The 288,358-nt window shown below is 42.6% G+C and overlaps 10 protein-coding genes and 1 long non-coding RNA gene across 45 annotated transcripts in view; 5 read left to right on the forward strand and 6 right to left on the reverse strand.

Annotated features, from left to right (window-relative positions):
- Nucleotides 1–14,133, reverse strand: part of LOC110531444 (CD99 antigen-like protein 2) — a 40,493-nt gene extending 26,360 nt beyond the window's left edge. For 10 of the 17 annotated variants that reach the window (XM_090183522.1, XM_090183520.1, XM_090183518.1 and 7 more), the window contains exons 1-2: nt 13,715–14,106; nt 806–868 (exon numbers count right to left, since the gene is read on the reverse strand). In XM_090183522.1, the coding sequence (XP_090039648.1) occupies nt 806–868; nt 13,715–13,772 (121 nt within the window). In that variant the 5' untranslated portion in view covers nt 13,773–14,106. Of the gene's footprint in view, nt 1–805; nt 869–13,714 lie in introns of all 17 variants that reach the window. The other 7 variants (XM_090183521.1, XM_090183519.1, XM_090183514.1 and 4 more) reach the window with 2 other exon arrangements.
- Nucleotides 14,134–24,438: 10,305 nt separating this feature from the next.
- On the forward strand, nt 24,439–31,340 carry LOC110531445 (high mobility group protein B3). The gene is made up of 5 exons (XM_021614648.3): nt 24,439–25,159; nt 27,868–28,089; nt 28,710–28,849; nt 29,058–29,232; nt 29,692–31,340. Exons 2-5 carry the CDS (start codon nt 27,940–27,942, stop codon nt 29,845–29,847), a joined length of 621 nt encoding a protein of 206 aa, XP_021470323.2. The 5' UTR covers nt 24,439–25,159; nt 27,868–27,939; the 3' UTR covers nt 29,848–31,340.
- A 10,106-nt stretch (nt 31,341–41,446) lies between these two features.
- LOC110531449 (arrestin red cell) lies at nt 41,447–133,996 on the forward strand. Of its 5 annotated transcripts, XM_090183523.1 has the most exons (16): nt 41,636–41,884; nt 43,989–44,102; nt 95,212–95,242; nt 95,911–95,971; nt 103,766–103,810; nt 104,574–104,773; nt 104,908–104,967; nt 105,732–105,799; nt 106,474–106,609; nt 116,990–117,074; nt 123,030–123,102; nt 125,616–125,753; nt 132,779–132,862; nt 133,094–133,170; nt 133,271–133,325; nt 133,445–133,996. In XM_090183523.1, the coding sequence occupies exons 2-16, from the start codon at nt 44,041–44,043 to the stop codon at nt 133,542–133,544; spliced, it is 1,275 nt and encodes a 424-aa protein (XP_090039649.1). In that variant the 5' UTR covers nt 41,636–41,884; nt 43,989–44,040; the 3' UTR covers nt 133,545–133,996. The 5 variants fall into 5 exon arrangements, with proteins under 5 accessions (XP_036843215.1, XP_036843216.1, XP_090039649.1 ...); XM_036987320.2 differs by lacking the exon at nt 43,989–44,102 and having other exon boundaries at nt 41,447–41,884; XM_090183524.1 differs by lacking the exon at nt 132,779–132,862 and having other exon boundaries at nt 41,639–41,884.
- A 4,734-nt stretch (nt 133,997–138,730) lies between these two features.
- LOC110531450 (mediator of RNA polymerase II transcription subunit 11) lies at nt 138,731–141,516 on the reverse strand. Its single transcript, XM_021614655.3, has 3 exons — nt 141,186–141,516; nt 140,739–140,869; nt 138,731–139,240 (listed from the first exon to the last, which is right to left on the reverse strand). Exons 1-3 carry the CDS (start codon nt 141,253–141,255, stop codon nt 139,097–139,099), a joined length of 345 nt encoding a protein of 114 aa, XP_021470330.1. The 5' UTR covers nt 141,256–141,516; the 3' UTR covers nt 138,731–139,096.
- Nucleotides 141,436–162,647, forward strand: LOC110531447 (proline-, glutamic acid- and leucine-rich protein 1). 2 transcript variants are annotated; one of them, XM_036987325.2, is made up of 16 exons: nt 141,436–141,666; nt 141,911–142,081; nt 142,678–142,827; nt 147,207–147,278; nt 148,531–148,747; nt 148,842–148,974; nt 149,148–149,235; nt 149,325–149,413; nt 149,760–149,873; nt 149,968–150,118; nt 150,351–150,510; nt 150,716–150,771; nt 153,373–153,597; nt 158,703–159,542; nt 159,812–160,801; nt 161,587–162,647. In XM_036987325.2, exons 1-16 carry the CDS (start codon nt 141,523–141,525, stop codon nt 161,683–161,685), a joined length of 3,699 nt encoding a protein of 1,232 aa, XP_036843220.2. In that variant the 5' UTR covers nt 141,436–141,522; the 3' UTR covers nt 161,686–162,647. The 2 variants fall into 2 exon arrangements, with proteins under 2 accessions (XP_036843220.2, XP_036843221.2); XM_036987326.2 differs by having other exon boundaries at nt 141,482–141,666; nt 148,845–148,974.
- Nucleotides 162,648–164,645: 1,998 nt separating this feature from the next.
- Nucleotides 164,646–179,878, forward strand: LOC110531448 (polyunsaturated fatty acid lipoxygenase ALOX12). Of its 2 annotated transcripts, none has more exons than XM_036987327.2 (15): nt 164,646–165,255; nt 168,664–168,810; nt 168,972–169,173; nt 169,397–169,478; nt 169,602–169,724; nt 171,386–171,492; nt 172,891–173,063; nt 175,997–176,140; nt 176,272–176,475; nt 176,849–176,935; nt 177,148–177,317; nt 177,491–177,612; nt 177,903–178,003; nt 178,223–178,393; nt 178,952–179,878. In XM_036987327.2, the coding sequence occupies exons 2-15, from the start codon at nt 168,664–168,666 to the stop codon at nt 179,129–179,131; spliced, it is 2,013 nt and encodes a 670-aa protein (XP_036843222.1). In that variant the 5' UTR covers nt 164,646–165,255; the 3' UTR covers nt 179,132–179,878. The 2 variants fall into 2 exon arrangements, 1 of the variants encoding a protein (XP_036843222.1); XR_016483089.1 differs by having other exon boundaries at nt 164,889–165,255; nt 176,787–176,935.
- A 1,082-nt stretch (nt 179,879–180,960) lies between these two features.
- Nucleotides 180,961–184,164, reverse strand: LOC110531452 (ribonuclease kappa-A). Of its 2 annotated transcripts, XM_090183530.1 has the most exons (4): nt 183,902–184,164; nt 183,326–183,408; nt 181,910–182,060; nt 181,734–181,871 (listed from the first exon to the last, which is right to left on the reverse strand). In XM_090183530.1, the coding sequence occupies exons 1-3, from the start codon at nt 183,977–183,979 to the stop codon at nt 181,916–181,918; spliced, it is 306 nt and encodes a 101-aa protein (XP_090039656.1). In that variant the 5' UTR covers nt 183,980–184,164; the 3' UTR covers nt 181,734–181,871; nt 181,910–181,915. The 2 variants fall into 2 exon arrangements, with proteins under 2 accessions (XP_021470336.1, XP_090039656.1); XM_021614661.3 differs by having other exon boundaries at nt 180,961–182,060.
- Nucleotides 184,165–184,366: 202 nt separating this feature from the next.
- Nucleotides 184,367–195,260, forward strand: LOC110531451 (BPTF-associated chromatin complex component 1). 8 transcript variants are annotated; one of them, XM_021614657.3, is made up of 6 exons: nt 184,367–185,279; nt 185,971–186,065; nt 187,264–187,365; nt 187,892–188,115; nt 188,389–188,484; nt 194,085–195,260. In XM_021614657.3, exons 1-6 carry the CDS (start codon nt 185,259–185,261, stop codon nt 194,147–194,149), a joined length of 603 nt encoding a protein of 200 aa, XP_021470332.1. In that variant the 5' UTR covers nt 184,367–185,258; the 3' UTR covers nt 194,150–195,260. The 8 variants fall into 8 exon arrangements, with proteins under 8 accessions (XP_021470332.1, XP_021470334.1, XP_021470331.1 ...); XM_021614656.3 differs by having other exon boundaries at nt 184,414–185,279; nt 188,386–188,484; XM_021614659.3 differs by lacking the exon at nt 187,264–187,365 and having other exon boundaries at nt 188,386–188,484.
- On the reverse strand, nt 193,135–203,594 carry LOC149980766 (uncharacterized). Its single transcript, XR_016483090.1, has 2 exons — nt 203,468–203,594; nt 193,135–193,294 (listed from the first exon to the last, which is right to left on the reverse strand). It is a non-coding gene; the product is annotated as an uncharacterized LOC149980766 (long non-coding RNA).
- Nucleotides 203,595–216,662: 13,068 nt separating this feature from the next.
- Nucleotides 216,663–224,366, reverse strand: LOC110531453 (schwannomin-interacting protein 1). Its single transcript, XM_036987329.2, has 7 exons — nt 223,760–224,366; nt 221,078–221,411; nt 220,349–220,488; nt 218,577–218,670; nt 218,291–218,437; nt 217,517–217,634; nt 216,663–217,269 (listed from the first exon to the last, which is right to left on the reverse strand). Exons 2-7 carry the CDS (start codon nt 221,339–221,341, stop codon nt 217,169–217,171), a joined length of 864 nt encoding a protein of 287 aa, XP_036843224.2. The 5' UTR covers nt 221,342–221,411; nt 223,760–224,366; the 3' UTR covers nt 216,663–217,168.
- Nucleotides 224,367–233,799: 9,433 nt separating this feature from the next.
- LOC110532912 (acetylcholinesterase) lies at nt 233,800–282,269 on the reverse strand. Of its 5 annotated transcripts, none has more exons than XR_016483092.1 (12): nt 281,733–282,267; nt 279,386–279,794; nt 276,108–276,212; nt 275,617–275,830; nt 275,248–275,511; nt 274,716–274,898; nt 250,904–251,002; nt 250,223–250,418; nt 242,747–242,939; nt 242,209–242,387; nt 239,780–239,844; nt 238,713–239,633 (listed from the first exon to the last, which is right to left on the reverse strand). XR_016483092.1 is itself a non-coding variant. In XM_036987330.2 (11 exons), exons 2-11 carry the CDS (start codon nt 279,703–279,705, stop codon nt 236,477–236,479), a joined length of 1,875 nt encoding a protein of 624 aa, XP_036843225.1. In that variant the 5' UTR covers nt 279,706–279,794; nt 281,733–282,269; the 3' UTR covers nt 233,800–236,476. The 5 variants fall into 5 exon arrangements, 2 of the variants coding, with proteins under 2 accessions (XP_036843225.1, XP_090039657.1); XR_016483091.1 differs by having other exon boundaries at nt 239,496–239,633; nt 239,761–239,844; XM_036987330.2 differs by lacking the exons at nt 238,713–239,633; nt 239,780–239,844 and adding an exon at nt 233,800–236,598 and having other exon boundaries at nt 281,733–282,269.
- Between the last annotated feature and the right edge of the window lie 6,089 nt (nt 282,270–288,358).

Genomic DNA, 288,358 nt, shown 5'->3' on the forward strand with positions numbered 1-288,358 from the left:
CTACCAATAGGTTTTATTTATTAGGGATCCCCATTAGCCAACGTCTTACTGAGGTCGGAAACATAATGGAAAAGACAGACAAAAAAAACTAACAATACATTTAAAAACATGAACATTTACTGTGTGTGTGTGTGTGTGTGCGCGCATCTATCAGTTACACATACGTCAGTACATACACACAATAAGTAAGTCACATGGGGGAGTTTTTTTGAAACCAGGTTTGCTGTTCTCTTGCTCTATATAAGATGGAAGGGAGTTCCATGCACTTTTTATTGGGGCATTGGAAGACCTCCTGTCACGCCCTGGTCTTAGTGGTTGAGTCTGTGCTTGAAAGTCAGTGCTTGACTGAGGGACCTTACAGATAATTGCATGTGTTGGGTACAGAGATCAGGTAGTCATTCATAAATCATGTTAAACACTATTATTGCAGACAGAGTGAGTCCATGCAACTTATGTGGCTTGACTCAAGACATTTCCGCTTTTAATTCATTCATGCAAAAAAAAACAAAAAAAAACACAATTCCACTTGGACATTACAGGGTATTGTGTGCAGTAACCAGTAACAATTTTTTTTGCAATTTAATCCATTTTAAATTCAGGCTGTAAAAATGTGGAAAAAGCCAACGGGTGTGAATACATTCTGAAGGCGCTGTACATGAATCCATCGACCATGAATTCATGGTAGTGATGTATGATTTCATAGACATAAAGCATGAATCCAGACTGTATGGTAGATACTGCAGTAGTAAATCTGAAGTCTATGAATATTGTGTATTTTACAGTCCGACCGTCTTTCTTGACTTACTTGCTATAGAGACGTCATCCAAGGCATCAGACAGGTCTAAGCCATCTGAATTCTGGGACAGAGCTGAAGAGAGGGAGGGCAAGAAGAAGACAGGGAATGAGGCAGGGGGAGGAGAGAAACAGGGAGGAGTTGAGGGTTTTTACACAATGCAGTGCAGAGAAAAGGACAGGAACTTTGCTCTAGTCAGTCCACATTTCTCTTACCTCCATCCGAGATTATGCAGCTATATCTACTTCCATACTACATTCTATCTGGAACACACACACTAATGGAGCATCCGTTTATCAAACAGCTGTGCAGTAACGTTATGCACAGCTCTTCGATTTTCAGTGCGGTCAACCAGACCTGGGTTCAAATACTATTTGAAATCATGTCAAATGCTGTAGCCGAGCCTGACACAATGGAACCATATGGCCATAGGTCTGCTGCCAATCAACCCTTCTTCATTCCTTTCCATGATCAACGTTCCAGTGTAGTGACGAATGCAGTGGTTTCTGTCATATCTCGATGGCAACAAAGACTCCTTGCATTCCTCAAACACATGGAACAGAAGAGATATTGTGTCCTTACAGCAACACGTCTCTTTTTCAAGTTTCTCCTCACAATCAGTGATAATCATGAATCTAAAGACCTATAAGGGGTATTTTTCCCTCCAATGAAATAATTCAGCCTTATCATTATGTAGATAAAACCTGCATACTCTCATTATCATTATGTAGATAACACCTGCATACTCTCATTATCATTATGTAGATAACACCTGCATACTCTCATTATCATTATGTAGATAACACCTGCATACTCTCATTATCATTATGTAGATAACACCTGCATACTCTCATTATGTAGATAACACCTGCATACTCTCATTATCATTATGTAGATAACACATGCATACTCTCATTATCATTATGTAGATAACACCTGCATACTCTCATTATGTAGATAACACCTGCATACTCTCATTATGTAGATAACACCTGCATACTCTCATTATGTAGATAACACCTGCATACTCTCATTATCATTATGTAGATAACACCTGCATACTCTCATTATCATTATGTAGATAACACCTGCATACTCTCATTATCATTATGTAGATAACACCTGCATACTCTCATTATCATTATGTAGATAACACCTGCATACTCTCATTATGTAGATAACACCTGCATACTCTCATTATCATTATGTAGATAACACCTGCATACTCTCATTATCATTATGTAGATAACACCTGCATACTCTCATTATCATTATGTAGATAACACCTGCATACTCTCATTATGTAGATAACACCTGCATACTCTCATTATCATTATGTAGATAACACCTGCATACTCTCATTATCATTATGTAGATAACACCTGCATACTCTCATTATCATTATGTAGATAACACCTGCATACTCTCATTATCATTATGTAGATAACACCTGCATACTCTCATTATCATTATGTAGATAACACCTGCATACTCTCATTATGTAGATAACACCTGCATACTCTCATTATCATTATGTAGATAACACCTGCATACTCTCATTATGTAGATAACACCTGCATACTCTCATTATCATTATGTAGATAACACCTGCATACTCTCATTATCATTATGTAGATAACACCTGCATACTCTCATTATCATTATGTAGATAACACATGCATACTCTCATTATGTAGATAACACCTGCATACTCTCATTATCATTATGTAGATAACACCTGCATACTCTCATTATCATTATCAAATCAAAATCAAATCAAATTTTATTTGTCACATAAACATGGTTAGCAGATGTTAATGCGAGTGTAGCTAAATGCTTGTGCTTCTAGTTCCGACAATGCAGTAATAACAAGTAATCTAACTAACAATTCCAAAACTACTGTCTTGTACACAGTGTAAGGGGATAAAGAATATGTACATAAGGATATATGAATGAGTGATGGTACAGAGCAGCATAGGCAAGATACAGTAGATCACATATGTCAGAGTCAAGGCCCGCGGGCCACATCCGGCCCGCAAGAAGGTTTTTTACGGCCCCTGGGATGATCTTGATTTATTATTAGAACCGGCCCGCAGCAAGCCGGCAGCCCGCAGATCTTTTACACGCACCAATACTACATTTCCCACAATGCAAAGGTGACGCACCGAGCAGTAGGCTGCTTCATTTCAATATTTATTGGCACAGCAGTCGTCAGCATCACAGTAAAATTAACTTTCAGATACCCATCAAAAATGGCAAAACGGAAGGTGGATACTGAGAACCGGGGGTTTCAAACAAGGTGGGAGTCGGAGTATATGTTCACGAAGGTAGCTGGAAAACCTGTGTGTCTTCTGTGTGGAGAAAGTGTGGCGGTACTGAAAGAGTATAATCTGAGACGACATTATGAAACGAAACACGCGGACAAAAACAAGAATATGGACATGGAACAAAGGCTACAAAAGGCAGAGGAATTAAAACGAGGCCTCAAATCTCGACAGGCTCTGTTCAAAAAAGCCAAATCACAAGGCCAGGCTGCTGTCAAGGCCAGTTTTATTTTGGCAGAAGAGATCGCTAAATCAGCCCGGCCATTTACGGAGGGGGATTTCATCAAAAACTGCATGATTAAAGTTTGTGACGAAGTTTGCCCAGAAAAAAGGCAACTCTTTTTAAATGTGAGTCTGAGCAGAAACACCATTGCCGAGAGAGTAGACCAGTTGTCCATCAATCTAAAAGAGCAGCTTGTGAAAAAGGGAAAAGATTTTATTGCATATTCCTTGGCTGTGGATGAGAGCACCGACATTTCTGACATTGCCCAGTTGTCAATTTTCATCCGCGGAGTGGACTCCAACCTAAGCGTGACAGAGGAGTTTTTGGCTTTACGTCCTATGCATGGCACAACTACGGGGCATGATTTGTATGAAGAGGTGTCAAGATGTGTAAATGAGATGGAGCTGCCTTGGGAAAAACTCGTGGGTTTGACAACCGACGGAGCACCTGCGATGTGTGGACACAGGAGCGGACTGGTGGCGAAGATACGGGAAAAGATGCAAGAGGAAAACGCGACAGGTGAGCTGACAGCTTATCATTGTATCATACACCAGGAAGCGTTGTGCGGTAAAGCCTTGAAAATGGAGCATGTAATGAGCATCATCACGCGCACAGTTAACTTTATCAGAGCCAAAGGTTTGAATCACCGCCAGTTCAAGGCATTTCTGACGGAGTTAGAAACGGAGCATGGTGATTTGCCTTATCACACAGAGGTGCGATGGCTAAGCCAGGGAAAGGTGCTTCAAAGATGTTTCGAGCTTCGTGAGGAGATTTGTCTGTTCTTGGACAGCAAAGGGAAAGACACAACACAACTCCGAGACGAAATGTTTCTGTGTGAAATGGCTTTTCTGTGTGACATTACGAGTCATCTGAATGCAATAAACTTGCAGCTGCAGGGTCGGGATCGTGTCATCTCTGATATGTACAGTACAGTGAAGGCATTTAAAACCAAACTGACTCTGTGGGAGACGCAGATGCGGAAAGAAAATTTGAGCCACTTTCCCAGCTGCCAGACCATGAAAGAGAAGCTCTCTACCAGTGCGTTCCCGAGCACACAGTTGGCTGATAAAATAGGTATGCTTGCCGCTGACTTTCGACGCCGATTTGCTGACTTTGAAGCACAAAAAAGCAGGTTGGAACTGCTCGGTAACCCATTTGCTGTTGACGTGGAAAGCTCACCACCAAACCTCCAAATGGAGTTGATTGACCTCCAATGCAATGATGCACTGAGGGCAAAATATGCGGCAGTGGGTGCTGCGGAGTTCGCCCGTTTCCTCCCCGGCACAATGCCCCAGCTGCGCATCCAGGCTGCTCAAACGTTGTCTATGTTTGGCAGCACATACCTGTGTGAACAACTGTTTTCTTTGATGAACCTGAACAAAACATCACACAGAAGTCGACTTACTGCTGAACACCTCCACTCAATTCTGAGGATTTCTTCAGCTCAGAGCCTTACCCCGAACATTGATGAACTTGTGGAAAAGATGGGACACCACCAAGTATCACCCTCAACCTCAAACAAGTGAACATTACTGTGCAATCACATATTTAGAGTTTTTACTCAGTTCAAGTTTAAAAGTTAAAATTTAATATTTGTTTTCACTGCATGTTACTTCTCCTTAAACAAAGTGTTGTTTTTGATTAATAGATTTTTGCACTTTATTTTTTTGTATTTCAATCCAATTATATTTTAAAAATATTTCAGTTGAGTGGATGATAGAAAATTGCTATTATTGTTTTTTCTTTGAAGTAAATTTAGCCCACTTTTGCTAAAATAGAAAATATAGTCTACTGATGGTGCCTTGAATACCGGTTTCTTTCATTTAATGTTCATGTTATGGGGATATTTATATAAAGGAAATTTGTCTTTTGTGTCTGTTGAAAATTAAAGATTACTGACAGAGCCATAAGAAAATATTGCTTTATTTATCTGATCATATTGTAATATATTTGTTAGGTTTTCAGTAGGTTCAATTAGGTTCACTAGACTATATGCGTCATTTAAAAAATTTTCAATGAACATTCGAACAGTCCGGCCCTCGTCTTGTAGCTGATTTTTTTATTTGGCCCTCCGTCCATTTGACTTTGACACCCCTGCAGTAGATGGTATCGAGTCCAGTATATACATATGAGATGAGTATGTAAACAAAGTGGCATAGTTAAAGTGGCTAGTGATACATGTATTACATAAGAATACAGTCAATGATATAGAGTACAGTATATACGTACGCATATGAGATGAATAATGTAGGGTAAGTAACATTATATAAGGTAGCATTGTTTAAAGTGGCTAGTGATATATTTACATCATTTCCCATCAATTCCCATTATTAAAGTGGCTGGAGTTGAGTCAGTGTCAGTGTGTTGGCAGCAGCCACTCAATGTTAGTGGTGGCTGTTTAACAGTCTGATGGCCTTGAGATAGAAGCTGTTTTTCAGTCTCTCGGTCCCAGCTTTGATGCACCTGTACTGACCTCGCCTTCTGGATGATAGCGGGGTGAACAGGCAGTGGCTCGGGTGGTTGATGTCCTTGATGATCTTTATGGCCTTCCTGTGACATCGGGTGGTGTAGGTGTCCTGGAGGGCAGGTAGTTTGCCCCCGGTGATGCGTTGTGCAGACCTCACTACCCTCTGGAGAGCCTTACGGTTGAGGGCGGAGCAGTTGCCGTACCAGGCGGTGATACAGCCCGACAGGATGCTCTCGATTGTGCATCTGTAGAAGTTTGTGCTTTTGGGACAAGCCAAATTTCTTCAGCCTCCTGAGGTTGAAGAGGCGCTGCTGCGCCTTCTTCACAATGCTGTCTGTGTGAGTGGACCAATTCAGTTTGTCTGTGATGTGTATGCCGAGGAACTTAAAACTTGCTACCCTCTCCACTACTGTTCCATCGATGTGGATAGGGGGGTGTTCCCTCTGCTGTTTCCTGAAGTCCACAATCATCTCCTTAGTTTTGTTGACGTTGAGTGTGAGGTTATTTTCCTGACACCACACTCCGAGGGCCCTCACCTCCTCCCTGTAGGCCGTCTCGTCGTTGTTGGTAATCAAGCCTACCACTGTTGTGTCGTCCGCAAACTTGATGATTGAGTTGGAGGCGTGCGTGGCCACGCAGTCGTGGGTGAACAGGGAGTACAGGAGAGGGCTCAGAACGCACCCTTGTGGGGACCCAGTGTTGAGGATCAGCGGGGGGGAGATGTTGTTGCCTACCCTCACCACCTGGGGGCGGCCCGTCAGGAAGTCCAGTACCCAGTTGCACAGGGCGGGGTCGAGACCCAGGGTCTCGAGCTTGATGACGAGCTTGGAGGGTACTATGGGGTTGAATGCCGAGCTGTAGTCGATGAACAGCATTCTCACATAGGTATTCCTCTTGTCCAGATGGGTTAGGGCAGTGTGCAGTGTGGTTGAGATAGCATCGTCTGTGGACCTATTTGGGCGGTAAGCAAATTGGAGTGGGTCTAGGGTGTCAGGTAGGGTGGAGGTGATATGGTCCTTGACTAGTCTCTCAAAGCACTTCATGATGACGGAAGTGAGTGCTACGGGGCGGTAGTCGTTTAGCTCAGTTACCTTAGCTTTCTTGGGAACAGGAACAATGGTGGCCCTCTTGAAGCATGTGGGAACAACAGACTGGGATAGGGATTGATTGAATATGTCCGTAAACACACCAGCCAGCTGGTCTGCGCATGCTCTGAGGACGCGGCTGGGGATGCCGTCTGGGCCTGCAGCCTTGCGAGGGTTGACACATTAAAATGTTTTCCTCACGTCGGCTGCAGTGAAGGAGAGTCCGCATGTTTTAGTTGCGGGCTGTGTCAGTGGCACAGTATTGTCCTCAAAGCGGGCAAAAAAGTTATTTAGTCTGCCTGGGAGCAAGACATCCTGGTCCGTGACGGTGCTGGTTCTCTTTTTGTAATCCGTGATTGACTGTAGACCCTGCCACATACCTCTTGTGTCTGAGCCGTTGAATTGAGATTCTACTTTGTCTCTATACTGACGCTTAGCTTGTTTGATTGCCTTGCGGAGGGAATAGTTACACTGTTTGTATTCGGTCATGTTTCCAGTCACCTTGCCCTGATTAAAAGCAGTGGTTCGCGCTTTCAGTTTCATGCGAATGCTGCCATCAATCCACGGTTTCTGGTTTGGGAATGTTTTAATCGTTGCTATGGGAACGACATCTTCAACGCACGTTCTAATGAACTCGCACACCGAATCAGCGTATTCGTCAATATTGTTATCTGACGAAATACGAAACATGTCCCAGTCCACGTGATGGACTGGGATACTAGTGAAAATTGCACAAATGTGACTGATTTTTTTTTATCAGAGGGTAGCAACAAGAAACAAAAAACACATAGGCATGCTGTTGTATTTATCAGCAGGATGCAATGTCTGTAGATACATCCAACCAATGTCCAATCTATTAGCTATATAAATTATAAATTCTGTCTGTAGGCAGGGATCAACAAAATGGAGTCGTGGTCAGCTTTTCCGAAAGGAGGGCGGGGCAGGGCCTTATATGCGTTGCGGAAGTTGGAAGCAATGATCCAAGGTTTTTCCCGCCCTGGTTGCGCAATCGATATGCTGATAAAATTTAGGGAGTCTTGTTTTCAGATTAGCCTTGTTAAAATCCCCAGCTACAATGAATGCAGCTTCCGGATATATGGATTCCAGTTTGCAAAGAGTCAAATAAAGTTCGTTCAGAGCCATCGATGTGTCTGCTTGGGGGGGGAATATACACGGCTGTGATTATAATCGAAGAGAATTCCCTTGGTAGATAATGCGGTCTACATTTGATTGTGAGGAATTCTAAATCAGGTGAACAGAAGGACTTGAGTTCCTGTATGTTGTTTTGGCCACACCACGTCACGTTAACCATAAAGCATACGCCCCCGCCCCTCTTCTTACCAGAAGATGTTTGTTTCTGTCGGCGCGATGCGTGGAGAAACCCGCTGGCTGCACCGCCTCCGATAGCGTCTCTCCAGTGAGCCATGTTTCCGTGAAGCAAAGAACGTTACAGTCTCTGATGTCCCTCTGGAATGCTACCCTTGCTCGGATTTCATCAACCTTGTTGTCAAGAGACTGGACATTGGCGAGGAGAATGCAAGGGAGTGGTGCACGATGTGCCCGTCTCCGGAGTCTGACCAGAAGACCGCTTCGTTTTCCCCTTTTTCTAAGTCGTTTTTTGGGGTCGCTGGCTGGGATCCATTCCGTTGTCCTGGGTGAAAGGCAGAACACAGGATCCGCTGCGCGAAAGTCATATTCTTGATTGTACTGATGGTGAGTTGACGCTGCTCTTATATTCAGTAGTTCTTCTTGACTGTATGTAATGAAACCTAAGATGACCTGGGGTACCAATGTAAGAAATAACACGTAAAAAAAACAAAAAACTGCATAGTTTCCTAGGGACGCGAAGCGTGGCGGCCATCTCTGTCGGCGCCGGAAGTAAAAACATGGATTTATTGGGATGGTGTAGGCTATATGACATGGATTTATTGGGAAGGTGTAGGCTATATGACATGGATTTATTGGGAAGGTGTAGGCTATATGACATGGATTTATTGGGATGGTGTAGGCTATATGACATGGATTTATTGGGATGGTGTAGGCTATATGACATGGATTTATTGGGATGGTGTAGGCTATATGACATGGATTTATTGGGATGGTGTAGGCTATATGACATGGATTTATTGGGATGGTGTAGGCTATATTACATGGATTTATTGGGAAGGTGTAGGCTATATGACATGGATTTATTGGGATGGTGTAGGCTATATTACATGGATTTATTGGGATGGTGTAGGCTATATGACATGGATTTATTGGGATGGTGTAGGCTATATGACATGGATTTATTGGGATGGTGTAGGCTATATTACATGGATTTATTGGGAAGGTGTAGGCTATATTACATGGATTTATTGGGATGGTGTAGGCTATATTACATGGATTTATTGGGATGGTGTAGGCTATATGACATGGATTTATTGGGAAGGTGTAGGCTATATGACATGGATTTATTGGGAAGGTGTAGGCTATATGACATGGATTTATTGGGATGGTGTAGGCTATATTACATGGATTTATTGGGATGGTGTAGGCTATATGACATGGATTTATTGTGATGGTGTAGGGTATATTACATGGATTTATTGGGATGGTGTAGGCTATATGACATGGATTTATTGTGATGGTGTAGGGTATATTACATGGATTTATTGGGATGGTGTAGGCTATATTACATGGATTTATTGGGATGGTGTAGGCTATATTACATGGATTTATTGGGAAGGTGTAGGCTATATTACATGGATTTATTGGGATGGTGTAGGCTATATTACATGGATTTATTGGGATGGTGTAGGCTATATTACATGGATTTATTGGGAAGGTGTAGGCTATATTACATGGATTTATTGGGAAGGTGTAGGCTATATTACATGGATTTATTGGGAAGGTGTAGGCTATATGACATGGATTTATTGGGAAGGTGTAGGCTATATGACATGGATTTATTGGGATGGTGTAGGCTATATGACATGGATTTATTGGGATGGTGTAGGCTATATTACATGTATTTATTGGGAAGGTGTAGGCTATATTACATGGATTTAGATCTGCATCAGTGGCTGTGTGGAAGCCAGGAAATGGTAAATGCCTTTATGTTAATTAATGGTTAATTACCGACCGACAGTTATCTGCTTGACAATCACCAGCTGATGAAATGTCATGACAGCCACGGCCCCTAGTCACAGCTCCTTCTAACACACACACACACACACACACACACACACAGGCGCATAGAAGCTAGATCATGTACACACACACACACACTCACAGGCGCATACAAGTTAGATCATGTACACACACACACACACACAGATACACACTCCTGTCCCGTCCAAACCCCCTGTGAGACATGGCTGTGTTGTGAAGGTGTTGCAGGCCACCACCACCACACCCTGGTCAATGAAGCTTCACTATAATGTTATTATTATTGATATTCTGCTATCATTATTGATATTACGATTGCTTTATTTCGCCTGGTATAACAATTGCTATGCAGCCTGTCCCCATGCACCCAGCCCACCCCCATGCACCCAGCCCGCCCCCATGCACCCAGCCCGGCACCATGCACCCAGCCCGGCCCCATGCACCCAGCCCGGCCCCATGCACCCAGCCCGGCCCCATGCACCCAGCCCGGCCCCATGCACCCAGCCCGCCCCCATGCACCCAGCCCGGCACCATGCACCCAGCCCACCCCCATGCACCCAGCCCGGCACCATGCACCCAGCCCGGCACCATGCACCCAGCCCGGCCCCATGCACCGAGCCCGGCCCCATGCACCCAGCCCGGCCCCATGCACCGAGCCCGGCCCCATGCACCCAGCCCGGCCCCATGCACCCAGCCCGCCCCCATGCACCCAGCCCGCCCCCATGCACCCAGCCTGCCCCCATGTATCTTCGCTCCTTCCCTCCCCTACAGAATATAGGGGAAACAGCCCTTTGTCTCTCTGTCACATGATGGCCCCAGAACCAACCATGTGACTTCTGATCACCAGTGAGTGATGTTTCCCTTTTCCACATGTACAGATCTTACTTTTAACTCATGAATTTCTACACCAAAGGAGTAAATTAGCTAGATACAACTCATCATGTCAATATTGAATTCCCAATATGAACAGTCATCTCTATAGAGACTGTATAGAGGGCTCCTGCATGGATCCTCAGCTGCTGTGTATCAAAGAGAATGAATAATCACATTCCTCTGTTCAATGACTGGGGACTGATCTCATTACACTTCATTAAGGGTGTGGCAGGGTGTAATATAACCCAAAAGCTTGCATGCTGCACACACACACACCCCTCATCCCCTTTCCCAAAGAAAAGACTGCAGCTGATGCTTCACCCCTCTTCTTCCCTCCCTCGCCCCCCTTCCTTTACCATCCCTCGCTCCCCTCCTCCCCCCTTCTTTTCTGCCCTCTTTCCCCCTCCTTTTCATCCCTCTCTCCCCCTCCTTTTCATCCCTCTCTCTCCCCCTCCTTTTCATCCCTCTCTCTCCCCCTCCTTTCCCTCCCCCTCTCTCCCCTCCCTTTTCTCCTCCCCCTCCTTCATCCCGCTCTCCCCCTCCTTTTCCATCCCTATCTTCCCCTCCCTCTCCCCCTCCTTTTCCATCCCTATCTTCCCCTCTTTTCTTCCCTCTCCCCCCACCTTTCCTCCCCCTCCTTTCATCTCTCTCCCTCTCCTTTGCCTCTCTCCCCTTACTTTTCCTCCCCCCTTCCTTTTTCCTCCTTTCCTCCCTCCCTTTCCTCTCCTCCCTCCTTCATCCCCCTCCTTTTCCATCCCTATCTTCCCCTCCTTTCCCCCCCTTTCCTCACCCTCCTTTTCCATCCATATCTTCCCCTCCCTCTCCCTCCCTTGGATCCTCCCTCCTTTCCCCCCTCCGTTTATCAACCTCTCCCCCTTCTTTTCATCCCCCTCCCTCCCTTTCTCTACAAATGTTTCCTCCCTGCCCCCCCCCCCTCTATTCATCCCTCTCTCTCCTCCCTCTCTCCCCCTCCTTTCCCTCCCTCCCCCCCCTCCTTCATCCCGCTCTCCCCCTCCTTTTCCATCCCTATCTTCCCCTCCCTCTCCTTTTCCATCCCTATCTTCCCCTCCTTTTCCATCCCTATCTTCCCCTCTTTTCCTCCCTCTCCCCCCACCTTTCCTCCCAGTCCTTTTCCTCCCCTCCTTTCATCTCTCTCCCTCTCCTTTGCCTCTCTCCCCTTACTTTTCCTCCCCCCTTCCTTTTTCCTCCTTTCCCTCTTCCCCCTCCTTTTCCATCCCTATCTTCCCCTCCTTTCCCCCCTCCCCCCTTTCCAATCCCTATCTTCCCCTCCTTTCCCCCCTCCCCCTTTCCATCCCTATCTTCCCCTCCTTTCCCCCCTCCCCCCTTTCCATCCCTATCTTCCCCTCCTTTCCCCCCTCCCCCCTTTCCTCACCCTCCTTTTCCATCCATATCTTCCCCTCCTTTCATCCCTCTCTCCCCTCCTTTTCATCCTCCCTCTCTCCCTCTTTTCCTCCCCCTCCCTCTCTCCTCCATTCCCTCCCTCTCTCCTCCATTCCCTCATTTCAAAATCCAAACCCCTCCAGCTAAAATTTGGCAAGTATGCACTAATCTATGGGGGGTGTCAGGGCCGACAGACTGAACTTTAAACATGCTTTCACGTCATTGAAGGAGTAATAATGTGAACAAAACAGAATAACAGAATAGGGACTCAACATGTCCTCATTGTCTTACAATGACACGCTCGGTGTGTGTGTGTGTGAAGGGAGGAAACGGGCACCCTGGAGGTTTGAACCTGCGCTTGCCATGATAGAGAGAACGAAAGAGTGATCCTTTGAAGAGAAAGAAAGAAAGACTCTCGACTCACTGAACCAAACCTCAATCTCACCATTCAGTCAATCACAACCATACTCTCTTATGCGTATAGTCTAAGTGAGCCACAACAAATTAAAACCATAGGCTGTAAATTATTTAGAGACAATTATCATCAGTAGTCTAGCTTATTTGCATATCTCTTTAATTCATGCTGATCATTTGTGATAAACAAAGATTACTTTACCCGTTTAAATACATGTATATAATCCTAAAATAACACCAATCCTTTATCAAATCATAATTATAATATCTGTCTCTGCTATAGGATGAATCTCTGCTACCATGATGTCCTAATAGTCTGGTCCTGTGTGGCTCAGTTGGTAGCTCACTTGCGACGCCAGGGTTGTGGGTTCGATTCCCATGGGGGACTACTATGAACGAAAGTATGAAAATGGATGCAGTCACTACTGTAAAATCGCTCGTCTGCTGAAATGTACAAATAATCTACCTGCACTGATATGTGACTAGACTGCATAGACATTAGCCTCTCGGACAACGTTTTTTTTGTCCCACACTTCTATATATAAAGTTTCGTCTGGTATCATTAGAATTCACATCAGTAGGCTAAATGTGTGATAGAAAGATATCCATTTAAATTGTGGAATCGAACATGTGGTAGATCAGTTCGCAACCAGACTGGCTGGTCAATATGACTAGGTTCAAACGTGACACATGTGGGCTACTTATTGGTATGACTGGGTTCGGTAGTTAAGTTAAAACATATGTATTACCGCGACGTGTTGTTATGTAGACGTAATAGGTATCCATTTTAATCGATGCAGCGGCTTGCTTGCCGCAAGTGTACCGTTATTCGGTGTAGAATAAAGGAATACCGCTAAAACACACACAATAGACCGAGGAAACAAAAAACTGATGAACTCGGCAATGGCGTGAACAGCAACAAAGAAGAAAGAGAAAGAGAGGCCTTTGAATTGAATTGAGAGAGGGGTTGGGCAAAACGCTTACCTTTCACAGTTAGCAGCGAAACCACGAGAAAGAGCGACCACGCCGAACATTTCTTCATGTTTGAGATTTGTCGTTCCGGCGTTGTATCGAGACTGGTTCTGAAGCGAGAGATAAAATAACGTTACACTGTATCGATAAATTGATGTATCTTCTTATCTCGCTGCCTGCTTGCTACAATGTAGCGAATTGTTGGGCGTTGAGCCGCTTGAAAGCCTATTTTGATCCTAAAAAATATTTGTTTGGCGGCGCCTGTGCGACAGTGGCGAACAGTTGGCTGCAACTGAACGGAAAGTCTGCAGTGAGAATGAGAGTGGTGCCGCTGTGCGCATGTGGAGAAACGAGTGAGCGGTCGGTAGGCGCAGCAGGTACAGCGAGAATCACTTTACAGTGGCGGTGTAGGGCGGTTCCTCTCCGTTTTTACAGAGGCAGACAACAGACAGACAGACAGACAGACAGTGGTGATTTAGTGAGGGTGTGAAGGCTAATAGACAATGCATGATGTTGAACTTTCATTAGCCTACAGCTATTACACAGACAGGCAGGCAGACAGAATGGTGATGATTTTAATAGTTATATCCCATTCCATAATCTCTATGATGAATAATACGGTTTTACCATATTGGCCTCTAGGCTTTAAAGGGTGTAATACAATGCATGATGTACAAGTTCAATATACATTTTAGTCATTTAGCTGACACTGGTATCAAGAGCAATTAGGGCCAAGTGCCTTGCTCATGGGCACATAGACAGATTTTTTCACCTAGATGGCTCGTGGATTCAAACCAGCAACCTTTCAGTTATTGTCCCAATGCTCTTAATCGCTAGGCTACCTGCCACGCCATTACACTTACCCTACAGCTACAGACTACAGCTGCTTAGCCAGAGGCGTCGGGTGATGGGGAGGGGATAACCTCAGAGGACTGTTGTTCATATGAGGTCGTAATGCATAATGACATAATGACCTTCAGACCTATTGTAGCTTATTCAGTCAAGAGGTAGCCATATTAGACCAACCTTGAAATCAGAATGAAATACAGCTGAAGTAGGAAGTTTACACCTTAGCCAAATACATTTAAACTCAGTTTTTCACAATTCCTGACATTTAATAGCAGTAAAAATTCCCAGTTTTAGGTCAGTTAGGATCACCAATTTATTTAAAGAATGTGAAATGTCAGAATAATAGTAGAGACAATTATTCATTTCAGCTTTTATTTCTTTCATCACATTCCCAGTGGGTCAGAAGTTTACATACACTCAATTAATATTTGGTAGCATTGCCTTTAAATTGTTTAACTTGGGTCAAACGTTTCAGGTAGCCTTCCACAAGCTTTCCACAATAAGTTGAGGGAATTCTGGCCCATTCCTCGTGACAGAGCTGGTGTAATTGAGTCAGGTTTGTAAGCCTCCTCGCTCGCACACGCTTTTTCAGTTGTGCCCACACATTTTATATGGGATTGAGGTCAGGGCTTTGTGATGGCCACTCCAATACCTTGACTTTGTTGTCCTTAAGCCATTTTGCCACAACTTTGGAAGTATGCTTGGGGTTATTGTCCATTTGGAAGACCCATTTGCAACCAAGATTTATCTTCCTGACTGATGTCTTGAGATATTGCTTCAATATATCCACATCATTTTGCTACCTCACAATGCCATCTATTGTGTGAAATGCACCAGTCCCTCCTGCAGAAAAACATCCCCACTACATGATGCTGCCACCCCCGTGCTTCACGGTTGGGATGGTGTTCTTCGGCTTGCAAGCATCTCCTCTTTTCCTCCAAACACAACGATGGTCATTATGGCCAAACAGTTCTATTTTTGTTTAATCAGACCAGAGGACATTTCTCCAGAAAGTATGATCTTTGTCCCCATGTGCAGTTGAGTTGCAAACCATAGTCTGTCTTTTTAATGGCGGTTTTGGAGCAGTGGCTTCTTTCTTGAGGAGCGGCCTTTCAGGTTATGTCGATATAGGACTTGTTTTACTATGGATATAGATACTTTTGTACCCGTTTCCTCCAGCATCTTCACAAGGTCCTTTGCTGTTGTTTTGGGATTGATTTGCACTTTTGCACCAAAGTACGTTCATCTCTAGGAGACAGAACACATCTCCTTCCTGAGCGGTATGACAGCTGCGTGGTCCCATGGTGTTTATACTTGCGTACTATTGTTTGTACAGATGAACGTGATACCTTCAGGCGCTTGGAAATTGCTCCCAAGGATGAACCAGACTTGTGGTGGTCTACAATTTTTTTTCTGAGGTCTTGGTTGATTTCTTTTGATTTTCCCATGATGTCAAGCAAAGTGGCACTGAGTTTGAAGGTAGGCCTTGAAATACCTCCAATTGACTCAAATTAAGTCAATTAGCCTATCAGAAGCTTCTAAAGCCATGACATAATTTTCTGGAATTTTCCAAGCTGTTTGAAGGCACAGTCAACCTATTGTATGTAAACTTCTGACCCACTGGAATTGTGATACAGTGAATTATAAGTGAAATAATCTGTCTGTAAACAATTGTTGGAAAAATTACTTGTGTCATGCACAAAGTAGATGTCCTAACCGACTTGCCAAAACTATAGTTTGTTAACAAGAAATTTGTGGAGTGGTTGAAAAACTAGTTTTAATGACTCCAACCTAAGTGTGTGCAAACTTCCGACTTCAACTGTAGATGTGCTAGAAGAGAATAGAATACAATACCATACAATATAATGGGTTAAAATGAACTGTTGAAAGAAAGAGAGAGTAAGAAGGGAGGCTTCTGACTCACTGTCTGGTTGCATTTTCTCCTTTTCCGGAATGGTCTATTGATAGATCAGTCCTGACACATATCTATCTATCCCTGTCTCACAGCTTGATCATATGCCTTAGTCTCCTGTAGAATGGAATAAATATAGGCTACTTTATACATTTCCCAGGGGGAATTAGTTTGATTTACGCTAGTATTTGTCGCCTATAAAATCACATAATTAAATCATAACGTTGTTACCTCAAAATATAATTAAATCATAACATTGTTACCTCAAAACATAATTAAATCCCCAGACTAAAATCACAAAAAGTCTCTGATGATTCTGCTTGATCATTGATTTGACTAATTGATTAAATTCATTGATTGATAAATTCAATTGTTTGATCACTTCCTTCTATCATTTAATCATTCATTACTATCTCTTCTAACATAAAGGTTTCAAACTCACTTCATCAGACATGTGACCATAATTATTTCTCCTGATACAGTATACAGTACCAGTCAAAAGTTTAGACACATCTACTCATTCAAAGGTTTTTCTTTATTTTTACTATTTTCTACATTGTACAATAATAGTGAAGACATTAACATGATGAAATAACACATATGGAATCATGTAGTAACCAAAACAGTGTTTAAAAAAATCAAAATATATTTTAGATTTTAGATTCTTCCAAGTAGCCTCCCTTTGCCTTGATGACAGGTTTGCACACTCTTGGCATTCTCTCAACCAGCTTCACCTGGAATGCTTTTCCAATAGTCTTGAAGGATTTCACACATATGCTGAGCAAGTGTTAGCTGCTTTTCCTTGACACTGTGGTCCAACTCATCCCAAACCATCTCAATTGGTTTGAGTATAGGTGATTGTGGATGCCAGGTCATCTAATGCAGATACCTAGGTGTCTGGTTAAACTGTAAACTCTCCTTCTAGACTCACATTAAGCATCTCCATTCCAAAATTACATCTAGAATAGGCTTCCTATTTTGCAACAAAGCATCCTTTGCTCATGCTGCCAAACGTACCCTCGTAAAACTGACTATCCTACCGATCCTTGACTTCGGCGATGTCATTGGGGCGGCAGGGTAGCCTAGTGGTTAGAGCATTGGACTAGTAACCGAAAGGTTGCAAGTTCAACTCCCCCAGCTGACAAGGTACAAATCTGTTGTTCTGCCCCTGAACAGGCAGTTAACCCACTGTTCCTGTCTGTCATTGAAAATAAGAATTTGTTCTTAACTGACTTGCCAAGTTAAGTAAATTTGCAAAATAGCCTCCAACACTCTACTCAGCAAATTGGATGCAGTCTATCACAGTGCCATCTGTTTTGTCACCAAAGCCGGCCCTCGCTTCATATTCATCGCCAAACCCACTGGCTCCAGGTCATCTATACGTCTTTGCTAGGTAAAGCCCCAGCTCACTAGTCACCATAGCAGCACCCACCCGTAGCACGCGCTCCAGCAGTTATATTTCACTGGTCATCCCCAAAGCCAATTCCTACTTTGACCGCCTTTCCTTCCAGTTCTCTGCTGCCAATGACTGGAACGAATTGCAAAAATCACTGAAGCTGAAGACTCATATCTCCCTCACTAAATATAAGCACCGGCTGTCAGAGCCGCTCACAGGATCACTGCATAGCCCATCTGTAAATAGCCCATCCAACTACCTCATCCCCATACTGTTTTGTATTTTTTTGCTCCTTTGCACCCCAGTATCTCTACTTGCACATTCATCTTCTGCACATCTATCACTCCAGTGTTTAATTGCTAAATTGTAATTATTTTGCCACTATGGCCTAGTTATTGCATTACCTCCCTTATCTTACCTCATTTGCACACACTGTATATAGACTTTGTTTCCTATTGTGTTATTGACTGTATGTATGTTTGTTTATTACATGTGTAACTCTGTTTTGTTGTTTTTGTCGCACTGCTTTGCTTTATCTTGTTCAGGTCGCAGTTGTAAATGAGAACTTGTTCTCAACTGGCCTACCTGGTTAAATAAAGGTGAAATAAAACTTTTTTTTTTAAACTCTCCTTCTTCATCAAATAGCCCTTATGCAGCATGGAGGTGTATTGAGTCATTGTCCTGTTCAAAAACAAATGACAAAACACTAAGTGCAAACCAGATGGGATGGCATATATCTGCAGACTGATGTGGTAGCCATGCTGGTGAAAAGGGCCTTGAATTGTAAATAAATCACTGACAGTTTCATCAGCAAAACACCCCCACACCTCCTCCTCCATGCTTCACGGTGGGAATCACACATGTGGAAATCATCCTTTCACGCAGTCTCCTTTGAACAGTTGATGTTGAGATGTGTCTGTGACTTAAACTCTCTGAAGCATTTATTTGGCGTGCAATTTCTGAGGCTGGTAACTCTAATGAACTTATCCTTTGCAGCAGAGGTAACTCTGGGTCTTCCATTTCTGTGGCGGTCCTCATGAGAGCCAGTTTCATCAAATCAAATCAAATCAAATCAAATTTATTTTATATAGCCCTTCGTACATCAGCTGATATCTCAAAGTGCTGTACAGAAACCCAGCCTAAAACCCCAAACAGCAAGCAATGCAGGTGAAGAAGCACGGTGGCTAGGAAAAACTCCCTAGAAATGCCAAAACCTAGGAAGAAACCTAGAGAGGAACCAGGCTATGTGGGGTGGCCAGTCCTCTTCTGGCTGTGCCGGGTGGAGATTATAACAAAACATGGTCAAGATGTTCAAATGTTCATAAATGACCAGCATGGTCGAATAATAATAAGGCAGAATAGTTGAAACTGGAGCAGCAGCACAGTCAGGTGGACTGGGGACAGCAAGGAGTCATCATGTCAGGTGTTCCTGGGGCATGGTCCTAGGGCTCAGGTCCTCCGAGAGAGAGAAAGAAAGAGAGAATTAGAGAGAGCATATGTGGGATGGCCAGTCCTCTTCTGGCTGTGCCGGGTGGAGATTATAACAGAACATGGCCAAGATGTTCAAATGTTCATAAATGATCAGCATGGTCGAATAATAATAAGGCAGAACAGTTGAAACTGGAGCAGCAGCACAGCCAGGTGGACTGGGGACAGCAAGGAGTCATCATGTCAGGTAGTCCTGGGGCATGGTCCTAGGGCTCAGGTCCTCCGAGAGAGAGAAAGAGAGAAGGAGAGAATTAGAGAACGCACACTTAGATTCACACAGGACACCGAATAGGACAGGAGAAGTACTCCAGATATAACAAACTGACCCTAGCCCCCCGACACATAAACTACTGCAGCATAAATACTGGAGGCTGAGACAGGAGGGGTCAGGAGACACTGTGGCCCACTCCGAGGACACCCCCGGACAGGGCCAAACAGGAAGGATATAACCCCACCCACTTTGCCAAAGCACAGCCCCCACACCACTAGAGGGATATCTTCAACCACCAACTTACCATCCTGAGACAAGGCTGAGTATAGCCCACAAAGACCTCCGCCACGGCACAACTTAAGGGGCACAACTTAACTACTCATCATAGTGCTTGGTGGTTTTTGGGACTGCACTTGAAGAAACTGACCTTCATGTCTTAAAGTTATAATGGACTGTCGTTTCTCTTTGCTTATTTGAGCTGTTCTTGCCATAATATCGACAAAGTATTTTACCAAATCTTCTGTATACAACCCCTACCTTGTCACAACACAACTGACTGGTTCAAACACAATAAGAAAGAAAGAAAGTCCACAAATTAACTTTTAACAAGGCAAACCTGTTAATTGAAATGCATTCCCGAGTGACTACCTCATGAAGCTGTTTGAGAGAATGCCAAGAGTGTGCAAAGCTGTCATCAAGGCAAAGGGTGGCTACTTTGGAGAATCTCAAATATAAAACATATTTAGATTTTTGTGGTTACGGCATGATTCCATATGTGTTATTTATTATTTCATATTTTTGATGTTTTCACTATTATTATATAATGTAGAAAATAGTACAAATAAAGAAAACATCTTGAATGAGTGGGTGTGTCCAAACTTTTGACTGGTACTGTAAGTATTCAGACCCTTTACTATGAGACTCGAAATTGAGCTCAGGTGCATCCTGTTTCCATTGATCATCCTTGAGATGTGTCGACAACTTGAATGGAGTCCACCTGTGGTAAATTCAATTGATTGGACATGATTTGGAAAGGCACACACCTGTCTATTTAAGGCCCCACAGTTGACAGTGCATGTCAGAGCAAAAAACCAAGCAATGAGGTGGAAGAAATTGTCCGTAGAGCTCCGAGACAGGATTGTGTCACAGCACAGATCTGGGGAAGGGTACCAAAAATGTCTGCAGCACTGAAGGTCCCCAAGAATACAGTGGCCTCCATCATTCTTAAATGGAAGAAGTTTGGATCCACCAAGACTCTTCCCTGAGCAATTGTGGGAGAAGGGCCTTGGTCAGAGAGATGACCAAGAACCTGATGGTCACTCTGACAGAGCTCTAGAGTTCCTCTGTGGAGATGGGAGAACCTTCCAGAAGGACAACCATCACCAAACAGGCCTTTATGGTAGAGTGTCCAGACGGAAGCCACTCCTCAGTAAAAGGCACATGACAGCCCACCCTGAGTTTGTCAAAAGGCACCTAAAGACTCTCAGACCATGAGAAACAAGATTCTCTGGTCTGATGAAACCAAGATTGAACTCTTTGGCCTGAATGCCAAGCGTCACGTCTGGAGGAAACCTGGCACCCTCCCTACGGTGAAGCATGGTGGTGGCAACATCATAGTGTGGGGATGTTTTTCAGCTGCACTTTTTTTGGTTACTACATGATTCCATATGTGTTCTTTCATAGTTTTTATGTCTTCACTATTATTCTACTACATTTTGGAAAATTGTACAAATAAAGAAATAGTACAAATAAAGAAAAACCCTGGAATGAGTAGGTGTGTCCAAACTTTTGACTGGTAGTGTATATTGGCAACATTTTAAATACCTTTCTATTAACTCCAATGCAATGATTTGGCACAAAATAACAAATGTGTCTTATCAGTTACCTACGACCTATTTGTATTTATGTATTTATTCTTCATTAGCATTAACAGGACCAATGAAAATGGAAGTAACATGGTGCCTTTAAAACAAGTAGAAAGAGTCTAGACGTATTCAGGTGAGGTGTAAAAACCCAGTAGGCTACATCCCAACAGGCCTCTATACTGAGGATGTTCAGCACGGGCCTCTATACTGAGGATGTTCAGCACAGGCCTCTATACTGAGGATGTTCAGCACAGGCCTCTATACTGAGGATGTTCAGCACAGGCCTCTATACTGAGGATGTTCAGCACAGGCCTCTATACTGAGGATGTTCAGCACAGACCTCTATACTGAGGATGTTCAGCACAGGCCTCTATACTGAGGATGTTCAGCACAGACCTCTATACTGAGGATGTTCAGCACAGACCTCTATACTGAGGATGTTCAGCACAGGCCTCTATACTGAGGATGTTCAGCACAGACCTCTATACTGAGGATGTTCAGCACAGGCCTCTATACTGAGGATGTTCAGCACAGGCCTCTATACTGAGGATGTTCAGCACAGGCCTCTATACTGAGGATGTTCAGCACAGGCCTCTATACTGAGGATGTTCAACACTAACAACATGGTGATGGCTCCACGTGTATACCCAGAGCCCTGCTCTGAGAGGCCATGGGCTGGTTCTGCTGCACTATTGGCACAAGGGAACAAGGGAACAATTGGTCAACATCTTGATAATCATGTCAGTCATCTTGTGTTTAGTTTGGCTTCAGAATAACTGGATAATTGTTTTGTCCTGAAACAAGAAAACATGTCAAATATATACAGTGGGGAGAACAAGTATTTGATAACCTGCAAAATCGGCAGTGTTTCCTACTTACAAAGTATGTCGAGGTCTGTACATTTTATTATAGGTACACTTCAACTGTGAGAGGCGGAATATAAAACAAAAATCCAGAAAATCACATTGTTTGATTTTTAAGTAATTAATTAGCATTTTATTGCATGACATAAGTATTTGATACATCAGAAAAGCAGAACTTAATATTTGGTACAGAAACCTTTGTTTGCAATTACAGACATCAAAGGTTTCCTGCAGTTCTTGAGCAGGTTTGCACACACCGCAGCAGGGATTTTGGCCTACTCCTCCATACAGACCTTCTCCAGATCCTTCAGGTTTCGGGCTGTCGCTGGGCAATACGGACTTTCAGCTCCCTCCAAAGATTTTCTATTGGGTTCAGGTCTGGAGACTGGCTAGGCCACTCCAGGACCTTGAGATGCTTCGTACGGAGCCACTCCTTAGTTGCCCTGGCTGTGTGTTTCGGGTCGTTGTCATGCTGGAAGACCCAGCCACGACCCTTCTTCAATGCTCTTACTGAGGGAAGGAGGTTGTTGGCCAAGATCTCGCAATACATGGCCCCATCCATCCTCCCATCAATACGGTGCAGTCGTCCTGTCCCCTTTGCAGAAAAGCATCCCCAAAAAATGATGTTTCCACCTCCATGCTTCACGGTTGGGATGGTGTTCTTGGTGTTGTACTCATCCTTCTTCTTCCTCCAAACATGGCGAGTGGAGTTTAGACCAAAAAGCTCTATTTTTGTCTCATCAGACCACATGACCTTCTCCCATTCCTCCTCTGGATCATCCAGATGGTCATTGGCAAACTTCAGATGGGCCTGGACATGCGCTGGCTTGAGCAGGGGGACCTTGCGTGCGCTGCAGGATTTTAATCCATGATGGCGTTGTGTGTTACTAATGGTTTTCTTTGAGACTGTGGTCCCAGCTCTCTTCAGGTCATTGACCAGGTCCTGCCGTGTAGTTCTGGGCTGATCCCTCACCTTCCTCATGATCATTGATGCCCCACGAGGTGAGATCTTGCATGGAGCCCCAGACCGAGGGTGATTGACCGTCATCTTGAACTTCTTCCATTTTCTAATAATTGCGCCAACAGTTGTTGCATTCTCACCAAGCTGCTTGCCTATTGTCCTGTAGCCCATCCCAGCCTTGTGCAGGTCTACAATTTATCCCTGATGTCCTTACACAGCCCTCTGGTCTTGGCCATTGTGGAGAGGTTGGAGTCTGTTTGATTGAGTGTGTTAACAGGTGCCTTTTATACAGGTAACGAGTCCAAACAGGTGCAGTTAATACAGGTAATGAGTGGAGAACAGGAGGGCTTCTTAAAGAAAAACTAACAAGTCTGTGATAGCCGGAATTCTTACTGGTTGGTAGGTGATCAAATACTTCTGTCATGCAATAAAATGCTAATTAATTACTTTAAAATCATACAATGTGATTTTCTGGATTTTTGTTTTAGATTCTGTTTCTTATCGTTGAAGTGTACCTATGATAAAAAAATTACAGACCTCTACATGCTTTGTAGGTAGGAAAACCTGCAAAATCGGCAGTGTATCAAATACTTGTTCTCCCCACTGTATGTTAAAACATTTCTAAAAGATATTAAAAAAGAGAAACAACTCCAGGCCTTGAGGGCTGTTGTTCTGCTTGGTTTTCATATCATCCCAGGACTTATTAACGATCAATTAATGTCATTGATTGGTTTGATAGTCTAAACACTGGTTGCCATGTTGAAATCAATCTCTGATTAAATGTCAAGGATAAAAATCCACAAACACTACTACAGCCTATGAACCCCTCCTTTAAAGGGATAGTTCATTCTAAAGAATGACAAGCAACATACACTGTTGAGCTTAAGGACTGGATCTGAAATCAACATACACTGTTGAGCTTAAGGACTGGATCTGATATCAACATACACTGTTGAGCTTAAGGACTGGATCTGATATCAACATACACTGTTGAGCTTAAGGACTGGATCTGATATCAACATACACTGTTGAGCTTAAGGACTGGATCTGATATCAACATACACTGTTGAGCTTAAGGACTGGATCTGATATCAACATACACTGTTGAGCTTAAGGACTGGATCTGAAGGACCCCTCCTTTCAAGGGATAGTTCACTCGAAAGTTCTTCTGACCATTTTCCTCAAAAGAGCACATTCTGTTCTGAAGATCTGCAAGTTTCAGTCTCAAATGAATGAGAAATATATATAGGCACCATCTAACTCAAGTTTATTAAATGATTACAACCGGGCAATTATCCAACAGTGATTATTGAAATCATTTGTAGGCCTACCAACTCTAATACACTATACATGTTCTCACTACATATAAGGTAGAATACAAAACTGTAGTTAAATTAATTATTTTATTAGGAATATCCATCCCTTATAAGTCCAATGACTTGACAGGTGTCCGCAGATCTGTATCTGTAGCCTAGTGTCCTATTTTAACCTTTCACCTGAGAGAAAAAGCTGTTTCATACCGTCTAAAAACACCTCCAATTGAACCTTTATATGTTAGCATATATACCGTACCCATATGTACTACTGCACACACAGCCAACCTTTCTCACCCAATGAATTTCTCTTCATACTACTCTGAAACTTTTCTCAGCGGCTCTTTTTCAAAGGCGTGGGTATGACAAGGCCTCCCCTTGTCGACCAATCACCAACGAGAAACCCGTAAAGTGTGTAGAGCAGCGTCCAATCAGCAGTTTGGGAGGCTGTTTTGAACCGACCCGGCCGCTAGCCAATCAGGCCGTTCTCGTATTGAGCTAGCGCGAGGCTGTCTACATATGGATAGAGAAGACAGGAGAAAGGCGAGACTGTAGGATTCCAGAATCCAGACTGACTTGACTGCTGCTTATCAATACAGGTACGTTACTTGTTATAACAATAATAACATTGCATTCTTTTTTACTACCACCATTTGAATAATTTATAACATTTACTTGTGTTAAATGACATGGTTATTTTAATAATTTGAATTGAGATTATGTTATTGTTAAGTCTTTCTGTGGTATTTTAGTGCAATTATGGTTTAAATGTGCTTAGATGTTATTCATTTTGCAGGCAAATAGTGTTTGATAATTTTTTCCCCCATAATGTGTGATTTATTGTGGTATTGACAGAAATCTGCCGAGAATGGCCTTGATCTATTTTAATATTGTTTACACGGTCATTTATCATAAAGAAAATTAACATGTCACTGTTGTCTCGTGGACTCTGTTTTTTGCTGATTTTTAAAGTAACCAAAAGTTATTCAACTGTAATTTTCTGAGGCTTGTATTCCTCACACGCATCGCTGCTGTGTGTAACACTGTGAATATGGCTGGCTATAGCCTGTCTACGAATAACACTGTTCTTCTATGGCGACCCAATTTCGATGTCATCTACATAAATAATCATTCATTTTCAGAATAAACGTTTGTTTTCCGCTGAACTCTTTTATCTCTATTCAACAATGTAAAGAAAATGTTAATGTCATCGTCGAAAAGCTGTTTTTGAGATTTGTTATCGCCCTTAGTCAAATGATTGCTCTCACCATGTAGTAAAATGGCTGGCGATTTAAACCATTGAGGAAAGGCAGCGCTAACGCAGAGAAGGGACGGGGAATTGTTGGGAGAAAAACAAATTATCTACGGACGAAAAATACTGCACTTTTTCGTTTTCCATTCGAAATGTTTATCTCTAACTTTCTGCATTAAAGTATTTTTATTTTCCCCTTTTTATTCATTTTCGCAACTTCTCGATTGCAGCAGGATGGCTGGCGCACTGTCTTTGTTACCGAGAGCAATGCACCAAGCGACAGTCAGGGGTATAACTTCAGAAAACAGTGAAATGTCACGAAATACGAAATGACAGTTTTAATATATTAACCCGAATAAAAAGAACGGTCTTTGTTTTATCTGACTACGTTGTTTTGTTTTTAATTAGCGGTCACATTTAGTCGTTATAGCTCTTGGAACCGGAGGGGGGTGTGTATCGCTTTGTTACATAGTCAGCCCCGTAAGCCTTCCCCTCGCTCTACAGAAGCCATTTTATTCAATGGGAGCTCCAGCGAAGAACAGCACTCTCCTCGCCTGTATAGCAGCCACACTATCCAATACTAGGCGCTATGAACTGGGACTGAGCTACCGTACGGAGCGGGGAATTAAAAACCAAAAAAGTAATAACATTTCTGGCAAAGTAAGATTGAAATAGGCAAGAAGGTGGAAAATAAACAGGAGTTTCTCTCATGAGGACGCATTTCACAAAATGGAAGATGAATAATTCGCGTTGATGACCTCTCTATTTTTCTCTGTATGTGTAGTTGAAGCGTCTCATTCTATCGCAACATAGTAACTAGTCGGAGCGCTCCCTATACTATAGCTGGTATGAAGAAAGTAAAGTTCGCGTTGCGTTGGATGCAATGGAGTAAAGTTTAGAGAGCTAAAAAATATGAAAATAAAAGGCAGAAAATGGCTAATGACAAGGAGATGGGCGGTGGCGAGGGGAGAATATGGTGGGGGCTTTCTTATTTGATTGAGATTCTAATGGGAGGTGTTTTGTAAAAATGCTCATTTACTTTGTAGATTAGAATTCGATTATTTTCCAAATTTGAATTTATATCTAAGTATCAATTCACGTTCCCAAGAATGACATTTCTCAAATAGCCTAGTTAAATCTAGATTAGAATTCGATTATTTTCCAAAATTGAATTTATATCTAAATATCAATTCACATTCCCAAGAATGACATTTCTCAAATAGCCTAGTTAAATCATTTTGAGTATTTTTGAGAAATGAAAATAAAAACCTTACTACACTCCATTGTAATTACATAGTAAAAACAGACATTACAACAGCCCATAGTCTCATAGCCACATTTCCTTAATTCCCAATTTTCCTCCATTCTAAGACTCCTTGGCCAATTCCACATCTTCTCCCGTGTCACACCTACAGAATGCAAATGCATTCCAACCAATTCTTATTCTAGAGCTAATTGGAATTCATTATAATTCTAAAACGGATTCTTATTTTAGAACTCCTTCTAAATTCTAATTCCCTTGTTCCCTTCTATGGTTCCACCTACTATAATAATCATCATTTATTCAACTTTTATAGTACTTTTCATTATATAAAGAATCTCAAAGCTCTTTAAAGCAACACAAAAAAAAGACAAGCAATTTAGAAAACAACAACATAATTCATGAGATGTCATGAGTTCATGAGAGGGTTGTCAAGTTCATGGCTTGAGTGGTGTTTGGAGGGAGGTGACCGAAGCACTGTGTCATCAAGGTGGTTTGCCATTAATGTGAAGTTGACCATCACCAGTGGTCGATGACGTTAAAATTAATCTGTTGGGTGTTGTGTAATCACATTATGTCTGAATTCATTTGTCAATAAAGACCACAGTTAGTCTCCGACATGAATTGTGTTTGACTCTCCATTCACAAATGTCATCAAATGTTTATTAAAATATTCATGTGCTTTGGTACTTGCATCACCTGAAAAAAAATAGCATACAGGTTCACTTTCCCAGAAGAAAATCAAACCACAACATTGAATTAACCCATTTTCATCTTCTCTCCACTCTCACTAGATACTGACCCAATCAACCAATTAACCAATCAACGAGTTCCAGACCACAGCTAGGCCCCGCCCAGTGACCAGGATGGCTAAAGGCACTCCAGGGAAGCCCAAAGGCAAGATGTCCTCCTACGCCTACTTCGTTCAGACCTGCCGTGAGGAGCACAAGAAGAAGACCCCTGAGATACCTGTCAACTTCGCTGAGTTCTCCAAGAAGTGCTCCGGAAGATGGAAGGTGAGGAATGGATGGATGGATAGATACTTTATTGGTCCCTGAAGGACAATTAATAACAATTTCTAGTTAGTTATCACAATGAAGTTGATTCATTGATTGTTGACATATCATGTTTTTTATGCAAAAAAATATATTTTCACATCTTATTTCACAGTTCTAGAGATGAGATAATGAGGATCATGGGATTGAGATTATTAACTAGCCTGGCCAATAAATCACACTACGCAGCCCACACAAATGGTTATTGGGACAGAGGTCAAGTTCATTTAATTGAGTTTTACCAAAATTTAATTCAATCAATCTTCTGCTCCCAAATCTATTGTTCCCCTAAAGGACAAACCCGGGTGGTAGCCTAAAGCTTACAAATCAAGAACGGCAAGTTATTTGTTGACTAAGGTGTGGTTACATGTTCCGTACTGCAGGTGGCGCAACAAGACCACATATCACGCAGGCTTCTTATATTAAATGACAATTAGGCGACCTTCAATAGACCTCTCTGTTTGAATCCGTTTTTTTTCCCCGTATGCTACCAAATGAACACTGCCCATGTGTCCATCCTTTCAAAGTCTATTGCTGGGAATGTTTTAAGTGGTGTAAATGTTGTGATTTTTTTCCCCCAGACGATGTCTGGTAAGGAGAAGGGGAAGTTTGACGACATGGCGAAGCAGGATAAGGTGCGTTACGACAACGAGATGATGCACTTCGCCCCTGGAGGCAAGAAGGGAAGGAAGAAGGACCCCAACGCACCAAAGAGGCCCTCGTACGTATCACACACAGACTGGCACACACATACATGGATGGAGTCACAGACAGACAGACACAGACAGACACACAGACACACAGACACAGACTCCTTCACTCATGTTTTGGTTTTCAGTAAGTATATCAATACACACATCAGACATCACGACACACTAAAATGAAGAAAAAAAATCACAATAATAAATCAAATAATAATTTCTCCACAGCTCTGGTTTCTTCATCTTCTGTGCGGACCACCGGCCCAAGATCAAGGCCCAGCACCCCAGCCTGGGCATCGGGGACGTGGCCAAGAAACTGGGGGAGCAATGGAACAACCTGACTGATGCCACCAAACAGCCCTACCTGATCAAGGCCAACAAACTCAAAGACAAATACCAGAAGGTAAACTAACTTACCTGTGTTTTGAATTGTACCACATACACACAAAGACAATTACCAGGAAGTAACATTTATATTGATTGATGAATTGATTGGTTACATTACACCTTGTATCTGATATCTGCACCGTTTTACAGTCACACATTGCACATTTTCACACACACACACACACACACACACACACACACACACACACACACACACACAAAACAACTTTCACTTTAATAATAACCTGACAACATCGCTACCGATCAAAACATCTACCAACCAATCAACCAATCAACCAATCAAACGAAATAGAATCCAGTGTGTTTCTGTCACCTGACCCCAAGTGAGAAGCTCAAATTGGACACCAATATCCACCACTGTTGATTAGCCAGTGTAGCCTGGACAACACCCAATGTTGTCCCAGCCAGTCGAATAACACATTTGACTCTCTCTCTCTCTCTCTCTCCCCCCCAGGACGTTGCTGACTATAAGTCCGGTAAGGGCAAAGTGGTAGTTCCGAGCATGGCAATGGCCCCAAAGCCCATGACGAAGAGTAATATGGACGACGATGATGATGACGACGATGAGGAAGACGAGGAGGAGGAAGATGAGGAGGAGGATGACGAGTAGATCGCCTGAGTTCTGTTTTGTGTTTTATTATGATGGTGACGATAATGATGATGATTAAGTCGTGCGTTTTCCTTTCCAGTTTGAAATGCGATTTGTAGGGTTAAGAAGAAACACAGGTGATATCTTATTATGTTCCTTAATGACATTGCTCTGCGCCCTTCCCTCCTTCATTCAATTCCCTCCTTCCACCTCTTTGTTGTTTTGACGTTGTCATTATGTTAATTTTGTGTTACCTGCTTCTGTAAAGTTCTATTTGTACATTGTGTCAAGTTAAGATGTTGAGACTGTACGTTACTATGGCAACTGTGATTGAACTCGAAGTAGACCCCTAATACACCCCCCCCCCCCAACAGCTGTGTGTGTGTGTCTGTGTGTGTGTGCTCGTGTGTGTGTGTGTGTGTTTGTGTTACTGTGTCCATCTCACCAGCACTGTCCAGTGTCTTCCTCAAAACCCGCCTAGCATTGTCTCTTTAACAGGCTCTATATCGATTCAACGGAGAAGCATTTAAAACCAGTGGTAGCATTGTCTCTTTAACAGGCTCTATATCGATTCAACGGAGAAGCATTTAAAACCAGTGGTAGCATTGTCTCTTTAACAGGCTCTATATCGATTCAACGGAGAAGCATTTAAAACCAGTGGTAGCATTGCAGTATATATAAACACCTTTTTGTTTCTGGGATTCGTCCCAAATTACACCCTATTCCTTATATAGTGCACTACTTTTGACTAGGGCCTATAAGGAATCCCATGGAGCTCTGGTTAAAAGTAGTGCACTATATAGGGAATAGGGCGCCATCTGGGACTTTGTTTTTAAAAAGAATGTGCAAGGTGTTGTTTTACTGTATATGGTTGACTTAGACTTTAGTCCACGTTTTTTTTTTTTTTTTAATACATTTGTAATGATTATTTTTCTGAGGCCTCCAGATGTAAGGTGATTTCTGATTGCACATATCTAGTAGGGGTGGTGTTGTTCTAGGTGGCTGTTTGTGTAGCTGTGTGTTGGTTGTTGCACCAGGAAGTGTTGCCATGGTGAAACTAACTCCCAGTTCAACAGCCTCCCATGTAAACAAACAGTAGTGGCTGGTTAGCTAGTGTATGCTGGCCAACAGTCATTTAATACTATGGTTCAGGGTCGTTTAGTAACTTCCACTACAGTCACATTTTCACTTAGTCATGCATTGATGTCAATGGGAGACAAAGTGAACATTTGACTTAAGTGAAAGTTAAGATTCGCTCCTTTGAAACCGAGGAGGATGGAAAACATCCAAACAACAGTATATAATGGAAACTATAATTTCCTTTTTGGCTAAGTGCATTTTAACCGTTCGTTGTTGTAAGATCTCTCATGATGAAAAATAAAAAACGACACTGAGTGAAAAAGCACGACTATTGAAGAAAATAAACCTGTACTTATCTGTATCTAAGATTTTTTCTTTTTTGTATGTTTAGAAAAAGCTATGTTTGGAATTATTATTAAAGTATGACATTTTTACACGTGGTGTTATGTATTAATGATTTTCATTTTGCTGCTTGAAAGTCTCTCTCTCCAAAACCTTCTCATCTTGTCACGTGAAACCCCCCCCAAACACATATCATCATTATTCAACAAGTTGTCTGAATATTATTATAACTAAAAGTGGATCTGCAATAAAGAGAACATACATTTCTCATTGAACTTATACTTTACTCTTACAAGAATGATTGACCTCTTTACTTCTAGAAGAATGATTGACCTCTTTACACCTAGAAGAATGATTGACCTCTTTACACCTAGAAGAATGATTGAACTCTGTACTTTACTCTTAGAAGAAGGATTGACCTCTTTACACCTATAAGAATGATTGAACTCTGTACTTTACTATTAGAAGAATGATTGACCTCTTTACTTCTAGAAGAATGATTGACCTCTTTACACCTAGAAGAATGATTGACCTCTTTACACCTAGAAGAATGATTGACCTCTTTACACCTAGAAGAATGATTGAACTCTGTACTTTACTATTAGAAGAAGGATTGACCTCTTTACTTCTAGAAGAATGATTGACCTCTTTACACCTAGAAGAATGATTGACCTCTTTACACCTAGAAGAATGATTGACCTCTTTACACCTAGAAGAATGATTGAACTCTGTACTTTACTATTAGAAGAAGGATTGACCTCTTTACACCTAGAAGAATGATTGACCTCTTTACACCTAGAAGAATGATTGACCTCTTTACACCTAGAAGATTGATTGATCTCTGTACTTTACTCCTAGAAGGTTGATTGAACTCTGTACTTTACTCCTAGAAGAATGATACAACTCTGTACTTTACACCTAGAAGGTTGATTGATCTCTGTACTTTACTCCTAGAAGGTTGATTGAACTCTGTACTTTACTCCTAGAAGGTTGATTGAACTCTGTACTTTACTCCTAGAAGGTTGATTGAACTCTGTACTTTACTCCTAGAAGGTTGATTGATCTCTGTACTTTACTCCTAGAAGAATGATACAACTCTGTACTTTACACCTAGAAGGTTGATTGATCTCTGTACTTTACTCCTAGAAGGTTGATTGAACTCTGTACTTTACTCCTAGAAGGTTGATTGAACTCTGTACTTTACTCCTAGAAGGTTGATTGAACTCTGTACTTTACTCCTAGAAGGTTGATTGATCTCTGTACTTTACTCCTAGAAGGTTGATTGAACTCTGTACTTTACTCCTAGAAGGTTGATTGAACTCTGTACTTTACTCCTAGAAGGTTGATTGAACTCTGTACTTTACTTCTAGAAGAATTATTGACCTATTTACTTCTAGAAGAATGATTGACCTATTTACTTCTAGAATAATGATTGACCTCTTTACACCTAGAAGATTGATTGATCTCTGTACTTTACTCCTAGAAGAATGATACAACTCTGTACTTTACTCCTAGAAGAATGATACAACTCTGTACTTTACACCTAGAAGAATGATTGGACTCTGTTCTTTACTCCTAGAAGAATGATACAACTCTGTACTTTACTCCTAGAAGAATGATTGGACTCTGTTCTTTACTCCTAGAAGGATGATCGAAATGTGTAATTTACTCCGAGAAGAATGATGAACAATTGACTTTTTACTCCTAGAAGAATGACAAAACTCTGTACTTCACTCTTAGAATAATTATTGAACTCTGTACTTCACTCTTAGAATAATTATTGAACTCTGTACTTCACTCTTAGAATAATTATTGAACTCTGTTCTTTACTCCTAGAAGAATGATTGAACTCTGTACTTTACTCCTAGAAGAATGATTGAACTCTGTTCTTTACTCCTTGAAGAATAATTGAACTCTTCACTCCTAGAAGAATGATTGAACTTTGTACTTTACTCCTAGAAGAATGATTGAACTCTGTACTTTATACCAAGCAGAATGATCGAACTCTGTACTTTATACCAAGCAGAATGATTGAACTCTGTACTTTATACCAAGCAGAATGATGGAACTGTGTACTTTATACCAAGCAGAATGATTGAACTCTGTACTTTATACCAAGCAGAATGATGGAACTGTGTACTTTATACCAAGCAGAATGATTGAACTCTGTACTTTATACCAAGCAGAATGATGGAACTGTGTACTTTACTCCTAGAAGAATAATTGAACTCTTCACTCCTAGAAGAATGATTGAACTCTGTACTTTATACCAAGCAGAATGATGGAACTGTGTACTTTATACCAAGCAGAATGATTGAACTCTGTACTTTATACCAAGCAGAATGATTGAACTCTGTACTTTATACCAAGCAGAATGATGGAACTGTGTACTTTACTCCTAGAAGAATGATTGAATAGTGTACTTTACTCCTAGAAGAATGATTGAATAGTGTACTTTACTCCTAGAAGAATGATTGAATAGTGTACTTTACACCTAGCAGAATGACGGGACTCTGTACTTTACTCCTAGAAGAATGATTGAATAGTGTACTTTACTCCTAGAAGAATGATTGATCTCTTTACTTTACTCCTAGAAGAAAGACTAATCTTGCTGGTCCTTTACCTGACTTTAATTCCATTTCATCTCAACATAACACATCTGATTGATACACAACATAATATTCAAACAGATCATTGCTAATTTATCAATTAAATGTAATTATCACATTTATATTCAGAACTAACCTGATTGTTTCAAACACATTTTATGTTTATGGTACTGGAGCGCATGTCGAGGTCCAAAAACCTCCTTAACAGCTTCTACCACCAAGGCATAAGACTGCTGAACAATCAACTCACTGTTAATTATCTATGCATAGTCAGTTTACCCCTACCTACATATACAAATGACCTTGACTAACCTGTACCCCCGCACATTGACTCGGTACCGGTACCTCCTGTATATGGCATCGTTATTGTTATTTTATTGTGTTGCTTTTTATTACATTTTTTACTTCAGTTTATTTAGTAAATAATTTGGTTCAGGGCTCGTAAGTAAGCATTTCATGGTTATATTCGGCGCATCTGACAAATAAAAGCAGTACATTCTTTGCAAAGATTAAAGTGAAAAACCTCACATATGGCATAATACAGCCTTATGGTGTCATGAGGTTTATAAGCATTTAGAAATGATCTTCAAGAATCTAGGGGTATCAATTGAAATGACTGTCGACCAGCAGCAGTTGTGTAAAGTACTTAAGTAAAACATACTTTAAAGCACTACTTTTTATTTAACCAGGAAAGTCAGTTCAGAACAAATTCTTATTTACAATGACGGCCTACCCTGGATGACGCTCGGCCAATTGTGCGCCGCTCTATGGGACTCCCAATCACGGCTGGATGTGATACAGCCTGGAATCGAACCAGGGTCTGTAGTGATGCCTCTAGCACTGAGTTGCAGTGCCTTTGACCGCTGCGCCACTCAGGAGCACTTAAGTTTTTTTTTCTTTTTTTTCTGTACTTTACTATTTATATTTTTGGCAACTTTTACTTTTTCTTCACTACATTCCGAATGAAAATTATGTACTTTCTACTCCATACATTTTCCCTGATACCCCAAAATCCTTGATACATTTTGACAGGAAAATGGACCAATTCACACACTAAACAGAGAACATCCCTGGTCATCCCTACTGCCTCTGATCTGGCGGACTCACTAAACAGAGAACATCCCTGGTCATACCTACTGCCTCTGATCTGGCGGACTCACTAAACAGAGAACATCCCTGGTCATCCCTACTGCCTCTGATCTGGCAGACTCACTAAACAGAGAACATCCCTGGTCATCCCTACAGCCTCTGATCTGGCGGACTCACTAAACAGAGAACATCCCTGGTCATCCCTACTGCCTCTGATCTGGCAGACTCACTAAACAGAGAACATCCCTGGTCATCCCTACTGCCTCTGATCTGGCAGACTCACTAAACAGAGAACATCCCTGGTCATCCCTACTGCCTCTGATCTGGCAGACTCACTAAACACACATGCTTCGTTAGTAAATGATGTCTGAGTGTTGGAGTGTGCCCCCGGCTATCTGTAAATGATGTCTGAGTGTTGGAGTGTGTCCCTGGCTCTCTGTAAATGATGTCTGAGTGTTGGAGTGTGCCCCCGGCTATCTGTAAATTATGTCTGAGTGTTGGAGTGTGCCCCCGGCTATCTGTAAATGATGTCTGAGTGTTGGAGTGTAACCCCGGCTATCTGTAAATGATGTCTGAGTGTTGGAGTGTGCCCCTGGTTATCTGTAAATGATGTCTGAGTGTTGGAGTGTGTCCCTGGCTCTCTGTAAATGATGTCTGAGTGTTGGAGTATGTCCCTGGCTCTCTGTAAATGATGTCTGAGTGTTGGAGTGTAACCCCGGCTATCTGTAAATGATGTCTGAGTGTTGGAGTGTGCCCCTGGTTATCTGTAAATGATGTCTGAGTGTTGGAGTGTGTCCCTGGCTCTCTGTAAATGATGTCTGAGTGTTGGAGTGTAACCCTGGCTCTCTGTAAATGATGTCTGAGTGTTGGAGTGTGCCCCCGGCTATCTGTAAATGATGTCTGAGTGTTGGAGTGTAACCCTGGCTCTCTGTAAATGATGTCTGAGTGTTGGAGTGTGCCCCCGGCTATCTGTAAATGATGTCTGAGTGTTGGAGTGTGCCCCCGGCTATCTGTAAATGATGTCTGAGTGTTGGAGTGTAACCCTGTCTATCTGTAAATGATGTCTGAGTGTTGGAGTGTGTCCCTGGCTCTCTGTAAATGATCTCTGAGTGTTGGAGTGTGCCCCTGGCTATCTGTAAATGATGTCTGAGTGTTGGAGTGTGCCCCTGGTTATCTGTAAATGATGTCTGAGTGTTGGAGTGTAACCCTGGCTCTCTGTAAATGATGTCTGAGTGTTGGAGTGTGCCCCCGGCTATCTGTAAATGATGTCTGAGTGTTGGAGTGTGCCCCCGGCTATCTGTAAATGATGTCTGAGTGTTGGAGTGTGCCCCCGGCTATCTGTAAATGATGTCTGAGTGTTGGAGTGTGCCCCCGGCTATCTGTAAATGATGTCTGAGTGTTGGAGTGTGCCCCTGGCTATCTGTAAATGATGTCTGAGTGTTGGAGTGTGCCCCTGGCTATCTGTAAATGATGTCTGAGTGTTGGAGTGTGCCCCCGGCTATCTGTAAATGATGTCTGAGTGTTGGAGTGTGCCCCTGGCTATCTGTAAATGATGTCTGAGTGTTGGAGTGTGTCCCTGGCTATCTGTAAATGATGTCTGAGTGTTGGAGTGTGCCCCCGGCTATCTGTAAATGATGTCTGAGTGTTGGAGTGTGCCCCTGGTTATCTGTAAATGATGTCTGAGTGTTGGAGTGTGCCCCCGGCTATCTGTAAATGATGTCTGAGTGTTGGAGTGTGCCCCTGGCTATCTGTAAATGATGTCTGAGTGTTGGAGTGTGTCCCTGGCTCTCTGTAAATGATGTCTGAGTGTTGGAGTGTGCCCCTGGTTATCTGTAAATGATGTCTGAGTGTTGGAGTGTGCCCCTGGTTATCTGTAAATGATGTCTGAGTGTTGGAGTGTGCCCCTGGCTATCTGTAAATGATGTCTGAGTGTTGGAGTGTGCCCCTGGTTATCTGTAAATGATGTCTGAGTGTTGGAGTGTGCCCCCGGCTATCTGTAAATGATGTCTGAGTGTTGGAGTGTGTCCCTGGCTATCTGTAAATGATGTCTGAGTGTTGGAGTGTGCCCCTGGTTATCTGTAAATGATGTCTGAGTGTTGGAGTGTGTCCCTGGTTATCTGTAAATGATGTCTGAGTGTTGGAGTGTGCCCCCGGCTATCTGTAAATGATGTCTGAGTGTTGGAGTGTGCCCCCGGCTATCTGTAAATTATGTCTGAGTGTTGGAGTGTAACCCTGGCTCTCTGTAAATGATGTCTGAGTGTTGGAGTGTGCCCCCGGCTATCTGTAAATTATGTCTGAGTGTTGGAGTGTGCCCCCGGCTATCTGTAAATGATGTCTGAGTGTTGGAGTGTGCCCCTGGTTATCTGTAAATGATGTCTGAGTGTTGGAGTGTGCCCCTGGTTATCTGTAAATGATGTCTGAGTGTTGGAGTGTGTCCCTGGCTCTCTGTAAATGATGTCTGAGTGTTGGAGTGTGTCCCTGGCTCTCTGTAAATGATGTCTGAGTGTTGGAGTGTAACCCCGGCTATCTGTAAATGATGTCTGAGTGTTGGAGTGTGCCCCTGGTTATCTGTAAATGATGTCTGAGTGTTGGAGTGTGTCCCTGGCTCTCTGTAAATGATGTCTGAGTGTTGGAGTGTAACCCTGGCTCTCTGTAAATGATGTCTGAGTGTTGGAGTGTGCCCCCGGCTATCTGTAAATGATGTCTGAGTGTTGGAGTGTGTCCCTGGCTATCTGTAAATTATGTCTGAGTGTTGGAGTGTAACCCTGGCTCTCTGTAAATGATGTCTGAGTGTTGGAGTGTGCCCCCGGCTATCTGTAAATGATGTCTGAGTGTTGGAGTGTGCCCCCGGCTATCTGTAAATGATGTCTGAGTGTTGGAGTGTAACCCTGTCTATCTGTAAATGATGTCTGAGTGTTGGAGTGTGTCCCTGGCTCTCTGTAAATGATCTCTGAGTGTTGGAGTGTGCCCCTGGCTATCTGTAAATGATGTCTGAGTGTTGGAGTGTGCCCCTGGTTATCTGTAAATGATGTCTGAGTGTTGGAGTGTAACCCTGGCTCTCTGTAAATGATGTCTGAGTGTTGGAGTGTGCCCCCGGCTATCTGTAAATGATGTCTGAGTGTTGGAGTGTGCCCCCGGCTATCTGTAAATGATGTCTGAGTGTTGGAGTGTGCCCCCGGCTATCTGTAAATGATGTCTGAGTGTTGGAGTGTGCCCCCGGCTATCTGTAAATGATGTCTGAGTGTTGGAGTGTGCCCCTGGCTATCTGTAAATGATGTCTGAGTGTTGGAGTGTGCCCCTGGCTATCTGTAAATGATGTCTGAGTGTTGGAGTGTGCCCCTGGCTATCTGTAAATGATGTCTGAGTGTTGGAGTGTGTCCCTGGCTATCTGTAAATGATGTCTGAGTGTTGGAGTGTGCCCCCGGCTATCTGTAAATGATGTCTGAGTGTTGGAGTGTGCCCCTGGTTATCTGTAAATGATGTCTGAGTGTTGGAGTGTGCCCCCGGCTATCTGTAAATGATGTCTGAGTGTTGGAGTGTGCCCCTGGCTATCTGTAAATGATGTCTGAGTGTTGGAGTGTGTCCCTGGCTCTCTGTAAATGATGTCTGAGTGTTGGAGTGTGCCCCTGGTTATCTGTAAATGATGTCTGAGTGTTGGAGTGTGCCCCTGGTTATCTGTAAATGATGTCTGAGTGTTGGAGTGTGCCCCTGGCTATCTGTAAATGATGTCTGAGTGTTGGAGTGTGCCCCTGGTTATCTGTAAATGATGTCTGAGTGTTGGAGTGTGCCCCCGGCTATCTGTAAATGATGTCTGAGTGTTGGAGTGTGTCCCTGGCTATCTGTAAATGATGTCTGAGTGTTGGAGTGTGCCCCTGGTTATCTGTAAATGATGTCTGAGTGTTGGAGTGTGTCCCTGGTTATCTGTAAATGATGTCTGAGTGTTGGAGTGTGCCCCCGGCTATCTGTAAATGATGTCTGAGTGTTGGAGTGTGTCCCTGGTTATCTGTAAATGATGTCTGAGTGTTGGAGTGTGCCCCTGGTTATCTGTAAATGATGTCTGAGTGTTGGAGTGTGTCCCTGGTTATCTGTAAATGATGTCTGAGTGTTGGAGTGTAACCCCGGCTATCTGTAAATGATGTCTGAGTGTTGGAGTGTGCCCCCGGCTATCTGTAAATGATGTCTGAGTGTTTGAGTGTGTCCCCGGCTATCTGTAAATGATGTCTGAGTGTTGGAGTGTGCCCCTGGTTATCTGTAAATTATGTCTGAGTGTTGGAGTGTGCCCCCGGCTATCTGTAAATGATGTCTGAGTGTTGGAGTGTGTCCCCGGCTATCTGTAAATGATGTCTGAGTGTTGGAGTGTGCCCCTGGTTATCTGTAAATGATGTCTGAGTGTTGGAGTGTGTCCCCGGCTATCTGTAAATGATGTCTGAGTGTTGGAGTGTGCCCCTGGTTATCTGTAAATGATGTCTGAGTGTTGGAGTGTGCCCCCGGCTATCTGTAAATGATGTCTGAGTGTTGGAGTGTGTCCCCGGCTATCTGTAAATGATGTCTGAGTGTTGGAGTGTGCCCCTGGTTATCTGTAAATGATGTCTGAGTGTTGGAGTGTGTCCCCGGCTATCTGTAAATGATGTCTGAGTGTTGGAGTGTGCCCCTGGTTATCTGTAAATGATGTCTGAGTGTTGGAGTGTGCCCCCGGCTATCTGTAAATGATGTCTGAGTGTTGGAGTGTAACCCTGTCTATCTGTAAATGATGTCTGAGTGTTGGAGTGTGCCCCTGTCTATCTGTAAATGATGTCTGAGTGTTGGAGTGTAACCCTGTCTATCTGTAAATGATGTCTGAGTGTTGGAGTGTGCCCCTGTCTATCTGTAAATGATGTCTGAGTGTTGGAGTGTAACCCTGTCTATCTGTAAATGATGTCTGAGTGTTGGAGTGTGCCCCTGGTTATCTGTAAATGATGTCTGAGTGTTGGAGTGTAACCCTGTCTATCTGTAAATGATGTCTGAGTGTTGGAGTGTAACCCTGGCTATCTGTAAATGATGTCTGAGTGTTGGAGTGTGTCCCTGGCTCTCTGTAAATGATGTCTGAGTGTTGGAGTGTGCCCCCGGCTATCTGTAAATGATGTCTGAGTGTTGGAGTGTGTCCCTGGCTCTCTGTAAATGATGTCTGAGTGTTGGAGTGTGTCCCTGTCTATCTGTAAATGATGTCTGAGTGTTGGAGTGTGTCCCTGGCTATCTGTAAATGATGTCTGAGTGTTGGAGTGTGCCCCCGGCTATCTGTAAATGATGTCTGAGTGTTGGAGTGTGTCCCTGGCTCTCTGTAAATGATGTCTGAGTGTTGGAGTGTGCCCCCGGCTATCTGTAAATGATGTCTGAGTGTTGGAGTGTGCCCCCGGCTATCCGTCAATAAAAAAATGTAATAAAATTGTGCCGTCCGTGTTGGAATTTGAAATGATTTATACTTGATACTTAAGTACATTTTAGCAATTCCATTTACTTTTGATTCTTAAGTATATTTAAAACCGAATACATTTAGACTTTTACTCAAGTAATATTTTACTGGTGACTTTCACTTTTACCAGAGTCATTTTCTATTAAGGTATCTTTACTTTTACATGAGTCATTTTCTATTAAGGTATCTTTACTTTTACATGAGTCATTTTCTATTAAGGTGTCTTTACTTTTACCAGAGTCATTTTCTATTAAGGTATCTTTACTTTTACATGAGTCATTTTCTATTAAGGTATCTTTACTTTTACTAGAGTCATTTTCTATTAAGGTATCTTTACTTTTACATGAGTCATTTTCTATTAACGTGTCTTTACTTTTACCAGAGTCATTTTCTATTAAGGTATCTTTACTTTTACATGAGTCATTTTCTATTAAGGTATCTTTACTTTTACATGAGTCATTTTCTATTAAGGTATCTTTACTTTTACTCAAGTACTTGAGTACTTTTTCCACCACTGCCCAGCAGGACATTTCTTTATCCAAGACCTGTCGTGAGGTACAGCTTGACACTATGGCTCCCTATAGGGTCCACAGATCTATTGCTAGGCAACGTTTGAATAATGTTGGTAATTATGATATTACTAATAACGGGGTCTGCATTGTATGAATGGTGTCCGCTGGATTACAAGGGGTTGATTAGAGGCCGTTTTAACTGAGTCGAGGCACCTTGGTTCTCTCTCTAGGGTTCGCGTTCGGGTTGTGGTTGAGGTTAGGGTGGAAACAGGATGTGAAAATGAGGCTAGGGTTAAGGTTATGGTTGAGGCTGGAGTTGAACCGGCATGTGGACATGAAATTAACCCGAACCCTAACCCTATCTTCATGTCCACATCCTGATTCCTCCTTAATTGATAAGAAAGACACACCCTCTACCATTTCCCCCCCTTATTCCATTGGTGGTCCCAAAGGCCAGGGTGGGCTGTGCCTGTTTGTTGTCCATTCACAAGCCTCTGCCGAGTCCCCAACAACCGGATGTTCCGGTTTTAAGTAAAATTATACTTTCCCCCCCCTTCTCGTTAAGTCCAGTCATGACCAATATGAAGCAGGCGCAACCCGCCCTTTATCTAGTTTCAGGCGTTTATTTTTTGCCTGCTAGCCTTTCACTGATGCACATGATTCCGAAGAAGCGATTGGTCGAGGGCGGTGTCTGTCAGACGGTGAGGGCGTAGCTCTGTATTTCGCTCACTGTCAGAGCTCGAGGGACGAAACGAAGGGTTCGTTTCCGTTTGTAGGCTGCGGAAACCGAGTTTCACAGTGCTACACAAGCCGAACAGAGACCGATTGGAGCTCGATCCTACGACCGAGAGGAGGAAAGAGGACAGTAATTGAGGAAGACCTTGTAATCAAAATACCTTCCAAATTTACACTAATATTACACTTTAATAGCACTCAAACCCAGTGCCTGCGAAGATGGGAGACAAGGCGGGGACCAGGTAAGGAGAAATTATCAGTCTTTGGTTGTTTTTAGCGTTTACATTTTTCCGGTGATGTTTGTGTTATTTGTGAAAATAGGCAATCATAAGGAAGAAAAGGTATCCTGGTTTCGCATGCAGAGACAGGGCATGAAATGTAAGCAGCACACTGGCCGAGGTTCCCTAAGCAGCAATAACAGAGGGTTAGTTGAGAAGAGTGGAGGTTTCGTTGGTTCAGGGGAGAGAGATAGAGGGACAATGATGAGAGAGAGAGAGTTTTAAGTGCGAATGAAATCATATCATCAATATGCAAGCAAACTCGTACTTCGCATTAGGCTATGGGCTTGTGGCGATACAGTTATCTAGAATGCAAAACACAGGGTCCGTTTGTACCTGTCAAATTGAGTGTAGGGAGGGGCTAGTCTATACTGTCGAAATTAACCTCAATCTGATTAATTCTACCCTACTCCTGCTAGATTGCTAGTTCCCAACGTCAGACAGCCACAGATTGTATCAGGTTGAAACAAAGTGATGAACTCGGCTACTGTAGCCACAAGCGACTTAATACATTGTTTATAAAAAATGATGTCACCGTGTGCGGCAGCATCATTGTCAACGTTGTAACTATTTTATTACAATGTAACGCAACCTAGACTCAAATAGACTAGCCTACTGTAGCCACTTCGTTGACGATAAACATAGGCTACTTCCTCTTTAAAGTGGCAAGTAAAGGGACACGTGTTACCCTGAAATTGTCATGCGACTGACTGTCTGTCAGTTTGTCTGCAGTTTCTGTGAAAATCCAAATGTAACGTTAGGCTACTGTTGTGTTAGTTTACCGCAGCACCGAATCATGACATGGTGACACCCCCGACTATGACGTGGGTTTGACGTATGGTTCTGGTTTAATTCTAATGCACGCACAAATGTGGTGGTGGGGGTAGGTCAAGCCTTGGAATTTAATGTGGTCTGAGAGAGAACAATGGGATCCATATGAAATACTCTCTACCCCCCCCCCCCCCCCCCCCCCCCCCCCTCCCTCCCTTTCACCCTCTTTCAATTCAATTAACATTTAAGGGCTTTATTGGCATGGGAAACATATGTTAACGTTGCCAAAGCAAGTGAAGTAGATAAGAAACAAAAGTGAAATAAACAATAAAAATTAACAGTAAAGATTACACTCACAAAAGTTCCAAAAGAATGAAGACCTTACAAATGTCATATTATGTGCAAATAGTTAAAGTACAAGAGGGAAAATAAATAAACATAAATATGGGTTGTATTTACAATGGTGTTTGTTCTTCACTGGCTGCCTTTTTCTTGTGGCCTCAGGTAACACATCTTGCTGCTGTGATGGCACACTGTGGAATTTCACCCAGTAGATATGGGAGTTTATCAAAATTGGGTTTGTTTTCAAATTCTTTGTTTATCTGTGTAATCTGATGGAAATATGTGTCTCTAATATGGTCATACATTTGGCAGGAGGTTAGGAAGTGCAGCTCAGTTTCCACCTCATTTTTTGGGCAGTGTGCACATAGCCTGTCTTCTCTTGAGAGCCAGGTCTGCCTACGGCAGCCTTTCTCAATAGCAAGGCTATGCTCAGTGAGTCTGTACATAGTCAAAGATTTACTTAATTTTGGGTCAGTCACAGTGGTCAGGTATTCTGCGACTGTGTACTCTCTGTTTAGGGCCAAATAGTATTCTAGTTTGCTCTGTTTTTTTGTTAATTATTTCCCATGTGTCAAGTAATTATCTTTTAGTTTTGTCATGATTTGGTTAGGTCTAATTGTGTTGCTGTCCTGGGGCTCTGAGTCGCTCTCTCTCTCGCTCTCTCTGTCTCTGTATGAAATAAATGAAATTCTTCCACACTGATCTCAACAAACCATTTCTGTATGGACCTCGATTTGTATATGGGGGTATTGTCATGCTGAAACAGGAAAGGGCCTTCCTCAAACCTATGCCACAAAGTTGGAAGCACAGAATCATCTAGAATGTCATTGTATGTTGTAGCGTTAAGATTTCCCTTCACTGGAACTAAGGGTCCTAGCCGTAACCATGAAAAACAGCCCTAGACCATTATTCCTCCTCTACCAAACTTTACAGTTGGCACTATGCATTGGTGCAGGTAACATTATCCTGGAATCTGCCAAACCCAGATTCGTCCGTCTGACTGCCAGATGGTGAAGTGTGATTCATCACTCCAGAGAACGTGTTTCCACTGCTCCAGAGGCCAATGGCGGTGAGTTTTACACCACTCCAGCCAACGCTTGACGTTGCGCATGATGATCTTAGGCTTGTGTGCGGCTGCTCGGCCATGGAAACCCATTTCATAAAGCTCCTGATGAACAGTTTTTGTGCTGCCGTTGCTTCCAGAGGCAGTTTGGGACTCGGTAGTGAGTGTTGCAACCGAGAACAGATGATTTTTACGCGCTCTGTGAGCTTGTGTGGCCTACCACTTTGCGGCTGAGCCGTTGTTACTCCTAGACGTTGCCACTTCACAATAACAGCACTTGCAGATGACTGGGGGCAGCTCTAGCAGGGCAGAAATATGACAAACTGACTTGTTGGAAAGGTGGCATCCTATGACGTTGCCACATTGAAAGTCACTGAGCTCTTCAGTAAGGACATTCTTCTGCCAATGTTTGTCTATGGAGATTGCATTGCTGTGTACTCAATTTTATGTGCCTGTCAGCAACGGGTGTGGCTGAAATGGCAGAATCCACTCATTTGAATGGGTGTCCATATACCTTTGTATATATAGTGTATTATTTACAAATAATGCGATTGAAAGAACCAGAATTATCACCAGGATATTTTCTACTGTTTTTATTTGTTGGCTTTAGGTCTTTTTTATTTTACTTAGTTGATGATGGAAGTTATAGGCCTACTGCTGCATTGGCCTGTGATGTATCATCTCTGAGTTCTAGGCTTTCATTTATTTCAGATCTTTATGATGAACCACTGTGACAGTTATTATGAAAGTGAAACTGTTTCATGAAAATGCGCATATTGAAAATAATCATACCCGGCACGCAGATGGGTAGAAATGGTAGGATAAATTGTAAGCTTTCCGATGGTCTTTTACTATTACACCCGTTAAACAAATGTGAACGCGCAAGCGCCTGTTAGCAACGGCTGTGGCGCGTGCATACATAGGAGGTCCCGTGAAAAAAACGTGCCCGCCTATGGAAATCAAAGGCCCGTCCAAATGATTCGTTATGGCGCGGTCCCTGTAACAAGAATACTATGGCAACTATTGTCTAATAACAATAACAATGAAATAATAAGAGTCAATGTCTACAACTCCATTCAGATTAAACAACTACCTGTCGGTTGCACGTTGTAGCCTACTCCTTCTTATTTTAGTCATTTGAATTCCGTTTTGCATTGATCTCACACTTCGCGTTGCTACACATGGACCCTCTGACTAGTACCAGCAAGCTGAAACCCGCGAAACCTCTGTAGGCTATACAGCATGTATTTTTTACGAGGCACATGTCATAAACACTACATTCAAACCTTTGTTGTTTTATTAAATTAAGCATTTTAAATGTCATGGTATATCCTTGTGTGTAGCAAATGTCACATGGATAATGTAATTAAATGTATTTATTTCATTTGACCAGTATTCAAAGTCACTGTCTGCTCGGCACACCTGGCACTGCGCCCTTAGCAACTCTTCATGCAGCAGTCAGAGGAGCGTGTGGCTGAAATAACCTTTGACCTTCACTATCCCATCAGTACAGTACATAGCAAGGTTATTATAGTATCCCTTTAAATTTTGGTGAAAACGTTCAGAATGTTAGGGCTCAATGGAAGAAAGCCTTGTAAATTCACGCATATTCACGCATATTCACACATATTCACACATATTCACGCATATTCACACATATTCACACATACTCACACATACTCACACATATTCACGCATATTCACGCATATTCACGCATATTCACGCATATTCACGCATATTCACGCATATTCACACAGATTCACGCATAATCACAGATATCCACACATATTTACGCATATTCACACATATTCACGCATATTCACGCATATTCACGCATATTCACACATATTCACACATATTCACGCATATTCACACATATTCACACATATTCGTCTTATTTTCAGCACTTTGACATTATATTAAAAGCTCTATAGAAATGTTATACATTATTATTATTATTATAAAATTCTGTTGTTGAATCTGTGAAATATTAGAAGGGGAGAAATGTGTGCGATAGGGGTTTGAGATGGTGGTCCCGTAAAACGACCCGAATGATCTCACTAATCAAGGAACTGTGTTGACGACGTACCAGTCGTAGTGAACCGTGCGCCAGGCTGACGACGTACCAGTCGTGGTGAACCGTGCGCCAGGCTGACGACGTACCAGTCGTGGTGAACCGTGCGCCAGGCTGACGACGTACCAGTCGTGGTGAACCGTGCGCCAGGCTGACGACGTACCAGTCGTGGTGAACCGTGCGCCAGGCTGACGACGTACCAGTCGTGGTGAACCGTGCGCCAGGCTGACGACGTACCAGTCGTAGTGAACCGTGCGCCAGGCTGACGACGTACCAGTCGTGGTGAACCGTGCGCCAGGCTGACGACGTACCAGTCGTGGTGAACCGTGCGCCAGGCTGACGACGTACCAGTCGTGGTGAACCGTGCGCCAGGCTGACGACGTACCAGTCGTAGTGAACCGTGCGCCAGGCTCCAGGTTTTAACTGCTGGGTCTGGTCTGCGTTACATAATGGTTCAAATAGGCAACTTATTGCACAACTTGTAATACATTAGCCTAAAAGGATCCACTTTTTCTAGCGATCGTCAGGAACAACCACATGAACGTAACAGAGTAAAATAGAGATAAACTGACGATGTAAAGACTAAAACTAAAGTCAGTGACAGATGTAAATGTATCTGGGTATAACTGACAGGTGGCTACCAATAGTGACTCATATTCAAGACAATACAAATGGTAAAAAAATACAGTGAAAAGTCTGGGAATATAATGAAAACCTTCTAGAAATGTCAACTCGGTAGGTTTGGAGCTATACTATCATTTGCACATGGCTAGAGTTTATGGTATTCCAACCATGTCCTATTCATCTGAGATATTATAGCGGACACAGGATAGTATATCTTGGGTCTACTACATATCATCCCAGGTTATAAGGCATTACATTACCTTCACTGTGGGAAAGTGTTGCTATGCTGCCGTATGACCTGGTTCCCATTTGCCTCCAGGGATCATAAGGTCATATAGATCTAAAATAAGTGCATATTGTATATTTGTATATTTACAATCCCCCTTATTCAAACGTCGTGCTCATTCAGCTAGATCTTATCAATAGACCTTATCACTTAGTAAATTACATAAATAACACCATTCTCCATGCTCCATCATAAATAACACCATTCTCCATGCTCCATCAGAAATAACACCATTCTACATGCTCCATCAAAAATAACACCATTCTACATGCTCCATCAGAAATAACACCATTCTCCATGCTCTATCAGAAATAACACCATTCTCCATGCTCTATCAGAAATAACACCATTCTCCATGCTCTATCAGAAATAACACCACATGGAACAGACAGGTTGCTCAACCTTATTCACGGTGTCCTTCACATGTAAAAGGTGAGGTGGAATTATGAGGGAATGAAGTCAAGGTCAGGATATGGTGTATCTGTAGACACACCTCCATTTATTCAATCTCCACCCCAAACGAATAACTAGTGAATAGCATGCATGGCACTAGTGAATAGCATGCATAGCACTAGTGAATAGCTATTCTCATGCTGAAGTTCAGGGTCAGAATACACCCAGAGAGAAAAGTTGTGTGAGCCCTATCTGTGTGTGTCAATGTGTATGTGTGTTTGTTTGTGTGGTGTGTTCGTGTGGTGTGTTTGTGTGGTGTGTTTGTGTGGTGTGTGTGGTGTGTTTGTGTTTGTGTGGTGTGTTCGTGTGGTGTGTTTGTGTGGTGTGTGTGTTATATCTGTCTCATATATATGTGTGTGGGACATGCAAGTCTAACTGAACCATAGGCTACCTGCCGCCCATACACTCTAACCGCTAGGCTACCTGCCGCCCCCTACACTCTAACCACTAGGCTACCTGCCGCCCATACACTCTAACCACTAGGCTACCTGCCACCCATACACTCTAACCACTAGGCTACCTGCCGCCCATACACTCTAACCACTAGGCTACCTGCCGCCTATACACTCTAACCACTAGGCTACCTGCCGCCCATACACTCTAACCACTAGGCTACTTGCCACCCATACACTCTAACCACTAGGCTACCTGCCGCCCATACAAGACTCCGGACAGAAACCGTTTTTCTCATAATTCAATCAAGGACTGCCTGCGCATCCAAATCACATCCATCTCACCCGACATCCACAAGATTGTGTCCGAGGGGAAATTCAACTTTTCTCATTAAGTAACTTAGTGGCCTATATGACTGTATTTAGTAAATACTCATATTATTGTGAGTTCTTTTCCAGGGATATTTACATCTCAAGCTGACAGTATTTAGTAAATACTAATATTATTGTGAGTTCTTATCCAGGGATATTTACATCTCAAGCTGACAGTATTTAGTAAATACGAATATTATTGTGAGAGGTTATCCAGGGATATTTAGGTCTTAAGCTGACAGTATTTAGTAAATACTAATATTATTGTGAGTTCTTATCCAGGGATATTTACATCTCAAGCTGACAGTATTTAGTAAATACTAATATTATTGTGAGAGGTTATCCAGGGATATTTAGGTCTTAAGCTGACAGTATTTAGTAAATACTAATATTATTGTGAGTTCTTATCCAGGGATATTTACATCTCAAGCTGACAGTATTTAGTAAATACTAATATTATTGTGAGTTCTTATCCAGGGATATTTACATCTCAAGCTGACAGTATGTTCTGTTTGTTCAGCCATTACAGGAGCAGACTATCCCCATACATACATTCAGACACAAATTTTTAAATTGACATTATTGTTTTATGTAGGATGTTACACTTTTTGGCCAGTTGCAATTGTAAGTAAGCCCAATTTATAAAATCTCACTTCGATTAGGCCATATTTTTCTTTCTTTAAAAGATGCTGTTAAGCCTCATAGCCTACCTCAGACAGTTAAATTGTTTTATATAGGTCTAGGTTCGGATGAAATAGACTCCAATTAAGCCCTAACGTTATTTGTAAAGTCAAATTAAAATGAAGATTGTTGTTGAAATGAATTACTCGACTGGTGTAGTTTTTCTCCATCTGTTGCTGTGCGCCACTTGCAGAACAAGTTAGCTATATTTTCAGCACCAGGCGCTGTTCACCTCCTATTGATTGTGCTGTGGCTGCAGCTTTACCTTTCAGCACCACAAAGTGGTCCGCTGCCTGCTTTATTAGTTGACTGTCTCCTGCATTCTCTCCCTCCTCCTGCAGTTCAAGTTCAGATGCAGGTTTTGCGTTATTTAGGGAGGGTAACTTCCTTCTTGGGACATTGCATTTGGGACTTGAGAATTTTTTATGATGTATCTTTAAAAAAAAATGAAAAACCCATTTATAACTAATTTTTGGGGGGGCCAAATAATAATGCTGGTGGGCCAGATTTTGCCGGCGGGCCGTCAGTTGGGGAACCATGACCTAGATCTTCTGCACAGATTCTGTCAGACCTGGGCACTAACATTAAATCTCAGTAAGACAAAAATAATGGTGTTCCAAAAAATGTCCAGTTGCCAGGACCACAAATACAAATTCCGTCTAGTCACAGTAGCCCTAGAGCACACAAAAACTATACATACCTCGGCCTAAACATCAGCGCCACAGGTAACTTCCACAAAGCTGTGAACGATCTGAGAGACAAGGCAAGAAGGTCCTTCTATGCCATCAAAAGGAGCATAGAACTCTTCATCCCAATTAGGATCTGGCTAAAAATACTTGAATCAGTTATAGAACCCATTGACCTTTATGGTTGTGAGGTCTGGGGTCCGCTCACCAACCAAGAATTCACAAAACATCAAATTGAGACTCTGCATGCAGAATTCTGCTAAAATATCCTCCATGTACAACTTAAAACACCAAATGATGCATGCAGAGAAGAGTTAGGCCGATACCTGCTAATAATCAAAATCCAGAAAAGAGCTGTTAAATTCTACAACCACCTAAAAGGAAGTGATTCCCAAACCTTCCATAACAAAACCATCACCTACAGAGAGATGAACCTGGAGAAGAGTCCCCTAAGCAAGCTGGTCCTGGGGCTCTGTTCACAAACACAAACAGACCCCACAGAGCCCCAGGACAGAAACACAATTAGACCCAACCAAATCATGAGAAAACAAAAAGATAATTATTGACACATTAAATAGAATGCTATTTGGCCCTAAACAGAGAGTACACCGTGGCAGAATACCGGACCACTGTGACTGACCCAAATTTAAGGAAAGCTTTGACTATGTACAGACTCAGTGAGCATAGCCTTGCTATTGAGAAAGGCTGCCGAAGGCAGACCTGGCTCTCAAGAGAAGACAGGCTATGTGCTCACTGCCCACAAAATGAGGTGGAAACTGAGCTGCACTTCCTAACCTCCTGTCCAATGTATGACCATATTAGAGACACATATTTCCCTCAGATTACACAGACCCACAAAGAATTAGAAAATGAACCCAATCTTGATGAACTCTCATATCTACTGGGTGAAATACCCCAGTGTGCCATCACAGCAGCAAGATTTGCCACAAGAAAAGGGCAACCAGTGAAGAATAAACTCCATTGTAAAAAAAAAATCCCTTTTGAACTTTATCTGTCTGCACATCGTTACAACACTGTATATAGACATATTATGACATTTGTAATGTCTTTATTCTTTTGGAACTTTTGTGAGTGTAATGTTTATTGTTCATTTTTGATTGTTTTTTTCACTTTTGTTTATTATCTACATCACATCCTTTGGCAATGTAAACATATGTTTCCCATGCCAATAAAGCCCTTTGACATGAATTGAGAGAGAGAGAGGGGAGACAGAGAGAGAGGAAGACCCACTTCCATTTTTAGGACAAGGAGGAGACTACATACAGTATGTGCATCAGTGGGTGTAGCTGGTAACAGGAAGTGGGGGGTCATGGGGTTTTGTGGTCAATGTGTTATTAAATGTTGCCACAGGAGGAGAGAGCAAGAGAGACTAGACTACTCCCTCAGGTCTGGTAGTTTTAAGATGATTGCTCTTAGGCTACCTACAGTATGTACTTACAAATGGAGTGTGTGAGTGTGTTAGTGTGTGTGTTAGTGTGTGTGTTAGTGCGTGTGTATGTGAGTGTGTTAGTGTGTGTGTTAGTGTGTGTGTTAGTGTGTGTGTTAGTGCGTGTGTATGTGCGTGTGTTAGTGTGTGTGTTAGTGTGTGTTAGTGTGTGTGTTAGTGTGTGTGTTAGTGCGTGTGTATGTGCGTGTGTTAGTGTGTGTGTGGGCATCATATCTCTCCATATACTGTGTGTGTTAGTGTGTGTGTGGGCATCATATCTCTCCATATACTGAGTGTGTTAGTGTGTGTGTGCGCGCATCATATCTCTCCATATACTGAGTGTGTTAGTGTGTGTGTTAGTGTGTGTGTTAGTGTGTGTGTTAGTGTGTGTGTTAGTGTGTGTGTATGTGAGTGTGTTAGTGTGTGTGTTAGTGAGTGTGTGTGTGTTAGTGTGTGTGTTAGTGTGTGTGTTAGTGCGTGTGTTAGTGCGTGTGTATGTGAGTGTGTTAGTGTGTGTGTTAGTGTGTGTGTTAGTGTGTGTGTTAGTGCGTGTGTATGTGCGTGTGTTAGTGTGTGTGTGGGCATCATATCTCTCCATATACTGTGTGTGTTAGTGTGTGTGTGGGCATCATATCTCTCCATATACTGTGTGTGTTAGTGTGTGTGTGGGCATCATATCTCTCCATATACTGTGTGTGTTAGTGTGTGTGTTAGTGCGTGTGTTAGTGCGTGTGTATGTGAGTGTGTTAGTGTGTGTGTTAGTGAGTGTGTTAGTGTGTGTGTGGGCATCATATCTCTCCATATACTGTGTGTGTTCCCATGGCGTCTATGCGTGGTACATTCTCCTCTCCTTTTAGGTAGATGGCCTGGATTTTATTTTCATCTCATTCACCTACTGTCCTGATCTGTCCATTCCTGTCCTCTACCTGATCTGTCCATTCCTGTCATCTACCTGATATGTCCTCTACCTAATCTGTCCAGTCCTGTCCTCTACCAGATCTGTCCATTCCTGTCCTCTACCTGATCTGTCCATTCCTGTCCTCTACCTGATCTGTCCATACCTGTCCTCTACCTGATCTGTCCATTCCTGTTGTCTACCTGATCTGTCCTCTACCTGATCTGTCCATACCTGTCCTCTACCTGATCTGTCCATTCCTGTCGTCTACCTGATCTGTCCTCTACCTGATCTGTCCATTCCTGTCTTCTACCTGATCTGTCCATTCCTGTCTTCTACCCGATCTGTCCATTCCTGTCCTCTACCTGATCGGTCCTCTACCTGATCTGTCCATTCCTGTCGTCTACCAGGTCTGTCCTCTACCTGATCTGTCCATTCCTGTCTTCTACCTGATCTGTCCATCCCTGTCCTCTACCTGATCTGTCCTCTACCTGATCTGTCCATTCCTGTCCTCTACCTGATATGTCCATTCCTGTCCTCTACCTGATCGGTCCATTCCTGTCCTCTACCTGATCTGTCCTCTACCTGATCTGTCCTCTACCTGACCTGTCTTCTACCTGATCCATCTTGTACCTGATCTGTCTACATGATCTGCCTTCCACCTGATCTATCCTCTACCTGATGTGTCCTCTACCTGATCTATCCTCTACCTGAATTGTCCTCTACCTGATCTGTCCTCTACCTGATCTGCCTTCTGCCTGATCAGTCCTCTACCTGATGTGTCCTCTACCTGATCTGCCTTCTACCTGATCTGTCCTCTACCTGACACACACACACACACACACACACACACACACACACACACACACACACACACACACACACACACACACACACACACACACACACACACACACACTTTCAGTTGTGCATTTATTAGGATTAATGTTGTTGTCCTTGAATGATTGATGACCAGGGACCACAGGTGTTGGCTGCGTACAGCTTCCCTCTCGTGTCACCTCTGCTTTCCTCCCCATCGTTCTCTCTCTCTCTATATATATCTCCCTCCGTCTCTCCTACTCTTCTACACTCCTTTATTTTTCTCTCCCTCCAGCCGACTCTTGTTTGTCTGGCCCCCCTCAGGGCCAGTGGTTATTTTCCAAATGGCCCCTATTCCCTATAAAGTGCACTACGTTTGACCAGGGCCCATAACTCTATTCCCTATAAAGTGCACTACGTTTGACCAGGGCCCATAACTCTATTCCCTGTAAAGTGCACTACGTTTGACCAGGGCCCATAACCCTATTCCCTGTAAAGTGCACTACGTTTGACCAGGGCCCATAACCCTATTCCCTGTAAAGTGCACTACGTTTGACCAGGGCCCATAACTCTATTCCCTATAAAGTGCACTACTTTTGACTAGGGCCCATAACTCTATTCCCTATAAAGTGCACTACGTTTGACCAGGGCCCATAACCCTATTCCCTATAAAGTGCACTACGTTTGACTAGGGCCCATAACTCTATTCCCTATAAAGTGCACTACGTTTGACCAGGGCCCATAACTCTATTCCCTATAAAGTGCACTACGTTTGACTAGGGCCCATAACTCTATTCCCTATAAAGTGCACTACGTTTGACCAGGGCCCATAACTCTATTCCCTATAAAGTGCACTACGTTTGACCAGGGCCCATAACTCTATTCCCTATAAAGTGCACTACGTTTGACCAGGGCCCATAACCCTATTCCCTATAAAGTGCACTACGTTTGACCAGGGCCCATAACTCTATTCCCTATAAAGTGCACTACGTTTGACTAGGGCCCATAACTCTATTCCCTATAAAGTGCACTGCTGCAGGGTGAAATGAGACGTTGGGCTCTAAAGGAATGTTCTTCCTGGGGGGGCAGCTGCCACAGGTGAAAAGATGGAGGGAGACAGAGAAGAAAAGATGAAGGGAGAGAGTGAGAGCCAAAGATAGACATTGTATTCTCAATCACAGCTCCCAGGGAAGCTGAAGGGGAGGTACAGCTGGGACCGTATATATCACGTGTCTCTGAGAAGGACTGCTAATTTAGGATCAGTTTAGGTTTTTGGAATAATAAAATGGACTACTGATCCTAGATCACAATTCCTACTCTGAGAAGCTTGTGGAGAGGAAGAGTCACGGAAGGACGATGACTCTGTTTCTCCTCCTCTCCCTGTGTGTGTGTATGTGTTCGTGTGTGTGTAAATGTATGTGTGTGTGTGTTCGTGTATGTGTTCGTGTGTGTGTAAATGTGTGTGTGTGTGTGTTCGTGTATGTGTTCGTGTGTGTGTAAATGTGTGTGTGTGTGTGTGTGTGTGTGTGTGGTGTGTGTTCTCCTCTCCCTAGGTGTTCTGACAGGTGATCAGTACCAGAGACACTGGTCTTCCACACACACACACACACACACACACACACACACACACACACACACACACACACAGACACACAGACAGACAGACAGACAGACAGACAGACAGACAGACAGACAGACAGACAGACAGACAGACAGACAGACCAGATCAGATTTTTGGACACGGATTTTGTCGATTTAACAGTCAGTTAAGACCACATTCTTATTTTCAATGACGGCCTAGGAACGGTGGGTTAACTGCCTTGTTCAGGGGCAGAACAACAGATTTTCACCTTGTCAGCTCGGGGATCCAATCTTGCAACCTTATAGTTAACTAGTCCAACGCTCTAACCACCTGCCTCTCATTGCACTCCACGAGGAGCCTGCCTGTTACGCGAATGCAGTAAGAAGCCAAGGTAAGTTGCTAGCTAGCATTAAACTTATCTTATAAAAAACTATCAATCAATCATGATCACTAGTTAACTACACATGGTTGATGATATTACTAGTTTATCTAGCGTGTCCTGCGTTACATATAATCGATGCAGCGCTAGGGGATGATTTAACTAAAGCGCATTTGCAAAAAAAGCACAATTGTTGCACGAAATGTACCTAACCATAAACACCAATGCCTTTCTTAAAATCAATACACAAAAGTATATATTTTTAAACCTGCATATTTAGCTAAAAGAAATCCAGGTTAGCAGGCAATATTAACCAGGTGAAATTGTGTCACTTCTCTTGCGTTCATTGCACGCAGAGTCAGTGTATATGCAACAGTTTGGGCCGCCTGGCTCATTGCGAACTAATTTGCCAGAATTGTACGTAATTATGACATAACATTGAAGGTTGTGTAACAGGAATATTTAGACTAATGGATGCCACCCGTTAGATAAAATACAGAACGGTTGCGTATTTCACTGAAATCATAAACGTTTTGTTTTCGAAATGATAGTTTCCGGATTCTAACATATTTATGACCAAAGGCTCGTATTTCTGTGTGTTATTATGTTATCATTAAGTCTATGGTTTGATAGAGCAGTCTGACTGGGCGATGGTAGGCAGCAGCAGGCTCGTAAGCATTCATTCAAACATTTTGCCAGCAGCTCTTCGCAAGCACAGCGCTGTTTATGACTTCAAGCCTATCAACTCCCGAGATGAGGCTGGTGTAACCGATGTGAAATGGCTAGCTAGTTATCGGCGTGCGCGCTAATAGCGTTTCAAACATCACTCTCTCTGAGACTTGGAGTGGTTGTTCCCCTTGCTCTGCATGGGTAACGCTGCTTCGAGGGTGGCTGTTGTCGATGTGTTCCTGGTTCGAGCCCAGGTAGGGGCGAGGAGAGGGACGGAAGCTATACTGTTACACTGGCAATACTAAAGTGCCTATAAGTACATCCAATAGTCAAAGGAATATGAAATACAAATGGTATAGAGAGAAATAGTCCTATAATTCCTATAATAACTACAACCTAAAACTTCTTACCTGGGAATATTGAAGACTTCTGTTAAAAGGAACCACCAGCTTTCATATGTTCTCATGTTCTGAGCAAGGAACTTAAACGTTAGCTTTCTTACATGGCACATATTGCACTTTTACTTTCTTCTCCAACACTTTGTTTTTGCATTATTTAAACCAAATTGAACATGTTTCATATTGTACTGTATAGACAGTAGTTATATAGGATGGTGTGTATAGACAGTATAGACAGTAGTTATATAGAATGGTGTGTGTAGACAGTAGTTATATAGAATGGTGTGTATAGACAGTAGTTATATAGGATGGTGTGTATAGACAGTAGTTATATAGAATGGTGTGTATAGACAGTAGTTATATAGAATGGTGTGTATAGACAGTAGTTATATAGGATGGTGTGTATAGACAGTAGTTATATAGGATGGTGTGTATAGACAGTAGTTATATAGGATGGTGTGTATAGACAGTAGTTATATAGGATGGTGTGTGTAGACAGTAGTTATATAGAATGGTGTGTATAGACAGTAGTTATATAGGATGGTGTGTATAGACAGTAGTTATATAGGATGGTGTGTATAGACAGTAGTTATAAAGGATGGTGTGTATAGACAGTAGTTATATAGAATGGTGTGTGTAGACAGTAGTTATATAGAATGGTGTGTATAGACAGTAGTTATATAGGATGGTGTGTATAGACAGTAGTTATATAGGATGGTGTGTATAGACATTATAGACAGTATATGAATAGAAAAGGTGTGTACAGCAGTAGTTATATAGGATGAGCCTTGACTAGAATCCAGTATATACAGTTGAAGTCAGAAGTTCTACATACACCTTAACCAAATACATTTAAACTCAGTTTTTCACAATTCCTGAAATTTAGTCCTAGTAAAAATCCCCTGTCTTAGGTCAGTTAGGATCACCACTTTATTTTAAGAATGTGAAGTGTCAGAATAATAGTAGAGAGAATGATTTATTTCAGCTTTTATTTCTTTCATCACATTCCCAGTGGGTCAGACGTTTACATACACTCAATTAGTATTGGGTAACATTGCCTTTAAATTGTTTAACTTGGGGCAAATGTTTTGGGTAGCCTTCCACAAGCTTCCCACAATAAGTTGGGGGAATTTTGGCTCATTCCTCCTGACAGAACTGATGTAATTGAGTCAGGTTTGTAGGCCTCCTTGCTTCCACACACTTTTTCAGTTCTGCCCACAAATTTTCTATAGGATTGAGGTCAGGGCTTTGTGATGGCCACTCCAATACCTTGACTTTGTTGTCCTTAAGCCATTTTGCCACAACTTTGGAAGTATGCTTGGGGTCATTGTCCATTTGGAAGACCCATTTGCAACCAAGATTTATCTTCCCGACTGATGTCTTGCGATGTTGCTTCAATATATCCACATCATTTTCCTACCTCATGATGCCGGCTGGTAGCCGGGTAGTAACAGTGACTAATGTTCAGGGCAGGGTAGAGTGCCGGCTGGTAGCCGGGTAGTAACTGTGACTAATGTTCAGGGCAGGGTAGAGTACCGGCTGGTAGCCGGGTAGTAACAGTGACTAATGTTCAGGGCAGGGTAGAGTACCGACTGGTAGCCGGGTAGTAACAGTGACTAATGTTCAGGGCAGGGTAGAGTACCGGCTGGTAGCCGGGTAGTAACAGTGACTAATGTTCAGGGCAGGGTAGAGTACCGGCTGGTAGCCGGGTAGTAACAGTGACTAATGTTCAGGGCAGGGTAGAGTGCCGGCTGGTAGCCGGGTAGTAACAGTGACTAATGTTCAGGGCAGGGTAGAGTGCCGGCTGGTAGCCGGGTAGTAACAGTGACTAATGTTCAGGGCAGGGTAGAGTGCCGGCTGGTAGCCGGGTAGTAACAGTGACTAATGTTCAGGGCAGGGTAGAGTACCGACTGGTAGCCGGGTAGTAACAGTGACTAATGTTCAGGGCAGGGTAGAGTACCGACTGGTAGCCGGGTAGTAACAGTGACTAATGTTCAGGGCAGGGTAGAGTACCGACTGGTAGCCGGGTAGTAACAGTGACTAATGTTCAGGGCAGGGTAGAGTGCCGGCTGGTAGCCGGGTAGTAACAGTGACTAATGTTCAGGGCAGGGTAGAGTGCCGGCTGGTAGCCGGGTAGTAACAGTGACTAATGTTCAGGGCAGGGTAGAGTACCGACTGGTAGCCGGGTAGTAACAGTGACTAATGTTCAGGGCAGGGTAGAGTACCGACTGGTAGCCGGGTAGTAACAGTGACTAATGTTCAGGGCAGGGTAGAGTGCCGGCTGGTAGCCGGGTAGTAACAGTGACTAATGTTCAGGGCAGGGTAGAGTACCGGCTGGTAGCCGGGTAGTAACAGTGACTAATGTTCAGGGCAGGGTAGAGTACCGGCTGGTAGCCGGGTAGTAACAGTGACTAATGTTCAGGGCAGGGTAGAGTACCGGCTGGTAGCCGGGTAGTAACAGTGACTAATGTTCAGGGCAGGGTAGAGTGCCGGCTGGTAGCCGGGTAGTAACAGTGACTAATGTTCAGGGCAGGGTAGAGTACCGACTGGTAGCCGGGTAGTAACAGTGACTAATGTTCAGGGCAGGGTAGAGTACCGGCTGGTAGCCGAGTAGTAACAGTGACTAATGTTCAGGGCAGGGTAGAGTACCGACTGGTAGCCGGGTAGTAACAGTGACTAATGTTCAGGGCAGGGTAGAGTACCGGCTGGTAGCCAGGTAGTAACAGTGACTAATGTTCAGGGCAGGGTAGAGTACCGACTGGTAGCCGGGTAGTAACAGTGACTAATGTTCAGGGCAGGGTAGAGTACCGGCTGGTAGCCGGGTAGTAACAGTGACTAATGTTCAGGGCAGGGTAGAGTACCGGCTGGTAGCCGGGTAGTAACAGTGACTAATGTTCAGGGCAGGGTAGAGTGCCGGCTGGTAGCCGGGTAGTAACAGTGACTAATGCAGCGTAGAGTGCCGGCTGGTGTGTGTCTGTATGTGGGGTTGGCTGTGTGTGTGTGTACTATATCTACGTACGTCTCTCCCTGAGTGTCTGCACTGCTGTCGGTACTGTCGGTACGTGTGTGTTTAGATAAGGTGTGTGTGTGTGTGTGTGTGTGTGTGTGTGTGTGTGTGTGTGTGTGTGTGTGTGTGTGTGTGTGTGTGTGTGTGTGTGACCTCTCTCCCACATCCCTGGGCTCAGTGGAACAACAATTGGAAAAATACCTCGGCTGACAGACAGACGGGGCCGGAAAATGTTTTTCACACAGTCTCTGTGTGTGTGTGTGTGTGTGTGTTAGCGTTTTGCCACACCATCCCTATGCTATGTTTGAGCTTTACACACACACACACACACACACACACACACACACACACACACACACACACACACACACACACACACACACACACACACACACACACACACACACACACACACACACACAGATTGATAAAGGGAAATAGTGCCTCTGTGAGGAGGAGACTCCTACACTGTCCTCTGTGAGGAGGAGATACTGTCCACTGTGAGGAGGAAACACTGTCCTCTGTGAGGAGGAGACCCCTACACTGTCCTCTGTGAGGAGGAGACCCCTACACTGTCCTCTGTGAGGAGGAGACTCCTACACTGTCCTCTTTGAGGAGGAGACTCCTATACTGTCCTCTGTGAGGAGGATATACTGTCCTCTGTGAGGAGGAGACACTGTCCTCTGTGAGGAGGAGACTCCTACACTGTCCTCTGTGAGGAGGAGATACTGTCCTCTGTGAGGAGGAGACACTGTCCTCTGTGAGGAGGAGACCCCTACACTGTCCTCTGTTAGGAGGAGACTCGTACACTGTCCTCTGTGAGGAGGAGACTCGTACACTGTCCTCTGTGAGGAGGAGACTCGTACACTGTCCTCTGTGAGGAGGAGACACCTACACTATGCTCTGTGAGGAGGAGATACTGTCCTCTGTGAGGACTGGTTTACCGCAGTATGACTTGACGTGACCTGACCTACGGTTATGGTTTTATTCTACTGATGCACACATGAGCTGGCCCACCCACTCTAATCTATAACCTGTACCGTGTGTGTGTGTGTGTGTGTGTGTGTGTGTGTGTGTGTGTGTGTGTGTGTGTGTGTGTGTGTGTGTGTGTGTGTGTGTGTGTGTGTGTGTGTGTGTGTGTGTGTGTGTGTGTGTCGATGTTCCCAGGGACCAGTTGCATGGATGCACACCAGAGCTCAGATTATCAGGGATAGAGGGAGAGATGGGTTTTAAATATAATGAGGTAGCTGTCATTCCCTCCAGCTCCTCTCTCTCTGTCTCTTTCTCTCTGTCCTCCACCTCTCTCTCAATTCAATTCAATTAAATTCAAGGGCTTTATTGGCATGGGAAACATGTGTTAACATTGCCAAAGCAAGTGAGGTAGATAATATATAAAGTGAATATATAAAGTGAAATAAACAATAAAAATTAACAGTAAACATTACACATACAGAAGTTTCAAAACAATAAAGACATTACAAATGTCATATTATATATAGATACAGTGTTTTAACAATGTACAAATGGTTAAGGTATACAAGGGAAAATAAATTAGCATAAATATGGGTTGTATTTACAATGGTGTGTGTTCTTCACTGGTTGCCCTTTTCTCGTGGCAACAGGTCACAAATCTTGCTGCTGTGATGGCACACTGTGGAATTTAACCCAGTAGATATGGGAGTTTATCAAAATTGGATTTGTTTTCGAATTCTTTGTGGATCTGTGTAATCTGAGGGAAATATGTCTCTCTAATATGGTCATACATTGGGCAGGAGGTTAGGAAGTGCAGCTCAGTTTCCACCTCATTTTGTGGGCAGTGAGCACATAGCCTGTCTTCTCTTGAGAGCCATGTCTGCCTACGGCGGCCTTTCTCAATAGCAAGGCTATGCTCACTGAGTCTGTACATAGTCAAAGCTTTCCTTAATTTTGCGTCAGTCACAGTGGTCAGGTATTCTGCCGCTGTGTACTCTCTGTTTAGGGCCAAATAGCATTCTAGTTTGCTCTGTTTTTTTGTAAATTCTTTCCAATGTGTCAAGTAATTCTCTTTTTGTTTTGTCATGATTTGGTTGGGTCTAATTGTGCTGCTGTCCTGGGGCTCTGTGGGGTCTGTTTGAGTTTGTGAACAGAGCCCCAGTGTAACGGTTTTCTTTATGAGAAGGAGAGTCGGACCAAAATGCGGCGTGTAGATTGCGATCCATGTTTTAATGAACAAACGTAAAACACGAATCAATGCAAACACTACAAAATAAAGAACGTGATGAACGTAACGAAAACCTAAAACAGCCTATCTGGTGAAAAACACATAGACAGGAACAATCACCCACAAACACACAGTGAACCCCAGGCTACCTAAATATGGTTCCCAATCAGAGACAATGACGAACACCTGCCTCTGACTGAGAACCATATCAGGCTGAACATAGAAATAGACAAACAAGACATGAAACATAGAATGCCCACTCAGATCACACCCTGACCAATCAAAACATAGAAAATACAAAGTAAACTATGGTCAGGGCGTGACAGTACCCCCCCCCCAAGGTGCGGACTCCGGACGCAAAACCTGAACCTATAGGGGAGGGTCTGGGTGGGCATCTGTCCGCGGTGGCGGCTCTGGCGCTGGACGTGGACCCCACTCCATGACAGTTTTAATCCCCCTCCTAAACGTCCCTAAATAGGTTACCCACCACAATGATAACATGGGACAGAGGGACAGCTCGGGACAGAGGTAACTCGGGACAGATGGGTAGCTCAGCCCTGAGAGGAAGCTCAGCACTGAGAAGAAGCTCAGCACTGAGAAGAAGCTCAGGCAGGTGGTTAGATCCGGCAGATCCTGGCTGGCTGGCGGATCCGGAAGATCCTGGCTGACTGGCGGATCCGGAAGATCCTGGCTGACTGGCGGATCCGGAAGATCCTGGCTGACTGGCGGATCCGGAAGATCCTGGCTGACTGGCGGATCCGGGAGAATCTGGACGACTGGCAGATCTGGGAGAATCTGGACGACTGGCAGATCTGGGAGAATCTGGCCGACTGGCAGATCTGGAAGAGTCTGGTCGACTGGCAGATCTGGAAGAGTCTGGTCGACTGGCAGATCTGGAAGAGTCTGGTCGACTGGCAGATCTGGAAGAGTCTGGACGACTGGCAGATCTGGAAGAGTCTGGACGACTGGCAGATCTGGAAGAGTCTGGACGACTGGCAGATCTGGAAGAGTCTGGACGACTGGCAGATCTGGAAGAGTCTGGACGACGGGCAGATCTGGAAGAGTCTGGTCGACTGGCAGATCTGGAAGAGTCTGGTCGACTGGCAGATCTGGAAGAGTCTGGACGACTGGCAGATCTGGAAGAGTCTGGACGACTGGCAGATCTGGAAGAGACTGGTCGACACAGACTGGCTGCTCTGGCTGCTCCATGCTGACTGACAGCTCTGGCTGCTCCATGCTGGCAGACTGCTCTGGCTGCTCCATGATGACTGGTAGCTCTGGCTGCTCCATGCTGACTGGCTGCTCCATGCTGACTGGCAGCTCTGGCTGCTCCATGCTGACTGGCTGCTCCATGCTGACTGGCAGCTCTGGCCGCTCCATGCTGACTGGCTGCTCTGGCTGCTCCATGCTGACTGGCTGCTCCATGCTGACTGGCTGCTCCATGCTGACTGGCGGCCCTGGCTGCTCCATGCTGACTGGCGGCCCTGGCTGCTCCATGCTGACTGGCGGCCCTGGCTGCTCCATGCTGACTGGCGGCCCTGGCTGCTCCATGCTAACTGGCAGCTCTGGCGGCTCCTTGCAGACTGGCAGCTCTGGCGGCTCCTTGCAGACTGGCAGCTTTGGCGGCATCCTGCAGACTGGCAGCTCTGGCGGCTCCTTGCAGACTGGCAGCTCCATGCAGACTGGCAGCTCTATGCAGACTGGCAGCTCCTTGCTAACTGGCAGCTCTATGCTAACTGGCAGCTCTATGCTAACTGGCAGCTCTATGCTAACTGGCAGCTCTATGCTAACTGGCAGCTCTATGCTAACTGGCAGCTCTATGCTAACTGGCAGTTCTGAACAGGCGGGAGACTCCGGCAGCGCTGTAGAGAAGGCAGGCTCTAACAGCGCTAAACAGGCGGGAGACTCCGACAGCGCTGAAGAGAAGGGAGGCTCTGGCAGCGCTGGACAGGCGAGGCGCACTGTAGGCCTGATGCGTGGTGCTGGCACTGGTGGTACTGGGCCGAGGACACGCACAGGAAGCCTGGCGCGGGGAGCTGCTACCGGAGGGCTGGGGTGTGGAGGTGGTACTGGAAAAACCGGACCGTGCAGGCGCACTGGAGCTCTTGAGCACCGAGCCTGCCCAACCTTACCTGGTTGAATGCTCACGGTCGCCCTGCCAGTGCGGCGAGGTGGAATAGCCCGCACTGGACTATGCAGGCGAACCGGAGAAACCGAGCGCAAGGCTGGTGCCATGTAAACCGGCCCAAGGAGACGCACTGGGGACCAGCTGCGTAGAGCCGGCTTCATGGCATTAGGCTCGACGCTCAATCTAGCCCGGCCGACACGCGGAGCTGGAATATACCGCACCGGGCTATGCACCCGCACTGGAGACACCGTGCGCACCACTGCATAACACGGTGCCTGTCCGGTCTCTCTAGCCCCCCGGTAAGCACAGGGAGTCTGCCCAGGTCTCCTACCTGGCGTAGCCATACTCCCTGTTAGCCCCCCCCCAAGACATTTTTGGGGCTGCCTCTCGGGCTTCCTTGCCAGCCGTGTTCCCTCATATCGCCGGCTCCTCTCTCCGGCTGCCTCTGCTCTCCTAAGTGCCTCCACCTGTTCCCATGGGAGGCGATCTCTTCCAGCCAGTATCTCCTCCCAAGTGTAACAGCCCTTGCCATCCAAAACGTCCTCCCATGTCCATTCCTCTTTACGCTGCTGCTGCTGCCTGTTGACACGCTGCTTGGTCCGTTGGTGGTGGGTGATTCTGTAACGGTTTTCTTTATGAGAAGGAGAGTCGGACCAAAATGCGGCGTGTAGATTGCGATCCATGTTTTAATGAACAAACGTAAAACACGAATCAATGCAAACACTACAAAATAAAGAACGTGATGAACGTAACGAAAACCTAAAACAGCCTATCTGGTGAAAAACACATAGACAGGAACAATCACCCACAAACACACAGTGAACCCCAGGCTACCTAAATATGGTTCCCAATCAGAGACAATGACGAACACCTGCCTCTGACTGAGAACCATATCAGGCTGAACATAGAAATAGACAAACAAGACATGAAACATAGAATGCCCACTCAGATCACACCCTGACCAATCAAAACATAGAAAATACAAAGTAAACTATGGTCAGGGCGTGACACCCAGGACCAGCTTGCTTAGGGGACTCTTCTCCAGGTTCATCTCTCTGTAGGTGATGGCTTTGTTATGGAAGGTTTGGGAATCACTTCCTTTTAGGTGGTTATAGAATTTAAAGGCTCTTTTCTGGATTTTGATAATTAGTGGGTATCTCTCTCTCTGTCCTCCACCTCTCTCTCTCTCTCTCTCTCTCTCCCTCTCTCTCTCTCTCTCTCTCTCTGTCCTCCACCTCTCCCGCTCTCTCTCTCTCTCTCTCTCTCTCTTTCTCGCTCTGTCCTCCACCTCTCCCGCTCTCTCTCTCTCTCTCTATGTCCTCCACCCCTCCCCTCCCCACTCTCTCTTTTCTCTCTCTCTCTCTCTCTCTCTCTCTCTCTCTCTGTCCTCCACCTCTCTCTCTCTCTCTCTCTCGCTCTCTCTCTCTGTCCTCCACCTCCACCTCTCCCTCTCTTTCTCTCTCTCTCTGTCCTCCACCTCTCTCTCTCTCCCTCTCTCTCTGCCCTCCACCTCTCACTCTCTCTGTCCTCTACCTCTCTCTCTCTCTCTCTCTCTCTCTCTCTCTCGCTCTCTCTCTCTGTCCTCCACCTCTCCCTCTCCCCCTCTCTCTCTGTCCTCCACCTCTCCCTCTCCCTCTCTCTCTCTGTCCTCCACCTCTCCCTCTCCTTCTCTCTCTCTGTCCTCCACCTCTCCCTCTCCCTCTCTCTCTCTGTCCTCCACCTCTCCCTCTCCTTCTCTCTCTCTGTCCTCCACCTCTCCCTCTCTCTCTCTGTCCTCCACCTCTCCCTCTCCTTCTCTCTCTCTGTCCTCCACCTTTCCCTCTCCCTCTCTCTCTCTCTGTCCTCCACCTCTCCCTCTCCCTCTCTCTCTCTGTCCTCCACCTCTCTCCCTCTCTCTCTCTCTGTCCTCCACCTCTCCCTCTCCCTCTCTGTCCTCCACCTCTCCCTCTCCCTCTCTCTCTCTCTGTCCTCCACCTCTCCCTCTCCCTCTAAGTCCTCCACCTCTCCCTCTCTCTCTCTGTCCTCCACCTCTCCCTCTCCCTCTCTGTCCTCCACCTTTCCCTCTCCCTCTCTCTCTCTCTGTCCTCCACCTCTCCCTCTCCCTCTCTCTCTCTGTCCTCCACCTCTCTCCCTCTCTCTCTCTCTGTCCTCCACCTCTCCCTCTCCCTCTCTGTCCTCCACCTCTCCCTCTCCCTCTCTCTCTCTCTGTCCTCCACCTCTCCCTCTCTCTCTAAGTCCTCCACCTCTCCCTCTCCCTCTCTCTCTGTCTTCCACCTCTCCCTCTCCCCCTCTCTCTGTTCTCCACCTCTCCTTCTCCCCCTCTCTCTCTGTCCTCCACCTCTCTCTCTCTCCCTCTCTCTCTCTCTCTCCCTCTCTCTCTCTGTTCTCCACCTCTCTCTCTCTCAGTAGGTGAAATGTGTGTGTGTGAACGTATCTGTGTATGTACCTGTGTAATTGTGTGTGTGCGTGTGTACATTTCTGTGAATCCAGTTGCTCACGTCTTCTCCGTGATAACAGGAAACGAGCCAGCAGAATAGAGGAAGTGTGAAAACAGAATTATTCATATTTTTCTCCCCCTCTGTCATTCTCTACTTCCATCCTATCTATCTCTCTCTCTCTCTGTCTCTCTGTCTCTCTCTCTCTCAGAGAGAGGAAGGGAGGGAGAGAGGGAAGGAGGGGAGGATGGACAGATTAGTGATTGTTCTGCAAAAGCACAGGAAGTTCTCCCTATTAGAGAGAAGGAGAGAATTACTTGACACATCGGAAAGAATTAACAAAAAAACAGAGCAAACTAGAATGTTATTTGTCCCTAAGCAGCGAGTACACAGTGGCAGAATACCTGACCACTGTGACTGACCCAAAATAAGGAAATATTTTATTTTGGAACTTTTGTGAGTGTAATATTTACTGTTAATGTGTTATTGTTTATTTCACTTTTGTATATTATCTACCTCACTTGCTTTGGCAATGTTAACATATGTTTCCCATGCCAATAAACCCCCTTGGAGGGGGGAGACACACCAATAGAGAGAGAGAGGTAAAATAATAAATAGAGTAGAGGGAATGGGTTGTGTTTTCAACACACACTCCTACCTTTCTCCCATATCCTCATCCCTCTATCCAAACGCTGTCTTTCATTCCTGTCTTCTCTTTCCTCATCCCTCTATCCCAACGCTGTCTTTCATTCCTGTCTTCTCTTTCCTCATCCCTCTATTTCAACGCTGTCTTTCATTCCTGTCTTCTCTTTCCTCATCCCTCTATTTCAACGCTGTCTTTCATTCCTGTCTTCTCTTTCCTCATCCCTCTATCCCAACGCTGTCTTTCATTCCTGTCTTCTCTTTCCTCATCCCTCTATCCCAACTCTGTCTTTCATTCCTGTCTTCTCTTTCCTCATCCCTCTATTTCAACGCTGTCTTTCATTCCTGTCTTCTCTATCCTCATCCCTCTATCCCAATGCTATCTTTCATTCCTGTCTTCTCTTTCCTCATCCCTCTATCCCAACTCTGTCTTTCATTCCTGTCTTCTCTATCCTCATCCCTCTATCCCAACTCTGTCTTTCATTCCTGTCTTCTCTATCCTCATCCCTCTATCCCAACTCTGTCTTTCATTCCTGTCTTCTCTATCCTCATCCCTCTATCTCAACTCTGTCTTTCATTCCTGTCTTCTCTCTCCTCATCCCTCTATATCAACGCTGTCTTTCATTCCTGTCTTCTCTTTCCTCATCCCTCTATCCCAACTCTGTCTTTCATTCCTGTCTTCTCTTTCCTCATCCCTCTATCCCAACTCTGTCTTTCATTCCTGTCTTCTCTTTCCTCATCCCTCTATCCCAACGCTGTCTTTCATTCCTGTCTTCTCTTTCCTCATCCCTCTATTTCAACGCTGTCTTTCATTCCTGTCTTCTCTATCCTCATCCCTCTATCCCAATGCTATCTTTCATTCCTGTCTTCTCTTTCCTCATCCCTCTATCCCAACTCTGTCTTTCATTCCTGTCTTCTCTATCCTCATCCCTCTATCCCAACTCTCTTTCATTCCTGTCTTCTCTTTCCTCATCCCTCTATATCAACGCTGTCTTTCATTCCTGTCTTCTCTTTCCTCATCCCTCTATCCCAACTCTTTCTTTCATTCCTGTCTTCTCTTTCCTCATCCCTCTATCCCAACTCTTTCTTTCATTCCTGTCTTCTCTTTCCTCATCCCTCTATCCCAACTCTGTCTTTCATTCCTGTCTTCTCTATCCTCATCCCTCTATCCCAACTCTGTCTTTCATTCCTGTCTTCTCTTTCCTCATCCCTCTATATCAACGATGTCTTTCATTCCTGTCTTCTCTTTCCTCATCCCTCTATCCCAACTCTGTCTTTCATTCCTGTCTTCTCTTTCCTCATCCCTCTATCCCAACTCTGTCTTTCATTCCTGTCTTCTCTTTCCTCATCCCTCTATCCCAACGCTGTCTTTCATTCCTGTCTTCTCTTTCCTCATCCCTCTATTTCAACGCTGTCTTTCATTCTTGTCTTCTCTATCCTCATCCCTGTATCCCAACTCTGTCTTTCATTCCTGTCTTCTCTATCCTCATCCCGCTATCTCAACTCTGTCTTTCATTCCTGTCTTCTCTTTCCTCATCCCTCTATCCCAACTCTGTCTTTCATTCCTGTCTTCTCTTTCCTCATCCCTCTATCCCAACTCTTTCTTTCATTCCTGTCTTCTCTTTCCTCATCCCTCTATACAAACACTGTCTTTCATTCCTCTGTTCTCTTTCCTCATCCGTCTATCCCAACTCTGTCTTTCATTCCTGTCTTCTCTTTCCTCATCCCTCTATCCCAACTCTGTCTTTCATTCCTGTCTTCTCTTTCCTCATCCCTCTATCCAAACTCTGTCTTTCATTCCTGTCTTCTCTATCCTCATCCCTCTATCTCAACTCTGTCTTTCATTCCTGTCTTCTCTTTCCTCATCCCTCTATCCCAACTCTGTCTTTCATTCCTGTCTTCTCTTTCCTCATCCCTCTATCCCAACGCTGTCTTTCATTCCTGTCTTCTCTTTCCTCATCCCTCTATTTCAACGCTGTCTTTCATTCCTGTCTTCTCTATCCTCATCCCTCTATCCCAATGCTATCTTTCATTCCTGTCTTCTCTTTCCTCATCCCTCTATCCCAACTCTGTCTTTCATTCCTGTCTTCTCTATCCTCATCCCTCTATCCCAACTCTCTTTCATTCCTGTCTTCTCTTTCCTCATCCCTCTATATCAACGCTGTCTTTCATTCCTGTCTTCTCTTTCCTCATCCCTCTATCCCAACTCTTTCTTTCATTCCTGTCTTCTCTTTCCTCATCCCTCTATCCCAACTCTTTCTTTCATTCATGTCTTCTCTTTCCTCATCCCTCTATCCCAACTCTGTCTTTCATTCCTGTCTTCTCTATCCTCATCCCTCTATCCCAACTCTGTCTTTCATTCCTGTCTTCTCTTTCCTCATCCCTCTATATCAACGCTGTCTTTCATTCCTGTCTTCTCTTTCCTCATCCCTCTATCCCAACTCTGTCTTTCATTCCTGTCTTCTCTTTCCTCATCCCTCTATCCCAACTCTGTCTTTCATTCCTGTCTTCTCTTTCCTTATCCCTCTATCCCAACGCTGTCTTTCATTCCTGTCTTCTCTTTCCTCATCCCTCTATTTCAACGCTGTCTTTCATTCCTGTCTTCTCTTTCCTCATCCCTCTATCCCAACTCTGTCTTTCATTCCTGTCTTCTCTTTCCTCATCCCTCTATCCCAACTCTTTCTTTCATTCCTGTCTTCTCTTTCCTCATCCCTCTATACAAATGCTGTCTTTCATTCCTCTGTTCTCTTTCCTCATCCGTCTATCCCAACTCTGTCTTTCATTCCTGTCTTCTCTTTCCTCATCCCTCTATCCCAACTCTGTCTTTCATTCCTGTCTTCTCTTTCCTCATCCCTCTATCCAAACTCTGTCTTTCATTCCTGTCTTCTCTTTCCTCATCCCTCTATGCACATTCTTTCCCTCAAGGTTTTTTTCTACCACAACAGACTGTATGAAAGTAACATTTAAACTGTGTTAGATTGAGTCCAGTCCCACAGGGTTGGGTGTGTGTGTGAAATGATATCTTACGTCAAAAGTCAAAACAATGGAATCTGCCTATCGCCATCTATCCAATTTAACAATGAGAATGTTACCAATATAGTTCATTGAATTGAATTGAATGATCCAAGAAGGACCTGAGGGGAGAGATGTTAGTGCAGAGGACTGTGAGGTTTGGAGGAGGGACGCTGGATTTTTACTTTAGGTTGAGTTCACTCTCTCCCTCTTTTTTTCTCGCTCACTCTCTTTCCTCGTTTAGAATTTTCTTCAGGATTTGCAAGGCAGAATCAGCACCTTTAAATGTAGTCTTTCCTCTCGCCCTCTCCCCTCCTCTCTCTCTCTCTCTCTCTCTCTCGCTCTCTCCCCTCCACTCTCACCTTCTCTCTCTCTCTCCCTCTCTCGCTCTCTCCCCTCCTCTCTCACCTTCTCTCTCTCTCTCTCTCTCTCTCTCTCTCTCTCTCTCTCCCCTCCGCTCTCACCTTCTCTCTCTCTCTCTCTCTCTCTCTCCCTCTCTCGCTCTCTCGCCTCCTCTCTCACCTTCTCTCTCTCTCCCTCTCCCCTCCGCTCTCACCTTCTCTCTCTCTCCCTCTCTCGCTCTCTCCCCTCCTCTCTCACCTTCTCTCTCTCTCTCTCTCTCTCCCCTCCGCTCTCACCTTCTCTCTCTCTCTCTCTCTCTCCCTCTCTCGCTCTCTCCCCTCCGCTCTCACCTTCTCTCTCTCGCTCTCTCTCGCTCTCTCCCCTCCTCTCTCACCTTCTCTCTCTCTCTCGCTCTCTCGCCTCCTCTCTCACCTTCTCTCTCTCTCTCTCTCTCCCCTCCGCTCTCACCTTCTCTCTCTCTCTCTCTCCCTCTCTCGCTCTCTCCCCTCCGCTCTCACCTTCTCTCTCTCGCTCTCTCCCCTCCTCTCTCACCTTCTCTCTCTCTCTCTCGCTCTCTCGCCTCCTCTCTCACCTTCTCTCTCCCTCTCTCGCTCTCTCCCCTCCTCTCTCACATTCCCTCCCTCGCTAAACCCCTTGTCCCTTCTCTCTCTCTCTAATTGCCACATTCTCTTTTTGTCCTCCTGCCCTCTCATATCCTGCCTCAGTTAGACACACTCTACACACACACACACACACACACACACACACACACACACACACACACACACACACACACACACACACACACACACACACACACACACACACACACACACACACACACACACACACACACTGTAGTCAGACAGAGTCAGTCTGTAGTCAGACAGTCATTCTGCAGTCAGACAGTCATTCTGCAGTCAGACAGTCATTCTGTAGTCAGACAGTCATTCTGTAGTCAGACACAGTCATTCTGTAGTCAGACACAGTCATTATGTAGTCAGACACGGTCATTCTGTAGTCAGACACAGTCATTCTGTAGTCAGACACAGTCATTCTGTAGTCAGACACAGTCATTCTGTAGTCAGACAGTCATTCTGTAGTCAGACATGGTCATTCTGTAGTCAGACAGTCATTATGTAGTCAGACAGTCATTCTGTAGTCAGACACGGTCATTCTGTAGTCAGACACAGTCATTCTGTAGTCAGACACAGTCATTCTGTAGTCAGACACAGTCATTCTGTAGTCAGACAGTCATTCTGTAGTCAGACAGTCATTCTGTAGTCAGACATGGTCATTCTGTAGTCAGACATGGTCATTCTGTAGTCAGACAGTCATTCTGTAGTCAGACTCAGTCTTTCTGTAGTCAGACACAGTCATTCTGTAGTCAGACAGTCATTCTGTAGTCAGACAGTCATTGTGTAGTCAGACACAGTCATTCTGTAGTCAGACACAGTCATTCTGTAATCAGACAGTCATTGTGTAGTCAGACACAGTCATTGTGTAGTCAAACACAGTCATTCTGTAGTCAGACAGTCATTCTGTAGTCAGACACAGTCATTCTGTAGTCATACACAGTCATTCGGTAGTCAGACAGTCATTCTTTAGTCAGACACAGTCATTCTGTAATCAAGACAGTCATTCTGTAGTCAGACACAGTCATTGTGTACTGAAACACAGTCATTCTGTAGTCAGACAGTCATTCTGTAGTCAGATAGTCATTCTGTAGTCAGACACAGTCATTCTGTAGTCAGACACAGTCATTCTGCAGTCAGGCATTCATTCTGCAGTCAGGCATTCATTCTGTAGTCAGACAGTCATTCTGTAGTCAAACACAGTCATTCTGTATTCAGACACAGTCCTTCTGTAGTCAGACAGTCCTTCTGTAGTCAGACACAGTCCTTCTGTAGTCAAACACAGTCATTCTGTAGTCAAACACAGTCATTCTGTAGTCAGACACAGTCATTCTGTAGTCAGACACAGTCATTCTGTAGTCAGGCATTCGTTCTGTAGTCAGACAGTCGTTCTGTAGTCAGACAGTCGTTCTGTAGTCAGACACAGTCATTCTGTAGTCAAACACAGTCATTATGTAATCAGACAGTCATTCTGTAGTCAGACACAGTCATTCTGTAGTCAGACACAGTCATTCTGTAGTCAAACACAGTCATCCTGTAGTCAGATACAGTCATTCTGTAGTCAGACATGGTCATTCTGTAGTCAAACACAGTCATTCTGTAGTCAGACACAGTCATTCTGTAGTAAAACACAGTCATTCTGTAGTCAGACACAGTCATTCTGTAGTCAGACACAGTCATTCTGTAGTCAGACACAGTCATTCTGTAGTCAGACAGTCATTCTGTAGTCAGACAGTCATTCTGTAGTCAGACAGTCCTTCTGTAGTCAGACACAGTCATTCTGTAGTCAGACAGTTATTCTGTAGTCAAACACAGTCATTCTGTAGTCAGACACAGTCATTCTATAGTCAGACACAGTCATTCTGTAGTCAGACAGTCATTCTGTAGTCAGACAGTCATTCTGTAGTCAGACAGTCATTCTGTAGTCAGGCAGTCATTCTGTAGTCAGACACAGTCATTCTGTAGTCAAACACAGTCATTCTGTAGTCAGACAGTCATTATGTAGTCAGACACAGTCATTCTGTAGTCAGACAGTCATTCTGTAGTCAGACAGTCATTCTGTAGTCAGACAGTCCTTCTGTAGTCAGGCAGTCATTCTGTAGTCAGACACAGTCATTCTGTAGTCAGACAGTCATTATGTAGTCAGACACAGTCATTCTGTAGTCAGGCAGTCATTCTGTAGTCAGACACAGTCATTCTGTAGTCAGACAGTCATTATGTAGTCAGACACAGTCATTCTGTAGTCAGACACAGTCATTCTGTAGTCAGAAACTCAATCTGTTGTGTGTTTGTACAATAGTATTTTAAGGCACACAGTCATTCTGCGGTCAGACAGTCATTCTTTGGTGAGTGTGCTTTTGTTCATTGTGTCCATAGTCATTTAATCATCATGTTTAGAGCTCAAGATATATTTAGATATAGAGAGGAAAGAAATTGAGTTATGGGAGTCTCACAGTTTGTGTGTGTGTGTGTGTGTATATGTGTGGCAAACTGGGCAGAGTGCCCTGGACAACAACACAGGACTGAGATAAACATTTTTAACATGATTTAAAGTACCACTCCTCTCTCTCTCTCTCTCTCTCTCTCTCTCTCTCTCTCTCTCTCTCTTTCTCATTCACTCACCCACTCCCTCCCTCCCTCTCTCTTTCTCTCTTTCTCACTCTCTTTCTTTCTTTCTTTCTTTCTCTCTTTCTTTCTTTCTTTCTTTCTTTCTTTCTTTCTTTCTTTCTTTCTTTCTCTCTCTCTTTCTTGTTCTCTTTCTCTCTCTCTCTCTCTCTATCGCTCTCGCTCTCTTTCTCTCTCTTTTGCTCTCGCTCTCTTTCTCTCTCTTTCTCTCTCTTTCTCACTCTTTCTCGCTCTTTCTCGCTCTCCCCTCTTCATTCTGTGTAGCCTCAGTCAGGTAATATAAACACACAGCCCTGTCTCTAGTCATTGTGTGTGTGTTGATCCTGTACCAGCAGTCTTCTGGACATTCATCAATAGGATTATTGTAGTCTGGCCGTTTGAGGGTCTAAACCTCAACATGTGTTAATCTCCCAATGCTTTACTGTACATGTGAGCTAATCTGGCCAGTCCTGTGTGTGTTAATCTGCCAATGCCTTACTGTACATGTGAGCTAATCTGGCCAGTCCTGTGTGTGTTAATATCCCAATGCCTTACTGTACATGTGAGCTAATCTGGCCTGTTCTAATCCCTATATAATCTGTTAAAAGAATAAGAACAAGACAAACAGCAGAACAAAAGGATAGATTCTAGAACTAGTTCAAGGGAGCTTCCTGGTCGGAACTACTCACACAATGCACCCTCTGAATAGTTGTCCTTGCTGGCCAGGCATGAAAACACACCCCATGGAAATGAACCACCTAGCATTAGCATATGATAACACACCTGCCGTGGAAATGAACCACCTAGCATTAGCATATGAAAACACACCCCATGGAAATGAACCACCTAACATTAGCATATGAAAACACACCCCGTGGAAATGAACCACCTAGAATTAGCATATGAAAATACACCCCGTGGAAATGAACCACCAAGCATTAGCATATGAGGATAATGCAATTGGGTCCTGGACTTCCTGACGGGCCGCCCCCAGGTGGTGAAGGTAGGAAACAACACCTCCACTTCGCTGATCCTCAACACTGGGGCCCCACAAGGGTGCGTGCTCAGCCCCCTCCTGTACTCCCTGTTCACCCACGACTGCGTGGCCATGCATGCCTCCAACTCAATCATCAAGTTTGCATATGACAGAACAGTGGTAGGCTTGATTAACAACAACGACAAGACGTCCTACAGGGAGGAGGTGAGGGCCCTGGGAAAGGGGTGTCAGGAAAACAACCTCACACTCAACGTCAACCAAACAAAAGAGAGGATCGTGGACTTCAGAAAAGAGCAGAGGGAGCACCCTCCCTATCCACGTCGACGGGACAGTAGTGGAGAAGGTGGAGAGTTCCTCGGCGTACACATCACTGACAAACTGAAATGGTCCACCCACACAGACGGTGTGGTGAAGATGGCGCAACAGCAGGGGGTGGCAGGTAGCCTAGTGGTTAGAGTGTTGAGCCGGTAACCGAAAGGTTGCTAGATCAAGTCCCCGAGCTGACAAGGTAAAAATCTGTCATTCTGCCCCTGAACAAGGCAGTTAACCCACTGTTCCCCAGGCGCTGAAAACGTGGATGCCGATTATGGCTGCCCCCGGTACCTCTGATTGTGAGGGGTTGGGTTAAATGCAGAAGACACATTTCAGTGGAAGGCATTCAGTTGGACAACTGACTCGGTCTCCCCCTTTCTTCAACCTCAGGAGGCTGAAGAAATTCAGCTTGTCACCTAAAACCGTCACAAACTTTTACAGATGCACAATCGAGAGCATCCTGTCGGGCTGTATCACCACCTGGTACGGCAACTGCTCCGCCCATAACCGTAAGGCTCTCCAGAGGGTAGTGAGGTCTGCACAACGCATCACCGGGTGCAAACTACCTGCCCTCCAGGACACCTACACCACCCGATGCCACAGGAAGGGCATAAAGATCATCAAGGACAACAACCACCCGAGCCACGGCCTGTTCACCCCGCTATCATCCAGAAGGCGAGGTCAGTACAGGTACATCAAAGTGGGGACCGAGAGACTGAAAAACAGCCTCTATCTCAAGGCCATCAGACTGTCTATATACAAACAATTGTGCAAGTTCTCCCACTTAAAAAGATGAGAGAGGCCTGTAATTTTCATCATAGGTACACTTCAACTATGACAGACAAAACGAGGGAAAAAAATCCAGAAAATCACATTGTAGGATTTTTAATGAATTTATTTGCAAATTATGGTGGAAAATAAGTATTTGGTCACCTACAAACAAGCAAGATTTCTGGCTCTCACAGACCTGTGACTTCTTCTTTAAGAGGCTCCTCTGTCCTCCACTCGTTACCTGTGTTAATGGCACCTGTTTGAACTTGTTATCAGTATAAAAGACACCTGTCCACAACCTCAAACAGTCACACTCCAAACTCCACTATGGCCAAGACCAAAGAGCTGTCAAAGGACACCAGAAACAAAATTGTAGACCTGCACCAGGCTGGGAAGACTGAATCTGCAATAAGTAAGCAGCTTAGTTTGAAGAAATCAACTGTGGGAGCAAATATTAGGAAATGGAAGACATACAAGACCACTGATAATCTTCCTCGATCTGGGGCTCCACGCAAGATCTCACCCCGTGGGGTCAAAATTATCACCAGAACCACACGCTGGGACCAAAGTAACAAAGCCTACCATCACTACGCCGCCAGGGACTCAAATCCTGCAGTGCCAGACGTGTCCCCCTGCTTAAGCCAGTACATGTCCAGGCCCGTCTGAAGTTTGCTAGAGAGCATTTGGATGATCCAGAAGAAGAATGGGAGAATGTCATATGGTCAGATGAAACCAAAATATAACTTTTTGGTAAAAACTCAACTCGTCGTGTTTGGAGGACAAAGAATGCTGAGTTGCATCCAAAGAACACCATACCTACTGTGAAGCATGGGGGTGGAAACATCATGCTTTGGGGCTGTTTTTCTGCAAAGGGACCAGGACAATTGATCCGTGTAAAGGAAAGAATGGATGGGGGCCATGTATCGTGAGATTTTGAGTGAAAACGTCCTTCCATCAGCAAGGGCATTGAAGATGAAACGTGGCTGGGTCTTTCAGCATGACAATGATCCCAAACACACCGCCCGGGCAACAAAGGAGTGGCTTCGTAAGAAGCATTTCAAGGTCCTGGAGTGGCCTAGCCAGTCTCCAGATCTCAACCCCATAGAAAATCTTTGGCGGGAGTTGAAAGTCCGTGTTGCCCAGCAACAGCCCCAAAACATCACTGCTCTAGGGGAGATCTGCATGGAGGAATGGGCCAAAATACCAGCAACAGTGTGTGAAAACCTTGTGAAGACTTACAGAAAACGTTTGACCTCTGTCATTGCCAACAAAGGGTATATAACAAAGTATTGAGATAAACTTTTGTTACTGACCAAAGACTTATTTTCCACCATAATTAAAAATCCTACAATGTGATTTTATGGATTTTTTTCCTCATTTTGTCTGTCATAGTTGAAGTGTACCTATGATGAAAATTACAGGCCTCTCTCATCTTTTTAAGTGGGAGAACTTGCACAATTGGTGGCTGACTAAATACTTTTTTGCCCCACTGTACATAGACTTGAAATCATTAGCCACTTTAATAAAAGGAACACTAGTCACTTTAATAATGTTTACATATTTTGCATTACTCATCTCATACGTATATACTGTATTCTATCTACTGTATCTGTTAAGGTGCGTGAATGAGGACCCAAAAGCGAATTAACAAAACAGAGTTACTTTAATGACGAAACACACGTAGGCTCAGATGGACAGGCAGATTCCGACAGGACAGGACAAGGTTAGATGAACAGGCAGATTCCGACAGGACAGGACAAGGTTGCAGCAAACACGACGATAGTCTGGTTCAGGCATGAGTAACACAAACGAGAATCCGACAAAGACAGGAACAAAAACAGAGAGAGATATAGAGGACTAGTCAGAGGGAAAAAGGGAACAGGTGGGAAAAGGGGTGACGAGGTAGTTAGGAGGAGACAAGGAACAGCTGGGGGAAAGAGGGGGAGAAAAGGTAACCTAATAACGACCAGCAGAGGGAGACAGGGTGAAGGGAAAGGACAGAAACAAGACACAACATGACAATACATGACAGTACCCCCCCACTCACCGAGCGCCTCCTGGCGCACTCGAGGAGGAAACCTGGCGGCAACGGAGGAAATCATCGATCAGCGCACGGTCCAGCACGTCCCGAGAGGGAACCCAACTCCTCTCCTCAGGACCGTACCCCTCCCAATCTACTAGGTACTGATGACCACGGCCCCGAGGACGCATGTCCAAAATCCTACGGACCCTGTAGATGGGTGCGCCCTCGACAAGGATGGGGGGGGGGGGGGGGAAGACGAGCGGGGGCGCGAAGAACGGGCTTGACACAGGAGACATGGAAGACCGGGTGGACGCGACGAAGATATCGCGGAAGAAGAAGTCGAACTGCGACAGGATTGATGATCTGGGAAATACGGAACGGACCAATGAACCGCGGGGTCAACTTGCGAGAAGCGGTCTTAAGGGGAAGGTTCTGAGTGGAGAGCCAAACTCTCTGACCGCGACAATATCTAGGACTCTTAGTTCTACGCTTATTAGCAGCCCTCACAGTCTGCGCCCTATAACGGCAAAGTGCAGACCTGACCCTCTTCCAGGTGCGCTCGCAACGTTGGACAAAAGCCTGAGCGGAGGGAACGCTGGACTCGGCGAACTGAGATGAGAACAGCGGAGGCTGGTACCCGAGGCTACTCTGAAAAGGAGATAGCCCGGTCGCAGACGAAGGAAGCGAGTTGTGGGCGTATTCTGCCCAGGGGAGCTGTTCTGACCAAGACGCAGGGTTGCGAAAAGAAAGACTGCGTAAGATGCGACCAATAGTCTGATTGGCATGTTCTGCTTGACCGTTAGACTGGGGGTGAAAGCCGGAAGAGAGACTGACGGAAGCCCCAATCAAACGGCAAAACTCCCTCCAAAATTGAGACGTGAATTGCGGACCTCTGTCCGAAACGACGTCTGACGGAAGGCCATGAATTCTGAAAACATTCTCGATGATGATTTGTGCCGTCTCTTTAGCAGAAGGAAGCTTAGCAAGGGGAATAAAATGAGCCGCCTTAGAGAACCTGTCGACAACCGTAAGAATAACAGTCTTCCCCGCTGACGAAGGCAGTCCGGTGACAAAATCTAAGGCGATGTGAGACCACGGTCGAGAGGGAATGGGAAGCGGCCTGAGACGGCCGGCAGGAGGGGAGTTACCGGACTTAGTCTGCGCGCAGACCGAACAAGCAGCCACGAAGCGACGCGTGTCATGCTCCCGGGTGGGCCACCAAAAACGCTGGCGAATGGAAGCAAGCGTACCCCGAACGCCAGGGTGGCCGGCTAACTTGGCAGAGTGAGCCCACTGAAGAACGGCCAGACGAGTAGGAACGGGAACGAAAAGAAGGTTCCTGGGACAAGCGCGCGGCGACGGAGTTTGAGTGAGTGCTTGCTTTACCTGCCTCTCAATTCCCCAGACAGTCAACCCGACAACACGCCCCTCAGGGAGAATCCCCTCGGGGTCAGTGGAGGCTACTGAAGAACTGAAGAGACGAGATAAAGCATCAGGCTTGGTGTTCTTAGAGCCCGGACGATAAGAAATCACGAACTCGAAACGAGCGAAAAACAGCGCCCAGCGCGCCTGACGCGCATTAAGTCGTTTGGCAGAACGGATGTACTCAAGGTTCCTATGGTCAGTCCAAACGACAAAAGGAACGGTCGCCCCCTCCAACCACTGTCGCCATTCGCCTAGGGCTAAGCGGATGGCGAGCAGTTTGCGGTTTCCCACATCATAGTTACGTTCCGACGGCGACAGGCGATGAGAAAAATACGCGCAAGGGTGGACCTTGTCGTCAGAGAGGGAGCGCTGAGAAAGAATGGCTCCCACGCCCACCTCTGACGCGTCAACCTCGACCACGAACTGTCTAGAGACGTCAGGTGTAACAAGGATAGGAGCGGATGTAAAACGATTCTTGAGGAGATCAAAAGCTCCCTGGGCGGAAACGGACCACTTAAAGCACGTCTTGACAGAAGTAAGGGCTGTGAGAGGAGCTGCCACCTGACCGAAATTACGGATGAAACGACGATAGAAGTTCGCGAAGCCGAGAAAGCGCTGCAGCTCGACGCGTGACTTAGGGACGGGCCAATCAATGACAGCCTGGACCTTAGCGGGATCCATCTTAATGCCTTCAGCGGAAATAACAGAACCGAGAAATGTGACGGAGGAGGCATGAAAAGTGCACTTCTCAGCCTTCACAAAAAGACAATTCTCTAAAAGGCGCTGGAGGACACGTCGAACGTGCTGAACATGAATCTGGAGTGACGGTGAAAAAAATCAGGATATCGTCAAGGTAAACGAAAACAAAGATGTTCAGCATGTCTCTCAGGACATCATTGACTAATGCCTGAAAGACAGCTGGAGCGTTAGCGAGGCCGAAAGGAAGAACCCGGTATTCAAAGTGCCCTAACGGAGTGTTAAACGCCGTCTTCCACTCGTCCCCCTCCCTGATGCGCACGAGATGGTAAGCGTTACGAAGGTCCAACTTAGTGAAAAACCTGGCTCCCTGCAGGATCTCGAAGGCTGAAGACATAAGAGGAAGCGGATAACGATTCTTCACTGTTATGTCATTCAGCCCTCGATAATCTATGCAGGGGCGCAGGGACCCGTCCTTCTTCTTAACAAAAAAAAACCCCGCTCCGGCGGGAGAGGAGGAGAGGACTATGGTACCGGCGGCAAGAGCTACAGACAAATAATCTTCGAGAGCCTTACGTTCGGGAGCCGACAGAGAGTATAGTCTACCCCGGGGGGAAGTGGTTCCCGGAAGGAGATCAATACTACAATCATACGACCGGTGTGGAGGAAGAGAGGTGGCCCTGGACCGACTGAACACCGTGCGCAGATCGTGATATTCCTCCGGCACCCCTGTCAAATCACCAGGCTCCTCCTGTGAAGAAGAGACAGAGGAAACAGGAGGGATAGCAGACATTAAACATTTCACATGACAAGAGACGTTCCAGGAGAGGATAGAATTACTAGACCAATTAATAGAAGGATTATGACAAACTAGCCAGGGATGGCCCAAAACAACAGGTGTAAAAGGTGAACGAAAAATAAAAAAAGAAATGGTTTCGCTATGATTACCAGAGACAGTGAGGGTTAAAGGTAGCGTCTCACGCTGAATCCTGGGGAGAGGACTACCATCCAAGGCGAACAAGGCCGTGGGCTCCCTTAACTGTCTGAGAGGAATGTCATGTTCCCGAGCCCAGGTCTCGTCCATAAAACAGCCCTCCGCCCCAGAGTCTATTAAGGCACTGCAGGAAGCTGACGAACCGGTCCAGCGTAGATGGACCGACAAGGTAGTGCAGGATCTTGAAGGAGAGACAGGAGTAGTAGCGCTCACCAGTAGCCCTCCGCTTACTGATGAGCTCTGGCTTTTACTGGACATGAAGTGACAAAATGACCAGCAGAACCGCAATAGAGACAGAGGCGGTTGGTGATTCTCCGTTCCCTCTCCTTAGTCGAGATGCGGATACCTCCCAGCTGCATAGGCTCAGCACCCGAGCCGGCAGAGGAAGATGGTAGTGATGCGGAGAGGGGGGCAACGGAGAACGCGAGCTCCTTTCCACGAGCTCGGTGACGAAGATCAACCCGTCGCTCAATGCGAATAGCGAGTTCAATCAAGGAATCCACGCTGGAAGGAACCTCCCGGGAGAGAATCTCATCCTTTACCTCTGCGCGGAGACCCTCCAGAAAACGAGCGAGCAAAGCCGGCTCGTTCCAGCCACTGGAGGCAGCAAGAGTGCGAAACTCAATAGAGTAGTCTGTTATGGATCGATTACCTTGACATAGGGAAGACAGGGCCCTGGAAGCCTTCTCCCCAAAAACAGATCGATCAAAAACCCGTATCATCTCCTCCTTAAAGTCCTGATACTGGTTAGTACACTCAGCCCTTGCCTCCCAGATTGCCGTGCCCCACTCACGAGCCCGTCCAGTAAGGAGAGATATGACGTAGGCGACACGAGCAGTGCTCCTGGAGTAAGTGTTGGGCTGGAGAGAAAACACAATATCACACTGGGTGAGGAACGAGCGGCATTCAGTGGGCTCCCCAGAGTAACACGGCGGGTTATTGATTCTGGGCTCCGGAGATTCGAAAGCCCTGGAAGTGGCCGGTGGATCGAGGCGGAGATGGTGAACCTGTTCTGTGAGGTTGGAGACTTGGGTGGCCAGGGTCTCAACGGCATGTCGAGCAGCAGACAATTCCTGCTCGTGTCTGCCTAGCATCGCTCCCTGGATCTCGACGGCAGAGTGGAGAGGATCCGAAGTCGCTGGGTCCATTCTTGGTCGGATTCTTCTGTTAAGGTGCGTGAATGAGGACCCAAAAGCGAATTAACAAAACAGAGTTACTTTAATGACGAAACACACGTAGGCTCAGATGGACAGGCAGATTCCGACAGGACAGGACAAGGTTAGATGAACAGGCAGATTCCGACAGGACAGGACAAGGTTGCAGCAAACACGACGATAGTCTGGTTCAGGCATGAGTAACACAAACGAGAATCCGACAAAGACAGGAACAAAAACAGAGAGAGATATAGAGGACTAATCAGAGGGAAAAAGGGAACAGGTGGGAAAAGGGGTGACGAGGTAGTTAGGAGGAGACAAGGAACAGCTGGGGGAAAGAGGGGGAGAAAAGGTAACCTAATAACGACCAGCAGAGGGAGACAGGGTGAAGGGAAAGGACAGAAACAAGACACAACATGACAATACATGACAGTATCTTAGTCTATGCTGCTCTGACATTACTCATCTCATATGTATATACTGTACTCTATACTATCTACTGTATCTTAGTCTCTGCTGCTCTGACATTGCTCATCCATATAGTTATGTAGTCTTAATTCCATTCCTTTACTTAGATTTGTGTGTATAAGGTAGTTGTCGTGAAATGATTAGATATTGCTTGTTAGATACTACTACACTGTCGGAACTAGAAGCACAAGCATTTCACATATGTGACCAATAACATCTGCTAACCATGTGTATGTGACCAATAACATCTGCTAACCATGTGTATGTGACCAATAACATCTGCTAACCATGTGTATGTGACCAATAACATCTGCTAACCATGTGTATGTGACCAATAACATGTGCTAACCATGGGTCTGTGACCAATAACATCTGCTAACCATGTGTATGTGACCAATAACATCTGCTAACCATGTGTATGTGACCAATAACATCTGCTAACCATGTGTATGTGACCAATAACATCTGCTAACCATGTGTATGTGACCAATAACATTTGCTAACCATGGGTCTGTGACCAATAACATCTGCTAACCATGTGTATGTGACCAATAACATCTGCTAACCATGTGTATGTGACCAATAACATCTGCTAACCATGTGTATGTGACCAATAACATGTGCTAACCTTGGGTCTGTGACCAATAACATCTGCTAACCATGTGTATGTGACCAATAACATGTGCTAACCATGGGTCTGTGACCAATAACATGTGCTAACCATGGGTCTGTGACCAATAACATCTGCTAACCATGTGTATGTGACCAATAACATCTGCTAACCATGGGTCTGTGACCAATAACATCTGCTAACCATGTGTATGTGACCAATAAAATAAGACACTGAAACTATTAACATAATGAACTTCCACTGAGACGTTAGATCATGGCATAGAATACTATTGATCTGACTGCGCAAAACTCAGTGTGTGTGTGTGTGTGCGTGCGTGCGTGCGTGCGTGTGTGTGTGCGCGCACTGTGTGTGTGTGTGTGCGCGCACTGTGTGTGTGTGTGTGTGTGTGCGTGCGTGCGTGTGCGTGCGTGCGTGCGCATGCGTGCGTGTGTGTGTGCGTGCGTGCGTGCGTGTGTGTGCGCGCGTGTGTGTGCGTGTGTGTGTGTGTGTGAGAGAGAGTATGAACTCCACTGTACTCCATGCTTCCTTTTAGCGTCGCAGAGTCAGCATTTCATAGACTCTTCATTGTTTTGTGTGGTCGCACACACACACACTGTGTTCTCCCAGTCTCGCTTCAGAGTTAGACGTTCATCCATGTTTCTCAAACGTAAAATGTAAGTAGGCATTAAATCAGATTGGTTAAGGTAAGGGTTAAGGTAAGGGAGAAGGTTAGGGTTAAGGGATAGGGATAGGCTTAAATTAAAAATAACTTTCTATTGCTGGATTTGAACCTGCAACCTTTGGACCCAGATGCTTACGCATCTTGAAGGTAACAGCGGCCACTGTTGCCTCTAGTGGCTGGTTTCCACGCCATCTCCCGACATCCTCAGACATGGATGGACATTAAATACTGACTTGTATCATGGGTGACCTGGCTGGTGTTGATCAGTTCAGTTACTCTTGGCTTAACACTTTCCTGACTGTACACACATTTCATTACTCCTCTCTCTCTCTCTCTCTCTCTCTCTCTCTCTCTCTCTCTCTGTAATGTGTTTCTCTAGTCTCTCTCTCTCTCTTTTTTGACAGACAGACAGACAGACAGATAGATAGATAGACAGACTGTCCTTGCGCTGAGAGGGGTTCTATTGACAGACAGACAGACAGACAGACAGACAGACAGACAGACAGACAGAAAGACTGTCCTTGCACTGAGAGGGATTCCATTGACAAACAGTCATCATGATGATGTCTCACAGCTGCGATGGTCTTCTCAGAAGCTTAGCTGTGATTGGATAGAGCCACGTAGGGAGAGAGAGAGAGAGAGAGAGGAGTAAGGAAATGTGTGTGGGTGTGTGTGTGTGTGTGTGTGTGCCATGTACACTGGTGTCTGGTGTCACTAATATTTGCATTCCCTCTGGGCCGATGTGAATGTTTCTGTATACGTTTGACTATATCAGTGCTGTGTTTCTAGATGTCAGGGTCTGTTGGGATCCTAGTCTAATGGATTGAAGAGAGAAACACTAACATGAACAATCTGACCTTTACTTCTGCTTAGTCTTCTATTGTTTTATTACACAACATTATGACATCTCATTCTGTATGGTAATTAAGTAAACCCTGTCTGAGCCAGACAGGTCCATAGGAGCAGGAGTCCATCTCCTGTTTCTGTAGCGAGAGGCAGCTTGATGAACAAGTCCACCCCCTGGACAGTGCAGAATGCTAGTCTGTCACAGGGCCTTACCCACAATCCACCAACATACTCTGTGTTGTAGTTTTATATCGCAGGGCCTTACCCACAATCCCTCAACATACTCTGTGTTGTAGTTTTATATCGCAGGGCCTTACCCACAATCCCTCAACATACTCTGTGTTGTAGTTTTATATCGCAGGGCCTTACCCACAAGCCATCAACATACTCTGTGTTGTAGTTTTATATCGCAGGGCCTTACCCATCAACATACTCTGTGTTGTAGTTTTATATCGAGGGGCCTTACCCATCAACATACTCTGTGTTGTAGTTTTATATCGAGGGGCCTTACCCACAGTCCAACAATATACTCTGTGTTGTAGTTTTATATTGAGGGGCCTTACCCACAATCCATCAACATACTCTGTGTTGTAGTTTTATATCGCAGGGCCTTACCCATCAACATACTCTGTGTTGTAGTTTTATATCGTTGGGCCTTACCCACAATCCATCAACATACTCTATGTTGTAGTTTTCTATCGCAGGGCCTTACCCACAATCCATCAACATACTCTGTGTTGTAGTTTTATATCGAGGGGCCTTACCCACAATCCATCAACATACTCTATGTTGTAGTTTTATATCGCAGGGCCTTACCCACAATCCATCAACATACTCTGTGTTGTAGTTTTATATCGAGGGGCCTCACCCACAATCCATCAATATACTCTGTGTTGTAGTTTTATATCGAGGGGCCTTACCCACAATACATCAACATACTCTGTGTTGTAGTTTATATCGCAGGGCCTTACCCACAATCCATCAATATACTCTGTGTTGTAGTTTTATATCGTTGGGCCTTACCCACAATCCATCAACATACTCTGTGTTGTAGTTTTATATCGCAGGGCCTTACCCACAATCCATCAACATACTCTGTGTTGTAGTTTTATATCGCAGGGCCTTACCCACAATCCATCAATATACTCTGTGTTGTAGTTTTATATCGTTGGGCCTTACCCACAATCCATCAACATACTCTGTGTTGTAGTTTTATATCGCAGGGCCTTACCCACAATCCATCAATATACTCTGTGTTGTAGTTTTATATCGCAGGGCCTTACCCACAATCCATCAATATACTCTGTGTTGTAGTTTTATATCGCAGGGCCTTACCCACAATCCATCAATATACTCTGTGTTGTAGTTTATATCGCTGGGCCTTACCCACAATCCATTAATATACTCTGTTTTGTAGTTTTATATCGCAGGGCCTTACCCACAATCCATCAATATACTCTGTGTTGTAGTTTTATATCGCAGGGCCTTACCCACAATCCATTAATATACTCTGTTTTGTAGTTTTATATCGAGTGGCCTTACCCACAATACATCAACATACTCTGTATTGTAGTTTATATCGCAGGGCCTTACCCACAATCCATCAATATACTCTGTATTGTAGTTTTATATCGCAGGGCCTTAGCCACAATCCATCAATATACTCTGTGTTGTAGTTTTATATCGCAGGGCCTTACCCACAATCCATCAATATACTCTGTGTTGTAGTTTTATATCGCAGGGCCTTACCCACAATCCATCAATATACTCTGTGTTGTAGTTTATATCGCAGGGCCTTACCCACAATACATCAACATACTCTGTATTGTAGTTTATATCGCAGGGCCTTACCCACAATCCATCAATATACTCTGTGTTGTAGTTTTATATCATGAACCTCAGCTGGTCTTAACAAACTAGTCTCAAATAAGATGGAAGTATTAAGAGTCAGCGTTGAAACAACATCTCCCAACTCCTTACTGTGAAAAGACAGTGAAAGACTGTCTTTTTGAGTCCAATGGAAAACCACTTTTAAATGTTGATGTGTTTTGGTCCAGTTCTTTCAGCTATCTCTCTGTATCTTGTTTGGACTGCTGTTGACCTTGCTACAGGGATGGACTGGTCACCCTCTCTTTCTCTCTCTTTCTCTCTCTGTCTCTCCCTTTCTCCTATCTATCTATCTATCTGTCTGTCTGTCTGTCTGTCTCAGCATATTCCCATATGGACTTCCTGAACTAGTGTTAGGACACTCTATCCCATGTCAAGTCTGTGTGTGTGTTTGTCTCTTGGCTACTTCCTCAGACTCTTTGTGGGATTGTGGTTTTAGTCAGGTCAGTTTTGTGATTCATTTATTTACATGTTGTATCATATACTTTTTTGGTCCTCTTCTGTTTCCATGGCAATGCATGCAAGCCCCATCTGCCTGCCATGGGAATGAAATAGAACCCATTTAGGGGGTTGTGTAAGTGTCCAAACACACACACACACAGTGGATTAACAACTAAATGGGAGTACATGCAGTCACACTCGATCATTGATTGGTAACCTTTTAGTGACTGTGTATGATTACCTTCATTTTCGTGTGTGGGCTTGTGTGTGTTTGTTGCGTGCGTCCATGTGTGTGCTTGTGTGTGTTTGTTGCGTGCGTCCATGTGTGTGCTTGTGTGTGTTTGTTGCGTGCGCCCATGTGTGTGCTTGTGTGTGTTTGTTGCGTGCGTCCATGTGTGTGCTTGTGTGTGTTTGTTGCGTGCGTCCATGTGTGTGCTTGTGTGTGTGTTTGTTGCGTGCGTCCATGTGTCTGTTGGAGTCCATGTCTTTTTAAAGTGTTTTTATTTTTTTCACCTTTATTTAACCAGGGAGGCTAGTTGAGAACAAGTTCTCATTTGCAACTGCGACCTGGCCAAGATAAAGCATAGCAGTTGGACACATACAACAACACACAGTTACACATGGAGTAAAACAAACACAGTCAATAATACAGTAGAAAAAAGAAAACTAAAAGTCTATGTACAGTGAGTGCAAATGAGGTAAGATAAGGGAGTTAAGGCAATAAATAGGCCATGGTGGCGAAGTAATTACAATATAGCAATTAAACACTGGAATGGTAGATGTGCAGAAGATGAATGTGCAAGTAGAGATACTGGGGTTTAAGGGAACAAGATAAATAAATAAATACAGTATGGGGATGAGGTAGATAGATGGGCTGTTTACAGATGGGCTATGTACAGGTGCAGTGATCTGTGAGCTGCTCTGACAGCTGGTGCTTAAAGCTAGTGATGGAGAATAGAGTCTCCGGCTTCAGTGATTTTTGCAGTTCGTTCCAGTCATTGGCAGCAGAGAACTGTAAGGAAAGGCGACCAAAGGAGGAATTGGCTTTGGGGTTGACCAGTGAGATATACCTGCTGGAGCATGTGCTACGAGTGGGTGCTGCTATGGTGACCAGTGAGCTGAGATAAGGCGGGGCTTTACCTAGCAGAGACTTGTAGATAACCTGTAGCCAGTGGGTTTGGCAATGAGTATGAAGCGAGGGCCAAACAATGAGTGTACAGGTCGTAGTAGTGGGTAGTATATGGGGCTTTGGTGACAAAACGGATGGCACTGTGATAGACTGCATCCAATTTGTTGAGTAGAGTGTTGGAGCCTATTTTGTAAATGACATCGCCGAAGTCGAGGATCGGTAGGATGGTCAGTTTTACGAGGGTATGTTTGGCAGCATGAGTGAAGGATGCTTTGTTGCGATATATGAAGCCCGGTTCTAGATGTAATTTTGGATTAGAGATGCTTAATGTGAGTCTGGAAGGAGAGTTTACAGTCTACCCAGACTATATCTATTCCTAGTTCTAAATATTTTGAATGGAGCATGCTTATTTAAGATGGTGAGGAAAGCACTTTTAAAGAATAACCAGGCATCCTCTACTGACGGGATGAGGTTAATGTCATTCCAGTATACCCTGGCCAGATCGATTAGAAAGTCCTGCTCGCTGAAGTGTTTCAGGGAGCGGTTGACAGTGATGAGGGGTGGTCGTTTGACCGCAGACCCATTATGGACGCAGGCAATGAGGCAGTGATCGCTGAGATCTTGGTTGAAAACAGCAGAGGTGTATTTGGAGGGCGAGTTAGTTAGGATGATATCTATGAGGGTGCCCGTGTTTACGGATTTGTACCTGGTATGTTCATTGATCATTTGTGTGAGATTGAGGGCATCAAGCTTAGATTGTAGGATGGCCGGGGTGTTAAGCATGTCCCAGTTTAGATCACCTAGTAGGATGAGCTCAGAAGATAGATGGGGGACAATCAATTCACATATGGTGTCGAGGGCACAGCTGGGGGCAGAGGGTGGTCTATAGCAAGCGGCAACGGTGAGAGACTTGTTTCTGGAAAGGTGCATTTTTAGAAGTAGAAGTTCGAATTGTTTGGGGACAGACCTGGATAGTAATACAGAACTCTGCAGGCTATCTTTGCAGTAGATTACAACACCGCCCCCTTTGGCAGTTCTATCTTGGCGGAAAATGTTATAGTTAGGGATGGAGATTTCAGGGTTTTTGGTGTTTTTCCTAAGCCAGGATTCAGACACGACTAAGACATCCTGGTTGGCAGAGTGTGCTAAAGCAGTGAGTAAAACAAACTTAGGGAGTATGCTTCTAATGTTAACATGCATGAAACCAAGGCTTTTACGGTTACAGAAGTCAACAAATGAGAGCTCTGGGGGAGTGGGAGTGGAGCTAGGCACTGCAGGACCTGGATTAGGGGTACGGCTAAAGGCTATACAAACTGGCCGAAGCAAGTTCGGAACAGAGAGTAAAAGGAGCAGCATAGATAGCATAGATTCAAGGCATAGTGTACAGACAAAGGTAAGGTAGGATGTGAGTACATTGGAGGTAAACTTAGGCATAGAGTAATGATGAGAGAGATATAGTCTCTAGAGATGTTTATACCAGGTGATGTCATCGCATATGTAGCAGGTGGAGCAACATGGTTGGTTAAGGCATATTGAGCAGGGCTAGAGGCTCTACAGTGAAATAAGACAGTAATCACTAACCAGGACAGTAATTGACGAGGCATATTGATATTAGAGAGAGGCATGCGTAGCCAAGTGATCATTTGGGTCCAGTGAGTGGTTGGGCTGGCTGGGGACACGGTGATTCAGACAGTTAGCAGGCCGGGGCTAACAAGCTAGCAGTTAGTAGGCCGGGGCTAACAAGCTAGCAGTTAGTAGACCGGGGCTAGCAAGCTAGCAGTTAGTAGGCCGGGGCTAACAAGCTAGCAGTTAGCAGACCGGGGCTAGCAAGCTAGCAGTTAGCAGACCGGGGTTAGCAAGCTAGCAGTTAGCAGACCGGGGCTAGCAAGTAAGCAGAAGGGCCTTTGGGGGACGTCGCGATGGAGGTAAGTCTGTTTTTGCCTCCTCGTGCGGTGACGTCGATAGACCAGTCATGGATTAGTAGGGTTCCAAGTAGCTAGTCTGAATAACCATACTTGTGTTCTTAACAGTAGGCTTTTTGAGTATGAAAATATAATGCTTTATAGTATGGGAAATTGTGATTATTGCGTATGTTTTAAATGCCAGGATGTCATATTCATTTTGGCTTTTCTCTAGTAGAATTCACTGCATACTATTGAGGAAGAGAATCGTCTTTTCACGCCCATGTGTGCTTGACAACAGCTGATAATCAGAATAGGGGACGCGCTCTACAAAAATGAATGAATGGCGGGGAACATGCGCGATTGCGCAATAGATGGCACCTTCTTGGTATGGATGATTAGTAGTTGATATTTGTTGCTAACTGAGTACGATTTTACTAAACAGTACATTCTAAACAGTATTGATTGTATTACTGTTGATGATATCTGGAAATGTGCATGTACACCCTGGCCCATCTACTGTTGCTAGCCCCAATTCTGACTTGTGCTCTGATATCTGCTTCACTGATTTCTGCTCTCGTAAAAGTCTGGGTTTTCTGCACGTTAACAATAGAAGCTTATTACCTAAAATAGATCAATTGAAAGTGTTGGTTCACAGCTCCAATCCAGATGTGTTGGTCATTACTGAGACGTGGTTAAGGAAGAGTGTTTTGAATACTGATGTTAACCTTTCTGGTTATAAACTTTTCGGCAAGACAGATCTTCCAAAGGTGAGGGAGTGACAATCTTTACCAAGGATCACCTTCAGTGCTCTGTTGTCTCCACCAAGTCTGTCCCCAAACAATTTGATTTGCTGGTTTTAAGCATTCAACTTTCAAATAGCTCTTTGTTGACTGTTGCTGGGTGCTATCGTCCTCCATCAGCACCGGCCTGTACCCTACCTGCCCTAAGCTCTCTCCTGGCCCCTTGCACTAAGTCTGAATGGGTCCTGCTCTGTGACCTAAACCGGGACATGCTTAAACCACCTGACCAAGTCCTAAAGCAATGGGACTTCCTAAATCTTTCTCAGATTCTTACCAATCCCACAAGATATGACTCCAAACACCCAGAAAAGGCTACTCTCCTCGATGTTATACTCACAAATAATCCTGATAGGTATCAGTGGTGTTTTGTGTAGTGACCTTAGTGATCACTATTTTCCAGCCTGTGTTGGTAATGGCTGATCAGTAAAACTACCTGTCCTGATTTGTCATAGACGCTTGCTAGAAAACGTTTATGAGCAAGCCTTCCTTCATGAACTGGCCTCTGTAAAATGGTATAGAATCAGCTTGATCCCCTCAGTCGAAGATGCTTGGACCTTCTTTTTTTATATTTTCAGTGCTATTGTTAACAAACACGCCCCCATAAAAAAAATGAGAAATAAAAACCGGTTCAGCCCCTGTTTCAACTGTGATTTTGCAGAGTTACTCCACCTCAGGAATTGCATTTGGGTTCGGTACACGCATACTCAGGATGACTGGCTCTCGTTCAGGCAAATGAGAAACAAATGCACTCAGGCTAGCCGGAAGGCCAAAGTTAGTTACTTTAAGGAGCAGTTCTCTCTCTGTGTGTCTAACCCCAAGAAGTTCTGGAAACAGTTAAATACCTGAAGAATAAACCCTCCTCTTCACAGCTGCCCATGTCCCTTAATGTTGATGATGTGGTTGTTACTGACAAGAAGCACATGGCGGAGCTCTTTAATCACCACTTCATTAAGTCAGGATTCCTATTTGACTCAGCCATGCCTCCTTACCCGTCCAACATCTCCCACCCCTTCTAATGTGTCTAGCCCTGATGCTTCTCCCTCTTTTTTCCCTTGCCCTGCTACAAAGTTTCTCCCTGCAGGCAGTCACTGAGTCTGAGGTGCTAGAGGAGCTCCTGAAACTTGGCCCAAAAAAAACATCTGGGTCAGATGTTTTAGACCCTTTCTTCTTTAAGGTTGCTGCCCCTATCGTAGCCAAGCTTATCTCTGACCTTTTTAACCTGTCTCTCCTCTCTGGGGAGGTTCCCATTGCTTGGAAGGCAGCCACAGTTCGTCCTTTATTTAAAGGGGGAGATCAAGCTGATCCTAACTGTTATAGGCCTATTTCTATTTTGCCCTGTTTATCAAAAGTGTTGGAAAACTTGTCAATAATCAACTGACTGGTTTTCTTGATGTCTATAGTATTCTCTCTGGTATGCAATCTGGTTTCCACTCAGGTTATGGATGTGTCACTGCAACCTTAAAGGTCCTCAATGATGTCACCATTGCCCTTGATTCTAAGCAATGTTGTGCTGCTATTTTTATTGACTTCTCCAAAGCTTTTGATACGGTAGACCATTCCATTCTACTAAGGAGTATTGGTGTCTCTGAGGGGTCTTTGGCCTGGTTTGCTAACTACCTCTCTTAAAGAGTGCAGTGTATAAAGTCAGAACATCTGCTGTCCACTGCCTATCACCAAGGGTGTACCCCAAGGCTCAATCCTAGGCCCCACGCTCTTCTCAATTTACATCAACATCATAGCTCAGACAGTAGGAAGCTCTCTCATCCATGTATATGCAGATGATACAGTCTTATACTCAGCTGGCCTCTCCACGGATTATGTGTTAAATGCTCTACAACAAAGCTTTCTTAGTGTCCAACAAGCGTTCTCTACTCTTAACCTTGTTCTGAACACCTCCAAAACAAAGGTCATGTGGTTTGGTAGGAAGAATGCCCCTCTCCCCACAGGTGTGATTACTACCTCTGAGGGTTTAGAGCTTAAGGTAGGCACCTCATACAAGTCCTTGGGAGTTTGGCTAGATGGCACATTGTCTTTCTCACAGCACATATCAAAGCTGCAGACTAAAGTTAAATCTAGACTTGGTTTCCTCTATCGTAATCGCTCCTCTTTCAACCCAGCTGCCAAACTAACCCTGATTCAGATGACCATCCTACTCAGGCTAGATTACGGAGACATTATTTATAGATCAGCAGGTAAGGGTGCTCTCGAGCGGCTAGATGTTCTTTACCATTCGGCCATCAGATTTGCCACCAAGGCTCCTTATAGGACACATCACTGCACTCTACTCTCCTCTGTAAACTGGTCATCTCTGTAAACCCGTCGCAAGACCCACTGGTTAATGCTTATTTATAAAACCACCTTAGGCCTCACTCCCCCCTATCTGAGATATCTACTGCAGCCCTCATCCTCCACATACAACACCCATTCTGCCAGTCACATTCTGTTAAAGGTCCCCAAAGCACACACATCCCTGGGTCGCTCCTCTTTTCAGTTCGCTGCAGCTAGCGACTGGAATGAGCTGCAACAAACACTCAAACTGGACAGTTTTATCTCCATCTCTTCATTCAAAGACTTAATCATGGACACTCTTATTGACAGTTGTGGCTGCTTTGCGTGATGTATTATTGTCTCTACCTTCTTGCCCTTGGTGCTGTTGTCTGTGCCCAATAATGTTTGTACCCTGTTTTGTGCTGCTACCATGTTGTGTTGCTACCATGTTGTTGTCATGTTGAGAGAGAGAGAGAGAGAGAGAGAGAGAGAGAGAGAGAGAGAGAGAGAGAGAGAGAGAGAGAGAGAGAGAGAGAGAGAGAGAGAGAGAGAGAGAGAGAGAGAGAGAGAGAGAGAGAGAGAGAGAGAGAGAGAGAGAGAGAGAGAGAGAGAGAGAGAGAAATGTGTTTATGTGTGTGTTAACATTCATATCAGTTAGGTCTGCTGTAGACCGACACATTGTCTCTCCAACACACCCACTTTGTTTTCTTTCTTTCTCCCTCTCAATGAGTCTTTCTCTCTTGCTCGTAATCACTCTTTCTCTTTCCCTCACTCACTTGTTCTTTTTCTTGTTTCTCTCGCTCTCTCTTTCAGATCATTTTGCCCATGGCCTCTGAATGATCTCCCTCATCAATCGTTCATTGTTTCTCCTTTCCTCTGTTTCTCTCTCTTTATTCACTGGGAGAAATTGGGGATGAGGAGTGTGTTAACACACAGTGTGTGTGTGTGATCTGACCAGTATTTCATAGAGATGTTTTTCACTGAAGGGATTTTCCCTCCCTCCCTTCCTCCTTCACCTTGTCCAGTGATCTCTCTCTTCTACTTGCTGACTCAACCACATGATGTATAGAACTCGAGACGATTCTCTTCATCCTATCTTCCTTCCTTCTCACTCACTATCTGCTGCTGAGCTTCCTTTCCCCCTCTCCCTGAGTAATTTACTCGCTCTCTCTTTTCCCTCTTCCCCTTTCTCTCCAACTCTCTCTCCCTCTCTCTCTCTCTCCATCTCTCTCTCTCTCTCTCTCTCTCTCTCTCTCTCTCTCTCTCGCTCCCTATCTCTCTCTCTCTTTCTCCCTATCTCTCTCTCTCTCTCTCCCTATATCTCTCCCTCTCAATCTCTCTCTCTCTCTCTCCATCTCTCTCTCTCTCTCTCTCTCTCTCTCTCTCTCTCTCCCTCCCTCTCTCTCTATAATCTCCATCCCTCTCAATCTCTCCCTATCTCTCTCTCTCTCTCTCTCTGGCTGTGGAACAGAGACAGAGATAAATGGTTATTGGCGGGGCTCTCTCATTGTACCACCATCACCATCAGACAGATTACTCTTTGGTTTATGGTCACTGAACAACGGTCTTGCCACTTGGGGGAACTAGTTCTCTCACATTCAACTCAGTAGATGGTCCTTATCTGTTTGTTAAAACACTTTATGTCATTAGAAAGGTCTGTACCTGAGGTGTAACAATACAGTACAACTATAATTCATCCTGGGGGACTTCCCTTTTTCCACATAAATAACAGGATACCTATTCTACAGTAGACCTATTCTATAGTAGACCTATTCTATAGTAGACCTATTCCACAGTAGACCTATTCTACAGTAGACCTATTATATAGTAGACCTATTATATAGTAGACCTATTCTATAGTAGACCTATTCTACAGTAGACCTATTCTACAGTAGACCTATTCTACAGTAGACCTATTCTACAGTAGACCTATTCTATAGTAGACCTATTATACAGTAGACCTATTCTACAGTAGACCTATTCTACAGTAAACCTATTCTACAGTAGACCTATTCTATAGTAGACCTATTCTACAGTAGACCTATTCTACAGTAGACCTATTCTACAGTAGACCTATTCTACAGTAGACCTATTCTATAGTAGACCTATTCTACAGTAGACCTATTCTATAGTAGACCTATTCTATAGTAGACCTATTCTATAGTAGACCTATTCTACAGTATACCTATTCTATAGTAGACCTATTCTACCGTAGACCTATTATATAGTAGACCTATTCTATAGTAGACCTATTATATAGTAGACCTATTTTATAGTAGACCTATTCTATAGTAGAACTATTATATAGTAGACCTATTCTACATGAGACCTATTCTATAGTAGACCTATTCTACAGTAGACCTATTATATAGTAGAACTATTATATAGTAGACCTATTCTATAGTAGACCTATTCTACAGTAGACCTATTCTACAGTAGACTTATTCTACAGTAGACCTATTCTATAGTAGACCTATTATATAGTAGACCTATTATATAGTAGACCTATTCTACAGTAGACCTATTCTACCGTAGACCTATTATATAGTAGACCTATTATACAGTAGACCTATTCTACAGTAGACCTATTCTATAGTAGACCTATTCTATAGTAGACCTATTCTATAGTAGACCTATTCTATCGTAGACCTATTTTATAGTAGACCTATTCTATAGTAGACCTATTCTATCGTAGACTTATTCTACAGTAGACCTATTTTATAGTAGACCTATTCTATAGTAGAACTATTATATAGTAGACCTATTCTACATGAGACCTATTCTACAGGAGACCTATTCTACAGGAGGCCTACTGCATTGTCTGACTGGTTGTGGTTGTAGTTCATAGTGAAATCTGTTGAAGTCTGTCAGTGTCTGTATCTGTGATGAACAGAATATCTCTATATTGTAATGTGGTGAGTAATTCATCTCTCTCGTTTCAGAGTCTTCAAGAAGTCCAGCCCCAACTGCAAGGTAGTTCACAACTCCCCTGTGTGTGTGTGTGTGTGTGTGTGTGTGTGTGCGTGTGCGTGCGTGCGTGTGCGTGTGTGTCAGACAGAAGGTGAGGTGGGTTCCTCCTCTTTCCCTGTAGAGTATATTTCTCCCAGTAGGCTTCCTATTCTTCCTCTTCTTCCTCTGATTCTATCAGATCTCTTCTTAATTTTCTTCCTCTTCTTCCTCTTCCTCCTCTGATTCTATCAGATCTCTTCTTCCTCTAAGTCTATCAGATCTCTTCCTCTTCTTCCTCTTCCTCCTCTGATTCTATCAGATCTCTTCTTCCTCTAAGTCTATCAGATCTCTTCCTCTTCTTCCTCTTCTTCCTCTGATTCTATCAGATCTCTTCTTCCTCTTCTTTCTCTGATTCTATCAGATCTCTCTCTCTCCCATACTCCCCCCTCTTTATCTCTCTCTCTGTCTCCCATACTCACCCCCTCTCTCTCTCTCTCCCATACCCCCCCCCCCTCTCGCTCTCGCTAGGGGTCAGTGTGTGTGTGTGTGTGTGTGTGTGTGTGTGTAATAATGATGATGTTTGTCAGGTTTTTCTTTCCATTTCTACATACTGTCAATGTTTTCACTCTGTCCTTTGTGACCATCTCTCTCTCTCTCTCTCTCTCTCTCTCTCTCTCTCTCTCTGTGTATAGCTCACAGTATACCTGGGGAAGAGAGACTTTGTGGATCACCTAGACCATGTAGATCCAGTGGGTGAGTAGTAACACACTCCCTGAGTCATTTACACTCTGGGGTGCCGGGGCCGAGAGAGAGTTGGAGAGAAAGGGGAAGAGGGAAAAGAGAGAGTGAGTAAATTACTCAGGGAGAGTGTTTTAAATAATCTTTATTGGGTCTGGGGGCCCACCACACAATAAATACTCATACAAAACCACAGTTACACATCAATTAAAAACACAACTCAATTCCTCCTCCACAGTAACTAAACACAACAGCCTCTGAATACCCCATATGCTCAACAACAGATCAATATTGTTGACAAGTTTATAATAGGCAAACTCAACCCTTAGTCTCGCTGCCAACATTCCCTCCAGCATTCCCACCACATCAACAGACCCCTGTCCCCGAATACTGTTCTTTCGGGTCTTCCATATCGCTAATTTTGCTGCCCCTAACACAAAATTAAGCAACACAACTACACCCTTTTGACTAAACCTGTACTTTGGCCCAAATATATACAGTTGGGAAGAGAAAACCTCTCCCAACGCTGAGAACCAATTAGTGATCAGGTCAATCATCCCGACCAACCTGGGACACAGTAAAAACAGATGTGCCAGAGATTCAGACTCGGCACAGAATGGACACCCCTCCCAAACAGTAGAATCCAGGTGTACCAGATGCAGAATGGACACCCCTCCCCAACAGTAGGGTCCAGGTGTACCAGATGCAGAATGGACACCCCTCCCCAACAGTAGGATCCAGGTGTACCAGATGCAGAATGGACACCCCTCCCCAACAGTAGGGTCCAGGTGTACCAGATGCATGTTGGACACCCCTCCCCAACAGTAGGGTCCAGGTGTACCAGATGCAGAATGGACACCCCTCCCCAACAGTAGGGTCCAGGTGTACCAGATGCATGTTGGTGGCTATAGCTCCATGTATTATCCTCCATTGGAGGTCAGCTGTCCTCTTATCAATAGGCAGTTTGTATAATGATCACCAACAGCCTTTTGGGGAGGCACCTGGACCAAGCACACCCGCCCACCTCGTCGATTTTACCCCTTCCAGGGAAGAGGCATGGGACACCTTTACACATATTCTGTACATGGCCTTCTTTCCCACCTCCTTGAACTCCCCCAGCTCCGGGGTATCGAAGGAAAGCAGCGTCCCCACGTCCTCCTCGAATGCCCCCATCGCAGCACTAACAATCAGTGCAGGGAACATATAATCCAGACCCTTCTTCCACCGATCAGAATTGGAAGTGTCAGTCACATTCTGCAGATGAAGCACTGGCAAGGAGTCACAGACCTCAGCGACGACCTTCCTCAGTAGGCGAGATGATCGGATCCCCGCTCTTTCTCCCAGCTCCTCCAACGATCTGCTCCTGCTCCGCATCAGATGACCCAGCTTGGTACACCCCACGCCTAACAGGCATGCACGTAGGCTGGCTGAACCCAGAGCACGGGACTGGATGGCAGTGTTGTGAAAAAGAGGCTCTTCAGAAAGCCACATCCCTGGTGGCGTGCCGGCCTTACGGGACTTGACAAGAACCCTCCAAGCCTGCATAACAGACTCATAAAATGGAGTCAGGCCAGGCAAATCACCCCCATCCAGCTTTAAGAGGAAAAGGTCTAAGCCCACACAGCCCGCTCTCCTCATCAATGTGTAGTCTGTGTCGACCCAGCTAGAACCGTCACTGTACAACAGTCTCTGGGCTGCTTGAAGCCGGAAAGCCATGATTCTAGAGGAAATGTCCACCAGGCCTTGCTCACCCTCGTACAGTGGCAGGTACAGGGCTTCAGCTTTAATCCAGTGTTGTCCAGACCAGAAGAAATTGACAAGGGTCGTCTGAAGCTCTTGTATCATTAGTCTGTGCCACAGGGTAGAGGCAGCAAGATTATTAGCTACCAGGACCCTTCCCCTATAAGACAGTCTGGCACACACTTTCTCCACTACACCCTCCCAGTTCTTTTTCTGAAAGACATCGGAGCCTAGAAAAACCCCCAAAGTCTTCATCCCATCTCTGCCCCACTGAAGCCCCCCTGGTAACCGTGGAGCGGACCCCGTCTGAAGCCCCCCGAGTAACCGTGGAGTGGACCCCGTCTGAAGCCCCCCTAGTAACCGTGGAGCGGACCCCGTCTGAAGCCCGCCTAGTAACCGTGGAGCGGACCCCGTCTGAAGCCCCCCTGGTAATCGTGGAGCGGACCCCGTCTGAAGCCCCCCTGGTAACCGTGGAGCGGACCCCATCTGAAGCCCCCCTGGTAACCGTGGAGCGGACCCCGTCTGAAGCCCCCCTGGTAACCGTGGAGCGGACCCCGTCTGAAGCCCCCCTGGTAACCGTGGAGCGGACCCCGTCTGAAGCCCCCCTGGTAACCGTGGAGCGGACCCTGTCTGAAGCCCCCCTGGTAATCGTGGAGCGGACCCCGTCTGAAGCCCCCCTGGTAACCGTGGAGCGGACCCCGTCTGAAGCCCCCCTGGTAACCGTGGAGCGGACCCTGTCTGAAGCCCCCCTGGTAACCGTGGAGAGGACCCTGTCTGAAGCCCCCCTGGTAACCGTGGAGCGGACCCCGTCTGAAGCCCCCCTGGTAACCGTGGAGCGGACCCTGTCTGAAGCCCCCCTGGTAACCGTGGAGAGGACCCCGTCTGAAGCCCCCCTGGTAACCGTGGAGTGGACCCCGTCTGAAGCCCCCCTAGTAACCGTGGAGCGGACCCCGTCTGAAGCCCCCCTGGTAACCGTGGAGCGGACCCCGTCTAAAGCCCCCCTGGTAACCGTGGAGCGGACCCCGTCTGAAGCCCCCCTGGTAACCGTGGAGCGGACCCCGTCTGAAGCCCCCCTAGTAACCGTGGAGCGGACCCCGTCTGAAGCCCCCCTGGTAACCGTGGAGCGGACCCCGTCTGAAGCCCCCCTGGTAACCGTGGAGCGGACCCCGTCTGAAGCCCCCCTGGTAACCGTGGGGCGGACCCCGTCTGAAGCCCCCCTGGTAACCGTGGAGCGGACCCTATCTGAAGCCCCCCTGGTAACCGTGGAGCGGACCCCGTCTAAAGCCCCCCTGGTAACCGTGGAGCGGACCCCGTCTGAAGCCCCCCTGGTAACCGTGGAGCGGACCCCGTCTGAAGCCCCCCTGGTAACCGTGGAGTGGACCCCGTCTGAAGCCCCCCTGGTAACCGTGGAGTGGACCCCGTCTGAAGCCCCCCTGGTAATCGTGGAGCGTACCCCATCTGAAGCCCCCCTGGTAACCGTGGAGCGTACCCCATCTGAAGCCCCCCTGGTAACCGTGGAGCGTACCCCATCTGAAGCCCCCCTGGTAATCGTGGAGCGGACCCCATCTGAAGCCCCCCTGGTAACCGTGGAGCGTACCCCATCTGAAGCCCCCCTGGTAACCGTGGAGCGTACCCCATCTGAAGCCCCCCTGGTAATCGTGGAGCGGACCCCATCTGAAGCCCCCCTGGTAACCGTGGAGCGGACCCCATCTGTAATAAAAACTGTCAGGTCATCTGCATACGCAGACAGTGCTATCGTGGAACCCTTCATTACACCTGGCACAGAGAAACCAGTAAGCCTCGCTCTTATAAAACAAAGCATTGGTTCAATCACCAGACTATACAACTGCCCTGAAATTGGGCATCCCTGCCTGATGCCCCTTTGGACAGGGATGGGGCAACTCAAACCACCCCCCACCTTCACCATACACGAAGCCCCAGCATACAGTAAATTCATCCAAGACAAAAAAACATCCCCAAACCCAAAGGCTTTCATCGTTTTAAACAAGTACTGGTGGTCCACACGATCCTTGTGGATCAACAATCCCAGATACTCTTTCAACCTGTTTGAGAGACGTTTAGAAACAATTTTGTATTCTGCACACAGCAAAGCAACAGGTCTCCAATTTTTTATGAGAGCCAAATCACCCTTTTTTTGGCAACAGTGAAAGCACCGCAAGTTGACAGGATACAGGAAGAGAACCCCCATGAAAAGATTCACACACCACTTCATAAAAATCATCCTCAATAGACCCCCAAAAGTGCTTATAAAACTCAGATGGTAAACCATCGATGCAAGGGGCTCGGCCTGTGTAATGTCAGAGTCCAATGCGACTCTCTGCTCAGGTCCCAATTGAGGAAGACCGTGTAACAACTGTTCAGTACACAGAGAGTCACAATCCTCCGCCTTATAGAGGGCCGAGTAGAAATCCACGGCATGTTGACGCATTTCACTGTCATCCGTGGTCACCTTCCCATCAGGGAGATGAAGGCAGAGCATCTGTTTACGTTGAAATGTCGACTGTCCTAGGTTAAAAAAAGGGCTAGGAGCATCCATATCCTTGAGGGAAGCGAAATGAGACCTAATCAAGGCACCCTTCACTCTTTCATGCAGAAACCACCTCAGTTCATGTCTCTTGTCCTGTAAGTTCATTACTAGTCCAGGGTCGTTCTGAGTGAGCAGCTTCAATTCAATAGACTTGATGTCCTGCTCAAGGGCCTTGATAGTCTCTTTAACTTCAATTTGAGACAGGGCAGTATACTGTTGATAAAATACTCGTATTTGGGCCTTCCCAAACTCCCACCATTGTCTCAAGGACTCAAAATTCCCTTTTGTAACCCTCCATTTTCCCCAAAACAACAAAAACCTGTCACAAAACATGACATCATGTAACAATTTAACATTAAAATACCAGTAAGGTGATGACCTTTGTGGACAGGACAAGTGAATATCAACAGTAACAATATGATGATCAGAGAATCCCACAGGAGTAATGGCACACCTTCCAACCCTACTACAGTATTGCTCAGATACATACAACCTGTCTAACCTTGCTGTACTGACACGACCTTCATGAACTTTTATCCATGTGTACCGCCTAACTTGTGCATTCCTTACTCTCCACACATCAGAAAGCTCAAACTCAGTTAATAGACCAGACAGGCAGGTAGCTGACTGCAGGTGAGGTTCTTCAGCGGTGCGATCAACAGTAAAATCCACTGTACAGTTCCAGTCCCCCCCTAAAACCATACACCCCTCTTGGTCACACTGTCTTTGGGTTTCCTTTATTTGATCAAATGCAGCAATACGCTCTGTACCCTCATTAGGAGCAGAAACATATTTTTTTTAATTAAAAAACCCATAACATCCACCTTGATAAAACCCGACCCTTGACAATCTCTGTTGTAGATACCACAGTCACCGCTAAGCCTGAGGAAAACAAGACTGCCACCCCAGCACTGAAATTAGTACCAGTACTCATTTTCCTCATCACTGTGTGTCTCCTGCAGAAAAACTACATTCAGCCTTTTCTGTTTTATTACTTCTAATACCCAAGCCCTCTTATTCCTGTCCCTTCCCCCATTAATATTGAGAGAACCTATCCTTAGTACCTCCATATAGAAAAGAGAAAAGAAAAGCAGAAGAAACCACAGAGAAACCAAGGAGAAAAAAGACACCCTATACAGCATGATCATCATCATTGTTTTAATTTTCTCTTATTAACCTGACCACGTTTCCCAGCACCTTTTGCTGCTGCAACAGCAGTAATACATTTCCTCAAACGAAACCGCTTCTTCTCACTCAACTGGTCTAACCCCACCATCTTCTGTAACAACATCTCTACCACATCCCTTTCAACACTCCCCACTTGCACCCCATCACTCGTACCAGGCATCTCCTCCACTACCTGGGAGCCTAGATCCACATGAACCCCAGTACTCGTAGTGGGCATCTCCTCCACAACCTGGGAGCCTAGCTCCACATGAACCACCTCCTTTACCCCAGCACCCGTACTGGGCATCTCCTCCACAACCTGGGAGCCTAGCTCCACATGAACCACCTCCTTTACCCCAGCACCCGTACTGGGCATCTCCTCCACAACCTGGGTGCTTAGCTCCACATGAACCCCCTCCTTTACCCCAGCACCCGTACTGGGCATCTCCTCCACAACCTGGGAGCCTAGCTCCACATGAACCCCCTCCTTTACCCCAGCACCCGTACTGGGCATCTCCTCCACAACCTGGGAGCCTAGCTCCACATGAACCCCCTCCTTTACCCCAGCACCCGTACTGGGCATCTCCTCCACAACCTGGGAGCCTAGCGCCACATGAACCACCTCCTTTACCCCAGCACTCGTACTGGGTACCTCCTCACCAGTCTGAGGAACTGGCTTTTCAGATACATCCTTACCTTCTACAACAATATTTTTCTGCTGCATAACATTTCCCTCTAATACAAGTTGCAACTCCGTGCTCTCAACACGGATAACTTGTTCCTCAGCAACAGGTGCTTGTGGCTGCTCTACCGCTGTCGGTCCACCTCTCCCTACATCAGTGGGCCCAGGCATTATGAGGACCACCTCTCCCTACATCAGTGGGCCCAGGCATTATGAGGACCACCTGCGCCCCTCCCTCGGCCTTCTCCCTTTTCGGGCAAGCATGTCGCTTATGACCAACATCCCCACACTCAAAACACCGTTGACTACCGTACTAGCATAAGCCATATACATTCTATTGTCATACTTGACTTTAAACGATAACTCTAAAGTCTGAAGTCCAAAAACATAAACACCTGTCGCCGAAATGACATAACCTGTTTGCAACCCAACGGGACAACCTTAATTGAACTGGCGAACTTCCCAACGCGCAATAACTCGCGCTCCAATAGCTCATTGGGAATAAACGACGGTACATTTGAAATCGTTAGAGAGAGAGAGAGAGAGAGAGAGAGAGAGAGAGAGAGAGAGAGAGAGAGAGAGAGAGAGAGATAGAGAGAGAGAGAGAGAGAGAGAGAGAGAGAGAGAGAGAGAGAGAGAGAGAGAGAGCTAGCTAACTCTCACGTGAACTAACGTGGTCAGCTCATGGCACTCTGGCAGACCTCTGACTCATTCAGCTCCCATTCCCCCCTCCTAAACAGTAGAAGCATCAAACAAGGTTCTAAAGACTGTTGACATCTAGTGGAAGCCGTAGGAAGTGCAATTTGACCCCATATACACTGTATATTGGATAGGCAATGAGTTGAAAAACTACAAACCTCAGATTTCCCACTTCCTGGTTGGATTCTTTCTCCGGTTTTTGCCTGCCAGATGAGTTATGTTATACTCACAGACATCATTCAAACAGTTTTAGAAACTTCAGAGTGTTTTCTATCCAAATCTACTAATTATATGCATATTCTAGCTTTTAGGACTGAGTAGCAGGCAGTTTACTCTGGGCACCTTTTTATCCAAGCTTCTCAATTCTGCCCCCCTGTCCCAAAGAAGTTAAGAACAAATTCTTGTTTAAAATTATGTGCAGATCAACTCTGAACTCCCTCAGCACCCGTTTGGGTAACACAAAACCTTAATATTAGCGCTGTGTCTATGTGTGTGTGTTGTTTTTGACTGTGTGTGTGTGTGTGTGTTGTTTTTGACTGTGTGTGTGTGTGTATGTGTGTTATTTTTGACTGTGTGTGTGTGTGTGTTGTTTTTGACTGTGTGTGTGTGTTGTTGTTGTTTTTGACTGTGTGTGTTGTTTTTGACTGTGTGTGTTGTTTTTGACTGTGTGTGTGTGTGTGCGTGAGTTGTTTGTGACTGTGTGTGTGTAAGTGTGTTGTTTTTGACTGTGTGTGTGTGTTGTTTTTGACTGTGTGTGTGTAAGTGTGTTGTTTTTGACTGTGTGTGTGTGTGTGTGTAAGTGTGTTGTTTTTGACTGTGTGTGTGTTGTTTTTGAGTGTGTGTATGTGTGTTGTTTTTGACTGTGTGTGTGTGTTGTTTTTGACTGTGTGTGTGTGTTGCTTTTGACTGTGTGTGTGTGTGTGTGTGTGTGTGTGTGTGTGTGTGTGTGTGTGTGTTGTCTGTATTTCTACAGATGGAGTGCTACTCATAGACCCAGAATACCTAAAAGACAGAAAAGGTAAGCCGTGTGTGTGTGTGTGTCAGAGTGTGAGTTCTAATTTCATGATTTTCCTTGAAATATCAATAATTTATTCATATTCCATTATATATCTCCTCTCTCCTCTCTCCTCTCTCCTCTCTCTCTTCTCTCCTCTCTTTTCTCTCCTCTCTCTTCTCTCTCTCTCTTCTCTCCTCTCTCCTCTCTCCTCTCTCCTCTCTCTTCTCTCCTCTCTCCCCTCTCTCCTCTATCTACTCTCCTCTCTCTCCTCTCCTCTCTCCTCTCTCCTCGCTCTCCTTTCTCTCTCCTCTCTCTTCTCTCCTCTCTTTTATCTCCTCTCTCTCCTATATCTACTATCTCCTCTCTCTTCTCACATCTCTCTCCACATCTCTCTCCTCTATCTACTCTCCTCTCTCCCCTCTCCTCTCTCCTCTCTCCTCGCTCTCCTTTCTCTCTCCTCTCTCTTATCTCTTTTATCTCCTCTCTCTCCTCTATCTACTCTCTCCTCTCTCCTCTCTCCTCTATCTACTCTCTCCTCTCTCCTCTCTCTTTTCTCTCCTTTTTATCTACTCTCTTCTCTCTCCTTTCTCTCTCCTCTCTCTCCTCTATCTACTCTCTCCTCTCTCCTCTCTCCTCTCTCTCCTCTCTCTTCTCTCTCTCCTCTCTCTCCTCTCTCTCCTCTCTCTCCTCTTTTCTCTCTCTCCTCTCCCTCCTCTCTCCTCTCTCTCCTCTCTCCTCTCTCTTCTCTCTGTCACCTCCTCCCTCTTTTCTCTTCCTTCCCCAGTCTTTGTGACTCTGACCTGCGCGTTCCGATATGGTAGAGAGGACCTGGACGTTCTGGGCTTGTCCTTTAGGAAAGACCTCTATATCTCCACCTTCCAGGCCTTCCCTACCCTCACCACAGAGGAAGGTAAACCACTCAGCCGGCTGCAGGAACGACTGCTGAAGAAACTAGGCCAGCACGCCCACCCATTCAGCTTCACTGTGAGTTCTATAGACGGACACACTGTACCGCAAACACACACCCGTTAAATGACCTGAATGTGAGGTCAACAAGTTAAGCACATCCTAGCTTTGTGTTTAATTCTGTCTGACTGTGTTGTGTGTCGATGTCTCAGATCCCTCAAAATCTGCCCTGCTCAGTCACTCTACAGCCAGGACCAGAGGACACAGGGAAGGTACAGAGACCGCGCACACGCACACGCACACGCACCATACACACACACACACACACACACACACACACACACACACACACACACACACAAACTTTTTATCCAATGTCTGCATCTCCCTTTCTCTCCATCTCTCTCTGTCTCTATTTCCATTTCTATTTCCCTCTCTCACTCTCTCTGTCTCTCCCTCTGTCTACCCCTCTCTCTCTCTCTCTCTCTCTCTGTCTACCCCTCTCTCTCTGTCTACCCCTATTTCTGTCTATCCCTCTTTCTGCCTCTCCCTCACTTTCTCTCGCTCTCCCTCCCTCTCTCTCTGTCTCTCTCGCTCTCCCTCCCTCTCTCTCTGTCTCTCTCGTTCTCCCTCCCTCTCTCTGTCTCTCCCTCTCTCTCTCTCTCCCTCCCTCTCTCTGTCTCTCCCTCTCTCTCTCTGTCTACCCCTATTTCTGTCTCTCCCTCTTTCTGCCTCTCCCTCACTTTCTCTCGCTCTCCCTCCCTCTCTCTCTGTCTCTCTCGCTCTCTCTCCCTCTCTCTCTGCCTCTCCCTCTCTCTCTCTGTCTACCCCTCTCTCTCTGTCTACCCCTATTTCTGTCTCTCCCTCTTTCTGCCTCTCCCTCACTTTCTCTGGCGCTCCCTCCGTCTCTCTCTGTCTCTCTCTCCCTCTCTCTGCCTCTCCCTCTCTCTCTCTGCCTCTCCCTCCCTCTCTCTCTGTCTCTCTCGCTCTCTCTCTCCCTCTCTCTGTCTCTTCCTTACTTTCTCTCTCTGTTCAGGCCTGTGGAGTAGACTTTGAGGTCAGAGCCTTCTGCGCTAAGACTGTAGAGGAGAAGATACATAAAAGGTAAGATTGTAGTCTGTAGACTGTAGACTGTAGTCTGTAGACTGTAGACTGTAGAGGAGAAGATACATAAAAGGTAAGACTTTAGACTGTAGACTGTAGACTGTAGTCTGTAAACTGTAGACTGTAGAGGAGAAGATACATAAAAGGTAAGACTTTAGACTGTAGACTGTAGACTGTAGTCTGTAAACTGTAGACTGTAGAGGAGAAGATACATAAAAGGTAAGACTGCAGTCAGTAGACTGTAGACTGTAGAATGTAGTCTGTAGACTGTAGTCTGTAGTCTGTAGACTGTAGTCTGTAGACTATAGACTGTAGAGGAGAAGACACATAAAAGGTAAGATTGTAGACTGTAGACTGTAGACTGCAGAGGAGAAGATACATAAAAGGTAAGACTTTAGACTGTAGGCTGTAGACTGTAGACTGTAGTCTGTAGACTGTAGACTGTAGTCTGTAGACTGTAGACTGTAGATTGTAGTCTGTAGACTGTAGACCGTAGACTGTAGACTGTAGTCTGTAGACTGTAGACTGTAGACTGTAGTCTGTAGTCTGTAGATTGACGGGAATTTAAATGGAATTGACTCCAAACCCTGATATGTTGATAATCCTAGTGGTTGAGGGGTTTGTTTTACGGTTGTATGGTCTGTCTTGTATTTTTCTCCTGTGTGTTATGACAGGAACTCAGTGCGTCTGGTGATCCGTAAGGTGCAGTACGCCCCAGAGAAGCCTGGTCCTCAGCCCATGGTGGAGACAACACGATCCTTCCTACTGTCAGATAGATCCCTACACCTAGAGGCCTCCCTGGATAAAGAGGTAGGATATACACACACACACACACACACACACACACACACACACACACACACACACACACACACACACACACACACACACACACACACACACATACACACATACACACATTACACCTAGAGGCCTCCCTGGATAAAGAGGTAGGATACACACACACACACACACACACACACATGGCAACACTCATTACACCTAGAGGCCTCCCTGGATAAAGAGGTAGGATACACACACACACACACACACACACACACACACACACACACGGCAACACTCTTTACACCTAGAGCTCACTGGACGAAATAGAGGTACACTCACATACACACACACATGAATTTGTAAAAAGCGTTCTACAAATAATATTTGATTGATTGGTTATAGCAGATGAAAAAAGGGGGGGGAATTTATGTTCTGTTGCTAGGCTACCTGCCTTCATATTCTATCTCTATCGCTCTCTATCTATAAAAACAGAAATATATTTAACCTCTTTTAACTAGGCAAGTCAGTTGAGAACAAATTCTTATTTACAATGACGGCCTACCTCGGATGACGCTGGGCCAATTGTGCGACTTCCAATGGGACTCCCAACCACGGCTGGTTGTGATACAGCCTAGATTCGAACCAGGGTGTCTGTAGTGACAACTCTAGCACTGAGATGCAGTGCCTTAGACCGCTGCGTCATCTCTCTATCTCTCTATCTATCTATCTATCTATCTATCACCGCAAGTCACATAGAAAACAGGAGCTGCCTCCACCATCCCAGCACCATTTACACTGAAACATTTCATCATCATCAAATCACCTCTGATTGGTCCAATACAGTGACAACTAAAAGATACCAAAAACTATTTAGTCCAATCAACTTAAGCTAAATATGTGGCTGTCCATGGTTCTGATATGTGTGTGTGTGTGCATTCGTGCAAGTAGAAAAAGCATGTTGTCTCACCCTACTGGTGTAGAGAAACACCAATGCCATCCTCCTCTTTCATGTTGCTTAAACTGTCTATGACTGTCATACAGTACACGCTTTAAGTTGTTGTTGTCTTATGCTATCTGGCTAAAATGCTTGCTGGCTAGCCTAACTTTCTTTCATGGGTAATTATGCGCTCGGCCAGCTAGTTGACATGAGAACAACTACTGGAGAACAACAACTCAACGAGATGCAACAATTCAAGTTGTTTCTGTTGATGACGTATTTCTCTGTGATTGGTGTGAAGCCAAATGCTCGCTGGCTTCCCGTGACACTTGTTTTTGGTTCGACAGGACCATTCTCAGCTGAGCTCACTCAGTTTAGCTCAACTCTGATTTTCTAGATGCTCGCAGGCTTCCCTTGCATTCAATGCTACGGGCGGCAGCAATATCATTCTCTTTTTAACCAGACAGCATCAGATAGATGGTCTGTCCAGACAGCATCAGATAGATGGTCTACCCATACAGAGCCAGAGGGGCTGTTTCTCTGTCCAGACAGCATCAGATAGATGGTCTACCCATACAGAGCCAGAGGGCAGCTGTTTCTGAAAGATGGTCTACAGAGAGAGAGGCACCAGTGAGATACATTCAGCCTCTTGCGAATTGAAGAGGAATTATGAAACACAGAGTGATGAAATATACATTATTTGATGTTTTCTGGGGAAGCCTGGCTTCCCTTGGCATCCATGAGTACACACCACTGGTCACAAGCTTGAGGTATCATTGCATGCTAGGAATAAGGGACCAAATACTACACTTTTACTACTTTAATACACATAAGTGAAATTTTGGTCCCCTAAAATGGGGGAACCATGTCAAAAAAGTGCAGTAATTTATAAACGGTTCACCCGATATGGATGAACATACCCTCATATTAAAGAGGGGATACCTAGTCAGTTGTACAACTGAACGAAATGTGTCTTCCGCATTTAACCCAAACCCTCTGAATCAGAGAGGTGCGGGGGGGGGGGGGGGGGGGACAGTGGGTTAACTACCTTGCTCAGGGGCAGAACTTTACCTTGTCAGCTCTGTGATTCAATCCATCAACCTTTCGGTTACTGGCCCTACACTCTAACCACTAGGCTACCTGCCACCCCTACACTCTAACCACTAGGCTACCTGTCTCCCCTACACTCTAACCACTAGGCTACCTGCCACCCCTACACTCTAACCACTAGGCTACCTGCCACCCCTACACTCTAACCACTAGGCTACCTGTCTCCCCTACACTCTAACCACTAGGCTACCTGCCACCCCTACACTCTAACCACTAGGCTACCTGTCTCCCCTACACTCTAACCACTAGTCTACCTGCCACCCCTACACTCTAACCACTAGGCTACCTGCCACCCCTACACTCTAACCACTAGGCTACCTGCCACCCCTACACTCTAACCACTAGGCTACCTGTCTCCCCTACACTCTAACCACTAGGCTACCTGCCACCCCTACACTCTAACCACTAGGCTACCTGCCACCCCTACACTCTAACCACTAGGCTACCTGTCTCCCCTACACTCTAACCACTAGGCTACCTGCCACCCCTACACTCTAACCACTAGGCTACCTGTCTCCCCTACACTCTAACCACTAGGCTACCTGCCACCCCTACACTCTAACCACTAGGCTACCTGCCACCCCTACACTCTAACCACTAGGCTACCTGCCACCCCTACACTCTAACCACTAGGCTACCTGTCTCCCCTACACTCTAACCACTAGGCTACCTGTCTCCCCTACACTCTAACCACTAGGCTACCTGCCACCCCTACACTCTAACCACTAGGCTACCGGTCTCCCCTACACTCTAACCACTAGGCTACCTGCCACCCCTTCACTCTAACCACTAGGCTACCTGCCACCCCTTCACTATAACCACTAGGCTACCTGCCACCCCTACACTCTAACCACTAGGCTACCTGTCTCCCCTACACTCTAACCACTAGGCTACCTGCCACCCCTACACTCTAACCACTAGGCTACCTGTCTCCCCTACACTCTAACCACTCGGCTACCTGTCTCCCCTACACTCTAACCACTAGGCTACCTGCCACCCCTACACTCTAACCACTAGACTACCTGTCTCCCCTACACTCTAACCACTCGGCTACTTGTCTCCCCAACACTCTAACCCCTAGGCTACCTGTCTCCCCTACACTCTAACCACTAGGCTACCTGCCACCCCTACACTCTAACCACTAGGCTACCTGTCTCCCCAGCATTCTAACCACTAGTCTACCTGCCACTAGTCTACCTGCCACTAGTCTACCTGCCACTAGTCTACCTGCCACCCCTACACTCTAATTTATAAACGGTTCACCCGATATGGATGAACATACCCTCATATTAAAGAGGGGATACCTAGTCAGTTGTACAACTGAACGAAATGTGTCTTCCGATTTAACCCAAACCCTCTGAATCAGAGAGGTGCGGGGGGGGGGGGGACAGTGGGTTAACTACCTTGCTCAGGGGCAGAACTTTACCTTGTCAGCTCTGTGATTCAATCCATCAACCTTTCGGTTACTGGCCCTACACTCTAACCACTAGGCTACCTGCCACCCCTACACTCTAACCACTAGGCTACCTGTCTCCCCTACACTCTAACCACTAGGCTACCTGCCACCCCTACACTCTAACCACTAGGCTACCTGTCTCCCCAGCATTCTAACCACTAGTCTACCTGCCACTAGTCTACCTGCCACTAGTCTACTTGCCACTAGTCTACCTGCCACCCCTACACTCTAACCACTAGTCTACCTGCCACTAGTCTACCTGCCACTAGTCTACCTGCCACCCCTACACTCTAACCACTAGTCTACCTGCCACTAGTCTACCTGCCACTAGTCTACCTGCCACTAGTCTACCTGCCACTAGTCTACCTGCCACTAGTCTACCTGCCACTAATCTACCTGCCACTAGTCTACCTGCCACTAGTCTACCTGCCACTAGTCTACCTGCCACTAGTCTACCTGCCACTAGTCTACCTGCCACTAGTCTACCTGCCACTAGTCTACCTGTCACTAGTCTACCTGCCACTAGTCTACCTGCCACTAGTCTACCTGCCACTAGTCTACCTGCCACCCCTACACTCTAACCACTAGTCTACCTGCCACTAGTCTACCTGCCACCCCTACACTCTAACTACTAGTCTACCTGTCTCCCCAGCATTCTAACCACTAGTCTACCTGCCACTAGTCTACCTGCCACAAGTCTACCTGCCACTAGTCTACCTGCCACTAGTCTACCTGCCACTATTCTACCTGCCACTAGTCTACCTGCCACTAGTCTACCTGCCACTAGTCTACCTGCCACTAGTCTACCTGCCACTAGTCTACCTGCCACTAGTCTACCTGCCACCCCTACACTCTAACCACTAGTCTACCTGCCACCCCTACACTCTAACCACTAGGCTACCTGCCACCCCTACACTCTAACCACTAGGCTACCTGCCACCCCTACACTCTAACCACTAGGCTACCTGTCTCCCCTACACTCTAACCACTAGGCTACCTGCCACCCCTACACTCTAACCACTAGGCTACCTGCCACCCCTACACTCTAACCACTAGGCTACCTGTCTCCCCTACACTCTAACCACTAGGCTACCTGCCACCCCTACACTCTAACCACTAGGCTACCTGTCTCCCCTACACTCTAACCACTAGGCTACCTGCCACCCCTACACTCTAACCACTAGGCTACCTGCCACCCCTACACTCTAACCACTAGGCTACCTGCCACCCCTACACTCTAACCACTAGGCTACCTGTCTCCCCTACACTCTAACCACTAGGCTACCTGCCACCCCTACACTCTAACCACTAGGCTACCTGTCTCCCCTACACTCTAACCACTAGGCTACCTGTCTCCCCTACACTCTAACCACTAGGCTACCTGTCTCCCCTACACTCTAACCACTAGGCTACCTGCCACCCCTTCACTCTAACCACTAGGCTACCTGCCACCCCTTCACTATAACCACTAGGCTACCTGCCACCCCTACACTCTAACCACTAGGCTACCTGTCTCCCCTACACTCTAACCACTAGGCTACCTGTCTCCCCTACACTCTAACCACTAGGCTACCTGCCACCCCTACACTCTAACCACTAGGCTACCTGTCTCCCCTACACTCTAACCACTAGGCTACCTGCCACCCCTTCACTCTAACCACTAGGCTACCTGCCACCCCTTCACTATAACCACTAGGCTACCTGCCACCCCTACACTCTAACCACTAGGCTACCTGTCTCCCCTACACTCTAACCACTAGGCTACCTGCCACCCCTACACTCTAACCACTAGGCTACCTGTCTCCCCTACACTCTAACCACTCGGCTACCTGTCTCCCCTACACTCTAACCACTAGGCTACCTGCCACCCCTACACTCTAACCACTAGACTACCTGTCTCCCCTACACTCTAACCACTCGGCTACTTGTCTCCCCAACACTCTAACCCCTAGGCTACCTGTCTCCCCTACACTCTAACCACTAGGCTACCTGCCACCCCTACACTCTAACCACTAGGCTACCTGTCTCCCCAGCATTCTAACCACTAGTCTACCTGCCACTAGTCTACCTGCCACTAGTCTACCTGCCACTAGTCTACCTGCCACCCCTACACTCTAATTTATAAACGGTTCACCCGATATGGATGAACATACCCTCATATTAAAGAGGGGATACCTAGTCAGTTGTACAACTGAACGAAATGTGTCTTCCGATTTAACCCAAACCCTCTGAATCAGAGAGGTGCGGGGGGGGGGGGGACAGTGGGTTAACTACCTTGCTCAGGGGCAGAACTTTACCTTGTCAGCTCTGTGATTCAATCCATCAACCTTTCGGTTACTGGCCCTACACTCTAACCACTAGGCTACCTGCCACCCCTACACTCTAACCACTAGGCTACCTGTCTCCCCTACACTCTAACCACTAGGCTACCTGCCACCCCTACACTCTAACCACTAGGCTACCTGTCTCCCCAGCATTCTAACCACTAGTCTACCTGCCACTAGTCTACCTGCCACTAGTCTACCTGCCACTAGTCTACCTGCCACCCCTACACTCTAACCACTAGTCTACCTGCCACTAGTCTACCTGCCACTAGTCTACCTGCCACCCCTACACTCTAACCACTAGTCTACCTGCCACTAGTCTACCTGCCACTAGTCTACCTGCCACTAGTCTACCTGCCACTAGTCTACCTGTCACTAGTCTACCTGCCACTAGTCTACCTGCCACTAATCTACCTGCCACTAGTCTACCTGCCACTAGTCTACCTGCCACTAGTCTACCTGCCACTAGTCTACCTGCCACTAGTCTACCTGCCACTAGTCTACCTGCCACTAGTCTACCTGCCACTAGTCTACCTGTCACTAGTCTACCTGCCACTAGTCTACCTGCCACTAGTCTACCTGCCACTAGTCTACCTGCCACCCCTACACTCTAACTACTAGTCTACCTGCCACCCCTACACTCTAACCACTAGTCTACCTGCCACTAGTCTACCTGCCACCCCTACACTCTAACTACTAGTCTACCTGTCTCCCCAGCATTCTAACCACTAGTCTACCTGCCACTAGTCTACCTGCCACAAGTCTACCTGCCACTAGTCTACCTGCCACTAGTCTACCTGCCACTATTCTACCTGCCACTAGTCTACCTGCCACTAGTCTACCTGCCACTAGTCTACCTGCCACTAGTCTACCTGCCACTAGTCTACCTGCCACTAGTCTACCTGCCACCCCTACACTCTAACTACTAGTCTACCTGCCACCCCTACACTCTAACCACTAGTCTACCTGCCACTAGTCTACCTGCCACTAGTCTACCTGTCACTAGTCTACCTGCCACTAGTCTACCTGCCACTAGTCTACCTGCCACTAGTCTACCTGCCACTAGTCTACCTGCCACTAGTCTACCTGCCACTAGTCTACCTGCCACTAGTCTACCTGCCACCCCTACACTCTAACTACTAGTCTACCTGCCACCCCTACACTCTAACCACTAGTCTACCTGCCACTAGTCTACCTGCCACTAGTCTACCTGTCACTAGTCTACCTGCCACTAGTCTACCTGCCACTAGTCTACCTGCCACTAGTCTACCTGCCCCTAGTCTACCTGCCACTAGTCTACCTGCCACTAGTCTACCTGCCACTAGACTACCTGCCACTAGTCTACCTGCCACCCCTACACTCTAACCACTAGTCTACCTGCCACTAGTCTACCTGCCCCTAGTCTACCTGCCACTAGTCTACCTGCCACTAGTCTACCTGCCACTAGTCTACCTGCCACTAGTCTACCTGCCACTAGTCTACCTGTCTCCCCTACACTCTAACCACTAGTCTACCTGCCACTAGTCTACCTGCCACTAGTCTACCTGCCACTAGTCTACCTGCCACCCCTACACTCTAACCACTAGTCTACCTGCCACTAGTCTACCTGCCCCTAGTCTACCTGCCACTAGTCTACCTGTCTCCCCTACACTCTAACCACTAGTCTACCTGCCACTAGTCTACCTGCCACTAGTCTACCTGCCACTAGTCTACCTGCCACCCCTACACTCTAACTACTAGTCTACCTGCCACCCCTACACTCTAACCACTAGTCTACCTGCCACTAGTCTACCTGCCACTAGTCTACCTGTCACTAGTCTACCTGCCACTAGTCTACCTGCCACTAGTCTACCTGCCACTAGTCTACCTGCCACTAGTCTACCTGCCACTAGTCTACCTGCCACTAGTCTACCTGCCACTAGTCTACCTGCCACCCCTACACTCTAACTACTAGTCTACCTGCCACCCCTACACTCTAACCACTAGTCTACCTGCCACTAGTCTACCTGCCACTAGTCTACCTGTCACTAGTCTACCTGCCACTAGTCTACCTGCCACTAGTCTACCTGCCACTAGTCTACCTGCCCCTAGTCTACCTGCCACTAGTCTACCTGCCACTAGTCTACCTGCCACTAGACTACCTGCCACTAGTCTACCTGCCACCCCTACACTCTAACCACTAGTCTACCTGCCACTAGTCTACCTGCCCCTAGTCTACCTGCCACTAGTCTACCTGCCACTAGTCTACCTGCCACTAGTCTACCTGCCACTAGTCTACCTGCCACTAGTCTACCTGTCTCCCCTACACTCTAACCACTAGTCTACCTGCCACTAGTCTACCTGCCACTAGTCTACCTGCCACTAGTCTACCTGCCACCCCTACACTCTAACCACTAGTCTACCTGCCACTAGTCTACCTGCCACTAGTCTACCTGCCACCCCTACACTCTAACCACTAGTCTACCTGCCACTAGTCTACCTGCCCCTAGTCTACCTGCCACTAGTCTACCTGCCACTAGTCTACCTGCCACTAGTCTACCTGCCACTAGTCTACCTGCCACCCCTACACTCTAACCACTAGTCTACCTGCCACTAGTCTACCTGCCACTAGTCTACCTGCCACCCCTACACTCTAACCACTAGTCTACCTGCCACTAGTCTACCTGCCACTAGTCTACCTGCCACTAGTCTACCTGCCACTAGTCTACCTGCCACTAGTCTACCTGCCACTAGTCTACCTGCCACCCCTACACTCTAACCACTAGTCTACCTGCCACTAGTCTACCTGCCACTAGTCTACCTGCCACCCCTACACTCTAACCACTAGTCTACCTGCCACTAGTCTACCTGCCACTAGTCTACCTGCCACTAGTCTACCTGCCACTAGTCTACCTGCCACTAGTCTACCTGCCACCCCTACACTCTAACCACTAGTCTACCTGCCACTAGTCTACCTGCCACCCCTACACTCTAACCACTAGTCTACCTGCCACTAGTCTACCTGCCACTAGTCTACCTGCCACTAGTCTACCTGCCACCCCTACACTCTAACCACTAGTCTACCTGCCACTAGTCTACCTGCCACTAGTCTACCTGCCACTAGTCTACCTGCCACTAGTCTACCTGCCACTAGTCTACCTGCCACCCCTACACTCTAACCACTAGTCTACCTGCCACTAGTCTACCTGCCACTAGTCTACCTGCCACTAGTCTACCTGCCACCCCTACACTCTAACCACTAGTCTACCTGCCACTAGTCTACCTGCCACTAGTCTACCTGCCACCCCTACACTCTAACCACTAGTCTACCTGCCACTAGTCTACCTGCCACTAGTCTACCTGCCACCCCTACACTCTAACCACTAGTCTACCTGCCACTAGTCTACCTGCCACCCCTACACTCTAACCACTAGTCTACCTGCCACTAGTCTACCTGCCACTAGTCTACCTGCCACTAGTCTACCTGCCACTAGTCTACCTGCCACTAGTCTACCTGCCACTAGTCTACCTGCCACTAGTCTACCTGCCACCCCTACACTCTAACCACTAGTCTACCTGCCACTAGTCTACCTGCCCCTAGTCTACCTGCCACTAGTCTACCTGCCACTAGTCTACCTGCCACTAGTCTACCTGCCACTAGTCTACCTGCCACTAGTCTACCTGCCACTAGTCTACCTGCCACCAAAGCTGACAGTCAGCGCTTTAACTGAATAGTCATTATATCATTTCCAATCCAAAGTGCTGCAGGACAGAGACAAAACAACAAACGTTGTCACTGTCACAATATTTTGGAGCTCACTGTATATTGACCCCCAACCCCTCCCCTTTATCTCTCATTCTTATTCTCTCTCTTTCATCCTCTCTTTCTGCCCCTCTCTTTCTCCCCCTCTCTTTCTCTCCCTCTCTCTCCCCTCTCTTTCTCCCCCTCTCTTTCTCTCCATCTCTCTCCCCTCTTTTTCTCCCCCTCTCTTTCTCTCCCTCTCTCTCCCCCTCTCTTTCTGCCCCTCTCTTTCTCCCCCTCTCTTTCTCCCCCTCTCTCTCTCTCCCTCTCTCTCCCCTCTATTTCTCTCCCTCTCTCTCCCCTCTCTCTCTCTCCCCCTCTCTTTCTCCCCTCTCTTTCTCTCCCTCTCTCTCCCCTCTCTTTCTCTCCCTCTCTCTCCCCCCTCTCTCTCTCTCTCCCCCTCTCTTTCTCCCCTCTCTTTCTCCCCTCTCTTTTTCTCCCTCTCTTTCTCCCCCTCTCTTTCCCCTCTATTTCTCTCCCTCTCTCTCCCCTCTCTTTCTCTCCCCTCTCTTTCTCTCCCCTCTCTTTCTCCCCCTCTCTTTCTCTCCCTCTCTCGCCCCCTCTCTTTCTCTCCCTCTCTCTCCCCTCTCTTTCTCTCCCTCTCTTTATCCCCCTCTCTTTCCCCTCTATTTCTCTCCCTCTCCCCTCTCTTTCTCTCCCCTCTCTTTCTCTCCCCTCTCTTTCTCCCCCTCTCTTTCTCTCCCTCTCTTTCTCTCCCCTCTTTCTCTCCCCTCTCTTTCTCCCCCTCTCTTTCTCTCCCTCTCTCGCCCCCTCTCTTTCTCTCCCTCTCTCTCAGCTCTACTACCATGGAGAACCTATCAGTGTGAATGTCCATGCAACCAACAACTCCACCAAAACAGTCAAGAGGTTGAAAATCTCAGGTAAGACACACGCATGTCCTCAGACCAGGGGTTATGGTATCCTCATACCAGGGGTTATGGTATCCTCATACCAGGGGGTATGGTATCCTCAGACCAGGGGGTATGGTATCCTCAGACCAGGGAGTATGGTATCATCAGACCAGGGGGTATGGTATCCTCAGACCAGGGGGTACGGTATCTTCAGACCAGGGGGTACGGTATCCTCAGACCAGGGGGTACGGTATCCTCAGACCAGGGGGTATGGTATCCTCAGACCAGGGGGTATGGTATCCTCAGACCAGGGGTTATGGTATCCTCAGACCAGGGGGTATGGTATCCTCAGACCAGGGGGTATGGTGTCATCAGACCAGGGGGAATGGTATCCTCAGACCAGGGGGTATGGTATCTTCAGACCAGGGGGTATGGTATCCTCAGACCAGGTGGTATGGTATCCTCAGACCAGGTGGTATGATATCCTCAGACCAGGGGGTGTGGTATCCTTAGAACAGGGGGTATGGTATCCTTAGAACAGGGGGTACGGTATCCTCAGACCAGGGGGTACGGTATCCTCAGACCAGGGGGTACGGTATCCTCAGACCAGGGGGTATGGTATCCTCAGACCAGGGGGTGTGGTATCCTTAGAACAGGGGGTATGGCGTTATTGGAAACTCACGCTGTTCTGCGGGCAGGCCTGATGGTTTTGGAGTACAGCAGAAAGGACTTTATGCAGCAGGATAGGAGAATTAACGTAGCAGGATAGGAGAATTAACATAGCAGGATAGGAGAATTAACGTAGCAGGATAGGAGAATTAACATAGCAGGATAGGAGAATCAACGTAGCAGGATAGGAGAATTAACGTAGCAGGATAGGAGAATTAACATAGCAGGATAGGAGAATTAACATAGCAGGATAGGAGAATTAACGTAGCAGGATAGGAGAATTAACATAGCAGGATAGGAGAATCAACGTAGCAGGATAGGAGAATTAACGTAGCAGGATAGGAGAATTAACGTAGCAGGATAGGAGAATCAACGTAGCAGGATAGGAGAATTAACGTAGCAGGATAGGAGAATCAACGTAGCAGGATAGGAGAATTAACGTAGCAGGATAGGAGAATTAACGTAGCAGGATAGGAGAATTAACGTAGCAGGATAGGAGAATCAACGTAGCAGGATAGGAGAATTAACGTAGCAGGATAGGAGAATTAACATAGCAGCATAGGAGAATTAACGTAGCAGGATAGGAGAATTAACGTAGCAGGATAGGAGAATTAACGTAGCAGGATAGGAGAATTAACGTAGCAGGATAGGAGAATCAACGTAGCAGGATAGGAGAATTAACGTAGCAGGATAGGAGAATTAACATAGCAGGATAGGAGAATTAACATAGCAGGATAGGAGAATCAACATAGCAGGATAGGAGAATTAACATAGCAGGATAGGAGAATTAACATAGCAGGATAGGAGAATCAACGTAGCAGCATAGGAGAATTAACGTAGCAGGATAGGAGAATTAACATAGCAGGATAGGAGAATCAACGTAGCAGCATAGGATAATTAACATAGCAGGATAGGAGAATCAACGTAGCAGGATAGGAGAATCAACGTAGCAGGATAGGAGAATTAACATAGCAGGATAGGAGAATCAACATAGCAGGATAGGATAATTAACATAGCAGGATAGGAGAATTAACATAGCAGGATAGGAGAATCAACGTAGCAGGATAGGAGAATTAACATAGCAGGATAGGAGAATTAACATAGCAGGATAGGAGAATTAACATAGCAGGATAGGAGAATCAACATAGCAGGATAGGAGAATCAACATAGCAGGATAGGAGAATCAACATAGCAGGATAGGAGAATTAACATAGCAGGATAGGAGAATTAACATAGCAGGATAGGAGAATCAACATAGCAGGATAGGAGAATCAACATAGCAGGATAGGAGAATCAACATAGCAGGATAGGAGAATCAACATAGCAGGATAGGAGAATTAACATAGCAGGATAGGAGAATTAACATAGCAGGATAGGAGAATTAACGTAGCAGGATAGGAGAATTAACATAGCAGGATAGGAGAATTAACGTAGCAGGATAGGAGAATTAACATAGCAGGATAGGAGAATCAACATAGCAGGATAGGAGAATTAACATAGCAGGATAGGAGAATCAACGTAGCAGGATAGGAGAATTAACATAGCAGGATAGGAGAATTAACATAGCAGGATAGGAGAATTAACATAGCAGGATAGGAGAATTAACATAGCAGGATAGGAGAATTAACGTAGCAGGATAGGAGAATTAACATAGCAGGATAGGAGAATTAACATAGCAGGATAGGAGAATCAACATAGCAGGATAGGAGAATCAACATAGCAGGATAGGAGAATCAACATAGCAGGATAGGAGAATCAACATAGCAGGATAGGATAATCAACATAGCAGGATAGGAGAATTAACGTAGCAGGATAGGAGAATCAACGTAGCAGGTTAGGAGAATTAACGTAGCAGGTTAGGAGAATCAACGTAGCAGGATAGGAGAATCAACGTAGCAGGTTAGGAGAATTAACGTAGCAGGTTAGGAGAATCAACGTAGCAGGATAGGAGAATTAACGTAGCAGGTTAGGAGAATTAACTTAGCAGGTTAGGAGAAGGGTTAGGGTTAGCTAAAATGCTAAAATTGTCCCAGACTAGGGCTGTTATGGTGACCGTATGTAACGGTTTTCTTCTGGTGAAAGAGAGGCGGACCAAAATGCAGTGTGGTTATTTTTGTACGTCTTTAATAAAGATGAAAATACAACAATCTACAAAACAAGAAACGTGAAAAAACCAAAACAGTCCTATCTGGTGCCACAAAGACAGGAACAATCACCCACAAAACCCAACACAAAACAGGCTACCTAAATATGGTTCCCAATCAGAGACAATGACCAAGACCTGTCTCTGATTGAGAACCATATCAGGCCAAACATAGAAATAGACAAACCAGACACACAACATAGAATGCCCACCCAGCTCACGTCCTGACCAACACTAAAACAAGGAAAACACACAAGAACGATGGTCAGAACGTGACACCGTATTACTGCCACTCCGGCATTCACAAGTCTTGACCACAGTCAAATTCCACGTGACCGGTGAGTCATGGTATCTAGGCTTCTCCAAAACTGCCCTCTGATGGCCATTAGTTATCTACCAAATTTGATAACAGCTCATTACTAATGTCCTGGTAGTAACAGCTAATTACTAATGGCCTGGTAATAACAGCTAATTACTAATGGCCTGGTAATAACAGCTAATTACTAATGGCCTGGTAATAACAGCTAATTACTAATGGCCTGGTAATAACAGCTAATTACTAATGGCCTGGTAATAACAGCTAATTACTAATGGCCTGGTAATAACAGCTAATTACTAATGTCCTGGTAATAACAGCTAATTACTAATGGCCTGGTAATAACAGCTAATTACTAATGGCCTGGTAATAACAGCTAGTTACTAATGTCCTGGTAATAACAGCTAATTACTAATGTCCTGGTAATAACAGCTAATTACGAATGGCCTGGTAATAACAGCTAATTACTTATGTCCTGGTAATAACAGCTAATTACTAATGGCCTGGTAATAACAGCTAATTACTAATGGCCTGGTAATAACAGCTAATTACTAATGGCCTGGTAATAACAGCTAATTACTAATGTCCTGGTAATAACAGCTAATTACTAATGGCCCAGTAAATAGCACTCTATTGTGCATCTAATCCACACGTTTCAAACTCATTAGACGGAGGGAAAGTCTGCGGGTGCTCCTCCCTGGTACTTGATAAATAAACTTACGTATCGTCCTCACGGCCTTCGTCAGAGCTTTTGTGATTATTTTTAAATTAGCACCCTTATGTAGACCTAGCCACACCCACATCCGCTCCAGGCATCGAAGGGGGTTGGAGGCAAAGGAAAAACAAATCGGTGTTACCAAATATAACAATATGCATTTCATAATTATTCGTATAAAGTGTGTAAATAAGACGTATTCAACACGTCTGTAAAACCACAATGAGGACATAGCAAGTTTTCCTTCATCATTGGGTACATCGTACTAAAAACATCAGAGTAATCTTAAATAGGCACTTAATTCATGTTCAAATTCACAACATAACATACATAGTGTCACGCTCGTCGTAATGAGTAGACCAAGGCTCAGCGTGTGTAGAGTTCCACATATTTTTAATAAATCAAAACTCAAACAAAAACAATAAAGCACAAACGAAACGTGAAGCTACTGGTGTGCACACCGGCAACGAACTGTAGACAAGACCCCACAAACACAATGGGGAAAATGGCTACCTAAATATGATCCCCAATCAGAGACAACGATAAACAGCTGCCTCTGATTGGGAACCATACTAGGCCAACATAGAAATACATTTCACCTAGATGACCCACCCTAGTCACTATCACGCCCCAATCCAACATAGATAATAAACAGCTTTCCATGGCCAGGGCGTGACACATAGGCATTTCATCATTAAGTCCTTTAGGAAATAATGTCTGGAGAGTGAAAATCCTAAAACATTCTCTTTTACTCAGAGTATTATTAATATCTCCTCCCCTGTCTGATATCTTAACTTTCTCTATGCCACAAAATATAAAGTTCACTGATTCTCTGTGTAATGGTTTTCTTCTTCCTCTGACGAGGAGTAGGAAATATCGGACCAATGCGCAGCGTGGTAAGTGTCCATAATATATTTAATAAACTGAACACAGAATACAAAAGAAGAAGCAAAATAAATGAAAACCGAAACAGTTCTGTATGGAAAACACAGACACAGAAAACAACTACCCACAAATCACAGTGGGAAAACAGGCTGCCTAAGTATGGTTCTCAATCAGAGACAACGAATGACAGCTGCCTCTGATTGGGAACCATACTAGGCCGAAACATAGAAATACAAAACCTAGAATACAAAACATAGAATGCCCACCCAAACTCAAACCCTGACCAAACTAAAACAGAGACATTAAAAAGGAACAAAGGTCAGGACGTGACACTCTGTCTGAGAGAACGAGAGGTTTTACCTACTTAACACAGCCCACGTGGACATTTAATAATGTAGATAAATGGGTGGTGGAGCACATAATAATGTCATTTATTTGGAACCGTTTTCCTGTGTGTGGGTGGCAGAAATATTCACACTTCATCATGTTGTTGCACTGTGCGCATCCTCTGCATTTATAGCTACCATTCAGAAGAGGGCGTAAAAGAGCCTGGCTCGTTTTCTTTTGTGGTTGGCTGTTGGCATGAGACAATTTATCGCGTAAATTGCTACCTCTCCTATATACAATAAGTGGTGGGTTCTTAAATTCAGCTGGAATAACTGGGTCCGATGATAAAACATGCCAGTGTTTCTTGACAGCATCTCCCACTTTGCGCGAGTTCAAAGTATATGTGGTGGTGAACATTCCAGTGTTCTTTAGCTTCAGCGGGTCTTTTTTGTAGCAGTTCATCTCGTGTGTTTTCCAATGCCAAATGAAGAGCTTCATCCACACATTGTGGTGAATAGCCTCTTCACAGAAACCTACTGTGCATCTCCGCTGATTTTTCTAGATAGTCCTCTGTGGCGTGTCATATACGGCTCCGTCTGAGAAACTGGCTTCTAGGAAGTCCTCTTTTTAATGGCTCAGGATGGAAGCTGTCCCCCTGTAATAGAGTATTTCTGTCCGTTTCTTTTCTATACAGAGTTGTAAACAGGCTTCCATTTGATTTCTCAATCCACATACCAAGGTAATGACCACGTTGAGTGTCACGTTCAATAGTGAATTTGAGATGGGGGTCAATGTCATTGAGTAATGCCATAAAGTCTGACAGCTCTCTCTACTACAGCGTGTCTCCTACAGCGTGTCTCCTACAGCGTGTCTCCTACAGTGTGTGTGTGTTTCCTACTGTGTTAACCCTCTCTCTCTCCCCTGCTGCAGTTCGCCAGTATGCTGACATTTGTCTGTTCAGTACGGCTCAGTACAAGTGTCCTGTTGCACAGGAAGAGGCAGAGTGAGTCCCCTTCTCTCCATCCCTGTCTCCTTCTCTCCAAACCTCTCTCTCCATCCCTGTCTCCTTCTCTCCAAACCTCTCTCTCCATCCCTGTCTCCTTCTCTCCAAACCTCTCTCTCCATTCCTGTCTCCTTCTCTCCAAACCTCTCTCTCCATCCCCGTCTCCTTCTCTCCAAACCTCTCTCTCCAAACCTCTCTCTCCATCCCTGTACCCTTCTCTCCATCCCTGTCTCCTTCTCTCCATCCCTGTCTCCTTATCTCCAAACCTCTCTCTCCATCCCCGTCTCCTTCTCTCCAAACCTCTCTCCATCCCTGTATCCTCTCTATCCCTTTATCCTTCTCTCCAAACCTCTCTCTCCATCCCTGTCTCCTTCTCTCCATCCCTGTCTCCTTCTCTCCATCCCTGTCCCCTTCTCTCCAAACCTCTCTCTCCATCCCTGTCCCCTTCTCTCCAAACCTATCTCTCCATCCATGTCTCCTTCTCTCCAAACCTCTCTCTCCATCCTTGTACCCTTCTCTCCATCCCCGTACCCTTCTCTCCATCCCTGTCTCCTTCTCTCCATCCCTGTCTCCTTCTCTCCAAATCTCTCTCTCCATCCCTGTATCCTTCTCTCCAAACCTCTCTCTCTATCCCTGTACCCTTCTCTCCATCCCTGTCTCATTCTCTCCATCCCTGTCTCCTTCTCTCCAAACCTCTCTCTCCATCCCCGTCTCCTTCTCTCCAAACCTCTCTCCATCCCTGTATCCTCTCTATCCCTTTATCCTTCTCTCCAAACCTCTCTCTCCATCCCTGTCTCCTTCTCTCCATCCCTGTCTCCTTCTCTCCATCCCCGTCTCCTTCTCTCCAAACCTCTCTCTCCATCCCTGTATCCTTCTCGCCATCCCTTTATCCTTCTCTCCAAACCTCTCTCTCCATCCCTGTCTCCTTCTCTCCATCCCTGTCTCCTTCTCTCCATCCCTGTCCCCTTCTCTCCAAACCTCTCTTTCCATCCCTGACCCCCTCTCTCCAAACCTATCTCTCCATCCATGTCTCCTTTTCTCCAAACCTCTCTCTCCATCCTTGTACCCTTCTCTCCATCCCCGTACCCTTCTCTCCATCCCTGTCTCCTTCTCTCCATCCCTGTCTCCTTCTCTCCAAACCTCTCTCTCCATCCCTGTCTCCTTCTCTCCATCCCTGTATCCTTCTCTCCATCCCTGTCCCCTTCTCTCCATCATTGTCTCCTTCTCTCCAAACCTCTCTCTCCATCCCTGTCCCCTTCTCTCCAAAACTCTCTCTCCATCCTTGTCTCCTTCTCTCCAAACCTCTCTCCATCCCTGTCTCCTTCTCTCCAAACCCTTCTCTCCATCCCTGTCTCCTTCTCTCCAAACCTCTCTCTCCATCCCCGTCTCCTTCTCTCCATCCCCGTCTCCTTCTCTCCAAACCTCTCTCTCCATCCCTGTCCCCTTCTCTCCAAACCTCTCTCTCCATCCCTGTCTCCTTCTCTCCAAACCTCTCTCTCCATCATTGTACCCTTCTCTCCATCCCTGTACCCTTCTCTCCATCCCTGTCTCCTTCTCTCCATCCCTGTCTCCTTCTCTCCAAACCTCTCTCTCCATCCCTGTCTCCTTCTCTCCATCCCTGTATCCTTCTCTCCATCCCTGTCTCCTTCTCATCCTCCTTCTCTTCTTCTTTGTCTCGTCTGTGAGAGAGAGAGAATAATGCAGGCATAGTGTGTGGCCAAACAGACACTCACTTTCAGTAGTGTTTTTAATAGTTTTGTTGTATTATTTCTGCCTATCTTCTACCTCATATTGTATGGCCCTCTATGACATCACCCAACCCCCTTTCTGCTGGCACTACCATGCCAGAATACCCCTCTCCTCCCCACCCCCCATCTACCCCTTCTCAACAGCCATAGGTAACCTCATCTTATCCCGTCTAGTAACATCACAGCCCCTTGTCTCCTTGTTATGACATCTTAGAGTCAGTGTTTCCCCCCCCCTGTACTGTAGTTTTACAGGTGACTGATGTAGTTCTGCACAGATGTGACACCTACAAAAAGTCTGTGGGCCGTGCCTCCGACCGGTGAGTAGAGGAGGAGCGACTGGCTAGGCCTTGACCCAAAATGGCCGCCCAAGACGTAACCCCCAGAGCTCCCAGACCCAGACCTCCCCAAAACCCCAGTACCTGTCTTGATTTTTGATCCACCAAAACTTTCCCTCGTGGCCTAAATCGAGATGCCCGACCTCCCACTCTGATAACTATCCTCCTTGTCCCCTGTTATTCAGTCCTCCACAATAAGCCACTGGCCCCAAAACCCAATATCCTTTCTCTCAAATGAAGAGGATTCTCTCCCAGTCTAGTCCCCTTCAATGCCCCTCTCCCTCCCTGTTCCAGCATCTCACAGATCCTTTCTTTTCCTCTCTTCTTTCCTTACTGCTTCCCCAGCGTTGTCCTATACAAGAGGGACTAGGAACCCATCACATATAACATAAATAATCAATCATTTTCTCTCTCTCACCATCCTCCACAGTGACCAGGTGTCCCCCAGCAGTACGTTCTGTAAGGTGTACACCCTGACTCCCACGCTCACCAACAACCGAGAAAAGAGAGGCCTGGCTCTGGATGGCAAGCTGAAGCACGAAGACACCAATCTGGCCTCCAGCACTATGTAAGACATTACATAGAGAGCGGGAGAGAGAGAGAGACTAGAGAAAGACATGAGAGAGAGAGAGCGAGAGAGAGAGAGAGAGAGACTAGAGAAACACATTATAGAGAGAGAGAGAAAGAGAGAGAGAGAGACATTACAGAGCGAGAGAGAGAGAGAGAGACTAGAGAAACACATCACAGAGAGAGAGAGAGAGAGACTAGAGAAACACATCACAGAGAGATAGAGAGAGAGAGAGACTAGAGAAACACATTAGAGAGAGAGAGAGACTAGAGAAACACATTAGAGAGAGAGAGAGAGAGAGAGAGAGAGAGAGAGACATTACACAGAGAGAGAGAGACTAGAGAAACCCATGAGAGAGAGAGAGACATTACACAGAGAGAGAGAGACGAGAGAAACACATTAGAGAGAGAGAGAGAGAGAGAGAGAGAGAGAGAGACATTACAGAGAGAGAGAGAGACTAGAGAAACACTACAGAGAGAGAGAGAGAGAGACTAGAGAAACACATTACAGAGAGAGAGAGAGACTAGAGAAGCACATTATAGAGAGAGAGAGAGAGAGAGAGAGAGACTAGAGAAACACATTACAGAGAGAGAGAGAGAGAGACTATAGAAACACATTACAGAGAGAGAGAGAGAGAGGGAGAGAGAGAGAGAGAGACTAGAGAGACAGAGAGACGAGATAGACAGAGAAAATACCTGGGCCCTGACAGACCTGGGCCCTGACAGACCTGGGCCCTGACAGTAAATCTCAGTAAGACAAAAATAATGGTGTTCCAAAAAATGTCCAGTTGCCAGGACCACAAATACAAATTCCGTCTAGACACTGTTGCCCTGGAGCACACAAAAACTATACATACCTTGGCCTAAACATCAGCGCCACAGGAAACTTCCACAAAGCTGTGAACGATCTGAGAGACAAGGCAAGAAGGTCCTTCTATGCCATCAAAAGGAGCATAGAACTCTAAAAATACTTAAATCAGTTATAGAACCCATTGACCAACAAATTGAGACTCTGCATGCAGAATTCTGCAAAAATATCCCCCATGTACAACTTAAAACACCAAATGATGCATGCAGAGCAGAATTAGGCCGATACCTGCTAATAATCAAAATCCAGAAAGGAGCTGTTAAATTCTACAACCACCTAAAAGAAAGCGATTCCCAAACCTTCCTTAACAAAACCATCACCTACAGAGACATAAACCTGGAGAAGAGTCCCCTATGCAAGCTGGTCCTGAGTCTCTGTTCACAAACTCAAACACACCCACAGAGCCCCAGGACAGAAACACAATTAGACCCAAACAAATCATGAGAAAACAAAAAGATAATTACTTGACACATTGGAAAGAATTAACAAAAAAAAACAGAGCAAACTAGAATGCTATTTGGGCCTAAACAGAGAGTACACAGCGGCAGAATACCTGACCACTGTGACTGACCCTAAATTAAGGAAAGCTTTGACTATGTTCAGACTCAGTGAGCATAGCCTTGCTATTGAGAAAGGCCGCCGTAGGCAGACATGGCTCTCAAGAGAAGACAGGCTATGTGCTCACTGCCCACAAAATGAGGTGGAAACTGAGCTGCACTTCCTAACCTCCTGTCCAATGTATGACCATATTAGAGACATACAGTATTTCCCTCAGATTACACAGATCCACAAAGAAATACCACAGTGTGCATCACAGCAGCAAGATTTCTGACCTGTTGCCACAAGAAAAGGGCAACCAGTGAAGAACATCGTTACGAAACTGTATATAGACAATTACATTTGAAATGTCTATTCCTTTGGAACTTGTGTGTAATGTTTACTGTACATTTTTTAGTTCACTTGCTTTGACAGTGTAAACATGTAAACTTGAATTGAAGAGAGAGGAAGAGAAGAGAGAAGCGAGGAAGCGAGGAGAGAGGTGAGAAAGAGAGGAGAGCGGAAGCGAGGAGAGAGGAGAGAGCACACATTCAGAAAGTATTCAGACCCCTTGACTTTTCTCATGTTGTTACGTTACAGTCTTACTCCAAAATTGATTAAATTGTTTTTTTTTCCCTCATCAATCTACACACAATAACCCATAATGACAAAGAAAAAATAGATTTTGAAATGTTTGCAAATGTATTACTAATAAAAAAATGGAAATATCACATTTACATAAGTATTCAGACCCTTTACTCAGTACTTTGTTGAAGTACCTTTGGCAGTGATTACAGCCTCGAGTCTTCTTGGGTATGACTCTACAAGCTTGGGACACCTGTATTTGGGGAGTTTCTCCCATTCTATGCAGTTCCTCTCAAGCTCTGTCAGGTTGGGTAGGGAGCATCGCTGCTCCGCAATTTTTAGGTCTCTCCAGAGATCGTCTCCGATCGTTTTGAAGTCTGGGCTCTGTCACTCAAGGACATTCAGAGACGTGTCCAAAAGCCACTCCTGCATTGTCTTGGCTGTGTGCTTAGGGTCGTTGTCCTGTTGGAAGGTGAACCTTCGCCCCAGTCTGAGGTCCTGAGCGCTTTGGAGCAGGTTTTCATCAAAATTCTCTCTGTACTTTGCTTCGTTCATATTTCCCTCGATCCTGGCTAGTCTCCCTGTACCTGCTGCTGAAAAACATCCCCACATCATGATGCTGCCACCACCATGCTTCACTGTAGGGATGGTGCCAGGTTTCCTCCAGACGTGACGCTTGACATTCAGGCCAAAGAGTTCAATCTTGGTTTCATCAGACCAGAGAATCTTGTTTCTCATGGTCTGAGAGTCTTTAGGTGCTTCTTGGCAAACTCCAAGCGGGCTGTCATGTGCCTTTTACTGAGGAATGGCTTCCGTCTGGCCACTCAACCATAAAGACCTGATTGGTGGAGTACTGCAGAGATGGATGTCCTTACTGAAGGTCACCTCCCTGACCAAGGCCCTTCTTCCCCGATTGCTCAGTTTGGCCAGGCGGCCAGCTCTGGAAGAGCCTTAGTGGTTCCAAACTTCATCCTTTTAAGAATGATGGAGACCATTGTGTTCTTGGGGCCCTTTAATGCTGCAGAAATGTTTCGTACCCTTCCACAGATCTGTGCCTCGACACAATCCTGTCACGGAGCTCTACGGACAATTCCTTTCACCTCGTGGCTTGGTTTTTGCTCTGACATGCACTGTCAACTGTGGGACCTTATGTAGACAGGTGTGTGCCTTTTCAAATCATGTCCAATCAATTGAATTTACCACAGGTAGACTCCAATCAAGTTGTAGAAACATCTCAAGGATGATCAATGGAAACAGGATGCACCTGAGCTCAATTTCGAGTCTCATAGCAAAGGGTTTGACTACTTATATAAATATGTATTTCTGTTTTTAATTTTTAATACATCTGCAAAAATGTCTAAAAACCATTATGGGGTGTTGTGTGTAGATTGCTGGGGATTTTGTAATTTATTTCATCCATTTTAGAATAAGGCTGTAACGTAACAAAATGTGGAAAAAGTCAAGGGGTCTGAATAATTCCCTAATGCATTGTATGCACAAACAACAATAAGCAAGGTTACACTCAAATCTGAGATTCTCACACACACACACACACACACACACACACACACACACACACACACACACACACACACATGTATAGAAACACACACACACATGTATAGAAACACACACACACGTATAGAAACACAAACACACACGTGTAGAAACACACACACACATATAGAAACACAAACACACACGTATAGAAACACAAACACACACACACGTGTAGAAACACACACACATACATGTATAGAAACACACACACGTATAGACACACACACACACAGGTGATTTGCGACTTCTTGAGAAACCAAATTAGAATTCAGATAAACAAACAAACAACTGCCTCATATCAAGGTTGTGACTAGATGAAGAACAGCTATGGACCGAAGACAGGTTAACAGAGAATTTTATCTAACCATTTTTCTGACCTTCTTAACCTAATTCTCCTAACCTGCTAAGAACAATTCACTTCCTTCCGTAGCTCGATACCATTTAGTCAAAACATCATATACAGTGGGGCAAACAAGTATTTAGTCAGCCACCAATTGTGCAAGTTCTCCCACTTAGAAAGATGAGAGAGGCCTGTAATTTTCATCATAGGTACACTTCAACAATGACAGACAAAATTAGAAAGAAAAAACAGAAAATCACATTGTAGGATTTTTAATGAATTTATTTGCAAATTATGGTGGAAAATAATTATTTGGTCAATAACAAAAGTTTCTCAATACTTTGTTATATACCCTTTGTAGGCTATGACAGAGGTCAAATGTTTTCTGTAAGTCTTCACAAGGTTTTCACACACTGTTGCTGGTATTTTGGCCCATTCCTCCATGCAGATCTCCTCTAGAGCAGTGATGTTTTGGGGCTGTTGCTGGGCAACACGGACTTTCAACTCCATCCAAAGATTTTCTATGGGGTTGAGATCTGGAGACTGGCTAGGCCACTCCAGGACCTTGAAATGCTTCTTACGAAGCCACTCCTTCGTTGCCCGGGCGGTGTGTTTGGGATCATTGTCATGCTGAAAGACCCAGCCACGTTTCATCTTCAATGCTCTTGCTGATGGTAGGCTTTGTTACTTTGGTCCCAGCTCTCTGCAGGTCATTCACTAGGTCCCCCCGTGTGGTTCTGAGATTTTTGCTCACCGTTCTTGTGATCATTTTGACCCCACGGGGTGAGATCTTGCATGGAGCCCCAGATCGAGGGAGATTATCAGTGGTCTTGTATGTCTTCCATTTCCTAATAATTGCTCCCACAGTTGATTTCTTCAAACTAAGCTGCTTACCTATTGCAGATTCAGTCTTCCCAGCCTGGTGCAGGTCTACAATTTTGTTTCTGGTGTCCTTTGACAGCTCTTTGGTCTTGGCCATAGTGGAGTTGGGACTGTGACTGTTTGTTTGAGGTTGTGGACAGGTGTCTTTTATACTGATAACAATTTCAAACAGGTGCCATTAATACAGGTAACGAGTGGAGGACAGAGGAGCCTCTTAAAGAAGAAGTTACAGGTCTGTGAGAGCCAGAAATCTTGCTTGTTTGTAGGTGACCAAATACTTATTTTCCACCATAATTTGCAAATAAATTCATTAAAACTCCTACAATGTGATTTTCTGGATTTTTTTCTTCTCATTTTGTCTGTCATAGTTGAAGTGTACCTATGATGAAAATTACAGGCCTCTCTCATCTTTTTAAGTTGGAGAACTTGCACAATTGGTGGCTGACTAAATACTTTTTTTGCCCCACTGTACATGTCTGCAGTTGTCCTCTGGTCTCTAAATGTTGTGTTAGTTTGTGTCTGGTTCTGTTTGATGTGTCCAATAAGGAGGTTCTGTTTGATGTGTCCAATAAGGAGGTTCTGTTTGATATGTTCCAGAGTGAAAGATGTGTCCAATAAGGAGGTTCTGTTTGATATGTTCCAGAGTGAAAGATGTCTCCAATAAGGAGGTTCTGTTTGATGTGTTCCAGAGTGAAAGATGTATCCAATAAGGAGGTTCTGTTTGATGTGTCCAATAAGGAGGTTCTGTTTGATATGTTCCAGAGTGAAAGATGTGTCCAATAAGGAGGTTCTGTTTGATATGTTCCAGAGTGAAATATGTCTCGAATAAGGAGGTTCTGTTTGATGTGTTCCAGAGTGAAAGATGTATCCAATAAGGAGGTTCTGTTTGATGTGTTCCAGAGTGAAAGATGTATCCAATAAGGAGGTTCTGTTTGATGTGTTCCAGAGTGAAAGATGTGTCCAATAAGGAGGTTCTGTTTGATGTGTTCCAGAGTGAAAGATGTGTCCAATAAGGAGGTTCTGTTTGATGTGTTCCAGAGTGGAAGATGTCTCCAATAAGGAGGTTCTGTTTGATGTGTTCCAGAGTGAAAGATGTATCCAATAAGGAGGTTCTGTTTGATGTGTTCCAGAGTGAAAGATGTCTCCAATAAGGAGGTTCTGTTTGATGTGTTCCAGAGTGAAAGATGTCTCCAATAAGGAGGTTCTGTTTGATGTGTTCCAGAGTGAAAGATGTCTCCAATAAGGAGGTTCTGTTTGATGTGTTCCAGAGTGAAAGATGTCTCCAATAAGGAGGTTATGTTTGATGTGTCCAATAAGGAGGTTCTGTTTGATGTCTCCAATAAGGAGGTTCTGTTTGATGTGTCCAATAAGGAGGTTCTGTTTGATGTGTTCCAGAGTGAAAGATGTCTCCAATAAGGAGGTTCTGTTTGATGTGTCCAATAAGGAGGTTCTGTTTGATGTCTCCAATAAGGAGGTTCTGTTTGATGTGTCCAATAAGGAGGTTCTGTTTGATGTGTTCCAGAGTGAAAGATGTATCCAATAAGGAGGTTCTGTTTGATGTGTTCCAGAGTGAAAGATGTCTCCAATAAGGAGGTTCTGTTTGATGTGTTCCAGAGTGAAAGATGTATCCAATAAGGAGGTTCTGTTTGATGTGTTCCAGAGTGAAAGATGTCCAATAAGGAGGTTCTGTTTGATGTGTTCCAGGGTGAAAGATGTCTCCAATAAGGAGGTTCTGTTTGATGTGTTCCAGAGTGAAAGATGTGTCCAATAAGGAGGTTCTGTTTGATGTGTTCCAGAGTGAAAGATGTGTCCAATAAGGAGGTTCTGTTTGATGTGTTCCAGAGTGAAAGATGTCCAATAAGGAGGTTCTGTTTGATGTGTTCCAGAGTGAAAGATGTGTCCAATAAGGAGGTTCTGTTTGATGTGTTCCAGGGTGAAAGATGTCTCCAATAAGGAGGTTCTGTTTGATGTGTTCCAGAGTGAAAGATGTGTCCAATAAGGAGGTTCTGTTTGATGTGTTCCAGAGTGAAAGATGTGTCCAATAAGGAGGTTCTGTTTGATGTGTTCCAGAGTGAAAGATGTCTCCAATAAGGAGGTTCTGTTTGATGTGTTCCAGAGTGAAAGATGTGTCCAATAACGAGGTTCTGTTTGATGTGTTCCAGAGTGAAAGATGTGTCCAATAAGGAGGTTCTGTTTGATGTGTTCCAGAGTGAAAGATGTGTCCAATAAGGAGGTTCTGTTTGATGTGTTCCAGAGTGAAAGATGTGTCCAATAAGGAGGTTCTGGGGATCCTGGTGTCCTACAGAGTCAAGGTCAAACTAGTGGTGTCTCGTGGAGGGTGCGTTACACACACACACACACACACACACACACACACGCTCAAACTAGTGTTGTCCCACGGAGGGTAGGCTGCATCTTTGCTCCTACACTGTCTAACATAGATTTATGTAGTGGTTGTAAGTGAATGTTTCCACCTAGATTACGCTGGAATGTTCTCTGGGTATCAGTTCATCTCTGCCTAATGTGTGTTCTGGCACAGGTCCAACATAACTGTGTGTGCTCTGTACAGGGATGTCTCGGTGGAGCTGCCTTTTGTTCTAATGCACCCAAAACCCTCTGACCTACCCATCTCCAGACCTCAATCAGGTACAGACCAATGTGTGTTTAATGGAGAAACATATGTTTTTAGAAAAGTGTTTTGCGGGAATATTTACCTGTTTTGAAATGCCATTACTTTCACCCACAGTCGTCCCAGAAACAGATGCCCCAGTTGGCAGTAACCTGATAGAGTTTGAGACAAAGTAAGAGAGAGAAAGTGTTTGTGTATCTCAAATGTATATGTAACCTTGTTTGTTGAACACAATTTTAATCTCTCTTCCTCCTTCTCCCTCCTTTCATCGCTCCTCCATCTCTCTGTCAGTAATTTCTCTCAGGATGATGACTTTGTGTTCGAGGACTTTGCCCGTCTGCGGCTGAAAGGAACGAAGGACGATAAGGATGAGGATGACCACTTGTGCTAGCTCTCCCTCCCCCAGGATCATGCACCTGAACCTGGGGAGAGGTGCTAGGCGAGTCCCTGGTCTCATGGTGACTCCAGGCCAGTAGGCTCAACTTCAGAAATGGGGAGCAGGAGCACTCATATGTATTCTATTTTTCACCCCCCCTTCTACTTCTTCTTCTCTCTTCTTTCTTGTACATCTTTGATGGGATTTTCCATTTCTACTCCTTTGTTTTGTCACGCGTTTGTTTGAGAAACAGAGAGAATGAGAGATGAAACAGAGATAATGAGAGATGAAACAGAGAGAATGAGAGATGAAACAGAGAGAATGAGAGATGAAACAGAGAGAATGAGAGATGAAACAGAGAGAATGAGAGATGAAACAGAGAGAATGAGAGATGAAACAGAGAGAATGAGAGATGAAACAGAGAAGAATGAGAGATGAAACAGAGAGAATGAGAGATGAAACAGAGAGAATGAGAGATGAAACAGAGAGAATGAGAGATGAAACAGAGAGAATGAGAGACGAAACAGAGAGAATGAGAGATGAAACAGAGAGAATGAGAGATGAAACAGAGAATGAGAGATGAAACAGAGAGAATGAGAGATGAAACAGAGAGAATGAGAGATGAAACAGAGAGAATGAGAGATGAAACAGAGAGAATGAGAGATGAAACAGAGAGAATGAGAGGTGAAACAGAGAGAATGAGAGGTGAAACAGAGAGAATGAGAGATGAAACAGAGAGAATGAGAGAGAGAGATGGAGGGATTTATAGGAGTGTCGAGTCGAGTCGAGTCGAGTCTCTGTTTTAGGAAATCCTTCTATATGTTTTGGATCCATTCTTTGATTCAGGGTTGATGTTCTATGTTCTATATGCTCTATAGGTCCCAGCTTTATAAGAAGTGGGTAGACAGACAGATATACATTTGTCATTATTTACATGATTGAATACCATGTACCTAAGGTTGCAAAATTCCCCAAATTCCCAGATTTTCCCAAAATTCTGGTCAGAAGAATCTGGATTTCCAACTTATTTTCTCCTGATTCTGGGAATCTTCCAACCAAGATCCAACCAAGATTTCTGTGAAAACATGGAAATTTTGAGGAAAGTTTGGGGAATTTAGGCAATCCTATATGTAACTGTAATGTACAGGACTGCGATGCTGCACAACTACTTAGAGGGAACATGAGTTTAATAGTTTAGTAAATTACATTGTTATGACATAGTTATAACCAGTTATTACACTGTAATTATATTGTTGTTATTACACCTTTACCTTATCCTTGACACCCATTATACCCACTATGTAACTCAATACTTTACCCCTTTATGGCAAGTGTGAAACGATTACATATCCTCACAGTGAGGGAGTGAGTGTGTAAGTGTCCTGTGTGTGCAGTGCACTTAGTTCTTGTCGCAGGGTGTAAAGTGTACTTACAGTCAGCTACAGTGAGCGTTTCAGTGTAGTTAAGTTACACTGAGGGTGTGAGTGTGATGCAGTCAGCGTGAGGATGCAGGTGATTGTATGTACAGACAGTGTATTCTGTTAAGGACTACATAGGAGACTTCAGGAAGCAAAACCTACACACACACCCTACATTCAGCGGATGCCATGAACACGATAAATAGCTATTTTGTTCACGTTCATGATTTGCCTAAAGTTGTTTTCTTGGTAGGTCTGGTGGCAGTTTGATCGAACCCAACTGTCAATAAGATCAGGGCTCATGTCTATGACGATAGCCTACTGTACTGTACTGGGCCAATTATAAAGCTGTGGTTTTCGAGAGGAGTAGGAGTGCTGATCTAGGATCAGGTCCCCCCGTCAATATAATCTTATTCATTTTGATCGACCAGGTCGACCAGGTAGATCAGCCAAGGATATTTTTTTGACAGCTCACAAAGGGTGCCCCCTGGTGTTTGAAAAGCTGTAGTCTTCTGCAGGTCTATTAATAAGAGTATTTAAAGGAGGTTGTAGGTGGAAGTTTCCCCCTCCACTGATACAGGGTAAGATTATTTTGGTGTAGGGCAGCGGTTCTCAAACTTGGTCCTCTGGACCCAAAGGGGTACATGTTTTGTTTTTTGCCCTAACACGACACAGCTGATTCAAATGATCAAAGCTTGATGATCTGTTGATTATTTGAATCAGCTGTGTAGTGCTGGGGGGAAACCCAAAGCGTGCTCCCAGAGGGGCCCCGGGACTGAGTTCGGGAAACCCTGGTGTAGGGTAATCTGATCCTAGATCTGTGGTTAGGGAGTGACTTCTACCTCAATTGTGCGAAGTTTAACATTGACCAACCTCTTAAACCTACCAGCATCCAACTTCAGCCTCAATCATCAGAATCACCAATGTAGGGAGCAGGGGAAAGGGGGGTGGGAGGAAGGGGGTGGGAGGAAAGGGGTGGGAGATAAGGGGTGGGAGATAAGGGGTGGGAGGGAAATTAATGGAGAAAAAAGCATTTTATTTTTGTTGTAATAATCGCCAGAGATATATACGTACTTAAATGTTGCCATTATTTGTATTTTATTCATAAGACATTGTTTTATTTTTTATTATTCAAAAGTCATAGGTGATAGGTGATATGAACCAACTGCTGTAAATATTCGTACTGCTCCGTTCAACTCAACAGCCAATAGGTGTTCACTATAGAACACTGCAGTCCAATGACCGAGCACCGTTTATAGGATAATCAGTCACAGAATCCCACAGTTTATAGGATAATCAGTCACAGAATCCCACAGTTTATAGGATAATCAGTCACAGAATCCCACCGTTTATAGGATAATCAGTCACAGAATCCCAGTTTATAGGATAATCAGTCACAGAATCCCAGTTTATAGGATAATCAGTCACAAAATCTGACAGTTTATAGGATAATCAGTCATAGATTCCCAGTTTATAGGATAATCAGTCACAGAATCCCAGTTTATAGGATAATCAGTCACAGAATCCCACAGTTTATAGGATAATCAGTCACAGAATCCCAGTTTATAGGATAATCAGTCACAGAATCCCACAGTTTATAGGATCATCAGTCACAGAATCCCAGTTTATAGGATAATCAGTCACAGAATCCCAGTTTATAGGATAATCAGTCACAGAATCCCAGTTTATAGGATAATCAGTCACAAAATCCGACAGTTTATAGGATAATCAGTCATAGATTCCCAGTTTATAGGATAATCAGTCACAGAATCCCAGTTTATAGGATAATCAGTCACAGAATCCCACAGTTTATAGGATAATCAGTCATAGATTCCCAGTTTATAGGATAATCAGTCACAGAATCCCAGTTTATAGGATAATCAGTCACAGAATCCCACAGTTTATAGGATAATCAGTCACAGAATCCCAAATCCAGGTTCTCAGGGACCCCTTAGTATGCTTAGTTCTGAAACTTTTTCATTCAGTTAACTTACAATTATCTATCAACTTAATTTAAACATACTTCATCAATTGAATGTAGTTTCATAAGTCCACTTTAAGTTTGATAAATAAGTTCTGTTTTGAATTGTATAGGAAATCAGAATAACCAGGGGCCCCTCGGGACCAGGATATGAAAAGATGGGCTACTACTGTGTAATCTAGATTGTAGACACTTCATAGGCTATTACAGAGTACTTTGCAGTCAGTTATGGGTATATTGTATGTCTGTAAAGGTGTTTAGGTGCAGAATGAAGATAGATAGGGAGGATTGATTGATCGATTGACACTTGGCTCATTTATCAGATTGGAAAGGGGAAACCTACCCACCTAATGTACCATTTCAAAGCAGGACAAGCTTCAACTATGGCAAGCCAAGAGGAACAAATGACCAAGCCAGCAAATGCAATGTAACAACACTGATCACCTCTTCTTATGAAAAGTGTTGAATTGATTGTAGCCGTCGCCATTTTTTTTCAATGACAATAATGTTCTTTCTTAACATGAAATGTGTGGCCTCATTCAACTTGTGTAAACCCATCAACAATTGTCCATGGTTAATGAGATTTATATTGATAGTCACGATAACAAACAATATTGCACATTATTTTTTACCCCTTTGAATGCACCATACTGTTACTAACACCCAGATGATGATGTCATAGGAACAGGGTGTAATCGTAGAAAGAGAATTTCTAGAATTGACATCTCCATTCAAGTCATGTTTATTTCCCTTCTTGTAATTATATTTCTATGGGTGTGATGTCAATCACAACACACTAGACATGAAGCTTCACAATTAGGTTATAAAGGTTCATAAGAAGGTAATAAACGTCACACTGTGTTCATGTTATGAATGGATCGACGCATGGCATTCTAAAAATGCAGTGTCTTAAAACATTATGAACAATTTAGTGATGTAGAACATTCAGAACCTCCAGAAGCTCTCTTAGGGACCATGTAAATGTTACAATGAGCTATTTTGTATTTAAAGTGGCCTCTTATGAAGCAGTATGCCTTATGAACCTTCATAGCACCCTTATAAACAGCCACAATGGATGATGAAACTGTGTAAAGGAAATAAGGCATGAAAGGCTGTCATATATTGATGATGTCACAGCTAAGGGGGCCTCTTGTGGCAGCTTTAATATTCAGTTATATCATGTTTTATGACTGCATCATGAGGTGCTATGAATGTTTTATAAGGCATTATAAGACTTTGCAAGAAACCACTTCAGGTAGTTGTGTTACCAGATTTTCCTTTGTTTGTCAATCTGAATGGGGATGGTCTTCGTCGGTCTGTAAACCCGGTCAAGTGTAGCGAAAAACAAAAAAACTTCAAGTGCAACTTAGCCGTGGATTAGTTTCCCCATAGACTCCTTTTAGGTTGAGGAACCATCTTAAACACTCAGTAAAATACTTAACTTCCCCTTTAAAAACAAAGATCTTCTATTTTTTTTCCCCCTTCCACCTTAGTTGAGGTATCCATGGAAATGCACAGAATCATGTTGGTTTGTAGACTATTGTGTAACTATTGAGTCAAGATTTCTATTTTCTTTTAAGGACAATTTTAAGCTACTACAACTATTACTACTGCTAAAATTGAGATTCATAAAGAACTATACTTAAAACGCTACCTGATAATTTAATAAATTCACAGATAAAGTAAGACAAAGTATATTGTTATTAAGGAAACCAAGATACTGTATAAGCAATATGTTATTTTAGTCAATAAAATTGAACAAAATCACAATGAATAAAAACATGTAAAAAAGTTTAAAAGCATTGGAGAATATATGTCGCTTCTTTATTTTGTACTGCATTTTAGAAAATGTACATTTTTAAAAACAGTTAACATACAAAACAGGTCTCAGTGTGTTTATTTGTTAGTGTGTACTGTGTGTACTGTGTGTATACAAGATGAAGGAATGTATCAAACAAATAGGGAAATGTAATGAAACACTAACTTTATTACAAAACATAGCCAGATACATATTCTGACTAATATCATATAAAAATGAAAAACAAAACCAAAGTATTTCAGACCCCATCTCTCTGCGGCAGGTGGTGCTAACACACCACGGTGACAAGTCATGGAAACGTCCACCTACTGCGCTCTCCCGACCATCGTTCTGGTGTGACTGTTTTCTCTCAGGGTTGTGGATCCAGCATGACTTCGCAGGTGCGTCCCAGCTCTCCCAGTTTGACCCTGGCGTACTCTGCTCTGTTCAGGGCCATCTGACAGTCCTTCCTGGCTGAGTATGTGGAGCCTTCGTGGGGCTGGCCTGTGGCAACCTGAAGGGGAGAGAGAGAGAGAAGGCAGTGTGTGAAAGGGAGAAATGTAAGTGTTCAGTTAGGTGAATGTGGGCCGTTCTGACTAGCAGAATGCTACACTACCAGGTGAATGTGGGCCGTTCTGACTAGCAGAATGCTACACTACCAGGTGAATGTGGGCCGTTCTGACTAGCAGAATGCTACACTACCAGGTGAATGTGGGCCGTTCTGACTAGCAGAATGCTACACTACCAGGTGAATGTGGACCGTTCTGACTAGCAGAATGCTACACTACCAGGTGAATGTGGACCGTTCTGACTAGCAGAATGCTACACTACCAGGTGAATGTGGGCCGTTCTGACTCGCAGAATGCTACACTACCAGGTGAATGTGGACCGTTCTGACTCGCAGAATGCTACACTACCAGGTGAATGTGGACCGTTCTGACTCGCTGAATGCTACACTACCAGGTGAATGTGGGCCGTTCTGACTCGCAGAATGCTACACTACCAGGTGAATGTGGGCCGTTCTGACTCGCAGAATGCTACACTACCAGGTGAATGTGGGCCGTTCTGACTCGCAGAATGCTACACTACCAGGTGAATGTGGGCCGTTCTGACTAGCAGAATGCTACACTACCAGGTGAATGTGGGCCGTTCTGACTCGCAGAATGCTACACTACCAGGTGAATGTGGGCCGTTCTGACTCGCAGAATGCTACACTACCAGGTGAATGTGGGCCGTTCTGACTCGCAGAATGCTACACTACCAGGTGAATGTGGGCCGTTCTGACTAGCAGAATGCTACACTACCAGGTGAATGTGGGCCGTTCTGACTCGCAGAATGCTACACTACCAGGTGAATGTGGGCCGTTCTGACTCGCAGAATGCTACACTACCAGGTGAATGTGGGCCGTTCTGACTCGCAGAATGCTACACTACCAGGTGAATGTGGGCCGTTCTGACTCGCAGAATGCTACACTACCAGGTGAATGTGGGCCGTTCTGACTCGCAGAATGCTACACTACCAGGTGAATGTGGGCCGTTCTGACTAGCAGAATGCTACACTACCAGGTGAATGTGGGCCGTTCTGACTCGCAGAATGCTACACTACCAGGTGAATGTGTGCCGTTCTGACTAGCTGAATGCTATACTACCAGGTGAATGTGGGCCGTTCTGACTCGCAGAATGCTACACTACCAGGTGAATGTGGGCTGTGCTGACTAGCTGAATGCTATACTACCAGGTGAATGTGGGCCGTTCTGACTAGCAGAATGCTACACTACCAGGTGAATGTGAAATATGCATAACTTTGATGCAGAAAGAATCTATGCTACTATTGTACTTAGAAAAGCCAATAGGCTATAGTGTAGTCACATAATTAGAGTCATATCTACACTGGCAAGTTACATTTCTATGTTTCAGTTCCCGGTGTGGCACACCATATGTGTGTGTGTGTGTCTGTGTGCAAGGCCACGCATGTTTGTGTCAGTCTGTGTGTCTGTTTCTTCTTTGTCCTACCTGTGTGAGGTATTTGATCTGTGAGCTGAGTTCAGTCTCCACTCTGCTGACCGAGCCAGTAAACTGACTAAGCTGTCTGTCCAGGAAACTGGCATTGTGCTTGTCTTTAGACAGCTCCAACACGATGTTACCTAGAGAAGATTAACACAGTAAACAGTATTAGGCATATATGTATTTACGTACAGATACTGACATTGTGCTTGTCTTTAACATCTCCAGGCGATGTTACCTGCAGGAGTCAGAATTCACAATTACATTGTGAAATGTTTTGTTGATTTCACTCAACCAGGTGTAACAGATGTAAATCAAAACCAGACGTTGAACTGACGTCTGTGCCCAGTGGGAATATATAGCTAGCTAAGTACGTGTTTCTTATTACAGAGTAGTTGAACAGTTGTTGCTGCCGGTAGGGATAACGTTATACACTAAGTAACGGTAGCTACTAACCGGCGCACTGCAGAATCGTTGCAATTTGATTCTCAACCTCCTCCAAAGCTCTCAGTCGGTCATTCGCCATCACTTTCACTCACTGGGAGTAATATAATCAGAGCACGAAACTTCACAGAAACGGCTACGGCACAATATCGTAGCTAACAGTTTGTTAACTCAATGCATTAATCCAAAATGCTGCCAAACTCATTCGTGTCAAAACCACACACTAAAGAAAGCGAACATCATCAAAAGCCCTTCTGAGAAAGGGCGCATAGAAATAACGTCAACACATTAGGTGCGTAAAATATTTCCGTCGTACAATGATGACGTTGTAGCGTGGCGAAGTGGCAAGATGGCTGCAACAGCGGCTTGGATGCATGGCCCCGCCAATATGCGGTTAACCGAGGGTCTGTTGTCTGTTCTGAAAGAGCAGCGGCCCGAATATTTACCTGCACTTTTAGCAAATTACCGGGAGCATGGAGTGGTTTCGACTCAGGTAAAATTAGCCAGCTATTATTGGAAGTAGCTACGGATGGCAGCATCCCATCGGCGCCAGTCCGTAGCATCTGTTTCAATGCAATGGACTCGTGCTAGTCTTTGTTTTCCCGTTTACTGTTGTGTCATAGCTATATAGCTTGCTACATAGCTAACTCTATTGAAGTTTTGCTTCTAAAGTGTGTATAGTAGGGTCGATCGCCTGGTTCCTGTCTCTTACTTCTCGCTCCGCTTCTAACCCCCAGAGTTCGGCAGCAGTTGGTGGTCTCGTGGGACTCAGCAATGCCAAACTCGGAAACAGCAAAACCAGGTTTGAGGGCCTGTGTCTGCTGTCAGTGTTGGTCAAGGATAGTTCTAGCGATGTGTTCCAGCAACACTGTCTGTCTTGGCTAAGGTCCCTACAGCAGGTCATACAGGTAAGACACACGTGTATGGACTGGAAACACCTGTAGACTTTCACCATAAACACACACCTGTGGCAAACATCTGGGGTGTATTCATTACTTCTTGCAAAGGTAATTGTTTATTGTTTTAGAACCAAACGGATGCAAACAGCACAAACCTAATAAAATGAGGATCAACCTGAATATGTCCAATTTAAAACTAAATGTTTTGCAACAGAATCGGTGTAATAAGTACACCCCTCGATTTAGAAACACAGGTACTGTAACTAGTAACTACATTGGTCCAAAACATTCACAATGAGACAAATCAAACCTGCACAACACAAATAAATAAAACACCTCTTTCTAATCTGAAATCATGGGGACGTCAGAAAGAGCTGGGGTGTATCGATTAGTCGCAGACTGTAGCAAAACGTTTTGCAACGGAAAGCGTCTACTCCAAATTTAAAAACAAGAGTTTCTATTGGACAAATTCGAGTAGGCTTCGTTTGATTCCTAGAGTTTTCCTTTGAAAAATGTTTTGCAATAATGCTAATGTTTTGCTATGGTCTTCAACTCGAGGGCTAAATGTATTTCTTTTCACACTTAATTTTTTTTCTCTCTCTCAGTCCCAGGCCCCTCTCCCGTCCATCCAGCTAGCGGTGGGTGTTCTCCAGGACCTGCTCCAGTACTCCTCCCAGCTACCTGAGCTGGCCAGGGAGGTGGGCCTCAACTCTATCCTGGGGATCCTCACCTCCCTGCTAGGCCTCAAGTCTGAGGTAAGACTAACGCTTTAATTGCGTAGGCTGAAGGATACCATTTGAAGCAAATTGTGATGGTGGCAAAATCTGCTCCATTTTGTTGTAGAATGTTTCAGATTGTAGGTAGGACTGTTGCAGTGACCGTATTTCCGCCACACCGTCAGTCATGACCACAGTCAAATTCCAGGTGACTGTTGAGTCACGGTAATCTCCTCTTATGCACTCTGGACATGTGTTGGTAGTAGAGGTCGACCGTTTATGATTTTTCAACGCCGAAACAGATTTATTGGAGGACCAAAAAAAGCCAATACCGATTAATCGGACGATTTTTAAAAACTTTAACAAATAAATGTAAAAATGACAATTACAACAATACTGAATGAACACTTTTATTTTAACTTAATATAATACATTTAAAAAAAATCAATTTAGCCTCAAATAAATAATGAAACATGTTCAATTTGGTTTAAATAATGAAAAAACTAAGTGTTGGAGAAGAAAGTAAAAGTGCAATATGTGCCATGTAAGAAAGCTAACGTTTAAGTTCCTTGCTCAGAACATGAGAACATATGAAAGCTGGTGGTTCCTTTTAACATGAGTCTTCAATATTCCCAGATAAGAAGTTTTAGGTTGTAGTTATTATAGGACTATTTCTCTCTATACTATTTGTATTTCATTAACCTTTGACTGTTGGATGTTCTTATAGGCACTTTAGTATTGTAACAGTATAGCTTCCGTCCCTCTCCTCGCCCCTACCTGGGCTCGAACCAGGAACACATCGAAAACAGCCACCCTCGAAGCAGCGTTACCCATTGCTCCACAAATGCCGCAGGCCCTTGCAGAGCAAGGGGAACAACTACTTCAAGGTCTCAGAGCAAGCGCCGTCACCGATTGAAACTCTATTAGCTCGCACCCCGCTAACTAGCTAGCCATTTCACATCGGTTACACCAGCCTAATCTCGGGAGTTGATAGGCTTGAAGTCATAAACAGCTCAATGCTTGAAGCACAATGAAGAGCTGCTGGCAAAACGCACAAAAGTGCTGTTTGAATGAATGCTTACGAGCCTGCTGCTACCTACCATCGCTCAGTCAGGCTGCTCTATCAAATATCAAATCATAGACTTAATCCTAACATAACACACAGAAATGAGCCTTGGGCCATTTATATGGTCAAACCTGGAAACTATAATTTTGAAAAAAAATGTTTATTCTTTCAGTGAAATACGAATCTGTTCTGTATTTTATCTAACGGGTGGCATCCCTAAGTCTAAATATTGCTGCTACGTTGTACAACCTTCAATGTTATGTCATAATTATGTACAATTCTGGCAAATTAATTACGGTCTTTGTTAAGAAGAAATGGTCTTCACACAGTTTTCAATGAGCCAGGCGGCCCAAACTGCTGCATATACCCTGACTGCTTGCACGAACGCAAGAGAAGTGACACAATTTCCCTAGTTATAAGAAAGTCATGTTAGCAGCCAATGTTAACTAAATATGCAGGTTTAAAAATATATACTTGTATTGATTTTAAAGAAAGGCATTGATGTTTATGGTTGGGTACATTGGGGCAACAACATTGCTTTTTTTCCGCTTATGAACTTGTTAAATCATCACCCGTTTGTCGAAGTAGGCTGTGATTCGATGAGAATTTAACAGGCACCGCATCGATTATATGCAACGCAGGACACGCTAGATAAACTAGTAATATCATCAACCATGTGTAGTTAACTAGTGATTATGTTAAGGTTGATTGTTTTTTATAAGATAAGTTTAATGCTAGCTAGCACCTCACCGTGGCTTCTTGCAGCACTCGCGTAACAGGTAGTCAGCCTGCCACGCAGTCTCGTGGAGTGCAATGTAAGGCAGGTGGTTAGAGCGTTGGACTAGTAACCGGAACGTTGCAAGATTGAATCCCCCAGCTGACAAGTTAAAAATCTGTCGTTCTGCCCCTGAACAAGGCAGTTAACCCACCGTTCCTAGGCCGCCATTGAAAATTAGAATGTGGTCTTAATTAACTGACTTGCCTAGTTAAAATATAATTTTTATTTTTTATAAATGTGTGTGTTCTTGTATGTGTTTATTTGAATGAGTGTGTGTATATGCATGTGTACAAACACCTGAATGGCATCAGCCTCAGGCAAACCGACATTAGTTGTAAAAACACTGCCACTTAGTGTCATTCAAATGTACTTTTTATTATGATTTATTAGACTTTTTAAAACATTACCATCCCATCTATCTCTGCTGGCCACCCACTTCGGGTTTCTACGCAACACATCTTTCAACTATACTGTGATGTTTAATGTACAATTTCGATCTATCTAATCGAATAGAATCCACAGATTGCGAGTTGAAGATTAATACTTTTACTAAGAGTATTAGTATATTAGTAATTGACTGACCCAGTCTCTCCAGATCTCCCAACAGTACTATTTCTAGGGTCAATTTTAGATCAATGCTATGCATTTTCAGCCATTCCTGAACCTGAGACCAGAAACAGGCTACCTGAGGGCAATGCCAAAATAGATGGTCTATTGATTCTGTATCCTTACAACAAAATCTGAAGAGCTTCGACAATTTTATGCCCCAAATATTCAACATTTTGTTGGTGGCAAGAATTCTATATAATAATTGTAGCTGAAAAGCACGAAGTCTTGAATCTTGCGTTGTTTTATATATTTATGTACCATGGAATCGGTACATAAAAAAATTTCTTCCCAACTATTTTGCAATCTGTTTGGCACAGTTGTCAACATCCTGGTCCTCAAATGAAAATGGTATACAGACAGACCAGTTCCTCCTCCCGCTGCCACCCGCCTCCTCGTATCCAGCTCTGCTTGTTTGAAAAAGAGATACTTTTTTCAAAGTATCATTTTCAATTAGTTGAAAATGAGACATGGCAATCTGCACAAAGGCAAAAACAATCAGTGAGCTTTTCTTAATAATCTACTAATAATCTCAACACACCCAATTCATATTCATTATATAGATAGGCACGTTTTATTTTGTCTGGTTTAGCGTCCCAGATAAAGCAAAATATTTGTTCCTCATATGATTTGAAAAAAACAAATCATCGGGAGTAGGCAGCGCCATAAGTGAGTAAACTGAGATAACTAAGGAGTTAATCAGGGCAGTTTTTCCCTCAATAGACAGGTAGGTAGTTACCTCTCCATGGTTGCAGGATCTTGTCTATTTTTCAAGTTTTCTATTGAAATTCATTGTGGACTTTGATGTAATGTCCTTAAAACAAGTCAAAATGAGGCTCAGTAGTGTGTGTGGCCTCCACGTGCCTGTATGACCTCCCTACAACGCCTGGGCATGCTCCTGATGAGGTGGCGGATGGTCTCCTGAGGGATCTCCTCCCAGACCTGGACTAAAGCATCCGCCAACTCCTGGACAGTTGGTGGATGGAGCGAGACATGATGTCCCAGATGTGCTCAATTGGATTCAGGTCTGGGTAACGGGCGGGCCAGTCCATAGCATCAATGCCTTCCTCTTGCAGGAACTGCTGACACACTCGGTGTGACACATTAAACTGTGGGAAAGCGGCCTCCATTCACTATTTTGCTGTTCGCTACATGCATTTTCCCCCCTGCCCCTTTCCTACCCATTTGATAATGGGCCATTCTAAAATCGAAACAAATTTGACATATTAGTAAAGACGCAATTTAAATTGAGAATAGTCTAATGGGTGAAAATATGATCACTTGATGAGAGGACAGCTGTGCAGCCTGAGACGAGGAACAGAGCGACCACTTTTATTTCCTCTATTTAGTCACTAGTCTACAGTCGCTTCATGCAGCACACATATGGTTATTTCCGAAGGTTTGTATCAGTCACAACTAAAGTTGCCAAGGAACTCTAAATCTAGTGTATCGGACCTGTTTCAAATGATCACTTTTACACTCAACATAGCCACCCGCTCCGGAATGGGAAAAATATCAATTATATTTTATTCAGCTAAGTTCAATTTTATTATTCTTAATATAAATTAATGCCACAGGACTTATCAGCATATCTTATCAGCTAAATGAACAAGCCTACAGCCTATGGCAGGGAGCATAGCCAGATAACATGCAGTAGGACAACTCACATTCTGTTCTTCTAAAATACATTTTCTGACTAAAATAAATAACGTGTTTCTTGTGATGTTTTAGAATAAATATATATTTTAAACTTAAAAAAATAAAAAATGTAGATGTTCCAAAGGTGTGCATCAGTGGCTTGTATGTGTGAAGACCAGGAGATGCTAAATGTGTTTATGTTAATTAACGGACAATTACCGTGACAGAGCAGTCAGTAGCATGACCATAACCTGGCTGGCGTTAGTTCATTACCGCCACACTCCTAATTGTAGTTACAGGTTGGAAAACACTTGTTTTTGTCTCTGCCAGTTTCACCTAGCGGCCATGGAGGGGATGACTGCATGTATGACCTTCTACCCCAGAGCCTGTGGCTCCCTGAGGGTGAGTAGTACACATCACACATTCATTAGATTACAAATGAGATGCTTGTCTTTTCGTGTTCTGTTTGTTTAGGAGACGCTGTGTTGTATTTCTGTCTCTGCCAATTGGTGTTCTTATGAAGACACCCTGAGGGGTATACGACTAAGCAGGATCAAGCCAGCTAACTTGCTTAAATGTTAGGAAATAACTTTTTTTTGTAAGATAAGCTTATCTCGGGCATGGTCTAATTAAATCAACAACCAAAAACAGATATCCAAGTTTAGCTTTCTCAATGAACCCCAAAATCAGTAGTTATTTCTGGTTGTTTATCCAAGTTAGCAGCTAAACCATTGATCCTGCTTTGTAGTATACCACTCTGATGAAGGCTAAGGGCTGAAAGGCATTGGTATTAATACTTGTATTTTATCATTTGAGAGAGAGATACATCTAACCAAATCTGCCCTACTATTCCCCGATGGAGGGCTCCATCTCTACTTATGGAATCTCAATCGTTTCCCGTTTGAGGTATTTGGGAATAGATTCCTAGAACGCTCAAATCAATAAAATTCCACCTCAGTCCCCCTTCTGGCTGTTAGGATAACATCCCATAATGCGGTTTAAAATGTATATGACACATAAGCGAACCCGGATAAAAGTAACACACTTGCAAAGAGGGAAATACGTTGGAGGACTAAACTTTAAATTGTATTTCCAGGCACTAGAATTTCTCTCCATCCTAAATTGGTTTAGACATTACTCTTCTGCCCCCTGGCTGAGTATAAAGAGAGATCTGGTGTCTCTTATGGCCCTGGAAGAACTGGTCTCCAATGATGTTGCCCTTAAACAATGTAAACTAACCTTTGGTCCTATTATTGACCACATCATTTCTATTGGGTGCAACATTTAAAAACAATAACACAATAATGCCATCTGGATGGTGGCCTTTTGGTCCAAATGTGGAATACGTACTCTTACCGATATCATGGCCAGTGATGGTTCGAGACATTTTAGGGATGGAGGCCCACTTCTTTTTATGTTTTGTTTTCCTGTTTATACAGAATTTATTATTCAGCTTTATTTCTTACCCTTTATTTTCTTCTTTTGAGTGACAGCTTACATGTTTTATAAACTTACCATTTGAAATGGATAAAATACCTGTAACCCCCCCCTGAAAAAAACAAATACACATTTGAACAAGTTTTAAAAAAATCTATTTTCACTGCCCTTCCACTGCTGTGGAATTTCCTCTTCACTGACAATTAGTCTTCAACAGGACAAGCTGGGTGCCTGTTTCCTATCCAAAATGGACAGTGTCATCCCTGAAGTCCAAGAGGTGGCGTGTGAGTGTTATGGTCGTCTGCCTTGTCTGGGCGGAGTCTTGGAGAGAGGGGGAGGTGGGCGTAGAGCCGAGGGATGGACCAATCAGCTTCACTGCCTGCTGGCCTCGGCCAATGGCATGCTGGCACAGCTCTACCATAGCACAGAGTCAGGTAAAAGAACACTTCTATGAACTGAAATCTTCGAACAACATGGTCCATGCATGTCATGAGTATCTGATGTGATTCTCTCTCTCCTGTGGTCTAGAAGGGATGGTGCCGTATGAGGGGCCAGGTGTAGAGCTACCCTACCCTCCCCTGGACGACACGGACCCCCTCGTCCTCCTCCAGCTCCAACACAGATACAGAGGTGTCTGCCTGGCACTCAAACACACCCTCGGGTAGGTGCACTTTCCTCCAGTGTATATAATATTTTAACACACTCAAACATACACACTCTGACCTTTATTTCTCTACCCTTCTATTTGAACCAAAAGGTATATTTTCCAAGTAAAAAAAGTACCATTTTGTTTATGTAAGTGATGAGTGTTTGACAGGGATTTGTTTCTCTCAGTGTGGACCCGGCCTCTGCAGTGCGTTTGCCTGTACAGCAGGTTCTCAACCTGGTCTGTCGCGCCCTGGCCGTCAGCTCCAAGAGCATAGTGAGTTGACTTCCAGAAAGTACAAGAACTGAGCGACCGTGTAGTTGGTGTATGACCACTAGTGTATCTCTGTGTGTCTTGCCTTCCAGAATGTAACAGGTGATGGGTCTGTGCGACTGCTGGTGTTACCTTCCATACACAACCATACTGTAAAGGTTCTGCATGCTCTCATCACAGCGTAAGTACTCTACTGAAGGCAACCCAAATGCTAGCTGGGTCAAATCTGACAAGCTGTATCCTATCTAGTCAAAACCTGTCTGAAAACAAGGAAATGTGTTTTTGGTTGCCTAGGCAACGACCTCCGTAATGCAGCAGAACACATCTGTTGTGCTCATGCCAACTCCATTTCTGTCATTTTGTCGTCAAGCAATGAGTTGGCATGACAACACATACAGATCTGGTACTCGGGCTACCCCAGTGCTGGCTTTTAAAGTAAAAGTGTTTTATTGGGTGTGTTTTATTCATTGGTGGACTGATGGACTTAGTGATTGATTTCTTCTTACTCACTGCTGTATGTTCCTCAGTGTAGGCAGTGGGTTGGTGCAGTACTCAAGTATGTTACAGAGACTGTTCTCTCAGACTCTGTCTGCCTGGACCCCTCTACCTGAAACCAATCTGGGACAACAGCGAGCATTCAGGTAACTTACAACGCATACATGCGCGCGCACACACACACGCACACTTTTAAAATCTTTTAATTGGTTTCCTGTGTGTTTCTACTTTGACCCATAGTGCAGTGCGAGTGTCCCTGTACCGAACCTTAGAACTCTGGGTCAAGGTGGGAGGAGCCTCAGCTGGTGTGCTGCAGGGAAGCCCCACCCACTCCGAGATCCTACTGGCCCACCTGCTGGGTGACATCACGCCGGGAGCGGACTCTGTCAGGGTGATAAGATCTGATTGGTTTATTGGAATGGCGAAAGCTTAGGATGGTCATTACTATGGCTCTGTCTGAAATCAAACCTGTTCCCTATGTAGTGCACTGCTTGTGGTCAACATTATTCACTCACCCTCCTAATGCCTCACTGTCTGTCTCTTCTTTTTATCCCCCTCCTTTCTTCTCTCTCCCCCTCCACCTCATTCGCTCGCTCTCTCTCTCGCTCTCCACCCCTCCTCAGCTCCGTGCGGGCCAGTCGACAGTGGCTGATCTGGTTTCCAGCAAGCCCTGCCCTAAAAGCCGGAAGCCTGGATTGGGTATGGGCAACGGGGGCGGAGCCTCTCTGCAGAGGAAAGGAGACTCGCTGGCCAATCAGGACACATGCGTGTCTGCACTCAGAGGTGAGGGGGCGGGGGTTTATCTCATGCAGTTACATTTTTAGAGAAGTGTAAACTAAATAAATGATTTTGGTTGTCTTTTAATTTTATTTTTCTGAGTCATGTTGCCAGTGAAGATTTGTAGCATTACAGACAATCACAGGTGAATGATATCTTGACTAGCCGTGTTGTGGTGAGAGTACAGGGCCATTGACTCTCTCCTTTACAGCACTGAGACAGATCATACTGACCAGTGGAACTCTGCTGAAGGAAGACATACACAAGGTCAGTTCTGTGTGTGGTATTCTATAAACCTTCCCCATAGTGTTTATGATACTGTGTGTGGTATTCTTCTATAAACCTTCCCCATAGTGTTTATGATACTGTGTGTGGTATTAGTCTATAAACCTTCCCCATAGTGTTTATGATACTGTGTGTGTGTGGTATTCTTCTATAAACCTTCCCCATAGTGTTTATGATACTGTGTGTGTGGTATTCTATAAACCTTCCCCATAGTGTTTATGATACTGTGTGTGTGGTATTCTATAAACCTTCCCCATAGTGTTTATGATAGTGTGTGTGTGTGGTATTCTTCTATAAACCTTCCCCATAGTGTTTATGATAGTGTGTGTGGTATTCTTCTATAAACCTTCCCCATAGTGTTTATGATACTGTGTGTGGTATTCTTCTATAAACCTTCCCCATAGTGTTTATGATACTGTGTGTGGTATTCTTCTATAAACCTTCCCCATAGTGTTTATGATACTGTGTGTGGTATTCTTCTATAAACCTTCCCCATAGTGTTTATGATACTGTGTGTGGTATTCTTCTATAAACCTTCCCCATAGTGTTTATGATACTGTGTGTGGTATTCTTCTATAAACCTTCCCCATAGTGTTTATGATACTGTGTGTGTGGTATTCTTCTATAAACCTTCCCCATAGTGTTTATGATACTGTGTGTGTGGTATTCTATAAACCTTCCCCATAGTGTTTATGATAGTGTGTGTGTGTGTGTGTGTGTGTGTGGTATTCTTCTATAAACCTTCCCCATAGTGTTTATGATACTGTGTGTGTGTGGTATTCTTCTATAAACCTTCCCCATAGTGTTTATGATACTGTGTGTGGTATTCTATAAACCTTCCCCATAGTGTTTATGATACTGTGTGTGTGTGGTATTCTTCTATAAACCTTCCCCATAGTGTTTATGATACTGTGTGTGTGTGGTATTCTTCTATAAACCTTCCCCATAGTGTTTATGATACTGTGTGTGGTATTCTATAAACCTTCCCCATAGTGTTTATGATACTGTGTGTGGTATTCTTCTATAAACCTTCCCCATAGTGTTTATGATACTGTGTGTGTGGTATTCTTCTATAAACCTTCCCCATAGTGTTTATGATACTGTGTGTGTGGTATTCTTCTATAAACCTTCCCCATATTGTTTATGATAGTGTGTGTGTGGTATTCTTCTATAAACCTTCCCCATAGTGTTTATGATACTGTGTGTGTGTGGTATTCTTCTATAAACCTTCCCCATAGTGTTTATGATAGTGTGTGTGGTATTCTTCTATAAACCTTCCCCATAGTGTTTATGATACTGTGTGTGTGGTATTCTATAAACCTTCCCCATAGTGTTTATGATAGTGTGTGTGTGTGGTATTCTTCTATAAACCTTCCCCATAGTGTTTATGATACTGTGTGTGGTATTCTTCTATAAACCTTCCCCATAGTGTTTATGATACTGTGTGTGTGGTATTCTATAAACCTTCCCCATAGTGTTTATGATACTGTGTGTGGTATTCTTCTATAAACCTTCCCCATAGTGTTTATGATAGTGTGTGTGGTATTCTTCTATAAACCTTCCCCATAGTGTTTATGATACTGTGTGTGGTATTCTTCTATAAACCTTCCCCATAGTGTTTATGATACTGTGTGTGTGGTATTCTTCTATAAACCTTCCCCATAGTGTTTATGATACTGTGTGTGTGTGGTATTCTTCTATAAACCTTCCCCATAGTGTTTATGATACTGTGTGTGTGGTATTCTATAAACCTTCCCCATAGTGTTTATGATAGTGTGTGTGTGTGGTATTCTTCTATAAACCTTCCCCATAGTGTTTATGATACTGTGTGTGGTATTCTTCTATAAACCTTCCCCATAGTGTTTATGATACTGTGTGTGTGTGGTATTCTTCTATAAACCTTCCCCATAGTGTTTATGATACTGTGTGTGTGGTATTCTATAAACCTTCCCCATAGTGTTTATGATAGTGTGTGTGTGTGGTATTCTTCTATAAACCTTCCCCATAGTGTTTATGATACTGTGTGTGGTATTCTTCTATAAACCTTCCCCATAGTGTTTATGATACTGTGTGTGTGGTATTCTATAAACCTTCCCCATAGTGTTTATGATAGTGTGTGTGTGTGGTATTCTTCTATAAACCTTCCCCATAGTGTTTATGATAGTGTGTGTGGTATTCTTCTATAAACCTTCCCCATAGTGTTTATGATACTGTGTGTGGTATTCTTCTATAAACCTTCCCCATAGTGTTTATGATACTGTGTGTGGTATTCTTCTATAAACCTTCCCCATAGTGTTTATGATACTGTGTGTGTGGTATTCTATAAACCTTCCCCATAGTGTTTATGATAGTGTGTGTGTGTGGTATTCTTCTATAAACCTTCCCCATAGTGTTTATGATAGTGTGTGTGGTATTCTTCTATAAACCTTCCCCATAGTGTTTATGATACTGTGTGTGGTATTCTTCTATAAACCTTCCCCATAGTGTTTATGATAGTGTGTGTGTGTGGTATTCTTCTATAAACCTTCCCCATAGTGTTTATGATACTGTGTGTGTTAATGCTCTCTCTCTCTTTTCCCCCAGCGTCTCCACGATGTCGTCCTCCCGTTGTGTGTACGCCTGCAGCAGCAGCATGGGGGAGACTGTGGGGCTGGGGGTGTTAGTGGTCAATACGGTAGTGCCCTCCCTCGTAGGGAGCTGTACCGTCTGCTCCTAGCCCTGGTCCTAGTGCCCCCACCTCGATGGCCCCCACCCCTCACCTGTACGGTGTCCATACTCAGTCACGGACGCAGGGATAGGAGCCTGAAGGTAGGGGGAAATATGCATGCAGGTACTGCACAGGCAGGGACCCCCCCCCCCCCACACACACAAACACACACACACTGGATGCAGCCTTTAGGTATGGAGGGAGAGTAGAAGGGTAGGTAGGTGAGGGGGGAGGGGGAGTAGAAGGGTATGTAGGTATGGAAGGAGGGGGGAGGGAGAGTAGAAGGGTAGGTAGGGGGGAGGGGGAGTAGAAGGGTAGGTAGGTATGGAGGGAGGGAGAGTAGAAGGGTATGGAGGGAGAGTAGGAGGGAGGGAGGGAGGGAGGGAGAGCAGAATGGTAGGTGTGGAGGAAGGGAGGGAGAGTAGAATGGTAGGTGTGGAGGGAGGGAGAGTAGAAGGGTAGGTATGAAGGGGGGGAGAGTAGAATGGTAGGTATGGAGGGAGGGAGGGAGGGAGAGTAGAAGGGTAGGTATGAAGGGAGGGAGAGTAGAAGGGTAGGTATGGAGGGAGGGAGAGTAGAAGGGTAGGTATGGAGGGAGGGAGAGTAGAAGGGTAGGTATGGAGGGAGGGAGAGTAGAAGGGTAGGTATGGAGGGAGGGAGAGTAGGAGGGAGGGAGGGAGAGTAGGATGGAGGGAGGGAGAGCAGAATGGTAGGTGTGGAGGGAGGGAGAGTAGAATGGTAGGTGTGGAGGGAGGGAGAGTAGAAGGGTAGGTATGAAGGGAGGGAGAGTAGAAGGGTAGGTATGGAGGGAGGGAGAGTAGAATGGTAGGTATGGAGGGAGGGAGAGTAGAAGGGTAGGTATGGAGGGAGGGAGAGTAGAAGGGTAGGTATGGAGGGAGGGAGGGAGAGCAGAATGGTAGGTGTGGAGGGAGGGAGGGAGGGAGAGTAGAAGGGTAGGTATGAAGGGGGGGAGAGTAGAAGGGTAGGTAGGTAGGTATGGAGGGAGAGTAGAAGGGTAGGTAGGTATGTATGGAGGGAGAGTAGAAGGGTAGGTAGGTATGGAGGGAGAGTAGAAGGGTAGGTAGGTAGGTATGGAGGGAGAGTAGAAGGGTAGGTAGGTAGGTAGGTATGGAGGGAGAGTAGGTAGGTAGGTATGGAGGGAGAGTAGAAGGGTAGGTAGGTAGGTATGGAGGGAGAGTAGAAGGGTAGGTAGGTAGGTATGGAGGGAGAGTAGAAGGGTAGGTAGGTAGGTATGGAGGGAGAGTAGAAGGGTAGGTAGGTAGGTATGGAGGGAGGGAGAGAGAGTAGAAGGGTAGGTATGGAGGGAGGGAGGGAGAGTAGAAGGGTAGGTATGGAGGGAGGGAGGGAGAGTAGAAGGGTAGGTATGGAGGGAGGGAGAGTAGAAGGGTAGGTATGGAGGGAGGGAGGGAGGGAGAGTAGAAGGGTAGGTAGGTATGGAGGGGGGAGAGTAGAGGGGTAGGTATGGAGGGAGGGGGGGAGAGTAGAAGGGTATGGAGGGAGAGAGTGAGAGTAGAAGTGTATGGAGGGAGAGAGTGAGAGTAGAAGTGTATGGAGGGAGAGAGTGAGAGTAGAAGGGTATGGAGGGAGAGAGTGAGAGTAGAAGGGTATGGAGGGAGAGAGTGAGAGTAGAAGTGTATGGAGGGAGAGTGAGTAGAAGGGTAGGTAGGGAGGGAGGGATGGAGAGGGAGTAGAAGGGTAGGTATGGAGGGAGAGTGAGTAGAAGGGTAGGTAGGGAGGGAGGGATGGATGGAGAGTGAGTAGAAGGGTAGGTATGGAGGGAGAGTGAGTAGAAGGGTAGGTAGGGAGGGAGGGATGGAGAGGGAGTAGAAGGGTAGGTATGGAGGGAGGGAGAGTAGAAGGGTAGGTATGGAGGGAGGGAGAGTGAGTAGAAGAGTAGGTATGGAGGGAGGGAGGGAGTAGAAGGGTAGGGAGGGAGGGAGAGTAGAAGGGTAGGTATGGAGGGAGGGAGAGTGAGTAGAAGAGTAGGTATGGAGGGAGGGAGGGAGTAGAAGGGTAGGGAGGGAGGGAGAGTGAGTAGAAGGGTAGGGAGGGAGAGTGAGTAGAAGAGTAGGGAGGGAGAGTGAGTAGAAGAGTAGGTATGGAGGGAGGGAGGGAGTAGAAGGGTAGGTAAGGAGGGAGGGAGAGTGGGTAGAAGGGGAGGGAGGGAGGGAGAGTGAGTAGAAGGGTAGGGAGGGAGAGTGAGTAGAAGAGTAGGTATGGAGGGAGGGAGGGAGTAGAAGGGTAGGTAAGGAGGGAGGGAGAGTGGGTAGAAGGGGAGGGAGGGAGGGAGAGTGAGTAGAAGGGTAGGTAGGGAGGGAGGGATGGAGAGGGAGTAGAAGGGTAGGTAGGGAGGGAGGGATGGAGAGGGAGTAGAAGGGTAGGTATGGAGGGAGGGAGGGAGGGAGAGTAGAAGGGTAGGTATGGAGGGAGGGAGGGAGAGTAGAAGGGTAGGTATGGAGGGAGGGAGAGTGAGTAGAAGGGGAGGGAGGGAGAGTGAGTAGAAGGGGAGGGAGGGAGAGTGAGTAGAAGGGGAGGGAGGGAGGGAGAGTGAGTAGAAGGGGAGGGAGGGAGGGAGAGTGAGTAGAAGGGTAGGTATGGATGGAGGGAGAGTGAGTAGAAGGGTATGTAGGGAGGGAGGGAGAGTGAGTAGAAGGGGAGGGAGGGAGAGTGAGTAGAAGGGGAGGGAGGGAGAGTGAGTAGAAGGGTGGGTATGGATGGAGGGAGAGTGAGTAGAAGGGTATGTAGGGAGGGAGGGAGAGTGAGTAGAAGGGTGGGGAGGGAGAGTGAGTGAGTAGAAGAGTAGGTATGGAGGGAGGGAGGAAGAGTAGGTATGGACTGGGCTATATTTATGACTCTCACACACGGCTCTGTCGATGTCCTGGTGTTTTGTTTTGTTTGTCTGTGTTTAAGCAACCAAGTAAACATTTCTCCTGCCTCATCAATTACACTTGAAATACAAACATTCTACTATACACACACAACTACACCACACACACTAACTGGTATAACATTTATAAACTGGGTGGTTGTAGCCCTAAATGCTGATTGGCTGACAGCTGTGGTATATCAGACCGTAAACCACGGGTATGACGGAACATTTATTTTTACTGCTCTAATTACGTTGGTAACCAATGGCGATAAGGCACCTCGGGGGTTTGTGGACCCCTTGACTTTTTCCTCATATTGTTACAGCCTTATTCTAAAATGGATTAAAAACAATTGTTTCCCCTCAATCTACACGCAATACCCCATAATGAGAAATCATAAACAAGTTTTTAATCCATTTTATGTATGTACATAAGTATTCAGACCCTTTACTCAGTACTTTGTTGAAGGACCTTTGGCAGCGATTACAGCCTCAAGTCTTCTTGGGTATGATGCTACAAGCTTGACACACCTGTATTTGGGGAGTTTCTCCCATTCTTCTCTGCAGATCCTTTCAAGCTCGTGTCAGGTTGGATGGGGAGCGTTGCTGCCCATCCAACCTGTGCCTCGACATTCAGAGACTTGTCCCAAAGCCACTCATGCGTTGTCTTGGCTGTGTGCTTAGGGACGTTGTCCTGTTGGAAGGTGAACCTTCGCCCCAGTCTGAAGTCCTGAGCACTCTGGCGCAGGTTTTCATTAAGGATCTTTCTGTACTTTGCTCCGTTCATCTTTCCCTCAATCCTGACTAGTCTCCCAGTCCCTGCCACTGGAAAACATCCCCACAGCATGGTGCCGCCACCACCATGCTTCACCGTAGGGATGGTGCCAGGTTTCCTCCAGACATGACACTTGGCATTCAGGCCGAAGAGTTCAATCTTGGTTTCATCAGACCAGAAAATATTGTTTCTCAGTCCTTTAGGTGCTTCCAAGAGGGCTGTCATGTGCCTTTTACTGAGGAGTGCCTTCCATCTGGCCACTCTACCATAAAGGCCTGATTGGTGGAGTGCTGCAGAGATGGTTGTCCTTCTGGAAGGTTCTCCCATCGCCACAGAGGAACTCTAGAGCTCTGTGGTCGTTACCATTGTGTTCTTGGTCACCTCCCTGACCAAGGCCCTTCTACCACGATTGCTCAGTTTGGTCGGATGGCCAGCTCTAGGAAGAGTCTTGGTGGTTCCAAACTTCTTCCATTTTAGAATGATTGAGGCCACTGTGTTCTTGGGGACCTTCAATGCTGCAGAAATGTTTTGGTACCCTTCCCCAGATCTGTGCCTCGACACAATCCTGTCTCGGAGCTCTATGGACAATTCCTTCGACCTCATGGCTTGGTTTTTGCTCTGACATGCACTGTCAACTGTAGGACCTTACAGTGGGGCAAAAAAATATTGTCAGCCACCAATTGTGCAAGTTCTCCCACTTAAAAAGATGAGAGGCCTGTAATTTTCATCATAGGGACACTTCAACTATGACAGACAAAATGAGAAAAAAAATCCAGAAAATCACATTGTAGGATTTTTTATGAATTTATTTGCAAATTATGGTGGAAAATAAGTATTTGGTCAATAACAAAAGTTTATCTCAATACTTTATTATATACCCTTTGTTGGCAATGACAGAGGTCAAATGTTTTCTGTAAGTCTTCACAAGGTTTTCACACACTGTTGCTGGTATATTTCAAGTCTCATAGCAAAGGGTCTGAATACTTATAGGTATTTAAAGGTATTTCAGTTTTTTAAAATTTGTTTGCAATAAATACATAACCTGTTTTTACTTTGTCATTATTGTGTGTAGTAGATTGGTGAGATTTTTTTCTTAATTTAATGCATTTTAGAATAAGACTGTAACATAATGTAGAAAAAGTGAAGGGGTCAGAATACTTTCCGAATGCATTATATTTAAAGGAAAACGCTACCCAAAAACTATCTTTTGGTATTTGTTTAATTCGTCCACTGTTGATATAGTCCCAAAAAATGTTTTGCAGGTCAGCAATCAGGTTTTGTCTTGAAAAAGGAAAACTGTCGGCAATCAAGTTAACTGTGAATAAAATTAATGTTTTGGGAGAGTCAACAAGAGTTATGCGGTGTCATGTTACACTCAGGCTGTTGACTAGTTAGAAAGGTTTAGAGATACTCTAGGAAAATGTATTTTCTCCTTTTTGTTAGCTCAGGCAAATTGTTGTCCATAGTGAAATGTACTGGAATAGTGACCTTTGGAATGCACTTGCTTACTGATCTTACTCTCCATCTGTCTCTGTTCTCCTCAGGTCTCCTCCTTCTGCACTGAGGCCCTGACCATATGCAACTCCCTTCTCCACCCCCGCACCCCATCCCTCTGCCTCCCCCTGCCCCCCCTCACCCTCAAACCCAGCCCTGCCACTTCCCTCCTCACCCCTTCCCAGGCCTCCAGCCTCACCCTCCCCACTCTCCTCGGAGGGCCCTTCCCAGGCCGACACTCACTCGGCCTAGGCCACACCCTCCTAGGTTCCCTGGACAACCACCTGTCTCTGGTTCCTCCGGGGCTCTCTGGCCAGGGCTCTACCCCAGGAGACCTGCTCCTTTCCCCCCATCAGGGCGAGCTGGCAGGGCTGGGGCTCTCAGAGGGCCAGAGACCCGTCTTCATCCGTTACGATAAAGAGGAAGCGGAGGATGTGGAGATTTCACTGGAGAGCGACTCAGACGATAGTGTTGTCATCTTCCCACGGGGGATGCTGATGTTAGAGAACCAAGATGGCATCAGCACCGTGGCCACTCTCCCCGTGTCTTCCTTAGTACCAGGTGGGGTCACTCTCCCCATACCTGGTCCAGGGGACGACCCAGGCGGTGACATCTCCCTCCCCCTCGCCAATGACCTCCCCTCCACCTCCCTCCCTCACCCTCTCCTCCCCTCCTCCTCCGCTCCTAACTCCATCAACTCATTCCCTCCAGCTCCACTAGCCTCTCTGGTTCCCCCCCTCAACTCCACCGGCGTGACCCAGCTCGGTGCTCCCTCTGTGGGGCTAGGAGTTGGGGCTGACTCCATCCCTGGAGCCCAGCTCCAGCAGATGTTGCTTCAGGGCCAGTCACCAGTCCCAGGTCAGCCCACGCCACTGGGTCTCCCCATACAGGTAAAATCACAAAGAAATGTGAGTTATAGATATCTCATTAAAAGCAAGTCTGTGAAGTGGTAGAACTGTTCTATGTGCACTATTTCTATGCTTCCCCCCTTAAGTTTCGTTTTTACGTCCGGTTTGGTACACCAGATTTAAATAGCTGAAAATACTATATTTTGGGTTATTTAAAAGATATGTGGTACAATGGTTCTCTACACTATGCATTGCTTGTTTCACAACATGATCCGACAGATGTTTTTAAAGTGTTCTACCTCTGTCTACAGATGCTCCAGAACCAGCTAGCTCAGCCCAGCAGAGCCCTACAGCAGCAACAGGCCAGTGAGGAAGATCATTCTGTTATTAATATCAACAGCTCTGATGAGGAAGAGGAGGAGGATGAAGAGATGGAGGATGAGGATGAGCTGGGAGAGGAGGAGGATGAGGAGGGGTTGGAGGATGAAGAAGAGGAGGAAGAAGGGAGCGATTTCCCCGATGAAGAAGAAGAGTTTTATGGAGAAGAGTTTGATGACTATGAGGAGGAAGAGGGGGAGGAGGAAGAAGAGGAGGATGAGGAGGAAGAAGAGGAGGGAGAGATCAGGCCGTTGGACAGAGAAGGGAGGAGAGGAGGAATGGGGAGGGAGGAAGGAGAGGTGCTCAGAGAAGTGCCGGAGGATGAAGGGATGGGCGGATTCTGTGTGGAGGGAGAGATGGAAGGAGGTATAGAGGAGCTGGGGACTAACAGAAGGGTGTACGGGGAAGAAGGGGTGAAGGCTCAGGAGGTAGAGAGCATCGGTGTGCTGGAGGAAGAGAGGGAAGGAGAAGAGGATGACGCTGATGGAATGAACGACCCGACAATGCCTCAGATTCTCTGTGTGACGGGCGGAGCTCTGGAAGAGAGGGAGGAGCTAGGGGAGGGGCATGGGCAGGAAGTGGGGTCATGTGAGCAGCAGGGAGCTGATCGTCCAGAGGCAGCGCCCTCTTCTGAAGGCCCCACCCCTCAACACAAACAGGAGGCAGAGTCTGCACAGGAAGTGAGGGTGGGCGGCAGCGACCAGCCGTCCAATCAGGGAGAAGAACCAGCAAAACAGGGCGGGGAGTCTGCTAAAGAGGAAGTTAAGCCATCAGCTGCTCCGAGCGAGACAGAGGGGGAGGAGCCTGAACGAGAGAAAGGAGGAGAAGAGGGAGAGGAGGATGGAGAAGAGGATGGGAGAGGGATGAAGAGGAAGAGGGAGGGAGAGGAGGAAGGAACAGGACAGGGCACAGAGAAGAAAAAGGTAAGAACTCTTTCTCAGACCATCTTTAACCATTCACATTCCAAGCCTTTTAGCTGATTTTACAACCTACACATTTTCTCATGAGTGACTTCCTTGGACATGGTTTGTGTGTAGATACAGTGAGCTCCGTAAGTCTTTCTCACTCATCGTTATTCACGGTTCATTCAGGACAATCTGTAGTCATTGTAGCATCCACATTAACATAGAAGTGTTTAGAAATGTATTCTATTCTTATTTACAATAAAAGTGACTCCAAATTGACACAATACATTATTTACCATTCATTTATATTGGGCACAAAAGAATCTGAAACACAACCAAAACAAACAGCAAATGAATCTAACAAGTTTGTAGAGTCACTGGCTTGATGTATCATTGTATGCTATGAATATGGGACCAAATACTAAACTTTTGACAACGTTAATAAACAGAAGGGAATTTGTCCCAATACTTTTGGTCCCCTACAATGTGGGGGACCATGTATTAAAAAGTGCTGTAATTTCTAAACGGTTCACCCGTTATGGATGAAAATACCCTCAATTAAAGCTGACAGCACTTTAACCTCAAGTCATTGTATAATTTCAGATCCAGAGTACAAAACAACAACTGTTTTAAGATACAAAATGCTAGTTAATGACTTGTCCAGTTCCTTAGCCACAGAATAATGTAAATCTAACCTGTGTTTCTGTTTCCTCTCTGTCTCGTCTGGCTCTCTGTCTCGTCTGGCTCTCTGTCTCGTCTGTCTCTCTGTCTCTGTCTCGTCCGTCTCTCTCACACTCACTCAGTTGGATGAAGAAGTCATGGCGTCCATGTTGGCTGATTTTGTAGCCTGCCCTCCAGACGACGAGGAAAAAGGTCCATCGGCATCCAACCTCCCCTCGTAAAGATGTCCAGCCATGGCTTCGTCACCAAACCATTAGAACAACTTGTTTTCTACCCCCTTCCTATAGTCTCACATAAGGTTTCAAAATTCTCAGGTTTTCCCGACATCTCGGTTGCGAAGACTCCCAGAATCGTGAGGGAATAAAGCATGAAATCCTCCGATCAGAATTTCTGGGAAACCTGTGTATTTTGAGAAGGTTACCGCTGCATTTTGCATCCGTCTCACACTACTATTCATTACCAACCTGCAGCTTAGACAATGTTGAAAAGATTGAAAATTGCCATATAGTCTCTGTATGACTTGTTTATTTCATTGGAAATCGACATCCACACTTTTTTAGATGTTGGAGATGGAATGTTCCTAAAATAAAAATGACGATTCGACTTCCAGGAAAGTGAAAGCATTTGTAATACACTCTGGACTCCATATTCAATTCATATTATATATATATATATATAAATAAATAAAACACCAGTTAGGTTAGTTTACATCAACCTTAAAGTCTTGGACATCAAATGATTGAAAGACACAGCAGTGAAGACTGCAGCTCTTCAGTAGTGCTGTGTGGTACCCTACAGTTAGTGAGTGTAGTCGTGGTGGTGGTAGTACTGCTGTGTGGTACCCTACAGTTAGTGAGTGTAGTCGTGGTGGTGGTGGTAGTACTGCTGTGTGGTACCCTACAGTTAGTGAGTGTAGTCGTGGTGGTGGTAGTACTGCTGTGTGGTACCCTACAGTTAGTGAGTGTAGTCGTGGTGGTGGTAGTACTGCTGTGTGGTACCCTACAGTTAGTGAGTGTAGTCGTGGTGGTGGTAGTACTGCTGTGTGGTACCCTACAGTTAGTGAGTGTAGTCGTGGTAGTGTTAGTAGTAGTGTGGTTTTGGTCACCTATCATGTTCATGTTTTTGAGGTCTTATATACAGTATCAATTCTTTTTGTTATAAAATAAATCAACTTCAAAGACAAGTGCTGAAAGTCTCTCTATTGATGTTTCAGCTGAAGTTTCAGTTTGACTTTGGGAATTTATTAACTCCCTACCTACTGTAAAAACTCACCCTACTGTTAGTATGAATGCTTAATTTAGGTTTCATTTTTAGAGGTTATTTTTTCAGCCTACATAGCACTGTGCTACTCTGTACTGTTTAAAACAGGAAGTGTGTTGAGTGCTGTGCAATATCTAGTATATTAGTCTGTGCAATGCAGGCTGAGCTGTGATCATGTTATTACTCAACTCATCTCTTGTGGACAGACATCGTAAAGATTTTAGTTCTGGGCTAACCAAGATTACTCGGAGCAGAACTATCAGTAGCCATGGGGCATCTTGACTGAAAGGTCCCGGAAGTGTCTTGTGTGACCAGTATTACTCGAAGAGGATCTATTGACGATGATAAACCAATGAGAAGCGCAACTGGCAAGAAGCCAATGGAAGGACGTTCACTAGTAGACAATCTAGCACCATGTTGACACTAGGTTATAACCTGGGGCATCTTGACCGAAAGGTCTTAAGTTCTTCATGAAGTGTGACTGTTGTTTCTGTGTATTCACCCATTTTGTGTAGTGTGTGTGTCTAGCTTCGTCTATCCCTCTGTTGACTTGGGCCAGTCGAGTGCTAGGAACATATATGTATCTAGGTTGGTGGAAGATGTAACAGACTGAGACGGTCAGAATGTCTGACGCACCCACACACACTCTAGGGATGACGTCACCATTTGGGGGGGTGCTTCTAGAGAGTTTAGGCTGCAGATTTGGTCTGAGGGGAGTAGAATGGAACAGCTGTGTTCTGTAGAACACTACAGAATGTTTCAGAATGATGGAATGTTTAGAACAGACATGATTCTAAGCCACAGGATGGAGATTCTACACATGACAAAATAGAACTTCCGATCTCTCCCACTTGGACTGAATACACACGGCAGACAATCTATAGATATTCTCAGACCACATTTTAGATAGCAGCCTGGTCTCAGACTAGATGTAACATAGTAAACTAAGTCCGGAATACTCTAATTATTATGATAGGTTACATTTGGTATGGTTACATAAGACAGAAGATTACTTAAAGCCAAAATGAAAGTAGGGTGGTTAGACGGTTTTGTGTATAACTCAAATGTCTAGCAACCCAAAGGTTGTGTGTTAGAATCTCATAATTTTAGCTAATTAGCAACTTTTACTACTTTTTAGCTACTTTGCAACTGCTTATCATGTCAACTAACAATTCCCCTAACCATTTAACCTAACTCCTAACCCCTAGCCTAGCTAACGTTGGCCACCTAGCCAACATTAGCCACAACACATTGTAATTTGTAACATATTGTACAAATTGCATTTCCTAACATATCATTTGAAATGGATGATGGACATCCACAAATGAATACATACCACCGGAAACGTATCATACAGTATGATACTAATTGGAGTGTTCCAGGATTTACGTTGCTTATGTTACGTCTACCCCTGAGTCCAGGCTGTGCATAGGAGCTATTAGCAGAGTGACTTAACAGGACCAGTTGCAAGTGTTAATATTTTCTACATTATAGAATAATAGTGAACACATCAAAACTATGAAATAACAAAAATGGAATCCTTTAGTAACCAAAAAATTGTTAAACGAATAAAAACATATTTTTTTGACTTTTGACAACTTTGCACACTTGAATGAGTAGGTGTGTCCTAACTTCTGACTGGTACTATTTGTTTGTATTTATTTATTGATGCGTTGGACCTTTTTGACTGAAATGTTTACTGCTGCAGGTCTAAAGCCACAGACAAATAATAGTCCTCTGTAACTTATCTAACTTTTCTAGCTATGTGTTATTTCATAGTTTTGATGTCTTCACTATTATTCTACAATGTAAAAAAAAAAATAATGAAGAAAAACCCTTGAATGAGTAGGTGTGTCCTAACTTGACTGGTACTGTATGTGAGAACCTAATTTGAATGTCAAGTCATATTTTCTCCGAATGCATTTCCTTTTTTAAAATTCTCGGTATTAGACTTCCCTACAGGGGTTGTCTAAAGAGGCCACCTGAAATTACACTAATACACTATTATATATTATATATAACAGTGCGTAAACTATTGTATGGAGGTGTATGCTGAGGAGCGATGCTTGTTGTGTTTACATATTTTTGGACTGCAGGTTTTGATAGATCTCTCCGATATAGTGATTGTTTTGTCAACCTTATCTGTCTGTAGGGACTCGTTGGTGTGCTTCCTTGTGCGAGAGAGTGGAAGGGGGAGCAGAGGACGGGTGTGTGTAGACCTAAAGAAAGGGAGAAAGGGAGAGTGAGAAGCCAATTCATTAGTTTGGAGATGTGGACAGGTAGTAAAACCATGTAAATGATCGAGGAAGGGAGAGATGTGGTCTCATCAGAGAGGATGTTTGCAACATAGCAGATTGCAGTTGGACCACTGAACTGGTGCACGGTAGTGTGAACAAGCTAACTGTGAGATTTCAGAGAGAGGGGGGAAGAGCGGGAGAGTTACTGACACAGAAACAAAGCAGAGGGAGAAAGAGAGAGGCACAGAGAAACATTAGACAGTGGACTTTCTGTTCCTTTCACTAACAGCTGAGGTATGTCCTTCCTTTTACCGTTTTGTTTTTACTGTGGACTGGGTTTGTACCTCAGGGAATGCAAGGTAGAAACATACTGAAACGCAAGGTCAAAAAGTATAGGATGTTTTGAACAGTTTGAACTTGAAATCCTGTGTTCAGTCATTTGAGGAGAACCGAGAGTATAGATATAGTTGTGAGACTGTGCAGTGGTAGTTCTTACCAGTGTAGTTCTGTAAACTACAGTCGTTACTCATATTGTGGTGTACGAGACTAAAACCAGACCGTGTAGTGTCATAAATAACTACCTGCAATCCGAATGGTTGACTTAACAGAGTGTGTTTGAATCTGCACTATGTTGTAATTTAAACATGACAAACACAATAGCACACAGTAATTCCCTTTACGGCAATGCTTGGTGTCAGAAATATCTATCTGCATTTCTATGGCTGAAAAGCAGAAGTTTGCGGTGGTAGTCTTTGAGACCAGGTTGTAGGACAGGGACTGTGGACATTATGTTGTTCTCAAGTTGCGAATGCCGTCTTTTCATCATTGTCTTCGGAACAAGCTATGCTCAGAACCACGCAGCAGAGCACTATTGCCTCTTAATGGGGAAAACCTTTTTAAAGCTGATAGTTTCAACCTTTAAAACTACATGAATACCACCAACTGGTGCATGATGTATTTCCCAATGAGCCACTGTTCCAGTTAATCCGCTAGCTGGCTCAACTCTCACCGTACAGTCTACTACAGACTAAAGGATTGGGTTACTCCCAGAATGCTATAATAGAACACAAATACCACTGACACAAAGGGGTGATAATAGAATGAATAGAATACATTAATAGAATTCTGGCTCAACTCTCACAGTAAATTCTAATGACTGAAGGATTGGAATACCCTTAGAATGCTATTATAATAGAACACCGACACCAATCTTTCTACACAAAGATGTGATATTTCTGTTTAGCTGCTTCTACATCTGCATTGCTTCCTGTTTGGGGTTTTAGGCTGGGTTTCTGTACAGCACTTTGAGATATCAGTTGATGTAAATACATTTCACATCATTGTCTCACCATTGTTTTCGCTATAATAGAATAAAAATAGCACTTGCCCCAAGGCATGTGGGTATTCATTTACTTGACTGTTGAAGTCAATTCTGAAGAAAGCCTACACGGGATTGTGCAACCGTACAACGCTATTGTTTAATACCAATGGCACCACCCACACCGTATCACAGGCAAACATAACCTGCTCTGTGAGAGTTACACTGCATTTTTTCACATTTAATCATTTAGCAGGCACTCTTACCCAGAAGGGTTCAACTCCCATTCCCATGGGAGTTGAACCCACAACCCCAGTGTTGCAAGCACTGCTCTACCAACTGAGCCAATACGAAACTACTTGGCAACACTCTTTGGTTTGCTTCACAAATAGCACCCTATTCCCTATATAGTGCACTACTTTTGACCAGGGTCCATAGGGGCCTGTTAAAAGTAGTGCACTACATAGGGAATAGGGTGCCATTTTGGAGGCAACATAAGTTAACAAGTGATATCACTGTAGGGAACGAGCTGAACCGACTACACACTAGGAAAACATGACATCTAAAAGTACAGGTGCAAACAGCAACTTAAAGTGAGGTAAGAGAGAGGTGTTTTTCCAGCTCCGCTTCCTGTCTACCTGGATATCCTCATGGGGTACTGAGTGTATCTACCTGTTTACCGTGATATCCTCATGGGGTACTGAGTGTATCTACCTGTTTACCGTGATATCCTCATGGGGGTACTGAGTGTATCTACCTGGATATCCTCATGGGGGTACTGAGTGTATCTACCTGGATATCCTCATGGGGTACTGAGTGTATCTACCTGGATATCCTCATGGGGGTACTGAGTGTATCTACCTGGATATCCTCATGGGGGTACTGAGTGTATCTACCTGGATATCCTCATGGGGGTACTGAGTGTATCTACCTGGATATCCTCATGGGGGTACTGAGTGTATCTACCTGGATATCCTCATGGGGGTACTGAGTGTATCTACCTGGATATCCTCATGGGGTACTGAGTGTATCTACCTGGATATCCTCATGGGGGTACTGAGTGTATCTACCTGGATATCCTCATGGGGGTACTCAGTGTATCTACCTGGATATCCTCATGGGGGTACTCAGTGTATCTACCTGGATATCCTCATGGGGGTACTGAGTGTGTCTACCTGGATATCCTCATGGGGGTACTGAGTGTATCTACCTGGATATCCTCATGGGGGTACTGAGTGTATCTACCTGGATATCCTCATGGGGGTACTGAGTGTATCTACCTGGATATCCTCATGGGGGTACTGAGTGTATCTACCTGGATATCCTCATGGGGGTACTGAGTGTATCTACCTGGATATCCTCATGGGGGTACTGAGTGTATCTACCTGGATATCCTCATGGGGGTACTGAGTGGATCTACCTGGATATCCTCATGGGGGTACTGAGTGTATCTACCTGTTTACCGTGATATCCTCATGGGGGTACTGAGTGTATCTACCTGGATATCCTCATGGGGTACTGAGTGTGTCTACCTGGATATCCTCATGGGGGTACTGAGTGTATCTACCTGGATATCCTCATGGGGGAACTGAGTGTATCTACCTGGATATCATCATGGGGGTACTGAGTGTATCTACCTGGATATCTTCATGGGGTACTGAGTGTATCTACCTGGATATCCTCATGGGGGTACTGAGTGTATCTACCTGGATATCCTCATGGGGGTACTGAGTGTATCTACCTGGATATCCTCATGGGGGTACTGAGTATATCTACCTGGATATCCTCATGGGGGTACTGAGTGTATCTACCTGGATATCCTCATGGGGGTACTGAGTGTATCTACCTGGATATCCTCATGGGGGTACTGAGTGTGTCTACCTGGATATCCTCATGGGGGTACTGAGTGTATCTACCTGGATATCCTCATGGGGTACTGAGTGTATCTACCTGGATATCCTCATGGGGGTACTGAGTGTATCTACCTGGATATCCTCATGGGGGTACTGAGTGTATCTACAGTACCTGGTATGATACACATAATAAAAGTGTTCTAAGTTACTAAATCTGTCCCTTCATATGTCAAGGTGATTTAAGAGCTTGAGGATGTATTTCCCTTCATTGTAAGTCTAGAGGTGCAGGTATGTTCCTAACAAGTGTGTTCTCATAACTTTTGAACTGGTGTAGGCTACTCATCCATGCATGTCCTTAGACTCCTCGGTAGAATTGACCCTTAGGCAGACAGATGTAGGCTCGTTCCTCCACTACGACAGGGCATTGCATTCCAAGTTGCCAGTAGATGTGGTGACAGTGTTTTGTCATTTTGGAGGTCATAAAATGTTTTGTCAATATTGTGTGTGTGTGTGTGTGTGTGTGTGTGTTAGATGGAGGAGTATAATGTGACAGTTGCTACAGGCACATCAGAGTATTCAGGGACCAATAACTACATATACATTACTCTGGTGGGAGAGAAAGGAGACAGCGAGAGAACAACACTGGATAACCCTGGACTGGACTTCTGTAGAGGAGCGGTGAGTATGGCAGCACTGTGTGTGTGTGTGTGTGTGTGTGTGTGAATTCATGCTCCCAACCCTTCTCTCTCACTCAAAAGGATCAGTATAACATCTCCCTCCCTCCCCATATCCCGCTCCCTCCCTCCCTCCCCATCTCCCACTCCCTCCCTCCCCTCCAGGTGGATGAATACAAGGTGTGTAGCCCGGCTCCTCTGGGTCGTGTCCTTTTGGTGCGTCTGGAGAAACAGAGGTACTGGGTAGAGGATAACTGGTTCTGTCTCTATGTCACCGTGGCGCCACCAGGTGGTGGTACAGCCCTCACCTTCCCCTGTTACCGCTGGCTCATAGGAGATGTCAAGGTGGAGCTACGAGAAGGCACAGGTAAATGGTAAAACAAAGAGGTTGCCCTTCAAGATACCGATCTCAAGTTTTGTGATAAAGGTTAGGTTTTGGGGAGAGAAAGCTGATCCTAGATCTGTGTCCTAAATTTGGTGAAAACAAAGGATGAAGGTCAAATAGAGGTTAGAGAAGGATGTGAGTGAGTCATCTCTGTCTGTATCTTGTTCTCTTTCTCTCCCCTGCTCTCTCTCACTCCCTCCTTCAGCAATGAGACTCAGTGACGACACCTCTCCTCAGCTTTTGGCTCACAGAAAAGCAGAACTGCAGGAGAGACAGGCGCTATACAGGTCAGTTACATTACAGAAATGTTGTTAGAGACAAATGCATCAATTTACAGTATGTGTACATGCACAGACATGAATACACACTTTTCCACACAGTTCCACACTGTTTGTCTGTTGTTTATCCAGATGGATTGCATGGGCTCCTGGGATTCCCAAGTGTATTGAGGCGAAGACCGAGGCAGACCTTCATCAGGATGTTCGCTTCGACAATGAGAAGAGGAGTGACTTTGAGAGCTCCTTACACTACGCGTGAGTCATACAGACCCCCCCCCTACCTCCCCCCCTTAAGCCCTTCCCACATTGCCTAATATACAGTTGAAGTCGGAAGTTTACATACACCGTAGCCAAATACATTTAAACTCAGTTTTTCACAATTCCTGACATTTAATCCTAGTACAAATTCCCTGCTTTAGGTCAGTTAGGATCACCACTTTATTTTAAGGATGTGAAATGTCAGAATGATAGTAAAGAGTGATTTATTTTAGCTTTTAATTCTTTCATCACATTCCCAGTGGGTCAGACGTTTACATACACTCAATTAGTATTGGGTAACATTGCCTTTAAATTGTTTAACTTGGGTCAAACGTTTCGGGTAGCCTTCCACAAGCTTTCTACAAGTGAATTTTAGCCCATTCCTCCTGACAGAGCTTGTGTAACAGAGTCAGGTTTGTAGGCCTCCTTGCTCACACACACTTTTTCAGTTCTGCCCACACATTTTCTATAGGATCGAGGTCAGGGCTTTGTGATGGCCACTCCAATACCTTGACTTTGTTGTCCTTAAGCCATTTTGCCACAACTTTGGAAGTATGCTTGGGGTCATTGTCCATTTGGAAGACCCATTTGCAAACAAGCTTTAACTTCCTGACTGATGTTGCTTCAATAAATCCACATGATTTTCCTACCTCATGATGCCATCTATTTTGTGAAGTGCACCAGTCCCTCCTGCAGCAAAGCACCCCCACAACATGATGCTGCCACCCCCATGCTTCACGGTTGGGATGGTGTTCTTCGGCTTGCAAGCCTCCCCCTTTTTCCTCCAAACATAATGATGGTCATTATTGCCAAACAGTTCTATTTTTGCTTCATCCGACCAGAGGGCATTTCTCCAAAAAGTATGATCTTTGTCAGCATGTGCAGTTGCAAACCGTAGTCTGGCTTTTTTATGGCGGTTTTGGAGTAGTGGCTTCTTCCTTGCTGAGCGGCCTTTCAGGTTATGTCGATATAGGACTCGTTTTACTGTGGATCTAGATACTTTTGTACCTGTTTCCTCCAGCATCTTCACAAGGTCCTTTGCTGCTGTTCTGGGATTGATTTGCATTTTTTGCACCAAAGTACGTTCATCTCTAGGAGACAAAACGCGTCTCCTTCCTGAGCGGTAAGACGGCTGCGTGGTCCCATGGTGTTTATTCCAATTCCAATTGACTCAAATGATGTCAATTAGCCTATCAGAAGCTTCTAAAGCCATGACATAATTTTCTGGAATTTTCCAAGCTGTTTAAAGATACAGTCAACCTATTGTATGTAAACTTCTGACCCACTGGAATTGTGATACAGTGAATTATAAGTGAAATAATCTGTCTGTAAACAATTGCTGGAAAGATTACTTGTGTCATGCACAAAGTAGATGTCCTATCCGACTTGCCAAAACTATAGTTTGTTAACAAGAAATTTGTGGAGTGGTTGAAAAACAAGTTTTAATGACTCCAACCTAAGTGTATGTAAACTTCCGACTTCAACTGTATCTGCTTCCTTATTTTAAGAAAATGTGTTTCAAAATAGTCTTTCCTGTTGTCTCTCTTTTTCTCCCCCTCCCTCCCTCATTCCCTCCCTCCCTCCCCATCCCTCATTCCCTCCCCATCCCTCATTCCCTCCCCATCCCTCATTCCCTCATTCCCTCCCCCCTCTCTCAGTCTTCTAGAGCTGTCTTTGAAGAAGCTAGCCATCAGGTTTGGGAAGTCATGGGACAATCTGGAAGACTTCAAACGATGCTTCTGGAAACTCAGGAGCCCCATATCTGGTAGAGTACAGTGGCACATAAATAGACTACTGAATAGAGCATTGTGGGTACTGTTGTACGTAATGCTACAGATACACAACATGGCCAAAGTATTCAACCCGCCCGCCCTTCAGACACACACTATTTAATGACTCCAAAACTGTCCGCCCTGCGGGATATAACCGTGGGGACTGGGGTTATGAGTCAACCCGTGCATCACTAGACTTTCAACTTGGCACCGTTATAGGAGGCCACCTTTCCAACAAGTCGGTTAGTAAAATTTCTTCCCTGCTAGAGCTGCCCCAGTCAACTGTAAGTGCTGTTATTGTGAAGTGTACAGAAATGAGATTGTTGAGATCAGTGTGGAATAACTTGATTGGCCTGCACAAAGCCCTGACTTTAACCCCATTGAACACCTTTGGGATGAATTGGAATGCCGACTGCGAGCCAGGCTCGACCTCACTAATGTTCTTGTGGCTGAATGGAAGCAAGTCCCCGCAACAATGTTCCAACATCTAGTGGAAAGCCTTCCCAGAAGAGTGGAGGCTTTTACAGCAGCAAAGGGGGGGACCAACTCCATATTAATGCCCATGATTTTGGCGTGAGATGTTTGTCATACTTTGGCGTGAGATGTTCGACATACTTTGGAGTGAGATGTTCAACGTACTTTGGAGTGAGATGTTCGACATACTTTGGAGTGAGATGTTCGACATACTTTGGAGTGAGATGTTCGACGTACTTTGGAGTGAGATGTTCGACGTACTTTGGAGTGAGATGTTCGACATACTTTGGAGTGAGATGTTCAACATACTTTTGGGCATATATTTTATTAGAGTTAGAGGTGCTAGTTCTCGTAGAGTATAGGCCAACACTTTTTTTTTTATAGCTGTCTCTTCCTGTGTTTTTGGGGAAGTGAGGCCTCTGAATATTGCAACACCAGTGTGTGTAACTCAGTCAGTGTATGTAGCATTTTCAATCTTTGATTAAACAATTGTTTCTCCTTCAATATATATTCCATTTATTAATATTCTGACACTACAGATCACTCTTTTGTTGCTTACAATTTTTTCTGCACAGCTGTAAATGTCAACTTGAAGGGTATTCAAGGTTTTAAAAGGCTTCTAAAGTTTGGTCTATTCCACTTTAACATGTCAGACTTGATTTGCCCTAATGAAAAATGTATCAACCCATGAATTATAATCCACATAATCATTCACATTTCCTGTTGCTGCAGGATAATGTTCCTGCTGTTGCAAACTGGTCAAACTAAGATCTTACATCTGTACGGAATAGGCCTTCTCTGTCTTCACCCTGTCAGTCCTATTATATATTTGTGTAGATTGTTTATTAAGAATTGTTTATTCAGACAGTACTTTTTTTATTTTGTGATTGATAAATTGATTCTCCCTATGATTCCAGAATACTGTATGGAGCACTGGAAGGAAGACTCATTTTTCGGGTACCAGTGTCTGAACGGTTCAAACCCCAGAATGATCCAGCGCTGCAAGAAGCTTCCGGGAAACTTCCCCGTCTCTGGAGACATGGTGCAGGGGTCGCTGGCCCCAAGAACCACCCTTGAGAAGGAACTCAAGGTGGGGCCCCTCTGTCTCTCTGTCTGCATTCCAAATGCCACCCTGTACTAACCCTAATGCTAGCTTCATGTCCATATCCTGGATCAACCCTAACTCCACCCTCAACCCTAACTCCACCCTCAACCCTAACCCTACCCTCAACCTCAACCCTAACCCTACCCTCAACCCTAACCCTAACCCTACCCTCAACCCTAAACCTACCCTCAACCCTAACTCTACCCTCTCACCCTAACTCCACCCTCAACCCTAACCCTAACCCTAACTCCACCCTCAACCCTAACCCTAACTCCACCCTCAACCCTAACCCTAAATCCACCCTCAACCCTAACTCCACCCTCAACCCTAACTCCACCCTCAACCCTAACCCCACCCTCAACCCTAACCCTAACTCCACCCTCAACCCTAACCCCACCCCTAACCCTAACTCCACCCTCAACCCTAACCCTAACTCCACCCTCAACCCTAACTCCACCCTCAAACCTAACCTTAACTCCACCCTCAAACCTAACCCTAACTCCACCCTCAACCCTAACTCCACCCTCAACCCTAACTCCACCCTCAACCCTAACTCCACCCTCAACCCTAACTCCACCCTCAACCCTAACTCCACCCTCAACCCTAACTCCACCCTCAACCCTAACTCAACCCTCAACCCTAACCCCACCCTCAACCCTAACCCTAACTCCACCCTCAACCCTAACCCTAACTCCACCCTCAACCCTAACCCTAACTCCACCCTCCACCCTAACTCCACCCTCCACCCTAACCCCACCCTCAACCCTAACTCCACCCTCAACCCTAACCCTTACTCCACCCTCCACCCTCAACCCTAACCCCACCCTCAACCCTAACCCCACCCTCAAACCTAACTCTACCCTCAACCCTAACTCTACCCTCAACCCTAACTCCACCCTCAACCCTAACTCCACCCTAACCCTAACTCCACCCTCAACCCTACCCTCAACCCTAACCCTACCCTCAACCCTAACTCTACCCTCAACCCTAACTCTACCCTCAACCCTAACCCTAACTCCACCCTCAACCCTAACCCTTACTCCACCCTCAACCCTAACCCTTACTCCACCCTCAACCCTAACTCCACCCTCAACCCTAACCCTAACTCCACCCTAACCCTTACTCCACCCTCCACCCTCAACCCTAACCCCACCCTCAACCCTAACCCCACCCTCAAACCTAACTCTACCCTCAACCCTAACTCTACCCTCAACCCTAACTCCACCCTCAACCCTAACTCCACCCTAACCCTAACTCCACCCTCAACCCTACCCTCAACCCTAACCCTACCCTCAACCCTAACTCTACCCTCAACCCTAACTCTACCCTCAACCCTAACCCTAACTCCACCCTCAACCCTAACCCTTACTCCACCCTCAACCCTAACCCTTACTCCACCCTCAACCCTAACTCCACCCTCAACCCTAACTCCACCCTCAACCCTAACTCCACCCTCAACCCTAACTCCACCCTCAACCCTAACTCCACCCTCAACCCTAACTCCACCCTCAACCCTAACTCCACCCTCAACCCTAACTCCACCCTCAACCCTAACTCCACCCTCAACCCTAACTCCACCCTCAACCCTAACTCCACCCTCAACCCTAACTCCACCCTCCACCCTAACTCCACCCTCCACCCTAACCCCACCCTCAACCCTAACTCCACCCTCAACCCTAACCCTTACTCCACCCTCCACCCTCAACCCTAACCCCACCCTCAACCCTAACCCCACCCTCAAACCTAACTCTACCCTCAACCCTAACTCTACCCTCAACCCTAACTCCACCCTCAACCCTAACTCCACCCTAACCCTAACTCCACCCTCAACCCTACCCTCAACCCTAACCCTACCCTCAACCCTAACTCTACCCTCAACCCTAACTCTACCCTCAACCCTAACCCTAACTCCACCCTCAACCCTAACCCTTACTCCACCCTCAACCCTAACCCTTACTCCACCCTCAACCCTAACTCCACCCTCAACCCTAACCCTAACTCCACCCTAACCCTTACTCCACCCTCCACCCTCAACCCTAACCCCACCCTCAACCCTAACCCCACCCTCAAACCTAACTCTACCCTCAACCCTAACTCTACCCTCAACCCTAACTCCACCCTCAACCCTAACTCCACCCTAACCCTAACTCCACCCTCAACCCTACCCTCAACCCTAACCCTACCCTCAACCCTAACTCTACCCTCAACCCTAACTCTACCCTCAACCCTAACCCTAACTCCACCCTCAACCCTAACCCTTACTCCACCCTCAACCCTAACCCTTACTCCACCCTCAACCCTAACTCCACCCTCAACCCTAACTCCACCCTCAACCCTAACTCCACCCTCAACCCTAACTCCACCCTCAACCCTAACTCCACCCTCAACCCTAACTCCACCCTCAACCCTAACTCCACCCTCAACCCTAACTCCACCCTCAACCCTAACTCCACCCTCAACCCTAACTCCACCCTCAACCCTAACTCCACCCTCAACCCTAACCCCACCCTCAACCCTAACCCCACCCTCAACCCTAACCCTAACTCCACCCTCAACCCTAACCCCACCCTCAACCCTAACCCTAACTCCACCCTAACTCCACCCTAACTCCACCCTCCACCCTAACTCCACCCTCAACCCTTACTCCACCCTCCACCCTAACTCCACCCTCAACCCTAACCCCACCCTCAACCCTAACTCCACCTCAACCCTAACTCCACCTCAACCCTAACTCCACCCTTAACCTCAACCCTAACCCTAGTCTCAACCCTAACCCTAGTCTCAACCCTAACCCTAGTCTTAAACCTTACCCTAGTCTCAACCCTAACCCTAGTCTCAAACCTTACCCTAGTCTCAACCCTAACCCTAGTCTCAACCCTAACCTCAACCGTCTCTACATATCTTCATGCTCTCTCTAGGCGGGTAACATCTACTTGGTAGACTATGCCATCATGGATGGTGTTCCTACCAACGTAATCAGAGGGAAACCACAGTACATCGCTGCTCCTCTCTGTCTGCTGTATGAACACCCAGACCAGGGACTCATACCCATCGCCATACAGGTAGGGCTGGACACACACACACACTATCCTAATATTGAGTTGCACTCCCTTTTTCCCTCAGAACAGCCTCAATCTCCTCAAGGATAGTAAAGCCATAAACATACACGTTATCTATCCCCCCTCTTCTCCAGCTAGGGCAGACTCCTGGCTTGGACACGCCCATCTTCCTGCCTAAAAACCCGCCCCTGGCCTGGCTATTGGCCAAGATCTGGGTTCGTCACTCAGAGTTCCAGGTGTTCCAGCTCCTGTCCCACCTGTTGAGAACTCACCTGGTGGTGGAGGTCTTCTGTGTGTCAACACTACGACAGCTACCTGCCGTCCATCCAGTATATAAGGTAGGGAAGGGGGGTTGTGGTTGTGGCTAACCCCTCTCTCTGTCTCTACTGTAGCTCCTGGCTCTTCACCTGGTGGTGTGTGCTGTGGCTAACCCCTCTCTCTGTCTCTACTGTAGCTCCTGGTTCCTCACCTGGTGGTGGTGTGGTGTGTGCTGTTGCTAACCCCTCTCTCTGTCTCTACTGTAGCTCCTGGTTCCTCACCTGGTGGTGGTGTGGTGTGGCTAACCCCTCTCTCTGTCTCTACTGTAGCTCCTGGTTCCTCACCTGGTGGTGTGTGCTGTGGCTAACCCCTCTCTCTGTCTCTACTGTAGCTCCTGGCTCCTCACCTGGGGGTGTGTGCTGTGGCTAACCCCTCTCTCGGTCTCTACTGTAGCTCCTGGCTCCTCACCTACGCTATACTCTGGAGATTAACTGCAGGGGGCGCACTCAGCTCCTCTCAGCCGACGGCATCTTCAAAAGGGTATGTCAGTCTTACCGTTCTATTCCTTGTTTACATTTTAGCAGACACTTACAGTAGAGTGCAAACATTTTCGTACAGCCCCCCCGTGGGAATTGAACCCGCAACCCTGGTGCCACACAGGACCCCAGTATCTTGAGGGCTCAACTTTAAAAGCATAGAATAGTTTTGAAATAGACAAGAGTATAATTGATGATGAAATACTGTCCCTCCAGGTGGTGTCTACAGGAGGGGAGGGGCTTCTGATCCTAGCCCAGAATGAGTACAAAGTCCTGACCTACCGCTCTCTGCAGCCCTACCAGGACTTCCAGCAGCGCGGAGCTACCAAGCTCAGAAACTACTTCTACAGGGAATACAGCCTGATGCTGTGGGACGCCATACACAGGTACAATACCCATCACCACTCCTTTATGACCACAGAGGTAGTGTTTATAAGGTTGTCGGAGGAAAGCAGGGAGAGGACATGGTCTTCAGGCCTGAAATATGGATATGTTGAAATGCACATTGGGAAAATAAGCTATTTCACCCCCCCCCCCTCCTCTCTTTCTCCCTCCCCAGTTTTGTCTCAGGGATGGTGTCACTGTACTACCATTATGACAGTGATGTAGTGGAGGACACTGAGCTGCAGGCCTGGATAAAGGACATCGCTGAGGAGGGCTTTGTTGATGTGCCCAGATTTGGTCAGTCATCCACCACTACCCCCCACCTCCTCAGACTCAGGACTGGATTCAATCCGTAAGCGTGGAAGATCTGCATGGCAGAGCGGTTGACATTTAAAGGCAACATTACCGTGTTCGTGGAATTGCATTCTCAGAAAATGCTGCATATGTCTGCTGAATCCGAAATTACCTTTAAATGTCAACCGCGCTGCAACACAGATCTTCAGCGCTACGGATGGACCCTTAGTTGATAATGATGATTTCTTACTGGGTAATATTGACTGATGTGTGTGATGTTTCCTTCCTCTCAGGTCTGGCCAGGGAACTACACAACAAGACAGAACTGATCACACTGCTGAGTGTCGCTATCTTCACAAGCTCAGCACAGCACGCAGCCACCAACAATGGACAGGTACAGTACACACACACACAGTCTTGTACAGCTAATCTTGTGGGAGCACACAATTCAGTCGCATTTCAAATCCCATTTTCCATAACCATTAATCCTAACCTAGCTCAAAGTTTTGTTTGTTTACTATTCTTGTGGAGACTTCTGTCTGGTCCCCACAAGAATAGTAAAAAAACAAAACACACACACACCTATTAAGTTACTCATCTCACTCTAACATAGTTTGACTGGTGTGCGTGGGTACCCAACACCCCGTGCACAATGCGCCACCCTCCCCCGACGGATAAGGACGCTGTTACCATGGAGATGATCATGGACACCCTCCCAGACGTCAGCCAAACATGTTTGGAGATGGCGATCACATGGCACCTGGGTCGGCCACAACCGGACGCAGTAAGTTAAAACAACAACAGTGGGTCACGTTTATAGTATGAAATGGGATGAAACTAGAATGCAACGCTCGTCTCCCACCTTTTCTTTCCCACCTTTGGTTATAAACATAGATGGGTAAACTCTGATCACAAGGCACAGTGAAAAAAGTAACACTCCCTGTACTTTCAATCATAAAATAAAACCAGAGATTCATATAGCTAAATGTAAATATTTCAAGCTAGGATTCTTCACTTCTCCATTTTGCAATTTCTCTCTAGTCTCGGGAATTCCCAGACGTAGGGCAACAGCGCATTGGTACATCTGCAGATAGACTATTTCCTCTCCACTCTCTTTTCATGCTTTTTAGTTCCCCTTCTCTCCCACCCTACAGGTCCCATTGGGTCAGGACCAGTATAGAGCCTTACTCTTCCTCCTTTCGCCCATTTTTCTCATTGGGTCAGTACCAGGAGCAGTACTTTACTGAGACCCAAGCACATACTAACCCTACACACCCTCCTTCTCCCGCTCTCTCCTTCCTTCTCCCCTCTCTCCCTCCTCCTCTCTCCCTCCTTCCTTCAGATTCCATTGGGTCAGTACCGGGAGCAGTACTTCACAGAGTCCCAGGCCCAGGAGGTGATTGACAAGTTCAAACAGGAACTGAAGGAGATAGAGGAACACATCCTGACCCAGAACGAGGGACTAGAGCTGCCCTATCTTTTCCTCCTGCCCAGCCGCATCGAGAACAGCATCACTATATAATATACTGAACAGAAATATTAACGCAATAATTGTAAAGATTTTACTGAGTTACAGTTCATATAAGGAAATCAGTCAATTGAAATAACCTCATTAGGCCCTAATCTATGGATTTCACATGACTGGGAATACAGATATGCATCTGGACACACAAAAAAATATATTTTTCAATAGGGGCGTGGATCAGGAAACCAATCTGGTGTGACCACCATTTCCCTCATGCAACGCAACACGTCTCCTTCAAATAAAGTTGATCAGGGTGTTGATTGCGGCCTGTGGAATGTTGTCCCACTCCTCTTCAATGGCTGTGCGAAGTTGCTAGATATTGGCAGGAACTGAAACACGATGTCGTACACGTCGATCCAGAGCATCCCACACATGCTCAACGAGTGACATGTCTGGTGAGTATGCAGGCCATGGAAGAACTGGGCCATTTTCGGCTTCCAGGAATTGTGTGCAGATCCTTGCCACATGGGGCCATGAATGGCACGACAATGGGCCTCAGGATCTCGTCACGGTATCTCTGTGCATTAAAATTGCCATCGATAAAATGCAATTGTGTTGGCTGTTTGTAGCTTCTGCCTGCCCATGCCATAACCTGTTTACAATGTTGACATCAGTAAACTGCTTGCGCACAACGTCATACATGTGGTCAGCGGTTGTGAGGCCGGTTGGACCTACTGCCAAAATCTCCAAAACGACATTGGAGACGGCTTATGGTAGAGAAATTAACATTAAATTCTCTGGCAATAACTATGGTGGACATTCCTGCAGTCAGCATGCCAATTTCACACTCCCTCAAAACTTGAGACATTTGTGTTGTGTGACACAACTGAACATTTTAGCGGCCTTTTATTGTCCCCAGCACAAGGTAATGATCATGCGGTTTAATCAGCTTCTTGATATGCCACACCTGTCAGGTAGATGAATTATCTTGGCAAAGGAAAAATACCCACTAACAGGGATGTAAAAAAAAAAATCTGTGATCTTTTATTTCAGCTCATGAAAAATGGGACCAACACTTGTTGCGTTTATATTTTTTTGTTCAATGTAATAACAGAACCAAAAGCTTACCTTGACTAGGGAAGAGTTCCCAATGTTGAATAGTCATAGCCACCTAGCATCCCTCTCTGTTTGAGTAGGCTAAACAAGCTAACTGCATTCACTAGCTGTGAAAATGGGGGAAAAAAATACAACGGAATATAGCTCTCTCGCTCACATGCTTCTCCTTAATTTAATAGAAATGAATTTTCTCAAAACTGTTCAACTAAACTACTAGCTAGCTGTAGTTTATGCTTTCAGCACTAGATTAACTCTCTGGTCCTTTGATTGGGTGGACATGTCAGTTCATGCTGCAAGAGCTCTGATCGGAGGATGTCCTCCAACCTGAAGTTTTCATTATTACTGTGTAAATCTATGGAAGGTGGTGAGAACCACAATTCTCCTAGGTTTTGTATTGAAGTCAATTTACCCAGAGGAGGGAAACTAGATGTCCACCAGCTACACCATGGTGCTACTGTAGATCTTTATTGCAAAAGTGTGTTTTAAGCAATTATTTGGGGGCATGTGAATATATTTTGTATAGTTTTAACTTTAATGTTTCACAATTTTTCTTTTTCTGAAATTCACTGATGAGGATGGTCTTCCCCTGTGAAGCCTTCACTGATACATAGTGTAATAACAGACCATACATACTATATAGATTAAAACCAGGGACTGGAGCTGCCTTACCTTTTCCTACTGCCCAGCTGCATAGTGAACAGCATCACTATAGAGCAGGGATTCCCAAACGCCATCCTGCACTGCACCCCCCCCCCCCAAATAAAACGTTATTTTTAAAACTACACAACAATCAGGATTTATTACATCAAACTGTATCAAGGCTGGACAAAATTCAAAACTTTTCATTAGATTTCCAAAACTAGAAAGCCAAGAGATCTGACTGAACAGTCCAAAAAAAAAAAAGCAGAGAAATTAACATTCCGTCCAATAAGGCACTAGATTAGAACATACAAAGAACAGCTTCTGTCACATAAGGCACAACATTCTAGAAGTTCTAAAAAAAACACTAGAAGTTCAAACTTCTGTGCAGCTTCTAAAAACAAGTTAAGGCTTCAAACAAATACAACTATAATTTGAGAAATTGCAAGATATGTTTTACCTGAGGGGAAGACAGGCACAGTGAATTAACAAAGCAGTTATTCCTAATTCTGTAGACGCTAGCAAGGAAATAATACAACTCTGGTGATTTGATTTCAGTAGATTAATGATAGCATGGTGTTAGTGATTAACAAATATATTGATCATACACATACATAGGCTTACTCCCAATTCTCCACCCTTCTTCCAAAGTGTGCACTTGCATACTCCCGCCCATGGATTCAAGAGTGCTGGGAACTCCCTCCAGACAACGCTTACAACAATCCCATGCTTTAAGTCCATGATGGCGACTGTACAAGTGCACACTTTGGGAGAAGTGTGGAGAATCAGGACACAAGGCAGACAATAACAATGCTACCATCAGGGCTTGGGTCAATTCCATTTCAATTAAAAAAGAACCAAATTCCAATTCAAAATGTTCCTCATTGGAATTTCAGGGTACTTCCTGAATTGTCTGGAATCAGCCCCAACCCTGGCTACCATTCATTCATATTTAAAACAGAACATGTATGGAAAAAGACACTTCTCCAGACAGTGTAAGGCAGTGGTTCTGCAGCCTGCAGTACCAGGGCTCGTCCAGCAGGTGGTATCAGTCATGCAGTACCATGGCTAGTCCAGTAGGTGGTGCTAGCGTACCATGTACTCCTTGCGATGGTTGAGTTTAATCTGGCAAAAGGAGAGAGCGGCAACCAGCACATAGATACCAGCTGCGATGAAACAGTTGTATCCAACCTGGTTATAGAGTTTGTAGATGGAGTGGGGAGGCTCTTGACTGGAAGAGAGAGGGACAGCGGTCAAGGGGTGAGAAAGAGTGGGAAAGGGACACAGGTGACAAATTGGAAAAACCGAGACGCTAAAAACACACTGAAGCCCACTACTCCACAAGGAGCTGAAAGTAATAAATCAAGGCAAGTAAATCAAAACACAAAGGAAAATTCTACTCAAACTATATTTTGGTATCTGTTTCATTAGTCCACTTGACACAGTCCCAACATGTTTTGCTTGTCAGCAGTCAAGTTTTGGACTTTCAAGAAGCAAAGTGTCTCTTGCCCCATCATGATGATGATGCAAATGCATCGATGTGGCAAGTGACACTTCTTGAAAACTTGACATGGCAAACATTTAAGCACTGTATCAACAGTGGACTAATAAAATAAAAAATAACTTCCTCCTGTTTGGCCCTGTCCGGGGGTGTCCTCGGATGGGGGCCACAGTGTCTCCTGACCCCTCCTGTCTCAGTCTCCAGTATTTATGCTGCAGTAGTTTGTGTCGGGGGGGCTAGGGTCAGTTTGTTATATCTGGAGTACTTCTCCTGTCCTATTCGGTGTCCTGTGTGAATTTAAGTGTGCTCTAATTCTCTCTTTCTCTCTCGGAGGACCTGAGCCCTAGGACCATGCCTCAGGACTACCTGACATGATGACTCCTTGCTGTCCCCAGTCCACCTGGCCGTGCTGCTGCTCCAGTTTCAACTGTTCTGCCTTATTATTATTGGACCATGCTGGTCATTTATGAACATTTGAACATCTTGGCCATGTTCTGTTATAATCTCCACCCGGCACAGCCAGAAGATGACTGGCCACCCCACATAGCCTGGTTTCTTCCTAGGTTTTGGCCTTTCTAGGGAGTTTTTCCTAGCCACCGTGCTTCTACACCTGCATTGCTTGCTGTTTGGGGTTTTAGGCTGGGTTTCTGTATAGCACTTTGAGATATCAGCTGATATACAAAGGGCTATATAAATAAATTTGATTTGAATTTGAGTGGTATATTCCCTTAAAAGAAGCAACAGCTTCCAGCCTCCTAGGGTCAGTTTTGAGTTTCCTCCCCTAATTAATAAGGATAGGATTGAGGGAGAAAAAGCTGAACCAGAACCATCCTGAACATATACACAGACTACTCTACTGTGTATCCTCACCTATGTTACATCAGAGGCACATGTGTGTCTCTTGAGTGTGTGACATTTCTGACGCTATTCTTCCACTGTGAGTCAGGTGTCCAGAGACTGACTGTGTGACTGTGTGTGTGTGTGTATGGACTCACTCATTGTGCATGTCTTCCTCTTTGAAAGGCACATCCTCTATCAGCACTGCAGAGTGGGTGGTGAAGAAAATACCCAACATTGCCTAGAGAGAGAGACAGACAGAGCGATTATTTGTAGGGAGTAAATGACAGTAGTAGTAGTAGTAGGTCTTATTTTGCTTGTATCAGCAGTGCAGAGTGCATAATACTAGAACAAATGTGAATGTCATGAGTAGAACAAACACCCTAAAGTGAAACAAATTCTCAAATCTAGAGAGTTTATTTGACTACAAGAAGCATATATAGTCAGTGGCTGTAGGATAACACCACAACAAACACCATCAGTACCAGTCTGTCTAGGTCTTAATGAGGCAAACCAAGCGATAGATAGCTAGCTATACAATCCAGCTGTAATGAACGAGCAAGTTAACGTTATGTATACTGGGCTGGGGCTCACACATTGTCATATGCAATGCAAGAAAACATTACCATACTATCTCGGCTGTCTATCAATAACCGAGTCATTTAACAATCACTGTACACATTCTGATAATAAGCAACTAAAACCACTGTACTTTAAATTACAAGTTATATTACCAGCATTATGACTCCCCAGATGCTGATGACAATACCGCAGGCGGCCAACTTGGGACCGCAAAATAAACACGAAACCATAGTTTAACGACTCAAACAACGACGTAAACTCAAAAGTAGACTTATTACTACGGGAACTGTCGTAGTTCTCAAGTTAAATAGTAGAAAAAAAAGGCACTTGGGCAGCTGTTTGTCGTCTAACCAGTTGTTCCGAGGAGCTCGAGCTCAGTCACCAGTGTGTCAGGTGACTTATGGAAACCGGAAAAACGTTTTTCTATGGATATGTTCAATAATAAAAAACGCAGCTAAAATTGACAGCGATGATATTTATGGAAATATGTGTATTTAGATAAGAATATTTTAAATTCCACTTAATATTATTTTTTCCGATGAGATAACTACACTAAACAGTTCCAGTGACATGGCCAAGTGTTTAGGGTGTGTTCGTAAATTCACTCCGGAGTCCCTGAGTGTACTCTGGGCGTTCGTAAATGCAGAACGTTGTTAGATTGTCCGTTTTTAAATAAGGAGCGTTTCGCTCTCGGAGTGTTCAGAGCGCACACAGCCTGCATTGCAACCAAGCTAGCTCAACCTTAAACTACACTAGCTAGCTACGTTAGTTATTATCTTTAAACAGTGGAAAATATTAAGTGTCAGTGACTGTAACTGCTGGCAACAATTTAATAACGTTTTTTTTTATTGCCGACATTGCATATTCAACAGCTGTTGCGTGTTCATAATTTTCTCAATTATTCTTCCCTCTGGCACACTCGGACGAGAGTGCTCTGAACTCGGAGTAGATTTCCAGAGTGCATTTACCAACGCACCCTCAATAACTGTGTCGAAATGTAGCTATAAAGTTTTTGAAACCTCACGTAATGTTATGTTGCCACTGCTATAAGATGACATGACATTACAATATTTTTTTTCCTTTATTCGCTACAATGTTTAAAAGGGGATAAAGAAAATTGAAACATAGTTATGAATTTGGACCAATCGTGAACACATCGCGTGGATTTTGGACCAATCATTGCTTGGAATTTACCAGCGCACGTTAGGACTTCCGTTTGTCTATTGATGTCGTTTGTGTGTGTTATTTATTTAATTGTACGTAAAAATAGCTGATTATTTCACACAAAACACATGGACTGTGTTACTAAAATGTAACGGGTCACTGAAACCATTAGCATATTGCAGACACGAATATCAATATTGTAGGACGCGTCGCGGACGAAGTTGTCCTTTGTTTTGCCAGCCTGCAGTGCAAGCAAGCTAGCTAAACCTGAAACTAAACTAGCATCTCTAAATAGTGTTCTTTCTCGGAAAATCGGAGTCAGTACAGCAACTACAAAAAAGCAAAATGACTTCAGCCTCAACGAAGGTAGGTTGGTTTTAGCCCTTGTTATCTAACGTTATATTTGTTATTTAGCAAGATGCTGCAAATCAAATCTAGCTAACGTTCAAAATAGCAAGCTAACGTCGTTAATTTCAATTTGTACCTGTGTAGAACAATAGCTAGATTTATTCCAAAGAGAAACATGTATTTTACTGTCTTTGCTATTCCAAGGAAACTCTTTTGAAAATGCATAATTCGTTTTATGATAAGTCAGGCAAGGACGTGGCTGAATTAAAGTTTTGGCAAAGTTGTCCTTTATGCGTGTATATAAGCCACCACATGGTGGCGCTGTCTACATGGTGCAAAAACACTCAATTATCTGCTCTTAAACATTTAAATTCTGCATTAGAACAGTACAAAATACCAAAATCTGTAAAACATGAACAAGTCCTATATTACTATAATATGCCATCAGGCATTGCCTTGCAGTTGTTATACAGTTGGTCACACATACCAGGGTTGGGTTCAATGCCAGTCAATTCAGATAGTAAACCAAATTCCAATTCAAAATGTTCCTCATCCAAAATCATTGAAGAGAATTGGAATTTAAATGGAATTGACGCCAACCCTGATACATACTGTACTCCAACCTTAGCTACTGCATCAAAATAAAATAGGAAAGGATAATTCCAAGGTATTCGTATTTTTGAGTTGTTTTCTGGGTTCATGTCTCAAGGTTGGAGAGATCTTCTCAGCAGCAGGAGCAGCTTTCACTAAGCTGGGTGAGCTGACCATGCAGCTGCATCCCGTGGCTGACTCCAGCCCTGCAGGGTGAGGGGAACACACGGCGTAGGGTTGGGCCGATATAGGATTCAACTGAATATCGTGATATTTGACATTGACAATATATTGTGAAGTGCAAGACTATACTCTATTTGAACTTTACAACTCAAAACTGTGGTTTTATAAGTTAGTATGTTGAAGATTAATTAAGTGATATTTGTTCGCCATATGAAGATCATATATTGAGAATGCAACTATAATGTCATAATTGTAGTCGTAATCATTTAGTCATTAGCGGCGCAGAATTATTATATCGGCTATCGCAATATTTGGAATAGCATATCGTAGAAGAGGTCTCCCCAAATATCACTCAACCCTAACACACACACACACACACACACCAAGTTGCATGTAGATAAAGAACTGTATCGATTGGCCTATGTAGCATTCCATGTCTCTATTCTACATTATAAGCCTGTCTACTGACCACGACTTGGTTATTTTGGGGCTTGTGTCACTGGTAGTAGACTCTGATTCATTTGCTGTGCTCTGTGGAATATTCATGCCAAGAAAAACACAGAGGAAACACTGCTACGTCATTACCACGAAGCACATGACACCCTCTCTTAGTCACTGGGCGGTGGAGGTGATCCTCTCAGTCTGAGGGGTTCTGAATGACCATGAGGAAATAGAGCATTAATTGCTGATCACCTACTGAGTGTTACCGCTGTGAAATGGCTAGCTAGTTAGTGACTGGGTGTTACCACTGTGAAATGGCTGGCTAGTTAGCGACTGGGCATTGCCACTGTGAAATGGCTAGTTAGTGACTGGGTGTTCCCGCTGTGAAATGGCTAGCTAGTTAGTGACTGGGCATTGCCACTGTGAAATGGCTAGTTAGTGACTGGGCATTGCCACTGTGAAATGGCTAGCTAGTTAGTGACTGGGTGTTCCCGCTGTGAAATGGCTAGCTAGTTAGCGGTGGTGACGTCACTTGCTCTGAGACCTTGAAGTAGTTGTTTCCCTTAGGTAACAATGCTTCGTAGGTGACTGTTGTTGATGTGTTCAGACGTTGGGGCAAAGAGAAATGGAAGCAACAGTGTTCGGTGAGCAGAATGACTGATCTGTAATCATAATGGGTAGTTATTTAGGATGCAAGGTGATTTGTAGATCAGGGATTCTGCAATCTGTGCAATCCAACAGCAATGTAGCTTAGTGGATCTGAAACACGCCCTGTGTGTCATTGCAGAGCTAAGTGGACGGACACTGAGATTGAGCAGCTGAGATCGGCCGTGGTGAGATTTGGTGATGACCTGAACTCTCTCAGCTCTGTCATCAAGGAGCGTACCGTGTAAGGACACACTCTTCTTCGTCTTTCCCCTTTCTCTCCCTGTCTTCTCATTCCTAATGGCCTCTTATCAAGTTCTATTTGTCCCCTTCACAAGTACAGTGAAATGCTTAACAAGCTCTAGCCAACAGTGCAGTAATATCAAAGTAGTATAACAAATAATACAACAAAATAGATCTAATAAAGAAGCATGTCTGTCTACGTGTCATTTATTCTCTTTCTCCTTCACCCGGTCTCGCTGACTTACCTTGTATCTCTTTCTCTCATTGAACACGTCTAAGTGGTGTCCAGTCAGATCTTTTAAGAGGTAGCGAGCTCCAAAGCTAAGAAGATAGATAGACTATCAGTGACACAGGCCCCGATGAGATAAACCATCACTAGAAGATCATCCGTTGTACTGTCTGTCTACTAGTGCTAAAGATCTGTATCAAATTATGATGGTTTCCTTTTTTCTTAAGTGTTTGATGACAGGTTACTGGTTGAATCCCAAGCACCACCGCTAACCTCCCACCTTGTTTCTCCTCATCAGGGCTCAGATTAAAACCACAGTCAAGAGGAAGCTATATGACGAGAGTGGGATGCCCATCTCCACCGACTCCCCAAAGAAGACCGTGAAGAAGACCGCTGTCACCATGGCCACCACGGCTACTCCAACTGTCATCGCTGTGCCAACTGCTCAGGTCATCTTGCCGGCAGGTCTCCAGGGCAACGTGACCGTGGCTCCTCCCGCTATGAAGAAACAGAAGACCTCAGGTGAGTGGAGATGGATGGATGAAGGAATCATTCAGCTTTGTAGTTATATTCATCTAGGCAATGCTTTTTATTCACACTCCACACTGAAATCTACTTAGGGCACTTAATGAAGACATGAAGTGTGGGAACATCCATTTATTGGCATTTTATCAAAGTGTCATACTGATGTATTGTTTTTCAACAAAATGTCCATATCATATTTTTGAGGTTTTTACATTTAGCTAACCATCTCGTCCTCTCTTCCTGCCTGTGTGTTATAACGTGTTCCAGCAGACGTGACCCTGAGTGCTCTGAATGACTCTGATGTGAACTCTGACTTGGAGGGACTGGGAGAGGGATCCAACTCCAAGAAACTAAACTTCGATCAGGGTGAGAGACACAACGGCCTTCTTTACTACTAGGGATGCACCTATGTTATTTTTGGCCGATACCGATATCTGATAATTTCCTTGCCAAAAAACCCTGAAATTGATATTAAAACTGTTAGCGGCCTTTAAAGCATTCTAGTACAGTTAAATGGTTAACACACACACGGACGCAGCGGTCCAAGGCACTGCATCTCAGTGCAAGAGGCGTAACTACAGTCCCTGGTTCGAATCCAGGCTGTATCTCATCCGGCCGTGATTGGGAGTCCCATAGGGCGGCGCACAATTGGCCCAGCGTCATCTGGGTTTGGCCAGGGTAGGTCATCATTGTAAATAGGAATTTGTTCTTAACTGACTTGCCTAGTTAAATAAAGGTTACACACACCACACTGACCAAAAAGTTATTTTGTTGGCATTTATGTATGTCCGCATTGCCAGTAAAACATAATCAAAACCTATTTCTTTCACTTGTTGTGCTGTTTCGTTGTTTATTTGTTCAGTCGTTTCATTCTCAACCAGGATTTCATCATACATGTCAAGCAGTGAAGTTTCAGCTCTGTCTGTCTGTCTGTCTGTCTGTCCGTGGCCTCTTCCTCGGTGCCCACTGTCACTGTGTCCATTTCCATCTTGTCCAGCTGTGTCTGTCCGTGGCCTCTTCCTCGGTGCGCACTGTCACTGTGTCCATTTCCATCTTGTCCAGCTGTGTCTGTCCGTGGCCTCTTCCTCGGTGCGCACTGTCACTGTGTCCATTACCATCTTGTCCAGCGGTGTATGTAACATTTCACTTTAACTCTGTTTCTTGTCTGCATCGAAGTAGCGGTCCTTGTACCTAGCATGGAGCATGGTGGTGACACAGTAAAGAGGCTCAGAGAGAATGCCTGTTAAAGAAGTAGTGGTCCTTGTACCTAGCATCGAGCATGGTGGAGACACAGTAAAGAGGCTCAGAGAGAATGCCTGTTAAAGAAGTAGCGGTCCTTGTACCTAGTATGGAGCATGGTGGTGACACAGTAAAGAGGCTCAGAGAGAATGCCTGTTAAAGAAGTAGTGGTCCTTGTACCTAGCATCGAGCATGGTGGAGACACAGTAAAGAGGCTCAGAGAGAATGCCTGTTAAAGAAGTAGCGGTCCTTGTACCTAACATCGAGCATGGTGGAGACACAGTAAAGAGGCTCAGAGAGAATGCCTGTTAAAGAAGTAGCGGTCCTTGTACCTAACATCGAGCATGGTGGAGACACAGTAAAGAGGCTCAGAGAGAATGCCTGTTAAAGAAGTAGCGGTCCTTGTACCTAGCATGGAGCAGGGTGGTGACACAGTAAAGAGGCTCAGAGAGAATGCCTGTTAAAGAAGTAGCGGTCCTTGTACCTAGCATGGAGCATGGTGGTGACACAGTAAAGAGAGAATGCCTGTTAAAGAAGTAGCGGTCCTTGTACCTAGCATCTAGCGTGGTGGAGACACAGTAAAGAGAGAATGCCTGTTAAAGAAGTAGCGGTCCTTGTACCTAGCATGGAGCATGGTGGAGACACAGTAAAGAGGCTCAGAGAGAATGCCTGTTAAAGAAGTAGCGGTCCTTGTACCTAGCATCTAGCGTGGTGGAGACACAGTAAAGAGAGAATGCCTGTTAAAGAAGTAGCGGTCCTTGTACCTAGCATCTAGCATGGTGGTGACACAGTAAAGAGAGAATGCCTGTTAAAGAAGTAGCGGTCCTTGTACCTAGTATGGAGCGTGGTGGTGACACAGTAAAGAGGCTCAGAGAGAATGCCTGTTAAAGAAGTAGCGGTCCTTGTACCTAGCATGGAGCATGGTGTTGACACAGTAAAGAGGCTCAGAGAGAATGCCTGTTAAAGAAGTAGCGGTCCTTGTACCTAACATCGAGCATGGTGGTGACACAGTAAAGAGAGAATGCCTGTTAAAGAAGTAGCGGTCCTTGTACCTAGCATCTAGCGTGGTGGAGACACAGTAAAGAGAGAATGCTTGTTAAAGAAGTAGTGGTCCTTGTACCTAGCATGGAGCATGGTGGTGACACACTAAAGAGGCTCAGAGAGAATGCCTGTTAAAGAAGTAGTGGTCCTTGTACCTAGCATGGAGCATGGTGGTGACACAGTAAAGAGAGAATGCTTGTTAAAGAAGTAGCGGTCCTTGTACCTAGTATGGAGCATGGTGGTGACACAGTAAAGAGGCTCAGAGAGAATGCCTGTTAAAGAAGTAGTGGTCCTTGTACCTAGCATCTAGCGTGGTGGTGACACAGTAAAGAGGCTCAGAGAGAATGCCTGTTAAAGAAGTAGTGGTCCTTGTACCTAGCATCTAGCGTGGTGGAGACACAGTAAAGAGGCTCAGAGAGAATGCCTGTTAAAGAAGTAGCGGTCCTTGTACCTAGCATGGAGCATGGTGGTGACACAGTAAAGAGGCTCAGAGAGAAGGCCACTGAATCACTTGTTCACAGCCTCCAGTACTTTTGTAAGTTTTAACCCCATGGTCTGTGTGGGCAGTTTGTTGAGTGTTTCAATGCCATGACAGAGGGTATCATGTCTGCTGCAGACGCAGTTGATGAGCTTATTTCTCCAGTAAGTTGTTTGAATGAAGCTAGCTAGTGTGTTCATGTTTCAAACATGTTCTCAAATACCATTTGAAATGGCAGCAGCACTTTTGAGAAGCAGCACATTCTTAAGCATGCAATATGCTATATTGTAAATACTTCGCCACCATGGCCTATTTATTTCCTTAACTTACCTCATTTGCACTCACTGTATATAGACTTTTTGTTTTCTTTTGTTCTACTGTATTATTGACTGTATGTTTGTTTATTCCATGTGTGTGTTGTTGTTTGTGTCGAACTGCTTTGCTTTATCTTGGCCAGGTCGCAGTTGCAAATGAGAACTTGTTCTCAACTAGCCTACCTGGTTAAATAAAGGTGTGTGTGGGGGGGGGGGGGGAAATGCCGACCCGCTGTGCAGACTCAGCATGCTTATAGGGCTGACATCGCTGGTCCAAATGTCAGTCGTGACGCCCATAGCAAGTAGCTCATGGATGTGTTTCAACAATGCTGTGTAACTTCGGTGGTAAGGCAACATCTGAAAATAGCGCACTTGGTAGTGTGTACCGGTGTTCGACCAGACGGCGAAAGCCAACATCCACGACAGAGAACAGTGGATTGTCAAAGGCAATGAATTCCGTTATCTTGGTGTTAATGGATTTCACCTTAGAGTTGTCTCGCTGAAATGTTCTTACTCTTTCAAATGACTGCTGGACTTCAGCTTGTCTAGTTGTTGTAAGTGTGCGATTAGTATTTTTCTGCTTTTTGTTCTGTGTAGAGCTGTATTTTGTGTGGCGTCATTACATCATCTACTTATGTTATATAGGTATACACATCAGCTTTGACATCGGTGTTAAACTAGACAGAGATCAGGTCGATGCCGATGTTGGCATTTTTAGCTAATATTGTCCGATTCCGATATACTCACCGATATACCGTGCATCCCTAGTTACTACTATTCACTACTGCTGATCGTGATATTGCACAGCCTTTGCTATTGACTGATTGAGGGGAACCCAAGAATTAGGCTATTGTTCATCAAGATCAATCTATTTGGCCGGGGTAGGCCGCCATTGTAAATAAGAATTTGTTCTTAACTGACTTGCCTAGTTGAATAAAGGTTTTAAAAAAATGGTGTATCTGAAAACTGTAGGGCAATTCCACGGTAAAGGAATTGTGCGGAGACTCCTGAATTTTCAATTAAAATGTATGCCAAAGAAAAAACATTGATTTTCGAAGTTGAACAAACCATTACAACTCTACGAGCAATGACGTGAGCATTTTACAAACACACATTTACTGAAAGAACTGCGCAGATGCAATTGTTTGGTAACAGAAAATCTCCCTCATTATGCGGCCACGTTTTCCAAAACCTCAGTTAAATATCTGCTCTGAATTAAGATTCAACAAAATAATGGGGCGTCAGCGATGACATGACACGTTGACTTTGGAAAAATAATATTTTAGTTATTGAACTACAGTAAGTGAAGTGGGTTTACACCCAGTTACGGAATTTCATCATGGTTCACTGATCTGTACTAGACAGAAATGCATAATTATGGATATGAATGTCATTGTTTTCATGGTGTTGTATCCTAAATAGGTATATAAATATGCAATATCCTCCTTTGCATAACTTGGGATTATTCTACACACTGGCTATTATTTTAATGAGCAAACAAGACCAAATTTGGTTGGTCCAGACCAAATCTGAACCAATCATAATGTCTTTGGTAGTGTACTCAACTATACTGTACTGTCCAAACTTGTGAACCCAACTGTAGTTTGTGACTGATTTCCCCATTGTAGCTAGTTACTGATTTAGTATTGGCAGAAAGTTATCACTTAATTCATAAACAAAATGTATTATCAGCAAGAACACTTTTTGACATGTCTACCCATTCTTGTTACTTATGTGAACTTTCATTAAAAAAAAATATGGGCTTAGATATACTGAACTAAAATATAAACATGCAACAATCAACGATTTTACAGAGTTACAGTTCATGTAAGGAAATCAGTCAATTGAAATTAATTCATTAGGCCCTAATCTATGGATTTCACATGACTGGGCAGGGGTGCAGCCACAGGTGGGCCTGGGAGGGCATAGGCCAATCAGAATGAGTTTTTCCCCACAAAAAAAGTGCTTTATTTCAGAAATAAATACTCCTTGGTTTCATCAGCTGTCGGGGTGGCTTGTCTCAGAAGCCGGATGTGGAGGTCCTGGGCTGGCATGGTTACACATGGTCTGCGGTTGAGGCCGGTTGGACGTACTGCCAAATTCTCTAAAATGGCATTGGTAGAGAAATGAATATTACATTCTCTGGCAATAGCTCTGGTGTACATTCCTGCAGTCAACATGCTAATTGCAGGCTCCCTTAAAACTTGAGACATCTGTGGCATTGGTGTTGTGTAACAAAACTGCACATTTTAGTGGCCTTTTTCCCCCCAGCACAAGGTGCACCTGTGTAATGACCGTGCTGTTTAATCGGCTTCTTGATATGCCACACCTGTCAGATGGATGGATTATCTTGGCAAAAGGAGAAATGCTCACTAAAAGGGATGTAAGAAATTGTGCACAACATTTTTAGAGAAGCTTTTTGTGTATGTAAGATTTCTGGGATCTTTTATTTCAGCACATGAAACATGGGACCAACACTTTACATGTTGCGTATATATTTTTGGTAACAGAGTTAAAGCACAAGGCAATGTTTCTTAAACTTATAGAAGGCAGAACATTTTCTCAAATGAAAGTGTTATGTTGGCAGGGGTCTGTACTTCAACATCGTTTTGATATATTTTTCTGGAAGATGTTTAAGACCCCTTTTCCATCTGTTTGACCATAAAACAAAGCCTTGGCTTAATTCACATTTTGGGGATGGAAAATGGTTGAAAATAAATATATATAATTTCCCCCCAAAATAGAGATCCTTAGTTTTCATTTAACATGTTCCTTTTCACATATTGCAGAAACTATAATGTATAACAGAGTTTCTGGGGGAAAAGTACATTTCTATGATCTTCCACTATTTTTCAACTAAAGTGTTTCTTCCCCGTTGTTGTTTTTCTCTCCAGACAACCTGAACCTCGATTCCGGCCTCATCATGAACTCAAGTGACCTGCCGCTCCTCTCTCGTTGACCTCTCACCATTCGACCTTCAGACGACCTATTGGCTCCATCCCAAATGGCACCCTGTTTCCTACATAGTGTACTAGTTTTGACCAGATCCCCATGTACCCTGGTCAAATGCAGTGCACTTAATAGGGTGCCATTTGAGCAGCCCAGGCATCTCTTCTATGAACAACAGCTGAGATCCTTCAGAAGATTTGCTTTGGCAGATCTCTATGGTTGTGTCTAAAAAGGATCCCTATTTAGTGCACTGCTTTTGGCCAGGGCCTACGATGCTATTGCTCTGGCAAAATAATTATTTCAGACACAAATTTCTCTTGCATGAGGAATGTGTTGGTGGATGTAAATAGTGTTATTTTCTTTCATACTTAGTTTTTTTGGTACCATGCAAAAAGCCACTGTGCGGTGAGTCTAGGGTCCAGGCTGATACGAGTGACCAAGGCCTGTAGTGTGTCAATTGCCACTCTTGGTTTATGGCTATACATGAATTATGTTGGTACCTATCGTCAAAAATATTCCTTTATCGAGGCAGCCCTGCGACAATTGTAAACAGTTGTATACTTAAGCAATAAGGCCTGGTATATGGCCAATACACCACGGATAAGGGTTGTTCTTACACATGATGCAATGCGGAGTGTCTGGCTACATCACAAACCCCAGAACAGCCTTACTGCTATTATAAACTGGTTACCAATGTAATTAGAGCAGTAAAAATACAGTCACCCCTGTGGTATATGGTCTGATATACCATGGCTTTCAGCCAATCAGAATTCAGGGCTCAAACCAGTTTATAATGGATCATTGAGTTATTCATGAAATCCACCACTAAAAAGACAAATGTTTGAAAATCCTACTGGATAATGTCGCTATGAACTCAGAATTGTATCAAGGCATAGGAATTGTTTACAAATTGAGTTTAGTGTATAGTATTTTCCTTTCTATGAAACACTGTGGCAAAGAACATTGATCAAAACATGACCCACCTTCATCCTTCAGTTTTCCCAAAAAAAACATTTGTCCCTGCCTGTTTCGTATAGAGGCCTCTCTCTAAAGACAGTGATGATGAAATTACTTGTGTGACTTGCTGAATTATGGTGAATAAAAATGGAATTTTAATACAACTAATGTAGTTGGCAGTAATTTATCAGGAGTCTTTATTAAAATAAAATGCTTTACAATTGAAGATACTGGTGGACACAGTAAAGGGTTGTGAAACCCCATTTACACTACCACACAATAGCCCCCATTTGTTTTCCAAAAGCTATGAATCAAATTAAACACAACATAAAATAGTCCACCATGATGCCACTAACGCAGCTTCTGCTGATAAAAATTCACTACGGAGTAAAAGAATAGTGGTACAGTACAGAATATGAACACGGCAATTGATGCCATTCCAGGCTGATGGGTGGATAAAGATGTATTGTAGACAAGTGTGTGTCTGGCGTTAGCAGCACAAGCCATACTGGCAGCCCAGAGACAGGCTAGCTACCAGTAATGATGTGCTGCTAACACCAGACACACTGGAGACGGCAGCTAGCTACCAGTAATGTTGTGCTGCTAAGGCCAGACACACTGGAGAGAGGAAGAGAGACCAGCAGGCAGACCAAGGGAGAGCCCAAGAGCCAGGCCAACAGAGACGGATAGACCTCTCTTTGGAGCCAGAGACACTAAAGACCGAAGAGACCAGCCAAGTCGACTGTCAGACTGGAGAGGAAGAGAGTAGAGACCATCCGACCACCTGGCCTTAGTTTGTAGTGAGACGCCACCAGGCAGGTCGACAGGCCTCAGTCTCCAGACAAACTGAGGAGAGACCAGTAGCCAGGCCAACCAGCTGGACTACCAGGCCCTTCTGTCTGGAGCCAAAGGCCTCTGTCATTAGGAGTGTCAGACTGGAAGGGATCAACACTGAATCATGGTCTTTATAATTATATAAATGTAACAATGGAGTGTGACTTGATTCATTCCTAGAGTAGAAATAACTGGAACATTGTCTTTCCTTTGAGTAATATCGGATTATAAAAGGTCACACTGACAATCACAAAGTTGTGTTTACATAAAATTATTTTTCTTCCAATGAGAGGAACAACCATTTCATGCTGAAAAGCTAGCAACAAACTGAATGCCAATCTAAAAAGGGGCAAAACACATGACATTGAGGTAAAACTGTCATGCTGACAACGTTACAGATTATACAAACACCACTGACAACGTTACAGATTATACAAACACCACTGACATCAACTGCCAGTGCAGATAAGGGGGTCCTGCTTAGGAATGCAACATTGATCTGTCAGAATGTGAATTGCAGAAGTCTTCTTTTGGAATGGGCGTGATTCCAAGGGCTCCCAGTGACAGCACATCATGATTTGGAGTTGCTTTTATATGCCTGCAAAACATGATGTGCTGCTAGAGGGTACCCAGGAGACAGAGACATGGAGAGAGACAGAGAGAGAGAGGGAGAGAGAGAGACAGACAGACACAGACAGAGAGAGAGAGAGGGAAGGGGGGATACTCCATGGTATGGAGCTGTGGAGATAACAAAACAACTGATAAATTACATAACATTGACAAGATTTTCCCACTCATAGTTCAGAAAAAGCTTATTCTCGCACTTTCTTTAAATTACACAGAACAGAACCAAGATTTTACATATAGGCCTGTAGCATAGTTTAAAGACGTGTCATTTTTACACTTGTGGCAAATTGCTTCTAGAGTTTATATCAAAGAAACAGGAGTTGTGCTTTCTTCAATAGAAATATAAAGAGCAAAGAGATACTGATTTCATGATTTTCTTGGCAAATGCAATACCGAGTAAATTCAATGTAATTGATAGGAATTTAAATTATAATACAAATGTATTTACATAACTTCAATTATTTGAGAGCACAAAATGGGCGGTGGGAAAGTGGACAAAATGGTGGATGAAGAAGAGAACTAAGGAGAAGTAGAGAAGACACTCTCTGAACAGTTCACTAACTACACCAGAGGTGCTCACATTCATCTATTCACATTTTATCAGAATGTAAAGAAACCTAGTCCGTAAAAATATACTTTAAAAAAACAACACTATTTGTATAATATTTCATCCTAACCATTTTTGCCTGTTTTACCCTTTTCTCTAGGTTTTACAGAGATTGTGTACTGAAAAGACTGCTACAAGCGACAGAAAAATACAAATACAAGCCAACAGAACCACATCCCCATACATTAAAAATGATCCTGATGATTTCATAATGATTATTGGTTGCAACAACAAAGAAGATACGTTAACCCTACCTTTGCCTAGAACATAGACCAACATATTTACCCCCCCCCCCCCCACCACCTCCTCACAGAAACAATAACATTATGTACTGCAGACTGCCAAACAGATTCACAAAAATAATGTGTTGAAATTAACACATTTAACTCGATAAGTAAAATCATAGCTAAAACGTGTGCCAAGCAGTGCCTATTCTAAATAAGAGAGCACCTGAAGAGACAGTGATTCTCATCAAGACGAGCTCCCCACCATCTATCCCAATAGTACAAACAGGAGTAGAAATTTGAACATGTCTATTTAAAAAATATATATATATATATATTTGAGAGAACAAATATATATTATATTTGAGAGAACAGAAAAGGGGCCTGATCATAGAAATGACAGACACCACAATGAAACCGGATTGAAAATGTTCCTGGAACACCCTGTGCAGCAAAGACCAACGGAACGTGGTAGGGCCTCATTGGACCTCACTGTCTTCAAGACAAGATCATCTTCAAATATGAGTAGACTGTGCATGTGTGTGAGTAAATGTGTGTGTGTGTGTGGACGGAAAGGAGGGGGAGAGGAAAAGAAAGGAGAAAAGAGAAGTGAAAAGTAGGGAGGCCGAGGGCAAAGAGAGAAACTGTCCCCACAGGTGTGAGCTTGACAATGAAATTGACTAGCAGCGATGCACCTGAGCTCCAACTAACGTAGCAACCACAAGACACACACCTCAGAGAGAGGGAGGGAGAGGGGGTGAAAGTCAGAGGGCAGAGGATGCACGGCAGGCCTCTCTGACTGTGTGGCTACAAGGGGACAGTTCTTGGCTTTAGGACTGATGTGGCCCTCGAATCAGGCTAATCAAACACACAATGGAATATACATTTGAGACAAGTCAAACATGCACTACAGTATGGTGTTATCAAGACACGGAAGGGTCACTTGGCAGTTTAAACAGAACTGATGTGTCCCTCAAATATGGCTAAGCTAACACGATTCCAGTTTAAGAATACAGATAAGAGACAACCAATTCATACATTTGTTTTGTTGATTTATCAAGACACATATCTGGAATTCGTTTTGTGATCTGTTGAAAAAAAAGTCAGAGAGACAACCTAGGAACAGTAATTAGCCAATGAAGCTAATTACTGAAATATGGAAAAAAATCTCTAAAAGCTACAAAAAGTATTACCTAAGTAGTGATGGATTTTTTAAAATTGTAATTGTAGTGATAGTCGTTGTATTAAGTAAGAAAAATATTTGTTTTTTAGGAAGGGGGAGGTAGAAAAACACATTGCACACACCCTGTGGTGTGCTTAAACTTTACACTTAGAAAAGTTGGATTTCCAAGGCATAAAGTATACCGAAATGAAACTTTTCACAAAGATACTATTGATATGAATTCATTTTAACCAAATTAAACACCAATTAGCCATAATTTTAGACTTTAAAACAAAATCACAATTTTAACCCTACAATGTGGAAGAGAGAAAACAACTTCAAGGTCAAATAGGAAGCATTTGCCCTAGTAGGGCCAGAGACTAAAACCAACAGTATTAATTAATTGCAACCTAATTCACAACTTTCATGCAATTAGACATTCAAAACCATGTAAAGAGCAGAAGGTATAAACTACTAGCTTATTTGAGGCTAGTGCCACACGACCACATTCATAGTATTATTGAAATCAGAAAAAGTAGGCTTATTAGACGACATTTAAACAAGCCAGTGATCAGAATGCAGTCATCAAGCATCCGTTTCTGTCCCTCCCTATGGCCAGATATGTCCTTACTCTTTTTGAATGAGCCTAAAGAACAGGGGAGAGAGAGGAGGACTGACAGAGAACAAACGAGAACGAGCAGGGTAGAAGGAAAGAAAGAGAGAGGGAGGGCAGGGGAGAGAGAGATGTACAGGGTAGTAGAAAGAACATATTTTTCAGTCTCTCCCTCTGGCCTATGCTTGTCACTCTCCATTCAAACCAGAGACCATTTTAAAATACCTGAAACAGAGAGAGGGAAAGAAGAGAAGGAGAAAAAGGGATTCACTTACCTCGGGGGAATGGTTGGGAGGCAATAACAATCTGAACACCACCTTCAAATTCAATCCAGTTCACACCTTGTGTGTTAGCAGACTATTTCCCCTTATATTAATGCACCTCTTCAAAATGTCCTAAAGGCCAAGGTTCTACACACACACACACACACACACACACACACCACACACACACACACACACACACGTAGCTTCAACTAAAACTTCACTAATAACACTGACTCTAAACGGAAAAAAACAACAGATTCTTAGATTTAGATCCTTACAGGAAATTTGTATCACTTGGGGAATAACCCAACCTAAAATAATAATAATATATATATATTTTTAAAGTAAAATAAGCTTTATAATTGGGGGGCTTCCCTTTCTAATTGGGGACACTTCCTGAGCCAAGTCCTAGAATTTTCCCCCAAAACCTTTGGTCCTTTACCCCCCACCCCCTCTCTCCATACATCTCCCCAGTAAAAAAACGAGGTCTTCTGACCTCAAATGGGACTTCTTGGATAAATAAAAGTTAAATTTAAAAAATGAAATGCCCCCGTACTACACCCAAACCATAGTCCCACTTACCCTCCCGCCCCCCTCCCCTCCTCTCCTCTTCACCCCCACCGGGCCCCAGGGCAGGCTCCTGTGCTGTGCAGTCCCTCTCGGCTCTACGCTGAAGCTAGTGAGGAGGCTTGGGAACTTAGTAGGCATAAAAAGGCAAGGGGAGCTGTTACTCTTTTTCCCTCGGCATCACTTTCTACAATAAAAATTGTCATTTTCGGAGCCGCCAAAAAATCAGAAAAAAAATCTGGGGGTTGACGAGGTACCGGGGGAGACGGGTGTGAAATTTGGGGGTCGTGGAGTGAAGCGTCCGGCTGGAAAAAATTAATTAGCGAGGGTAAGTTTTTGTCTAGTCTGGGCTGCACTAGTGCAAGCTGCAGACGCCACTCGCTTCGGTTTCTTGACGTCTTGCCAAGGCTTTCACTCTGCCAACGAAGGGAGAAAGAGAGAGGGAGGGAGAGAGAAGGGAGGGGGACAAGAGGGAACAGGCTAGACTGCGGAAAAGCACAGAGAGAGGGAAATAAAAATTAAGGAAAGTGTTGTTGCGCGTTTGTGTGTTTTTTTTTTGCCACAGCGACAATGCTGAGTTTCTCAGCAAAAAGTCATTAAAAAAGTAATAAGCCACAAACCACAAATGAACGTCCCCGAGCTGAACAATAAAAACAATTGAGATACGACTACTTTCCAAGATTGGCCCAAGTCCCATTTCGCATTTGACAGAAAAGAAAAGGACGAGCGAGCGAGTGAAAAGAAGAGGAGAAAAATACAACAAATATTTAAAATTGCAATCTGAGTCTCACCGACCTTTGAAGTGTCCGGCATTGTAGATAGAACAGAAAAGCAGCATTGAAATAATTTGACTAGGTTCAGTGAGGAGTGGAAGGAAGAGAGCAAGCACACAACGTGGAGAAAATCTAGTACTGGATCTACAGATAGTTTTACCGAGGACAGAGGGCCTCAAATGCACACACACACACACACGAGTGCACGTACAAACACGCGCGCACACACAATACGAAAATAAAAAGACAAAGGCCTAGAATGCCAGAATAATAAATAGAATGTTGAAACTTCACACACACAATTCTAAGATTCTGACTCCAAAATAAAACATATCATAGTTGACTTGGCAGAATCCAAATACTTCTGAATAGGCACTGTCTGGTTATTCTGGTAGCTGTTGGTAACCGGGACCAGTACAAAAGCTTAATCATTACATTCTAGATTTTTTTTATGCCACAGCATTCAACTGGCAAGCACAAATGAATCCAGTCACAGACAATCATTATTAGCCTACCAGTATATGCCATGTGGTGTGAGCTAAGAAGACAGTCAATATATCCAACCTCAGAACTATCAATGAAATATCAAGTCTAAAATCTTACCCTCAGCAAGCCAAGCACACAACCCAAATCAACTCCGTTGTGAAAATAGCTTCAGATAATATACACGCACACAAACCTCACAAAATGCACCGTGACGCAGAAGCTTCAGAAAAAGACTCTACAACTAGCCAGTCAGTCACCTGGGAAGAACTTAGACATACAAATGTGGCCCATGATACAGCAATGCTCTGTGTCTTACTGTCTGACATCCTTTACTCAAAATTAGGCCATGTTAAAATAAGATATATATTTCACTCCATATAAGGAATGTTGTATGCATTTAATCAACCTCGATTTGAAAGAACACCTGTTTCATAGCAGTGCCATATGATAGCCTGAATATATTGTGGTTCTGTAGAAGTCAAAAGTCTGAGCTGAGTCAGATTGAATATTTCTTGTCTATTTTTGTAGGGCTTGTGCTAAAATGGCACACACACACACACACACACAATGCACTATAATAGAAGATACTAGTAGACGTTTTAGCAATAGTATACAGAAATCTGAACCTCAAACAAATAGTGACCAGACACTATATCATACTTTATATATATATATATATACACACAGTTTAGATTAAAAGGTTAGGGTGTGGTATTCAGTAAAATCCGTGACATATTGTTTAGTACTGTAATTCCTTTTCAAAACCAAGGCAACTGTACACTATATTATTTTATTTTGGATTCATAGACATGCATACGTTTTCCTTGACCAGAAAATACATGCAAAGTAGATGAATGATTTGCTCCACGAAATATGAATCTATTCTAGAATGCAGTTCAATGAATGGGACTATTTGAAGATATGAAAAGGACCAGAGGAAACAATATATTTGTATTGTACAAGTACAGTACGTGGCATCGACCGTGACGCAGTTACAAACGCACGCACCTAGAAGATTCGATATGGAGGTCTCTGTTTCTAACTAGGATCAATTCAATAATCCCTATTCAATCTATCCTGTGCATTATTCTAAATATTTCATGAAACAAATGCAACTAAATGTATCTCTATCAACCAACAAATTCACATATTGAGAATGTGAAATGATGCACCGACTAAAACATTTACGGTTTAAATCTAAAACTTGATGCTTGAACGGTATCATTTATCAGAGGGAAATCTTAGCTAAAAGTAAGCAGGTGGCAACATAGCTTCGGCCAAAGAGAGAGACAGGCAACTATCGTCAGCACACTTTACAGGGAACTAGATGGCTACTTAGTATCATTTGCACATCAAAGAAAGTAACAATGTTGCAAGCTAATTCTAACTTAAGGGAGCACTGATCTGTTAGCCAGCCGGCCAATGCAACCTTGTAAAATCGTTAGGTAACATTTTATGATAGCTATAACTATATATTATGTTTAGTGTTTATATGGCACAGTACGGGGGTTGGGTCGAGAAGAAAAATGCTGATTCAGATCATGTCTTTGCGATTCGTTTTCCACTTGCCCTCCCACCCCACATTTGATCGTTTATATTACACATTTAATACATTTGAACGATGTACTCAACCATTTGTAACATTTTGTAATTGAATGCAGTTTATTTTGATTATGTTCTAGTTCAACACATATTTCATTTGAACATACGGGGGGGTGGAGTAGATTCTCGAGAGGGGTGTCATGAGCGGATTTTGGGGAGGGGTCCGCGAACCAAACCTTTGGTACTCTAAAACGTGGGTGTGACAGCGAGATAGTAAAAATCTGTTCTGGAAATAAAATCATTATCCGTAACTTTTAATAAACTTATTTTAGCAACTACATCGACTGGCTTGCTTCCTCTGACAATGTATTAAAAATATATATATATTCGTTTGCAATTCGCCTCAATCTAGTATCGGTGTCAAACTAAAGATTTCAACATTAACTAAACGTGGCTGTCCCACCGAAGTCATATTAACATAGTAAAAGCCGAATTGCTAGTCACCCTTGCTAGCTACAGTAGATTTAGATTGAAATACTAGGTTACAATTATTGTTGAAATCTATATTTCATGGCTAACGAACATAAACTACAGTTAGCTTTTGTTTATTTTTAGTTAGTTACTCTACTATTACTAACAATGCAGCTATCTAGCCTGCTAAAATGCGTACCTTGAGAAAATACATCCTCGTCCGATGAAGAAACGATCATTCTTGCAACAACAAAAAAACATAACCCTTCTAAATGCAATTCAAAAAATATAAATTAATTCGTTAAATATGTTTTTCAACCCAGACATTCATTCTCTTGCAGAAGAAGTTTGAAAATGGCGCCAATGCAGTGCATCGGCAGCTCTACACACACTGGTGACACCGAGAAAAAGGGGAAAAAAATGTATATAAATGTGAACGGTCAAATTATATTTTTTTACAAAATGAATGAGGTGTGTAATCGTCGGCCAAATCCATATTGCTATTCACTTTTGCTTAAAATTGCTCCTATGATTTAATTTAATTTTTTTTGTTCAATTGTAATAACCGTCAAAGCTTGTTCTAGTCGTAATGCAGCACGGGAAATGACATAATCGGTTTTGTTTTGAATTTCCAAACCGGGAAAGGGTGAAATGGGAGGATTTGTCGCCCCCTCTAGCACGAGTTCATCAATGCATTTGTTCAGCAACGTATGCTTATGAATTTCACTCCTCAACCGGGACAGAAGATAGGCCTTGAGCTGTAGAGCAGGGTCCTGCCCCCCCCCCCCCCCCCCCCCCCCCCCCCCCCGTGCACGTTCTGCTTTTTGCCCCAGCACTACACAGCTGATTCAAATAACCAACTCATCATCAAGCTTTGATTATTTGAATCAGCTGTGTAGTGCTGGGGCAAAAACAAACGAACGGGGATGCAGGACCAAGTTTGGGAAACCCTGGCCTAGAGGACATAAAACGCCTTGACTAGTATGGTAAACTATTTGTTTAACCAGCATGTAATATGCATTAGATATATTTTCAGATAAAAATATGCTGTCTTCAAAATATGTACGCCACTATGTAGTTCTGTGTGTACAAAGATGGAACTCAGCCATTCAGTTGGCATCCGGCCTGCTACATTCTCCTGTTTCTCAGATGCCTTGCTCAAATGATGGACAATAAATAGCTCTTCATCCAATGTTGATACTTCATTTTCTGGAACAGAGAGTGAAGGGAGAGAGACAGAAAGAGATGGGGAGACAGAGGGAAAGAGAGAGAGAAACTCCCAACAGTGGAACTATTTGACTAGCAATTAAAGCATAAATGTCATTCCATATCTCTGGTATGCTCCTGTACAAGGCATCTAGTGGTTCAGAATGGTAGGCCTTATTTCTTCTTTGGTGAGGTTTAACAGCGATTGGCATACAATATGTTGCATTACTGCCCCCAACTGAACTATAGTGGAGATCCATTACACTTTGTGATACAAAATGGGGAAGGGGAACCGGGAAAAATAAAACAAAATAAACGTATATTTTAATTTTATAATTGTTTGATTTTTCCCAGTTCCTCTTCCTCATTTTGATTCACAAAATACTAATTCAAACCCCCTATACTCATTCAAACCCATTACCTTATTCTACTACTTTAACCCGATCTGATCCTACCCCAGGCCAACGACCTGAGAAGACCGGGACACTACCACTCAACACACCCTGTAACTTTTCTGAAGTCAAATCTCGTACCCCCAAGTACTTCTCTGTAGCTGCTACCACAACATCCATTTTCTGTGACTTACGCTGACTTACTTAGGGGTTGTGACCATTGGGGATCAGTCAACAACATATGAAATTCCAGAAGGAAACAGTGTTTTTTTTTAAAGTGTAGTTTTCCATTCAAACAGCAGATTAGTATATGTACTTACACAACCAAAATTATAATTTACCCAGAGCTCAGAACTAAAAGCGACAACAACCTAAGCTAGGTCTTTACGGTCCACCAGTCTCACCTCACTTTCATTTGCGCAAACGGAAGGATAAAGTAGAGTAGGTCCCATTATCCATAGTTCCTGACAAGTGCTTGTGACATCACTGTGGTCTCTAGATTGTAGAACGTAGATAATTAGATCATTGTTTTTAAATGGATCTCTGTATTTCTTGTTATAAATATGAGATTTGGGTCTTTGGCTGCTCTCTACCCAGCTTTGATGTTGTCTGATATGTATGAACTGTAAAAAATATATATATATTCTAGAATGTACAACCCCATTCCATGTTAAGTCAAGTATATATGAACTGTAATATCTTTCCTGCTAAAATAAAGTATTATGAAAAATACACACACATACAGTGGGGCAAAAAAGTGTTTAGTCAGCCACCAATTGTCCAAGTTCTCCCACTTAAAAAGATCATAGGTACACTTCAACTATGACAGACAAAATGAGAAGAAAACAAATCCAGAAAATCACATTGTAGGATTTTTAATGAATTTATTTGCAAATTATGGTGGAAAATAAGTATTTGGTCACCTACAAGAGTGGAGATTTTAACAGAACATGGCCAAGATGTTCAAATGTTCATAAATGTTAATAAATAATAATAATCACAGGCAGAACAGTTGGAACTGGAGCAGCAGCACGGCCAGGTGGACTGGGGACAGCAAGGAGTCATCATGTCACCTGTCCACAACCTCAAACAGTCACACTCCAAACTCCACTATGGCCAAGACCAAAGACCAAAGAGCTGTCAAAGGACACCAAAAACAAAATTGTAGACCTGCACCAGGCTGGGAAGACTGAATCTGCAATAGGTAAGCAGCTTGGTTTGAAGAAATCAACTGTGGGAGCAATTATTAGGAAATGGAAGACATACAAGACCACTGATAATCTCCTTCGATCTGGGGCTCCACGCAAGATCTCACCCCGTGGGGTTAAAATGATCACAAGAACGGTGAGCCAAAATCCCAGAACCACACGGGGGGACCTAGTGAATGACCTGCAGAGAGCTGGGACCAAAGTAAAAAAGCCTACCATCAGTAACACACTACGCCGCCAGGGACTCAAATCCTGCAGTGCCAGACGTGTCCCCCAGCTTAAGCCAGTACATGTCCAGGCCCGTCTGAAGTTTGCTAGAGAGCATTTGGATGATCCAGAAGAAGATTGGGAGAATGGCATATGGTCAGATGAAACCAAAATATAACTTTTTGGTAAAAACTCAACTCGTCGTGTTTGGAGGACAAAGAATGCTGAGTTGCATCCAAAGAACACTATACCTACTGTGAAGCATGGGGGTGGAAACATCATGCTTTAGGGCTATTTTTCTGCAATGGGACCAGGACGACTGATCCGTGTAAAGGAAAGAATGAATGGGGCCATGTATTGTGAGATTTTGAGTGAAAACCTCCTTCCATCAGCAAGGGCATTTAAGTAACTGTAATTTTTTTATCATAGGTACACTTCAACTGTGAGAGATGGAATCTAAAACAAAAATCCAGAAAATCACATTGTATGATTTTTAAGTAATTAATTTGCTTTTTATTACATGACATAAGTATTTGATACATCAGAAAAGCTGAACTTAATATTTGGTACAGAAACCTTTGTTTGCAATTCCAGAGATCATACGTTTCCTGTAGTTCTTGACCAGGTTTGCACACACTGCAGCAGGGATTTTGGCCCACTAATCCATACAGACCTTCTCCAGATCCTTCAGGTTTCGGGGCTGTCGCTGGGCAATACAGACTTTCAGCTCCCTTCAAAGATTATCTATTGGGTTCAGGTCTGGAGACTGGCTAGGCCACTCCAGGACCTTGAGATGCTGCTTACGGAGCCACTCCTTAGTTGCCCTGGCTGTGTGTTTCGGGTCGTTGTCATGCTGGAAGACCCAGCCACGACCCATCTTCAATGTTCTTACTGAGGGAAGGAGGTTATTGGCCAAGATCTCGCGATGCATGGCTCCATCCATCCTCCCCTCAATACGGTGCAGTCGTCCTGTCCCCTTTGCAGAAAAGCATCCCCAAAGAATAATGTTTTCACCTCCATGCTTCACAGTTGGGATGGTGTTCTTGGGGTTGTACTCATCCTTCTTCTTCCTCCAAACACGGCGAGTGGAGTTTAGATCAAAAAGCTCTGTTTTTGTTTCATCAGACCACATGACCTTCTCCCATTCCTCCTCTGGATCATCCAGATGGTCATTGGCAAACTTCAGACGGGCCTGGACATGCGCTGGCTTGAGCAGGGGGACCTTGCGTGCGCTGCAGGATTTTAATCCATGACGGCGTAGTGTGTTACTAATGGTTTTCTTTGAGACTGTGGTCCCAGCTCTCTTCAGGTCATGGACCCGGTCCTGCAGTGTAGTTCTGGGCTGATCCCTCACCTTCCTCATGATCATTGATGCCCTACGAGGTAAGATCCTGCATGGAGCCCCAGACCGAGGGTGATTGACCGTCATCTTGAACTTCATCCATTTTCTAATAATTGCGCCAACAGTTGTTGCCTTCTCACCAAGCTGCTTGCCTATTGTCCTGTAGCCCATCCCAGCCTTGTGCAGGTCTACAATTTTATCCCTGATGTCCTTACAACCTCTCTGGTCTTGGCCATTGTGGAGAGGTTGGAGTCTGTTTGATTGAGTGTGTGGACAGGTGTCTTTTATACAGGTAACGAGTTCAAACAGGTGCAGTTAATACAGGTAATGAGTGGAGAACAGGAGGGCTTCTTAAAGAAAAACTAACAGGTCTGTGAGAGTCGGAATTCTTACTGGTTGGTAGATGATCAAATACTTATGTCATGCAATAAAATGCAAAGGAATTACTTAAAAATCATACAATGTGATTTTCTGGATTTTTGTTTTAGATTCCGTCTCTCACAGTTGATGATAAAAAATACAGACCTCTACATGCTTTGTAAGTAGGAAAACCTGCAAAGTCGGCAGTGTATCAAATACTTGTTCTCCCCACTGTATATATATATATATATATATATATATATATATATATATATATATATATATATATATATATAAACAGTTGAAGTCGGAAGTTTACATATACATATAAACTCAGTTTTTCACAATTCCTGACATTTAATCCTGTCTTGGTCAGTTAATTCCCTGTCTTGGTCAGTTAGGATCACAACTTTATTTTAAGATAGTGAAATGTCAGAATAATAGAAGAGAGAATGATTTATTTCAGCTTTTATTTCTTTCATCACATTCCCAGTGGGTCAGAAGTTTACATACGCTCAATTAGTATTTGGTAGCATTGCCATTCCTCCTGACAGAGCTGGTGTAACTGAGTCAGGTTTGTAGGCCTCATTGCCCGCACACGCTTTTTCAGTTCTGCCCACAAATTTTCTATAGGATTGAGGTCAGGGCTTTGTGATGGCCACTCCAATACCTTGACTTTGTTGTCCTTACGCCATTTTGACACAACTTTGGAAGTATGCTTGGGGTCATTGTCCATTTGGAAGACCCATTTGCGACCAAGCTTTAACTTCCTGATTGTTGTCTTGAGATGCTGCTTCAATATATCCACATAATCTTCCTCTCTCATGATGCCATCTATTTTGTGAAGTGCACCAGTCCCCCCTGCAGCAAAGCACCCCCACAACATGATGCCGCCACCCCCGTGCTTCACGGTTGGGATGGTGTTCTTCGGCTTGCAAGCCTCCCCCATTTTCCTCCAAACATAACGGTTCTATTTTTGTTTCATCAGACCAGAGGACATTTCTCCAAAAAGTACGATCTTTGTCCCCATGTGCAGTTGCAAACCGTAGTCTGGCTTTTTTATGGTGGTTTTGGAGCAGTGGATTCTTCCTTGCTGAGTGGCCTTTCAGGTTATGTCGATATAGGACTTGTTTTACTGTGGATATAGATACTTTTGCCCCTGTTTCCTCCAGCATCTTCACAAAGTCCTTTACTGTTGTTCTGGGATTGATTTGCACTTTTCGCACCAAAGTACGTTCATCTTTAGGAGACAGAACGCGTCTCCTTCCTGAGAGGTATGATGGCTGCATGGTCCCATGGTGTTTATATTTGTGTACTAAAGTTTGTACAGATGAACGTGGTACCTTCAGGCATTTGGAAATTGCTCCCAAGGATGAACCAGACTTGTGGAGGTCTACAATTTTTTTTCTGAGGTATTGCCTGATTTTGATATTCCCATGATGTCAAGAAAAGAGGCACTGAGTTTGAAGGTAGGCCTTGAAATACATCCACAGGTACACCTCCAATTGACTCAAATTATGTCAGTTAGGCTATCAGAAGCTTCTAAAGCCATGAAATAATTTTCTGGAATTTTCCAAGCTGTTTAAAGGCACAGTCAACTTTGTGTATGTAAACTTCTGACCCACTGGATTTGTGATACAGTGAATTATAAGTGAAATAATCTGTCTGTTAATAATTGTTGGAAAGATTACTTGTGTCATGCACAAAGTAGATGTCCTAACCGACTTGCCAAAACTATAGTTTGTTAACAAGAAATTTGTGGAGTGGTTGAAAAATGAGTTTTAATGACTCCAACCTAAGTGTATGTAAACCTCCGACTTCAACTGTATATAGATATATATACAGTGCCTTGCGAAAGTATTCGGCCCCCTTGAACTTTGCGACCTTTTGCCACATTTCAGGCTTCAAACATAAAGATATAAAACTGTATTTTTTTGTGAAGAATCAACAACAAGTGGGACACAATCATGAAGTGGAACGACATTTATTGGATATTTCAAACTTTTTTAACAAATCAAAAACTGAAAAATTGGGCGTGCAAAATTATTCAGCCCCTTTACTTTCAGTGCAGCAAACTCTCTCCAGAAGTTCAGTGAGGATCTCTGAATGATCCAATGTTGACCTAAATGACTAATGATGATAAATACAATCCACCTGTGTGTAATCAAGTCTCCGTATAAATGCACCTGCACTGTGATAGTCTCAGAGGTCCGTTAAAAGCGCAGAGAGCATCATGAAGAACAAGGAACACACCAGGCAGGTCCGAGATACTGTTGTGAAGAAGTTTAAAGCCGGATTTGGATACAAAAAGATTTCCCAAGCTTTAAACATCCCAAGGAGCACTGTGCAAGCGATAATATTGAAATGGAAGGAGTATCAGACCACTGCAAATCTACCAAGACCTGGCCGTCCCTCTAAACTTTCAGCTCATGCAAGGAGAAGACTGATCAGAGATGCAGCCAAGAGGCCCATGATCACTCTGGATGAACTGCAGAGATCTACAGCTGAGGTGGGAGACTCTGTCCATAGGACAACAAAAAACAAACAAAAGTATTTTGCACAAATCTGGCCTTTATGGAAGAGTGGCAAGAAGAAAGCCATTTCTTAAAGATATCCATAAAAAGTGTTGTTTAAAGTTTGCCACAAGCCACCTGGGAGACACACCAAACATGTGGAAGAAGGTGCTCTGGTCAGATGAAACCAAAATGGAACTTTTTGGCAACAATGCAAAACGTTATGTTTGGCGTAAAAGCAACACAGCACATCACCCTGAACACACCATCCCCACTGTCAAACATGGTGGTGGCAGCATCATGGTTTGGGCCTGCTTTTCTTCAGCAGGGACAGGGAAGATGGTTAAATTTGATGGGAAGATGGATGGAGCCAAATACAGGACCATTCTGGAAGAAAACCTGATGGAGTCTGCAAAAGACCTGAGACTGGGACGGAGATTTGTCTTCCAACAAGACAATGATCCAAAACATAAAGCAAAATCTACAATGGAATGGTTCAAAAATAAACATATCCAGGTGTTAGAATGGCCAAGTCAAAGTCCAGACCTGAATCCAATCGAGAATCTGTGGAAAGAACTGAAAACTGCTGTTCACAAATGCTCTCCATCCAACCTCACTGAGCTCGAGCTGTTTTGCAAGGAGGAATGGGAAAAAATGTCAGTCTCTCGATGTGCAAAACTGATAGAGACATACCCCAAGCGACTTACAGCTGTAATCGCAGCAAAAGGTGGCGCTACAAAGTATTAACTTAAGGGGGCTGAATAATTTTGCATGCCCAATTTTTCCGTTTTTGATTTGTTAAAAAAGTTTGAAATATCCAATAAATGTCGTTCCACTTCATGATTGTGTCCCACTTGTTGTTGATTCTTCACAAAAAAATACAGTTTTATATCTTTATGTTTGAAGCCTGAAATGTGGAAAAAGGTCGCAAAGTTCAAGGGGGCCGAATACTTTCGCAAGGCACTGTGTATATATATATATATATATATATATATATATATATATATATTATAGAATGTACCATGCCTTGCAAAATTATTCATCCCCTTGGCATTTTTCCTATTTTCTTGCATTGCAACCTGTAATTTAAATGGATTTTTATTTGGATTTCATGTAATGGACACAAAATAGTCCAAATTGGTGAAGTGAAATGAAAAAAAGATCTATTTCTAAAGATGATTATTTTTTTAACTGAAAAGTGTTGCGTGCATATGTATTCACACCATTTGCTATATATCTGTTATATCTGTTATATCTGTTACATACTGTCACTGTCCCTTCCTCCTATTTGCTATATATCTGTTATATCTGTTACATACTGTCACTGTTCCTTCCTCCCCCTTCCTCCTATTTGCTATATATCTGTTATATCTGTTACATACTGTCACTGTCCCTTCCTCCCCCTTCCTCCTATTTTGCTGATCTAGACATTTGGTTTAGGCAAACTCTGACCAGGGCAAATCACACACACGCACACACACACCTCACAGCAACCAGGCAATGTATACAATTTACATCCGTGCTAAATACATTACGCATATAGCTACTTATTTAATTAATCTATAGATACAGCTACATGCAAAATAGCACTAGCACATCTACATATGTATGTATCATTGACAACCTGTTTAGTCAATAGAAAATTATTGTAGAATAGAACGTCAAAAGGAAGTGACATCAAACTCACTCCTGTGACGACGTGTAAATGCATGTAAACCAGCACACAATCCCAACGCTCCCAGTGTGTATGTGTGTGTATATCTACATTATGTGTGTGCATATCTATGCATGTGTGTGTGTTTGTGTATATCTGTGTGTGTGTATGTCTATATCTATGTGTGTGTGTTTGTGTATATCTGCGTGTGTGTGTGTGTATATCTATGTGAGTTTGTGTGTGTGTGTATATCTATGTGTGTGTGTGTGTATATCTATGTGAGTGTGTGTGTGTGTATATTTATGTGTGTGTGTGTGTGTGTGTGTGTATGTGTATATCTATGTGTGTGTGTGTGTGTGTGTGTGTGTGTGTGTGTATGTTTTGTAATTCTATGAATCTTACCCAGTTGATTAACTCACCCACTCGCCCAAATCTTAAATGCCCAGATAAATCTACCCTGATTGATTTGACGGCCTCTCTTTTAAATTGCACATTCAACAACTTACAAATAAATTGAAGCTGAAATTGTGATTTTATTTTAGGAATAAGGCCTGTTTTTCTTTTGAAGCCAGAAGGAGGCTAGTGTCAGCTACATTTATGCCTTTACTAGACTATGGGGACATTTTATATATGAATGCTTCCGCTCAGTGTTTGAGATCAACTGACACTCTTTACCATGGCACTTTGTGAATTATTTTAAACTGCAAAACCCTTACGCACAACGGCACTTTGTATACCAGGGTTGGCTGGCCTTCTATAGTCACTCGTAGGCTCAGTCACTGGTATACTTTTATTTACAAAGACATTTTGGGTTTACTGCCTTTTAATTTGTGCATTTTTATAGTTCAGAAATGTGGTGGGTACTCTCTTCGTTCGCTGGACTTTATCCTGCTAACTGTTCCAAATGTCCAAACTGAATTTGGTAAAAGGGCTTTTATGTACTCTGCGCCATCGTCTTGGAACCCCTTACAAAATACTTTTAAACTGGAAGAACTTGTCCCGATTGGTGTTTTTAAATCACTGATGAAGGATTTTGAGGCTGATTCCCTGATCTGTCAATGTTTTTAATTTGCTGTTTTATACTCTTGTGAATTCAATGTTTTTTACTAGATTACTTGTAGTTTTTCATGTTGTCTGTCTGTAATATTTTTGTAATGACTTGGTGCTGCCCATCTTGACCAGGGAGCTCTTGAAAAATAGATTTTAATCTCAATGAGCCCTTCCTGGTTAAATCAAATAAATAAAAAATATCTATGTGTGTGTGTGTGTATATATATCTGTGTGTGTATATATCTCACTCCTGTGATGACGTGTAAATACATGTAAACCAGCACACAATCCCAACGCTCCCTGTGTGCATGTGTGTGTATATAAACAGTATTTTGTGTGCATATCTATGCATGTGTGTGTATATCTATCTGTGTGTATGTGTATATCTATGTGTTTGTGTGTATATCTATGTGTGTGTGTATATCTATGTGTGTGTATATCTACACTCTAACCACTAGTCTACCTGCCGCCCCTGCACTCTAACCACTAGTCTACCTGTCTCCCCTACACTCTAACCACTAGTCTACCTGCCGCCCCTACACTCTAACCACTAGTCTACCTGCCACCCCTGCACTCTAACCACTAGTCTACCTGCCGCCCCTACACTCTAACCACTAGTCTACCTGCCGCCCCTACACTCTAACCACTAGTCTACCTGCCGCCCCTACACTCTAACCACTAGTCTACCTGCCGCCCCTGCACTCTAACCACTAGGCTACCTGTCTCCCCTACACTCTAACCACTAGTCTACCTGCCGCCCCTGCACTCTAACCACTAGTCTACCTGCCGCCCCTACACTCTAACCACTAGTCTACCTGCCGCCCCTACACTCTAACCACTAGTTTACCTGCCGCCCCTACACTCAAACCACTAGTCTACCTGCCGCCCCTGCACTCTAACCACTAGTCTACCTGCCGCCCCTGCACTCTAACCACTAGTCTACCTGCCGCCCCTACACTCTAACCACTAGTCTACCTGCCGCCCCTACACTCTAACCACTAGTCTACCTGCCGCCCCTACACTCTAACCACTAGTTTACCTGTCTCCCCTACACTCTAACCACTAGTCTACCTGCCGCCCCTACACTCTAACCACTAGGCTACCTGTCTCCCCTACACTCTAACCACTAGTCTACCTGCCGCCCCTGCACTCTAACCACTAGTCTACCTGCCGCCCCTACACTCTAACCACTAGTCTACCTGCCACCCCTACACTCTAACCACTAGGCTACCTGCCGCCCCTGCACTCTAACCACTAGTCTACCCGCCACCCCTACACTCTAACCACTAGTCTACCTGCCGCCCCTGCACTCTAACCACTAGTCTACCTGTCTCCCCTACACTCTAACCACTAGTCTACCTGCCGCCCCTACACTCTAACCACTAGTCTACCTGCCGCCCCTACACTCTAACCACTAGTCTACCTGCCGCCCCTACACTCTAACCACTAGTCTACCTGCCGCCCCTACAGTCTAACCACTAGTCTACCTGCCGCCCCTACACTCTAACCACTAGTCTACCTGCCGCCCCTGCACTCTAACCACTAGGCTACCTGTCTCCCCTATACTCTAACCACTAGTCTACCTGCCGCCCCTGCACTCTAACCACTAGTCTACCTGCCGCCCCTACACTCTAACCACTAGTCTACCTGCCGCCCCTGCACTCTAACCACTAGTCTACCTGCCGCCCCTACACTCTAACCACTAGTCTACCTGCCGCCCCTACACTCTAACCACTAGTTTACCTGCCGCCCCTACACTCTAACCACTAGTCTACCTGCCGCCCCTGCACTCTAACCACTAGTCTACCTGCCGCCCCTACACTCTAACCACTAGTCTACCTGCCGCCCCTACACTCTAACCACTAGTCTACCTGCCGCCCCTGCACTCTAACCACTAGTTTACCTGCCGCCCCTACACTCTAACCACTAGTTTACCTGCCGGCCCTACACTCTAACCACTAGTCTACCTGCCGCCCCTGCACTCTAACCACTAGTCTACCTGCCGCCCCTACACTCTAACCACTAGGCTACCTGTCTCCCCTACACTCTAACCACTAGTCTACCTGCCGCCCCTGCACTCTAACCACTAGTCTACCTGCCGCCCCTACACTCTAACCACTAGTCTACCTGCCGCCCCTGCACTCTAACCACTAGTCTACCTGCCGCCCCTACACTCTAACCACTAGTCTACCTGCCGCCCCTACACTCTAACCACTAGTTTACCTGCCGCCCCTACACTCTAACCACTAGTCTACCTGCCGCCCCTGCACTCTAACCACTAGTCTACCTGCCGCCCCTGCACTCTAACCACTAGGCTACCTGTCTCCCCTACACTCTAACCACTAGGCTACCTGTCTCCCCTACACTCTAACCACTAGACTACCTGCCGCCCCTACACTCTAACCACTAGTCTACCTGCCGCCCCTGCACTCTAACCACTAGTCTACCTGCCGCCCCTACACTCTAACCACTAGACTACCTGCCGCCCCTACACTCTAACCACTAGTCTACCTGCCGCCCCTGCACTCTAACCACTAGGCTACCTGTCTCCCCTACACTCTAACCACTAGTCTACCTGTCTCCCCTACACTCTAACCACTAGTCTACCTGCCGCCCCTGCACTCTAACCACTAGTCTACCTGCCGCCCCTGCACTCTAACCACTAGTCTACCTGCCGCCCCTACACTCTAACCACTAGTCTACCTGCCGCCCCTACACTCTAACCACTAGTCTACCTGCCGCCCCTGCACTCTAACCACTAGTCTACCTGCCGCCCCTACACTCTAACCACTAGTCTACCTGCCGCCCCTGCACTCTAACCACTAGACTACCTGTCTCCCCTACACTCTAACCACTAGTCTACCTGCCGCCCCTGCACTCTAACCACTAGGCTACCTGTCTCCCCTACACTCTAACCACTAGTCTACCTGCCGCCCCTGCACTCTAACCACTAGTCTACCTGCCGCCCCTACACTCTAACCACTAGTCTACCTGCCGCCCCTACACTCTAACCACTAGTCTACCTGCCGCCCCTGCACTCTAACCACTAGTCTACCTGCCGCCCCTACACTCTAACCACTAGTCTACCTGCCGCCCCTGCACTCTAACCACTAGACTACCTGTCTCCCCTACACTCTAACCACTAGTCTACCTGCCGCCCCTGCACTCTAACCACTAGGCTACCTGTCTCCCCTACACTCTAACCACTAGTCTACCTGCCGCCCCTGCACTCTAACCACTAGTCTACCTGCCGCCCCTACACTCTAACCACTAGTCTACCTGCCGCCCCTACACTCTAACCACTAGTCTACCTGCCCCCCCGGTAGCCTAGTGGTTAGATTATTATTATGCAATCAGAATCAGCTTTATTTGGTGTAATATGACGCATAGTTTGAATAATGTGCTAGCAAACAACCATTACATTTCAACATTTGGATGACAATGACATTAGAGCTAGATCGATCCATGGGAAGCAATGGTCATTTATTAATCCCTTATAATATTCCAGTTATTTCCCCCTAAAACACTAAAACATTAACAGTCCAGACATACACATTTGATTTCCCACAAACAAAAAAAACACAGAGGGAAAACAAAACTGGTCGACGTGATGTCATAATGAATGTAAAACTGGGTGTAATGATGTCATTTCAACCAGTTTTGGTAACTGGGTATAAAAAGAAAAACAAAACACTGTGCAATTCAATTCAACAGTCTTTAGGAGTGATGCAGTCTCTTCACAGTGATTTGACTCATCCTTTCGTTTGAAGAAGCGGCGTCTAATCCGTCATCGATTAATTGTGACCTCACCGACACCAGGATTCCATTTCATGTGATGGCACCATAGAATTAGAATGATTAGAAGGATTCTATAGTGATGGGCCTTCTCATAGAGATTGAACCCTGGAGAGGAATTTCTAGTACGAAATCTGCGGCACAAACTGTCCCCCATCTTGCCTGGGACTGGGTCAGAGTGATGTCATATCCTGTACCTCCAGCAGCATGGCGTCCTGTTCCGTCCTCAGCTGGTCTCGAGCCTGGAGGTGAACCACCAGCTCAGTGCTCAGGTCTGATGACACACACACACCACACACACACACACACACACACCACACACACACACACACACACACACAAAATGTAAGGTCAAAGGCAGTGTTTAACAGATCATTTGACAAAGGTGAAATTAAGGTAAAATAACGAGGTTAGTAATAACTTCTTAATGAAAAAGGTGAAATATACTGCATCTATTAAATATAATGTAGCCTATATCTAATATCAAAGTATATCCAGTGTATTAGCCGAGTGACCCTCACCTTGTATTGCCTTACTGAGAGAGTTTCTGTGAGTGTTGAGTTCTTTGAGACTGGAGGCCTGCAGGTCACTATGGTCTCGCTTTCTATTCTTCAACAGTGGATCACCACACACTAGGCTCTGAGACACAGGGGACAGAGTGAAGGGCAGAATAACTGGTTAGACCCTGAGACACAGGGGACAGAGTGAAGGGCAGAATAACTGGTTAGACCCTGAGACACAGGGGACAGAGTGAAGGGCAGAATAACTGGTTAGACCCTGAGACACAGGGGACAGAGTGAAGGGCAGAATAACTGGTTAGACCCTGATACACAGGGGACAGAGTGAAGGGCAGAATAACTGGTTAGACCCTGAGACACAGGGGACAGAGTGAAGGGCAGAATAACTGGTTAGACCCTGAGGCACTGGGGACAGAGTGAAGGGCAGAATAACTGGTTAGACCCTGAGACACAGGGGACAGAGTGAAGGGCAGAATAACTGGTTAGACCCTGATACACAGGGGACAGAGTGAAGGGCAGAATAACTGGTTAGACCCTGAGACACAGGGGACAGAGTGAAGGGCAGAATAACTGGTTAGACCCTGAGACACAGGGGACATGGTGAAGGGCAGAATATAAGATAACTGAGGATAAAACTGAAGAACCAAACACTGTGGGCCTCGAGGACAGTATGATGATCAGTCCCTCCTTCCTAACCACTCCAGCAGAGGTCAAAGGTTGTATCAGAAGGCAAGGGAAAGCAAGCGCCACATTGCTTAAACCTATACTCTCTCTCACCTTCCGTTTCTGTTCTGTTCTCAGCTTGTTTTTGAGTGCCCTCAGCGCAGCCTTGAAGCCTGATGATTTGCTTTTGGTTGCAGCTGGGGACTGGGGCTGCTGGGACACCTGCACGCTGGAACCATTCTTTACCACCATTTTGGAATTCTGTAGTGGCCAAAACAAAATGGTGACAGTGCTTTAAGATCGAGATTTGGAATTAAAATAAAACTTTATTTTCTTTCTGATTGATATTAGTTGTAGCACTCTACCTATGACTGACCTTACCTTTTGAGGGTGTACTTACCTTTGTGCAAATCGTTACCCCAGAATCCTCCTCCTCTTCTTCGCTCCCGCTGTCATTGATGAAGCACAGCTGGAGGTTCATCTGATTTGAAAGACTGAGGAGGACAAACCATTTTTTTGTTGGTGTTAGAATCATAAACAAATCCCACTTGTGTGATGAAACGGCGGGAGAAGCGTAAAGGTCAAAGGTGAGACACAAACTCACAACCTTGTGGGCAAGAATCAGTCTATACTGTAGTTTTATTTCAGTAAATCGGTCTAGATGTAGTTTTATTTTAGTAATCGGTCTAGATGTAGTTTTATTTTAGTAATCGGTCTAGATGTAGTTTTATTTCAGTAAATCGGTCTAGATGTAGTTTTATTTCAGTAAATCGGTCTAGATGTAGTTTTATTTTAGTAAATCGGTCTAGATGTAGTTTTATTTCAGTAAATCGGTCTAGATGTAGTTTTATTTTAGTAATCGGTCTAGATGTAGTTTTATTTCAGTAAATCGGTCTAGATGTAGTTTTATTTTAGTAATCGGTCTAGATGTAGTTTTATTTCAGTAAATCGGTCTAGATGTAGTTTTAGTTGATTCATCGGTCTAGATGTAGTTTTATTTCAGTAAATCGGTCTAGATGTAGTTTTATTTCAGTAAATCGGTCTAGATGTAGTTTTATTTCAGTTAAATCGGTTTAGATGTAGTTTTAGTTGATTCATCGGTCTAGATGTAGTTTTAGTTTATTTGTCACGGATCCCCCCGGTACTGCTGCTCATTCTGTTCACCAGTTCCGGAGGTCTACATCACTACTGGCTTCTAGGCTTCACTGAACGGGATTCATTATCATCAACCCCGGACTGTCTTGTGTGATAACACACACCTGGTTCCATTATCATCAACCCCGGACTGTCTTGTCTGATAACACACACCTGGTTCCCATTTCCCCTGATTAGCATGTTATATTTGTGCCCTCTTTTGTTTGGGTACAGCCCAGTGTTTTGTATACGTGTCTGTTTAGGGTGTATTAAAAACCCTTATTGTGTATTCCTGCGCCTGTCTCCAAAATCCTTTACACCAGCGTGACGTAGTTTATTCATCGGTCTAGATGTCGTTTTAGTTTATTCATCGGTCTAGATGTCGTTTTAGTTTATTCATCGGTCTAGATGTCGTTTTAGTTTATTCATCGGTCTAGATGTCGTTTTAGTTTATTCATCGGTCTAGATGTCGTTTTAGTTTATTCATCGGTCTAGATGTCGTTTTAGTTTATTCATCGGTCTAGATGTCGTTTTAGTTTATTCATCGGTCTAGATGTCGTTTTAGTTTATTCATCGGTAAAGATGTCGTTTTAGTTTATTCATCGGTAAAGATGTCGTTTTAGTTTATTCATCGGTCTACATATCGTTTTAGTTTATTCATCGGTCTAGATGTCGTTTTAGTTTATTCATCGGTCTAGATGTCGTTTTAGTTTATTCATCGGTCTAGATGTCGTTTTAGTTTATTCATCAGTCTAGATGTCGTTTTAGTTTATTCATCAGTCTAGATGTCGTTTTAGTTTATTCATCAGTCTAGATGTCGTTTCAGTTTATTCATCGGTCTAGATGTCGTTTTAGTTTATTCATCGGTAAAGATGTCGTTGTAGTTTATTCATTCAACCATTGTAAAAAATGTATTCAAAGACATCATGTTTATCCAGGGTTGCTGCAGTACTATCTGGCTGGGGACTGTACTTTTAGTATACTGTTTAACAACACTATCATAACATTATGTTTCGTAGACAGCATCATGCTTCGTACCGAGCGGTCAGGGCTGTCACACGGCTATTGCAGTCCTCCGCCTCTCCTCCGTCCTCCCAGCTCTCTTTACTGTTCCCTCGATCTCTCTCTCCTGGCCGGCTCATGGACAGCATCTTCCCTCGTTCCAGGACACTGGAAGACTAGAAATGAATTAGATTTAGGAAGAGCAAGATATGGAGGGTATCCCTTATATGTAAAACCTTTAGTTACTAACTATTGTGTATGTAGTATCTTTCAACCAGAGATGTAGTGTTAACTCACGTAAATGCTGTTTCAGCACCTTTTTTATTTTGAGTGAGTGTTGAGTCACCTATTTTCTATTTCAGAAACATAGTTTAAAAGTAAAGGGAGCGGTACTTTATTCACTGGGACCAGCGTTTACCCATGTTATTTTGTGTTGAACTACATCACTGCTTTCAATGCTAAACTAGCCACTGAACAGAGCACTTGACTTAATGAAATTCCATTCATGGAAACGTTTGTTTGTAACACAACTTCACTGATACACATAGCACACTTCCCTCCAACAAACAGATCACAGGCCTAAACTGCATCACCTGTCCCCATCCATAAGTAACTGACAGTATTCAAACCCTGACTCTTGCCTTCTCCCACCTCATCCCCCTCTGCTCTCTATGTCGCCATCTCCTCTCCCTGTCCAAAAACACCTACCTCATCCATAAATAACAGACAGCATTCAACTGTAACCTCTGACACACATACACACACCTTTGTCTTCTCTCTCTTTTCCTCTTCCTGTTTCTCTAGCTCGGCGATGCGCAGGCTCAGCGCCTCCCAGTGCATTATGGGTAGGCCCAGGTCATCCTCTCCGTACGAGCCCTCCTGCCACACCAACGCTGCTCCCTCTGCATCTTCATCCTCCTCCTCTTCACCACCTTCCTCTTCAGCCTCGCTCTCTTTCTCCTCTTCCTCCATCTCGTCGCTCTCTTTCTCCTCTCCACGCTCCCTCTCTCTCTCCTTTACTCCCTCCATCTCTTGTGTCAGTAGGAGAGAGTTCCAGAGTGGGTAGATTTCACACTGCTCTGGGGAGGACGGGGCACTTCTGTTGGTATAACAGAAAGACTAAATAGTTGTTTATTAATACTTTATAAACAGGCTATGAATAAATATGAACCTACTGTTAAAACAACTATATTACACTGCTTGGTGTTTGGCCTGCTACTTCAAAATGATGATATGCAAGGAGACAATTTGACTTTGAAGAAGCTATAAACATTATTCAAAGGAACATTTTAGGATGACTTGAAGTTAGTGACAACAGAGGAGACAAGATACGTTTGTTTTTAAAAATATATATATTTTTTTACCTTTAACTAGGCAAGTCAGTTAAGAACAAACTCTAATTTACAATGACGGCCTACCGCGGCCAAACCCTAACCCGGACAATGCTGGGCCAATTGTGCGCCGCCCTATGGGACTTTGAGCACTGAGATGCAGTGCCTTAGACTGCTGCACCACTCGGGAGCCCATGGAAAATTGACATGGAACATACTGAATCCTTGGAAAACTAATATCAAGAGTTCCAAGGTACTAATGATACTATGCTAACAGTGTCTATTATGTGGCAACAGCAGTAGTGTAAAGTACTTAAGTAAAAATACTTTAAAGTACTAAACACTAGCCTCAACGTCAACAGTGAAGAGGTGAATCCAGGATGCTGGCCTTCTAGGCAGAGTTGCAAAGAAAAAGCCATATCTCAGACTGGCAAATAAAAAGAAAAGATTAAGATTGGCAAAAGAACACAGACACTGGACAGAGGAACTCTGCCTAGAAGGCCAGCATCCCAGAGTCACCTCTTCACTGTTGACGTTGAGACTGGTGTTTTGCGGGTACTATTTAATGAAGCTACCAGCTGAGGACTTGTGAGGCATCTATTTCTCAAACTAGACACTCTAATGTACTTGTCCTCTTGCTCATTTGTGCCCCGGGGCCTCCCACTCCTTTTCATTCTGGTTAGGGCCAGTTTGCACTGTTCTGTGAAGGGAGTAGTACACAGCGTTGTACGAGATCTTCAGTTTCTTGGCAATTTCGCACATGGAATAGCCTTAATTTCTCAGAACAAGAACAGACTGACAAGTTTCAGAAGAAAGTACTTTGTTTCTGGCCATTTTGAGCCTGTAATCAAACCCACAAATTCTGATGCTCCAGATACTCAACTAGTCTAAAGAAGTCCAGTTTTATTGCTTCTTTAAATCAGAACAACAGTTTTCAGCTGTGCTAACATAATTAATTGCAAAAGGGTTTTCTAATGATCAATTAGCCTTTTAAAATGACAAACTTGGATTAGCTAACACAACGTGCCATTAGAACACCGGAGTGATGGTTGCTGATAATGGGCCTCTGTACGCCTATGTAGAGAACTTTAAAAATCATCAGTTTCTAGCTACACTAGTAATTTACAACATTAACAATGTCTACACTGTATTTCTGATTAATTTGATGTTATTTTAACGGACCAAAAATGTGCTTTTCTTTCAAAAACAAGGACATTTCTAAGTGACCCCAAACGTTTGAACGGTAGTGTGTGTATATATATATATATATATATGCATTTGGAAATTATTCAGACCCCTTGACTTTTTCCACATTTTGTTATGTTACAGCCTTATTCTGAAATGTATTAAATTGTTCCCCCGCTCATCAATCTACACACAATACCCCATAATGATGAAGCAAAACAGATTTTGATTAAATTTGAGCAAATTTATAAAAAATAAATAAAATGGAAATATTACATTTACACAAGTATTCAGACCCATTTCTCAGTACTTTATTGTAGCATCTTGGCAGCGATTACAGCCTCGGGTCTTGGGTATGATGCAACATGCCCACCCATGGCTATACCCCTGCCCAGTCATGTGGAATCCGTAGATTAGGGCCTAATGAATTAATTTCAATTGACTGTTTTCCTTATATGAAGTGTAAAATCGTTAATTGTTGCATGCTGCGTTAATTTTTTTCAGCATAAACATTTATATGTATACTACGGACTCTGACATTGCTCGTCCTAATATTTCTTAATTCCATTATTTTACTTTTAGATGTGTGTGTATTGTTAGGTATCACTGCACCGTTGGAGCTAGGAACACAATCACTTCGCTACACCCTGCAATAACATCTGCTAAATATGTGTATGCGACCAATAACATTTGATCGGAAGTGTGTACAGTGCAAGACTGCATAATCACATAAATAAAGTTATATCAAGGAAAAGTGTTTTCAAGACTGAAAGACCAGAAAGGCGACAGTAAGTGAGTGTGTAGGTCTAGGGGAAGCCTAGAGAAAACGAGAAGTGACACATGACACGTATCGAGAGAAGTAGGACATAAGTATACTGTTTAGTTAGCCAGTGATCGATTGTGTAACCCAATAGCTATCATAATCACTTACCAAATTCCCCCGGGAGTAGAAACTTCTTGACCTGTCAAACCGTGGGAGACGATGATTGTGCCCACATAACTTTATATCTCTTCCTTGAGCCAAAACAATCTTCCTAGTTTCCCTTTATTCTCCTTCCTCCTCTCCCTCCTTACTTTCCACCCTTATGTTCATTCCCTGGTTCTTTCATTCTGAATTTCTTGTTCACTTTAACCGGAGTAGGGCGTTGAACTGCAAGACTATCCAACGTGTGTTCTGCGGTTATGATTGAAATGATCGTTTGTTACAAGTGGCGCAGTTACATTAGTAGCCTAACGGTTTTTAGTAGCCAAGAAAATCCACTAATTTGTGCGCCAAAACAATAAAAACAAAAGTGTAAACCTTCAGGAATTTCACGGCTTTTCGGTAAGGAGACACAGGGAGCCAGAGAGACGAGGGGTGGAGAGAAATGACGGGCTGAAGAAGTAACGAAAAATTGCTAGGTATCCAATTTCACCGTTTTTACTGGACTACTGACATTCAACCGAACTGAAGAAAGTACATTTGATTGGGTGACTTTAAATTCTGATTGACATGGAGATGACAGCAAGGAGAACACAGACAATTGTTAGTGAACTGTGTTTAGTAACTTCGTAGGCTATTCCCTTTGTACCATTAGTATTTGGGCAAGAAGTCACACGCCAGCAAATCTTTACAAGTTGATAATATATGCACACTAATAATTCGATGTTGAAATTATTATGGCTCTAGGCAGGTTATGCAATAGGGTGTAAACACTTTACTCTGTTTATGCTAGTCGATGTAAGGTGAAAATACATCGATTAAATATATTCTGAAAGTGAATACATTTGTGATTCTAATGCAGTTTATTTTTTCTGCAGAAGTTTAGGTCTAACTATTGTGATTCTCGCCACAATTTGAATTCTTTCACATGGGGCTGATTTATTTGCATGTAATCTATTATCTTTATTAATGATTTGGTTTAAATCCCTCTAAAACCAAGGGATTAGTTAAATGTCATTATGTCATCGTAGTGGAGATGATTTACGATGACTGGTGTGTGTGTGTGTGTGCGTGTATGTGTGTGACAAGACAGGAACAGTTTTAGGCCTTATTAAGGGTGATTTCTCACGTAATCCTCTATTTCTGTGCTTACACTGCCGTCTTGTGGCCAAACCAAGACACTACAACCTCCTTTACGAAACATGCAAAATTGATAGATTGTAATTTATTAGAAACTGGAAGAGGTTAAATGTGTTAAAGAGGTATTTTGTCTTGTACATGTACTTAGTATATTTTGCAGTCAGAGGGAAAATGAATACTTGTACAATACTTGTACAGTGCAGTCAGGCTCCTGAGTGGCGTAGTGGTCTAAGGCACTGCATCTCAGTGCAAGATGCGTCACTATACGAATATCACCTGGTACGAATCCAGGCTGAATGTCATCTGGTCATGATTGGGAGTCCCATAGGGCGGTGTGCAATTGGTTGGCCCAGAGTCACCAGGGTAGGCTGGCACTGTAAGTAAGAATTTGTTCTGACTTTCCTAGTTAAATAAAGATTGAATAAAAACATATCACAGTGAAGCTTATGATTTTGGTAGACTCAGCAATACTTTTAATTTAACCAGGCAAGTCCGTTAAGAACAAACTCTTTATGCACAATGACAGCCTACCCCAGACGACGCTGGGCCAGTTGTGCGTCACCCTATGGGACTCCCAATCACTACCAGTTGTGATACAGCCTGGAATCAAACCAGGGTCTCTAGTGATGCCTCTTACACTGAGATGTAGTGCCTTAGACCGCTGCACCACTCGAGAGCCACAATTTGCGTTTAGCAAAGATTGACCTTCCACAGTAAAGATATACAGTATACTGGGTTGTATAGACTGTAGGCAATATGATTTGGGATATCAGTCTGTTGTGACATTTTCCTCACAAATTATCCAATGTAATTCAATATGAGAGTTAACATAAATCTAAAATGACTCTGTATCACACGTCAGAGAGAGAGACTAAAATCAAATACAATTTTATTGGTCACATACACATAAACTCATCAAAAAAAGAAATGTCCTCTCACTGTCAACTGTGTTTATTTTCAGCAAACTTAACATGTGTAAATATTTGTATGAACATAACAAGATTCAAGAACTGAGACATAAACTGAACAAGTTCCACAGAAATGGAATAATGTGTCCCTGAACAAAGGGGGGGTCAAAATCAAAAGTAACAGCCAGTATCTGGTGTGGCCACCAGCTGCATTAAGTACTGCAGTGCATCTCCTCCTCATGGACTGCACCAGATTTGCCAGTTCTTGCTGTGAGATGTTACCCCACTCTTCAACCAAGGCACCTGCAAGTTTCCGGACATTTCTGGGGGGGAATGGCCCTAGCCCTCACCCTCCGATCCAACAGGTCCCAGATGTGCTCAATGGGATTGAGATCCGGGCTCTTTGCTGGCCATGGCAGAACACTGACATTCCTGTCTTGCAGGAAATCACACACAGAACAAGCACTATGGCTGGTGGCATTGTCATGCTGGAGGGTCATCTCAGGATGAGCCTGCAGGAAGAGTAGGATGTCTTCCCTGTAACGCACGTGTTGAGATTGCCTGCAATGACAAGCTCAGTCCGATGATGCTGTGAGACACCGCCCCAGACCATGACGGACCCTCCACCTCCAAATCGATCCCGCTCCAGAGTACAGGCCTCGGTGTAACGCTCATTCCTTCAACGATAAACTTGAATCTGACCATCACCACTGATGAGACAAAACCGAGACTCGTCAGTGAAGAGCACTTTTTGCCAGTCCTGTCTGGTCCAGCGACGGTGGGGTTGTGCTCATAGGCGACGTTGTTGCCGGTGATGTCTGGTGAGGACCTGCCTTACAACAGGACTACAAGCCCTCAGTCCAGCCTCTCTCAGCCTATTGCGGACAGTCTGAGCACTGATGGAGGGATTGTGCATTCCTGGTGTAACTCGGGCAGTTGTTGTTGCCATCCTGTACCTGTCCCGCAGGTGTGATGTTCGGATGTACCGATCCTGTGCAGGTGTTGTTACACGTGGTCTTCCACTGCGAGGATGATCAGCTGTCCGTCCTGTCTCCCTGTAGCGCTGTCTTAGGCGTCTCACAGTACGGACATTGTGCCCTGGCCACATCTGCAGTCCTCATGCCTCCTTGCAGCATGCCTAAGGCACATTCACACAGATGAGCAGGGACCCTGGGAATCTTTCTTTTGGTGTTTTTCAGAGTCGGTAGAAAGGCCTCTTTAGTGTCTTACATTTTCATAACTGTGACCTTAATTGCCTACCGTCTGTAAGCTGTTAGTGTCTTAACGACCGTTCCACAGGTGCATGTTCATTAATTGTTTATGGTTCATTGAACAAGCATGGGAAACAGTGTTTAAACCATTTACAATGAAGATCTGTGAAGTTATTTTGATTTTTACGAATTATCTTTGAAAGACAGGGTCCTGAAAAAAGGACGTTTCTTTCTTTGCTGAATTTATTTAGCAGATGTTATTGCAGGTGTAGCGAAATGTTTGTGTTCCTACCTCCAACAGTGCAGTAATGTCTAACAATACACAAATCTAAAAGTAAAAGAATGCAATTAAGATACATAGAAATATTAGGACGAGCAATGTCGGAGTCAGTGAATATATACAGTACCAGTCCAAAGTTTGGACACCTACTCATTCCAGGGTTTTTAATTTTTACTATTTCTACATTGTAGAATAATAGCGAAGACATCAAAACTATGAAAAAACACATATAGAATCATGTAGTAACCAAAAAAGTGTTAAACAAATCAAAATATATTTTATAGCCACCCTTGATGACAGCTTTGCAAATTCTTGGCATTCTCTCAACTAGCTTCATGAGGTAGTCACCTGGAATGCATTTCAATTAACAGGTGTGCCTTGTTAAAAGTTAATTTGTGGAATTAATTTCCTACTTAATGCGTTTGAGCCAAACAGTAGTGTTATGACAAGGTAGGGGTGGTATACAGAAGATAGCCCTTTTTGGTAAAAGACCAAGTCCATAAAATGTCAAGAACAGATCATTTAAGCAAAGAGAAACAACAGTCCATCATTACTTTGAGACATGCATTTCAGTCAATCCGGAAAAAAGTTTCTTCCAGTGCAGTCGCAAAAACCATCAAGCGCTATTATGAAACTGGCTCTCATGAGGACCGCCACAGGAAAGGACGACCCAGAGTTACCTCTGCTGCAGAGGACAAGTTCATTAGAGTGCACCTCAGAAATTGCCTGCATCTCAGAAATTGCCGCCCAATTAAATGTTTTACAGAGTTCAAGTAACAGACATCAACATCAACTGTTCAGAGGAGACTGCGTGAATCAGGCCTTCATGGTCTAATTACTGCAAAGAAACCACTAATGAAGGTCACCAATAATAAGAAGAGACTTGGGTCAAGAAACACGAGCAATGGACATTAGACCGGTGGATATCTGTCCTTTGGTCTGATGAGTCCAAATTTGAGATTTTGGTTCCAACCGCTGTGTCTTTGTGAGACGCAGAGTAGGGGAAGGTATGATCTCCATAGGTGTGGTTCTCACCGTGAAGCATGGAGGAGGAGGTATGATGGTGTGGAGGTGCTTTGCTGATGAAACTATCAGTGATCTTATCGGCTCTTAACCAACCATGCTATTTTGTTTGTCTTTTCACGATGTACGTTACTTGTTTTGTGTATAATGTTGCTGCTACCGTCTCTTATGATCGAAAAGAGCTTCTGGAGATCAGAACTCACCTCAAGTTGGACGAAGAGTTATTTTTCAATGAGTCGGATGCGAGGGATATACTACTGACGCCCAACCAGGCCCAGATCCCCGTGATTTGCTGGAAAAGGAAATGTAGGTTTCGCAGAAAGAGATCGGATGCCTTGTGAGGATCAGGCGACGAGTGACTACTCTGCCCTTTCCTTCCGTTCTGCTAGCTAACGTTTAATCGCTGGAAAATAAATGGGACAAATTGAAAGCAAGTATATCCTACCAACAGGAGATTAAAAACTGTAATATCTTGTGTTTTACCGAGCTGTGGCTGAACGATGACATTAAGAACATACAGCTGGTGGGTTATATACTCTATCAGCAGGACAGAACAGCAGCCTCTGGTAAGACATGGGGCGGGGGCCTATGCGTTTATGTAAACAACAGCTGGTGCATGATATCTAAGAGTATCTCATGATAAGCTGTAGACCACACTATCTACCTAGAGTTTTCATTTGTATTTTTCATAGCTGTCTACATAGGGCCGATGCTGGCACTTAAACCACACTCAATGAGCTGTATTCTGCATATTTGGTAACGACACCTGGTGCACAAAATATAAGGAAGTCTCTAGATTTTGCTCGCCTGAAGTAGAGTATATTGTGATAAATTGCAGGCCACACGACTTGCCTAGAGAGTTCTCAGCTATACTTTTCGTGGCTGTTTATTTACCACCACAGACAGATGCCGGCACTAAGACAGCACTCAGCCAGCTGTATAAGGAAATAAGCAAACAGGAAAACGTTGATCCAGAGCCGCTGCTCCTAGTGGCCGGAGACTTTAATGCAGGGAAAATTAAATCAGTTTTACCTTATTTCTATCAGCATGTTAAATGTGCAACCAGAGGGAATAAACATTCTAGACCACCTTTACTCCACACACAGAGACACGTACAATACTCTCTCTCTCCCTCCATTTGGCAAATCTGACCATAACTCTATCCTCCTGATTCCTGCTTACAAGCAAAAATTAAAGCAAGAAGCACCAGTGACTCGGTCCATAAAAAAAAGTAGTCAGATGAAGCAGATGTTAAACTACAGGACTGTTTTGCTAGCACAGACTGGAATATGTTCCGGGATTCCTCCGATGGCATTGAGGAGTACACCACATCAGTCACTGTCTTTATCAATAAGTGCATTGAGGACGTCGTCCCCACAGTGACTGTACGTACATACCCCAACCAGAAGCCATGGATTACAGGCAACATTCGCACTGAGCTAAAGGGTAGAGCTGACACTTTCAAGGAGCGGGACTCTAACCCAGAAGCTGATAAGAAATCCCGCTATGCCCTCCCGCTATGCCCTACTCAACATTCACAAGGCCGCTGGGCCAGACGGACTACCAGGACGTGTACTCCGACCATGCGCTAACCAACTGGCAAGTCTTCACTGACATTTTCAACATCCCCCTGTCTGAGTCTGTAATACCAACATGTTTCAAGCACACCACCACAGTCCCTGTGCCCAAGATCGCTAAGGTAACCTACCTAAATGACTACCGATCCGTAGCACTCACATCTGTAGCCATGAAATGCTTTGAAAGGCATGGCTCACATTAACACCATTATCCAAGAAACCCTAGACCCAGTCCAATTTGTATACCGCATCAACAGATCCACAGATGATGCAATCTCTATTGCACTCCACACTGCCCTTTTCCACCTGGACAAAAGGAACACCTATGTGAGAATGCTATTCATTGGCTACAGCTCAATGTTCAACACCATAGTGCCCACAAAGCGCATCACTAAGCTAAGGATCCTGGGACTAAACACCTCCCTCTGCAACTGGATCCTGGACTTCCTGACGGGCCGCCCCCAGGTAGTAAGGGTAGGTAACAACACATCCACCACGCTGATCCTCAACACGGGGGTCCCTCAGGGGTGCGTGCGTGCTCTGTCCCCTCCTGTACTCCCTGTTCACTCATGACTGCCAGACACCATCATTAAGTTTGCTGAAGACAACAGTGGTAGGCCTGATCACCGACAACAATGAGACAGCCTATTAGGAGGACAGAGACTTGACCATGTGGTGCAAGGACAACAACCTCTCCCTCAACATGATCAAGACAAAGGAGATGATTGTGGACTACAGGCAAAGGAGAACCTTGCAGGCCCCCATTCTCATCAACGGGGCTGTACTGGAGCGGATTGAGCGCTTCAAGTTCCTTGGTGTGAGGGTATGACAAAATCTATTCCCCTCAGGAGACTGAAAAGATTTGGCATGGGTCCTCAGATCCTCAAAAGGTTTTACAGCTGCACCATCGAGAGCATCCTGACGGGTTGCATCACTGCCCGATACGGCAACTGCTCGGCCTCCGAAGCAAGGCGCCACAGAGGGTAGTGCGTACGGCCCAGTACATCACCAGGGCCAAGCTTCCTGCCACCCAGGACCTCTACACCAGGCGGTGTCAAAAACCCCAGCCACCCCAGTCATAGACTGTTCTCTCTGCTACCGCATGGCAAGCAGGACCGGAGGACCAAGTCTAGGTCCAAGAGGCTTCTACCCACAAGCCATAAGACTCCTGAACAGCTAATCAAATGGCTACCCAGACTATTTGCATTGCCCCCCCCCCCCATACTGCTGGTACTTACTCTCCGTTATTATCTATGCATAGCCACTTTAATAACTTTACCTACATGTACATAATTACCTCCACACCGGTGCCCCCCGCACATTGACTCTGTACCGGTACCCCCGTATATAGCCCCGCTATTGTTATTTACTGCTGCTCCTCAATTATTTGTTATTCTTATCTCTTACTTTTTTTTGGGGGGGGGGGTATTTTCTTAAAACTGCATTGCTGGTTAAGGACTTGTAAATAAGTATTTCACTGTAAAGGTATTTGTCACGTGACAAATATACATATATCTTTTTTTGTGGATTTATTTAGAATTCAAGGCACACTTAACCAGCATGGTTACCACAGCAGTCTGCTACGATACGACATCCCATCTGGTTTTGGCTTAGTGGAACTATTATTTGTTTTTCAAAAGGACAATGACCTTTAGTTTAGATGTTTCGTTTAGATGTCTATATAAGGTCCCACAGGTGACAGTGCACGTCAGGCCTTCAGGCCTTTATGGTGTTGGCCAGACGGAAGCCACTCCTCAGTAAAAGGCACATAAAAGCCCCCTTGGAGTTTGCCAAAAGGCACTTAAAGACTGTCAGACCATGAGAAACAAGATTCTCTGGTGAAACCAAGATTGAACTCTTTGGCCTGACTGCCAAGCGTCACGTCTGGAGGAAACCTGGCACCATCTCTGCTGTGAAGCATGGTGGTGGCAGCATCATGCTGTGGGGATGTTATTTGGCAGCGGGGACTGGGAGACTAGTCAGGATCGAGTGAAATATGAACGGAGCAAAGTACAGAGAGATCCTTGATGAAAACCTGCTCCAGAGTGCTGAGGACCTCAGACTGGGGCGAAGGGTCACCTTCCAACAGGACAACAACCCTCAGCACACAGGCTGTAACTTAACAAAATGTGGAAAAAGTTGAGGGGTCTGAATACATATGTCGGCTCAATCGTAAATTACCTTTACACATATACAGTGGGGAAAAAAAGTATTTAGTCAGCCACCAATTGTGCAAGTTCTCCCACTTAAAAAGATGAGAGAGGCCTGTAATTTTCATCATAGGTACACTTCAACTATGACAGACAAAATTAGACAAAAAAATCCAGAAAATCACATTGTAGGATTTTGAATGATTTTTTTTGCAAATTATGGTGGGAAATAAGTATTTGGTCAATAACAAAAGTTTGTCTCAATACTTTGTCATTGCCAACAAAGGGTATATAACAGAGGTCAAACGTTTTCTTTAAGTCTTCACAAGGTTTTCACACACGGTTGCTGGTATTTTGGCCCATTCCTCCATGCAGATCTCCTCTAGAGCAGTGATGTTTTGGGGCTGTTGCTGGGCAACACGGACTTTCAACTCCCTCCAAATATTTTCTATGGGGTTGAGATCTGGAGACTGGCTAGGCCACTCCAGGACCTTGAAATGCTTCTTACGAAGCCACTCCTTCGTTGCCTGGACGGTGTGTTTGGGATCATTGTCATGCTGAAAGACGACTGCATGGAGGAATGGGCCAAAATATCAGCAAGTGTGTGAAAACCTTGTGAAGACTTACAGAAAACGTTTGACTTCTGTCATTGCCAACAAAGGATATATAGCAAAGTATTGAGATAAACTTTTGTTATTGATGAAAATTACAGGCCTCTCATCTTTTTAAGTGGGAGAACTTGCACAATTGGTGGCTGACTAAATACTTTTTTGCCCCACTGTATATACTGTATATATTCACACAACTGGTGACCGAAGTCAGCGTGCGACCAAAGTCTGCCTGCCACAAGGAGTCGCTAGAGCGTGATGGGACAAGGACATCCCTGCCTCAAGCACTGCGATGCCTTAGACCACTGTGCCACTCTGGAGGCCCCTTAACTTTACCTTTCTATCGCGCAATCTGCTTCAGCAGTACAAACCTGAGAGACAGAGATGGAGAAAAAGAGATGTAATATACTATAACATAATGATATGATTCTGTATGACAGGTAAGAGAGGAGAGAGAGAGACCGAGAGAGAGTAAGGAAAGAGAGAGGCGAGAGCAGAGAAAGAGAGATACTCAGTATGACTGATCAGCAGCAAGGTGTCTTTATTTTGTTGCAATTTCACAAACAACAAGCTGGCATTCATGAATACATACTTCTACAAAAGCCATTCTAATGTATTATTTAAAGTACTAGTGACCATAACAAATGAGGATGCAGGAGTAGTAGTAGTACTAGTATACAGTAAATACTATACTGTATAAACATAATAATTTGGTCGGTGCTTATATTTGTCCTAATTGGAAATGTGTTTTTTGCATTCCCAATTACCCCCGAGACGCCCTCGGAGAGTGGGGTCATGGCCAGGGTCATAATCTATATACTAGTATACTGTAGTAATACTCTAGTACTAGTATACTGTCTATACTGTGTATACCATTATAGTATACTCTATGTACTAGTAGACTGTAGTAATACTGTTGGATTAAAAAAACAAAGTATATAACAAAAGAGAAATAAATCAGAAAAATATATAGAACATAAGAAAAAAAATACAACAATTCAAATCAAAGGATGTCACACACACACACACACACACACACACACACACACACACACACTTATCCAGGTATTAGCCTCCCTTTCATTGTTAATGGTAATAATATCCATCCATCATCATCACACAATAAATGTCAATGCATTTAAATATCAAATATATTTTCATCATATGTTTTATATTATTGCTCACGTCAACTCTAATCTCAAAGCTATAGTAGTCGTAATAATCGTAATAATCATCAAAATACAAATCAGTACATCAGGGAATATATCGCTACAGAAAATAACAGTCATACATTTGGAGTAGAATACAGAGAAAGGGGGTGGGTGCTCGGCACATGCATCAGGGGATATTATTGGAGGAGAAAGGTTAAGCAGGCCCTCTTTAATGGAAAAGAGGTGCTTGAGCAGCTGTCACTCACTCATCATCGGAACACTCACGCACACAACCATTCATACACACCACAGGAGGCTGCAGAGGGCAGAACGGCTCACAATAATGTCGGGAACGAAGCAAATGGAATGGCATCAAAGACCTGGAAACCATGTGTTTGGTACCATTCCACCTATTCCGCTCCAGTCATGACCACGAGCCCGTCCTCCCCATTTAAGGTTAACACTAACCTCCTGTGATACACACATGCATTATATTCAGTCAAACAAAGTGGGCATGTCCCAAATAGCATCCTATTCCCTACGTAGTGCACTACTTTTTGACCAGGGCCCACTATCTTTGACTAGGGCCCTATCGGAATAGAGGCCATTTGGGACTCATCCAGTATCTAAGTAATTACAGACAGTCTTTCACTTTTTACAATTCTTTTCAATATACATTATATATTTTATTTTTAAAGCTAGACTACTCTACTCCAGTCATTAAATAGGAGTTCTACATGCCAGGTAAATAAACCAATCACAATGCTTCACAGAAAGACCCACTGACCAATCACAAGGCTGATCCTGATTTCTTCCACAGTGTCAACGGACGCGAGTTCAAATCAATATGACATCACGCACATATGACATCACAAATAGACGACGTCACACACCATCACACAGATGGACACAGACAGACATACGAAGAGACAGACAGACAGCTGTAGAGTTATACAGACAGAGGTGGACAGAGGTTCAGACTGACAGTAAACATACACAGTCAGTCAGGCTGACATACTTATCACAAAGCCCTCAAGAGAGCAGCCAAACTCACAACAGTCCATTATACTGACACAGTAGTTGGTGTAAACCTGAAGCATGCAAGTGTAACAGTAAAATAACATACTGAAAGAGAGGAATCAAAACCCACACAGAGGTATTATGCATATGTCCCATTAAAGATCAATAACTGTGGTACAGACAGGAGGAGCACAGAACCCTGTTTTATAATTTTTCTATCCCTCTCTATCTCTTTGTTCCTCCATCTCTCGCTCTCTCCTTCCCCTCTACCTGATCTCTCTCTCATCTCACCCCTATTCCACTCTCTACTCCTCCACCCTCTCTCTCCTTCAAACCCAGCCACCGCAGTATACAGCACAGCCAGGCCTGTCAGTCTCATAGCCAGTAAAAGGCAGACGCAGCATCCTGCTGTTTCACACACGCTCTAAGTGAATTACACACACACACACACACACCCACGCTCTGAGTGAATTACTTCAGCCTCCATTAGACTAACGAGAACGTTCATCCTCTGGGGACACGGAGAGATGGATGGAAGAGAGAGAGAGAGATGGAGAGATAAGAAACAGTGAGGTGGAAAAAGTGGGGAGAGAGATGTATAGGAATAGAGAGAAAGATGATGGGAGGGAGCGAGATAGGAATAGAAGAGAGGAGGAGGGATAGATGGAGAGGGGGATGGAGGAGAGAAACACATCAACCGTTGGTACAGAGACAACATCAGCAGTACACACACACACACACACAAAATATAATAATACGCACTAAAACAAACAGTAGGTGTACTGGCATACATGAGGGGTTAGTTTAGCTACATATAGGCGATTGACAGAGATATGTGAATATATGCAGACAAGTGCATACACAGTTCATAAACACACTATGGATTGAAAACCAATACCAAAGCAGTGATCATCAAGATGGACATGTAACACATACACACACACACACACACACACACAGTTTCAGTGCAGTTATTTTCTAACCCAGAACACAGGGATTTACATGGCTCCAGATTCCTAGACTAACATAACAGTTGATCAATGGTTTTAGGTTTTACATTTGGACCCACACAGACTCAATCCCAAATCACACTCTATTCCCTATGTAGTACTCTTCCTAGTACACTACTTTGACCAGAGCCAAGTGGTGCACAATTTGAGACAGCAGAAGACACTACACAGAGATACAATGAACAGCACTATATAACCAGAGGGAAGAATATTTGAGATCAAGACAAGTGAACAGATACATAGACAGACAACACTAGCTGTTTTAAATAAAGATCATTTCAAATGAGCAGATTGTGAAATTTGTATCAACTGGAAAATAATAAAAAATAAAAAAAAATAAAAAAAAATGAGGTGGGTGGGACCCAGAGGTTCAGTCGTACCACACACACAAACACACACCTATTCAAACTCTTCATCAATGACCATCTCCTTCCATAACTCCTGTCTGATGAATAGTCTTATAGACCTGCTATAACCTCTGCAATGGAAACCAGAAAAAACACATTGAGTTAAATATAACAGCCTCAACATATCAAGCCTCAACATACCAAGCCTCAACATATCACATGAAGACATGTAGGATAATATGGAAGGACATGGTCGGCATCTCTCTCTCTCTCTCTCTCTCTCTCTCTCTCTCTCCTCTCCTCAGAGGTCAGTGCAGCGCTCCTGCTTGCTGTAATGGTCGAACTGGCTCTTCCAATGCATCATGTAGGAGGACCAGCGATGGAACTCCACCTTCCACTGACGCTCCGCCTCGTCTATGTTATCTGGGGAGGAGAAAGGGAGCGAGAGAGATATTACTACAAGTGAAAGACAGAGTTACCACTCTCACCCACAGATCGAATCGCACACTATCAGTCAGAGAGGAACCCAGGGTGGGAGACCCTGTTTTTCTGACCAGAGGTCATAGGTTAGGGTCAGAGGATTACAGACATGTTTCACACAGATCTCTAACATTAACACATACTGACGACGGAGGAGGGAATACTGACGGAGGGAATACTGATGAAGACGGAAGGAATACTGAGGAAGGAGGAGGGAATACTGACAAGAGGGAATACTGACGACGGAGGAGGGAATAGTGACAAAGGAGGAGGGAATGAAGGGGAGATTAAATATAGTGGGGAGAACAAGTATTTGATAAACTGCCGATTTTGCAGGTTTTTCTACTTACAAAGCATGTAGAGGACTGTATTTTTTTTAATCATTAGGTACACTTCAACTGTGTGAGACGGTATCTCAAACAAAAATCCAGAAAATCATACTGTATGATTTTTAAGTAATTAAATTGCATTTTATTTTATGACAGTATTTGATACATCAGAAAAGCAGAACTTAATATTTGGTACAGAAACCTTTGTTTGCAATTACAGAGATCATACGTTTCCTATAGTTCTTGACCAGGTTTGCACACACCGCAGCAGGGATTTTGGCCTACTCCTCCATACAGACCTTCTCCAGATCCTTCAGGTTTCGTGGCTGTCGCTGGGCAGTACGGACTTTCAGCTCCCTCCAAAGATTTTCTATTGGGTTCAGGTCTGGACACTGGCTAGGCCACTCCAGGACCTTGAGATGCTTCTTACGGAGCCACTCCATAGTTGCCCTGGCTGTGTGTTTCGGGTCGTTGTCATTCTGGAAGACCCAGCCACGACCCATCTTCAATGCTCTTACTGAGGGAAGGAGGTTGTTGGCCAAGATCTTGCGATACATGGCCCCATCCATCCTCCCCTCAATACGGTGCAGTCGTCCTGTCCCCTTTGCAGAAAAGCATCCCCAAAGAATGATGTTTCCAACTCCATGCTTCACGGTTGGGATGGTGTTCTTGGGGTTGTACTCATCCTTCTTCTTCCTCCAAACACGGCGAGTGGAGTTTAGACCAAAAAGCTCTATTTTTGACTCATCAGACCACATGACCTTCTCCCATTCCTCCACTGGATCATCCAGATGGTCATTGGCAAACTTCAGACGGGCCTGGACATGCGCTGGCTTGAGCAGGGGGACCTTGCGTGCGCTGCAGGATTTTAATCCATGACAGCGTAGTGTGTTACTAATGGTTTTCTTTGAGACTGTGGTCCCAGCTCTCTTCAGGTCATTGACCAGGTCCTGCCGTGTAATTCTGGGCTGATCCCTCACCTTCCTCGTGATCATTGATGCCCCACGAGGTGAGATCTTGCATGGAGCCCCAGACCGAGGGTGATTGACCGTCATCTTGAACTTCTTCCATTTTCTAATAATTGCACCAACAGTTGTTGCCTTCTCACCAAGCTGCTTGCCTATTGTCCTGTAGCCCATCCCAGCCTTGTGCAGGTCTACAATTTTATCCCTGATGTCCTTACACAGATTTCTGGTCTTGGCCATTGTGGAGAGGTTGGAGTCTGTTTGATTGAGTGTGTGGACAGGGGTCTTTTATACAGGTAACAGGTTCAAACAGGTGTAGTTAATACAGGTAATGAGTGGAGAACAGGAGGGCTTCTTAAAGAAAAACTAACAGGTCTGTGAGAGCCGGAATTCTTACTGGTTGGTAGGTGATCAAATACTGATGTCATGCAATAAAATGCAAATTAATTACATAAAAATCATACAATGATTTTCTGGATTTTTGTTTTAGATGCCGTCTCTCACAGTTGAAGTGTACCTATGATAAAAATAGACCTCTACATGCTTTGTAAGTAGGGAAACCTGCAAAATCGGCAGTGTATCAAATACTTGTTCTCCCCACTGTATAAGAGTTATAAATGAAAGATGATAGTTTGACTAGGATTGGTGTTAAAACAATTCTAATTAAATTAGTAAATGAATTCATACTCTACCTTAACCACAATGTATTTTAAAATGCATTGGTTTGTTATGAAAAATAATGCTATTAAACATTTGCATTTAAAGTACAACTTTTTAATGTATATAAACAAAATGCATATAAATGTAACAATTCAAAACTAATACAATCTGAACAGCGTAATAGAATATTGCACCATATCAAAGAAAAATAAGTAACAATGTGCAAAACTGCAGCATCCCACTGAAAACATCAAACTGGTCCCTCTTTTCTCTCTCTTCTTTATTGCCATGTTATAACCAGCAGCACACAGCAATGCTGACCATATTTAGCTTTTATGAGAGATTTGCATTCAGAAATGCAAGCTGCCTCACTTTCGAAGGGCTGATGTGGTTTCTTCTCTCAGTAATTATTTGTCCCGTTTTTGAGAAGACCCTCTCAGAGGGAACGGATGTGGCCACTATCAAGAGTCTCCCTGTCATGACTTTAGTAAGCCGTGGGTAGACAAGAGGCCTTGTTCTTCCACCAGCTCAGAGGTTCTGCAGATCTTTGGGGGAGGGGCTCCTCCAAATAGGATCGGACCTCCATTATGGCATCTGCTGAGGGATTCCTTCGTGTTGCATCCCCAGTTACTCTCTCGTCAAACAGCATCCAAACAGCAGACGTTTGTGGCACTACTGCTGGTGCTTCTGCTCCATCTGATCCCTCTTCTTCCTGTTGCCCTGGTGCCTGAGCCAGCTGACTGCTGGGGCTGTCCCTCCCTGCTGCTGAGGTTATTCTTTGAAGAGCCTCATCAATCACTCTGGCATCACTGAAGGCTAACTTCTTACACCGGGGTCAAGTGCAGCGATTTGTGATAGCACGTGATTATATTCCATTCTGTGGAACTTTCTGTCCATTGATGAACATTGGGTCTCCAATAAATCTGTCACATGTCCTGTGGTTACATTTGCTTCTCTCTGGCGGCTGGCTGTGATTCGCTGCAGACCCTGACACAGGAGTATCATTTGTGAGGCTGCCACATAGCTGAAAAGAGAGAAGAGTAACTTATTAGTTCAGGTTCATGCTTTGTCTACTGATACTACATTCCCATCTACTGCTCATATTCATATATAATACTGGATTAAATAATGATGTAGTAATAACTGCTTACTGTATCTCTCTCCACTGACCTCCACAGTGACCAGCTCAAAGGGTTCCAGGACTCTGCACTCCTCCTCCACCACCTCCTATTCCTCTTGGGTCAGAGCATCAACAGGTGCATTGACAATGGCCAGGGTAGAGATGATGGCATCCTTTAACTCAAGAAACCGCCTCAACATATAAATTGGCAAACTGCAGTAGCTTTTTGGACTCTTTCCGCACTGAAGCCTGTGTGCTCTCGAACAGTTGTGGAATAAGTGATTTTAAAAGGGTTTCCTGCTTGGAATTGTGTACATTGGATTTAGACTATTGCTATAATTTCTAAAACCTCTGTCCTCCACGATTGAAAATGACTGGAAATTGGTGGCAATCCTTTTAGCTAATGCAATATCAATTTAGCCTTGTTTTGCTACAGGCATAGACTTTGGCATTAACTGGTCCATAGAAGACTGTTGCTGTGGGTGGCAGATAAGGCCTAGTTGACTGAGTGGATACATCTCCACGTGTGGAGGTGCTGGCTCCACCGCTATCACTAGCAGGCCCGCTAGTTTCTGGAAGCTCCGCTACAGCTAGCTTCACAGTTGGGTGAACAGTTCCCATATGTCGGTGTAGGTTGTGCGTAGAACCGGCTTTATATGAGATTTTGTTTTGCAAATTCTATACTGTGTTCTAACATTGTCTACATTATTAAAATGCATCCAAAAGCTACTGTGATTCCGACTCATTTTCCAGCTGTTGTTTTCACAGCTGTCCTTCCTCTCTCTCCTCGGCTGCTAAGTGTGTGACTGTGAGTGAGTTGGCTCCGCCCTCCCTCACGCATCTTTGGTTCATTGGTTGACACTGCGTGTCTGATTGACAGGAACAACAGGTGAGGCTGTTAGTCTGAGCAGACAGTCAGAACGAATGTGTGCCCGCTTGAGGATTTAGGCCTATATTATTTTATTTCCTTTTTTCATTATTTTAATTAGTTAATTCTATTTATTTAAATATTTTGAATATTCATATCTTTATTTTTTTAATAAATAGATTCAGCTCTTCTGATATGCGAGCTGGCTCCCAACGTTCACCTACAAGAGCCGGCTCATCTCTATTCTCTTCCTCCTGCTAACCTGTCTCAACTGGCACCCTTTTGAGTTTATAGTGAACAGGCTGCCCTATGGGCCCTGGTAAAAGTAGTGCACTTTATAGAGATTAGGGTGCGATTTGGAATGCGGTCAGTGTTTAATTTGAGCCGGATCCTGTTCTACATTTTGAACTGTTATGTTCCTGAACCTATTTGGCCGGATCCTGTACCTCCTGTTATGTTCCTGAACCTATTTGGCCGGATCCTGTACCTCCTGTTATGTTCCTGAACCTATTTGGCCGGATCCTGTACCTCCTGTTATGTTCCTGAACCTATTTGGCCGGATCCTGTACCTCCTGTTATGTTCCTGAACCTATTTGGCCGGATCCTGTACCTCCTGTTATGTTCCTGAACCTATTTGGCCGGATCCTGTACCTCCTGTTATGTTCCTGAACCTATTTGGCCGGATCCTGTACCTCCTGTTATGTTCCTGAACCTATTTGGCCGGATCCTGTACCTCCTGTTATGTTCCTGAACCTATTTGGCCGGATCCTGTACCTCCTGTTATGTTCCTGAACCTATTTGGCCGGATCCTGTACCTCCCGTGGCATAAAAAAAAAATCATTCACTTTTTTCAATGTAAAAATTATAATAAAAGCGAGTAAAGTTAATTTGAGTTGCCTCTTCGTTAATTCTCCTGCCCCCTCAAAAAACGTAATGTGAAAAAGTAGATTTTCAGCCCGGGCCTAATGCGTTTAAAAAATATCACATTTTTCACAACTTTTTGTTCAACTTCTGTAAATGCCTCTACTCTAATGTTCTATGCCACTACACAAATGCAATGATATGCATGCAATGCGTTATTATAAAGGTGATTTATCTTTCTCAGGCATTCTGGTACCTCAGAACTCCTCAGGTCCCCCCCCTCGCACACTCACTTTTTGTGCCCCACCTCCCGATTTACAAATTAACCACTGGATGTAACATCTGGTTCCCAAGAATGTGTGCATGGCATTTAGATGCCAGAGCTAACCTAAAATCTATGACATCATTGTCCTATACTTCTTCATCCAATCTGACTCTGGGTCAGTTTAGCAGGGAGGCGATTCGCTATAGTTCACAATACTGACCACGAACAAAGTTCCACTGCAAAACCAAACAATCTACACCATCTCACCCCCTCCCCCCTTCTCTCTCTCCTCCCGCCCCCCCCTCTCCTGTCTCAGTTCTTTTTATAGTTCTATCAGTCAGTTGAGTATTTTTTCTCTGCAAAAGACAGTTAGCTACACAGAGCTCCCTCAGAATATTAATTAACCCTCTGTATAAATCAGTTGAATATGTACTTGCAGCCCAATAATTAATTCAATAATGAATATGCGTGTGTAACCCCCTTACCGGTGATATTGAGGAGGCGTGGCAGAAAGCGGTTCCAGAATGCACACAGCTGGTTCCGCAGGCCCTTGTGGATCTTCAGAGATTCTGTGTTCAGCCCCACGTGTTTTTGCTCACTGTTGGTGAACTGCGGCCACTTCTGCCTGCTATCCACACTGCCGTCAAAATTGATGTTGGGGTTACTGGAGAGAGAGGTGGAAGGAAGGAGTCAGAGAGAGGAAGAGAGATATGCCCCCCTCTTTCTCGCTCTCTCCCCCCTCTTTCTCGCTCTCTCCCCCCTCCCTCTCCCCTCTCCATCTCGCTCTCTCCCCCCTCTCTCTCCCCTCTCTCTCGCCCTCTCCCCCCCCCCTCCCCTCTCTCTCCCCCCCCCTCCCCTCTCTCTCCCCCCTCTTTCTCGCTCTCTCCCCCCTCCCTCTCCCCTCTCCATCTCGCTCTCTCCCCCCTCTCTCTTTCTCGCTCTCTCCCCCCTCCCTCTCCCTATCTCGCTCTCTCCCCCCTCTCTCTCTATCCCACCCACCCTCCCTCTCTCTCTCTCCATTACCCGGTGCGTGCGAAGTTAGCCCAGTATCTCATCATGCGTCGGCTCAGTTTCTCCTCCTCGGCTGTGTAGTTGAGTCTCTTCTCCAGTGGCATGCCGAACACAAACTCTATCTCGTAACCATGGATAACGCCCATCCACCCAGGCCACGCCAGGTTAGACGCACGGTGGTCAAACAGGTACAGGTACACTCCACCTATAGAGTTTGGGGTAGAGCATACAATAAAATAGGACACCAGAATGAATCCATGACCAAGATGGCTGCCTAGAGCTATGCAGGACTATGACATCAACCACTCTGGTGTATTATACTTCATACCTGTAACAGGCAAACAGGTACACTCCACCTGGGATCAATGGAGGGATAGGAGGGGCAATGGTAGAGCATGGTGCTTGTAACACCAGAGTAGTGGGTTTGATTCCTGGTACCACTCATACGTCAAATGTATGCACGCATGGCTGTAAGTCGCTTTGGATAAAAACGTCTGCTAAATGGCATATATTATATCATAACACAGGACTTTGAGTTAGACTTTTTGTTTGAACAACATCAATTACATTATGAATGAAATAGTTTTCCTTCCAAAAAATGGCAATTAAGCATGTTAAAAAAAAACATATTTCTGTGTTGGAATGGAGTGGGCGTATAGATACACACGGCGAGGCGTGGCTTAACGTGACCATGCCCCCGAGGAGGGTACAGACACAGGTTACTCCCTTCACTCCCATGTTACATTTCTTAGGTTACTCCCTTCATTAAGTTTCCTACTTTACTCATAACCCAACAACGTCTGAATGATTGTTTTTTGATCATTCTATGAACATTTTGTACATGATTGGTTGGTCATTTTTAAGATACTTTCATGTCGTCTTTTAAATCAACAAACTACATCACACCTAAAAACACTGATTCTAACCGTAAAAATGTTAGCGTGAACAGATGTATATTCCATGCGACAGTTTGTCACGATTATCAGCCAAAGAGCCAATTCCAAATGGACTTTCTTCAGCTTGTTACGGTGCGTGAATGAGGACCCAAAAGCGAATCAACTTAAACAGAGCTTCTTTAATTACCAAACATAGGTAGGCTCAGATGGACCGGCAGATTCCGACAGGACAGGACAAGGTTACAGCAAACATGACGGCAGTCTGGTTCAGGCATGAATGACACAAACAAACAAGAATCCGACAAGGACAGGAGCAGAAACAGAGAGAGATATAGGGACCTAATCAGAGGGAAAAAGGGAACAGGTGGGGAACGGGGTGAATGGGTAGTTAGAGGAGACAAGGGACAGCTGGGGGAAAGCGGGGGAGAAAAGGTAACCTAACACGACCAGCAGAGGGAGACAGGGTGAAGGGAAAGGACAGAGACAAGACAACATGACAGTACATGACAGTACCCCCCCACTCACCGAGCGCCTCCTGGCGCACTCGAGGAGGAAACCTGGCGGCAACGGAGGAAATCATCAATCAGCGCACGGTCCAGCACGTCCCGAGAGGGAACCCAACTCCTCTCCTCAGGACCGTACCCCTCCCAGTCAACTAGGTACTGATGACCACGGCCCCGAGGACGCATGTCCAAGATTTTACGGACCCTGTAGATAGGTGCGCCCTCGACAAGGATGGGGGGGGGGGGGGAAAGACGAGCGGGGGCGCGAAGAACGGGCTTAACACAGGAGACATGGAAGACCGGGTGGACGCGACGAAGATATCGCGGAAGAAGAAGTCGCACTGCGACAGGATTAATGACCTGAGAGATACGGAATGGACCAATGAACCGCGGGGTCAACTTGCGAGAAGCCGTCTTAAGGGGAAGGTTCTGAGTGGAGAGCCAAACTCTCTGACCGCGACAATATCTAGGGCTCTTCGGTCTACGCTTATTGGCAGCTCTCACAGTCTGCGCCCTATAACGGCAAAGTGCAGACCTGACCCTCTTCCAGGTGCGCTCGCAACGTTGGACAAAAGCCTGAGCGGAGGGGACGCTGGACTCGGCGAACTGAGATGAGAACAACGGAGGCTGGTACCCGAGGCTACTCTGAAAAGGAGATAGCCCGGTCGCAGACGAAGGAAGCGAGTTGTGGGCGTATTCTGCCCAGGGGAGCTGTTCTGACCAAGACGCAGGGTTGCGAAAAGAAAGACTGCGTAAGATGCGACCAATAGTCTGATTGGCCCGTTCTGCTTGACCGTTAGACTGGGGGTGAAAGCCGGAAGAGAGACTGACGGAAGCCCCAATCAAACGGCAAAACTCCCTCCAAAATTGAGACGTGAATTGCGGACCTCTGTCCGAAACGACGTCTGACGGAAGGCCATGAATTCTGAAAACATTCTCGATGATGATTTGTGCCGTCTCTTTAGCAGAAGGAAGCTTAGCAAGGGGAATGAAATGAGCCGCCTTAGAGAACCTATCGACAACCGTAAGAATAACAGTCTTCCCCGCTGACGAAGGCAGTCCGGTGACAAAATCTAAGGCGATGTGAGACCACGGTCGAGAGGGAATAGGAAGCGGCCTGAGACGGCCGGCAGGAGGAGAGTTACCGGACTTAGTCTGCGCGCAGACCGAACAAGCAGCCACGAAACGACGCGTGTCATGCTCCCGGGTGGGCCACCAGAAACGCTGGCGAATGGAAGCAAGCGTACCCCGAACGCCAGGGTGGCCGGCTAACTTGGCAGAGTGAGCCCACTGAAGAACGGCCAGACGAGTAGGAACGGGAACGAAAAGAAGGTTCCTAGGACAAGCGCGCGGCGACGGAGTTTGAGTGAGTGCTTGCTTTACCTGCCTCTCAATTCCCCAGACAGTCAACCCGACAACACGCCCCTCAGGGAGAATCCCCTCGGGGTCAGTGGAGGCTACTGAAGAACTGAAGAGACGAGACAAAGCATCAGGCTTGGTGTTCTTAGAGCCCGGACGATAAGAAATCACGAACTCGAAACGAGCGAAAAACAGCGCCCAACGCGCCTGACGCGCATTAAGTCGTTTGGCAGAACGGATGTACTCAAGGTTCCTATGGTCAGTCCAAACGACAAAAGGAACGGTCGCCCCCTCCAACCACTGTCGCCATTCGCCTAGGGCTAACCGGATGGCGAGCAGTTCGCGGTTACCCACATCATAGTTACGTTCCGACGGCGACAGGCGATGAGAAAAATACGCGCATGGGTGGACCTTGTCGTCAGAGAGGGAGCGCTGAGAAAGGATGGCTCCCACTCCCACCTCTGACGCGTCAACCTCGACAACGAACTGTCTAGAGACGTCAGGTGTAACAAGGATAGGAGCGGATGTAAAACGATTCTTGAGGAGATCAAAAGCTCCCTGGGCGGAAACGGACCACTTAAAGCACGTCTTGACAGAAGTAAGGGCTGTGAGAGGAGCTGCCACCTGACCGAAATTACGGATGAAACGACGATAGAAGTTCGCGAAGCCGAGAAAGCGCTGCAGCTCGACGCGTGACTTAGGGACGGGCCAATCAATGACAGCTTGGACCTTAGCGGGATCCATCTTAATGCCTTCAGCGGAAATAACAGAACCGAGAAATGTGACGGAGGAGGCATGAAAAGTGCACTTCTCAGCCTTCACAAAAAGACAATTCTCTAAAAGGCGCTGGAGGACACGTCGAACGTGCTGAACATGAATCTGGAGTGACGGTGAAAAAATCAGGATATCGTCAAGGTAAACGAAAACAAAGATGTTCAGCATGTCTCTCAGGACATCATTGACTAATGCCTGAAAGACAGCTGGAGCGTTAGCGAGGCCGAAAGGAAGAACCCGGTATTCAAAGTGCCCTAACGGAGTGTTAAACGCCGTCTTCCACTCGTCCCCCTCCCTGATGCGCACGAGATGGTAAGCGTTACGAAGGTCCAACTTAGTGAAAAACCTGGCTCCCTGCAGGATCTCGAAGGCTGAAGACATAAGAGGAAGCGGATAACGATTCTTCACTGTTATGTCATTCAGCCCTCGATAATCTATGCAGGGGCGCAGAGACCCGTCCTTCTTCTTGACAAAAAAAAACCCCGCTCCGGCGGGAGAGGAGGAGGGGACTATGGTACCGGCGTCAAGAGCTACAGACAAATAATCTTCGAGAGCCTTACGTTCGGGAGCCGACAGAGAGTATAGTCTACCCCGGGGGGGGGGTGGTTCCCGGAAGGAGATCAATACTACAATCATACGACCGGTGTGGAGGAAGAGAGGTGGCCCTGGACCGACTGAACACCGTGCGCAGATCGTGATATTCCTCCGGCACCCCTGTCAAATCACCAGGCTCCTCCTGTGAAGAAGAGACAGAGGAAACAGGAGGGATAGCAGACATTAAACATTTCACATGACAAGAGACGTTCCAGGAGAGGATAGAATTACTAGACCAATTAATGGAAGGATTATGACAAACTAGCCAGGGATGGCCCAAAACAACAGGTGTAAAAGGTGAACGAAAAATTAAAAAAGAAATGGTTTCACTATGATTACCAGAAACAGTGAGGGTTAAAGGTAGCGTCTCACGCTGAATCCTGGGGAGAGGACTACCATCCAGGGCAAACAAGGCCGTGGGCTCCTTTAACTGTCTGAGAGGAATGTCATGTTCCCGAGCCCAGGTCTCGTCCATAAAACAGCCCTCCGCCCCAGAGTCTATTAAGGCACTGCAGGAAGCTGACGAACCGGTCCAGCGTAGATGGACCGACAAGGTAGTGCAGGATCTTGAAGGAGAGACAGGAGTAGTAGCGCTCACCAGTAGCCCTCCGCTTACTGACGAGCTCTGGCCTTTTACTGGACATGAAGTGACAAAATGACCAGCGGAACCGCAATAGAGACAGAGGCGGTTGGTGATTCTCCGTTCCCTCTCCTTAGTCGAGATGCGGATACCTCCCAGCTGCATGGGCTCAGCACCCGAGCCGGCAGAGGAAGATGGTAGTGATGCGGAGAGGGAGGCGACGGAGAGCGCGAGCTCCTTTCCACGAGCTCGGTGACGAAGATCAACCCGTCGCTCAATGCGAATAGCGAGTTCAATCAAGGAATCCACGCTGGAAGGAACCTCCCGGGAGAGAATCTCATCCTTTACCTCTGCGCGGAAACCCTCCAGAAGACGAGCGAGCAAGGCCGGCTCGTTCCAGCCACTGGAGACAGCAAGAGTGCGAAACTCAATAGAGTAGTCTGTTATGGATCGATTGCCTTGACATAGGGAAGACAGGGCCCTGGAAGCCTCCTCCCCAAAAACAGATCGATCAAAAACCCGTATCATCTCCTCCTTAAAGTCTTGATACTGGTTAGTACACTCAGCCCTTGCCTCCCAGATTGCCGTGCCCCACTCACGAGCCCGTCCAATAAGGAGAGATATGACGTAGGCGACACGAGCAGTGCTCCTGGAGTAAGTGTTGGGCTGGAGAGAAAACACAATATCACACTGGGTGAGGAACGAGCGGCATTCAGTGGGCTCCCCAGAATAACACGGCGGGTTATTGATTCTGGGCTCCGGAGATTCGAAAGCCCTGGAAGTGGCCGGTGGATCGAGGCGGAGATGGTGAACCTGTTCTGTGAGGTTGGAGACTTGGGTGGCCAGGGTCTCAACGGCATGTCGAGCAGCAGACAATTCCTGCTCGTGTCTGCCTAGCATCGCTCCCTGGATCTCGACGGCTGAGTGGAGAGGATCCGAAGTCGCTGGGTCCATTCTTGGTCGGATTCTTCTGTTACGGTGCGTGAATGAGGACCCAAAAGCGAATCAACTTAAACAGAGCTTCTTTAATTACCAAACATAGGTAGGCTCAGATGGACCGGCAGATTCCGACAGGACAGGACAAGGTTACAGCAAACATGACGGCAGTCTGGTTCAGGCATGAATGACACAAACAAACAAGAATCCGACAAGGACAGGAGCAGAAACAGAGAGAGATATAGGGACCTAATCAGAGGGAAAAAGGGAACAGGTGGGGAACGGGGTGAATGGGTAGTTAGAGGAGACAAGGGACAGCTGGGGGAAAGCGGGGGAGAAAAGGTAACCTAACACGACCAGCAGAGGGAGACAGGGTGAAGGGAAAGGACAGAGACAAGACAACATGACAGTACATGACACAGCTAGCTAAGGATAGCTGACTAACCCTGCTTTCATAGATGCCGACAAGCTGCTGCGTACCGTTTTGTTTGAACAATAGCAGGAGAAATGACTGCCAAATTAAGTTTAATCAACTGCCCGAGGACCAATGTTAGACGAACCTCATGGTTTCAGGCTATACGACGCAATGATGATGGAAAGCTGTGGGCTCCGGTTACTCAATAAATTGGTGTGTTTCGAAGCACTTCATTCACGGTAAGTCACTAGCTAATACTTGTTTGTATCTAACTAGCTATGTGTATTGCCTGTGTAACCCTGGAGATTCCACCATGTAGGTGTAGATATCACCATAGTCTACTAAGGTTGTCTCCCCAGCTGGTCTCCAGCAAGTTGAAAGGACATATAGTCAAGCCAACAATAATCAACTTTTCTAGATACCTAGACTGCAGGCAAAGACAGGAAGCAGTTACGCGGCATGTCTAAGACTAGCAAATTAGATCCAGATTAATTTCTCTCACTAGACTGCCAGCTAATGTCAGTTAACCGGCGAAAAAGACAGCGGTAAACAAACAGGGACGTCAGTATAATGTGACAGTTGTACTGTCAGTATAATGTGACAGTTGTACTGTCAGTATAATGTGACAGTTGTACTGTCAGTATAATGTGACAGTTGTACTGTCAGTATAATGTGACAGCTTTACTGTCAGTATAATGTGACAGCTTTACTGTCAGTATAATGTGACAGTTGTACTGTCAGTATAATGTGACAGTTGTACTGTCAGTATAATGTGACAGTTGTACTGTCAGTATAATGTGACAGTTGTACTGTCAGTATAATGTGACAGCTTTACTGTCAGTGTTAGCAGGTCAGTATAATGTGACAGTTGTACTGTCAGTATAATGTGACAGTTTTACTGTCAGTATAATGTGACAGCTTTACTGTCAGTGTTAGCAGGTCAGTATAATGTGACAGCTTTACTGTCAGTGTTAGCAGGCTGGGTAACACAGAGTGGCAGCATACGTATCATGCAAATAATTTGTTGTTGTGACAGCCAAGTATGTGAATAACAATGTGTGACGCTGCTGAAAACGTTTATTGAAATGATATAAGTGTCAGTGGTGTGCTTAGGATGATGCCAAATCTAGTCTAATTACATGGGATTACTCTACTCGGGGGTGTGATCATCTTAAATCAAGCCGGTATCAAAAATATTCTACACCGGTATCAAAATTATTAATGTGAGTAGTTGAGGGTTAAAAAAATGCTAAAATTCTCACATTTTTGCTTTGCCACAAATAAGAGTATAGGATGAGCCAACAACATTATTTGGGTATGAGTTAACAGAATTTGATCTTTTAAAAGTAAGATTTTCTCTGAACAGTTACTTTAAAAACCAACCAGACATTAAACAACATATTTGAAAAAACATTTGTGAACAATTCTTACTTTGTGAGTTCCCGTCCTTGGTCATGGCCCCAGCGTTGCCCGCCTGTTGTCCATTGTTGGCACCCAGGTTAGAGTGGAGCTGGGAGTAGGTCCTGGCAAACTGCTGCAGAGGGCAGATGACATTATGGTCTCCGACCACGTCATCCAGGGAGTCTCGGTTCTTCACTCCATTGTTCTCATCGAACCAGTCAGTGTACTGTAACACAAAACTTTATTAGACTTGTTTTCAAACCGGAGACCTTGATACAACACAACTTTATTAGACTGGTATTCAAACCAGGGACCTTGATACAACACAACTTTATTAGACTGGTATTCAAACCAGGGACCTTGATACAACACAACTTTATTAGACTGGTATTCAAACCAGGGACCTTGATACAACACAACTTTATTAGACTGGTATTCAAACCAGGGACCTTGATACAACACAACTTTATTAGACTGGTATTCAAACCAGGGACCTTGATACAACACAACTTTATTAGACTGGTATTCAAACCAGGGACCTTGATACAACACAACTTTATTAGACTACTTGATTCACTAATCACATACATCCAGCAAACCTCAAGGTGCCAGATCAATTTCCACTTTTTTACAGAGCCCGGCTTAATCCGGGTTTCTAACCAACAACCTTTTGGCTACAGGTCCACCTCCTTATCCTGCTGGTCTGCGTACCTGCAGCACCACAGCCTCCTGGCCGATTTCGTTGGCGTGCGGGACACTCAGCTTCACGCTCTCCAGGAAGTCCTCACGGGAGATCAATGACTCGTTGTCCTATGGAGGGCCAATGAAAGGTTAGGGTGCAATTGTATTAGTGTCATTGGAACGCACACACACACACCCACATAATATAATAATACGCACTAAAACAAACAGTAGGTGTACTGGCATACATGATTGGTCCTTTAAACCTTCTGTATGTAACATATTGTATGAATGTATATTGTTCTGTATGTAACATATTGTATGTATATTGTTCTGTATATAACATATTGTATGTATATTGTTCTGTATATAACATATTGTATGTATATTGTTCTGTATATAACATATTGTATGAATGTATATTGTTCTGTATATAACATAATGTATGAATGTATATTGTTCTGTATATAACATATTGTATGTATATTGTTCTGTATGTAACATATTATATGAATGTATATTGTTCTGTATATAACATATTATATGAATGTATATTGTTCTGTATATAACATATTATATGTATATTGTTCTGTATATAACATATTGTATGTATATTGTTCTGTATGTAACATATTGTATGAATGTATATTGTTCTGTATATAACATATTGTATGTATATTGTTCTGTATGTAACATATTGTATGAATGTATATTGTTCTGTATGTAACATATTATATGTATATTGTTCTGTATATAACATATTATATGTATATTGTTCTGTATATAACATATTGTATGTATATTGTTCTGTATATAACATATTGAATGTATATTGTTCTGTATATAACATATTGTATGTATATTGTTCTGTATATAACATATTGTATGTATATTGTTCTGTATATAACATATTGTATGTATATTGTTCTGTATATAACATATTGTATGTATATTGTTCTGTATATAACATATTGTATGTATATTGTTCTGTATATAACATATTGTATGTATATTGTTCTGTATATAACATATTGTATGTATATTGTTCTGTATGTAACATATTATATGAATGTATATTGTTCTGTATATAACATATTATATGAATGTATATTGTTGTGTATATAACATATTATATGTATATTGTTCTGTATATAACATATTGTATGTATATTGTTCTGTATGTAACATATTGTATGAATGTATATTGTTCTGTATATAACATATTGTATGTATATTGTTCTGTATATAACATATTATATGTATATTGTTCTGTATATAACATATTGTATGTATATTGTTCTGTATATAACATATTATATGTATATTGTTCTGTATATAACATATTGTATGTATATTGTTCTGTATATAACATATTGAATGTATATTGTTCTGTATATAACATATTGAATGTATATTGTTCTGTATATAACATATTGAATGTATATTGTTCTGTATATAACATATTGAATGTATATTGTTCTGTATATAACATATCGTATGTATATTGTTCTGTATATAACATATTGTATGTATATTGTTCTGTATATAACATATTATATGTATATTGTTCTGTATATAACATATTGTATGTATATTGTTCTGTATGTAACATATTATATGAATGTATATTGTTCTGTATATAACATATTATATGAATGTATATTGTTCTGTATATAACATATTATATGTATATTGTTCTGTATATAACATATTGTATGTATATTGTTCTGTATGTAACATATTGTATGAATGTATATTGTTCTGTATATAACATATTGTATGAATGTATATTGTTCTGTATATAACATATTATATGAATGTATATTGTTCTGTATATAACATATTATATGTATATTGTTCTGTATATAACATATTGTATGAATGTATATTGTTCTGTATATAACATATTGTATGAATGTATATTGTTCTGTATATAACATATTGTATGAATGTATATTGTTCTGTATGTAACATATTGTATGTATATTGTTCTGTATGTAACATATTGTATGAATGTATATTGTTCTGTATATAACATATTGTATGAATGTATATTGTTCTGTATGTAACATATTGTATGTATATTGTTCTGTATGTAACATATTGTATGAATGTATATTGTTCTGTATATAACATATTGAATGTATATTGTTCTGTATGTAACATATTGTATGTATATTGTTCTGTATGTAACATATTGTATGTATATTGTTCTGTATGTAACATATTGTTCTGTATATTGTTCTGTATATAACATATTGTATGAATGTATATTGTTCTGTATATAACATATTGTATGTATATTGTTCTGTATGTAACATATTGTATGTATATTGTTCTGTATGTAACATATTATATGTATATTGTTCTGTATATAACATATTGTATGTATATTGTTCTGTATATAACATATTGAATGTATATTGTTCTGTATATAACATATTGTATGTATATTGTTCTGTATATAACATATTGTATGTATATTGTTCTGTATATAACATATTGTATGTATATTGTTCTGTATATAACATATTGTATGTATATTGTTCTGTATGTAACATATTGTATGTATATTGTTCTGTATATAACATATTGTATGAATGTATATTGTTCCCTATATAACATATTATATGTATATTGTTCTGTATATAACATATTGTATGTATATTGTTCTGTATATAACATATTGAATGTATATTGTTCTGTATATAACATATTGTATGTATATTGTTCTGTATATAACAAATTGAATGTATATTGTTCTGTTTATAACATATTGTATGAATGTATATTGTTCCCTATATAACATATTATATGTATATTGTTCTGTATATAACATATTGTATGTATATTGTTCTGTATATAACATATTGAATGTATATTGTTCTGTATATAACATATTGTATGTATATTGTTCTGTATATAACAAATTGAATGTATATTGTTCTGTATATAACATATTGTATGAATGTATATTGTTCCCTATATAACATATTATATGTATATTGTTCTGTATATAACATATTGTATGTATATTGTTCTGTATATAACATATTGCATGTATATTGTTCTGTATATAACATATTGTATGTATATTGTTCTGTATATAACATATTGTATGTATATTATTCTGTATATAACATATTGAATGTATATTGTTCTGTATATAACATATTGAATGTATATTGTTCTGTATATAACATATCGAATGTATATTGTTCTGTATGTAACATATTGTATGTATATTGTTCTGTATATAACATATTGAATGTATATTGTTCTGTATATAACATATCGTATGAATGTATATTGTTCTGTATATAACATATTGTATGAATGTATATTGTTCTGTATATAACATATTGTATGAATGTATATTGTTCTGTATATAACATATTGTATGTATATTGTTCTGTATGTAACATATTGTATGTATATTGTTCTGTATATAACATATTGTATGTATATTGTTCTGTATGTAACATATTGTATGAATGTATATTGTTCTGTATATAACATATTATATGTATATTGTTCTGTATATAACATATTGTAGGTATATTGTTCTGTATGTAACATATTGTATGAATGTATATTGTTCTGTATGTAACATATTGTATGTATATTGTTCTGTATGTAACATATTGTATGAATGTATATTGTTCTGTATGTAACATATTGTATGAATGTATATTGTTCTGTATATAACATTGTATGTATATTGTTCTGTATATAACATATTGTATGTATATTGTTCTGTATATAACATTGTATGTATATTGTTCTGTATATAACATATTGTATGTATATTGTTCTGTATATAACATTGTATGTATATTGTTCTGTATATAACATATTGTATGTATATTGTTCTGTATGTAACATATTGTATGAATGTATATTGTTCTGTATGTAACATATTGTATGAATGTATATTGTTCTGTATGTAACATATTGTATGAATGTATATTGTTCTGTATATAACATATTGTATGTATATTGTTCTGTATGTAACATATTGTATGAATGTATATTGTTCTGTATATAACATATTGTATGTATATTGTTCTGTATGTAACATATTGTATGAATGTATATTGTTCTGTATATAACATATTGTATGAATGTATATTGTTCTGTATGCAACATATTATATGTATATTGTTCTGTATATAACATATTGTATGTATATTGTTCTGTATGTAACATATTGTATGAATGTATATTGTTCTGTATGTAACATATTGTATGTATATTGTTCTGTATATAACATATTGTATGTATATTGTTCTGTATATAACATATTGAATGTATATTGTTCTGTATATAACATATTGTATGTATATTGTTCTGTATATAACATATTGTATGTATATTGTTCTGTATATAACATATTGTATGTATATTGTTCTGTATATAACATATTGAATGTATATTGTTCTGTATATAACATATTGTATGAATGTATATTGTTCTGTATATAACATATTGTATGTATATTGTTCTGTATATAACATATTGTATGTATATTGTTCTGTATATAACATATTGTATGTATATTGTTCTGTATATAACATATTGAATGTATATTGTTCTGTATATAACATATTGTATGTATATTGTTCTGTATGTAACATATTATATGTATATTGTTCTGTATATAACATATTGTATGTATATTGTTCTGTATATAACATATTGAATGTATATTGTTCTGTATATAACATATTGTATGTATATTGTTCTGTATATAACATATTGTATGTATATTGTTCTGTATATAACATATTGAATGTATATTGTTCTGTATATAACATATTGTATGTATATTGTTCTGTATATAACAAATTGAATGTATATTGTTCTGTATATAACATATTGTATGAATGTATATTGTTCCCTATATAACATATTATATGTATATTGTTCTGTATATAACATATTGTATGAATGTATATTGTTCTGTATATAACATATTGAATGTATATTGTTCTGTATGTAACATATTATATGTATATTGTTCTGTATATAACATATTGTATGTATATTGTTCTGTATATAACATATTGAATGTATATTGTTCTGTATATAACATATTGTATGTATATTGTTCTGTATATAACAAATTGAATGTATATTGTTCTGTATATAACATATTGTATGAATGTATATTGTTCCCTATATAACATATTATATGTATATTGTTCTGTATATAACATATTGTATGTATATTGTTCTGTATATAACATATTGTATGTATATTGTTCTGTATATAACATATTGTATGTATATTGTTCTGTATATAACATATTGTATGTATATTATTCTGTATATAACATATTGAATGTATATTGTTCTGTATATAACATATTGAATGTATATTGTTCTGTATATAACATATCGAATGTATATTGTTCTGTATGTAACATATTGTATGTATATTGTTCTGTATATAACATATTGAATGTATATTGTTCTGTATATAACATATCGTATGAATGTATATTGTTCTGTATATAACATATTGTATGAATGTATATTGTTCTGTATATAACATATTGTATGAATGTATATTGTTCTGTATATAACATATTGTATGTATATTGTTCTGTATGTAACATATTGTATGTATATTGTTCTGTATATAACATATTGTATGTATATTGTTCTGTATGTAACATATTGTATGAATGTATATTGTTCTGTATGTAACATATTGTATGAATGTATATTGTTCTGTATATAACATATTATATGTATATTGTTCTGTATATAACATATTGTAGGTATATTGTTCTGTATGTAACATATTGTATGAATGTATATTGTTCTGTATATAACATATTGTATGTATATTGTTCTGTATGTAACATATTGTATGAATGTATATTGTTCTGTATATAACATATTGTATGTATATTGTTCTGTATGTAACATATTGTATGAATGTATATTGTTCTGTATATAACATATTGTATGAATGTATATTGTTCTGTATGCAACATATTATATGTATATTGTTCTGTATATAACATATTGTATGTATATTGTTCTGTATGTAACATATTGTATGAATGTATATTGTTCTGTATGTAACATATTGTATGTATATTGTTCTGTATATAACATATTGTATGTATATTGTTCTGTATATAACATATTGAATGTATATTGTTCTGTATATAACATATTGTATGTATATTGTTCTGTATATAACATATTGTATGTATATTGTTCTGTATATAACATATTGTATGTATATTGTTCTGTATATAACATATTGAATGTATATTGTTCTGTATATAACATATTGTATGAATGTATATTGTTCCCTATATAACATATTATATGTATATTGTTCCCTATATAACATATTATATGTATATTGTTCCCTATATAACATATTATATGTATATTGTTCTGTATATAACATATTGTATGTATATTGTTCTGTATATAACATATTGTATGTATATTGTTCTGTATATAACATATTGTATGTATATTGTTCTGTATATAACATATTGTATGTATATTGTTCTGTATATAACATATTGAATGTATATTGTTCTGTATATAACATATCGAATGTATATTGTTCTGTATATAACATATCGTATGTATATTGTTCTGTATGTAACATATTATATGTATATTGTTCTGTATATAACATATTGAATGTATATTGTTCTGTATATAACATATTGTATGTATATTGTTCTGTATATAACATATTGAATGTATATTGTTCTGTATATAACATATTGAATGTATATTGTTCTGTATATAACATATTGAATGTATATTGTTCTGTATATAACATATTGAATGTATATTGTTCTGTATATAACATATCGTATGTATATTGTTCTGTATATAACATATTGTATGTATATTGTTCTGTATGTAACATATTATATGAATGTATATTGTTCTGTATATAACATATTATATGAATGTATATTGTTCTGTATATAACATATTATATGTATATTGTTCTGTATATAACATATTGTATGTATATTGTTCTGTATGTAACATATTGTATGAATGTATATTGTTCTGTATATAACATATTGTATGTATATTGTTCTGTATGTAACATATTGTATGAATGTATATTGTTCTGTATATAACATATTGTATGTATATTGTTCTGTATATAACATATTATATGTATATTGTTCTGTATATAACATATTGTATGTATATTGTTCTGTATATAACATATTATATGTATATTGTTCTGTATATAACATATTGTATGTATATTGTTCTGTATATAACATATTGAATGTATATTGTTCTGTATATAACATATTGAATGTATATTGTTCTGTATATAACATATTGAATGTATATTGTTCTGTATATAACATATTGAATGTATATTGTTCTGTATATAACATATCGTATGTATATTGTTCTGTATATAACATATTGTATGTATATTGTTCTGTATGTAACATATTATATGAATGTATATTGTTCTGTATATAACATATTATATGAATGTATATTGTTCTGTATATAACATATTATATGTATATTGTTCTGTATATAACATATTGTATGTATATTGTTCTGTATGTAACATATTGTATGAATGTATATTGTTCTGTATATAACATATTGTATGTATATTGTTCTGTATGTAACATATTGTATGAATGTATATTGTTCTGTATATAACATATTGTATGTATATTGTTCTGTATGTAACATATTGTATGAATGTATATTGTTCTGTATATAACATATTGTATGAATGTATATTGTTCTGTATATAACATATTGTATGAATGTATATTGTTCTGTATATAACATATTGTATGAATGTATATTGTTCTGTATATAACATATTGTATGTATATTGTTCTGTATATAACATATTGTATGTATATTGTTCTGTATATAACATATTGTATGAATGTATATTGTTCTGTATATAACATATTGTATGTATATTGTTCTGTATGCAACATATTATATGTATATTGTTCTGTATATAACATATTGTATGAATGTATATTGTTCTGTATATAACATATTGAATGTATATTGTTCTGTATATAACATATTGTATGTATATTGTTCTGTATGTAACATATTGTATGAATGTATATTGTTCTGTATGTAACATATTGTATGAATGTATATTGTTCTGTATATAACATATTGAATGTATATTGTTCTGTATGTAACATATTATATGTATATTGTTCTGTATATAACATATTGTATGTATATTGTTCTGTATATAACATTTTGAATGTATATTGTTCTGTATATAACATATTGTATGTATATTGTTCTGTATATAACATTTTGAATGTATATTGTTCTGTATATAACATATTGTATGTATATTATTCTGTATATAACATATTGAATGTATATTGTTCTGTATATAACATATTGAATGTATATTGTTCTGTATATAACATATCGTATGTATATTGTTCTGTATGTAACATATTGTATGTATATTGTTCTGTATATAACATATTGAATGTATATTGTTCTGTATATAACATATCGTATGTATATTGTTCTGTATGTAACATATTATATGTATATTGTTCTGTATGTAACATATTATATGTATATTGTTCTGTATATAACATATTGTATGAATGTATATTGTTCTGTATATAACATATTGTATGAATGTATATTGTTCTGTATATAACATATTGTATGAATGTATATTGTTCTGTATATAACATATTGTATGTATATTGTTCTGTATGTAACATATTGTATGTATATTGTTCTGTATATAACATATTGTATGTATATTGTTCTGTATGTAACATATTGTATGAATGTATATTGTTCTGTATATAACATATTGTATGTATATTGTTCTGTATGTAACATATTGTATGAATGTATATTGTTCTGTATGTAACATATTGTATGAATGTATTTGTTCTGTATATAACATATTGTATGTATATTGTTCTGTATATAACATATTGTATGTATATTGTTCTGTATATAACATATTGTATGAATGTATATTGTTCTGTATATAACATATTGTATGTATATTGTTCTGTATATAACATATCGTATGTATATTGTTCTGTATGTAACATATTGTATGTATATTGTTCTGTATATAACATATTGTATGTATATTGTTCTGTATATAACATATTGTATGAATGTATATTGTTCTGTATATAACATATTGTATGAATGTATATTGTTCTGTATATAACATATTATATGAATGTATATTGTTCTGTATATAACATATTATATGTATATTGTTCTGTATATAACATATTGTATGTATATTGTTCTGTATGTAACATATTGTATGAATGTATATTGTTCTGTATATAACATATTGTATGTATATTGTTCTGTATGTAACATATTGTATGAATGTATATTGTTCTGTATATAACATATTGTATGTATATTGTTCTGTATATAACATATTGTATGTATATTGTTCTGTATATAACATATTGTATGAATGTATATTGTTCTGTATATAACATATTGTATGTATATTGTTCTGTATGCAACATATTATATGTATATTGTTCTGTATATAACATATTGTATGAATGTATATTGTTCTGTATATAACATATTGAATGTATATTGTTCTGTATATAACATATTATATGTATATTGTTCTGTATATAACATATTGTATGAATGTATATTGTTCTGTATGTAACATATTGTATGTATATTGTTCTGTATGTAACATATTGTATGAATGTATATTGTTCTGTATGTAACATATTGTATGAATGTATATTGTTCTGTATGTAACATATTGTATGAATGTATATTGTTCTGTATGTAACATATTGAATGTATATTGTTCTGTATGTAACATATTGTATGAATGTATATTGTTCTGTATGCAACAAATTATATGTATATTGTTCTGTATATAACATATTGTATGTATATTGTTCTGTATGTAACATATTGTATGAATGTATATTGTTCTGTATGTAACATATTGTATGAATGTATATTGTTCTGTATGTAACATATTGTATGAATGTATATTGTTCTGTATGTAACATATTGTATGAATGTATATTGTTCTGTATATAACATATTGAATGTATATTGTTCTGCATGTAACATATTGTATGAATGTATATTGTTCTGTATATAACATATTGAATGTATATTGTTCTGTATATAACATATTGTATGAATGTATATTGTTCCCTATATAACATATTATATGTATATTGTTCTGCATATAACATATTGTATGTATATTGTTCTGTATATAACATATTGTATGTATATTGTTCTGTATATAACATATTGTATGTATATTGTTCTGTATATAACATATTGTATGTATATTATTCTGTATATAACATATTGAATGTATATTGTTCTGTATATAACATATTGAATGTATATTGTTCTGTATATAACATATCGTATGTATATTGTTCTGTATGTAACATATTGTATGTATATTGTTCTGTATATAACATATTGAATGTATATTGTTCTGTATATAACATATCGTATGTATATTGTTCTGTATGTAACATATTATATGTATATTGTTCTGTATGTAACATATTATATGTATATTGTTCTGTATATAACATATTGTATGAATGTATATTGTTCTGTATATAACATATTGTATGAATGTATATTGTTCTGTATATAACATATTGTATGAATGTATATTGTTCTGTATATAACATATTGTATGTATATTGTTCTGTATGTAACATATTGTATGTATATTGTTCTGTATATAACATATTGTATGTATATTGTTCTGTATGTAACATATTGTATGAATGTATATTGTTCTGTATGTAACATATTGTATGAATGTATATTGTTCTGTATGTAACATATTGTATGAATGTATTTGTTCTGTATATAACATATTGTATGTATATTGTTCTGTATATAACATATTGTATGTATATTGTTCTGTATATAACATATTGTATGAATGTATATTGTTCTGTATATAACATATTGTATGTATATTGTTCTGTATATAACATATCGTATGTATATTGTTCTGTATGTAACATATTGTATGTATATTGTTCTGTATATAACATATTGTATGTATATTGTTCTGTATATCACATATTGTATGAATGTATATTGTTCTGTATATAACATATTGTATGAATGTATATTGTTCTGTATATAACATATTGTATGAATGTATATTGTTCTGTATATAACATATTGTATGTATATTGTTCTGTATATAACATATTGTATGTATATTGTTCTGTATGTAACATATTGTATGTATATTGTTCTGTATATAACATATTGTATGTATATTGTTCTGTATATAACATATTGTATGAATGTATATTGTTCTGTATATAACATATTGTATGAATGTATATTGTTCTGTATATAACATATTGTATGTATATTGTTCTGTATATAACATATTGTATGTATATTGTTCTGTATATAACATATTGTATGTATATTGTTCTGTATGTAACATATTGTATGTATATTGTTCTGTATATAACATATTGTATGTATATTGTTCTGTATATAACATATTGTATGAATGTATATTGTTCTGTATATAACATATTGTATGAATGTATATTGTTCTGTATATAACATATTGTATGTATATTGTTCTGTATGTAACATATTGTATGAATGTATATTGTTCTGTATATAACATATTATATGTATATTGTTCTGTATGTAACATATTGTATGAATGTATATTGTTCTGTATATAACATATTATATGTATATTGTTCTGTATATAACATATTGTATGAATGTATATTGTTCTGTATGTAACATATTATATGTATATTGTTCTGTATGTAACATATTGTATGAATGTATATTGTTCTGTATATAACATATATGAATATTGTTCTGTATATAACATATTGTATGTATATTGTTCTGTATGTAACATATTGTATGTATATTGTTCTGTATGTAACATATTATATGAATGTATATTGTTCTGTATATAACATATTATATGAATGTATATTGTTCTGTATATAACATATTATATGTATATTGTTCTGTATATAACATATTGTATGTATATTGTTCTGTATGTAACATATTGTATGAATGTATATTGTTCTGTATATAACATATTGTATGTATATTGTTCTGTATGTAACATATTGTATGAATGTATATTGTTCTGTATATAACATATTGTATGTATATTGTTCTGTATGTAACATATTGTATGAATGTATATTGTTCTGTATATAACATATATGAATATTGTTCTGTATATAACATATTGTATGTATATTGTTCTGTATATAACATATTGTATGTATATTGTTCTGTATGTAACATATTATATGAATGTATATTGTTCTGTATATAACATATTATATGAATGTATATTGTTCTGTATATAACATATTATATGTATATTGTTCTGTATATAACATATTGTATGTATATTGTTCTGTATGTAACATATTGTATGAATGTATATTGTTCTGTATATAACATATTGTATGTATATTGTTCTGTATGTAACATATTGTATGAATGTATATTGTTCTGTATATAACATATTGTATGTATATTGTTCTGTATGTAACATATTGTATGAATGTATATTGTTCTGTATATAACATATTGTATGAATGTATATTGTTCTGTATGTAACATATATGTATATTGTTCTGTATATAACATATTGTATGAATGTATATTGTTCTGTATGTAACATATTGTATGAATGTATATTGTTCTGTATGTAACATTGTATGAATGTATATTGTTCTGTATGTAACATATTGAATGTATATTGTTCTGTATATAACATATTGTATGAATGTATATTGTTCTGTATATAACATATTGAATGTATATTGTTCTGTATGTAACATATTGTATGAATGTATATTGTTCTGTATGTAACATATTGTATGAATGTATATTGTTCTGTATATAACATATTGTATGTATATTGTTCTGTATGCAACATATTATATGTATATTGTTCTGTATATAACATATTGTATGTATATTGTTCTGTATGTAACATATTGTATGAATGTATATTGTTCTGTATGTAACATATTGTATGAATGTATATTGTTCTGTATGTAACATATTGTATGAATGTATATTGTTCTGTATATAACATATTGTATGTATATTGTTCTGTATGTAACATATTGTATGAATGTATATTGTTCTGTATGTAACATATTGTATGAATGTATATTGTTCTGTATGTAACATATTGTATGAATGTATATTGTTCTGTATATAACATATTGAATGTATATTGTTCTGTATGTAACATATTATATGTATATTGTTCTGTATATAACATATTGAATGTATATTGTTCTGTATATAACATATTGTATGAATGTATATTGTTCTGTATGTAACATATTGTATGAATGTATATTGTTCTGTATATAACATATTGAATGTATATTGTTCTGTATGTAACATATTATATGTATATTGTTCTGTATATAACATATTGTATGTATATTGTTCTGTATATAACATATTGAATGTATATTGTTCTGTATATAACATATTGTATGTATATTGTTCTGTATATAACATATTGAATGTATATTGTTCTGTATATAACATATTGTATGAATGTATATTGTTCCCTATATAACATATTATATGTATATTGTTCTGTATATAACATATTGTATGTATATTGTTCTGTATATAACATATTGTATGTATATTGTTCTGTATATAACATATTGTATGTATATTGTTCTGTATATAACATATTGTATGTATATTGTTCTGTATATAACATATTGTATGTATATTGTTCTGTATGTAACATATTGTATGAATGTATATTGTTCTGTATGTAACATATTGTATGAATGTATTTGTTCTGTATATAACATATTGAATGTATATTGTTCTGTATATAACATATCGTATGAATGTATATTGTTCTGTATATAACATATTGTATGAATGTATATTGTTCTGTATATAACATATTGTATGAATGTATATTGTTCTGTATATAACATATTGTATGTATATTGTTCTGTATGTAACATATTGTATGTATATTGTTCTGTATATAACATATTGTATGTATATTGTTCTGTATGTAACATATTGTATGAATGTATATTGTTCTGTATGTAACATATTGTATGAATGTATATTGTTCTGTATATAACATATTATATGTATATTGTTCTGTATGTAACATATTGTATGTATATTGTTCTGTATGTAACATATTGTATGAATGTATATTGTTCTGTATATAACATATTGTATGTATATTGTTCTGTATGTAACATATTGTATGAATGTATATTGTTCTGTATATAACATATTGTATGAATGTATATTGTTCTGTATGCAACATATTATATGTATATTGTTCTGTATATAACATATTGTATGAATGTATATTGTTCTGTATGTAACATATTGTATGAATGTATATTGTTCTGTATGTAACATATTGTATGAATGTATATTGTTCTGTATGTAACATATTGTATGAATGTATATTGTTCTGTATGTAACATATTATATGTATATTGTTCTGTATATAACATATTGTATGTATATTGTTCTGTATATAACATATTGAATGTATATTGTTCTGTATATAACATATTGTATGTATATTGTTCTGTATATAACATATTGTATGAATGTATATTGTTCCCTATATAACATATTATATGTATATTGTTCCCTATATAACATATTATATGTATATTGTTCCCTATATAACATATTATATGTATATTGTTCTGTATATAACATATTGTATGTATATTGTTCTGTATATAACATATTGTATGTATATTGTTCTGTATATAACATATTGTATGTATATTGTTCTGTATATAACATATTGTATGTATATTGTTCTGTATATAACATATTGAATGTATATTGTTCTGTATATAACATATCGAATGTATATTGTTCTGTATATAACATATCGTATGTATATTGTTCTGTATGTAACATATTATATGTATATTGTTCTGTATATAACATATTGAATGTATATTGTTCTGTATATAACATATTGTATGTATATTGTTCTGTATATAACATATTGAATGTATATTGTTCTGTATATAACATATTGAATGTATATTGTTCTGTATATAACATATTGTATGTATATTGTTCTGTATGTAACATATTGTATGAATGTATATTGTTCTGTATGTAACATATTGTATGAATGTATATTGTTCTGTATATAACATATTATATGTATATTGTTCTGTATATAACATATTGTAGGTATATTGTTCTGTATGTAACATATTGTATGAATGTATATTGTTCTGTATATAACATATTGTATGTATATTGTTCTGTATGTAACATATTGTATGAATGTATATTGTTCTGTATATAACATATTGTATGTATATTGTTCTGTATGTAACATATTGTATGAATGTATATTGTTCTGTATATAACATATTGTATGTATATTGTTCTGTATGTAACATATTGTATGAATGTATATTGTTCTGTATATAACATATTGTATGAATGTATATTGTTCTGTATGCAACATATTATATGTATATTGTTCTGTATATAACATATTGTATGAATGTATATTGTTCTGTATATAACATATTGTATGAATGTATATTGTTCTGTATGTAACATATTATATGTACATTGTTCTGTATATAACATATTGTATGTATATTGTTCTGTATATAACATATTGAATGTATATTGTTCTGTATATAACATATTGTATGTATATTGTTCTGTATATAACATATTGTATGAATGTATATTGTTCCCTATATAACATATTATATGTATATTGTTCCCTATATAACATATTATATGTATATTGTTCCCTATATAACATATTATATGTATATTGTTCTGTATATAACATATTGTATGTATATTGTTCTGTATATAACATATTGTATGTATATTGTTCTGTATATAACATATTGTATGTATATTGTTCTGTATATAACATATTGAATGTATATTGTTCTGTATATAACATATCGAATGTATATTGTTCTGTATATAACATATCGTATGTATATTGTTCTGTATGTAACATATTATATGTATATTGTTCTGTATATAACATATTGAATGTATATTGTTCTGTATATAACATATTGTATGTATATTGTTCTGTATATAACATATTGAATGTATATTGTTCTGTATATAACATATTGAATGTATATTGTTCTGTATATAACATATTGAATGTATATTGTTCTGTATATAACATATTATATGAATGTATATTGTTTTGTATATAACATATTATATGTATATTGTTCTGTATATAACATATTGTATGTATATTGTTCTGTATGTAACATATTGTATGAATGTATATTGTTCTGTATATAACATATTGTATGTATATTGTTCTGTATGTAACATATTGTATGAATGTATATTGTTCTGTATATAACATATTGTATGTATATTGTTCTGTATATAACATATTATATGTATATTGTTCTGTATATAACATATTGTATGTATATTGTTCTGTATATAACATATTATATGTATATTGTTCTGTATATAACATATTGTATGTATATTGTTCTGTATATAACATATTGAATGTATATTGTTCTGTATATAACATATTGAATGTATATTGTTCTGTATATAACATATTGAATGTATATTGTTCTGTATATAACATATTGAATGTATATTGTTCTGTATATAACATATCGTATGTATATTGTTCTGTATATAACATATTGTATGTATATTGTTCTGTATGTAACATATTATATGAATGTATATTGTTCTGTATATAACATATTATATGAATGTATATTGTTCTGTATATAACATATTATATGTATATTGTTCTGTATATAACATATTGTATGTATATTGTTCTGTATGTAACATATTGTATGAATGTATATTGTTCTGTATATAACATATTGTATGTATATTGTTCTGTATGTAACATATTGTATGAATGTATATTGTTCTGTATATAACATATTGTATGAATGTATATTGTTCTGTATATAACATATTGTATGAATGTATATTGTTCTGTATATAACATATTGTATGAATGTATATTGTTCTGTATATAACATATTGTATGTATATTGTTCTGTATATAACATATTGTATGTATATTGTTCTGTATATAACATATTGTATGAATGTATATTGTTCTGTATATAACATATTGTATGTATATTGTTCTGTATGCAACATATTATATGTATATTGTTCTGTATATAACATATTGTATGAATGTATATTGTTCTGTATATAACATATTGAATGTATATTGTTCTGTATATAACATATTGTATGTATATTGTTCTGTATGTAACATATTGTATGAATGTATATTGTTCTGTATGTAACATATTGAATGTATATTGTTCTGTATGTAACATATTGTATGAATGTATATTGTTCTGTATGCAACAAATTATATGTATATTGTTCTGTATATAACATATTGTATGTATATTGTTCTGTATGTAACATATTGTATGAATGTATATTGTTCTGTATGTAACATATTGTATGAATGTATATTGTTCTGTATGTAACATATTGTATGAATGTATATTGTTCTGTATGTAACATATTGAATGTATATTGTTCTGTATGTAACATATTGTATGAATGTATATTGTTCTGTATATAACATATTGAATGTATATTGTTCTGTATGTAACATATTATATGTATATTGTTCTGTATATAACATATTGTATGTATATTGTTCTGTATATAACATATTGAATGTATATTGTTCTGTATATAACATATTGTATGTATATTGTTCTGTATATAACATATTGTATGAATGTATATTGTTCTGTATATAACATATTGTATGAATGTATATTGTTCTGTATGTAACATATTGTATGTATATTGTTCTGTATATAACATATTGTATGAATGTATATTGTTCCCTATATAACATATTATATGTATATTGTTCTGCATATAACATATTGTATGTATATTGTTCTGTATATAACATATTGTATGTATATTGTTCTGTATATAACATATTGTATGTATATTGTTCTGTATATAACATATTGTATGTATATTATTCTGTATATAACATATTGAATGTATATTGTTCTGTATATAACATATTGAATGTATATTGTTCTGTATATAACATATCGTATGTATATTGTTCTGTATGTAACATATTGTATGTATATTGTTCTGTATATAACATATTGAATGTATATTGTTCTGTATATAACATATCGTATGTATATTGTTCTGTATGTAACATTATATGTATATTGTTCTGTATGTAACATATTATATGTATATTGTTCTGTATATAACATATTGTATGAATGTATATTGTTCTGTATATAACATATTGTATGAATGTATATTGTTCTGTATATAACATATTGTATGAATGTATATTGTTCTGTATATAACATATTGTATGTATATTGTTCTGTATGTAACATATTGTTTGTATATTGTTCTGTATATAACATATTGTATGTATATTGTTCTGTATGTAACATATTGTATGAATGTATATTGTTCTGTATGTAACATATTGTATGAATGTATATTGTTCTGTATGTAACATATTGTATGAATGTATTTGTTCTGTATATAACATATTGTATGTATATTGTTCTGTATATAACATATTGTATGAATGTATATTGTTCTGTATATAACATATTGTATGAATGTATATTGTTCTGTATATAACATATTGTATGTATATTGTTCTGTATATAACATATCGTATGTATATTGTTCTGTATGTAACATATTGTATGTATATTGTTCTGTATATAACATATTGTATGTATATTGTTCTGTATATAACATATTGTAGGAATGTATATTGTTCTGTATATAACATATTGTATGAATGTATATTGTTCTGTATATAACATATTGTATGAATGTATATTGTTCTGTATATAACATATTGTATGTATATTGTTCTGTATATAACATATTGTATGTATATTGTTCTGTATGTAACATATTGTATGTATATTGTTCTGTATATAACATATTGTATGTATATTGTTCTGTATATAACATATTGTATGAATGTATATTGTTCTGTATATAACATATTGTATGAATGTATATTGTTCTGTATATAACATATTGTATGTATATTGTTCTGTATATAACATATTGTATGTATATTGTTCTGTATATAACATATTGTATGTATATTGTTCTGTATGTAACATATTGTATGTATATTGTTCTGTATATAACATATTGTATGTATATTGTTCTGTATATAACATATTGTATGAATGTATATTGTTCTGTATATAACATATTGTATGAATGTATATTGTTCTGTATATAACATATTGTATGTATATTGTTCTGTATGTAACATATTGTATGAATGTATATTGTTCTGTATATAACATATTATATGTATATTGTTCTGTATGTAACATATTGTATGAATGTATATTGTTCTGTATATAACATATTGTATGAATGTATATTGTTCTGTATATAACATATTGTATGTATATTGTTCTGTATATAACATATTGTATGTATATTGTTCTGTATATAACATATTGTATGTATATTGTTCTGTATATAACATATTGTATGTATATTGTTCTGTATATAACATATTGTATGAATGTATATTGTTCTGTATATAACATATTGTATGTATATTGTTCTGTATATAACATATTGTATGTATATTGTTCTGTATGTAACATATTGTATGAATGTATATTGTTCTGTATATAACATATTGTATGAATGTATATTGTTCTGTATATAACATATTGTATGTATATTGTTCTGTATATAACATATTGTATGTATATTGTTCTGTATATAACATATTGTATGTATATTGTTCTGTATGTAACATATTGTATGAATGTATATTGTTCTGTATATAACATATATGAATATTGTTCTGTATATAACATATTGTATGTATATTGTTCTGTATGTAACATATTGTATGAATGTATATTGTTCTGTATATAACATATTGTATGAATGTATATTGTTCTGTATATAACATATTGTATGTATATTGTTCTGTATATAACATATTGTATGTATATTGTTCTGTATATAACATATTGTATGTATATTGTTCTGTATGTAACATATTGTATGAATGTATATTGTTCTGTATATAACATATTGTATGTATATTGTTCTGTATGTAACATATTATATGTATATTGTTCTGTATGTAACATATTGTATGAATGTATATTGTTCTGTATATAACATATATGAATATTGTTCTGTATATAACATATTGTGTGTATATTGTTCTGTATGTAACATATTGTATGTATATTGTTCTGTATGTAACATATTATATGAATGTATATTGTTCTGTATATAACATATTATATGAATGTATATTGTTCTGTATATAACATATTATATGTATATTGTTCTGTATATAACATATTGTATGTATATTGTTCTGTATGTAACATATTGTATGAATGTATATTGTTCTGTATATAACATATTGTATGTATATTGTTCTGTATGTAACATATTGTATGAATGTATATTGTTCTGTATATAACATATTGTATGTATATTGTTCTGTATGTAACATATTGTATGAATGTATATTGTTCTGTATATAACATATATGAATATTGTTCTGTATATAACATATTGTATGTATATTGTTCTGTATATAACATATTGTATGTATATTGTTCTGTATGTAACATATTATATGAATGTATATTGTTCTGTATATAACATATTATATGAATGTATATTGTTCTGTATATAACATATTATATGTATATTGTTCTGTATATAACATATTGTATGAATGTATATTGTTCTGTATATAACATATTGTATGAATGTATATTGTTCTGTATATAACATATTGAATGTATATTGTTCTGTATATAACATATTGTATGAATGTATATTGTTCTGTATATAACATATATGTATATTGTTCTGTATATAACATATTGTATGAATGTATATTGTTCTGTATATAACATATTGAATGTATATTGTTCTGTATATAACATATTGAATGTATATTGTTCTGTATGTAACATATTGTATGAATGTATATTGTTCTGTATATAACATATTGTATGTATATTGTTCTGTATGCAACATATTATATGTATATTGTTCTGTATATAACATATTGTATGTATATTGTTCTGTATGTAACATATTGTATGAATGTATATTGTTCTGTATGTAACATATTATATGTATATTGTTCTGTATATAACATATTGTATGTATATTGTTCTGTATGTAACATATTGTATGAATGTATATTGTTCTGTATATAACATATTGTATGTATATTGTTCTGTATGCAACATATTATATGTATATTGTTCTGTATATAACATATTGTATGTATATTGTTCTGTATATAACATATTGAATGTATATTGTTCTGTATGTAACATATTGAATGTATATTGTTCTGTATGTAACATATTATATGTATATTGTTCTGTATATAACATATTGTATGTATATTGTTCTGTATATAACATATTGTATGTATATTGTTCTGTATATAACATATTGTATGTATATTGTTCTGTATATAACATATTGAATGTATATTGTTCTGTATATAACATATTGAATGTATATTGTTCTGTATATAACATATCGTATGTATATTGTTCTGTATGTAACATATTGTATGTATATTGTTCTGTATATAACATATTGAATGTATATTGTTCTGTATGTAACATATTATATGTATATTGTTCTGTATATAACATATTGTATGTATATTGTTCTGTATATAACATATTGTATGAATGTATATTGTTCTGTATATAACATATTGTATGAATGTATATTGTTCTGTATATAACATATTGTATGAATGTATATTGTTCTGTATATAACATTGTATGTATATTGTTCTGTATGTAACATATTGTATGTATATTGTTCTGTTTATAACATATTGTATGTATATTGTTCTGTATGTAACATATTGTATGTATATTGTTCTGTATATAACATATTGTATGTATATTGTTCTGTATGTAACATATTGTATGAATGTATATTGTTCTGTATGTAACATATTGTATGAATGTATTTGTTCTGTATAAAACATATTGTATGTATATTGTTCTGTATATAACATATTGTATGTATATTGTTCTGTATATAACATATTGTATGAATGTATATTGTTCTGTATATAACATATTGTATGTATATTGTTCTGTATATAACATATCGTATGTATATTGTTCTGTATGTAACATATTGTATGTATATTGTTCTGTATATAACATATTGTATGTATATTGTTCTGTATATAACATATTGTATGAATGTATATTGTTCTGTATATAACATATTGTATGAATGTATATTGTTCTGTATATAACATATTGTATGAATGTATATTGTTCTGTATATAACATATTGTATGTATATTGTTCTGTATATAACATATTGTATGTATATTGTTCTGTATGTAACATATTGTATGTATATTGTTCTGTATATAACATATTGTATGTATATTGTTCTGTATATAACATATCGTATGTATATTGTTCTGTATGTAACATATTGTATGTATATTGTTCTGTATATAACATATTGTATGTATATTGTTCTGTATATAACATATTGTATGTATATTGTTCTGTATATAACATATTGTATGAATGTATATTGTTCTGTATATAACATATTGTATGAATGTATATTGTTCTGTATATAACATATTGTATGTATATTGTTCTGTATATAACATATTGTATGTATATTGTTCTGTATGTAACATATTGTATGTATATTGTTCTGTATATAACATATTGTATGTATATTGTTCTGTATGTAACATATTGTATGTATATTGTTCTGTATATAACATATTGAATGTATATTGTTCTGTATGTAACATATTGTATGTATATTGTTCTGTATATAACATATTGAATGTATATTGTTCTGTATATAACATATTGAATGTATATTGTTCTGTATATAACATATTGAATGTATATTGTTCTGTATATAACATATTGTATGTATATTGTTCTGTATATAACATATTGAATGTATATTGTTCTGTATATAACATATTGTATGAATGTATATTGTTCTGTATATAACATATTGTATGAATGTATATTGTTCTGTATATAACATATTGTATGAATGTATATTGTTCTGTATATAACATATTGTATGTATATTGTTCTGTATATAACATATTGTATGTATATTGTTCTGTATGTAACATATTGTATGTATATTGTTCTGTATATAACATATTGTATGTATATTGTTCTGTATATAACATATTGAATGTATATTGTTCTGTATATAACATATTGTATGAATGTATATTGTTCTGTATGTAACATATTGTATGTATATTGTTCTGTATGTAACATATTGTATGAATGTATATTGTTCTGTATGTAACATATATGTATATTGTTCTGTATGTAACATATTGTATGTATATTGTTCTGTATGTAACATATTATATGTATATTGTTCTGTATATAACATATTGTATGTATATTGTTCTGTATGTAACATATTGTATGAATGTATATTGTTCTGTATGTAACATATAGCTTGGAAAATAAATACATGTGACTCTGGATGACAACACAGTGATGGTTCTTTCCAACATTAGGGCGGTTTCCTAAAGAAGTGAAATCCGCTTCGTGTTTTGTTCCTTGAAACGATACTAATGAATATCGAGATACTGGTATCGTCATGGCCCAAACACACACACACACACACACAGACATACACACACCTTGCTGAAGCCGGGGGCTCCGTAGAGGAGGAAGAAGGAGCCCTCGTCCTGGTTGACTCCCAGCAGGATTTGGGTGTCTTTGATGTTGCCTGATGACAGCATGGCCTCTGGGTTGTCAGGAAGGACCACGCCATCGATGACCGGCACGAAGGAGAAACGGAAGATGGCCGACCATGGCATGACCTGGGAAAAAAAGGTAAATAATATAAAATAAACCATAGGGACCCTATTCACTAGAACTGTACTACTTATTCATGATCAAATATAAATGTCAACACAAAACCTCTTTATTTCTCTATTTAGAACACATTCCTCCAATATGTAAAATATATATGTCAAATTAAGTGTAAATGCACACATAAACAAACATTTTAAAGTAAAATTAACATATATATACAAAGGTAAACATAAATGCAAAGTTTTATACAAAATGTTAAGCTTTGTGTAAAACGGAAATATGAAAAAGGTAAAACATAAATTTCAAACTTTCCGTAAGATGTAAAAATGTACGTAACACGTCAATGTAAATGACCTGCCACTCCTGGTCGATGAGGTCCTGGGGGGGCTTGTTACGGAGACAGTCCACCAGCTCTGTGTCGTTACCCCCAGAGGGACAGCCCACCAGTTTCCCCAACATGGCAGCTCTCCGCTGGGCTTCAGCGGGCGTAACAGTGGCCCAGGGACAGTTGGGGACTCCACTCTGGAGGATGGCTCGGGCGAAGGTGGGGCGGCTGTCTGGAGACAGGAGGTGTATTCCCACAGAGACTGCTCCTGCACTCTCTCCAAAGATGGTCACCTACGAGTAGTAGTAGTTCATAATATTAATATTGAATTTGTAGAGAGCATCTCCCAAGCACGCAGGCATGAGCGCACACACACACAAACTCTTTGTTATCATTACCTGCTTGGGGTTGCCCCCAAAGACATGTATGTTATTCTGGATCCACTGGAGGGCCATACGTTGGTCTAGGAGCCCCACATTCCCAGGGGCCTCCCAAGAGCCAGGAAGAGCCAGGAAACCAAAGGCCCCGACACGGTAGTTCATGGACACCACCACCACCTTCTCAGAGTGGGCCAGGTAACGTCCATCATACACATCCAGGGACGAGGAGCCACTGTAGAACAATACAAAACAATATAACATTATTGTCCATATGTTACATGGAACAATGGAACTTTGTCTCTGGATAGAGAGCACGTTGTCTTTTGTTCATTTATTAATCAGATATCACACACACCAAGCACCCCTGGATGGAGAGCATGTTGTGCCTTGCACAAGGGCAAAATTGTAGTTAAGGGATTGTTGTTAGGATGTGAACCCAGAAGCCTTCTAGTTGCAAGATCAAACCCTCCAGTTACAGGGCCATCTGCTTAGCACACTGGGCTACCTACCTGTAGAAGCCTCCACCGTAGATCCACACCATCACGGTGAGATTGTGAGGTCTGGGGGAGGTTGGTACCCAGACATTGAGGTATAGGCAGTCCTCACTCATCTCCCTGTTGGAATCAGATCAAATCAAACTGGATTTAGCGAACATTGTGGTCTTGCTAGCTACCATCACAACTGGTATAATTTAAAATCCATTTAAAATCACAAAACACACTTTACCGTAAAATAATGAAAGGAAGTAAAAGAGAATAAATAACATGAAAACCAAACGTCCCAAATGGACCCGTTTCCTACATAGTGCACTACACGGACAAGTTCTGGCCTGGTTTAGATCTTATCTGTCGGAAAGATATCAGTTTGTCTCTGTGAATGGCTTGTCATCTGACAAATCAACTGTACATTTCGATCATCCTATTTTTCCAACTTAATTGAGGAAAATCAGAACAATCTGAAATGTATTTTTGATACTGTCGCAAAGCTAACTAAAAAGCAGCATTCCCCAAGTGAGGATGGCTTTCACTTCAGCAGTAATAAATTCATGAACTTCTTTGAGGAAAAAAATCATGATTATTAGAAAGCAAATTATGGACTCCTCTTTAAATCTGTGCATTCCTTCAAAGCTCAGTTGTCCTGAGTCTGCACAACTCTGCCAGGACCTAGGATCAAGAGAGACAAGTGTTTTAGTACTATATCTCTTGACACAATGATGAAAATAATCACGGCCTCTAAACCTTCAAGCTGCATACTGGACCCTATTCCAACTAAACTACTGAAAGAGCTGCTTCCTGTGCTTGGCCCTCCTATGTTGAACATAATAAATGGCTCTCTATCCACTGGATGTGTACAAAACACTAAAAGTGGCAGTAATAAAGCCTCTCTTGAAAAAGCCAAACCTTGACCCAGAAAATATTAACTATCGGCCTATATCGAATCTTCCATTCCTCTCAACATTTTTAGAAAGGCTGTTGCGCAGCAACTCACTGCCTTCCTGAAGACAAACAATGTATACGAAATGTTTCAGTATGGTTTTAGACCCCATCATAGCACTGAGACTGCACTTGTGAAGGTGGTAAATTACTTTTTAATGGCATCAGACTGAGGCTCTGCATCTGTCCTCGTGCTCCTAGACCTTAGTGCTGCTTTTGATACCATCGATCACCACATTATTTTGGAGAGATTGTAAACCCAAATTGGTCTACAGGGACAAGTTCTGGCCTGGTTTAGATCTTATCTGTCGGAAAGATATCAGTTTGTCTCTGTGAATGGCTTGTCCTCTGACAAATCAACTGTACATTTCGGTGTTCCTCAAGGTTCCGTTTTAGGACCACTATTGTTTTCACTATATATTTTACCTCTTGGGGATGTCATTCGAAAACATAATGTTAACTTTCACTGCTATGCAGATGACACACAGCTGTACATTTCAATGAAACATGGTGAAGCCCCAAAATTGCCCTCGCTAAAAGCCTGTGTTTCAGACATAAGGAAGTGGATGGCTGCAAACTTTCTACTTTTAAACTCGGACAAAACAGAGATGCTTGTTGTAGGGCTCAAGAAACAAAGAGATCTTCTGTTGAATCTGACAATTAATCTTAATGGTTGTACAATCGTCTCAAATAAAACTGTGAAGGACCTCGGCGTTATTCTGGACCCTGATCTCTCTTTTGACAAACATCTTTCTGTCCAAAAATTATGCAGAAAAATTAATCCATGCTTTTGTTACTTCTAGGTTAGACTACTGCAATGCTCTACTTTCCGGCTACCCGGATAAAGCACTAAATAAACTTCAGTTAGTGCTAAATACAGCTGCTAGAATCCTGACTACAACCAAAGAATTTGATCATATTACTCTGGTGCTATCCTCTCTACACTGGCTTCCTGTCAAGGCAAGGGCTGATTTCAAGGTTTTACTGCTAACCTACAAAGCATTACATGGGTTTGCTCCTACCTATCTCTCTGATTTGGTCCTGTCGTACATACCTACACGTACGCTACGGTTACAAGACGCAGGCCTCCTAATTGTCCCTAGAATTTCTAAGCAAACAGCTAAAGGCAGGGCTTTCTCCTATAGAGCTCAATTTTATGGAATGGTCTGCCTAACCATGTGAGAGACGCAAACTCGGTCTCAACCTTTACTGAAGACTCATCTCTTCAGTGGGTCATATGATTGAGTGTAGTCTGGGCCAGGAGTGTGAAGGAGTGTGACGGTGAACGGAAAGGCCTCTAACCCTATAACAGGGGATGAGTCACTGGCTTACTGGTGCTCTTCCATGCCGTCCCTAGGAGGGGTGCGTCACTTGAGTGGGTTGAGTCACTGATGTGATCTTCCTGTCTGGGTTGGCACCCCCCTTGGGTTGTGCCGTGGCGGAGATCTTTGTGGGCTATACTCGGCCTTGTCTCAGGATGGTAAGTTGGTGGTTGAAGATATCCCTCTAGTGGTGTGGGGGCTGTGCTTTGGCAAAGTGGGTGGGGTTATATCATTCCTGTTTGGCCCTGTCCGGGGGTATCATCGGATGGGGCCACAGTGTCTCCTGACCCCTCCTGTCTCAGCCTCCAGTATTTATGCTGCAGTAGTTTATGTGTCGGGGGGCTAGGGTCAGTTTGTTATATCTGGAGTACTTCTCCTGTCTTATTCGGTGTCCTGTGTGAATTTAAGTATGCTCTCTCTAATTCTCTCTTTCGTTCTCTCTCTCGGAGGACCTGAGCCCTAGGACCATGCCTCAGGACTACCTGGCATGATGACTCCTTGCTGTCCCCAGTCCACCTGGCCGTGCTGCTGCTCCAGTTTCAACTGTTTTGCCTGCGGCTATGGAATCCTGACCTGTTCACCGGACATGCTACCTGTCCCAGACCTATTATTTGACCATGCTGGTCATTTATGAACATTTGAACATCTTGGCCATGTTCTGTTATAATCTCCACCCGGCACAGCCAGAAGAGGACTGGCCACCCCTCATAGCCTGGTTCCTCTCTAGGTTTCTTCCTAGGTTTTGGCCTTTCTAGGGAGTTTTCCTAGCCAATGTGCTTCAACACCTGCATTGCTTGCTGTTTGGGGTTTTAGGCTGGGTTCCTGTACAGCACTTTGAGATATCAGCTGATGTACGAAGGGCTATATAAATAAATGTGATTTTGAACAGAGTCCTAAGAGCCCTAGTCAAAAGTAGTGCACTAAATAGGGAATATAGTGCATTTAGGGACGCAACAAGAGGATGTCTTAAACAATCAACCAGTTAGGGTTCCACATCTCAGAACCCTGGAACATTTCAAAGTAAATGTAAACCTGTTTGGGTTCCACATCTCAGATCCTTGGAACCCGGGGAAAGAAGTGTCAATGAACTGATAGCAGGCGTTGGGGTAGGAGCTAGCGTCGAACACTCCCGACCACGGCTTCTTTGGCTCCGCCTTACGGAAGCGCTTCTTGCCCAGCGGGGGCTCGGCGAATGGGATGCCGAGGAAAGCAGTCACGTGACTCCTGTCGGGCGTCGGTAGGCGGATGCCACGTAAGCTTCCTGCCCGCGTTGTCACGATGAGTTCCGGAGAGTCGCTCTGGGAACAAGAGAGTGAGGCGAGGAGCGAGAGGAAGACGGTGGAGGTCTTCATGATGTTGTTTTCTGTGTTGTTTACTTCCTGGTTCTGGTTTCAGGTAGTCAGAAGTGTGTGGTCTCTGTTCTGTCTGGAGTCCCTCAGATCTAGATAAAGAGAAATAGAAAAAGAGGAAGAAAGAATGAATGAAAGATAAATATAGATATATAACTGTCACTTTAGTGTTAGTTTCCTTACATTTTGCATCATTCCATTACTAGATTATTAATTTGACTTTAATTTCTCTCATGTTCCTGTGGTTGTTCCTGAGGGGGATCAATAGTAGATTATATTAGGCTAATGTGTTACAAGTTGTGCAATCATTGGGGACATGTAGCATATTTGAATCATTATGGAACGCAGGCCATAGGTAGCAGTTTAAATCTGGAGCACGACTGGACCGTTGTCATCACAGTTACATGAAGATGATTAGGGTAGATTTATAGGACTACTCTTCCAATTCTTCATGGATTGAACAATCGCACAATAGAACCTTTCAGGATGAATTAAACCACTATTTTTGATTTGCCAATATATTGTGTGCATAAAGGCTGTCCAAACCCTGTTGTTTTTATTATTCATTAATACTTTCCTAACCCTAAATAATATACAAGATCAGAGTATTTTTATCACTTAAAAGGAGACAAATATGTGTGTATTTACATGGCTTTTTTTCCATTGTCCCTAATATTCTTGATCGTTCTCTCCATATGTTCTTGTGTCTGTCGAGAACATTCGAATTAAAAGGGTACACCAAATTTAAAAGGGATGGCTTTAGATAAACGTGTTGAAAACCCTATTGATTGAAAACTCCACGAGAAAATCTGTTGGCCAGCAAAGGTTTTTCAGCGGATTAATAAAATGTATTCAGCACGTGCAAGAGAACCACGCCTGCAAAGCCTGTTATGCACCTGCATAAGATAATAATACCGACTACTGAGAAGTGCGTAGGAAAGGCGTGGCGTCCAGGTGGTAGTCGAGGTAAACAAGACTTTGTTTCAGTTAAAAGACTTTACGTCTGCCTCTCTCGCGCTCTCTGTGTGCCCACGCGCCACTCACAAGACGCCACCCTCCTGCTTTTAATCAAATTATAGAGCACATATCTATCCATCAACCTAGGCCTATCCATTAATCTATCTATATGGAGTAGCCTATATCTTGTAACGTGTAGATTAGACATATTGCCTATAGTCTGTAGATGATATGGCGTTATAGCAGCAAACCAAGCCATCTTGTTTTGACAGTAGCACCATAGACAGACATTATGCAACATCAAGGAGCATCACACACACACACACACACACACACACACACACACACACACTCTCCAGGTAGAGTCCTGGTTACCCAGCTACATTACCCTGCTGCTGTGTGTGTGTGTGTGTTATGTCACTGCCAGCTGAGGTAAACATACACCAGACATTCCTGACATGGCCAGGAAATGTCTGTCTGTCCTGATATTTCCAACATGGCACAGGATCAAGGCAATCAGGCTAGACTATGAAATTGGTTGCAATGGTAAGCGTTATTAAACGGAAAGACATGGAAGGAGACAGTCATGAGCTATTGGGCAATGAAAGAGAATAGGCGTAATAATAATAATAATATTAATAGTAATAACAGGCCTACAATAAACACTGATTTGGCCTACATATTCCGTGTTGCTCAACGCACAGATTTGACACAATTGCATTTGCAACATAATAATAAACCTAGCTATATAATCCTGTATGTTGCGTTTCGCATCAAGTGTTCATGTAACAAACACGACGCCCACTGTCTATAAAATCTATTACAAGCACAACAGACGAGACATCGGCAATGTATGAACCAAACAGACTTGTGAGGAGAGGAACGCCAACAAACACACGTGTCTCGCTCAGTGGTCACTCAGTGGACACGCAACATCGACAGCACAGTAGCTATACCCCACCACACTCACGCACAGTCACCCCCTCTCTTTCCCACAATATCCAATTGCATGATCATGTTGCCGGGGTGAATGAATATCCCACATTCGAATGTTCCAATTCTATTCCACTCACCGACGAGAATGACAGAGGAGCGAGGCTAGATCGTGTCATTTCCAGCAGAATGTCTATAAAAGGACAGAGCAGCTGCTGCTGCACGCACGGAGCTCGAGCCGAACCGAGCCGCCACTGGGCTCAGGCTGTGCGTTTGACCTTCCCTGGCTAGTTAGTAGCCTAGTGGGTCCAACCCGGCTAAAGACGCTGTTTCGCAGAATCCCCTGAGAGACAAGCGATCCTCCCCCTGAGAGACAAGCGATCCTCCCCCTGAGAGACAAGCGATCCTCGCCCTGTCAACCTATTTAGACGAAGTTAAACCCAGTGTCCTCGGCACAGTTAGGGGGTGAGTGAGGGTTTCTGGTCGGGGAGCAAAGACGCGCGGTTTATTTACGGTCTTCGCTGCTTTGCTGTCAGCCCTAGGTGTTTGTTTAATGTGGCCGTCTCTCTCTCTCTGTATTGAGTGGGGGTAGTGACCCCTTACTGTGCTGTTAGGACGGCGGGGGAGACTGCCGCTGATAAAGCGCTCCACAAATGAAAAAAAAAAAGAAAAGTAGTAGGCTACTCAGAGGAAGTCTCGCGAGAAGTCCCACTGCCCCTCTCTCAATTCAAGGGGCGTTATTGGCATGGGAAACGTGTTTACATTGCCAAAGCAAGCGAAATAGATCATAAACAAAAAGTGAAATAAACCTATTTTTTTTACAATAAACATTCGTTCCAAACGAATAGAGACATTTCAAATGTCATATTATGGCTATAAACAGTGCTGTAATGATGTGCAAATAATGAAAGTACAAAAGGGAAAATAAATAAACATAAATATGGGTTATATTTACAATGGTGTTTGTTCTTTACTGTTTGCCCTTTTCTTGTGGCAACAGGTCACACATCTTGATGCCACCTACCTCCAGTTCATATTTTTTGTGTGGTGCACCTGGAATCAGCACACGCACGCACGCACACACACACACACACACACGCACACACACTACCCCAATAGAACTTACATGATGAAGATCAATGTACTTGGCTATACATGGAGAAGTTATAAAAGCCTTTTAAATGTAGTATAAAAACTAAGAACATTTTATAAATGAGTTCCCAGGTCTAAACCAAACATGTCTTCTTCAGTTTAAGTGTCAGAGAGACAGATAGTAAAAGTATAAACCTATAAAAACTGCCTTGAATGATCTGAATGAAGCCTTGACATACCGGTGTGATAAATGTTAGATAACGGCAATAAAGTGAAGTGAAGCGTGATGTGCTTACTGGTTCAAAATGGCTGCCGCTCATTACATCACCAAAGTGAAGGGAAAATCTAGAGACACAACTGGTCAGCAAACCCATGTTGGATTTAGAGTGTTAAGGGGTGGGGTTTAGGGAGTTAGGGTTATGGAGATGCCATTCATGTCCATTAAATCAATCGCACCCCGGTGCTTTGATAGTGGAGGAGTTGGATCTATCAGGCGCACCTCTTAAATCACCTTGAGTGACTTGGTGGAATACACACTGTACTGCGTATCCCATCCATTATTAAAATCAAATCATATTTTATTAGTCACTTACACATATTTAGCAGATGTTATTGTAGTGCTATGCTTCAATGTATGCTACATTGTGAGACTTTGGCTCTTTTGGGTTCAGAGAGCAGGCTAGCTTGATACACAACAGCATCTCAAAACATTATTAAGTTCAACGTTCAAACCAATTTTAATAGATTTTCGTTGAGTCATACATTCTCACTAAAAACTATGTCCAAAATGGCACCCTTTCCCAGTGCACTGCTTTCGACCAGTGCCCTTAATGCTCTGGTCAAAACTGGTCAACTATATAGGGAAGCAGTATTTACTGGCAGAGACATGACTTGCCTTTATTTCCTGTTGTCTGTGTTAGGTGATACAGTAACTCTACACAAAGGTTTTGCATACAATTATTACTGGATTAGTTTAATGATTACTGGAAACACAAACCTACCAGGGTCTACAAAGAGACACAATAGGTGTGTGTGTTTGCGGGGCAGTTTCCACAAAATCCGAAGATGATAGACCACTTTCCCCACCCTTCCCGATTTAATAATTCATATTTGTGTATTCATAAGTACCATATTAGAATATATAATAGCCCAGATAACCTGCGTCAATGCTATCATTGACATGACACAACCAAGTTACATTGCTTGACTGTCACTGACTCCTCCATTGTCAGAGCATAAAACCCAATAATCACATAAATGAGGTGATGATGATGTGTGCATTGGTAACAGTGTTTGTTATTTTATGGTTGAAGATTGCGCTGAGTATCTTCCCATCTTGTCCCTAGTCTTTTGGTTCCAATCCATTAAGTATTATGCAAAATTATGACACTTACTTATGAAAATGGCTACATGAACCCAGGTAGGTTAGAACACACACACACACACACACACACACACACACACACACACACACACACACACACACACACACATTAATGGGTCCAAGGGTTAGACAGACACATACTGGACACGACACCCCAAGGCTAAACCCTGCCATTCAGACCTGGGGGAGCCAGAGGTGTGTGTAGAGGACAGGTGTGTGTAGCGTTCAGTACACCATTCTGACAGAGAGGTACATCCACCAGTGAGTGGATCAGGACTAAGCATCGTAGAGAGAGAGAGATACCTGGACCTAGACGATCATCATCATGACCATGACCAGCATTAGCCGCTCCTGGATCTCTGGGCTAATCATCTGCCTGTTTATCACTGCTGGTGAGAATGCTTACTCTGCTGATCGGCACTTTACAATAGGAAACCAATTATTGCAGTTTAGAAGTGTTTATAACGGTTTCAACATATATCATCTGTTCGATATAACAATTTATCACAGGTTATTCAATATTAACGTTTATAATGTGTTAAATATTACACTCTTTAACCGGTTTGATAATACAATTTAAGAAAGTCTAATGCTGTTTCTAAAATACAGTTTATAACCTGTTCAATATTAGTTTCTGAAAGTCTATAACAGAGGTACTAAACTACCCGTCACACAACCTTACGAGGTAGCAAAGGTCCGGATGGATATGGTCATTATCAGCGTAGTCACAAACCCCAAACGTGCAACCCATGTGACCCCAAACTGTTCAAATCAAATGTCATTTATCACATGCGCCGAATACAACGGGTGTAGACTTTACCGTGAAATGCTTATGAACCCTTCAACTATGCAGAGGACAAAATGATTAACATAAAGACAAATAGTAACTGACACAAGGGGAGTAAAAGACCCCTCTTATTGTCAGAAAGAAGGTTTTTGCAGATCATTTCCTGCAATTCAACACATTTTGCCATTGGGCAGAGAGAACATTTCACAGTTTTAAAGCTAATTTCCTGTGATTCTACACATTTTGCCATGTCTTATGATATCTAAGTGAGTCAACAAAATCAATGTGGGCCCCCTGGGGGTTGAGGCCCCAATGGGCATCGTAATAACTACAAGACCTAGACAGCTGGTATCTAGCATGGGCTAGTTGATCAGCTGGAAATTATAAATAGATATCTAAGATCTGTCAGTGAATGACATAACAAGAGGAGAACTGTACTACCACATTCTCTCAATTGAACCTTGTGCATTCTACTATTACAACTCTCAACTGCAATAAATTGAAAGCCTGATTGTGTTCTTAAATTAAAAAATATAAAAGTCGGGATCCGCGACCGCGGTCCGCCTTTGAGTATGGCTGGTCTATAAGTTGTCCAATATTAGTTTTTGAAGGTATTCCACTCTGTAAAGCGGGTTATTGAAAAACTGATGATATGAGAGGGCTGCTTAGGTGTTGAAAATAAAAACCCAATAGTATTAAAGATTCTTGACACTCAAACCGGTGGCACCTATGACCATACCCCGTTTACAGGCATTTCAATTTGTTGTCTTGCCCGTTCACCCTCTGAACGTCAGACACACACAATCCATAAGGCTTAAACATCTTTCTTTAACCTGCCTCCCCACCTTCATCTACACTGATTAAAGTGGACTTAACAAGTGACATCAATAAGGGATCATAGCTCTCACCTAGATTCACCTGGTCAGTCTATGTCATGGAAAGAGCAGGTGTTCTTAATGTTTTGTGTACTCAGTGTATAAAATATGTCAACATTATTAAAATGACCGGTGTTCAATGACTATGTATTTATTATATTTATTGAACCTTTATTTTATCAGGGAGTCATACTGAGACCAAGGTCTTTTTAAAGATGAATAAAACATATATAAAAAAGGCAGCAGAAAGAAAAACACGGTCATAAAAAACTAACACATTCATCAGTATTAATGTCCTAAATCAGCTTTCTCAAATTCCCTAAAGGCACCCAAACATCAAATTTAAGAATATTTTGAAGATTGTTCCACAAATATGGTTCAATAAAACGAATAGTTTATTTACCTAACTCAGTAGAGACCTAAGGAATTTCCAGAGTTAGACTTCCCTTAGAGCAAGTATGGTAACTCTTATGTCTAAAGTTGAGTAATAATGTTTAACTAGAGTGAAAGGGCATAACAAATTAAAACATAGCGATGTATCAACCTACGTGACATCAAACCACAAACCAACTTTCTGGTAGAGAATGCAGTGAGGAGTACTAAAATTGTTGCCATAATAAAGCACAGTGCGATATGATGAACTACATCTGACGGCTTTAATGAAGTGTCAGCTGTGTTCCTATAGATGACGTCACCATAGTCTAGGACTGATGGGAACATCGACTGAATAATCTGCTTTCTACTATTTAACGAGTGGCAGGAACTATTTCTATAGAAGAAGCCCATTTTCAGCCTCCTGAGTGGCGCAGTGCAAGCTGTGCCACTAGAGATTCTGGGTTCGAGTCCAGGCTCTGTCGCAGCCGACCGCGACTGGGAGACCCATGAGGCGGCGCACAATTGATTGGCCCAGCGTCGTCCGGGTTAGGGGAGGGTTTGGCTGGCAGGGATGTCCTTGTCCCATCGCGCACAAGCGACTCCTGTGGCGGGCGGGCGCAGTGCATGCTGACACGGTCGCCGGGTGTACGATGTTTCCTCCGACACATTTGGTGCAGCTGGCTTCCTGGTTAAGTGAGCATTGTGTCAAGAAGCAGTGCGGCTTGGTTGGGTTGTGTTTCGGAGGACGCACGGCTCTCGACCTTCTCCCCTCCAGAGTGAGGGATGAGACAAGATGAGACAAGACTTATTCACATAATTGTTCAGACCATTTGCTATGAGACTCAAAATTGAGCTCAGGTGCATCCTGTTTCCATGATCATCCTTGAGATGTTTCTACAACTTGACTGGAGTCCACCTCTGATAAATTAAATTGATTGGACACAGGAAAGGCAGACACCTGTCTACAGTGCATTCGTGAAAGTATTCAGACCTTTTCCACATTTTGTTTCCTTACAGCCTTATTCTAAAATCGATTCAATTGATTTTTCCCCCTCATCAAATCAACACACAATACCCCATAATGACATATATAAAACAGGTTTTAGAAAATTTTGCAAAAAAAAGGAAAACGGAAATATCACATTTATATAAGTATTCAGACCCCTTACTCTTTGTTGAAGCACTTTTGTCAGAGATTACAGCCTTGAGTCTTCTTGGTTATGACGCTGCAAGCTTGGCACCCCTGTATTTTGGGAGTTTCTCCCATTCTTCTCTGCAGATCCTTTCAAGCTTTATCAGGTTTGATAAGGAGTGCCGCTGCACAGCTATTTCCAGGTATCTCCAGACATGTTTGATGGGGTTCAAGTCCGTGCTCTGGCTGGGCCACTCAAGGACATTCAGAGACTTGTCCCGAAGCCACTCCTGTGTTGTTTTAGCTGTGTGCTTAGGACTCATTGTCCTGTTGGAAGGTGAACCTTCACCCCGGTCTGAGGTCCTGAGGTGCCTGGAGCAGGTTTTCATCAAAGATCTCTTTCTACTTTGCTCTGTTCATCTTTCCCTTGATCCTGACTAGTTTCCCAGTCCCTGCCACCACCATGCTTCACCGTAGGGATGGTTCCAGGTTTCCTCCAGACGTGACGCTTGGCATTCAGGTCAAAGAATTCAATCTTGGTTTCAACAGACCAGATCATCTTTTTTCTCATGGTCTGAGAGTCTTGTTTCTCATGGTCTGAGAGCTGGTTGTTATGTGCCTTTTACTGAGGTGTTGTTTGCATCTGGCAACTCTACCATAAATGCCTGATTGGTGGAGTGCTGCATAGATGGTTGTCCTTCAGGAAGGTTCTCCAGGCTTCACAGAGGAACTCATCAGATTCTTAGTCACCTTTCTGACCAAGGCCCTTCTCCTCCGATTGCTCAGTTTGGACAGGCGGCCAGCTCTAGGAAGAGTCTTAGTGGCTCCGAACTTCTTCCATTTAATAATGACGGAGGCCACTGTGTTCTTGGGGACCTTCAATACTGCAGAAATGTTTTGGTACCCTTCCCCAGATCTGTACCCCAACACAATCCTGTCTCGGGGCTCTACAAACAATTCCTTCGACCTCATGGCTTGGTTTTTGCTCTGACATGCACTGTCAACTGTGGGACCTTATATAGACAGGTGTGTGTCTTTCCAAATCATGTCCAATCAATTGAATTTAGCACAGGTGGACACCAATCAAATTGTAGAAACATCTCAAGGATGATCAATGGAAA

This window comes from Oncorhynchus mykiss, chromosome 9 (genome assembly GCF_057628025.1).
Source record: "Oncorhynchus mykiss isolate SJ-2025 chromosome 9, ASM5762802v1, whole genome shotgun sequence".
NCBI lineage: Eukaryota > Metazoa > Chordata > Actinopteri > Salmoniformes > Salmonidae > Oncorhynchus > Oncorhynchus mykiss.

Excerpts from the sequence above, each read along its gene's own strand:
- LOC110531449 (XM_090183523.1), top strand. The coding sequence starts at position 44,041 with ATGGTGAAGTGTGATTCATCACTCCAGAGAACGTGTTTCCACTGCTCC. Across the intron at positions 104,968-105,731 it reads GACCAGAGGACACAGGGAAG|GCCTGTGGAGTAGACTTTGA; the intron begins GTACAGAGACCG and ends CTCTCTGTTCAG. Across the intron at positions 105,800-106,473 it reads GAGGAGAAGATACATAAAAG|GAACTCAGTGCGTCTGGTGA; the intron begins GTAAGATTGTAG and ends GTGTTATGACAG.
- LOC110531453 (XM_036987329.2), bottom strand. The coding sequence starts at position 221,341 with ATGGAGGGAGTAAAGGAGAGAGAGAGGGAGCGTGGAGAGGAGAAAGAG. Across the intron at positions 217,635-218,290 it reads GAACAGAACAGAAACGGAAG|AGCCTAGTGTGTGGTGATCC; the intron begins GTGAGAGAGAGT and ends CCTGTGTCTCAG. Across the intron at positions 217,270-217,516 it reads TCTCAGTAAGGCAATACAAG|ACCTGAGCACTGAGCTGGTG; the intron begins GTGAGGGTCACT and ends GTGTGTCATCAG.
- LOC110531448 (XM_036987327.2), top strand. The coding sequence starts at position 168,664 with ATGGAGGAGTATAATGTGACAGTTGCTACAGGCACATCAGAGTATTCA. Across the intron at positions 168,811-168,971 it reads TGGACTTCTGTAGAGGAGCG|GTGGATGAATACAAGGTGTG; the intron begins GTGAGTATGGCA and ends CCTCCCCTCCAG. Across the intron at positions 178,004-178,222 it reads CAGCCACCAACAATGGACAG|TTTGACTGGTGTGCGTGGGT; the intron begins GTACAGTACACA and ends ACTCTAACATAG.
- LOC110531450 (XM_021614655.3), bottom strand. The coding sequence starts at position 141,255 with ATGGCGAATGACCGACTGAGAGCTTTGGAGGAGGTTGAGAATCAAATT. Across the intron at positions 140,870-141,185 it reads AACGATTCTGCAGTGCGCCG|GTAACATCGTGTTGGAGCTG; the intron begins GTTAGTAGCTAC and ends AATCTTCTCTAG. Across the intron at positions 139,241-140,738 it reads AGATCAAATACCTCACACAG|GTTGCCACAGGCCAGCCCCA; the intron begins GTAGGACAAAGA and ends TCTCCCCTTCAG.
- LOC110532912 (XM_036987330.2), bottom strand. The coding sequence starts at position 279,705 with ATGAAGACCTCCACCGTCTTCCTCTCGCTCCTCGCCTCACTCTCTTGT. Across the intron at positions 275,512-275,616 it reads TTGGGGGCAACCCCAAGCAG|GTGACCATCTTTGGAGAGAG; the intron begins GTAATGATAACA and ends TACTACTCGTAG. Across the intron at positions 242,940-250,222 it reads CAAGGACGGGAACTCACAAA|GTGGAGTGTACCTGTACCTG; the intron begins GTAAGAATTGTT and ends CAAACTCTATAG.
- LOC110531447 (XM_036987325.2), top strand. The coding sequence starts at position 141,523 with ATGGCTGCAACAGCGGCTTGGATGCATGGCCCCGCCAATATGCGGTTA. Across the intron at positions 141,667-141,910 it reads ATGGAGTGGTTTCGACTCAG|AGTTCGGCAGCAGTTGGTGG; the intron begins GTAAAATTAGCC and ends TCTAACCCCCAG. Across the intron at positions 147,279-148,530 it reads GAGCCTGTGGCTCCCTGAGG|GACAAGCTGGGTGCCTGTTT; the intron begins GTGAGTAGTACA and ends AGTCTTCAACAG.
- LOC110531451 (XM_021614656.3), top strand. The coding sequence starts at position 185,259 with ATGACTTCAGCCTCAACGAAG. Across the intron at positions 188,116-188,385 it reads GAAGAAACAGAAGACCTCAG|CAGACGTGACCCTGAGTGCT; the intron begins GTGAGTGGAGAT and ends AACGTGTTCCAG. Across the intron at positions 188,485-194,084 it reads GAAACTAAACTTCGATCAGG|ACAACCTGAACCTCGATTCC; the intron begins GTGAGAGACACA and ends TTTTCTCTCCAG.
- LOC110531452 (XM_021614661.3), bottom strand. The coding sequence starts at position 183,979 with ATGGTTTCGTGTTTATTTTGCGGTCCCAAGTTGGCCGCCTGCGGTATT. Across the intron at positions 183,409-183,901 it reads TCTGGGGAGTCATAATGCTG|GCAATGTTGGGTATTTTCTT; the intron begins GTAATATAACTT and ends CTCTCTCTCTAG. Across the intron at positions 182,061-183,325 it reads GAGGAAGACATGCACAATGA|TCAAGAGCCTCCCCACTCCA; the intron begins GTGAGTCCATAC and ends TCTCTCTTCCAG.
- LOC110531445 (XM_021614648.3), top strand. The coding sequence starts at position 27,940 with ATGGCTAAAGGCACTCCAGGGAAGCCCAAAGGCAAGATGTCCTCCTAC. Across the intron at positions 28,090-28,709 it reads AGTGCTCCGGAAGATGGAAG|ACGATGTCTGGTAAGGAGAA; the intron begins GTGAGGAATGGA and ends TTTTTCCCCCAG. Across the intron at positions 29,233-29,691 it reads TCAAAGACAAATACCAGAAG|GACGTTGCTGACTATAAGTC; the intron begins GTAAACTAACTT and ends TCTCCCCCCCAG.